Below are 230,588 nucleotides of genomic sequence, written 5' to 3'. Positions count from 1 at the left end.
CGACCCCATGGACTGCAGCCCACCAGGTTCCTCTGTCCATAAGATTTTCCAGGCAAGGATACTGGAGTGGGTTGCCATTTCCTTCTCCAGGGGATCTTCCCAACCCAGGGATCGAACCCAGGTCTCCTGCACTGCAGGCAGATTCTTTACTGACTGAGCTACAAAGGAAGCCCTATAATATATAATTTATTTATAAATATATATTATTATATAAATAATTTTATAAATAAATTAATCAGTCGTGTCTGACTCCTTGCCACTCCATGGACTGTACAGTCCATGGAATTCTCCAAGCCAGAATACTGATGTTGGTAGCCTTTCCCTTCTCCAGGGGATCTTCCCAGTCCAGGGATCAAGCCCAGGTCTCCCACCTTACAGGCGGATTCTTTACCAGCTGAGCCACAAGGAAAGCCCATTTATTTATAAGCTTAACTGTAAGTTTATATACTTTAACTTTAATAACAACTGTGTTTAACAAGCAGTTTGCAAAATTCTGGTCTGTGTTGTTGTTTAATCACTAAGTCGTGTCTGACTCTTTATGACCCCATGGACTGTAGCCCTCCAGGTTCCTCTGTCCATGGTATTTCCCAGGCAAGAATACTGGAGTGGGTTTCCATTTCCTTCTCCAGGGGCTCTTCCCCAACCAGGGATTGAAACTGCATCTTCTGCATTGACTGGTGAGTTCATTACCATTGAGTCTCCAGGGAAGCCCATATCTGACTATACTGTAGAACATCAAGTGGTAAGTGGGATGCAATTAGTAAATGCACTGTATTCCACTGGAATGGTATTCATAGAGCTAGAGAGGAGTAGGACAGGATAATCCTGAAGGCCCCTTCCACCTCACGTTCCAGGATGTTGAGATTCCAGGAGTCTCAGGGGAGCACTGGGGGCAGTAATCAATGAGGAGTAAACCAGAGTCACCCTTGCTGTGCCCAGCTTTCAGGAAATCTAGAGACTATTTATAGAGCCACAGAGTGTCTAAGCTAGAGGGCCCCATTTTTACAAGGATATAACTGAGGCCCAGAGAAAGAGAGAGAGAATTTACTCAGGGTTACAGAGTGAATTGGAGCAAAGAGACCTTGAGGGTACCATCCTGGATTGCCCAGGATTGAGGTGTTTGCAATGGTGTGGGACTTTCAATGCTTAAACCAGAACAATCGTGGGTAAACCAGGACGGTTGTTCACCCTTTGGTGACTATAGTATGTATCCTAAATTAATGCTTCCTCTTAATGTGCTTTTTCTCCTAAACTCCCCAAATCCCTAGTTCCCCCTCATTTCTTTTCCGGGCTCCTTTGCCAGGACTCTGAGATTAGAGGGGCTGTTTAGACTGTGGAGCAAGTTGCGGGGTGTATATGTGGGAGTTGAGTGAGAGGGTGGAGGTGGTTGGAGAATACCAGAAGAGAAAGAGATAGGATTTCTGACTTTTAACACTCTTCTGCTAATTAGATAAGGGGCGGAGGTGGGGGTGTGGAGAGAATGAGCCTCCATGCATATTCTTCTGAGCAGTGACACTGAGCAGACCTCAGGAATTTTTAATCTCTGATCTCCACCCCTTCTCTCTGGAAGCTTGTCTCTTCCCACCCCCTGGTGACTCCCAGTCCAAATGCCACAGCTGCTTGACCCTCCCTTTTAGCTCCTGATCCCCCAGTTTAGCCTCAATGACTTGCAAAGTTCCTCAACAATATGCCCAGGGAAGGAAGAGGAGAATATTTCAGTTTTCCCTTTGAGATCTCGGGTTCCAGGTGTGGGGAAGAAAACAGGCCTTCCTGTGTGGAAAATGGGAGCAGTTGCTGGAACACATGGGCCTGTGAGGGCTGGGACATGTGAGAGAGGATAAATCTGCAAGCCATTACTGGATGTTTCTAGCCTGAAGATGTATTTCTTTCATCACTTGGGAAGCTCCTTAGGACTTAGCATTGTCAATCCCAACCATATAGGAATCTCTTCAAGGATAGTAGCACATTCTCCTGTCAAACTGAGGTGCCCAGATGGCAGAAGCTGCATTACCTCAGTTCAGTTCAGTCGCTCAGTTGTGTCTGACTCTCTGTGACCCCATGGACTGCAGCATACGAGGCTTCCCAGGCACCAACTCCCAGAGCTTACTCAAACTCATTGAGTCAGTAATGCCATCCAACCATCTCATCCTTTGCCGTCCCCTTCTCCTCTCGCCTTCAATCTTTTCTAGAATATGGGTCTTTTCCAATGAGTCAGTTCTTCGCATCAGGTGGCCAAAGTATTGGAGTTTCAACTTCAGCATCAGTCCTTCCAATGAATATTCAGGACTGATTTCCTTTAGGATGGACTGGTTGGAACTCCTTGCAGGCCAAGGGACTCTCAAGAGTCTTCTCCAACACCACAGTTTAAAATAATCAGTTCTTCGGCACTCAGCTTTCTGTGTAGTCCAACTCTCACATCCATATATGACTACTGGAAAACCATAGCTTTGACTAGACAGACATTTGTTGGTAAAGTAACGTCTCTGCTTTTTAATATGCTGTCTAGTTTGGTCATAGCTTTTCTTCCAAGGAGCAAGTATCTTTTAATTTCATGGCTGCAGTCACCATCTGCAGTGATTAGCCTGAAAAGATTTAAAATTGGAGGGGCTCATCCTAGGAGAGATTTCAGTTTATTATATCTTGTATTATCTCACTGTTCAAAATGCCCATCTCTGGACATTGGATAAAACACAGAAATTCCCAGTTAATGTTTCTTGATTGATTGTTGGGGAAGAAAGTATGGAGATGATTGGGGGATTTTATTAGTTTTCTGAGAATATGCATCCATCTGTTTATTCTAAAGATAACTGCCTACTTAGTTCTGGCTAATATTCCACAGTTATGGTCTAAGATGAATTATCATTACTTGTTTTTTATCCTGGGGGAGCTCTTAGTTTGGTCTGAGAGAGAGGGGCTTAAACAATTCATACTAATACAGTGAGATAAAAGTACTCTGGAAAGGTTTGCGGGGAGTAGGGATGATCAGTTAACGCCATAGACAAGGACTTCTGATAGAGACCTGCCATCTGGTGGCAATGAATGGTATAACATGGCTTTGCTGCTCTGATGAGGGATCAGTTCAGTTCAGTTCAGCTGCTCAGTCGTGTCCGATTCTTTGCGATCCCATGAATTGCAGCACGCCAGGCCTCCCTGTCCATCACCAACTCCCGGAGTTCACTCAAACTCACGTTCATCGAATCGGTGATATAGGACCTCAATTTCAACCTTTACTGAGCACCTGCTTAATGGGTAGCCAGCCCAATGGTTGGCAGTGTGAGGCATATACATATGCATATTGTTTCTAAGATGACATTGGTCTTTAAAAAATTTGCAGTGTGCTTGTTGATATAAAGTATAATTGAAAATGTTGTCACTCAAATAGCATTTTTATACATGTATAACACTTGATATACACACATGAACAAATGTACTTTAAATAATATATGTGATTAATACTTGTTACCAAAAAGATAAACAAAATGGAAATATGTAATGTAAAAAATGAGAGTCTCCCCGTCCCACTTCCTGTGAGTAACCATTATCAACAGTTTAGTATGGATTCTTTTCTCTGCATATACAATGTTTATAAATACATACAAATTTAAAAATAGAATTGTGCTATAATTCCTCAATTTGGTTTTTAAGCCTTTTTAATGTTTATTTATTTGGCTGCACCAGATCTTAGTTGCAGCATGTGAGATCTTCATCTTCATTGTGTCAGGCGGGATCTTTGCTTGCGGCATGTGCAATCTAGTTCCCTGACCAGGGATTGAATCCAGGCCCCCTGCCTTGGGAGTGCAGAGTCTTAACCACTGGACCATCAGAGAAGTCCTGGTTTTTAAACTTTTACGTCATGGACCTTTTTCTGTGATACTACATATCAATCTAACTTGTTTTCCCTTAATTTTTATATTAAATCAAAAATTAAGCATGTTATAATGAGTAAATACTCTATAAGGTTTGTGAAGAAAAGCAGTGAAAGTGAAGTCGCTCAGTCGTGTCTGACTCTTTGCGACCCCATGAACTGTAGCCTATCAGGCTCCTGTGTCCATGGGATTCTCCAGGCAAGAATACAGGAGTAGGTGGCCATTTCCTTCTCCAGTGGATCTTCCCGACCCAGGGATCGAATGCGGGTCTCCCGCATTGCCGGCAGATGCTTTACCCTCTGAGCCACCATACCCTCACTGTCCTCTCAAAGAGCTACAACTTTCAATTCTTTTATCTGGTGCTATTAGCATTATCTCCATATTTCTAAAACAAACCTATTTGTGTCCTATTTATTGATTATTTTTCGGTTTTAAGTATTATTTGTTGTCTTCCCACCATGGATGATGAGAATTGGCCTCTGTTAACTTTTTGCACTTATCAAATCCAAATGCATCTTTCTCATCTTTTCTTACCCCATGGACTACTGTAGTCCACCAGGCGCCTCTGTCCATGGAATTCTCCAAGCAAGAATATTGGAGTGGGTTGCCATTTCCTTCTCCAGGAGATCTTCCTGACCCAGGAATTGAACCTGGGTCTCCTACATTGCAAGCAGTTTCTTTACTGACTGAGTCATCAGGGAAGCCCTCATCTTTTCTAGTTTAGTTAAATTGACTTAGGTCAGTATTGAGTTATTTACATTGTGATCATGTATACTATTTAGAGGAGAGTCATGTAACAAATCAGGCTTGCTGTTCTTTCTCTATATGTCTTTTTATTTTCCCTGGAATTAACAATACCATTTTTTGTTGTTGTTTGCTTAGTTTTCTATGTAGTTGTCAGCACTTTAGGCCCAAATTCTGCCCTTAGCTAAAGACCTCTTGTTTAGCTCCTGGACTTGCTCCAATCTGGCTTAGTTACTTCTCTATATATTGCATAGCTATCACCTTAGTGTCTTCTTTCACCATCAGGATGAAGGTTGAGTATATTTCTTCACTTTGTTGCACATCTTGTTTCTTAAATTTTGTGTCTTTCTACTTTTGTTTACTCCCTCATTTTGGTGGATAACATTTTGGTAGCTTCCTGAGAAAGGGTCATAGGAAGCAAATTTTTTGAGAACCCACATACCTGAAAAGTCTACTCTCACTTGATTGATATTTAAAATCTTTAAACTACTATTTTGGTAGAGTTTAGAATTATAGATTGGAAATATTTTCCTATAGAATGTTGAGGTAATTGTTCTAACGTCTTCTAGTTTTCAGTGTTGCTGTTGAGAAATCTTGTCTTGGATGCTAGTCTTTTGTAGCTTACCTGTTCTTCTCCCCTCCCCTACCCCTTTAGAAGCTTTTAGAAACGCTTTGTTTAGCCCCAGCACAGTGAAATTTCCCAATGATGTGGCTTTGGTTTAGAACTTTTTAGTTTCTCGTGTTTAGTACCCCTGGACTCTTTCAGTCTATAAAAATATCTCTGTGGCCTGATAAACTTTCTGCATCTGGGGTGGACTGAGTAAGATCGATTCCTGCAGTTGCTTAGCAGAGACCATCTTCCAGCAGGTGACCTCATGTCCTCCTGCCCAACTCGGGAAGTAGAACCAAGGACAAATCAAGGCAAATAACGAAAGGACCATTCTTAAATACTTGAAAGTATTGAAAAATGGAGTAGATAAAATATTTTGGTATTAACATTATAGTGAACAATGCTTATATCTAAATGTTTACAAACTTCTCTTAACTTTTTCTTTCACCCTCACCCTCCCATTGAAACTGCTTTGGATTACCAGTGATCTCCATATTGTCAAATCCAGATTGATGTAGATGATGTAGATGATTCAGTCTCCAACTTGTAACTTCTTTTTCTTGCAGCTTCCAGGACTTCAGAGATGATTGGTTTTCCTTTTACCTCTGGTTGCTCTGTTTCCATCTGCTTGTTACTCATCATTTCTCTGACCTACTAATGTTGGAAAGTCTTGAGGCTCCTTCCTCAGACATTCTCTATTTTTTATCTGTATTTACTCCCACATGGTGACCATCCCAAAATTATATCTTTTTTTTTTTCTTAAATTATCCCCTTTTGCCTTCAAGAGTTAGCCCTATTCTTAGGGCAGACCTCCTGAGAGGGAGATTGCTGCATGTCCTGCCAGACTCCAGAGTTAAATCTTTATACCTCACCTAAGTTATATGTTTATAGCAGACCTCATCTAAGCTCTAAACTTTTTTTTTTAGCTCCAAACTTACAAAAAAATTTGTTTATTTATTTTTGTCTGTGTCAGGTCTTTGTTGCAGCACTGCCATGTGAGGGCTTCTCTCTAGTTGGGGCTCTCTCTGTGGGCTCCGGAGAGCATGCAGTTTGTGGCATGTGGGCTCTCTAGCTGAGATATGTGGGCTCAGCAGTTGTGGTGCATGGGTTAGTTGCCTCGAGTCACGTGGGATGTTAGTTCCCTGACCAGGGATTGAAGCCCCACATTGGAAAGCAGATTCTTAACCACTGGACCACCAGGGAAGTCCCTTTAAACTTGTATATCCAACTGCCTACTGGACATCCCCCTGGCTATCGAGCAGGCATTTCAAATGTGACATGTCCAAAACAGAGCTTCCTGTTCTCTTCCTCCTCACTCTCAATCTGATCCTCTAACAAGTCTTCCCATCTCGGTAAATGGCAACTCTATCCTTCAGTAGTTAAGGGCAATTCTAGACTCTTTTTCCTCACACCCAACATCTACCCTGATAGCAAATCTCAGCACTAACAGGCTAGATATTTTACATGCTAATCTTTATTGTCTGTTTCCTCTAACAGAATGTAAACATCATGAAAACAGAATTTTGTCTATTTTAGTCATGGTTGTATCCTCAGGGCCTACAATAGTGCTGGGAACATAGTTGACATTCAGTAGATATTTGTTCAATGAATTTTAAAAGATACACATTCTTAGGAATGTTTAAAAGTCAAGTTTAGTAAGGCATAACTTACACACAGTAAACTTTATCCTGTTTAAGTATTGCTATATAAAAAGTTCTGACAAATATACACGGTTATGTAGTAACCATCACAATCAACACACAGAACATTTCCATTACTCCAAATTCTTCTGTGCTCTTTATAATCAACCCCTCCCCCATCATAGTCCCTGGCAACCACTGATCTTATTTCTGTGTGCATTTACATATACACATATGTAATATTTTTTAAAGACTTAATTTTCTTAGGGCAGTTTTAGATTTACAAAAAAATTGAGAGAAAAGTACAGAGATTTCCCATATATCCCCTGTCCCCGTACACATGTAACTTCTGTTATCAGTATTGCTTACCACAATGATACATTTCTACTTACACTGACCCTTTGTAATCACTCAAAGTCCATAGTTTACATTAGGGTTCACTCTTGATGTTGTTCATTCTATGGGTTCAAACAAATATATAAGGACATGCATCCATCATTATGGTAGCAAACAGTATTATTATTGTCCTAAAAATAACCCACAAGAGACTGACCCAGACTTGCCGGTGAGTGTCCAGGAGTCTCCAGTGGAGGCAAGGGTTAGTGGTGGCCTGCTGCAGGATTAGGGGCACTGAGTGTAGCAGTGCATGCCTGGGATCTTTTGAAGGAGGCCACCATTATCTTCATTATCTCCACCATAGTTTGGCCCCAGATAAATAGCAGGGAGGGAACACAGCTCCACCCATCAAAAGATCTTTGGATTAAAGATTTACTGAGCACAGTCCTGCCCATCAGAACAAGACCCAGTTTTCCCCTCAGTCTATCCCATCAGGAAGCTTCCATAAGCCTCTTATCCTTCTCCGTCAGAGGGCAGACAGACTGAAAACCACAATCACAGAAAACTAACCAATCTGATCACATGGACCACAGCCTTGTCTAATTCAATGAGACTATGAGCTATGCCATGTAGGGCCACCCAAGACGGACAGGTCATGGTGGAGAGTTCTGACAAAATGTGGTCCACTGGAGAAGGGAGTGGCAAACCATTTCAGTATTCTTGCCTTGAGAACCCCATGAACAGTATGAAGAGGCAAAAAGATAGGAGACTGAAAGATGAACTCTCCAGGTCAGTAGGTGCCCAATATGCTACTGGAGATCAGTTCAGTTCAATTGCTCAGTTGTGTCTGACTCTTTGTGACCCCATGGACTGCAGCACGCCAGGCCTCCCTGTCCATCACCAACTCCTAGAGTTTACTCAGACTCATGTCCATTGAGTTGGTGATGCCATCCAACAATCTCATCCTCTGTCATCCCCTTCTCCTCCTGCCTTCCATCTTTCCCAACATCAGGGTCTTTTCAAATGAGTCAGCTCTTAGCATCAGGTGGCCAAACTGTTGGAGTTTCAGCTTCAACATCAGTCTTTACAATGAACATTCAGGACTCATTTCCTTTAGGATGGACTAGTTGGATCTCCTTGTAGTCCAAGGGACTCTCAAGAGTCTTCTCTTTGAACATCACAGTTCAAAAGCATCAATTCTTCAGCGCTCAGCTTTCTTTATAGTCCAACTCTCATGTCCATACATGACTACTGGAAAAACTATAGCCTTGACTAGACAGACCTTTGTTGGCAAAGTAATGTCTCTGCTTTTTAATATGCTGTTTAGGTTGATCATAACTTGTCTTCAAAGAAGTAAGCGTCTTTTAATTTCATGGCTGCAGTCACCATCTGCAGTGATTTTGGAGCCCCCCCAAAATAAAGTCTGCCACTGTTTCCACTGTTTCTCCATCTATTTGCCAGGAAGTGATGGGATGGGATGCCGTGATCTTTGTTTTCTGAATGTTGAGCTTTAAGCCAATTTTTTCCACTCTCCTCTTTCACTTTCATCAAGAGGCTCTTTAGTTCTTTGCTTTCTTCCATAAGGGTGGTGTCATCTGCATATCTGAGGTTATTGATATTTCTCCCAGAAATCTTGATTCTGCTTGTGCTTCATCCATCTCCACTGGAGATCAGTGGAGAAATAACTCCAGAAGGAATGAAGAGATGGAGCCAAAGCAAAAACAATACCCAATTGTGGATGTGACTGGGGATAGAAGCAAAGTTTGATGCTGTAAAGAGCAATAGTGCATAGGAACCTGGAATGTTAGGTCCATGAATCAAGGCAAATTGGAAGTGGTCAAACAGGAGATGGCAAGAGTGAACATTGACATTCTAGGGATCAGCGAACTAAAATGGACTGGAATGGGTGAATTTAACTCAGATGACGATTATATCTACTACTGTGGGCAGGAATCCCTTAGAAGAAATGGAGTAGTCATCATAGTCAAATAAAGAGTCTGAAATGCAGTACTTGGATGCAATCTCAAAAATGACAGAATGATCTCTGTTCATTTCCAAGGCAAACCATTCAATATCATGGTAATCCAAGTCTATGCCCTGATCAGTAATGCTGAAGACGCTGATGTTGAACGGTTCTATGAAGACCTACAAGACCTTCTAGAACTTACACCCAGAAAAGGTGTCCTTTTCATTATAGGGGACTGGAATGCAAAAGTAGGAAGTCAAGAGATACCTGGAGTAACAGGCAACTCTGGCCTTGGAGTACAGAACGAAGCAGGGCAAAGGCTAATAGAGTTTTGCCAAGAGAATACACTGGTCATAGCAAACACCCTCTTCCAACAACACAAGAGAAGACTCTACACATGGACATCACCAGATGGTCAACACCGAAATCAGATTGATTATATTCTTTGCAGCCAAAGATGGAGAAGCTCTATACATTCAGCAAAAACAAGACTGGGAGCTGACTGTGGCTCAGATCATGAACTCCTTATTGTCAAATTCAGACTTAAATTGAAGAAAGTAGGGAAAACCACTGGAGAAGGCAATGGCACCCCACTCCAGCACTCTTGCCTGGAAAATCCCATGGATGGAGGAGCCTGGTGGGCTGCAGACCATGGGGTCGCTAAGAGTCGGACACGACTGAGCGACTTCACTTTCACTTTTTCACTTTCATGCATTGGAAATGCATGAAATTCCTTTCATGAGAAGGAAATGGCAACCCACTCCAGTGTTCTTGCCTGGAGAATCCCAGGGGCAGGAGAGCCTGGTGGGCTGATGTCTATGGGGTCACACAGAGTCGGACACAACTGAAGTGACTTAGCAGTAGCAGCAGGGAAAACCACTGGCCCATTCAGGTATGACCTAAATCAAATCCCTTATGATTATACAGTGGAAGTGAGAAATAGATTCAAGGGATTAGATCTGATAGACAGAGTGCTTGATGAACTATGGATGGAGGTTCGTGACATTGTATAGGAGACAGGGATCAAGACCATCACCAAGAAAAAAAAATGCAAAAAGGCAAAATGGCTGTTTGAGGAGGCCTTACAAACAGCTGTGAAAAGAAGAGAAGCAAAAAGCAAAGGAAAGATATACCCATTTGAATGCAGAGTTCCAAAGAATAACAAGGAGAGATAAGAAAGCCTTCCTCAGTGATCAGTGCAAAGAAATAGAGGAAAACAATAGAATGGGAAAGATGAGAGGTCTCTTCAAGAAAATTAGAGATACCAAGGGAACATTTCATGCAAAGATGGGCTCAATAAAGGACGGAAATGGTATGGACCTAACAGAAGCAGAAGATATTAAGAAGATGTGGCAAGAATACACAGATGAACTATAGAAAAAGATCTTTATGACCCAGATAATCACGATGGTATGATCACTCACCTAGAGCCAGACATCCTAGAATGCGAGGTCAAGTGGGCCTTAGGAAGTATCACTACAAACAAAGCTAGTGGAGGTGATGGAATTCCAGTTGAGCTATTTCAAATCCTAAAAGATGATGCTGTGAAAGTGCTGTGGCCACAGGACTGGAAAAGGCCAGTTTTCATTCCAATACCAAAGAAAGGCAATGCCAAAGAATTCTCAAACTACCACACAATTGCACTCATCTCACACTCTAGTAAAGTAATGCTCAAAATTCTCCAAGCCAGGCTTCAACAGTATGTGAAGCGTGAACTTCCAGATGTTCAAGCTGGTTTTAGAAAAGGCAGAGGAATCAGAGATCAAATTGCCAAAATCTGTTGGATTATTGAAAAAGCAAGAGAGTTCCAGAAAGACATTTACTTCTGCTTTATTGACTATGCCAAAACCTTTGACTGTGTGGGTCACCACAAACTGTGGAAAATTCTTCAAGAAATGGGAATACCAGACCACCTGACCTGCCTCTTGAGAAATCTGTATGCTTGTCAGGAAGCAACAGTTAGAACTGGACATGGAACAACAGACTGGTTCCAAATAGGGAAAGGGGTACGTCAAGACTGTATATTGTCACCCTGCTTATTTAACTTCTATGCAGAGTACATCATGAGAAATGCTGGGATGGATGAAGTACAAGCTGGAATCAAGATTGCTGGGAGAAATATCACTAACCTCAGATATGCAGATGATACCACCCTTATGGCAGAAAGTGAAGAACTAAAGAGCCTCTTGATGAAAGTGAAAGAGGAGAGTGAAAAAGTTGGCTTAAAGCTCAACATTCAGAAAACTAAGATCATGGCATATGGTCCCATCACTTCATGGCAAATGGGGAAACAATGGAAAGAGTGGCAGACTTTATTTTGGGGGGCTCCAAAATCACTGCAGATGGTGACTGCAGCCATGAAATTAAAAGACCCTTACTCCTTGGAAGAAAAGTTAGTTTGACCAACCTAGACAGCATATTAAAAAGCCGAGACATTAGTTTGCCAACATAGTCAAAGCTATGGTTTTTCCAGTAGTTATGCATGAATGTGAGAGTTGGACTGTAAAGAAAGCTGAGCGCCGAAGAACTGATGCTTTTGAACTGTGGTGCTGGAGAAGACTCTTGAGAGTCCCTTGGACTGCAAGGAGATCCAACCAGTCCATCCTAAAGGAAATGTTCATTGTAAGAACTGATGCTAATGCTGAAGCTCCACTACTTTGGCCACCTGATTCAAAGAGCTGATTCAATGGAAAAGACCCTGATGCTGGGGAAGATTGAAGGTGGGAGGAGAAGGGGATGACAGAGGATGAAATGATTGGATGGCATCACCAATGCCATGATGGACATGAGTTTGAGTAGGCTCTGGGAGTTGGTGATAGACAGGGAGGCCTGGCATGCTGCAGTCCATGGGGTCGCAAAGAGTCGGACACAAATGAATGACTGAACTGAACTGAACTGAATAGTCACTTAGGTACATTAAAACCCCAAAAGGGATTCAGGGTGAAGATTAGGATGAGGCATTCTGTGCTCTGGGAAAAGTGACGTAACAGGCTTTAGATGGTTAGATATTTTCAGGATACATTTTTTATGAACCTGGATTCTTGGTTCTTCCCATATTTAGAAAAGTACTAAAACTACTAAGATATCTGTTCCTGTTACCTAGCAGCAATCTTCCACCAGACTTGTGTGCTTGCTTAGAGGTGACTTTTGCCTGTCCTGTATATACTAACCGCATCCCTTATTCTTTGAAACAGTCCTCGGAACTCTCTGAGAAACTCTCTCCCAGGTTATAATCCTCAATTTGACTCAAATAAAATTTTCCATTTCTTTCTTAGATTGCCTATTAATTTTTTATTGTTGTTGATAGCACTTACCCTGGTCCCTCATCCTTGATCCCCACCTCAGTGTCAGCATTTCCCACCCTTTGTGACTGGGGAGAGGCTGACGGTGTCAACCTGGGAAGTCAGGGCTTCACTTGATGAGAAAGGTGATGGCAGCAGAGCCCCATGGAAATGTTTCTTTGGTAGGTGGAAATTTGGTTAGCAGCTGGGGAGAGAGTACAAAATTTTGAAGGTCTTGATTTGGGAGTCATCTGTGGGGAGGACATAGCTGAAGCTGTGAGACTGTGTGAGGCATCTCAGAGACGGAAGGAACTGAGACAAAAGAGCAGAAGGCCAAGGACCAGCTCTCAGCGAAGTGACACTAGCAAAGGAAGCAAGAAAATGAATAGGGAGTAAGGTTGGGCTACCAGGGCAGTATGGAATCCCAGGACAATTTAAGTTGAGGGGTGGAATGCCAGCTGAACGATGAATGTCGTAGCTGTGTCACAGGGAGGAGCCATGGTGAGCTGCAGTACTCAGGAAGGCTTGTGGCAGAAATAGGACTTGAAAGATAGATAGACTAAGTGGGTGGAGAAGAAAGTGGGGGAGCCATCACTGGCTGTGAAATCCCACCTTTGCAGGAACTGTCTACCTATACAGAGGCCAGTTCTTACCTTCCATGGGCTGTGAGGGACGCTATTTCACTCGCTGGATATCATTTGGACCATTCAGGTTTTCTTGGATTTCTAGAGATGAAATCATTCTCTCTTAGTTCCTAAACGACCATCATCCTACTTGCCCTGCAAACTCTGCTTTCCCAGAGAAAACAAGAGAGAGGGCATGAAGAGGAATGGGCAATATAGTAGGAGGACTCAGTCTTAACAATTCTGTGTGAAACTTGAAAGGGAAGTCAAAGGAAATAGACGAAGGTTTTTCCTGAGGCTGGGGCCAGGAGGGAATGATGCAGCATCATGAAAATATTTTAAGAAGCAGTGGATAGCCAGAACTAAGAGTCAGAGTGACCAACTCACCCTGCTTCTCCCTCAGCTTGCCCTATGTTACACCAGAAGTCCCACATTTTGGGAAATTTGGGACAGTTGATCATCCCGTCAGGAGACCTCGGCTTTAGCTTTGTATCTGCCATTAACTTCATTCCCCTCTGAGCCTCAGTTTCCTCCTCAAGTGGTAAAGTAAGGTACCTGGGCAAAATGATATCAAAGAGCCCCTCCAATCCTGATGGAGGAATCTGAAAATTTGCCCAAGCTGCCTTGTCATCCAGACTTTCTCTTGGAACCTGCCTTGAGTTTAGGCAGAAACATTCTCACCACAGAGGGTGCACCTGAAGGCTCCAGGTACAGCAAATTCCTATACAGACTCCAGATCCTTCTGTTAGTGACATAAGTTAATGTCAGCATACAAAGTACATCCCCAGCTGGTTCAACTTAAGATTTTTCGACTTTACAATGATTTGAAAGCAATATGCATTCAGTGGAAACTGTACTTTGAATTTTGCTCTTTCCCCAGGCTACTGATCATACTTCTTATGATGCTGGGCAGTGGCAGCGAGCCATAGCCCTGAGTCAGTCACATGATCTCAAGGGTAAACAACTTACAACCATTCTATACCCATACATCTGTTCACTTTCAGTATGATCGTCAATACACTACAAGAAATATTCAACACTTTATAAAATAAGCTTTATGTTGGATAATTTTGCTCAACTCTAGGCTCATGTTAAGTTTACTGAGCGCGTTTGGGTAGGCTAGGCTAAGCTATGATGTTCAGTAGGAAGATCCATATTATAATTGTTAGTTGTCACCTACAAAATAAACTGAAGGTGATTATTCCAGTTGTCAGATTTTCTCAAGGAATGTAAACTATATATAAACCCAAAATAAGAAACTTAGTAAGAAAAAGAAATTTCTTAACGCTCCCAACTGGTACTATATTATTGAAATTGTACCCTATACAATCATGCTGGAATGAAATGTGGTTATCATTTCTATTTAGAATTTAACTTGGCTACTAAAAGAATGTTTCTGTCTTTTGATTTCTATTAATATAAAACAGAAAATGTTTCTCTGTGTTGTAAATCTTCTCAGTACGTACTGTTCTGAAAGTAGCGTTTTATGTTAGCTTTACAAGGTCATCATCTTTTGGCAAGAATTTTGAAACCAATAAATTTGAAAATAGTTACCTTGGACTTTTCCAGAGTCAGTGGCGGCACAACATAAGAGCCTAGACCTTGAAACCAGAATGCCTGGGTTTGTATCACAGGTTTGTATCAAGCACAATTTGGTGTTTCTACGCCTCTATCTTCAGCTGTAAAATGGGAATGATGTTAATAGTACCTACCTCATAGAGCTGTCATGAGGATTAAATGAGTTGATATATCTACAAGTGCTCAGACCTCTTCTTGGCACAAGGTAAGCACTAAGTAAGTGTCCCAGTGCAACGCCAGATCCTTCAATTCAGAGATTTTCATCTGTTTTGTTCACTTATATATCCCCAGAACTATGTGTTCTATATGTGCCTAGAAGTATGCTTGGCTTGCAACAAGCATTCAATAATAATTTGTTGAATGAAAGTATGTGTCTTGGTAATAGGTATTCAACTTGTGGCTATTCATGAGGTTTTTTAAAGTCCATGGGATTTATCTATTTTAAACCTTTGATTTTTACAAAGGAAAACTGAGGCCCAGAGAGAATGAATCTTTTCAATGTCACAGGAGCTTTGTTGGCAATAAAATTAAACACCAAATACTTGTCATAAGAGAAACACACTAGATAGAACCTCTGTTTTCCCTCTTCATCTTTTTTTTACCAGGTGCTCCTGTCTCAGTAGTTATCAGAACGTCTTACATAGAGACACTCAGCTTTTATCTGAAAGGATGCCATGGTACCTGAAGGCACAAGATCTGTTGCAGCAGGCAGAATCAGTTTATCCCACGAGAACAAAGTGCCTTGCACTGAAAGGATAAGGGTAACTATGTCCATGCTGTGTTCTTGGCTCCTGCCTGCTCCTCTTTCCTTCCTCAACAAGCTTGGGACTCACATGTGTAGCTGAAACTCCCACAGCCAAGCCAGAAGCAAGCATGACACTGGTTTTGTACTAATCCTGGTTTCAAATCCCATTTCTGCTACTTACTACCTGTTGTGCTACTTGTGACCTTGTTGTGTAAGTTATTTCACTTCTGTAGTCTGTGCATCTCTAAAATGGGTATGTCAACATACAGTGGAGGTAAATGTTAGCAAGAATACAGGGCCTACTGATTTGTTCAACATGATGGATGCAAACAAGACCCACAGCAAGGCTTGTTGTAGTTGCACGTTGGGTCCTCTGGGAGGAAACTCTCTGATGAAGGGCAGGACACTTAGGAGAGTGCTCTTGGGATCATTGTCTGTGGAAGGAAGGGGAAGGAGAGGGCAGAGGAAGCAGTTGGGCTGTGGTTCAGGCCCAGTGAAGACCTTAGCTGACCTCTCACAGGGAGCTCTACAGCTGGGATGGGTCTGCAGAATTGTCGCCAGTTGAGGTGAGAAAGCTGGACCGTCACCCTTCCCCTGACTGTGTTGTCAGTTATTTGATACAGTCTGGTCCTGGACATTTTCTTCAGCCAAGGGATTCTCCAAAGAGGGCTGAAAGCTGAGGATCATGGCAGCATTCCCAGAAATTGGGGCAATAACTGTATTCCTGAAGGGGTATCTGGTTAGTGCTACCCAGCTTCCATCACTTCCAAACTCCAGAACCAGGCATAAAGAAAAGATCCTGAAAGCTTCTAGATGGGAAACACAGGGCATCCACAAAGGAACAAGAATAAGAATGACATCAGAAGCTTTAAGAGCACATTAGAAGAGGCAATAGAGAAATGCCTTCAGACACTGCATAGAAATGAGTTTCTAAACTAGAATTCAATTCTGAGCCGAACTATCAAATTTGAGGATACAATAAAGACATTTCAGACATGCAGTTTTGACTTTTGACTTCCCATGCACTGTTCCTTAAGACGGAATTGAATAAGGGATTCAGGAAGAAGAGGATCTTCCAAGAAGACTTGAAGGGAAGTCTGAGTAGAAGTGTTGAGCCACAGCCTAGAGACAACAGGAGAGCCTGGAGTGGGAGGCTGGGCCCTGGAGGGAAGCTGTTAGTAGTCAAAACCACATTTTTCTTATGAGGGTCAACAGTTGGTAAATCTGTAAAGAAAAATAAAGAAATGATGATTATAAAAGTCAAGATAGAGTTCACCTCTAGAAAGGAAAGTGAGGGGAGGAAGAGCTTCCAAGGTGGTGATATTTTGTTTTTTGATCTGAGTGATGGTGATATTTGCTTTATTTGCTTTATTAGTGGTGGTATAACAATACACACACACACACACACACACACACACACACACATATATATATATATACATACACACATATATGTGTGTGTTTTATGCCATTTTCTATGTATATATTTTACAATAAATTATTTTAAAATATTAGAAGACTATAAATAATAAGGGTAGCCCTCAACACAGTTCCTGTTGGAGCTGTGTTCATGGCCTCGAGCACATAGTACAAGTCCAGTAAGTGTTAGCTGAATATCATCATTATCATCATTATCCTGCTATCCATTCCTGAACAAGTGCTTTCAGTTTTTGGTTTCTATAAGGGTGTGAGACATATTCCAAAAGAGCATGCAAAAGAGGGGACGATTAACACTTGGCCAGGAAATAGTTTTATGTTTGCACTAACAAAGAAACAGGGCTTCCTGTTCTGAAAATGTATCACTAGCAGAGACAAAATTAAGATATTTTCTATTTCCCCTGCTTCTTCTACAGCTGTCAAATGGACAGGAGGATGGGAAGAGTTACCTCCTGTTTTCCCAACAACAGCCTCTGACCTTTGGTGGGCACATTCTTTGCCTCTGACCAAATGTGAACCCCAACATGCAAACTTATTATGGGGGCAGATGTGTCTTGGACTCACTGTCGCCTCCTCTTACACTCATCTATTAGGAAATCAGGCTGATTGGATAGAGAGAGCTCTCCATCAGGAGTCTGGGGGCCTGGGCTCCAGCTTAAGCAGTGTGCATCTTCGTTATCTGTAAAGCCAGAGTTCTGGGGCTAGGTCACCCCTGAGATTCCTTCCAGCTCTGATAGTCTATGATTGTAATATCCTTCAAAGGTAGTGAAAGAGGAGAGAGGTAGCATAGCTAAGAGGAAGAGCATGTGAGTTTTGAGTCAGGCAGACCTAGGTTTAGATCCCAGCGCCACCACCTACTACTTATGTGAACTTTGTAAATCAGCCTCAACTCCCAGATCTATAAAATTGGAATAGTACCTGCAATGCAGAAATGTGAAGATGAAGTGAAATGGTGTATGTCCATGGTTCCCAAACTGTATGTTGAAGCTCCCTAAGGCAATGCAGTGAACTTACATGGGTACCACCACTGGATATTTAAAAAACTAAGGGAAACACAGTGATACATGTTGGGTACCAGAAGAAAGAGCTTAAAAATTAGGTTGGCTACATTCTGTGATGTCTTATGTTGTACCCTCGCAAAGCTGGGTTTTCAGTGTGATAAAAATTAAGTGCCATGTAAAAATCAGCGTGGAACACTAAGTACGAGTGGTGGTGTCCCATCTGACTAAGAAGTTGAACAGTGTGAAATAGGTGCACACGTCTCACTAATAACTAGGTGTGGTTATTTAAGAAGGAAATATAGACAACAGTTTCCTTTCAATTTTCACGTATCATTTTTTCAAACAACTTCTTAATTATTAGCATATAAATGCCTCTTTGCTTCTTTTGATGGAATTGTTTAGTAAATGGAGCTATTAGGTACTTCTTTTGGCCTAAGGGAATGGTGGAAAGCTTCCTGAGACACTGTGGGCTCTGGGAAAAGAGAAAGTTTGGGGACCTCTGAACATCATTCTCAGTGAATGATATACATTCATAAAAAGCAATATAATGTTCGTATATAATAACATAACTATACATTCTTATGGAGAAGGCAATGGCACCCCACTCCAGTACTTTTGCCTGGAAAAGCCCATGGATGGAGGAGCCTGGTAGGCTGCAGTCTATGAGGTCGCTAAGAGTCGGACATGACTGAGCGACTTCACTTTGACTTTTCACTTTCATGCATTGGAGAAGGACATGGCAACCCACTCCAGTGTTCTTGCCTGGAGAATCCCAGGGACGGGAAGCCTGGTGGGCTGCCGTCTATGGGGTCGCACAGAGTCAGACACGACTGAAGCGACTTAGCAGCAGCTGCATACATTCTTAAAGCAGTTCATAGTATCTCTTGATATTACTTCAAAAACACAGTTTTTACAACCACATTCTTATCTTTAGAAATTCACCCAAATAAATAATTTTTAAGGAATCAAAATTTGTATATATCAAATTTAATGAGAAAAGCAAGACTAATTAAACAGTAATGCCTCTACAGCAGTTTACTTACAGGAGTGTGTCTTTGTTGTGATGGCCAGTTTGCCCCTTTTTCCTTTCCTTCATCTTATTTTGAGCAGATTTTGGTATCAATCATACACTTATTAATTTATTTATGTACCTACTCCCATAAAATAATTTCAGACAATTTATATTATTCCCAAGAATTGATGCTTTTGAACTGTGGTGTTGGAGAAGACTCTTGAGAGTCCCTTGGACTGCAAGGAGATCCAACTAGTCCATCCTAAAGGAGATCAGTCCTGGGTGTTCATTGGAAGGACTGATGTTGAAGCTGAAACTCCAATACTTTGGCCACCTCATGTGAAGAGTTGACTCATTGGAAAAGACCCTGATGCTGGGAAAGATTGAGGGCAGGAGGAGAAGGGGACGACAGAGGATGAGATGGCTGGATGGCATCACCGACTCCATGGACATGAGTTTGAGTGAACTCCAGGAGTTGGTGTTGGACAGGGAGGCCTGGCGTGCTGCAGTTCATGGGGTCACAAAGAGTCGGACACAACTGAGCGACTGAACTGAACTGAACTGATGTATGGAAAAGTATTTGGTACACAGTAGGTGCTCAATAGATAGTAGAAATTATTAAGGAATCTTGCATAAAGGAACACTGAGTTGTCTTTTATAGTTTATGTAGTAGTGATGGGAGCCAAACTTGAATCAAGAGAAATTGAAACATTTTTATAATAATAGCACATAGAAGACATTGATTAAAGGTCAGCTGAATGAGTGAAGATGTCAAAGATAAAAGGTTTTACAAGGCACCTGAGACATGACTATCAAAGAGAATAACCCATTTTTTTCAGAGTCCTTTTGTGTCCTCGTCATGGCCTATACATGAATAATTTGTCCCCGAATCAGAATCCATTCTCTCCAGAGGATTTTGGTCTTTAGTCCCATTTTAAACATGGGTAAATTGCTGGTATAGAATTCCAGTGTGAAGACTTTGCCACAGATTTCAACATGTTTGGAACCTGCTGATTACAGTCTAGTCTGGGCTCAAAGTAGGACTGGCTACAAAGCAGAAGAAATCTTGAGTGTGAATTACGTCATAGGTATGGTAAACTAGTCACTGGTTCAGACTACTTCACTAAAAAATAGCTGTTTTAAAGCCCCCAGGAAAACAACTACAAACCACAACAAATCTGCCCCTTACAGTCCATCAATTTTAAGTCTAAATCAGTTTAGAATAAAAGATTTAATTATGTTCCCAAACAGTCTGCCTAAGAGCTTCCCCGGTGGCTCAGCCTGCAATGCAGGCAACATCCACAGTTCGATCCCTGGGTGGGGAAGATGCCCTGGAGGAGGAAATGGCAACCCACTCCAGTTTTCTTGCCTGGGAAATCCCATGGGCAGAGAAGCCTGGTGGGCTACACTCCGTAGGGGTCGCAGAGTCGGACATGACTGAGCGCACATACGAAGCAATAATATGGAAACAGAACTCCCTTCTCAAATAGTCAACTCTCAATATTTGAAATTAGACTTGTTTTCATGGCATTCTTTATAGATCAGTTCTTAGGTGACAGCTAACTTTTATGTGATAGAAACAAATCTTAGATGTGCCTTCCTTTCCCTTTAACCACTAAATGCAAACAGTTTCTGAAGCACACATAAAACAAACTTTTGTTCTTGGTTCTGTTGAATATGGGATTTTGATAGTGGGAAGACAGGTCTACTGAGAGGTTTATTTATTACTGGATTTAAATCACAAACTAGAACTTTTGCTACTAATATTTATTTGCTTTAACAAAAAAACCAGGATAACTTTTGGCAGTTTTCATTAAAAATGAAAATTGTAGCTATGAGGATAACTGTAAAAATAAGTTGCAAAACAAGTCAGTGTCTTGTCAGTCTGCTCCAAGGTGTTTCAATTTTCCTTTTTCTTTTTGTTTCTTTGTCCCTCTGACAGCTCCCTTTCAGGTTCAGAACACAACTGATAATTCACTCTCTTTGCCGCCTCCTCTCCCACGCTCTCTTACCAATCTGTTGCAGGTGGCCCCCTCCCTTTTTTGTGTGTCCAAAAGGCACTGAATAATAATTTTGGGGGAGAGAAGAACTAAACCTTCTCATAACCATTGAATGCTTATGAAACATGTATGCTTATGAAACATGTTAGGCAAAGGTCTGTTCCCCATCTACCCCTTTTCTTAATTTTAAAATAAGAAGCAATAGGGAAGGAAAAGGGTCCCCAGTGGGGTATGAGTTCCCGACAAGGGTTAATTTACTCCCATGAAAGCTTTGCCAATAGTAATTTCAGCCAATGGGAACTCACCCTGATGAGGTAATGCTTTCAACCCACACTTGATTGGTTGGTCTCTTTCTTACTTGGTGTACTCCCAGAGGCTGAAAAGTGAGGCTGGTTTGTTTTAGGAATAATGTGAGCTTTTTCCTCTGGCCATTCACTCAGTTCCACTAAATCTTTCTGTAGCATGGCTGGTGCAGGGAGCTGCTGAAAACAGGTGGTGCTTACAGAAATGCTTCGAGCCACTGGGGAAAATCTCAGGTTCTCCTTCTCAAGCAATTAGATATCCTGCAACTTGAGCTAGCTCTTTTACCTGGGGCTATAGGGGTGTCTTCTAGTCTGGCCCTTTATCCCCATCTTGTCAGTGACTAGAGTTCTCAACAATGAGAATGTGAGTGAGATGAGGCTGATGCTAGACTGTGAGGAGCTGAGAGAAAAGTCAGCCCATCCTGGGACAAATATATCCCATAATGCTTGTCACACACCAACTGTGGAGCGAAGCAGTGCTTCATTTCTTAATGTTCTTTGGCTTGGGAGCAGTAGTGCTGTCTGTGAGTCAGGCTGATTGCCTCTTTAGCTCCCCCACAATGCTAAAGGGGTGAGATTAGGGAAACTGGGGCTTCTTTCCAGCCATCTCACCTCTGTCTGTTGCTTTTTACTATGTTTAGCTCCAGAAACAGACCACTCTTGGGTTTCCCTTATGGTTCAGATGGTAAAGCATCTACCTGCAATGCAGGAGACCTGGGTTCGATCCCTGGGTGGGGAAGATCTCCTAGAGAAGGGAATGGCAGCTCAAACTCCAGTATCCTGGAGTATTCCATGGACAGTGAGGCCTGGTGGGCCACAGTCCTTGGGGTCATAGAGTTGGATATGACTGAGCGACTAAGGTGCGCATATCAAGTATGGCTAAGCTCTCTGAAATTTTTCAGGGCTAACTGGTTAAGAGGAAGACATTTGTACACATGAATAGGACCCTAAAACCACATGGGGAGAAATTAGTGGGGAGAAACTTTTAAAAGAGAATTGAATCAGAACACATTCTGTGGATTTTCAGAACTGAGGCTAACAGCATTCCAAAGGTAAATGTATTACTTGGAGAGCTCTGTGGAGAGGGTAATCAATCTAATTTGAAACATAATTTTGATATAAGCATCAGTCCTCTGCTCTTTGTATTTGAGCTTCATGGAATAAGATTCTAGAGTCAGAAGGAATGAAATTTTACTCCATTTTGTTATCTAATCCCGGGAGAGTAGCTCTTTTTCTGTGACCCACTTTAACAGTCTTCAAAAAGGAGTAACAACCTGAATTCAAGGGAAGATTTTTTGAGTGAAAGGTTCACCCTAAGTGTTTAAAAGGGTGGAGACGGCACATAAGATTCTGATAATATTCTCTGAAACACCCTGAAACTAACTCCACCTACGTCCTTATCCACAGGATAAAGGTCTTTTCCTTATCTTGCTCACCCCTCCCACCCCCAGCCATTATCCATCTTGTTAGAGACCGGACCCTCTAGATTAGATTTATCCCAGAGAACAAAGACCAGGAAGAAAAGGAAGTATAAAAAGTAGGAGACTTCCAGGTTCAATTTGCAATTATGGTATGTTTACAGAATAAAGCAGCTAACACATATGAAAGTTAACATGGTAATGGGAAGGATTACTGCTCTCAGAAGAATAGGAGCTATGTTCTATTCGTTGCTAGATATTCAGTGCCAAGCCCAATGTCTGACACGTAGGTTTTTTTTCTTTTTAATTTTTTTAATATTGCAAACTTTTAGTTACACAAAGTGAGACAGAATGGTTTACTGCATTTCCCTGTGGCCAGTTTCAAACTGTTACCAAGTCATTAGATAAACATTTAATTAATGTTTTTTGAAGGAAGGGATTGTTGAAATTTCTTAGATTTAATTTACCCCATCCTTCTTTTCTTTAGATTATGGTCAGTTTCAGAATGAACAGTAATATCAGAAAATCATATTTCCTATAGTAGTTCTCATTATGTTAATCACATCTAAGAAAAAAAAGGGCAAAAGTCTTAGGGATACTTTTCCTTCTAGGTTATTTGATTAAGGAATTAAAAAATAAACATCTTGATTTTATAAAGCACAGAGCCTCAAGCTACCTGCTACTCATGCTTATTATTAATAGTTCATCCAGCTTCAGAGTTTTAAAAATGTTTTGGCATGGGAGGTGACTGAAAATTAAACCAGGGCTGACTTGTAGGGCGATCAGCTCTCTGCTTTGACTGTGATATGGATGGAATGGGGCCAAGGTCTCCACGTTTCTTAGTGTTTCTATTTTATTTATCTTCAACCCTTGTCCTGTGGGTTCTTTATCCTTAAGGACACAGATAACAAGCTGCTGAGTCTAACATGTTTGCTTGAACAGCCTTTTGGCAGTCTTCAACTTAATTTTCCAGGAAGACCAGTAAAAAGCCCACCAGTGATCTGAATTGAGGTGATCATCCAAGATACAAGACTGTGAGTGTTTGGGTAAGTTGCTTCCCTTAGGGGTTTCTATGTTTCAGTAAAATGAGGCTTTTTGGTATAGTGATATAGCGCAGAAGGTGCAGCCTTTAGAGTAAAAGAGACCAGTGTTTGAATTTCCTCTTCATGTTTTTCATACTCTTCATCTGTAAAATGGATTATTTCAAGAAAAAAATTTATTTGAAAGCACCTACTACAGTGGCTGGTACATAGCCAAGTACTCAATGTATATACTCTTATGATCAAAATGAAGAAGTTGCAAGCAGAAAAATAGGAAATGGAAATGGATAGGTAATTCACTCAATAAGAAATACAACTGGGCAGGAAGCATATAGTACTTCAACCTCACTAGTACTGTTTTTGCTCATCAAATTGAACAGAATAAGAATATATACAATGTCCATTGTTGGTGAAATTTTAAGCAAATAAGCATTTTCCTATATGTTCATAAAACCTCTTCTGAGGTACTTTTGGTAATACCTATCAAAATCTAAATGCATTACTCTTCATCTCAGCAAGTTTGTTTCTTGGTATCTGTTATATACAAATATACATGTGAGTATACAAATCTTTATTGCACTATTGTTTTTAATAGAGAAAACTGGAACAGCTTAAATTTACTAATATGGACAGATTTCTATGGAATATTATGTGCAAATATTTATATATAAAATGTATTATAGAACATTATAGTATGATCTTACTTATGTAAAGAAAAGAATGTGTGTATTTAATAAATGTGTAAAAAGAGGTCTGGGAGGATATACTTCATAAGGTTTACCTTCAGGGAAGGAAGTAAGATTAGGGAACAAAGAAAAAATTTTACTTTCTATTCTTCTAAATGTTTTGAATTTTCCCAATGACTATATATTATTTTTTATTTGAAAAAATAATCTGAAAAAAGGGCAATGGTGTGAATTAGACCGTCCCTCAGCGCCATGGTGAGTACTTGTTTGGATCCAACTTTAGAGATGGGTAGAGTCAAGCACTTCTTAGATCTGGAAGGGTGGGCAGAACTTGTATTTAAGAAGCAAAACTTTCTCTTTATGGTTTGGGGTTTGGATTGTTGAACCACTGAACCCAAGTGACCCTTTCTGAAGACAGTAGGACTGCATGGGAGTGAGGAGACATGTTTCAGGAAACTTGTATCCTACTCAAGGTGCTCTATTAAAAAAAAAAAAAAAGATAAAAAGAAACAAAGAAAGGTCTTGGGCTTCTTTGGAAGAGCTCAGCCCCTCAGAGTCCAAGACTCCTGGGCTGGCACAGAACCTTCCAAGTTCATCTGTCTTTCTGCTTCTTCACAGGTCAGCATGTCAGGCATGCCAGTTCCCTAATGATGAAATTTCTCTTCAGGTCTTAGGGAGCTTTCTGGGATTACTGGAGCCCACCAATGTCACTGTGGTTGCACATTTAGTTCCTACCACTGTGTACAATACCTGGGTGAGAAAACGGATAGGGATAGGAGGGGTTTCCCTGGTGGCTCAATGGTAAAGAATCCACCTGACAATGTAGGAGACATGGGTTAGATCCCCGATCCAGGAAGAACCCACGTGGAGTAACTAAGTCCATGCACCACAACCACTGAGCCAACTCACTAGAACAGACCCTGATGCTGGGAAAGATTGAGGGCAGGAGAAGGGGGCAACGGAGGATGAGGTGGTTGGATGGCACCACCGACTCAATGGACATGAGTTTGAGCCAACTTCAGGAGACAGTGAAGGACAGGGAAGCCTGGTGTGCTGCAGTTCATGGGGTTGCAAAGAGTTGGACACGACTGAGTGAACAACAACAAACCTTCACCCCGCTTGAGAAGTAGAATATTATAAAAGTTGGGAAGGTCCATGGTGGGGCTGCCAGCACTGTGGTACGAACTGAGCACTGCACAAAGGTCTTTGCCAAGGTGGGGTAGATTCCTCCTGGAGGATGGGACCTTTGCCTTGGGCGTAAAGGCTCTGCTGCTGCTAGGCTGTGGGCCCATAGAGAATGATCCTTTTTCTAGTTCCCAAAGAGACCACTTGCAGGCTTCTGCCCTGTTCTGGGGAATGTTCTGCCTGTGTGCTCCATATCCTCTACTAGAAGCAACAGTTATACTGAATTTTGGAGTAGTTATTCTCTTATTTTTATTTAGCATTTTATCATATGTGTATGTGGGAGTTCCCAGGTGGTGCTAGTGGTAAAGAACCCGCTTGCCAATGGAGCAGACATAAGAGACGAGGGTTCGATCCCTGGGTTGGGAAGATCCCCTGGAGGAGGGCATGGCAACCCACTCTAGGATTCTTGCCTGGAGAATTCCATGGACAGAGGAGCCTGGTGGTCTATGGTCAATTGGGTCTCAAAGAGTGGGACATGACTGAAGTGGAAGCGTGCAGTCTTACCCACTGGACAGCCAGGGAAGTCCAAAAGTATATGTATTTTTAAAAAGGCATTAACTAGTAGCATAAGGGGAGCTGAGAACCCTCTGTTCAGTCTTTGTAATTTTTTGTGTAAATCTAAAATTAAAAATACTATCTTATAGTTCTGTGGCAACCAGTATCTTACAGTTCTGTGGCTCCTGGTGGCTCAGAGGTTAAAGCGTCTGCCTGCAATGCGGGATACCTGGGTTCGATCCCTGGGTTGGGAAGATCCCCTGGAGAAGGAAATGGCAACCCACTCCAGTATTTTTGCCTGGAGAATCCCATGGATGGAGGAGCCTGGTCGGCTACAGTCCATGGGGTTGCAAAGAGTCAGACACAACTGAACGACTTCGCACACACACATCTTACAGTTCTGTGGGTCCAAAAGTGTAACTTGGGTCATGCTGGGCTAAAATCATGACTCTAGGGGAAAATCTAGGAGTCTCTAGAGGAGAGTTAGACTTTGGTGGCTCAGTGGTATAGAATCTGCCTACTAAGCAGGAGATGCAGTTTCGATCCCTGGGTTGGGAAGATCCCCCTAAGGAGGGCATGGCAACCCAATCCAATATTCTTGCCTGGAGAATCCCAAGGACAGAGGAACCTGGTGGACTACAGTCCATGGGGTCACAAAAAGTTGAATGCAACTGAACAACTAAACAAGCAGAAGCAGAGGAGAATTATTTTCCTTGCCTTGCTTTGCTCCTAGAAGCTGCCCAAATTCCTTGGCTCAACGTCCCCTTCTTCCTCAAAGCCAGCTGCTAATGTTGAGTTGAGTCAGTCCCACATCTAATCACTCCAACCTCTCTCTTCTGCCTTCCTCTTCCGTTTAAATGTAAAGACCCAGATAATCCAGGATAATCTCCACATTTCTGAGTCTGTTGATTAGATACCTTTTCTCTCCTTTGCCATGTAACCTAATATATAGGTTCCAGGGAGTAAACTGTGAATACCTTTGAGGCATTGTTATTCTGCCTCCTACAACCATCTTTGTGTGCTCCTTTGTCACATGCTTGTTCTGCCCACCATCTAAAAGACTATTATTCTTTTGTTTCTTTTTTACAAATAGCTCGTTCCATATTTGTCTGAGTTGTTTTCTGAACAAGCGAAGAGAATAAATACTCTTATTGTGATATATTGACAGTGTTTGGACACAAAATGTCATTAAATATACTCTCTGGATGTTAAACTCTGGGCATTTATCAATACCTTCAAGTCTGAACTTGAAAAGCAAGTAAGGTAATTCAGATACTACCAGTTAAGCCCCCTGTTGTTTCCAACTTTTTAAGTTGCAAAATGAATACATGTAAATAAATTTTAAAAAGAGTGGGAACCATAAATGTACAGTGTGAAAAGAATTCTAAAGCAAACACATGTAGCCAGCACCCAGTTTAAGAAATAAGACATAGACAACACCTCTTCCCCAAAGTTGCCCTTGTGATTCTTGTTTATCCCTTACCACCTCCTCTCTTCTTAGAGATAAACCACTACCCACTTTTATGGTAATAAATTGCTTGCCTTTTTTTTTTGTAGTTTTACCACCAAAGTATGTACCTCCAAACAATATACAGTAGTTGAGTTTTGTCTCATTTTAAACTGTATAAAAGAGTCATACTCTGTTTCTTTTGTGGTTTATTTACCTTATATATTATAAAATTCAGCCATGTTGTTATCTGTAGGTTTAAGTCTGATTCATTCATTTTTCATTGCTGTATGTATTTCATTGCATGGTCCATTCTTCTGTGGCTGATATTTTGTGTTGTTTCTATTGGGGCTATCACAATCACTATAGCTGTGAATATTTTTTGCATATATATTCTGATACCTATATGCACATAGTTATCCAGGGTGTGCATTCAGGAGTAGAAATGCTGAGTCAGAGTTTTTTGGTCTTCAACTTTAGTGGATAACGTTAAATTTTTTTCCTGCTATCAGTGAATGACAGATTCTGTTGCTCTACGTCCTTGCCAACACTTGGTATTATCAAACTTACTAATTTTAGCCATTCTGGTGGCTGTATTGTTGTGGCTGTATAGTTGTATTTCATTTCAATTTGCTTTCCCCTCATTATTAATATCATTAACTATTACTCATATTTATTGGCCATTTAGATTTTCTTATATGTGCAGAACCTATAAAAATATTTCTTCTGGTATAATTTTATATTGGATTGTCTGTATTTAAAATTTATTTGATTTCTAGGAGTTCTTTATATAACATGGATAATACTCCTTTTTGGGTTGAATGCTTTGTAATTAACTTTTCCAGTTCTTTGGCTTGTGTTTTCACTCTTTTTATGGGGTCAAATATAATGTAGTTGAATTTATTATGCCTTTCTCTATGGTGAGAGAATTTGTCTTTAAACAATTGTGAAGACATTCTTGTATAATAATCTTTTTTGAATATTGTTTTAAAATGTTTTTATTGTGAAATATTCATATAAAAAATGCCCCAAAGATATATACAGCTTAATAATAATTTATTACAAACACCCATGTAACTACCACTCAAATCAAGAAATAAAACATTGTTTACAACCCAGACAACTCATTCTTGCTCCTCCCTTCCAAAGGAGCCATTATCATGACTTCTATGTTAGTCACTTTCTGGCCTTTTTTTTTGCTGTGCTGGGTCTTTGGTGCTGTGCGTTTGTGGCGAGTGGGGGATATTCTCTAGCTGTGTTATGTGGGCTTCGCATTGTGGTGGTTTCCTCTGTAGTGGAGCCTGGGCACTAGGGTGCTCGGGCGTCATTGTCTGCGCTCTTGGGCTCAGTAGTTGTGGCACATGGGCTTAGTTGCCCTGCAGCATGTGGAATCTTCATGGACCAGGGATTGAACCGTGTCCCCTGCATTGGCAGGCAGGCTCTTAACTAGTGGACCACCAGGGAAGTCCTAGTCTTTTTTAAAAAACCTTTTTCTATCTTAGTATGTACCCTTAAAAATGATGATCCTCTAGCTTTAATTTTAAAAAATGTAGGGAGCTAATTTTTATTTAAAAAATCTTTGAAGTATAAAATACATACAGAAAAGCATTAAAATCATGACAGCTGAATAAACTGTCTCTAAGCAAATATACTTGTATGATCGCCTCCTAAATTAAGACATAGAGTATTTCCTTATGACTCCTCTCCCAATCATTGACTCTCATCCTTGAAATGTTGTTTCACTGAATTTGAAGTTGATGGCAGTTTTCTCTTAATATCTTGAAGATACATTCCAATGTCTTCTGACTTCTGCTGTTACTATTGAAAAATCAGCTGTTGGCCAAAATGTCATTTCTCTGAATATTAATTTATCTTTTCATCTGCTTAATTTTAATATCTCCTCTTTCTCTGATATCAGGAATTTTCACTATAAGATGACTTAGTATGGATTTCATTTAAATTTTTTGGCATTGAAGTTTTTCATCTTTCAGAATTTAGAATATTTATCATCAATTCTGGAGAAGGCAATGGCAACCCACTCCAGTATCCTTGCCTGGAGAATCCCAGGGATGGGAGCCTGGTGGGCTGCTGTCTATGGGGGTCGCACAGAGTCAGACACGACTAATGTGACTTAGCAGCAGCAGCAGAATCATCAATTCTGGAAAATGTTCAGCCATTTATTTCTTTGAATACTGTCTTCCTCCATTCTATTATCTCCTTCTTGAATTTTAATTAGACATTTGTTGAATCTTACCCTATAGGGCCTAGATCTGATAGACAGAATGCCTGATAAACTATGGAATGAGGTTCGTGACATTGTACAGGAGACAGGGATCAAGACCTTCCCCATGGAAAAGAAATGCAAAAAAGCAAAATGGCTGTCTGGGGAGGTCTTACAAATAGCTGTGAAAAGAAGAGAAGCGAAAAGCAAAGAGAAAAGGAAAGATATAAGCATCTGAATGCAGAGTTCCAAAGAATAGCAAGAAGAGATAAGAAAGCCTTCCTCAGCGATTAATGCAAAGAAATAGAGGAAAACAACAGAATGGGAAAGACTAGAGATCTCTTCAAGAAAATCAGAGATACCAAGGGAACATTTCATGCAAAGATGGGCTCGATAAAGGACAGAAATGGTATGGATCTAACAGAAGCAGAAGATATTAAGAAGAGGTGGCAAGAATACACAGAAGAACTGTACAAAAAAGATCTTCATGACCCAGATAATCACGATGGTGTGATCACTCACCTAGAGCCAGACATGCTGGAATGTGAAGTCAAGTGGGCCTTAGAAAGCATCACTATGAACAAAGCTAGTGGCGGTGATGGAATTCCAGTTGAGCTATTTCAAATCCTGAAAGATGATGCTGTGAAAGTGCTGCTGTCAATATGCCAGCAAATTTGGAAAACTCAGCAGTGGCCACAGGACTGGAAAAGGTCAGTTTTCATTCCAATCCCAAAGAAAGGCAATGCCAAAGAATGCTCAAACTACCGCACAATTGCACTCATCTCACATGCTAGTAAAGTAATGCTCAAAATTCTCCAAGCCAGGCTTCAGCTATACGTGAACCATGAACTTCCTGATGTTCAAGCTGGTTTTAGAAAAGGCAGAAGAACCAGAGATCAAACTTCCAATATCCGCTGGATCATGGAAAAAGCAAGAGAGTTCCAGAAAAACATCTATTTCTGCTTTATTGACTATGCCAAAGCCTTTGACTGTGTGGATCACCACAAACTGTGGAAAATTCTGAAAGAGATGGGAATACCAGACCACCTGACCTGCCTCTTGAGAAATCTGTATGCAGGTCAGGAAGCAACAGTTAGAACTGGACATGGAACAACAGACTGGTTCCAAATAGGAAAAGGAGTACGTCAAGGCTGTATATTGTCACCCTGCTTATTTAACTTATATGCAGAGTACATCATGAGAAACCCTGGACTGGAAGAAACACAAGCTGGAATCAAGATTGCCGGGAGAAATATCAATAACCTCAGGTATGCAGATGACACCACCCTTATGACAGAAAGTGAAGAGGAACTCAAAAGCCTCTTGATGAAAGTGAAAGTGGAGAGTGAAAAAGTTGGCTTAAAGCTCAACATTCAGAAAACAAAGATCATGGCATCCGGTCCCATCACTTCATGGGAAATAGATGGGGAAACAGTGGAAACAGTGTCAGACTTTATTTTTCTGGGCTCCAAAATCACTGCAGATGGTGACTGCAGCCATGAAGTTAAAAGACGCTTACTCCTTGGAAGGAAAGTTATGTCCAACCTAGATAGCATATTCAAAAGCAGAGACATTACTTTGCCAACAAAGGTCTGTCTAGACAAGGCTATGGTTTTTCCTGTGGTCATGTATGGATGTGAGAGTTGGACTGTGAAGAAGGCTGAGCGCTGAAGAATTGATGCTTTTGAACTGTGGTGTGGAGAAGACTCTTGAGAGTCCCTTGGACTGCAAGGAGATCCAACCAGTCCATTCTGAAGGAGATCAGCCCTGGGATTTCTTTGGAAGGAATGATGCTAAAGCTGAAACTCCAGTACTTTGGCCACCTCATGCGAAGAGTTGACTCATTGGAAAAGACTCTGATGCTGGGAGGGATTGGGGGCAGGAGAAGGGGACGACAGAGGATGAGATGGCTGGATGGCATCACTGACTCGATGGAGTTGAGTCTGAGTGAACTCCAGGAGTTGGTGATGGAAGGGAAGGCCTGGCATGCTGCGATTCATGGGGTTGCAAAGAGTCAGACACGACTAACCAACTGAACTGAACTGAACCCTATCCTTCACGCATCTTAACTTCTTATATTTTCCATTTCTTTGCTTCTCTGTGTTATATTTTGAAATTCTTCAGACGTATTCTTTGGATCCCGTGATCTTCCAGAAAACAAATTCTTCCTTCAGCTGTCAAATCTGATAGTCAAGTTGTCCTTTGAGTTTCTGCTTCAATTGCCATTTTAAAAAAATTTCTGTAGGTTCATTTGGCTCTTTTCAAATCTGCCTGATCAAGTTTGATAGCTTCTTATTGCCACATTATCTTTATTTCATTTAATTCCTTTAACAATATTAATAAAGGAAAAACTTTCTCTACTCTTAACACTTTTGACACTAAACATATGGGTTTTCTGCACAAAATAATTCTTCAGTTCTCAGCAGACATCAACTGGGTATCCTATTAACACTACCTGGAGTTAACACAAACTTCATAGGTTAAAGGCTCAGTCCCACAAGATTGCTCACCTCCCTTCAGATACCAGTCACAAGTAGTGGTTCCTCAAGTTACCCACACTTTTGTCTGAATTGGCTACAAATGAGCGGTTCCCATGACCCGCTTCTCAAGTTTAATAATTTTCTGCAATGGCTCATGTAAACCAGGGAAACACTTTATTTTCTATTACTGGTTTCTTATCAGGGATATTTTAAAGGATGCACATGAACAGCCAAATGAGGTACATAGGGTGAGATCCAGAAAGCTCTTGAACTTAAGAGATTTTGTTCCTGGGGAGTTGGCAGTATACCATTATCCCAGCTCATTAATGCATCCACCAACCCAGAACTTCACCAAATCTTGTTCAAGAGTTTTTATAGAGCTTAATTTCCAGCTCCCCTCCCTCACAGGAGGTCAGCTGTAGGGTTGAAAGTTCCAACACTCTAATTATTTGGTCTTTCTGGCATCAGCCCCATCCTGAGGCTATAGGGGCCCCACCATAAGTCATGTAATTAGCATAAACTCAGAGATGATGAAAAGGGAGTTGTTACAAATAACACGGAGGCTTCCCTGGTGGCTTAGACAGTAAAGAATCTGCCTACAATGCAGGAGACCCAGGTTTGATCTCTGGGTCGAGAAGACCCCTTGGAGAAGAGAACGGTTACCCACTCCAGTATTCTGGCCTGGAGAATTTCATGGATTTCGCAGCCTCTTTGACCTCGTCTAGGCTGAGTAACACATCCCCATTCTCCTTAAGGGGGGATCCGATCCCCATCGTCTTGCCCTTATATCACATTGGAAACCTCCCCTAAACTAACACCTCCACAAAACTGAAGAGCTATGTCCTCAACGGGAGGTGATTTTCTGGGTCACACAGGTAGTTTGAAATTCTCACCCCCACCTCCCACAACAGTATGCTTGCAAACTTGTTCAGGAATATCCAGAGGAGAGTTCTTTTTTCCTATTCCATGCACAGTTAAAGTGGAGACAGTCTGGTATCCTTTCCCTTTCCCTCTGTGAAAGTGAAAGTCGCTCAGTTGTGTCCGACTCTTTGCGACCCCACAGACTATACAGTATGGAATTCTCCAGGCCAGAATACTGAAGTGGGTAGCCTTTCCCTTCTCCAGGAGATCTTTCCAACCCAGGGATCAAACCCAGGTCTCCCACACTAGGTCAGGTTTTCTCCCTCAATCTCCCATCGAGGACATAGTTCTTCAATTTTGTGGAGGTGTTAGTTTAGGGGAGGTTGCACTCCAGTACCCTTGCCTGAAAAATCCCATGGATGGAGGAGCCTGGTAGGCTGCAGTCCATAGGGTCGCTAAGAGTCAGACACGACTGAGCGACTTCACTTTCACTTTTCACTTTCATGTATTGGAGAAGGAAATGGCAACCCACTCCAGTGTTCTTGCCTGGAGAATCCCAGGGACGGGGGTGCCTCGTGGGCTGCCGTCAATGGGGTTGCACAGAGTCGGACACGACTGAAGCGACTTAGCAGCAGCAGCAGCACTATAACACTTCTCCCCTGCTTACACAATTTAGTTTCTCTCTCACTAGGAAAGGCTAAAATAAGGGTATAAGGCAAATCGTTATTCCCTTGTCTTTAATGGAAAAGACCAGTCAGGTGTAAACTATAAAAATGTGGTTGCAGTTTGATTGCAATGTGCAAATATTTGGGCTATCAGTTTGCCACAGAAGGTGTGGTCCTCATGAAAGGAGTTTGAGGAGCCAGGCTGGTCAGATGGTATGAAGGCTCAAAAATGTAAGGCCTCTAAGGAAGAGGTAGGGTATGCAGTATGGGAAGACCTTCCTACTTGAGTTTCTGGCTAAAGGGGCAACAGAAGGCCCCCGGTATTGTAAAGGCCCCAGTCTTTTTTCTTTCCTTTATGTGGATGTAGGGAGAGGGAAGAGGAGAAAGGAATATTCTTTATTTTTTCCTTTTTAAACAATGAAAGTTCCAATTGTGGAAAGAAAATCTAGTTGACTATAGGAATTTAATCAAGAAACCAAAACAATGTAGTCTTATAGATGATGATCTCAGTGACTTATACAACTGTCATATACTGAACTCTGAGATATCAGGCCAAAAATGTGGACTTGGCAAAGATGAGAGTTACTGTCAATTGTTCCAGCTCCCCAAACTGGATGGCATCAGTGGCTGTGTGAGTGATACAGAAGTTCAAATCAACATCATGCTAACTTCGGTTCTATTCTGAAAACATTCTATTTCAGATATATGTAAAAGGAAGCTTTTTCAGGGCAGAGATCATGGTTATATCCCGCAACACAGTGCCTGGTCTTTAACAGTTGCTCAGGAAATATGTGGTGAATAAATAAATGCACAAAGGTTACTCTGGGTTGCTAAGATCAGAACAGTATTTGCCATTATTTTGGATTTGGCGTGGGATTCGTACACCCTGGAACAGTTTCTTCTTTTTTCAGCTAGTAACATTTTTTTTTTGTTTATGAAGAACAAGCATACTTGCACACTGGCACAGTGGTCCTGGGGAAGGGGGCACAGACAGACTTCCACTGCATTCTTTAGACGACCCAGCAATACCACTCTCTAATGGTGAGTGCTTCTTTATCAGAAGATTTCAATTTTCTTGGGGGAGAGGGGAGAGGTTTAGCCTTTTCTTTTTTTCCCAGCAGAGATGAATACTTCAAGAACAAAAGAATGAATTGGCCAAGTTTGATTGAATTTGATGGCATTTTACTGCTCTGGGGGAGTCAGGGTAGTTACAACCTCATCTCCCTGTGCAGTAGCTGTTCCCACACACAAAACTGCAAGTATCTTCTCATTCTTATCTACATGTATGTCTAATTCTCTTAGTGGGCACTGTAAATATGCTTTTAATTAGGGAGGAGGTGTGCTTGTATTTATTGTAATTCTCAAGGTACAAAAGATGTAAAAACAGTATCAAGAGTTTGGGAGTTTTGGGTGGTGCTTGGTTTTCATTTAAAAATAAACAGACAAGTATTTAGCGACTTCTGCTAAGGAAAATTTCCACAGAGGGCCTCATCCCTGACAATAAAAACCCAGATATGGTGGCAAAACATTTCCAGACACTTCTTTAGGTCTCTGAAAACAGTATAGGAGAGAGGAGTCAAAAACCTGTAGTATACACTTTTATGTATGCCAATTTATTTCAGTATTCTTCTTCCTGTTCTACCAATGGGGCTCTAAGGTACGTTTAGGTTAAGCACCTTGACCAGAGTCACATGACTAGTAAGGACAGGGCTAGAACTCAAATGTAGGTTTTCTTATTACAAGGTCAATGGTGTTATTCCAAGGCCAACATTCGTAAGTATTCAATGTTTGTTGTGTCCATTTATAAATAATATCACTGGTAGGGGAGAAGATGATTGGACATGTCTCCCTGGGTCTTGCTGGCTAGTGTGGCTCAGTTTCTTAAGACCATTGTACTAAAAAAGATGATAGCAGCCTTGACTGAACAAATGTTAATTGATATGATAGTACTCAAATAGCCTTGGTCAAAGATGAGATCAGTAAGGGTGAGGAGGGCACCTGAATAATGAACGTTTCCTTATTGATAGCACAAGAGATGGACTCAACATCTTGCTACATCTAAAAGAGCCAAATTTAATCAGACTAATCCAGGTAGGGTTGGAACGGTAGGCAGGAAAGAAGACCATTTGCATTCGCTTTGAGTAATAAGGGTATCTGTTGTAAAGTGACTACAGAGAGCTACTCCCTGACTTCAAGTCTCATCTCAGTGACACTGGTGACATGGGGGAGGCACACATGCTGAAGTCTTCCTGCGTATCTAGGACATGGTCTGGGGTTGCAGGAAATATATTTCTTTTATAGGGATGATATAGGGATCAGAAGCATAAAGCCTCTGATCAGACCAGCTGGGTAAAATGTTTGTTTCCTTGGGCTATAAAAGTCATCTTGCAAAGAAATAACTAAAAAAACAAACAAAACCCCCAAAACTCAACTCAAGTAATAATTTTCCTGGCAGGCCTAACCTTCAGGAGAAATCTTGGAAATATACCAGTCACTTCTTATCTTGGCCAAACAGCTATCTGAAATGCTGTTTCTAACACTAGTTATATATTAAATTGTGACCTCTACCCCTACCAGTAAAGCATTTGTAGGAGAAATGAAGAAAAAGTGATATAATCTTAAAGTAGTCTCTTAGTGACTGCCAAATGTAGACATTCTATTTGTTATAAGATATTAAATCTTAAGTTATGTTATCAGTCAGATGATTCTTTGTTGTGGAGAAGGCTGTCCTGTGTGTGGTTAGGATGTTCAGCAGCATCCTTGACCCCCATCCACTGGATGCCAAAAGTACTTCCCAGGTTTTTTTCCCCCCAATAATTTATTTATTTAATTTATTTTTTCCCCAATAATTTATTTATTTATTTATTTTGTGCTGGGTCTTCGTTGCTACTCCCATGCTTTCTCTGGCTGCAGTGAGCGGGGCTACTCTTTATTGGGGTGCATGGGCTTCTCTCTCTGGTGGTTTTTCTTGTTGGGGAGCATGAGCTCTAGAGCATGGGCTCAGTAGTTGTGGTGCAAGGACTTAGTTGCTTCACAACATGTGGAATCTTCCCAGGCTAGGGACTGAATCTGTGTCCCCTACATTGGCAGGATTCTTATCCACTCTACCACCAAGTAAGTCTGAGTACCTCCTGAGTTTTGACAACCAAAAACATCTTCAGACATGGCCATAAAAATTATCCCCAGTTGAGAACTACTGCTTTAACCAAAGCACTGGAGCTTGTGGTAAAGAATCTGCCTGCCATTGCAGGAGACTCAGGAGACATGGGTTTGATCCCTGAGTTGGGATCCTTTGGGAGTAGGAAGTGGCAACCCATTCCAGTATTCTTGCCAGGAAAATCCCATGGACAGAGGAGCCTGGTGGGTTACAGTCCATGGGGTTGCAAGGAGTCAGGCATGACTGAGCATGCTTGCACCAAGGTATTGCAGAGAAAAAAAACCTCTTTCCTCCCCTCCAAAAAAACTCTAAAGTGAATTCTGAAATGGACTATCCCTAGAAATGAGAGGATTCAGACAAAATTACGAGATGAATCTAAAAACTCACAAGTTGTGAAAGGTCAGGTGAGACTTACTGAGTGTTGTTTTGGAGACTGTTGCTGGTATGCTATGACTCTTAGCATAGATGCCTGCCTGCCTCTTACCTCAAGCTAAGTGAGAGGGATCTTCAGTGGAACTACTCAAAGTACTTGAGCTGTGTCTCTAGCAGTTAAAGGAAGCATGGTAGACTTGTGGTTGTCTCCTGCCTGAAAAATAGAGGACAAGAGACAGGCTGGGCTGACAGCTGGGCTGGTAGCTGTTCTGGCAGCAAAGAGGAACGCTGAAACTGCACTGGAATTAGCCTATTTTTCCAAGTTTGTTTGGGCGAGAAGTACGTGAGAGCTTCATGTGGACCAGGTGTGTGGACCTTACAAAGTTGGACTAGCCTAAACAGTGCCATCAGAAAAAAGCTCCCCCTCCTCCAGACACCTTACTTCTATTTGAATGGAAAATACTCCCACTAATTTGGTTTGGACCAAACACTTTACTGCCACCTACTGGAAAATTGTCAAAATAAATATACAAATCCACAAGGATGATGTGAATGGCATTCCCTCCGGTAAGAAGTGTATAACCTTGCACAATGTGGGGTGGTCCCAGAGCCACTTACAAATGGGCCAGTGTAAGAGCTACCTTAGATCCTACCTGACAGGGTCCTAACTGAGAAAAACAGTTTCAAGAGACAAGAAGTTGGAGGTGGGCTTCCATGGTGGCTTAGATGGTAAAGAATCTGCCTGCAATGTGGAGACCCAGGTTCGCTTCCTGGGTCAGGAAGATCCCTTGGAGAAGAGAATGGCTACCCACTCCAGTATTCTTGCCTGGAGAATTCCATGGACAGAGGAGTCTGGCAGACTACAGTGCATGGGGTCCAAAGAGTGGGACACGACTGAGTGACTAACATTCACTTTTACCAGATTCTTAGGGATGGAAAGAGAGAGTAAAGAACTGCCAGAATAAAACGCTTTTGTTCAGATCAAGGTTACTGTGATAACCACCAAAGAATGGAGATGGTAGTGGTTTCTGAAAACCATCAAGCATCCATTAGAAAAAAAGGCAGCTTTAATCACCTGCCAGGCCCAGAGTGTGAAACCACCACATGGAAGTAAAAGTTACAGATTTTCCTGCTACCCAATCTTTCCTCTCTCTTCTTCCCTTTCTTGGTTTGTAAGCTGGGAGAGAACAAGAAAGACCAGGCATAATGCCTCTGCAGGGCAAGCAGTGAGCCAGCTATCCTAAGACCGAAAAGATTCACTCTTTTGTGACTCAATGACCACAAGACTTTCTATTCCTAATAGGAACCACAGAACTCATGGAAACTGAGTCAGGTATATGACAGATCGACTCCACTGCACAGGTTTAAAGGGATGATGAAATTTAAAAAGAAAGCTCTTTTGTTCTGTTTTTTAAAGTTATACCCCTAAACTCTGTATGTTGAACATATTGATTACTTAAAGTAGGATCTGGAAAAGATATCTTCCAAGGACATGCTCTTGAGTTTTATGGGGAAAATGGTCTTTGAATCAGTTCATTTGTTGACAGCCCATACTTTGGGAGTAGGGCACATGAGCATGCAAGGGACTCTCTGTCATCTGGGAGCTTGCAGTCTTGGGTTTCATACTCAGAGTAATGTAACTATTTATGTCAGTTATGTCAACAAGAGCCTGTGTTGCATAGGCAGAGCAGGTTCAGGAGGGTTTTTACTCTAATGATTTTCTCTCCTATGAATTTTTTACTCACTTATGATTAAGCTTTAGAAGCAATCATGTTGCCCCCGTTCTTCAAGCATGGAATCACAGGTAAAGCTTCCATTTAAGATATTTAAAGAGAGGTGCAAGACTGAATGCATATAGGCTGCATCTTGATTGGGCTGCTTTGAAACCAGAATCTGCCTGGCCCTCAATTTGGCAGATTCAGACACTTATATTTCAATTTACTCAGGCTAAATTAGGCTCTGGGAATTTAATTTGGATAAGACAACTTCATAATTCACCCCAATGAATGGAAGTTGATTTATGAACCATGATGTGAATATACTGAGAAAAACTGTATTGCTAGTGTCACTAGTACCAGTCATGTGCTTTGGACAATTGCTTCTTACTGGGTTTGTTGATTTAGTTGAGATTTCCTAAGTGATGGGAAGATTACCTGATGAGTGTGGAATCAGAGCATGGGTATTTGTGTGTTCTTAAAGGCTAGCTTTAACTTGTTTATTAGGATATAAACTCAATGACAGGGCTCTTATTTTCTGATGTATTCTAAGAGACTAGAATATAATAAGCATTCAGTATTTGTTGAGTGAGAGACTGAATCTGACCTAAGTTTTTTTAAACTGTTCTGTTAATGGATGGGTTATTGGTCCTGGTCATTAAAATCATAGCCTCTCTCCTAGACAGAGAGCCCACTGCTGCTGCTGCTGCTAAGTCACTTCAGTCGTGTCAGACTCTGTGCGACCCCATAGATGGCAGCCCACCAGGCTCCCCCGTCCCTGGGATTCTCCAGGCAAGAACACTGGAGTGGGTTGCCATTTTCTTCTCCAATGCATGAAAGTGAAAAGTGAAAGTGAAGTCGCTCAGTCGTGTCCAACTCCTAGCGACCGCATGGACTGCAGCCCACCAGGCTCCTCTGTCCATGGGATTTTCCAGGCAAGAGTGATGGAGTGGGGTGCCATTGCCTTCTCCCAGAGAGCCCACAATACATTCTTATTCAGATTCTGCAGGTTCTAGACTCTTTATGGACCCCACCCCTCTCTTATGACAGCATCAGTTGGGCATGTGACACTTAGGTGACAGATGGTTTATTTTACTCTAATGAAATTTGGGAGCCACCCTGTTCTTTATAACACATTTACAGATCATCTCACAGAGTGACTTTTCTTTTTTGTTGTTCCTTTTTTTTTCTTGGCCAATCTTGTTCCAAGTTCTAAGAGGTTTCTTCTTTTACATTTTCTGGGTTTCTGACTTCCAGCTCAGGCAGGTAGGGTAAAACTGAATTGTAGTGGTTTATATTTTCACAGGGGCCTCTCAGATGGCTCAGTGGTAAAGAATCTACCTGCCAATGCAGGAGATGCAGATTTGATCCCTGGATCAGGAAGATCCCTTGGAGAAAGAAATGGCAACCCACTCCAGTATTCTTGCCTGGGAAATCCCATGGACAGAGGAGCCTGGTGGGCTACAGTGCATGGGGTCGCAGAGTCCGACACGACTTAGCGACTAAACATTTTTACTGACACCCAGAGTTCTTTGTGCGGGCGTGGATCTACCTACCGGCTATCAAGGAATCTAAAGGCAGAAAACTGCGTTTTACTCAAAGCCCTTAACAGACTAAAGCAAAAAAAAAAAAAGAGAGAGAGAGAGACCGGCTGAATATTCATACCTTTGTGAAGGCGGTATGAAGGAAGGAACTGCACGGTCGATCTGGGTGGCTATGCAAGCAAGTCCAGATTCCCTAGGCTCAGAGAGCTCCTCATTCTTTCTGCCTTTCAGCTTTGCCTCTCAAATTCTGGATCAGTATAGGAAACTCTATGTAAGCATATGGTCTCTCGACTTTCATATTCCCCGATGCTTTCGGCACCAAAGGCATCTATATTATCTCTGGAGTCTAGGTCGTGTCCTTAGGTGAAGAGAAAGGGTGCGGGCGGACAAAGTCCCCAGTTTAATCTCCATCGCTGAGAAAGAGAACGTGAGTCACCACTTCAATTTGCCCGGAGGTTTTCTGTTCAAGTCTCCGCGCTCCTCACCTAGATAAGGGTACCCGGGTTTTTCTGGTTTCCTGCAAAGTGGCATGTTCCCTCTGCAGAGACCAGGAGTGACCTCGGGCTGCGGAATTTGCCCTTCATGACTCCTACGTCCCCTCCCCACTTTCCTCTTCTTTCCAACCTCTCCAGACTGAGGACCCCTAGACATCTCCCTCGGGTCCGCGCCCTGCTTCTCAACTCTTAACTCAGGGCCCAAATTTGGAGTGAGGGAACCCCTTCACCCCCTACCCGGGCTCTTAAGTGCACAGACTTCAGAACTGCACCCAGCGTCTGTGGGGGGGGGGTCCCCAGCTTTCACTGCGCACTCGCCCCGCCCCCGCCCGCGGGCCCGCCCCGCCCCCTCCCACGCACGTCACGTCCGGCCCGGCCCCAGCCCGCCCTGCGCCCTGCGCCCTCCGCCCTCCGCTCTCCTCCGCTTGCTGTTAGGGAGGCTCTGCGCCTCAGTCGCTGCCTCCGTGGCCGCTCCCGCCCCGTCTTCCGCGTCTCCGCCGCCGCCACGGCCGGGGGCATCCGGGGGTCGCCTACCGGGCTGGCCCCGAGCCACAGTCGTCGCCTCAGCCTCCCGCCAGTGGCCGCCACAGGAAGAGGCTCGCCGGTCGCGGAGTCACTTGGGGCCTCAGTTCTCGCCCTCTTGCAGTCGCCGCAGGTCCTGGAGAAGCGGCCGCGGCCGGGGAACGGGGCGTCGCGGTTCCAAGGGTAGGTGAACGGGCGGGTACCCCTATCTGCGCATGCGCCGGTCCCGTAGCCGCGGCCCTCACCCCTCTGCCGCCCCCCGGCGCCGTGTCCCACTCGCGCTGGGTTCTAGGGCTTTGCCCCTCTTGGTGCGTGGGAGACCGGGCAGAGCCCTAAAGGTGCGTCATTCGTAGAGAGGGCCCCCTTTCTCCTCTAGCAAAATACGGTGAAGCTGTGCCCCTGGCTTCCAGGGGGTGTGGCAGTCTTCGATATTTTCAGCCGCTGCGGTGCGCGTGAGCGGGTGTGAGTTCTCACCTCCTAGCTCCCGCTAAGTGGAAGCCACAGCTACCTACGCTTGTTTGCTAGCCTCCCCTGCACACCGGACCTGCGCCGCCTCCCTACCCTTTTCCTTCGTGCTGGGCAGTGAAGTTGATGCAGAAAAAAAAAAGTGTGGTTTAATCCGGGCTCTATTGCGCCCCTTTTTAAGATCACGTGAGATGAGTGGTTGCTTACTTCCTTAAATCGTTCGAGAATATAGCCAAAATTGGGCTGTTGGTGCACTGGGGACTTGTCTAGAATGCACTCTGCATAGACCAGGCTAGGGAGGGTATAGCACTGTCTCAGGGCGCCTGGTTTCCTAGATAAGGTAATGGGAAATTCAGTCAGTTGACACACTTGCCCAGTGGGAAGTTGATATACTTCAATTAAATGTCAATTAAAAACCAAACTGACATTTCATTCGGCTCCCCATTATGCCGTCTGATCATTGAAAAAAGTACCTACGATTGGGCACTTACCTTATTTTCAAGTTGATGATAATCTAAAAATGGCAACTGGGACCTCAGTAATGCAGATTACGAAGGCTAAATAACTGAGGTGCACTTACCTTAAAAGGCGGGCATTAAAGGGTGGTGTTGAATTACTGACTTTCTGGGTTAATGTGGGGCTGTGTCTTCAACTTTCGTTTTTGTAACCTTGCATGCAATACTTGATGGCCTGGGTGTCTCTCAGGTACTGTGCTTTTAGTAAGTGCCCGTACTTGTTGAATGGAATTAATGAACTGCTTCTCATTTGTATATCTGTCGGTAGCTTCTTACTTTCTTAATCTCTGCTGCTTCTAAAATTTGGGCCGTATTTTCAACGATTTAATTGTGTTACCGGTTAGGGATCTGGGACACTTCTTAAATTCTGGGAAAGATGTAGAAAGGTTTATCAGTGTCGTAAAATTCTTCCTTAGGTGAAGTAAATGTTACGTTGTATATGTGTTTTAAACTACATATATACTGTTTTATTTTTTGGTATTAATATGAGTATAGAATTCTCGCATTTTCTATGTCTTTAAAATTTTATTTATTTAAAAAATTAGTAGGCTATTTTTAGAGAAGTTTTAGGTTCACAAAAAAATTGATCATAAAGTACAATTTTGCTATATATATCTTTTCTCCTGAACACAGTTTTCCCTACTCTTTATTGTTTTTATTAGAATGCCGTTTGTTTTAGGACAGAGATAATGACTGAAATGAGTGTATTGTGCCATGTCAGTTTCCCCCACCAATAAAAGAGCTATTTTTATTATCATCTATGAATAACCTCAGTCTGAGCATGGCTTCCCTTGTTTAGTTGCTAAGTCATGTCTGACTCTTTCGACCCTATGGACTGTAGCCCACCAGGCTCTTCTGTCCTTGGGATTTCTTAGGCAGGAATACTGGAGTGGGTTGCCAAAGCCCCTCCCTCTTTGTTGTACCCTGACTTTAATATTGGAGAACATAATAATATAAATTGTAGCTATATTTTGAAAAAAATTGTAATAAATGTGTATAATGTAAAATTTACCATTTCAACCATTTTTAAGTGTACAATTCAGTGGCATTAAGTACATTCTCAGTGTTGTACAACCATTGCCTTCATGGGTGCTCAGTTGTGTCCAATTGTTCGTGACCCCATGGACTGTAGCCCTACAGGCTCCTTTGTTCATGGGATTTCCCTGGCAGGAATCCTGGAGTGGGTTTCCTCCTCCAGGGGATCTTTTAAACCCAGGGATTGAACCTGTGTCTTCTGTACTAAAGGCTGATTCTTTACATTGTAGGCTGAGCCACTGGGGAAGCCCTTGTGCAACCATTGTTAGTTTCCATTTCTAGTGCTTTTTCATCATTCCAAACAAACTGTAGGCAGTAATTCCCCATTCCCGCTTCCTTCTAGCCCCTGTTAACTGCTCTTCTTCTTTTTGTCTCTATCATTTGCCTATTCTAGGTACCTTACATAGGTGGAGTCAAATAGCATTTGTCCTTTTTTTGTGTTTGGCATATTTCATTTAGTACGTTTTTCAAGGTTCATTCATATTGTAGTGTGTATCAGAATTTCCTTCCTGTTTAAGATTGGATAATATATTCCATCGTGTGTATGTATACAACATTTCGTTTATCCATTCATCTCTTGATGAGTATTTGGATTGTTTCTACTTTTTGGCTTTTGTGAGTAATGCTGCTATGAACATTGGTGTACAAGTATCTGTTTAAGTTCTTGCATTTGATTCTTTTAGGTATATACCTAGGAGTGAAGTTGCTGATAATTCTGTGTTTAACTTTTTGAGGAACATCTAAACTGTTTTCCAGAACTGCTGCACCATTTTACATTCCCATTTAGCAATGCACAAGGGTTCCAGCTTCTCTCCATCTCTTCAGCAGTTGTTACTTCCCTTTCTTTGTTTGTTGGTTTATTTGGTAATAGCCATCCTAATGGGGGTGAACAGGTATCTCATTGTGGTTTTGATTTGCGTGTCCCTAAGACTGATGCTGAACATTTTTTCATCTGTGTATCTTTGGAGAAATATGTTTAAGCCCTTTGCTCAATTTTTAAAATTGAGTTTGTTTCTTTGTTTGAATTACTTTCAAAAAGTCATTTTGTAAATGATTTAAATCTTTTATCTGAAAACTTTAATGGTTCTTAAAAATGAAGTACTGAAATTAAAAAAAATAGAAATTGGGGAATTCCCTGGTGGTCCAGTGATTAGGACTCTGTGCTTCCACTGCAGGAGGCATTGGTTCGATTCCTGGGTGGGAAACTAACATCCTACATGCCACAAGGCATGGCCAAAAAAAAAAAAAAAAGGAGGGGGGAGAATTTCTGTTTACAGATGGATAAACAGGGAAGAGATTTTTCATCTGAAAAAGGTTTCCAATTATTTAGTAAGTCACACTGCATTAAAAAGATCTCAATTAGGTATATATCAAGATGGAGAACTCACTTGTATAACCTCAGCATTACAAAAGTGATGCATTAAATGAAGATCCTGTCCTCTCCAGTGAGTAGGGTTAATGCTCTTAAACTTTCCTTTCTTTATATTCTGTTAACACAGCTAGGAGCAGAGGAGGGGATTACTGGGTGGAGAAAAAGAAATGTACACATGTACACATGAACTTGACCTGAAACAATGTTCTCCAAGTGATGCAGTAGGCTCCTATGTGGGGTGGTTCACTTTGGGACGTAATAGAAGAGCTGACTTTGATTGGAAATGGGAATAATGAAGGATTTTTAAAATAGAATGTAATAAAGGTGGGTTTAATGCACCAACTCCCAATCACATAGTACACTGTAACTGTACTGTAAGTCACTTCAGTTGTGTCCGACTCTGTGTGACCCCATAAACGGCAACCCACCAGGCTCCCCTGTCCCTGGGATTCTCCAGGCTAGAACACTGGAGTGGGTTGCCATTTCCTTCTCCAGTGCGTGAAAGTGAAGTCGCTCAGTCATGTCCGACTCTTAGCGACCCCATGGACTGCGGCCTACCAGGCTCCTCTGTCCATGGGATTTTCCAGGCAAGAGTACTGGAGTGGGGTGCCATTGCCTTCTCCACATAGTACACTAGATAGGTACGAATTGTAATGGTATGAAGGATAATTCATTATCAGATTTATTTATTCACTCACTGGATATTTTTCTTTTTCTAAATATAAGCTACACGAAGGAGCAAAACCAGAGCAGTTACTTGATCATAGTTGTATAACCGTACATTTATTAAACATTGAATTATGCACTTGAAAAGAGTGAATTTTATGATATGTAAATTATACCTTAATAAAGCTGTTTTTTTAAAAAAGCAACCCACCAGTGGACTCTAAGGAACTTACATATTCTCTTGGGGGAAAGAGACTTTAAACAGACACAGAAGGGGATATATAATAAAACTTATGATGATTGTTTTAGAGCCGAGGAATAACGTGCCCTAAGAAAATTAACAGGGGATATCATTAGGTTAGATGGGTTGGAGAACCCCCTCCAAGAATGAGACTTGAGTAAGAGTGGAAGATGAGAAAGAGGAAGTAAGGGACAGTGTTTGGGGTAAATGAGCCAGCATGTATAAAAGTCTTAGGTTGAGGGATATGCAGTGGGTTGACAAGATAATTTAATGAAATTTATTAGATTTCTACTAGAGAAGTAAATACCCTAAATCTTTTTGGTTGGGTTTTTACCTAACTTCAGTATATTTTTTCTTTTGTACATGATGTGTAATAATTCTATTCTCTGTGGTTTTAAGCATTTTTCAGAGAAATGTATGTCTGGTTTCTATTATTGCCCTTTTCTGAAATGGAAAAATAGAAAAACTTGAATTGTTTACTTAAAATATGTATTTTTGTTTTTGTGTAGCAGGCTGCTGTTCCTTGTAATTGAAAAGGAAAAGTGAAAATAAAGCTCATATCACTTGCTGATTGACATAGTAGGTGCTTCATATTTGGGGGAAAGACTAGGGGGAGGTCTTTTGGATACCAGTCAATCCGCCTGCCAATGCAGGAGACTCGGAGATGTGGTTCGATCTCTTGAGTCGGAAGATTCCCTGGAGGAGGAAATGGCAACCCGCTTCAGTTTTCTTGCCTGGAAAATTCCATGGACAGAGGAGCCTGGTGGGCTATAGTCCATGGGGTCACAAAGAGTTGAACTCAACGAGCACCACACACACACAGTGGATGAAAAATTTGGAAAAGTGAAGGAGGGCAAATTAAGGATCAGATAAGAAAATATTTTTATGTTAAAAGCAGACTATATTGTGGTTCATTGTAGAACCACTTTTGAAACTAATAATTTCAAAAGATATATATACAAGTGTTGGCATAATGGTTTTTGAATAGCAAGTACAGAATATTTGCTTTATGAATTACCTTTATGAAGTATCATTTCATACATTTCAGTAAAACTTCAGACAGTATTTTCAGTGTTGGCTGCAGTCATTGTTGTCTAACAGAGCGTTAACTAAAAGGCAGCAGACTAGAGCTTTACTGACTATTTTAGTGACCTACTCACTAGTCAAGTGACTTTAAACCAGTTTCTTAAGCTCTGAAATTTTTTTTTTGTTATTCTTTTGAGAAAGAAAACGATAATCTACTATGCTTATTTCACAGGGAATGGTTGTGAAGATTCAGTTGGATAGTGAACTGGAAAGTATACCAGAAATGATAGCATCATTTCAGATATTAGAATTCTGCTGTTGTATAATATTCACAACCTGGGAAACAAAGTTGAAATCTTTTTTTTTTTCCTCTCAAAGTTCATAATTAAGTGGAAAAGACGTATACAAAAAATAAGTATAATCAGTGCTTTTTTGTTTGTATGTCACTCTTGCCCCATACCCCCCCAGCAATTTTTACACAGGTCTGTGCAAAAAGAGAGAAATGTTCTGCTCTCAAGGGATCCATTTGGTTAGAACAAGTTGTGGAATTACTTCCAATGGTTTAAAAAAAAAAAAGAAGTATATTGTAGTTTGTTATTAAAGAGCAGCAAGAAATGATATGCTAGTCTTAAGATCATACTCATTAGTAGGCCCAAGGTGAGCATGTTTTCAGTGGAGGAACATGAAAGGTGAAAAGCTACTAGAACAGAGGAGTCTTGAAGAGTCAACATTTGTCACAGTTGAGATCATATGCATGATGTGATTGACTAGAATGTGTTCTCTTTAATGCATATATGCTTTCTCAGATATTTTGTGTCATCTTCTAAATTGTAGAGCAATTTTTTTTTTTTTTGAAAGGCTCAGTCATGTTGGTACTTAGTCAGAAGAACTAATTTAGCATTTATTCAGTTTGACTTAGTAGAAAATCATGCTAAAGTAGTAACCAGTGACCTCGGAGTGCACGTAAAGGAATATTTTGGGAGCCAGCTTGCTCTAGCACACACTTAAACCGTTTCATGAGGAAACGTCATTTAAAGTGTCACATTTTCTCATACGTTAGGATTAAACATCACTCCAGCACTCTAACCTGTTTTTCATGCACTGTTATGTGAACTTTATAAAACTCAAGATCTGACTCCTGATAAATATCTTAAAAGGTCATCCTTTGAGGAAGTTTCTTCATCTATCTTGGAGACTAACTTCAGGTACCTTATGGGTTCCTTGGCTTTTAAAATCAGATTTGTGGCTTATTTCCAAGTAGATGTGAGAATAAATCTTTTTGCCTGTATAATACTGCTCATTTTCGTGTTCTAGTTTCTTAAGACTTAAATTACTTCTCTTAGATTTGGAGTTAGATCCAGCAGCACATTCTAGCATCATTTACAAATTTTGAAGTTTAGCTCAGTGCCTTGAGGCTCAGTACCTGTAAAAGGGGAATAGTGCCTTTTATATTAAAAAAAATAGCATTTTTTAGGTATGAGAAATAACTTATGAAGTGCTTATAGATATAAATCAGAGTTTCTTTTCATTCTTTTAAAAAATTATAACTGATTTACAGTATTAGTTTCAGATATACAATAGTGATTGTTTTGTAGTTTTATATATTATACTCTAAAGTTATTATAAAGTGCTTTTCTTTCTTGCTTTGATTATCTTTGTTGCTGGAAGGAAATACGGCAGCCACTTTTGATGTTTTATTTAGTTTTTAATCACTTAAGGAGATGTTCAGTTCTTATTTATCTTCTTTGTGTAGCCAGTGTTATTCTTATTTATGCTTCTTATTTATGTCTTTATTCAACATATATTTTAAACTTTAGATTATGTGTTAGGGATTGTATGAGGCTATACAAAGATGAAATGACAGGGTCGCTACCTACAAGGTCCTCTCTTGAAAAAAAGAGACAGACGTATTTTTAGATTCTATGGAATCATTGCTAAAAAGGTAAGAAACACAATAGGAGTAAAAGAGAAGGAGAACTGTCTGCCTCAGGAAGTCACGGAGGGTTTGACAGAGGAAGTAAAGTTGAGACTTGATGGTGAATTGGAAGTTTGATGTACAAGATGAAATTTGTCATGGTGTTGAGTTAGGGCTCCAAGACAGAAAACAGAACGCACTCACAGCTTGGGAGGTGTGGTTTGTGAATTTCAAGTATTTAAATATTGTTGGAGAGTAGAGTGAGGTGGTGGAGAAGGCAATGGCACCCCACTCCAGTACTCTTGCCTGGAAAATCCCATGGACAGAGGAGCCTGGTGGGCTGCAGTCCATGGGGTCGCTAAGAGTCAGACACGACTGAGCGACTTCACTTTCCCTTCTCACTTTCATGCATTGGAGAAGGAAATGGCAACCCACTCCAGTGTTCTTGCCTGGAGAATCCCAGGGACGGGGAGCCTTGTGGGCTGCCGTTTATGGGGTCGCGTAGAGTCGGACACGACTGAAGCGACTTAGCAGCAGCAGTAGCAGTGAGGTGGAGGAATGTCAGGAAAGGAGATTTTAGGTGAAGTACTTGTAGGCCGTGCAATAGAGTTTGCAGTCTGTGGTGTATGTCAGAGGTTCATAAAACTTTGTATGTATTACAGTCCCTCAAAGAGCTGATTAAACATACAGAGGCCCTGGCCAGGTTCTCATGGATGCTAGGTTGGGGTTGTGGCTGTATACTGAATATCTGTATATTGAACAAACCCTTCCCCATCCCCAGATGAAGTTAGGAAAGCAATGCTGTAGGTCGCTGGTCTCAAAAGTGAGGTGCTGGCACTTTGAATGGGCAGGATGATCTGTTAAAATGTGTGTGGAGGTGGAGGAATACAGTTTACATTTCTGTTTATTTTTAATGTTAATTTTTTTTTCCTTTTGCTGAGTCGTGCTGCAAGCAGAATTTTAGTTCCCTGATCAGGAATCAAGCTAGTGCCTCTTGGGTGGAAGTGCAGAGCCCTGACTACTAAACTGCCAGAGAATTACCTTTAAAAATGTTATTAGAGTGTTATGTTTATTATGTTCATAATATCTTAGGATATTCAGTATTTTACCTTAGATATACATATGTATGAGAGGTATGGTTGTAATCTTTTTCCTGATTGAAAAATTTGGAGCCGAGGGCTCTAGGCATTGGAAAACAATTGAGGAATTTTGTGCAGGGAATTTAGTAGATTTGAGTATTGAGGATATCAGTAAGGAGAATAGATGAGGGGACTTAGTCACAGGGGATTTTATCTCCCTTTGTCTTTATTACTTTTCTTCTGATTTAAAAGTTTGAAATCATGTAGATTATAAAATAGTTGACTGTGGCCATGAAACCTTTTTGAGAGTTACTCAGAATGAATCAGGCTATTTACTAATAGATTTTCTCTAGGGGCAACCAGTTTTTAAAAGAGTGGTAAATGAGCTGTCTTAAGGTGAAATGTTTTGTTTAGTGGGTTGCAGTTAGTAAAATATATGTGTTGCATCTAGCTCCATGATTTAGCGAGTGTGGTTATACAAAATATACTCGATTTCATTGCTCATTGTAGTTCTGAAATCACAGAGGAGGGTTGGTTGGTTATTAGATGTCTTGTCCCTGAAGTTAATCTCTCTAAAAGATCTTATATAACTTTGAAGTTGTTTTTTATGTAAGAGACTACATGTTTTAGCAGGCATTTCAGGATGTTTCAGAAGTAATCGTCTACTAAACATTTGTTGTGGGAATGTGGTTTTCCTTCCCTTCCGTTTTTAATGTTCCTCCTGGAGGTATGTGTTACTATTAACACATTTTTGAAAACCACACTGTATGATAATACTCTTCTGCTTACCTGAACCCTCTTGAGCAGGGACCTGCAGTGTACTGAGCTTATTAGAAGATTTTACATAGATTATTAGAATTTACAGAAGATGATGAGACCAAATATTAAACACATTGCCAACAGGTTTTCCCTGCCCTTCTGTCTCTCCACAGCCTCTTTTGCTGGCCTTTTAACAGTATGTAAAGAAGAGAAAGAAATTGATTTTCTTTCTAATGCATGCATGGATTTTCTCAGTAAAATGTAACATGTGTAGGTATTTTTTATATAAGGAAACCTAGGCTTAGCAACATGGAAGCTGTTCAGCATCACATCTACAGAGCTAGTATTTGAATATGCACCTTTCTAGTGCTGTGTATACACGTTGCATATGCACTTTCTAGTTCTAGTTGGAAAACTCCTCTTTTCCAACATGCACTATTGCCTCTTCAAATTAGAAGGTGCGTACTGCTGTGTTCTGGATAACAGAATGTTTCTTGTATACAAAGTAAAGTATGTAAGTGTGGTACCAAGCTCAAACTCATGTCTTTCACTCTGATCTAAAAGTGCTTCCATGTTTAGTTCTGAGTATATGAGTAAGGATGGAATAGGACTGGGTGGGATGTGTGTGGGTGTGTGCACAAATGAAGGGTCCATTGAGGAAAAATGTATTATGAGAATGGTGTAATCCCTGAAAATGTGTGCTGTCAAAGATTATCCTGTGCAATGCGTTTGTTTATCTTTAGCAGAAAGATTCATACCCAGGTTAGCCATCATAATTTGAAACCTTGTGTAAGATTTTGCCTCTTGTTCTCAGACAGATTTTTTTAAAAATTATTCATCTATGTGGCTGCATCAGGTCTTGGTTGCGGTGTGTGGGATCTAATTCCCTGACCAGGGACTGAATCCAGGCTCCCTGCATTGGGAGCTTGGAGTCTTAGCCACTGGACCACCAGGGAAATCCCTCTCAGACAGATTTTTTTTAGGCAGAAGAATGCTTTTTGTTTTAGTCACCTTCCTGAATAGATTCACTGCTTATTCTAGTCTCTTCTCACAGTTAAAGATGTTATAGGAAATTAAAAGAATTTTTTTTTTTTCTTCTAGATTAACTGCTGAAGTACTGATCGAGTTCTGCGTTTCTTCAATGAGGAACTATAGGCTGATCTTCTGCCATAATCTCAAACAGCCATAAATGACAAAAGAATGCTTGCTCAGTGAGGGTAGCTGGTGCAGAAACCATTTTTTAAACTTAGGTGTTTAAGTACTCAAAGGTAAGTTTTCACAATAGTAATTATCCCATGCTTATATATCCACAGAGATTTTAGAATTAATTTCCTATTGCTGCTATTGACTAGTTAACAGGTTTTGTAGTTATTAGCTGACATCAGATGTGTTAAAGAATGGATTTTGCTTGTCTGAAACTGTTTACATTTATGGCATTTTGCTGTCCCTAAGTTAATTTTTACTATTTATATAAGTTTCATTTGTTCTCCAGTGGGTTTACCTTTTGTACATATGGACATATACATATACATTTATTTGTGTAAACTTTTAGAATATTGAGCTTTTTTTTCTTTTGCTCTTATCTTTCTCTTGTAGTGTGAAAGGAATTGTGTCTCTGGGGTGATGAAAAAAGCTCAGTTGGTGTCTTTTTGTTCATTATCAATTTTTGAAAAAGGTTTTTCTTTCCTTTATCCATATAAATTAATAAATTTTTATTTCATTTTTATTTTTTATTCCTTTGGCCATGCTACATGGGTTGTGGGATCTTAGTTTCCGGACCAAGGATTGAAACCACGCCCTCAGCAATGAAAGCACAGAGTAGTAACCACTGGACCACCAGGGAATTCCCATAAATGATTATTTTAGAAAATGAATATTTATTGAGATTATTTGTTCTTTGATGATTCAGAAATTGGAAACATTGTTTTTGCCCACTGATTCTTTATTGATCACAAGTCCTACAGAGTTAAGATGAATAATTTATTTCTTCTGGACTAGACAGACTGGAAGTTTTTCTTTTGAATAATTATGAAGCAGCAGGATTGATAAAAGAACATTCTCATTAAAGGTAGATGCCTAGAAGAAGAAGTGAAGTCACTCAGTCGTGTCTCACTCTTTGCGAACCCATGGACTGTAGCCTATCAGGCTCTTCCGTCCATGGGATTTTCCAGGCAAGAGTGCTGGAGTGGATTGATATTTCCTTCTCCAGGGGACCTTCCCAACCCAGGAATCGAACCCAGGTCTCCCGCATTGCAGGCAGACGCTTTACCGTCTGAGCCACCAGGATGCCTAGAGCTGAAGAATTTCCTTTGTTTATAAAAACATGGCTGCTCTGTCATGTAGAAATAAGAACTAGTTAATCTTGTTCTTATTAGCCTATCATTTTAAAAAAAGATTCTCTCCTGTTAGGTTGCTTATGAATTGAGTGGTTAGATGAGCTTCATATACCAGAGTCCAGAAATGATTAGGTTTGACCTTTTACTTGTGTCATTATTAAGCTTGGTCAGTAAGGTCTTATTGGTGCAAAATTTGCCCCTTAATTTGTCATTGAGACATTAATATCCGTTGCGAAGTTCAGTGATCAGTTTTGCCATTGTTTGATAAATAGGCAGTCATGGCATGGCATTAGTATTGGCTTCCCTGATGGCTCGGCTGGTAAAGAATCTACCTGCAGTGCATAAGATCCCAGTTTGATTTCTAGATTGGGAAGATCTGCTGGAGAAGGGGTAGGCTACCCTCGCCAGTATTCTTGGGCTACCCTGGTGACTCACCTGGTAAAGAAGTCTGCCTGCAATGTGAGAGACCTGGGTTCATTCCCTAGGTTGGGAGGATCGCCTGGAGAAGGGAAAGGCTACCCACCCCAGTATTCTGGCCTGGAGAATTCCATGGACTGTATAGTCCATGGAATCGCAACGAGTCAGACACGAGTGAGCAATGTTCACTAAAGGGAGCATTCAGAACTGACTTCACATAGTAGAGAAAATGTTTAGATGATTGTATTGAGCTTTAATTGTAGAACACACTTTGGGCCTGGTAACTGGAACATATTTAATAGATAAGAACACATTCATGTGTAAAGCCTTCTTCTTTAATGTATGTAGTCATATTGCCACCAGTTAATCATTATAGTCTTTTTTTTTTTTTTCCTTTCATTTGGCAGAAAAGACAGCTTTGATTTCTGGCTGCAAAAAAGATATGAGGAAGAGCTCCTCCCCTTCCTTGAGTAACTGCAACTCCGTTCTTGCTAACAAAATATTTGGAATTCCACTTGATGAGCTGCAGCAGGGAGGACATCCAGACAATGAGGTTCCGTTCATAGTCCGCCATGTAGTGGACTATATTGAGGAACATGGTATATATTTCTTTACTTTGAGGGCTAGCCTCTGTTTTAATAGACACAGCTTATCCCTTTTGGACCTTGGATTATTTTTTTCCTCAGTACTCCATGTCTACAATATTGTGAGGAAAACTGATGGAAATTATTTTTTTTTAGTGTATCTTTCATTTAAAGTTATATGTTCAGATATGCCTGATTTAGAGCATATTTTAGTGGGAGGGATGATAAGAATATTTTTTAACAAATGTAAGAGGGTGGGATAAAGTACAATATCCCTCTAGACAGAGACAGTGTGTGTTTTTAGATGTGTGATTTGAAGGTGTTCAGCCCAATCGGGAGACAAGAATGGCTTTCTGAAAGTATGAATATTTTAAGTTCATTGGAGAATGAATATATATAGTAGTTGAAACTTACTTAATTTTTGCCTTGAACTAATTAATGTAGGAGGTCTGGAGCAACAAGGACTTTTTCAAGTCAATGGAAATGCTGAGACAGTGGAGTGGCTTCGGCAGAGATACGACAGTGGAGAAGAGGTGGATTTGGTTAAGGAAGCAGATGTTCCCTCAGCTATTAGTCTTCTTAGGTTTTTCCTTCAAGAACTTCCTGAACCTGTTATCCCTGGAAGTTTGCATATTCACTTGATGCAACTTTCTCAAGGTAACATAATCTGAATCTTGCCAATCAATCCCTTAACATTTAATTTCAAAATCTTTATCTTTTAGAAATCTTTACATGTAAGCAGTAATTATAGTAATTCTGAGAATAATTTCTTAAGTTCCCATTTGAATACATATGCTCTTTGGGGCTGTATTGTCTAGTTAAAGGAATGGCAACCTCTTAGATTCCTGTAGTGATGTTTACTTTTTATAATTGGTCTTAGTGAGCCTAAGATATAAGATGAGAAGGAGGAAAAGCAGGAGATAAGAACAGAGAAAAGAAGGAACAACAACAAAAAAAGATGTGTGGCAGAAGGTCCCATAATAGCCAGTGATGTTGGTTAGTGGTGATGTTACTATGTTTATCCTTGGTTTGATTGAATATTCTAGCAAAAGCCAGAAGATAGCTTTGATTCTAAGTTTGGACTATACCTAAAACTTGTTCTTGGACGCCTGAAGGAAAGTGAAAGTCTCTCGGTTGTGTCCGATTCTTTGCTACCCCATGATAAAATATCAAATTGGACATCAGATTGCAAACCAAGTCAAGAAATTCATTGGTCTCTGTTGGGTTAATTTTTTGGTGGTGACTGAAAGTAGGGCTTAGCTGGGATGGATAAGAAAAATAAAAGTGAAGTATGCAGAAAGGTAAAAGAACCAAGAAGCGATGAGGTGCTTCTGTTTCTTGAGCCAAATGGTATTCATGTGTGTATAATAGTGTGACATGTTTCATTACATAGGAAAATTTATGAAGTTGACATGTAATACAGTTGACTCTTGAGCAACATGGGTTTGAACTTACATTTTTTGTCAAAAAATTTGTACTACGAAAAAAAAAAATTTGTACTACGGTACTACATGATCTACGGTTGGTTGAATCGACACATGAAGAACTGTGGACTTGGTGGACCTGCTATAACGTTACACACGACTTTTCAATCATGTGGAGGGTTGGCACCCCAACCCCTGTGTTGTTCAGGGATCAACTGTATTATCCATTTCTTTGGATTTTTTTTTAAATTTATTTATTTTAGTTGGTGGCTAATTACTTTACAGTATTGTAGTGGTTTTTGCCATACATTGATATGAATCGACCATGGGTTTACATGTGTTCCCCATCCTGAACCCCCCTCCCTCCTGCATCCCCATCCCATCCCTCTGGGTCATCCCAGTGCATCAGTCCTGAGCACCCTGTCTCATGCATCAAACCTGGACTGGCGATCTATTTCACATATGATAATGTACATGTTTCAATGCTATTCTCTCAGATCATTCCACCCTCGCTTTCTCCCACAGAGTCCAAAAGACTGTTCTATACATCTGTGTCTCTTTTGCTGTCTCACATATGGGATTATCATTAACCATCTTTCTAAATTCCATATATATGCGTTAGTATACTGCATTGGTGTTTTCTTTCTGGCTTACTTCACTCTGTATATTTTTTTGGCTTTTCTTTGTATTGTGGAATCTCTTTAAAAATTTTTTCGAAATGGAACTTCTAGAGAAATTCAGTGATAGTAAGAAATTATAACTGCTTCCTTAATTCCTACTTGCTGTGAGAGCTGGATATTTTGTTTTATATCCTTAAGTTGTATATGGTTAGAAGAGGAGGATTTCTTTTTGAGAGTATTTTTCCATTTTATTTTTTTCTTAAATTTATTATTTTTTTTAAATTTAAAAGCAAGCCTAAGTTAATAGATGCCTCTTATTTATGTGTTAAAAGTCAATACAACGATAATTTATGATCCTGTTATGTATGTTTTTCTCTATACAGCTAGATGATTGAGCTCATTTTATACTTGATTTATTCAGGAATGGTTAGCCTGATTCAGTTTTGTTTCTTTATTGTGCCACCTGGATCAAAGAACAGGTTTCAGAATAAAGTATCAATATCGTCACCTTTTTTCAAAGTGTAATTTTCTTTTTTTGTCTCAAGAAATATTATTTTTGTTTTGAATTTCTGAATCTATTTCAAATTTCTTTTCTTGGAAGTAGGTATTTTTTCAAATGTTTATATTGAGTCATCTAATAAGCATTTTTGCACCCATTAAATATATATAATGAAAATGATGTGTTAGAGTTTTTGGAGCTTTTTTTATGTCTTTAGAGCCATTCATTTTGTTTTTATAATAGGATTCCATTTTCCCTGTGTTATAGAATTGTAGACAGGTCTTTTAAAGTTCTACGAATCTGATAATCTTTCAGTTTTGACTGAAAATTTATAAATGAATAAGTGGAATGAGATTTAGTGATAATAAAGTTACTGCCTCTCACTGATGCTACCAGTCAGAAGCTGTTCTGTCAGTGAGATTGTCATTTTCATTGTTACTCATTTAAAAGTACGACAGTATCATGTACTGTGTTACTGATGGAGTTACAATATATATCTTACTAATTATTCTGTGTCAGTATTCACTTGTGAAGGAATTTAAGATGTGCAGAAATGCTTTTGGCCTGTTTTCAGAAAACCACCATTCGCCTCCACTGCCCATGTATATAACCATTAGCACACACACCCATATACACACACACATGCATGCACACACACCCATATACGACACCCATTTCTTTAATAGGTATGCAGGTAGGTGTGGCGGTACTTGAGGTGATATTTGTAATTCTGTTGTAATAAAATCTATTCGTTCATCCTTTAATCATTCATTTGGGAAGGTGTCTGGGTCTCTGGACAGAATTCTCTCCATTTATCGTAGGTAACTCTTATGTTAATATTTTAATATTTCACAACCTTGGTACTCCTAATATTTTGGGCTAGGTAATTCTTTAGTATAGGGGCTATCCTTGAATTTTAAGATATTCAGTAGAATCCCTGGACTCTGTCTACTAGATCCACTGGTACCCCTTTCCCCCAGGTTATGACAATCATTCCACTCATTGTCAATGTTATCAGCCATTGGTTTAGCTCATGATAGTTTGTCCAATTGTTTATACATCGTATTTTGGTAGAAAACACAATTCACAATTCTGTGAATTTGTTGTTACATTAAAAAAAAAACTGTTAACAATGGTTAAAAGATTTCCTAGTCAGGGGAATCTTCTTTGATATGTACATATATTTTTCCTGGTTATGATTTAACTAGGTAGTAGGCTTAAAATGGGGGAAGGCGGTGGCACCCCACTCCAGTACTCTTGCCTGGAAATCCCATGGACGGAGGACCCTGGTGGGCCGCAGTCCATGGGGTCGCTAAGAGTCTGACATGACTGAGCGACTTCACTTTCATTTTTCACTTTCATACATTGGAGAAGGAAATGGCAACCCACTCCAATGTTCTTGCCTGGAGAATCCCAGGGACGGGGGAGCCTGGTGGGCTGCCGTCTGTGGGGTCGCACAAAGTCGGACACGACTGAAGCGACTTAGCAGCAGCAGCAGCAGGCTTAAAATGGCACCCCACTCCGGTACTGTGGCCTGGAAAATCCCATGGATGGAGGAGCCTGGTAGGCTGCAGTCCATGGGGTCACTAAAAGTCAGATATGACTGAGCAACTTCATTTTCACTTTTCCTTTCATGCATTGGAGAAGGAAATGGCAACCCACTCCAGTGTTCTTGCCTGGAGAATCTCAGGGACAGGGGAGCCTGGTGGACTGCCATCTGTGGGGTCACACAGAGTCGGACACGACTGAAGCGACTTGGCAGCAGTAGAAGCAGAAGTTTAGAAGAAAACAGAAATTCAAAAAAACATTCATTCAGGGACTGTTCCAACCAATTATAAAGACAGAGTACCTGGGCAGTCGATAATGTTATGTAATGTAGAAGAATCGTTACTGGTTGCATTTTAAATTTTAAGTAAAACTCATATGACCGTAGCCGTTTCTGTTAACTTCTTAGAGTTGTGTTATTTTGTAGAGATGACCAATATCATGGTCATAACCTTTTACCAATAATTTTTCCCCCCAATAATTATTTTTAAATTAATTTTAAGGACCTCAAGAAAAATACAGAATGAAAGATAATTGGGTTAATTTTCCCTATTAGAGCAATTAATTACTTCATTTTGAGGTACCTCTGAGAAATTACTTCTCCTCTTTGGGACCCTCACCAGTCAGTGGGTTGATACAGACCTAATTTCTGTTAATGAAAACTTATTGACGTAAACACAGGACCTGTCTTCTGGTAGCTGAAAATTCACTTGGTAAACCGAGAAGAGGAATTTGGGTTTTTTTTTTTTTTTTTTGCTGCATCATGCAGCATGTAGGATCTTAGTTCCCTGACCAGAGATCGAACCTCCTGCATTGGAAGCCTAGAGTCTTAACCACTGGATTGCCAGGGAAGTCCTGGAATGCATCCTAATTTATTGATAGTTCTGTTGATATTGCTGAATTTAATTGTCCTTTTCAGAATGTTAAAAGAAGAAAGTGTTTTTTTACTCTGTTTCTTCGTTGTTTTTTTTTTTTTCAGATACTGTTAGCTGGTTAAATTGCTTCTCATTTTTGCTTACTAGTGGTTGGTGTTGAATGGTATTGACGAGTACGTTTTGACTTCTTAGAGTTGGCACTAATTTGGAAACACATGTACAGTCATGCAAAAGACAGTATGTTGAGAATTAAAATAAGCTCTAGGATTGGAGCCAGTGAATAATAGATGAAGAAAACATTCTCTAACAGTTGAGGGGTTGCATTCCTTCTCCAGTTCTTCCACTTAATAAGTGAAATGCAGAGCCCTAAGGCATTTGGCCTCTAGTAGAGGAAGTGAAGAGGTTTTGAATTGTTATAGTAAACTGGTGATGAAGGTGGAGTAATGTGAATCTGGCAAAATATCTGAGCTTTGCTTTTGCTTCATTAAGAAAAAACCCTGTCATTATGTTTTATAGATTATAATAATGAAGATGAATTTGGAAGAAAGTTGAGGTTCCTCTTGCAACAGCTTCCACCTGTTAATTACAGTTTGTTAAAGTTCCTGTGTAGATTTTTAGCCAATGTAGCATCACATCATGAAGAAATTTGGTCAGCAAACTCTTTGGCTGCTGTCTTTGGTCCAGATGTCTTCCAGTAAGTTTTTCACAAATTTTTGTTTTATTAAATAACATTGTATTTGTGAAATAGAATCATCATACTGTCTCCCAAGGGTCATAGGTTGCTTGATGAACCATCATTTTTTATAGTAGATCTGATTAATCCTCCCAGTATTTCTGTGAACAAGGTACAAATTAGGTTGGCTTTACAGATGTTAAAACTGAGGCACAGAATGGTGGCATAAATCACTCAGGTCTATAAGGTGACTCAGTTTCTTCAGACTTTATCTGTGATGGATTTAAGGACTCTCAATTCAGTTTGGACTTTTCTTTTAGTATTTACACAGATGTGGAAGATCTGAAAGAACAAGAAATAGTAAGCAGGATAATGGCTGGACTTCTGGAAAATTACTATGAGTTTTTTGAGAATGAAGAGGAAGATTTTTCATCTAATGATTTGAGTTCAATTACTGAACAGGTGAGACTATTTTAAATATTCTACTTGGAGGGAGGTTTTTTTCATTTGGTAAAGAATATGCTCTTAAAGGCTTGGCCCAAACTTATGTGGACTTTTTAAGTACTAAAAGTTTAGGACGTAATTTTCTTGGTTATTATACATTATCATAGGTGGTATTTCCATGTAGTATATGAATGTGATTTTTTTTCTGAACAACTTCTTGTCGTCAGTTTGGATAATATGGAAGAGGAATCGAAACCAGAGATACGCTAGAGCTTTTGTGGGTTTTCTTGTGTTTTTCTTTTGTTAAATTAAGCATTGTTTATTTTGTAAGAGTAGTGTGTTTTTGTTTTTGCAAAGAAATTGCTAGCATAGAGGAATGTAGGCAAAGGTTGAGAATTAGAAGGTAGAGGGAAAGGTGGTATATAAAATTGACACAAACTTTTAAAAATGTTTTTTTGATTGAAGTAGCAAGTCAGTGCAGCAGTGTAACCATCATCATATTAATTCCCATTAGGGAAGCATCAGGAGAGTAATAGTTTAGGTTGCAGATGTTTTAAATTTTGTGGCTCTTGAATATTAAAACCCATTTCTCAACAGTGTATTTTGTTGTTACTGTTATGCCTTAATGGTTGAGACTATAAAAGGGTCCTCATTCATTTCTTCTTTATGAAGTGAGAATATTGATTCTGAGTAATTGTTTTTGACTGTAAAGCCACATTAATCCAGACTTCTCAGGTTTAGAATTCATGCTTTAGGTCTGTCTGGAAGTTTTTCTTGTGTACTTAAGTGAAATGATTTGTCAAGCAAACTTTTATATTAAAACCTATAATGTTATTTATATTTTGAGTGTGGGGTGGGGCTGCTACCTTTTTAAAAATAACTAATAATTCACCTGGTTAAAAATAAATAAGGTAAAATATATAGTAAAATGTCCTATTCGTACCTGTGCCCATCCTCTCCCTCTCATTGGTTTTTGAATGTGTTTTTCCAGAATTTCTTTATGCAAATGTAAGTAAATATTTCTTAGAATTTTTAATATTTTTAATTTAATATTTTAATTTTTATGGAAAGTAGCATACTTTACATAGTATTCTACACATTGTTCTTTTTAATCATTTGACAATGTATCTTGGAGATCTTTTATTGGAATGTAAAGAACGTAGTCTTTTTTTTTTTAATATCTGTGTGAGTAAGTTCTCTATTGTATGAATATAGCATATAATTTATCTGATTCATAGTATCTGTATCCACTTGAAATGGTGATAGCACATCCCAGTTTTCTCAGAGGCATCGTAGTTTATATCTGCTTTCTAATGTAATTATTAGAAAGAAATAATAAAAAATTATAATATAATATAATCAAATAATAAAAATTATTGTTATTTTAGTAGCTTCCCTTTTCACTTTCAAATGTATCCAAGTTTAGATGATAAATTATATGGTTATGCTGTTTATTGATGGACAGTGGATTATTTCCCTTCATTTGTTCTTAAACTATAAAGCAGCATCTCTTGAATGTTTATCATACATATTTTCATTCATTCTTATAGGTGTTGGCTTTGATTATGTGAGGTAGGAGTTTTATTTCCTAGGTAGCCCAGCTTTTATTTAAAAGGGTTTCTATACCGTTGTGAACTTTTATAGATAAGTCTTTTTAATAATTGGGAATTATACTTTGCTTAGGTTTGTTTTGTGTTTTTAAATGAAGTTTAGTTAATTTACAGCATTGTGTTAGTTTCAAATGTACAACATAGTGATTCAGTTATACATGTTACACATTCAGTTATGTAGCTAACTTTTTTCAGGTTCTTTTCTCCTTTTTCAGGTTCTTTTCTCTTATAAATCATTATGAAGTATTGAGTATAGTTTCCTGTGCTATATAGTAGTGGTACACAGTTGTCCCAAACTCCTAATGTATCCCCCCCCCCCCACCACCTTTGGTAACCATAAGTTTGTTTTCTATGTCTGTGGATCTATTCTATAAATATTTATTTTTTTTAAGATTCCACGTATAAGTGATATCACATGATATTTGTCTTTCTCTTTCTGGCTTACTTCACTTAGTATGATAATCTTTAAGTCCATCCATATTGCTGCACATGGTATTATTTTGTTCTTTTTTATGGCTGAGTAATGTTCCATTGTGTGTGTGTGTGTGTGTATGTATCAGTTACATGTGTATATATGTATCAATCACATCTTCTTTATCCATTCATCTGTCAGTGAACATTTAGATTGCTTCCATATTTTGGCTGTTGTAAATGGTGCTGCTGGGAACACTGGGGTGCGTGTATTTTTTCAAATTAGAGTTTTTGTCTTTTTCAGATACATGCCCAAGAGTGGGACTGCTGGATCATATGGGACTCTATTGTTAATTTTGTAAGGAACCTCCATACTGTTTTCCATAGTGGCTGCACCAGTTTACATCCCCACCAAGAGTGTAGGAGGGTTGCTTTTTCTCTACACCCTCTCGAGCATTTATTTTTTGTAGACTTTTTGATACTGATCATTCTGACTGGAGTGAGGTTAATACCTCATTGTGATTTTGATTTGCATTTCTCTAATAATTAGCGATGTTGAACAGTTTTTCATGTGCCTTTTGGCCATCACATGTCCTCTTTGGAGAAATGTCTGTTTAGATCTTCTGCCCATTGTTTTTTTTTTTTTTTTTAATTGTACTGTATGAGCTGTTTGTAAATTTTGGAAATTAATCCCTTGTGAGTTGCATTGGTTGTATTCCACCCCCCGCCCCCATTCTGTAGGTTTACTTTTTGTTTTGTTTATAGTAAGTTTAATTAGGTCTCATTTATTTTTGTTTTTACTCTCAGAAATGAAGCCAAAAAGCTATTATTACAATATGTGTTAGAGAGTGTTCTGCCTCTGCTTTCCTCTAAGAGTTTTATGGTATCCAGTCTTATATTTAGGTCTTTAATCCATTTTGAGTTTATTTTTGTGTGTGGTGTTAGAGAATGTTCTAATTTCATTCTTTTACACGTTGCTGTCTGGTTTTCTCAACACAACTTATTGGAGAATTTGCCTTTTCTCCATTGTTTAGTCTTGTCTCATTTGTCATTGATTAGTTAGCTGTAGGTCGGTTCCTTAAATTTTTTATATTTTCTTCATGTAACCATTTTTACCATTGTCTGACTTTCCTTCCCTCTTTTTCTTCTGCCTTTCCTTTCTTCCTCTCCTCTCTGTTTTCCAGTATCAGAAACTATTAAGAAAACAGTAATAGATGTCAAATTATAATTTACCATGTATAAACTGAGGATGAATACATATGTATACACACACACATACATATATGTTATATATGTATTTGTGAGATAAATCAAGTCCGTAGAATTTGTAGCCTGAAACAGTGCTCCATGGAACTTCTGGCATATTTTTTTGAAGGTTTCCAACTATACAGTATGTGACATAAGAAACTTGATTAAAATAAAGAACTGACACAGCTGTTCAGAATTATTTTTGCTGAAAAGAAAATGACAAGAAGAGGACAAGTGAATATATGTGCCTTAAATGTTTAATGCTTTTTGATATCCATATGAACTCTCACCTTTGGGGGATTCTGTGTGCCACCTTTCTTTTCATTTTAGTTCAGTAGTTAATTTTTTAAAATAAAGTTAATGGCTGCTGAAAATGAAACAACATACACACATTTGTGTTACTCATTTTCTACTTTTCTGAGATGATTTGACTTATAAGAAACTGATGATGCCAATTTGATCTAAAGTTTGTATCTTGACTCTTCTAAAGTCTGCAGGGTATATTTTGATTATGTTTTACATTGTGGTATAATTCTCTGATATTTCTATTATCCTGCAGCTTTCTTACGTAAACTGAAATATATTCATAGCTCACATATATTGCATTTATATTTCTGTATTTTTTTAAGCACTATAAAAACTGACTCAAAATATATTGTGCTTTACATTAAATAGTTGTGGTCAATTAACACCTGTAAATAATATTGAATTCTGCAGATTTGACTGTGAATAGAAAAGAGGATATTAGCATATTGAACAGAATATGCTCAAAAAACAGGGTAGTGTAATGAGTCCTGAGAGACAGCAAGGTATATCACTTATCTTGGCTCATGTTGCTAATCACCAGAATCTATTGTCTACTTTTCTTACAGTTTGAATTATAACTGGATTTCAATAGTACAGATTTCTGGAATTTCTTTTTTAAGGTAGATTTCATATCTTTCATATTTGACTTGTGAAGCTGAATTGATCAGATACTGAGTGAAAGTAAAATCTCCTCAAACTCAGCACCGTTTGGTTGCATTTTAAAGTTGTTATAACTTAAATGCTGCTAATTTGTTATCCACATACATAAAGAGGTGGGCAGACCCGGCCTGTCCTGGCAGTGCATTGGTTTTCCCCCTGATTTTGATATTTGAGGAAAGCAAAACTTATTTAGCACTCTCTACTTGCAGAGTTTTATCCCATTAATGCAAGTATTTGGCCATTAGGTCCTTTTCAAGGTAGTAGATTTTTTTTTTTTAATAGTATGAGAGGTCTCCTTTGATTGGAGATGTTGAATAGGAAGTGTTTGAGTAATGACTCAGAGTCAGAGAACAGATTCTGTGTATGGGATCCTTAAATGATTGCAAATCCAGTAGAGTGGTTTGAAGATGTAGGTGATAATTATGTTTCTTTATACGTTTGAGAAGGCAGGTAGCAGCGTTCTCCACAAGCTGGAGTCTGGAGAGCAGGCATTTCACGAGGTCCTAGAGAAGGGAATTACAGCAGTCAAAGAAGGAAGAGATGTAAGTATGGCTGAGGGTTTTCCATAAGTGAAGTTGAGTCAGGTGCCTATATAGGGTAGGTTCAGAATAACTTATGAACAGAATATTGATAAGCAGAAGGTCAAGTTGATAAGAAGAGGATCAAGAAGAACTTTTGAAGCTAAGTTGTGGAGTGATGGAGCATTTTTATCTAATTTTTACTCTTACCCAAACCAATTTAATGAATTTTTACTGCAAGAAATTACACTAGAAGGCCTGGGGTGAGGGGTGGGGGAGTGAGAAGAAAGACCCATAGGCAATTGATTGTGTTCATGTCCTATCTTAGTTGATGGTTACTGGTGAAAATGTTAGGAAATATCTGTTAGTTTACATAAAGCTTATTGAATCAAATATATATTCATTATAATTGAGTGTAAAGTTTTAATGGAAAGAGCTATTGACCGTAGACAAACTGATTTTAAAATCGGTGATGTAACATTAAAATTGCAGTCCTTCTGAACCAAAAATGTGTGTACTGAATAGTTATCTATTCTCAGTTTAAATAGTCACGTTACTTTTTTTTTTTTTTTTTGCAGTCATCTAATCTTGTACTCAAACCTAAGAACAGTATTTTCTTGCCAGTTTTTTTCCTTGGATTATCAAGTAGATATTAATTAAATACATTCTTGATTTTAAGTAATTTATTAAATACATAGATAGAGAAAGAGAGTAACTTTCCATTTCATCCAGTTTAAAAACTGACCTGTCATTTGAAATTTTCACCTTTATGTATAAATCTAACTTCTCAGTTAATCATTTCTGTGTGTGTGTTAGTCGCTCAGTCGTGTCCGACTCTTTGCGATCCTGTGGACTGTAGCCCACCAGGCTCCTTTGTCCAAGGGATTCTCCAGGCAAGAATACTGGAGTGGGTTGCCATGCCCTCCTCCAGTAACCACTTAGGCCAATGATTTTCAGTACTTGTTAATTAGGAGTTGGTAGAGTATCAAAGTATAATTACCTTCTGATTCAAATTTTCATTTCTGAGAATCTTGTAGCAATTGTTGTATTTGCCTGTCAGGAAAAACACTAGTGTTACATGTAGCAGTAATTATTCTAGGTATTGTCAGCCCATTTGGCTAGAATGGATAGAACTATTTATGTTTACTGTTTAATGTTTTTAATGACTAGTACTAATTTATAAAAAATGGTGTGATTTTATGGCTAGTTTCTTCTATGGGATAGCTTAATAAATGTTTTTCATTTGAAAATATTTTGTTCGTTTTCCTTCTTAGATATTTGTGTCTTTTTAATTAGAATGGTTATTTACTTATGTAGCCAGTTTGATAATAGAAAATGTTTTACAGCCCCTGACAGAAAGAGAATTATAACCTTGAGTTGTGCTTCATGGTAAAAATAGTGAGTTCTTCCTTGTTGTAAGGTCCAGTTTCTGCATGAAGAGCTGAGTCTGAACCATTTAGAAGTTAGCCATCATTTTCTAAAACATAGTTAAGACCTTAAGGCAAAATTTCTGTGCCCTTTTTTTTCCTACACTTATTCTGTGTTAAAATCACTTGTTCAGTGCACTTGGAAATTGGAGAGGTCAGTTGAAATCTTCGTTGTAGCTCTTAGATTTACAAATCTGATTGGTTAGGAAATGAAGCTTTTTAAATGTTATAGTGTGCATGCTTTTTCATAGTTTGCAGTCTTATTCGTATTCCTAGTGATATACTAATATAATCATTACCTTCTGCTTTAAAAATACTATGTTTGGTTTGAAATTTTACTCTAATGTGGAGAAGTTGGCAGATACTTTGTAAGGGAAATTAATCTTAAGGAAATGAAGCTGAAAATGAGTTGTGTTTAAATTTTTCTTAGAATAGTATGTTTTAGATATCAGTTAACAGTTTCATTAAATTTTAATTCTCGGTTTCCTCTTATTTATATAGGTTAATGAACTTTCTGAGGAAGAAGAAGAAGATGAAAAGCTGGAACATATAGAAGAACTTCCAGAAGAGGGTGCAGGAAAATCAGATGACATGCCAGAGGTGGTACAATTAAGGATGACTGAAAACATCCTGGAACCAAATAGTGTTACAGCATCAACAAGGTAGTATTTCATTTGAAAAAGGACTAATTTTTGAGCGCTTCATTCTGGTTGTAAATTTACTCAAGCACTAAATTACACAGATTATAATGATATATGAAAGATTAATTTGTATATGAAAAAGAACAATAAGAATGTTTTAAAGAAATAAACTGGTTAAGGCGTTTTCAGCTATTAATACCTTCTAAAAAATAATCTCTTATGTATATTTTCTCTTAAAGTTAATTTGTTTTTGTATTATTAGTGTATTAGTTGGGTTGTGTAAAATTTCAGAACCTTTGAAAGTAGAATTGCTAGAGAAACATATAGTGGTTGAGTTGACTATATTTCCAGCTCCTAGGCACTAGATTGAACTAGGCTTTGAGAAGAGGACTCTGTGATTCTTTAAGATGGTGCTTTCCAATCCTTTCATGTGTAAAGTGCTATTAAAGATGGTAGGCTGGAGGCACTATCGTAGCACATGGGTAGGACCATTGGACACAATGTTTAGGAAGCATTAGAGAATTCAAGAACGCCCCATTCATAGCTCTAGGTTTGGTAAATTCTGTCCTAGTTCTCTGTAAAGCTCCATGGTTTTCTAATTAGGGGGACGGTTACTTGTTTAGGCCACTAGATGTTTTTCATTAAATTTGTGTTCAATAAAATAGTGATTTAAAAAGTAGAGAAAATAATTTGATTAAACAAATATTTAATTATTAATTTAAATATTTAATTACTAATTAATTCATTTAAATAGTAATTTAAGAGACAACAAAATATTTAAAAATAACTAGTAATTTAATGAAAGAACTATTCATTGTCATCTAGAAAAATTATAAAGTAGTTTAAAGTGTATACTTCTAAACTTTTGTTTAGTTGCTAGGTCATATTTGACTCTTTTGATCCCATAGACTGTAGCCCGTCAGGCTTCTGTGTCCATGATATTTCCCAGGCAGGAATACTGGAGCAGTTTGCCATTTTCTTCTCTAGAGGATCTTCCCAACCCAGGGATAGAGCCCATGTCTTCTTTATTACAGGCAGATTCTTTATCACTGAGCCACCAGGGAAGCCCATACTTCTAAATACAACTATTAAATGTCTCTTTGGGACTCTATATTTTTATATTAGTTATAGTTTCTTCAGACAGGAAGATAATTTTGGTATATTAACATGTTTATTCACCTTTTTGGTTGTGGTTTAGTTGCTAAGTCGTGTCCAACTCTTAAGACCCCATGGACTGTATGTAGCCTGCCAAGCTCCTCTGTCCTTGGAATTTGGAATTTCTCAGGCAAGAATACTGGAGTAGGTTGCCATTTTCTCCTCCAGTTCACCTTTTTGCCCCTGGTATAATTTTTTGTTTGTACTTTTCTGTTTACATGATATTCTTAATTCTATGTTAGATATATATGAAAATACTTATAAGCTATATGCTAAAGTATTTAGCTATGTCTTAATTATGTATTTACTTTAATTCTTTTTTCTGATCTTTGAGTTATTCCAGCTTACTCTACAGCTTTTGTTCTTAGGTCCTTTTATCCTTCTTTTGGCTTTTTCCAAATAAATTTGGAAAATTCATTAGGCTCAAAGAGAAAATTTTCCTGTGACTTGATAAGTATTTCCAGACTGCTTAAAATACTTGTCTCAGTTTTCATTACTGTTAGCAGTATTTTCTTGAGCACCTGAAAACAATAGATTTAAACTGGTGTTCTTTATTTTCTTTGAGTTATGCTTGCCGATAATGTAACCTCTAGCTACATGTGGCTATTTAAATTTAAACTTAATTAAATAAAATTTAAAAAATTTCCACAGTTGTGCTAGTCACATTTCAAGTGCTCAATAGCCGTATGTGATGAGTGGCTAGCATAGTGGACAGTGCAGATATAGAGCAGTTCTATCACTGTAAAAATTTCTTTTGGATAGTGCTCATTTAGAGAGGTGAATTCGTTAGGCATATTATTTGTTTACCAGCAAGGTTAAATATTGTTTGAAATGCATGCTGCTAATAAGTTTCTTTTTTTGGATCATCTGTCTAGCTTTATAGAGGATCCTCCTTCCTTCCAGCACAGCCATTTTTAGATGGAGTCATTGGAGATTTGAGGGTAGTCAGGATTCCTTAATTGCAAATCATAGAAACAGATCTTGGCTAATGGAAAGAAAAAAGATAATTTATTAGAAGAATGCTGGATAGGTACCAGATTTGAAAGGAAAAGCAGAGAGAAGAACATGAGAGCTCTAGAGAATTTAGTATAAAAGGGTCATGGAAGAATCTCTTCAGCATGTGGCTGTTGCTGTGAGATTTCAAACTACTTCCTTGCATCTGTCATTCTGCTCAAGATCAGATTCCTGTTGGGTAACAGGGGAGAGGATCTGGCATAAATTGGATTGTGTGTCCATTCCCCAACCAGGGTAGAGGTGAGTCATTGTAAATTATGCATGTATCAAGAGCATTGGATGGAGGGAAGAACTAGTTTGCCACTGAAAAATGGGGCTAATACCAAAAGAAAGGGGTCAGGGTATCAGGCAATACAAATAGATGTATCTGTCACAGTGGTCTTCTAGATTTAGTGCTGACCCCTATAAATTTCAGTTAGTATTTATACATTAAATTTTAGGTTTGGCTGATTGAGAGCATAAAGGCAAAGAACACATTCATCTTAAAAAAATTTTTTTTTTAAATTTTGTATTGGGGTATAGCCGATTAACAATATTGTGATAGTTACAGGTGAACAGCAAAGGGACACAGCCATACATATACAAAAATACATTCACCTTTGATGAAAGAAAGGTAGGCAAGAAATATCCTAGAATGCATAGGACCTAGAAAATAGGGAGCTCTTAATAAATTCATTTTAGGGAATTAATGGATACTGTGTTGCATGAAGCTAGTGATTGAACTTTTGCTAACTAAATGTCTTGTCTTTTTTTTTTCTTCTGTATTTTATGTATTTTGACTTTGCTGGGTCTTTGTTGCTGCACATGGGCTTTCTCTAGTTGTGTGCAGGGGCTACTCTTTATTGTGATGTGTAGTCTTCTCATTGCAATGGCTTCTCTTATGCAGAGCACGGACTCTAGGCTTGTGGGCTCAGTAGTTGAGGTCTGTGGGCTCAGTAGTAGTGGTTTGAGGGCTCTAGAGCACTGGCTCAGTAGTTGTGGCCCATGGGCTTAGTTGCTCCATGGCATGTGGGATCTTCCTGGATCAAGCATCAAAGCTGGGTCCCCTGCATTGACAGATGGATTCTTAACCAGTAGACCACTGGTGAAGCCCATTAAAGTTTTGTCTCTTTGAGTTTTCCTCTGAGGTAGCTTACAAATATTTTATGGAAGTATTAGATAGCCTACTTTGTATTTCTGTGGGAAGATATGTTAGAAACCTCAGGGAAATAAACATTAAGTGACAATTGAGCAATTCTTAAACATTTTGGTCTCAGATGTTATACTCTTACAAATCATTAAGGACTCCAAAGACTTTTGTTAATGTTGATTTTATACCTTTGGGTATTTACCATATTATAAATTAAAATAGCATAAACTGCTGGGTGTATTCTTTGTTGAGTTGTACTTTGAAAGATGCTTAGGATTTGTAGCTGAAGTACAGCTGTTTATGATCCAACAGGTTTTGTTGTTGTTGTTGATAGATTTCTCCTCCTTTGTTAGTTTTAAGTCATTGATTCTCAGACTTTTTGGTTTAGTTTGTGGACCACAAAGAATTGTTACTATGGGTTATAGCTATTGGCATTTACTCTTTTGGGAACCCAAACTGACAAATTTCTTAAAGTAGTAATGAACTCATTACATGTTAATGTAAAACTTTTTAATCAAAAGTAGCTTTTTCAGAATCTTCCAAGAATCTTTAGTGAGAAATTTTTTAGTGGCATTGTTTACATTTTTACAAATCTTTTTCATGTCTAAGTTGATAGATGGTAGCTAGATTCTCACATTTTCTTTGGCATGTAATTTGTTGCCATCTGTTATTTTGGTTTAAGTATGTGAAGAAAATCTAGCATTATATAAGTAGGTAGCTGGAAAAAGGTAGAGAATTTTTATAGTCTTTTCAGATAATTGTGGATATTCTTTGACAGTACACCAAAACTCAATAAGTTGTAGTTTATTAAAGGTTATTTGTAATGTGGAACCCGAAAGCATATCTGAATTTTTCATACTCTGATCCATTGGTCTCTCCTGTACTTTGAGAGAATCTTTTAGCCATGCTTGATTTTGTAATATGGTATATTGGTATTTTGAAAAATACTGCCTTACTGAGTTATTCAGAGTTTCCAAATAGTGATATTATATCAAAATATATATTCTTTAATATCACCACTGATTATATCAAAAGTATCTTTAAGTATTAGTATGCTATTAAGCTTCTGGTGGAGGATACAGATTTTCCAGAATTCTAATTTTTGTTGGAAAACCCAAATTTTATTAGTTCTGTCTTGCTTATTTTTGAGAAAATTTCTACCAGATATTCAAATTGGAATAACTATAATCTGTCAGTCTATCTTTCAAGTAAAAATGAGTGTTTCATGCTAAAAGTTAAGCTCTCAACTCAAACAAGACAAGCATCATTCCAAGCTGTGCAGCAGAATTTGCTTTGTGTGTACTTCCTATTTGTCACACCACATATTGAAGTATGTTCAAGGGCTGAGATAAAATTAATAATATGTATTACTTCTTCATCAAGGACTTGTTCCTTTTAAAAAAAGATTGCAACTGAGTAGTGATGAGGAATGCACTGGGCATGGTTTGTTTGGTACCACTTGCCTGAACCTTATGCTAAGACCCAAAGCAGTGTTCTTCTACCATTGATTTTGCATCATCATGCAAATATCAGCACAGTGAAATGTTATGAAAAAACAGTTTTGATCTTTGGTTCACAGACCACTCTTACAGAACCAGTTTAAATATTTTCTACTACTTGGTTTAAATATTTGTGTATGGGTTGTACTGAGTGACTTATTTATGCATCTGTTATTTCTATACATTGTTTGCCATTAGCCATATTTTGTTAAGATTGAGCCAAGTGCAGAGTGGAAAAAATGGTGGGATTTAGGGTATGGGTAACCTAGGTTACACAAAAAAGCAGAAGTTTTGGTTACTTCTGAGGCTCAGTCTTACTCAAGAAGTACAAGGAAATCCCAAGCTTGTTTCTAAAGTGTGTTGTATCTGTTTAGATGAAAAATGATTGCTTTATATTCACACGTTTATATACGACTTGGCTTTATTTAGATATTCAAATGTTAGGGGACTCTTTACCTTTTAATAGAAAATAGAGAGTTCTGTAAGAGTTCTTTATTTTCACTGTGCTTTTCACAGTCTGTTTCCTAGACTGTATTGAAAAGGTTTATTTTGGCTTGAGGTTAGTTAACTTTTAATTTATATTGCTTCTAGAACTACAGATCAAAACCCCAGCTAATTGGCATTATTGTAAAGTTCATTTAAAATTGTACTTTTAATGCCTTGCTAAAACTTGGAATTTATAAAGAATAAAAAGTTTGATGCTCTTTTTCATGTGCTGTTGCTGCTAGGGCTTCATTTTTGTGAGCTCAATAGTTTATGATGGTTTGATTTTAGGTGTAATGCAGGAAAGAAGATGTAGTGGTTAAGGAAGAATTCCAAGTTGAGGAGTTTGAGACTGGTTTGCACTTCATTCTGTGGATACCTTATATGTTGAAATCCCATGGACAGAGAAGCCTGGCAGGTTGCAGTACATGGGGTCGCAAAAGTCAAACACAGCTTAGCAACTAGCACTTTCCTATTGTTGAAGAAATGTCCCTTCAGCTGATTATAGGTGCACAAGAAATGTAGTAGTTACTTTTTCCTTTAAGCCCAGTAACTAAGCAGTTTGCAGAATATTTCAATTGGTAATCATTTCACCACATTATCGCTAGCTAGGTTCCACTTAAAAGGGAAAAGGGAAGAAAATGTACTTGGTGGGAGTGTCAGAAATGTTGGGTGGAAAAAAGTAAAATTTATGCTTTGGGTCAATAAGATAAATTGTTAAAGTAAAACAATTTTTGAAGTTTCAGAGCATAATAAGAACCAGACAGGTTCTCTTCCTCCTTCCTATTGCCCTGAAAATGATACATGGTATTTTAAAGACTTGTGGTTGTTATAACTTACTAACTTTCTAATAGTGAGGAATCTTTTCAATTTACTGTTGTCATAGGTATAGGGTATTCCCAGATTGATGGGGAAAGTGAAGAAATGGATTTTGCTTTTGATTGGAAAGGAATATGTGGCTTTTGTTTTGTTTTATATATTTACTTTCCAAAACTATAGTTTTTGAAATAGTCATTTAGTGGGGCTCTGGCATAAATTATCTGGAAATCATCCTTATTTTAGATTGTAAAAATTAACCACTAATGCCTTTCTGATTTGGATAATGAGTAGTAATAGTTCTCTATTGTTCATCTGTTTTAGCAATGTCATATTTGTCATAATTTATAGCTCTTGATATAGTAGTGATTAATGAAAACAAACAGACTTTTTTCCTTTATAGTAGGTTATGCTTAAATATTTTTATAGAATAAGCCAGATTCAGAATTTTGTCCCCCTTTCCCTACCTCCCACCGAGTTGCATAGTACTTGGGAAAAAATTTGTGGACTGTTGATTGGGTCCTTGTCAATAGTGACCTCATGTTGCAGCCTGCTTCCGTTTAGACTGCAGCTCTGATGGCTCAGCAATTTTTGTAAGCCCATCACCATCGTTTATGGTATTTGAAGTTGCTTTACTTGATGTTTTTGTTAGGAGTTCCACCGTGTTCAGAATGGCTTGCAAGGCTCTGTTACCCAGGTAAAGTGATCTTTTATCAGATTTAATTGAAACAGAGCTTCAATACTTTTATTGAAGTATTATTTGTAATATTAAATATTTACAGTTGGGAAATTAAAATAGTAGTAGTTCCCTATGATAATTGTATTTGATTACAAAAAATTAGTAATTGGAATAAATGGCTGCAAGATTGATTTTATATTCTCAAGAAGGTCCTGTGATTCTAGGCAGATTTTAAAATAGAGTTCACAGCAGAAGGGAGAAAAAAGGTCAGAGAATCACTATAGTCTTCAGCGTTACACTTAGTTGTAGCCTGAAATAACGTGTGACCCTTGTGATTTATTGTTTGTCCTTTTTGTCTGATATTCCTTGTCTGGTGGTTTAATGAAAAGAGATTTTTAAGTGGTCTTTATGGCATCTGTCTATAGTACCTGAGTAATTTGACCTTGAATTTGTCAGCATTTATTCTTTGTGTATCTTTACTAATCAGAATTCACCTACTTAACATTATTTTGCTTCGGCTGCAGATGCATAGCCATATTGATAAATCTTTTTTTTTTTTTTTAGCCATAGGTTTGTGTTAGCTTTGGTTTGTACATAAGTACTTTATTCCCCACAGAACGTGGCAAAAATCTGAAAATAAAGAATAATTAAATTCTTTGAAATATGAAAACTAAGTCAGTCCTTTGCTCTTGAGGAATTTTGAAAACAGTTTTACAGTCAACTTTGTAGCCTCAATCTGACTCATTCAGTACAAAATCTATGTATTTGATTTGTTTACTATAGCTTTTTGGGGGTAGGGAGAAGGTTCCTATTGAAAATAGCTATTTGTTTGATTGTTCTAGCTTGTTCTTCAGGGCCAAAGAATCTTTACTTTCATTCTAATAATCTGGCTTGCTGATGAATATTTTTACATATATTTTAATTCCAATAGCGTTTAAAAAGGAAAGGAAACTGAAAGATCAAATCCTCTGGCTGCCCTCCAAATTTAAGACCATTAGAACTTTTTTTCTGTTTGACTTCTTTGGATAGGTGGAAAATATGATTAAAGTTTAATCTTTTGGGAGGCTAGATAGCTCTTGGCCAGTGTTTCTTACATTTATTAGTATGGATAAGAATCATCACTGATGCTTCTTAAAAATGTAAACTCTGAGGTCCTACCTCAGGTTTGGAGAGGAACTGAGGAATCTCCTTTCCTTTTTTTTTGGAATCTCCTTTCTTAAAGCTTTTTTTTTTTTTTTTTAACTGAGAAAGAAATCAAAGTTACAGAAATGGGTGTAAAACAAATGTATATCAAAACAGGTTAGTAAGAGCAAGTATTCAAATATTCTAGAGTTGGAAATAAACACTGAAAGCACCCCAATAGCTCTCACAATCCTGATCTCCTTACTTTTATGGCAATCACTTTTTTCTATATTTTGGAGCTTCATGAAAATTATATCTTGCTATATATGTTTTCTTGATCCAGCTTCTTTCACTGAACATTTTATGAGAGATTTCTCTATGTGGTCACATGTCACTGTGGTTTATTCATTTCATTTGTAAAGTATTCCATTTTATGATTACACCATAGTGATTCAGTTTACTGTTGCTGGGCAATTAGATTATTTTTATTTTTGACAATTGTGAGTAACATGCTATGTACATTGTTGTACACATCTTCTGGTACTCACATGCATGCACATTTACTGTCTTTATACTTGAGTAACTATTGATGAATTGTTTTTCATGGTGCTTCTCCAGTTCACATTCCCATTAACAGTGTGTGAGCATTCCCATTGCTTCACATTGAGTATTTCATTGTCATTTTAATAAGATTAATCCCCTTTTCATATTTGTGAGGTGCCTGGTCAAGCCTGTTTCCTATTTTTTATTGGGTTTTCTTTCTTATTGAAAAAGGAGCCCTTTTTAGGAGCCCTTAAAAAATAAGTGTTGTATTTTTCTCATTGTGTTATACCTTTTCCTTCTCATATTGTGCCTTCTGATGAATAATTCCCAATTATCTGCTAAACTGCTGCTGCTGCTAAGTCGCTTCAGTCGTGTCCGACTCTGTGCGACCCCATAGACGACAGCCCACCAGCGTCCCTGGGATTCTCCAGGCAAGAACACTGGAGTGGGTTGCCATTTCCTTCTCCAATGCAGGAAAGTGAAAAGTGAAAGTGAAGCCGCTCAGTCGTGTCCGACTTTTAGCGATCCCATGGACTGCAGCCTACCAGGCTCCTCCATCCATGAGATTTTCCATGCAAGAGTACTGGAGTGGGGTACCATTGCCCAATTATAATTGTAGATAAAAAATTCTGGCAGAATTCTGTTCTTTATTTTATGGCTGAGTAAGATTCCATTATATATATATGTGTGTATGTATGTATACATGTACCACACCTTCTTTATCCATTCTTTTCCCTTTGTGGTTAATGCTTTTTGTTCCCTGTTTAAGAAGTCTTTTCCTAACTATATACTCCTGTCTTGTAAAAGTTGCATCTTTAATCTTCCTTGTTTAGGTCTGAAATCTACCTGGGATTGATTTGTCTGCAGTGTGTGACAGATGCCAAGTTACCTTTTCATTCTAGATACTGTTTTTTTCCCTGCTTTCTATAGTGGCACCTTTGTTCTAAATCAGGCATGGGTCTGTTTATATTCCGTATGTCTGTTCTTGTGCCAGTGCTATACTGTCTTATTTACTTTGGTTTTATGGTTATTTGAAGTCTAGAATAGGGTCCAAATCTCCAATAAAATAACATTGTCACTTCAGGAGAGTCTGATATAAGAGGCCCATGGATTACATCCCTGTTTAAGGGGTAGTTAGAAAGCTTCCATATTCTAGTTTAATCTTTTATTAGTGTATGTGTATAATTATAAATAATTATAATTATAAAAGCATTTATTAAATATAAGCATTTTGATACATGGTTGCACACATACTTTATGTACTTTCTCATGTTATGTTTCCAAATTTTATGAACATTAGTAGTTTAAAAATGATACATTGACTCTGTGTAGCCTAGTCCATTTTATATATTTATTTGCTGATATTTCTTAAAAATAATTATGCAAATATAGTAAAATTTTAAAAAGTTTTTTATTGACATATAGTTGATTTATAATATGGTGTTTCAAGTGTACAGCAAAATGATTCAGTTATATGTATATATATTTTTGTCCAGATTTTTTCCTGGTTATTACAAGACATTGAATATAGTTCTCTGTGCTATACAGTAAATCCTTGTCTGTTCTATATGTAGGGTTGTGTATCTGTTAATCCCATACTCCTAATTTATCTGTCCGTTCTCCCCTTTCCCCTTTCATAACCATAAGTTTGTTTTCTGTCTGTGAGTCTGTTTTTATTTTATATATATATTCTTTTGTATTATTTTTTATATTCCACATATAAGCGATATCATAATAGTATTTGTCTTTGTCTATATGACTTATTTCACTTAGCCTAATGCCCTCCTAATCTATCCATGTGCTGCAAATGGCAAAATTCTTTTCTTTTTTTATGGCTAACTAGGATTCCATGTGTGTATGTATGTATACATGTACCACATCTTCTTTATCCATTCATCTGTTCATGAACCTTTAGGTTTCTTCCATAACAGATAATGCTGTTATGAATATTGGGGTTCTTGTATCTTTTGAAATCAGGGGTTTTTTGTTTTTTGTTTTGGATATGTACCCAGGAGTGGAATTGCTGGGTCATATGGTAGTTCTGACTTTTAGTTTTTTTGGAATCCTCCATACTGTTTTCCATAGTGGCTGCACAAATTTACATTCCCACCAGCAGCGAGCTGTTGTTGTTTAATCACGTAGTTGTGTCCAACTCTTCTGCATTCTCATAGACTGTATCCTGCCAGGCTCCTCTGTCTGTGGGATTTCCCAAGCAGGAATACACGAGTGGGTTGCCATTTCCTTCTTCAGGGGATCTTCCCAACACAGGGATCGAACCCACATCTCCTGCATTGACAGGCAGATCTTTACCACTGAGCCTCCAGGGAAGCCCTAATAGTATACTTGGGTTCCCTTTTCTCCTCATCCTCACCAATATTTGTTCATTTGTATTCTTTTTTTGTAAATTAATGTATTTTTTATTGAAGGATAATTAATTTGTATTCTTTTTGATGATAGCCATACTGACAGGTATGAGGTTTCTCTTTGTGGTTTTGATTTGCATTTTGATCAGTGACATTTTACTGAGTGATTGTTTATCTTTTATTTGATTCTTTGTGAAGTGTCTATTGTGCACATATCCACTAGTATTCCATTGATAACCTAACCTAATAAAAAAGAGGAAGAAAATCTTTCTGGGAGGATGAATAGATAGCTAACAATGGCAAATTTGGAAAAATACAGGAATGTAAGCCCTATGAAAAATTAAAACATGGCACAAGGCTTTAGTAACAGATTGATGGAGTAAGCAGTTGAGAATTAGAACTTTTGGAGAATTTGTTGTAAGATAAAGAAGGAGCTCACCAGAAATCACAAATTAAATGGCAACAAGAATGATGTTAGATTTATAAATTTTCTTCACATCAACATATATCAACATGTCAGTTGATATATGTTGGTATTAAAAGTATTAAAAGGTATTAAAAGTAAAATGAGTGTTTCTAAATAGGTCAAAAATTTACTAAACTTAGAGACTGCTCATCTTACTGAGAAAAATATACCAGATTTAACTTTATGAAACAGCAACTCATAATCAATGAAAAATCAACACATCATTGTAGTGGAATGTCAGAAAAGTATCTGATATCCTAGTTGACATTTAAACACTCTTTGGGGAAAGCTTGATTTGCCATATTTGGTTTTTTTTTTTTTTTTCCCCCTGTAAGTCACTAACTTTCAGCTCATCTGAAACTGCTAGGAAGAAACTGATGGCTACACTGTTCTTTGTGCACATATATGTGATTCCCACCCCACCCCAGCCTTTCCTGATTTCAGAAATGAAAATGATGAAATGATTTCATTTAAATATAAAAAAAAATTAGGTACTTTACTTGAGGGTATCAGCATGAAAGCATTTTGCTAAAAATAATTCATTCATGAATAATAGATTCAAGGGATTAGATCTGATAGACAGAGTGCCTAAAGAATAATGGATGAAGGTTCGTGACACTGTACAGGAGGCAGAGACCAAAACCATCCCCAAGAAAAAGAAATGCAAAAAGGCAAAAGGTTGTCTGAGGAGGCCTTACAATTAGCTGAGAAAACAAAAGTGAAAGGGAAAGGAGAAAAGGGAAGATATACCCATCTGAATGCAGAGTTCCAAAGAATAGCAAGGAGAGAGAAGAAAGTCTTCCTATAAGTGATCAACGCAAAGAAATAGAGGAAAACAATAGAATGGGAAAGACTAGAGATCTCTTCAAGAAAATTAGAGATACCAAGGGAACATTTCATGCAAAGATGGGCACAATAAAGGACAGAAACGGTATGGACCTAAAAGAAGTGGAAGAGATTAAGAAGAGGTGGCAAGAATATACACAACTATACAAAAAAGATCTTCATGACCCAAATAATGTTGATGGTGTGATCACTCACCTAGAGCCAGACATCCTGGAATGTGAAGTCAAGTGGGTCTTAGGAAGCATCACTATGAACAAAGCTAGTGAAGGTGAAGGAATTCCAGTTGAGCTATTTCAGATCCTAAAAGATGATGCTGTGAAAGTGCTACACTCAATATGCCAGCAAATTTGGAACTCTCATCAGTGGCCGTAGGACTGGAAAAGGTCAGTTTTCATTCCAATCCCAAAGAAAAGCAATGCCAAAGAATGTTCAAACTATGACACAGTTGCACTCATCTCACATGCTAGTAAAGTAATGCTCAAAATTCTCCAAGCCAGGCTTCAACAATACATGAACCGAGAGCTTCGAGATGTTCCAGCTGGATTTAAATAAGGCAGAGGAACCAGAGATCAAATTGCCAACATCCAGTGGATCGTTGAAAAAGTAACAGAGTTCCAGAAAAGCATTTACTTCTGCTTTATTGACTACGTGAAAGCCTTTGACTGTGTGGATCACAGCAAACTGGAAAATTGTGAAAGAGATGGGAATACCAGTCCACCTTACCTGCCTTCCGAGAAATCTGTATGCAGGTCAAGAAGCAACAGAGAACTGGACATGGACCAACGGACTGGTTCAAAATTGGAAAAGGAGTACGTCAAGGCTGTACAATGTCACTGTTCATATTTAACTTATATGCAAAGTACATCATGTGAAATGCCAGGCTGGATGAAGCATAATCTGGAATCAAGATTGCCAGGAGAAATAAGAATAACCTCAGATATGCAGGTAACACCGCCCTTATGGCAGAAAGTGAAGAGGAACTAAAGAGCCTCCTGATGAAAGTGAAAGAGAGTGAAAAAGCTGGCTTAAAACTCAACATTAAAAAAACGAAGATCATGGCATCTAGTCCCATCACTTCATGGCAAATAAGATGGGAAAACAGTGGAAACAGTGAGAGACTTTAATTTTTTGGGCTCCAAAATCACTGCAGATGGTGACTGCAGCCATGAAATTAAAAGACACTTGCTCCTTGGAAGAAGAGCTATGACAAATCTAGGCAGCATATTAAAAAGCAGAGACATTATTTTGCCAACAAAGGTCTATCTAGTTAAAGCTGTGGTTTTTCTAGTAATCATGTACTAGAAATGTGATGATGTGAGAGTTGGACCATAAAGAAGGCTGAGCACTGAAGAATTGATGCCTTTGAACTCTGATGTTGGAGAAGACTCTTGAGAGTCCCTTGGACTTCAGGGATATCCAACCAATCAGTGCTAAAGGGGAGCAATCCTGAATATTCATTGGAAGGACTGATGCTGAAGCTCCCGTACTTTGGCCACCTGATGCGAAGTCTCATTAGAAAAGACCCTGATGCTGGGCAAGATTGAAGGCAGGAGGAGAAGGGGACGACAGAGGATGAGATGGTTGGATGGTATCACTCACTCGATGGACATGAGTTTGAACAGGGTCTGGGAGATGGCAAAGAACAGGAAAGCCTGGTGTGCTGCAGTCCATGGGGTCACAATGAGTCGGACATGGCTGATCAACTGAACTGAACTGAATTCGTTCATGAAAAATAGCATAATATTGGCAGTTAAAAAAAACTTTTTTTAAACTAGAGAGGTTATGTGTGCCAAACCAGGTTGGTTAGTGTTGTCTGATAAAGCAGTTGTGCAATTTGCTATTGATGTGTTTAAGGGAGACCTGAAGATTATTGGGTGAATGGTAAATGGTGTTCATTTCGTTTCCTACAGACAATCCTGATAATATTAACCTCTGATAGACCTTCTTTCTTCCTCATGTTGGTTAGAGTTTGTGTTGGCACATTTTACAGAGTATTTTCATAGAACTGATTTAAATTTACTTTTAAAAATGATTCTTTTCATTAAGGAATCACATGCATACAGAAAAGTTCACAAATCATAAGGTCATTGAATTACCAGAATGAACTCAACTTGTATAATCATAGCATGGGTTCTTGCTTCTGTCCCTTCTCAAGTGCTACCAATCTCTCTTCTCCCACAGTAGCCACTATCTAACTTTGATTATTGTACATTAGTTTTTTTCCTCTTACTGACTTTTTTCCTTAGAAAATTGACTTTACCGAGACATATTTTTCATACAGTAAAATGTATTCATTTTATAAGTGCTGGTAGTTGCTCAGTCATGTCCGACTCTTTGCGATCCTGTGAACTGTAGCCCACCAGACTCTTCTGTCCGTGGAATTCTCCAGGTAAGAATACTGGATTGGGTAGCTGTTCCCTTCACCAGAGGATCTTGGATCTTCTCGACCCACGGATCAAGCCCAGATCTTTTGCTTTGTAGGCAGATTCTTTACCATATGTGCCATGGATGTATCTATTAACAACCATAGCATTCAAGATAGAGACTGTTTCTGTTTCTTCCCTTACTTCTTTATAATTGTACTCCCCCTGCTCCCTGCAGTTTCTGGCCCCAGGCAATTACTGATCTGCATTCTATCACTACATAGATGAATTTTGCCTGTTTTAGAATTTCATATAAATAGAATCTCACAGAGTAGGTACTCTTGTGTCTGGCTCTTTTTGCTTTGTATAATGTTTTTTGAGATTCATGTTAATGCATGTGTCAGTTATTCAAGACTGAATTCAAGACTAGAATTAAAAAAAATTCTAAGTATATTCCATTGTAGGGATATTCCACACTTTGTTTATGCATTTACCTATAGGTTGTTTATGCAATCAACCTATAATAGGATTGATGACTATTTTTGGCTCTTTTGAATAAAGCTGCTATGCTTTATTCATATATGTAGATATGAATAAATATATATATATGTATATGTATATTTACATATACATATATATATATATTTATTTATATGTAGAAGTCTTTGTGTGGACTTAAACTTTCATTTCTTTTGAGTAAATACCCAAAAGTACAATTGCTGTGTCACATAGTAGGTTGTTTTGTTTTTTTTTTAGTTAATTAATTAATTTTAATTGGAGGCTAATTACTTTACAATATTGTCGTGGTTTTTTGCCGAACATTGACATGAATCAGCCAGCCACAGGCACACATGTGTTCCCATCCAGAACACCCCTCCCACCTCCCTCCCCATCCCATCCCCCAGGGTCATCCCAGTGCACCAGCCCTGAGCACCCTGTCTCATGCATTGAATCTGGACCAGTGATCCACCTCACAATATGATAATATACACATTTCAATGCTACCCTCTCAAATGATCCCACCCTGGCCTTCTCCCACAGAGTCCAAAAGACTGTTCTTTACATCTGTGTCTCTTTTGCTGTCTTGCATATAGGGTCATTGTTACCATCTTTTTAAATTCCATATATATGCATTTGTATACTGTATTAGTGTTTTTCTTTCTGACTTACTTTGCTGTATATAATAGGCTCCAGTTTCATCCATCCCATTAGAACTGATTCAAATGCATTCTTCTTACTGGCTGAGTAATCCATTGTGTATATGTACCACAGCTATTGTATCCATTTGTCTGCCGATGGACATCTGGGTTGCTTCCGTGTCCTGGCTATTGTAAGCAGTGCTGCAATGAACATTGGGGTACATGTGTCTCTTTCAGTTCTGGTTTCCTTGGTGTGTATGCCTAGCAGTGGGATTGCTGGGTCATATGGCAGTTCTATTTCCAGTTTTTTAAGGAATCTTCACACTGATCTCCATAGTGGCTGTACTAGTTTGCATTCCCACCAACAGTGTAAGAGGGTTCCTTTTTCTCCACACCTCTCCAGCATTTATTGTTTGTAGACTTTTTGATAGCAGCCATTCTGACTGGCATGAGATGGAACCTCGTTGTGGTTTTGATTTGCATTTCTCTGATAAAGAGTGATGTTGAGCGTCTTTTCATGTGTTTGTTGGCCATCTGTATGTCTTCTTTGGAGAAATGTCTGTTTAGTTCTTTGCCCCATTTTTTGATTGGGTCATTTATTTTTCTGGAATTGAGCTGCAGGAGCTGCTTGTATATTTTTGAGATTAATTCTTTGTCAGTTGCTTTGTTTGCTATTATTTCTCCCATTCTGAAGGCTGTCTTTTCACCTTGCTTATAGTTTCCTTTGTTGTGCAGAAGCTTTTAATTTTAATTAGGTCCCATTTGTTTATTTTTGCTTTTATTTCCATTACTCTGGGAGGTGGGTCATAGAAGATCCTGCTGTGATCTATGTCAGAGAGTGTTTTGCTTATGTTTTCCTCTAGGAGTTTTATAGTTTCTGGTCTTAGGTTTAGATCTTTAATCCATTTTGAGTTTATTTTTGTGTATGGTGTTATAAAGTGTTCTAGTTTCATTCTTTCACAAGTGGTTGACCAGTTTTCCCAGCACCACTTGTTAAAGAGATTCTCTTTTCTCCATTGTATATTCTTGCCTCTTTTGTCAAAGATAAGGTGTCCATAGGTGTTTGGGTTTATCTCTGGGCTTTGTATTTTGTTCCATTGATCTATATTTCTGTCTTTGTGCCAGTACCATACTGTCTTGATGACTGTAGCTTTGTAGTATAGTCTGAAGTCAGGCAGGTTGATTCCTCCAGTTCCATTCTTCTTTCTCAAGATTGCTTTGGCTATTCGAGGTTTTTTTGTATTTCCATACAAATTGTGAAATTATTTGTTCTAGTTCTGTGAAAAATACCGTTGGTAGCTTGACAGGGATTGCATTGAATCTATAGATTGCTTTGGGTAGTATACTCATTTTCACTATATTGATTCTTCTGATCCATGAACATGGTATATTTCTCCATCTATTTGTGTCCTTTTTGATTTCTTTCATCAGTGTTTTATAGTTTTCTATATATAGGTCTTTTGTTTAGGTAGGTTTATTCCTAAGTATTTTATTCTTTTCATTGCAATGGTGAATGGAATTGTTTCCTTAGTTTCTGTTTCTGTTTTCTCATTGTTAGTGCATAGGAATGCAAGGGATTTCTGTGTGTTAATTTTATGTCCTGCAACTTTACTATGTTCATTGACTAGCTCTAGTAATTTTCTGGTGGAGTCTTAGGATTTTCTATGTAGAGGATCATGTCATCTGTAAACAGTGAGTTTTATACTTCTTCTTCTTTTCCAATCTGGATTCCTTTTATTTCTTTTTCTTCTATGATTTCTGTGGCTAAAACTTCCAGAACTATGTTGAATAGTAGCCGTGAGAGTGGGCACCCTTGTCTTGTTCTTGACTTTAGGGGAAATGCTTTCAGTTTTTCGCCTTTGAGGATAGTGTTTTCTGTGGGTTTATCATATATGGCTTTTATTATGTTGAGATATATTCCTTCTATTCCTGCTTTCTGGAGGTTTTTTATCATAAATGGATGTTGAATTTTGTCAAAGGCTTTCTCTGCATCTATTGAGGTAATGATACAGTTTTTATCTTTCAATTTGTTAATGTGGTGCATCACGTTGATCAGTTTGCGGATATTAAAGAATTCTTGCATCCCTGGCGTAAAGCCCACTTGGTCATGGTGTATGATCTTTTTAATATGTTGTTGGATTCTGTTTGCTAGAATTTTGTTAAGGATTTTTTGCATCTATGTTCATCAGTGATATTGGCTTGTAGTTTTATTTTTTTGTGGCATCTTTGTCTGGTGTTGGTATTAGGGTGAAGGTGGCCTCATAGAATGAGTTTGGAAGTTTACCTTCCTCTGCAATTTTCTGGAAGAGTTTGAGTAGGATAGATGCTAGCTCTTCTTTAAATTTTTGGTAGAATTCAGCTGTGAAGCTGTCTGGTCCTGGGCTTTTGTTTGCTGGAAGATTCCTGATTACAGTTTCAATTTCTGTGCTTGTGATGGGTCTGTTAAGATTTTCTATTTATTCCTGGTTCAGTTTTGGAAAGTTATACTTTTCTAAGAATTTGTCCATTTCGTCCAGGTTGTCCATTTTATTGGCATATAGTTGCTGATAGTAGTCTCTTATGATCCTTTGTATTTCTGTGTTGTCTGTTGTGATTTCTCCATTTTCATTTCTAATATTGTTGATTTGATTCTTCTCCCTTTTTTTCTTGATGAGTCTGGCTAATGTTTTGTTTATTTTATTTATCAACCAGCTTTTAGCTTTGTTGATTTTTGCTATGGTCTCCTTTGTTTCTTTTTCATTTATTCCTGCCCTAATTTTTATGATTTCTTTCCTTCTACTAACTGTGGGGTTCTTCATTTCTTCCCTTTCTAGTTGCTTTAGGTGTAGAGTTAGGTTATTTATTTGACTTTTGTCTTGTTTCTTGAGGTATGCCTGTATTGCTATGAACCTTCCCCTTAGCACTGCTTTTACTGAGTCCATAGGTTTTGGGTTATTGTGTACATAGTAGGTTTTATAAGAAGGCTGCCCAACTGGCTTCCAGGGTGGTTGAAACATTTTACATTCCCATTAGCATTATGTGAATGTTCTATTTGCTTCACATCCTTACCTACACTTTAATTTTCAGTATTTTAGTAGTATATATATATCTCATTGTGGGTTTTAAGTTGTATGTTTGATAGCTGTGGTAAAAATGAGTCTATTATCTATGTTTTTATAGGTATCAGTAGATACTGTGGTGTAAAATTTGCTAAGGAAAAATGTTACCAGCACAGTGAATGATGTGGCCTGAATTTTTGTTTCTAATTTGCCTTTTCATTTTGTAGCTTGAGAATATCCTCTCAGTAGTAGTGTGTACTATTACTTTTGGCACGGAGCACAGGCCAGCATTGAGGCCTCCATACTGTCCTAGGTGAATACTTTTGTTTGGCCCAGAAGTCAGTTTTTTTTTTCCTTCAGGCTTAGAATAGGTCAGTGTTTTTCCAGGTAAGCACCAGGTGAAGTAATTGCATGCCCCCCCCCCCCCCAACACAAATGAACCAACACACACAGACAATAAGTATTTTAAGGGTCTTCTGTGAGAGTTTCTTTGGAAAATTAGAAAAGTAAAACTTAGTGCACACTCTCCTGGGTGTATCAAGGTAGTGTAAATGTGGAGTTTTTACCACATTTTGTAGTCATTTAGTATTGAAAATTTTACAGCTAATTTTTTTCTTTGATTACAGTGCCCATACATCACCCATCAGCATCTTACCAGCCTCTGCAGAGTAAGTAGTATACTTATAGAAGACAGCTTAAAAAGCTTTTAAAAATATTAATAAGCTGTAGAAATTAAAAGCATGTATTTATTGTAAATACTTACTTTAGAGGAGAGATTGTACATAAGGTAGTGAAACTGGTTAGTATTTTATGTACTTTAGTCAGAACAAATGAAGAAGGAATGTATTGCACTGATACACAAAGATGAACTTTTTTTCAGATGATTTTTTTTTAATCTGAACAATGCCAATATAGCTTTTTTTTCTAGTAAAGGTTCCGTGCCCCACCCACTCCCCCCCCAAATGGCTGCTTTATTAATACTGGCTGTGGTGCATGGCATGTGGAATCTTAGTTCTCCAACCAGGGATTGAACCTGTGCCCCCTGCAGTGGAAATGCAGAGTCCTAACCACGGGACCACTGGGGAATTCCCTGAGAAGTCTTTTTAAATGGCTTTGTTATGTTGTAGGGAGGAATGAATTACTGGGACAAGTGATCATTCCTGCGTCAGTAGTAGTATTGACATGATTGATTTGTGTAATGTCTGTTTGGGCAAATTTCATTTTAAAATTTAAGCAATTATCATGTATTCCTTTTCTGTATTTCTTTTTCCACTCTAGCCTATTCATTTGAATACCATTGTATATTTTTTTAAACTGGTTGTACATTTTAAAGTTTGTGTTTATGTGACCAAATAACCTAGTTAGGGTGACTGCTTCTCACTAAAATGTGTTCTGTTTTATAGCATTTTAGAAAGAACAATTAGAGCAGCTGTGGAACAGCACCTTTTTGATCTGCAGAGCAGCATAGATCATGATCTTAAGAACTTACAGCAGCAAAGTCTCGTGTGTAATAATGAAGCAGGAAGTGTTAATTGTGATGGGGAAGGATCTAATAACCAGTAAGAAACTTTTAAAACATTTGACTACTTTTTATTGAATTATAAAATTGTTTCACCTTTTAAAAAACAGTTTTTTCTTTAATGATAGTGTCTGATCTTACTTGACCATTTCTGAAAGTCAGTGTGAAAAGTGACTTTGTATATACTTGCTTATAAATTGTATATACTTCTTCACATTACAAATCTCATAAGTCTTCTGTTAAGATAGTAGACATTGAGTCCAACAAAGTCTGTGAACACCAGATGAAGTAGTGGGCTTATATAATTACCTTTAGGATCTATGTTATGTGAAAAATAACTTTAAAAAGAGTAGACCTATATTCTGTTTTCCAGATGGTCACACCATGGCATGTAGTTTTCCAGATAGATAGGTACTGGGACAGCAGATTGACATCACTCCTAGTGCACATGGTCATTGAATGAATTGGTGAATGGAATCATCCTTTGCTATTTAACTTGTTTTCCTGTCTCCAGGCTTTGCCTTCCCTACCCTCTGTTGTTTTAGGTTAGCTGTTAATAATTGGATTTGTGAAAGTTAAAAGTACCCCATGTACTGTGTGGTGTGTGATGTTACTCCACTCTTCATCTGACTTTTTATCTTTAAGTGACGAAAGCTTCATATCCTTTCCTGTTACCTCAGCCCTAGAGGTGCTTTCTTCTGAGTCTACAGATGATTTTTATAGTTTGCATTGGTCAGTTTTTGTTTTGGGGACAAATCTATAGAGCAGCATAGATCATGATCTTAAGAAAGACGTACCCAAATTTGGAGAATTCATAGGAAGGCCAAAAAAAAAAAAAAAAAATAGATGACTAGGTAGAATTTTGTTTTTGTGTTAAGAATTAGATTTTTGAAGGCCAAATATGTCAAATACACCAGACTAGCTATCACATGTGGAATGAAACTGAGAAATTAATAGCTATAAATACCAATGCTGGGACTATGTTTATGGAATACCGGATTGTACAACTGCAGGTGTGCCATATAATCTGCATGGATGGCATCACCGCCAGCCTGTGCAGTGATGTGATGGCCCTGATTTGTGTGCTTTGAAGGCATTATTTGAACTATACAGGTGGATCTGTAGGAAGTATTTGAGTTGAATATGAAGGAAAGAAGCAGTATCCAAATGGTAGAAAGAGAAAAATGTTTCAAAGGATATAATATAAGCAGATTTCTTGGAGTTTGCCCTTTTGGCTTAGCTAGAGATCCTGAAAACCTATGTCTATGCTTAGATATTATTATAGAAATAACTCATATTCTCATGGTAGAATTCTCATATTGTCTGGTTGGGGTATCATCTTTATAAACAACCTGCAGTGTTTTACATATTCTAAATTATGTAAGATGAAAAAATCTGCAGTAGGAAGCTATTCCTGTTGTACTTGAAAAGGTGTTAAACACTGTTGCCCAGTGCTAGACTTGGGTTTTAATCTGCAAACAGGTCGTTACTATGATTTAGCATGTGCATTTGTAAGGGAGATCACTGTTTTGACACATAAATTATTTTTAAAGCCATTCATTTGCTGTGAAAATATTCAAAGTGGATAATAAATTAAGGTCCTTACAACATCCCATGGAAGGACAGAAATAAACTTTGAATCCTTTATAATCTAACTTGACATGCTAAATAAACTGGATCTTTATGAAAAAGATATGTTTTCTACTATGAGAAAAAGTTTCAGATTGTTACTTTTATTTATTTATTTTAAAGGCATTACATATTCAACATGTGGCTTGATCTGACTTTTTAATCTTCATTACTAGGGTTGATATTGCTGATGGTATTATTAATGCCAGTGAACATAACAGAGACTGTTCAGAACCTGTGGCTAGCACTAATTTAGACAATGAAGTTATGCAGCAAGATTTTGTATTTGAGGATGAAGAAAATAACCAGGTAAGAAATGTAGAGACTTAAAAATCTCTGTGTTAAGTGTACTAGATCAACAGTCCCCCACCTTCTTGGCACTAGGGACTAGTTTCATGGAAGACAGTTTTTCCATGGATTTGGTGGGGGGTGCTGGTTCCGGTGGTAATGAGAGCAGTGGCAGATGAAGTATTGCTCGCTTGCCTGCCTGCCTCTCACCTCTGCTGTGGGCTGATCCTCACAGGCCAGGATCCTAACAGACCGCAGCCCAGGTGGTGGAAACCCATGTATGTACTAGATTACAATTCTGATTGCTTTATGTGTTCCTTTGGTACCAGAAGCCTTAGTTCACTTTCTTTGCTGATACATGTGTTTGTCTTGATTCCAAGTCCCAAGAACATACATTGTTTCAGTGGAGATAAGGAACCATCATTGAATAGAGAAGTAGATGCAGAATACCTTATTTTTAAATACTTTTCTGGAAGGAAACAAATTACAGTGTCAGCTGAGGTGATTGTTGGTTTTATGGTTGAATTTTGTTCTTTTTAAAAGCCATGTATGTCCCAGATATTTTCTGAAGAACATGGACTCTTTTCATAATTATGGAAAGCCCATGAACATCATTTAAGAAGTAAATTATTTTCACTGTCAACATTTTTTAGTAATAACATTTAAAAAATAATTTCAGTTAGTGTACAAAGCATTTTTCTAAGACATGTTTCAAAGTTTTGTTAACACTTTTTAAAATAAGATACTTAATGGATGAGGAAATTTTCTTCAGCATGTTTTCATTCTAAATCATATGCTAACATACATATTGTAACGAATCAAAGATTTGTGTTTAGGCTTTCCCTCTTAATAGCAGTATAACTTTGACTAGTTACCTAACTTTTCTGAATTTTTGGTTTTTGTTTTTCTTTATATAAGTGGGAGGTAATACCCACTCTAGAGGTTTGTTATAAAGATACAAAGAAGTAAAAGTACAAACCTATTTTATGAACTGGAAAACATTTCACAGAATTTAAGCTGCTCCTGGACTTAGTTTTATTGGACTCGTATGTAACTAATATTCTTACTTTCTTTCACTGGCATATTAATCTTTTTTCATCTGTTCATGGTTATTGATTCTGTTCTTGTCTCTTTGCTCCACTGATACACTTTCTTCACTTAGCTTTCAGGATATCTCACTCCTCTGTTGTTTTTTTCCCTCCTTGACTGGCTGTTGTATCCCTTTGCTGATTGCTTTTTGTGTTCTGAAATTTAATATGGCCCAGGGCCCAGTTTTCTCAAGTCACTAATTTTCATTACTCCAGTGGTAATCTCATTTAGTCTAATGGTTTTAAATACCATCTCTCAGCTAAAGGCTCCCAAGTTTATACTCTAGTCCAGATCTCTCTCTTAACTTTAGATTCCTATACCTAGAAGCTCTGCTCGGCGTTGAATATCTTTGTTGTTGTTCAGTCGCTAAGTCGTGTCCAACTCTTTGCAACCCTGTGGACTGCAGCATGCCAGGCTTCCCTGTCCTTCACTGTCTCCCTGAGTTTGCTCAAACTCACGTCCATTGAGTTAGTGATGCCATTCAATCATCTCATCCTCTGTTGCCCTCTTCTCTTCTTGCTCTCAATCTTTTCCCAGCATCAGGGTCTTTTCAAATGAGTTGGCTCTTCATATCAGGTGGCCGAAGTATTAGAGCTTCACCTTCAGCATCAGTCCTTCCAATGAATATTCAGGGTTGATTTCCTTTAGGATTGACTGGTTTGATCTCCTTGAAGTCCACAGAACTCTCAAGGTCCTTTCCAACACCACAATTCAAAAGTATCAATTCTTCAGCGCTCAGCCTTCTTTATTGTCCGCCTCTCACATCTATATATGACTACTGGAAAAATCATTGCTTTGACTATATGGATCTTTATTGGCAAAGTGGTATCTCTGCTTTTTAATACGCTGTCTAGGTTTGTCATACCTTTCCTTCAAAGGAGCAAGTGTCTTTTAATTTTGTGGCTGCAGTCACCATCTACAGTGATTTTGAAGCTGAAGAAAATGAAATGTCACCATTTCTACTTTTCCTCCATCTATTTGCCATGAAGCAATGGGACCGAATGCCGTGATCTTCTCTTTTTCAATGTTGAGTTTTAAGCCAGCTTTTTCACTCTCCTCTCACTTTCATCAAGAGACCACATTCTGCCATTAGAGTGGTATCTCTATATCTGAGGTTGTTGATATTTCTCCTGGCAATCTTGAATATCTTAACATCTTAATTAAACATCTTAATATCTTAAAACATCTTTTTTTTTTTTTTAAAGACTCATTTATTTGTTTATTTTGGCTGTACTGGGTCTTTGTTGCTGTGCAGGCTTTTCTCTAGTTACCAAGTGGGGACTGCTCTCCAGTTGTGGTGTGTAGGCTTCTCCTTGCGGTGGCTTCTCTTGCTGCAGAGCATGGATTCTAGGGCGCACAGGCTCCAGTAGTTTCCATGTGTGGGCTCAGTAGTTGTGGCTCTCAGGCTCTAGAGCTTGGGCTCATGGGCTCAGTTGCCCTGAAGCATGTGGCCTCTTCCTGGAGCAGGGATTTTATCTGGACCACCAGGGACCACTAGACCACCAGGGAAGCCCTGATAAACATCTTATAAACATTTTATAAGCATCTTAACATGCTTAAACAAGCTGCATGGCAAGGTTTAAAAAAAAAATTCTATACCTTTATTATAAGCTAAATGCTTGCATAAATTTTATTATAAACTAAATGCTTGCATAAATTTGCATAAATTTGGCTGTTTCTCTTTCCTTCATCAACTGTGAATGATCCTTGCCAGTGTTTGGGATTTTGGCCATGCTAATAGGTATCTAGTGTTATCTCGTTGATACAGTTTACAATTCCCTCATGACATAGGGTTCAGCATCTTTTCTGAAAATATGCTTATTTTGCCATCTGAATATCTTGGCTGAGTTCAGGTCTCTTGTTCATTTTTTGATTGAGTTGTTTACTGAGTTTTAAAAGTTCTTTATTATTTTGAGTAAGTCTCTTATCAGATATAAAATATCAGGTCTTAGGAAATCTTAAGGATTTTTATATTGATATGATGAGATTGATCTCTTAAGTTTTTAGTTATAACAAGTTCTATAGTAATTTGTACTGTTTGAGGGTGGAAAGTGTCAGTAAATCAGTAGCCTGATTTGAGTTCATATCAAAATATCTGATGTTATCAGTAAATTTCTCATATCGTGCCGTGCCAAGATGCTTCAGTCATGTCCGACTCTTTGCGACCCTGTGGACTGTAGCCTACCAGGCCCCTCTGTCCATGGGATTTTCCAGGCAGGAATACTGGAGTGGGTCTCTGTGCAGAGGATGTTCCTGACCCAGGGATTGAACTCACATCTGTGGCTCCCACAGTATAGGCGAATTCTTTACTGGTGAGCCACTGGGGAAGCCCAGATTTCTCATAAAAGCAGTTCATTTCCGGATTAGCAGACCTTCATGGCTGGCACCTTGCCAAATTTGCAATTATTTATATCTTCTGAACCCTATTTATATCTTCTGAACCCTGAGAAATTGCTGGAATTTAAGTACCTCCTTTCAGAAGTGAAGGCCAGAAGTATTTGGGAAGCTCTAGCAGACAACCAAGAGGAAGAAATAGCTATCAGTTTGACTTGAATTGTTATGAGACTCCACTTTCTTTTTTTAAACAGAAATACTCAATACCTCTGACAGGCAACAACCATTCAATAATGTGTTGTTTTTTAAATCAGTCTCTCTTTTTAAAACAGTCTCTCTTTTAAAATTAAAAAAATTGAGGTATAGTTGACATATTACGTTAGTTTCAAGTGCATAACATTGAGTACCTGTATATATTGTGAAATGATCACAAGTCTAGTTATTAGTATCTGTTACCACACAGTTAAATTTTTTTTCTTGTGATGAGTCTTTTAAGATCTACTCTCAGTAGCTTTCAGATATGCAATATAGTATTATTAACTGTAGTTATGATGATGTATGTTATAGTTCTATATCTTATTTATTTTTTATCTAGAAAGTTTGTACCTTTTGATTACCTTCACCCATTTTCCCCACTACCAACCCTCACCTCTGGCAACCACCAGATATGTTTTCTATATAGATGTTTGACTTTATCTTAAAATTCCACATAAAAGTGAGATCATATGGTATTTGTCTTTGTCTAACTTATTTCACTTAGTCATAATGCCTTCAAGGTCCTTCCATGTTATTGCAAGTGGGGATGCTGGGTTTTTTTTTTTAATGGCAGAATAATATTGCATTGTGTGTGTGTTACATGTATACACACCCACACAGAAAATTATTCAGCTGTTTATCTATTGAGGGACACTTAGGTTGTTTCTGTATCTTGACTATTGTAAATAATCCTGCAGTAAACGTGGAGGTGCACCTGTCTTTTTGAGGCAGCATTTTTCTTTGCTTCACATAAACATCCGGAAATGGAATTGCTGGTAAGCATGGTAGTTCTATTTTTGATTCTTTGAGAAGCCTCCATACCATTTTCCTTAGTGGCTGTACCAATTTACATTTCCATCTCCAAAACACGAGGGTTCCTTTTTATCCACATCCTCACTGGCACTTACTTTGTGTTGTCTTTTTGGTGATAGCCATTCTAATGGGTGTGAGGTAGTATCTCACTGTGGGTTTGATTTGCATTTTCCTGATAGTGATGTTGAGCACCTTTTCATGTACTTGTTGGCCATCTGTACTTCGTTTTTGGGAAAATGTCTATTTAGATGTTCTGCCCATTTTTTAATTGTATTATTTATTTTTTGCTATTGAGTTTTATGAGTTCTGTTTATATTTTGGAGATTAACTCCTTATCCAGATACATGATTTTGCAAGTAGTTTCTCCCATTCTGTAGGTTATTTTTTCATTTTGTTGATGATTCATCTGCTGTGGAGACCTCATCAGTTTTGCCCACATTAATTCAGTGAAAGAAATTGGGCTAGATTGAAGAATATTTAATGTATTTTTATAAAACCTTTAAAAATTGTGGATCATTGTGCTATATATATGAAACTTATATAATATTGTATATAAACTATACCTCGATTAAAACATTTTTTTTAAGTCTTCATAACCTAACTGATGGGGCTTCCCAGGTGGCGCAGTGGTAAAGAATCTGCCTGTCAATGCAGGAGACATAAGAGACACAGGTTTGCTCTCTGAGTCGGGAAGATCCCCTAGAGTAGGAAATGGCAACCCACTCCAGTACTCTTGCCAGGGAAATTCTATGGGCAGAAGAGCCTGGCGGGTTACAGTCCATGGGGTTGCAAAAAATTGGACATGACTGAGCACATACCTTTCACATTTAATCTAACTGACAGAAAAATATAATGAGTTGGCACTCATTTAAATGGAAAGTTGTTGTTAATTAAAAAGTTTTTTTCTGCTTAACACACAGCAGATTTTTGCTCCAATGTGTTTTTATATCTGTTGAACTATAAAATCAAGTTGGAGACTACAGTTTTAAGTTTTTCTGGGTAATCCAAATTTTTAGATTCTAAAGTTCTGTAGCTTTATTTCTGCCATCTGGTGGTTGAAAATGCTTTAGTAAGTTTTCTTATAAGCAGATGAAATGTGTAGAATAAAGCAGGGATAGTTAGCTTATCTAAAAGAAGTAGCTGCCGTACTTGAGCAAAACTAGGTCAGCGGAGATGGAAGGATGAGCGACTAAGCCATGTGGAAGTATCGTTGTGGATGGCTAAGGAATGGGTGGAGACCAAGGAAATTACTGGTCTTTAATTAGCTCCTGTCAGGAAGTCCTGACAGCCCCTAATACCTTGGCAATATGATTGTGCTGTAGCTGCTGCTCCCACTGTTGCTGCCATTGCCACCACCTTTTTTCACCAAAGGGCTCTAGCTTTCCTGAATTGAGACCAGCGTGCCTTAGATGTCCTTTATGAGGACTCTGATGTTTGTGGAGAAGGGAGGGAAGACAGCACAGGCTGCTTTGTCATCTGATATTTTAGAAAAAAGAGCTTTTTTCTTCTTGTGTATAAAGGATTAAATATTTTATCTGGAATGAATTCTGAGAAAGTAAAATTTTTCTAAGTGATGAAGTATATTTTAGTTTCTAAGGAAAGTATTGCATATTTCCTGTATGTTAAATGAAGACTGGCTGTATTCTAACATGACTAATAACTTTTATTTTTCTTTGTCCTGAGATATTGTGTAGAGCACAGTTCTGCACTCGACTCTGAATTTCATCTGTCTTTTCCACTGCTGGGCTGTCAGCTTTTGCTGTTGTCACTACATTTTTTTATATTATCCCTAATTGAGATCTTGTTTAATACTTTTCACTATTTAAGAATTGTGTTGCCTAAATCTGGGTGGAGGATATGTGGATATTAGTTATATCAGTGATCATATTTTATTTCAGTTATTTCATAGTAAAAAGAATTATAGGTTAAGTTAGGGTTGGTCATGTAATAGTATGCTTTATAATAGAGCTTTACAGTTTTTCTTATAAGCTCTTTCTTTTGATTCTCTGACAACAACCATAAGATAGGCACATAAGTGATTGTTACTGTCTTATTTTCCATCAGAAGGAAAGAACTGGGACTTGAATTTGGTGGAGTAAAGCAAAAAGGCTCGTTTTAAATATTGAATCTGTATAATGGTTTTTCACGGTTCCCGAAACCCTCATATTTAAGAATGTAAAGCTATATTCCAGAGCATGGAGGTTGTTGAAGTCTGATTTTTAGATCAGTGGTTCTATACACTTTGGGTCCCAAGGACCTCTTTATACTCTAGAACTCTGAATTATTGAGGGTCCCAAAAAACTTTTGTGTACCTAGGTATGTCTATTAGTATTTAGTATATTAGAAATTAAAACTGAGCAATTAAAATATTTATTAATTCACTTAACATAATAAACTCACTCAAGGTGACATAAATAAGATTGCTTTTTTTTCTTAATAAAAAGCAGCTATTTTTAAAAGAAGTTATTTTGAGGCATGGCATTGTTATACATACTTAGCGATCTTGCTACTGTCTGACTTAGAAGTCAGCTGGATTCCCATATGTGCTTCTGCATTCTCTCTGTTGCTATAGATTCTTTTGTTTCAAGTGCATGAGGCTAGTTAGCTTCACAGAGATACATTCAAAAAGAGAGTATTTTAATAACTTTTTACAGACTGTCTTTCACATTAAACAAAACTGCACAAGTAGTAGTTTCTTAATCTAGGAAGATCAAATCTTGATTTCTGAGGTGATCATCAAAAACACTAAAAGGTTTACATAGTTTGAAGTATGCACAGGACATTTGTATTAGACTTGATAGGTATTTATTTTAGGGAGGAGTAGGCATGGAATGGTATCTCAGAGCCCATTGGAAAATTAGGGAGCATTCTCATGTGCTTTTGAGTTTCAGCGTTGTTATTTCAAATATATGTCATAAAGGGATCTGGTGAACTGTGTGACTCCTCTGCTACCTGTTAGGAAGTTAACCAACTTGTATGTTCATTGCTGACGAGAAAGAGTAGTAGTTGACCATCATTTTTAGAGGAGAAAATTCTAAGGAAGGAAAAAGAATGTGATAGTAGTAGCAGTAGCTCTTGCCCAGTAGGGTAGTAAGAAAAACAGGGTCCTCATTTTATACACATGCACCCCCATACACACAACTCAAATTTTGAGGAAGGTCAATTACTCTCTAAAAAAGGACATTAACACCTGCAGACTATTTTAAGTAGTAGTTAAAAGAGGGGCATTTGACTAATTTATAATCTAATATCCTAATTTGGATTGGAAACTTCTCAACTTTAAGGGGATGGGAACTCCTTAATAAGTGGTGTTCTTTTTGTCAGTGTGTAGGTATATTGTTAGAGCCATGCAGTGACCATGGTGATGGTGAAGATGACTGTCTTGAGAGGTAAGCATTTTTTCTTGTTGTTGCTAATTAACTATTCATTTTGAAAATTGGAGTTCTTTACAGATTCTGGGGTGAATTTTTTAGATGAAGCTTTCTGTTACAACATATATTTTAGGTGAGCAAACAAAACCAAACATCTTATTTTGATGATAAGTATAAAGCATATTAGAGCTTCCCAGATGGCTCAGTGGCAAAGAATCCACCTGCCAAAGCAGGATACTCAGTTTGGACCCCTGGGTTGGGAAGATCCCCGGAGAAGGAAATGGCAACCCACTCCAGTATTCTTGCCTGGGAAATCCCGTGGACAGAGGAGCCTGGTGGGTTACAGTCCATGGCGTCACAGAGAGTCAGATATGACTGAGCTACTGAGCAGCAGCAGCAGCATAAGGCATACTAAATGTCCATAAATATTCAGAGTAGATACAGGTTAAGACAGGTGTTATAAATTGGAAAACATTCAGAAATTAGAACACTGCCTTCTTGGAAACACTTCAAACTTTTCACTTGATTTGTAGAACAGTTCGGGAGTTTATTGATACTCTGAATACATGCTTCAGTGAGTTAATTCAGAAGTCTTGGAACTGTCTACAGCTAACTGAAAGATTGTAACATATTTGCCTGGACAAACATATAGGGATTTTTTACTCCTATTCCAGTTCCTCTGTGTGTCCTAGTACAGTCCGACGCAGTTAGTGCTTGTTTATGTCCTTGGCTTGCAGTAATGGAAGGGGGCATTCCCTAGGCAATAAGTCTTTTACGAAAATGGCAACCCACTCCAGTACTCTTGCCTGGAGAATCCCATGGACGGAGGAGCCTGGTGGGCTACAGTCCACAGGGTTGCAAAGAGTCGGACACAACTGAGCGAATCCTTAGTCACCATAGATACTTGATAGAGTCCCTTTGAACAGAAGCTTTCTAGAATGTTTTAAAGTTTTGGATATCATTACTCTTTTTATGATTTGTTAAGACATTGCTAAAAAATGTGGATAATTTTCTTAAGAATGACGGTTTGATCTTCTGAAAACATCAGTAATGAAGTTGCAGATTAGACTGTTAATACCGAGAAATCCCATACAACGTTACTGATTTGGTGGTAGCCTGTTGGCAAGGGTAAACTTGCATTAATGTTGTTATCTCTCTTAATTGTGAGTAGAAAACCTGTTCTCTTAGGGCAAGTAAATTCTTTGGAGCCGTATCTCTGAAGCATCCCCCTACACTGAAGGTCCACAGATTGCCTGCTTACAGCAGCTCCTTGTGCTTCCTTTCAGGAGGCAGGAATGATTCTCTTCCAGCCCAGGGAATATTGGAGCTATGGGCTGAAGATAAAAGATTAACAGCATTAACAGGCATCCCCAAAATGATGACATCTGGATTTGATAGAACAATAAGGATCCAACTAGTGAGGACTCAAGCTTTATCGAGAAAGCTCTTTCCTCTTCAACTTACGTGTAGATTAGCAAGCTGCTTTTTAGACCAAAAGATTTTCTTGGTTAGGTAGATTACATTTTGCTTGTTTAACCCTCATGTTTCTAAAATTTAGATGATTACGTCTTTTAATCTCTTAGGCTAGAATTTAACTCATTCCCTCATTTGTTCCCACTCTAAGCAAAAGAGAGCCTTTGCTTGCCAGGGAATTTAGTTTGTTTTTCATGTTTAGCAGACAAGGTAATTATATATATATGAGGAGCTGACTTGCCACATTTAGATCAAGACCTGTCTTCTGAGTGCACACTTTTACGGCAGGGGAGGAGCAGCACCTATGAGTATCACTGTAGATTGCATTATCACGGTGTCTTTGGGGAGGAGAACATTCCTACAGTCAGCATATTGATAACTTACTGTGATACTAGATATTCTGTTGAGGTCAAGTAGGTAGAGATGATTTGTGACAGCTTGCTTTAACACTTGTTCTACATAGGGATTAGTTTTTATAAAGGGAAATAAATGAATTGAAATTTTATAAAATTTCCTTTTTATGTTGTTACCATTATGTTTTGAAGAAGGAGAGGTTTAGAAGTAGTAACTTTGTTTTGATTGTAATAGAATACCATCAGATTTAAAATTTAGGACATAGCTATACTTTAAAAAAAAATCTTTAAATGGAAAAAGATGTCCCAGAATATGGAAAAATGAAGTAAATTGGTTAAAACTATTACTTATTTTATAGAATCTTTTCCATTATATATTCATTTCTTTTGTTTTTTATTTATTGTGAATTATATTTTTCCTTTTAAAGTGTTTTTCATTTTGGGGAGTAGATGTGTAAGGGAGTGGTGAATGTACTTAATTTTTCTGAACATGAACTGATTCTCTGGATATTTTCAGTAGTGTGTGTTTTTCAGATATAGGGCTCCAAAGAATGGGCATATGTGCAGGTGTCATTTTCTTTTCTCACACTGTAAATGCTAACTGTATGAGGAAGAGAGGAATCTAGATAAGAAATATGCAGTGATAGTAACCAATTTATTCTTAAAAGACTAATAACTTTACTTGATTTTTAGGAAAGAATATTTGTCATTTGACAGTGATAAATTGTCACACTTGATTCTGGTAAGAATTACTTTTCTTTATGGTTCTTTGAAGTTTGACTAGGTTTAACCTACCAGTTATGGTATCTGGCCTTTGACTCTTGTGTTTAATAGGTTTAAAGGAGATTTAAATGCAAATACTCTTACCAGTTGTTTTACAATCAAGCAGCAACTTGATTTGCCACTTTTGGTTTGTTTTTGCTTTTGTTTTCTAATTTGCCACTTTTGATTGCAAGAACAGTTTCCTCAGTTTGGGATCCAAACTTTGTCTTGAATGGTGGGACTGGGACAGTTGCCTATGTAGGCACGGTAAACTCATGAGGACCACGCAAGAACATAAGCTGGTTGTTTTTAAATAGGGCATGGAAAGCTTCTTGTTTGTGAAATGTATTCTTTATTTTAAAATACAGGATTCTAGTAGCAAGATATGTGATTTGAATGCCAACACTGAATCAGAAGTGCCAGGAAGTCAAAGTGTTGGTGTTCAAGGGGAAGCAGCATGTGTCCAAATTCCACATTTAGATCTGAAGAATGTTTCTGATGGTGATAAATGGGAAGGTAATTTTACCCACACACATTATTTTCCTGATAATGTTATTTGTAACTGAAATTACCCAAGGCAGTAATGAGATTACTGCCCTTTTCTGAGCAACCTTATTCGTTTTTATTTGATTCATGTAAGAGTGAGTGACTATTTTTACTCAAATGCGCTAATGAAATTATGGGGCAGTTATCTCATTTGAATTAATTCTTATCCATTAGCTCTGAGGATGGATGTTAAAATATAAAGAAAATAAAATCAAGGGTAGGCTGTTGTTAATTGTTAAACCAAATCAGGTGCTATCTCCCAGTTTTTGAAAGTCCAGTATGCTAGGGTTTAGGGATCTCACCACTTTAAATAGAGAGCCTAGAATACAGCTACCTTTTCTTTATAATCATCAGAAATACATTTAAAAAGAAATTATCTTCAGAGGTATTTGTAAGCAAATATTGTACTATGTCCCTGTATCTCTGTTAGGTTTTGAAGGTATGGGAGCAGGGTCCTAACAAGTTTTACAAAGGAGAGTAATTTTAATTTTAACTTAAAAGGCAAAACCACATGAGTTAAAACTCACAGATGTGTATTTAAGACCTTCATTTCATTGTATGTAAGTTTTTTTTTTTAATCAAAAGGAGCAAAAACTATAAATAAATACCAAACTTCAGTGAATGATCAGCATGCAGAAGGGTTTATGGAGGAGTATATGAATATCTACTGTTTACTTTGAAATCCATGAAGAAAACAAGATGGTTAATGGAATGGAAATGTTATGAAGCAAGTATAGTGAAATGTTAGTAGTAGAATCTAGGGGATTGGTATATGGATGTCCTTTGTAAAATTCTCTAAAAACTTTGCTGTGTATTTGTAAACTTTGAAGTAAAATGTTGCAGTTGAGAAGTAGAAATAAGAAGCATATTTGGATCCAGGGGGGCTTCTGGATCATATCCTGTCCTATGTAAAGAGATAAGGAGATCACTCAGAAATCTTAAAGTTACATATTTGTTCACTTGAATGAAGATCCCTTCGTAATCTCACCTTTGGCAAGTTAGCCAATGACATATGAGGAATTGCAATGCCAATATCATGTGCTCCTTTTGCCACCTCAAGTCTGCACACCTGATCACAGTTGGAGCATTTTTATTTATTTTTAAGGTATAGCCAATATTTTAAAAGCCCCAGCCAAGTCATTCTGCCAATCTTTACTGCTGTCTTTCAATCCCTACTCCTCCTCCCTTTTTGGTCTAGATGTTTGGCATGCCCAGCGGTGTATTATGTGTCATAACTTAGACTAAATCAGGAAGTTATCTTCCATTTACTTTGTTCTGGGTTATTCAGGATGTTTGGGATTTATGAAGATGCTCCCCCAGGGTTAGGGATATATTAGCATTCTGGTGGCAATGAAGATCAAATGTCCCTTTAAGTTACTCATCCTGGCGTAGTTACTGAGAAGGAGTGGTGGTCATCAGAGCATCCTTTGAGCTGAAAGTTAGGAAAGGAGTCTCTGAAAGATGAAGCTGGGCTTCTGACAGAGTATTTAATGCTGTTGCTTTTTGGAGGATGCAGATAAATAGCCCTTTATAGTCCTTGGCCTGAGGGTCCTGATCTTAAGTTTTAAGCATAGAAGACCATTTGTTTTCCATTGTCTGAGGAGATAGGACATTCTCTGTCCAGCTTCAGCTTTCTGAGGGCTTCCCTAAAGAGAGCCTGATGCTAGGCTCTCTTTTGTTGCCTTGTTGGAATCCACTGACTCTTTACAAATTGTTGTGGTAGGGAAGGGAAGGTCACTATGTACTCCTGATCCCTGATTTTCAGTGTCTGAGCTGCCCTGGCTCAACAGCTGTGACAAGTCCACATAGACCTCCTCCTGGCTTTTCCAGGAATACGGGTCAGTGACTTGCAGAGAGCCAACAGCAGTCGACACCTGAGTGAACTTCTCAGCCATGAACTCTGCATGTGCTTGGGAGAGTGGCTGTTAGCAGACCATTGTTGCTCCTTCCACTTGTGCCCACAATACAGAGACTGATTTTCCATAACTGGGAGTTTAGGATATTCTAAAATAATAGTCTTCCTCAAGAAACCAAATTACTTTAGATCTGCATACCTTGGAAAAAGAGATGTACCCCATTTGAAATGACTCTTAACAGAGAAGTAGGGTGACTTCAAATGGAGGACCATCTCATTCTTCCTAAGTATATGGGTCTTGGGTTTTTGTATTGTTCCAAGGGTAGTCAGCAAAATGCAGTTAGTGAATGGGTAGCACATGTCTGCCACCAGTATGCATTTGTAGCCATCCAAAGGTCTTGGTTTTTAATGTAAGTGGACATCTTCAGATTCTTACCTGCTGGCTCTTGTATGAGATAACAGTAGAATCTTTTTGCAGAGCAAACTAAGGGAAATATTTTTCTGTCAAATTGTTTATACTGAAAAGCTTCCACGGTACCTGATTAAGTTTCCATTTCTTCAGTTTTATGTTTGAGTTTTAATAGAACAGCACTACTTTAATTTTTTTGCCTTGCTTGCTGAAATGGAAATGTATGTTTGTGTTTGTTTTTAAAGTTTGGTTAGTAGTAATTTCTTTGAATAAAGTTTTTGAGCAGAATGCCTAACAGGTTTTAGGGAAATGTTTTTGGTATCTTTGGCTTTGTGTTAGTTATGTGTATGGTTTGTTCTGACTGTGCTGTGTGTTCACTTTAGTATTTTTTGCCATTTTTTCCATTTTATTAGCGTCATGCCCTATCACTTTTCCCCTCATTGATTTCAAAACAATGCATCTGCAGAGAGATGGGGAGGGTAAGTATGGTTCACCATAGTTTAGCTTTTTTGCCTTTTTATGGTTCACTTTGTTTGCCTTTTTATTAGCCCTTCTCCTGCTGTCCCCAAATATTAGGAAAACTGTTCTGGGTTAAAAATGATACCCAGAAAATACTGTTTTTTGTTAGTTCCCTCTTTTTCTTAAAACAGGAGATTTCTCATAAAATGTTTATTACCAGTTACTTATTTTCTGGGAAGCAGGTACAAGGGTTGCTTTGAAAATCACTTTATTGCTGGGTTTATTACGGGATTGCACGCTATGTACCCAATTTTTAGTTATCAGATAGATCTGGGCTTTAAAAAACGAAGTTGATTATGTTCTTATTATCCTGAAAAAATGTAATGCTTTAAATTGCTAATGCATAAAGTTAAACTAAATTAGTAGCAGTTCATAGGTATTGTGCAAAAAAAAAAAAGTCATTCTTGCTTTTTGACACTGTCAAGCCAATTTTTGCATCCTAAAATATTTAACTCATTTTTGCTATTAAAAGCCATAGCATCAAAATTTACACTATAGTCATATATTAAGTTAATGTGTAGATGGAAAAGTCCCTATCCCCTCCCCAAATCAAGGGGGATACTTGAAGATAATTATGTATTTGGAGTATATTTGTGGGTTGTGTGTTTATCTGTATGTGTTCTGTATGTAATAAGCCTTATTTGTGCAGAGACATCAGATACCTCAATATGGCTTCATATGAGAACTTATAGGATAACTCCAATAAAATAAATGTACTTAAGAAGGAGTACTGCTGTTAAATTTTGTGTTGTTAATACTTTTGGGTTTAATTATTAAAATATGTATTATACACAGAAATCCTGTAGCAGAAAATAACCACCTCTGTTTAATGTTAGAGTCCTGGTATTGTCAGGTGAATTAGCTGCTTGTTTATAAATCTAACAATTCTTTTGTTGGAGTCCAAGAGCCATTTGCGAGTATTCTGAATAGCATGGGGAATAGCTTCCACTTCTTAACATAGTCACTTGACAGTGAGGGACAATTTATTCATCTGGCAGCATTTGGCTCAGTTAAATTCCCAATTAAGGACTGTTAAATGTTTACTGTTTCTAAATGAAGACTTTTCCCTACTGGAAAAATAGCATTTAGTATAATTTTGAAGAGCTTGACAGTGTCCCTTCTTGCTTTGTGACTGGGTTCAGAAATTTAAAGTGTAACTCCTTATGTGAAATTAGGACTGAAGTAAAAAGTGAAGCTCAGACAACTTTAAACAATAGTAGGCTGTATGAAGATCCTAGGAGCCCATAAATATTATATTATATGAACCACTACAGAATGATATGGTTTAAAGAACATATAGCTGATACTGTGTGACTTTTTTTCATACAGAACCAAGAGACCCATGGTACTATTCTTTATGTTTGTTTTCCAGAGCCATTTCCTGCTTTTAAGTCTTGGCAGGAAGACTCTGAGTCTGGAGAAGCTCAGCTGTCTCCACAAGCTGGAAGAATGAATCATCACCCCCTGGAAGAAGACTGTCCTCCAGTGTTATCACATCGGAGTTTAGATTTTGGGCAAAGCCAGCGTTTCCTACATGATCCAGAAATGTTGGATTCCTCATCTAAAGCACTTTCTTTTGCTAGGTAAGTGATGTTTATGTTTTTATGGGCAGTGAATCCTATCACATACCCAGGTCCTTTGAGAGATTTTAATCCTCTAGGCCTATAGTTGAAAGCTTTCTTCCCAATTTCATGAAGCATGCTTTTGTGGTTTATTATTTTGAGTGCCCCCAAATTGAGTTCTTTGAGCGTCTATTAAGGTTTGCTCTCTAATAGACATCTTTCCGTGATGTATTTATTTATTCATTCATGACTGAAATTGATCCTGAAAGTTAAAACGTTTCCTTTGCAGTTTGGACACCAAAAGAGCTCTAAGCTGCTTGGTGTCTTTGTGTTTTATCTGCATTTGCCCAAGCGCCTTTTGAATAATTCCAGATTGTTTTCATTGCTACTGTGTTAGCTTTTTGTGGTCTCTAGCGTAGTTCAAGTTTCTTTCTACCATTTGTCCTTCAGTGTTAGGGGTTTAATTGCACTTAAAAAATTTACTTCTTGATAATAGTGTGATGTTTTATCAGGGTAATAGGAGAGATGGTGTTGATAACTTGAAAATTTAACTACAGTGTTCACCTCTTGTTTTAATTCAGGATTCGAAGATCATCCTTTAGTTCAAAAGATGAAAAAAGAGAGGACAGAACACCATATCAATTAGTCAAGAAACTTCAGAAAAAAATCAGACAATTTGAGGAACAATTTGAAAGGGAAAGAAATGGCAAGGTGAGTTTGTAACACTGCCCATTGTAAAGTAGATCTGTTGGAACTTAGAGGACATTCTCCCATCTCTTACCTGGGAGAGAGAACTAATCTAAGACGTCCAGAAAAATAGCGCTTATATAGATCTGAGATTATATAGTTCCTTGTCACCCCACTCCAGTACTCTTGCCTGGAAAATCCCATGGATGGAGGAGCCTGGTGGGCTGCAGTCCATGGGGTCTCGAGGAGTTGGACATGACTGAGCGACGTCACTTTCACTTTTCACTTTCCTGCATTGGAGAAGGAAATGGCAACCCACTCCAGTATTCTTGCCTGGAGAATCCCAGGGACAGCGGAGCCTGGTGGGCTGCCGTCTATGGGGTTGCACAGAGACTAAAGCGACTTAGCAGCAGCAGCAGCAGCAGCAGCAGCAGCCGCCGCCTTCTGATTCCGGACTAGTATTCTTGCCATTGTACCACTGAATTTTTGTATTTCTGTTGGAAAAGAGCTTGTTGAATTTTAAGGCAAATACTTTACATTGACAAATTATATTAATGCTATTTCTGCTCCCTCAAAAACCACAGGTAGCCAGGGGAGGTGGGCATGAAGGGGTGAGATATTTAATCGTTAGAACATGTGAAGTAGGTAAAGTCTTATACTTGAAGTCAGAAGACGTTTAGTTAGATCTGCTTTCTGCCAGTTGCTAGACCCTCCTCTGAGAGAGCTTTACTTAATATCTTGCCCTGTCTACTTAAAGTAAGATAAATGAAGATTGAGTGAACTCTCTGCTGTGAACACTGTCAAATACTATTTGAGCAGAAATTAAAATAACCTTTGGGACTTCCTGGCGGTCCAGTGGTTAAGACTCCACACTTCCATGTAAGGAGGTGAGGGTTCCATTCCTGGTGAGGGGACTAAGATCCTGTATGCCACACTGCATGCTGCAAAAAAAACTCAAAAAAACACCCCAACAATAACAACAACAAAAAACCCCACATTGCATACCCACAAAGATTTTAATGATTGTTTCTTATATTTTTTTTAGGATCTCATTTATTAATTTTACTGAGGTATTAACATATTTCTTAAAAACATTATCTTTATGAAGAAACAGTGTCAGTCTATGAGTAGATTTATAGTCGTAGAGTTGTTGTAGGTTGGATTATCTGGGAAGCATGCTGCGACAGAGATATCAGTGCATGCCATTTCCAAGGGAGTGTTTAGGGAGAATTGCAGCTGTAAGGAGTAAGGCAGCATGGTTGAGAGGGGAATGTAGACCTGGGATATAGTTGCATTCATGGCCTCAGCCTGATTCCACAGTGTTTCCAACTAGGATGGCTGAATTAATATGATTCAGGATTGACTGAATTAAGATGAAGAAGTCAGGCCTTTTTAATCCTATATAACCAGTCATGGATATGAGCTGCTCTGGAGGAGGGGTTTGTAACCTTGGGCCAGGCAGCTCATGTGGGCAAAGGCAATTCCTAGAGAGGGACTTAGCACAGACAGGGGTTGATGAGTGCATAATCTGTGATTCTGTTTTTCTAATTTTTCAGCCCTCCTACAGTGATATAGCAGCCAATCCAAAGGTATTAAAATGGATGACAGAGCTCACCAAACTGCGAAAGCAAATTAAAGGTATAAAATGGGCATTTTTCAATATAATTGCATTTAAAAATATTCTTTATAATAATATCTGAGCATTATAGTTATAATTTTTGATAACTTTAAATCTTGAACACTGGCAAAATAAAAGTTCTCTTATTTTTTTATTAGTTATAATCAAAATTTAAATACTATATTGTATTCTTCCAAATGTCTTTCCTCTTCTTTGATTAATAATAGTCTTTTGATGGGTGCTCTAGATGGTATTGTATTGTGAAGTTTGTATGAGTATTTCAAATATTAAGCAGTTTTGAGTTTGGGTAGGTATTAAGAATTTTTGATGGGTATTTCATCTAAGATTGAGAATATCTAATCATCAATCATTTATACTACAAAGACTAAATTATAAGTTGTGTTGAATCAAAAACTGGGTCTTGTGTTACTGGGTGTCAGCCCAGTATAGCAGTTGCTAAGATACATTTACTTTGTGGGTATTTAGTGAATAAGCTTTTTAATGATTGTTAATACTTAAAGAATTATCTGTACCAAGTGTGGATGTATAAGATGGAGTATCACATTTGGTTTACTCATTTGAATTTATAAAACAAAAATTTTAATGTCTGTAAGTACCAAGTACTTGAAGACATCTGAGGTTGTAGTGGTGAACAAGACTGAGTCCCTGTTGTCATTTGAGTTTATTTACATTCTTATGGTTAATTAAGTTCTCCTACCTATTTAGAATTTTCCTTTACAATTCTGTAAAAAATTTTCTCATTTAACACCAGTTTCCAACCATAAATGAAAATCACTACTTTTAATGTATTACTAATGAGTGTTATTAAATTATTAGCCTCCTAATTTCCCAGTTTTCTTTCACTCTTACTGTCCTACAGTAAGTGCATTCTCTGCATCCAGAATTATTTTTTATTAAAAAACTATGTACTGTCTTATTTATAGCTCTTCAGTGAGCTTCCTTTTCCACTTAGAACAAAGTTCAAACCCTTTGCTGGCTTTCAAGGCTTTTTATACTCTGCCCTTTCCCCCCATTTTATCACTTTTCCTTATTTTCTGTTTTTTAAAATATGTCATGGTTTAAGAACATTGGCTTGGCTGTTGCCTCAACTGAGCAGAAATGTTCTTCCCCTAAATCTTCTATACTAGGTTAGTCCCTTTTTATTCCATGTTCAGCTAGGATGTCACCATCTCAGAAAGGCCTTCTTTATCAGTTCCATCCAAAGGAGTTGCTCTTTCAAAAAGCATGTCTCTTTAACATTGTGACATCATTCTGTTTTATCTTCTTTATAGCACTTAGCACTCACTGAAATTATTTTATGAATCTAATTACTTAGTTTTTATTTTTTACTTCCTGAGTATATGACAACAGAGACCATGTCTGTTTGTTTACTGCTGTTACACTCATCAGAGCATCTTACTCTAGTAGGCATTGTATGAATATTGGTTGAAAGAAAAATCATACAGTTCTCCTGGTATATATATAATTTAAATATTTCATGTGATCTTGAAATACCTGAGCCTGTGTGTTGTCGATGTATACTTTCCTCTTGTATGTCTTGCATCTCTTTTGATTTAGTTGAATTTTAGCTAAAATCAGTGGTACTGATTTATCCTCTTGATTTTAAAATGTAGATGCAAAACACAAAACTTCTGATGGAGAATTTGTACCTCAGACACGTCCACGTAGTAACACTCTTCCAAAAAGCTTTGGCTCTTCTCTAGACCATGAAGATGAAGAGAATGAAGATGACTCCAAGGTCATTCACAAGGAGAAGAAGCCATCTAAGGAAGCAACACTTGAACTTATTCTGAAAAGACTCAAAGAAAAACGTGTCGAGAGGTGTCTTCCAGAAGATATCAAAGTAATCTTGAGCTGTGGTTTTTGCCCAGGCTAGCCTTTAGAATCACTGAAATAAAATAATTGAGATAGAGGCATAATGATGTCTAGGTAATCTGCTGCCCTGAGTCAACAAGTTTGCAGTTAAGAAAAATGTTTTTATCAGCACAACATAAGTGCCTGAGTTACAATAATAAAACTAAAAAAACTTGAATGTGATCTGTTCACTTATATTGGAATCAGTTAGCAAGATGAGTGTGTTTGATATACCTGAGTTTGAATCTTGGTCTTGTATCTTAGTAGTTGCATGTATTAAACTCTTAGCTTATTATGCCAGTTTCTGACTGTGCATTCTTCCAGTGAATCCCTTCAGTAGCCATGTGACTGTGATTATGTCCATTAAAATGACACAGTATACAAAACGCATTGCCTAGGGCAGTCCTGGTCAAGGCACTTGGCACCCAAGATCATTTATCAGATGAAGTTTGCTGAAAGAGTGCAGAGGTAGATTGCTTGAGGTGAACTTTTAGTGATGAATCTTGATGTGCACCCCTCTTGACAACAGAGTACACCTCATGGTCTCAATATTAGAGTCTTTCTCCCTTCAAACAGAGCTGGCTTAGAAATTCTAGTAGCTGCCCTCCCCAGTTTTTCTTGGTTTTGCTTTTATGTTATACCAACCTCCTCTCCTCCCCACTCCCTTTCCTATAAATGATTTTGATTGGAGAAGGAAATGGCAACCCACTCCAGTGTTTTTGCCTGGAGAATCCCAGGGACAAGGGAGCCTGGTGGGCTGCTGTCTGTGGGGTTGCACAGAGTTGGACACAACTGAAGCGACTTAGCAGTAGCAGCAGGAGCTTTATTCAGATTCATTCTCCTAGGTTTAAGATTTAAACTTGAGGTTGTAATCAGTGTTTTACAAAGTTTACGCTACTGAATGTACTTAATATAAAATTCTTGTTATAGAAAGTACGTATCCTCTGAATTTTTTCTTTTTACCTCTTATTTTCATTCTGGTGGTAAACAGGGTCGATTTAACCACTCCTGGTAGTAACTGGAAGGCTTTCCTGGTGGCTCAGTGATAAAAAAATCTGCCTGCAATGCAGGAGATGTGGGTTCGATTCCCGGGTCGGGAAGATCTGTGGAGGAGGACTTGGCAACCCACTCCAGTATTCTTGCCTGGAAAATCCCATGGACAGAGGAGCCTGGTGGGCTACAGTCCATGGGTCACAAGAGAGTCAGACATGGCTTAGCGGCTAAACAACAACAGAGAGTAACTGGAGAGTTTGTTTGATTTAAAGTATAGTCTGTGGAACATTGGTTCATTGGTATGTTAAAGGTCATGCTGTCAAACAGAGGGAGAAGGGGTTATGGACAGATAAATTTGGGGCTCCTGCCTACTACCATTGGAGTACTAAAAAATGTCAGAAGAGTATCTTATTTTCAGTATTAAAAAAATGCCTGGTGAAGGGGAGCAGAAATCATAGTGTAGAAGTCTAGGGTCACAAATCGATATTGTTGAGCTCTTTTCAGGAGCTTTCCACTATACTAGTACCAAATTTTCTTAATAGTTTAGGAGAAATACCAAGTTATAAGATCTATACTTGTGTATGCATGCATTTTGAATATGTGCTCACACACAACAAAATTATAATGCTAATAAAAGATTATGTGCAAAATTAAGATAATAGGCATTTATTTTGTTTATTGTATGCTGAGAAGGCACTGTGTAAATGCCTTTACAATGTATTAACTTGTTTAGTCCTCATTGGAATTCTGTGAGGTAGGTGAAAGTGAGAGAGGTGAAAGTGAAAGTCGCTCAGTCGTGTCCGACTCTTGGAGACCCCATGGGCTATACAGTCCATGGAATTCTCCAGGCCAGAATACTGGAGTGGATAGCCTTTCCCTTTTCCAGGGTATATTCCCAACCCAGGGATTGAACCCAGGTCTCCCACATTGCAGGCAGTTTCTTTATCAGCTAAGCCACATGGGAAGCCCTATGAGATAGGTGATGTTATCCCCATTTACAGATTAGGATATTGAACGAAAAGAAGGTAACTAACCCAAGGTCACTAAGCTCTTGTGTTCATAACTTATTCAGATAAAATATAAATCAAACCACCAGAGGGAATTGGTACCTAGTTACTAGAAGACCAGATTCTCTAGGAGACTGAAAAACGTTGCCTACAAATCCATAAGGAAAAGATGTGTTCTTATTAACCTAAGGGCTGATCCTTTCAACCAAATTACTTACATTGCTGAAGGGAATGATGTGGCTAATGGGAGGGTTTTTATTTTTTTAATTCTAGAAAATGACAAAAGATCATTTGGTAGAAGAGAAAACTTCTCTCCAGAAAAGTCTTCTTTATTATGAAAGTCAACATGGAAGGCCGGTAATGTTTCTCTTGATGAAAAGATTTGATTTCCTGTCTTAAAAGAACATGAATCACTTTTGTGGCCCACATCTTCGAGCTGTTTCATAGAGCATTGTTTCCTACATTTGGATGATTACCTGCCTATTTAAAATAACTTTTTAAAAATTGGAGGGAAAGTCATATTGCCTAATATTTTAGAAATTTTAGATTTCAGATAACTAGGTGATTTCCGTTTTTCTTGCTTCAGGTGACCAGGGAAGAAAGGCATATTGTTAAACCTCTCTATGATAGATACAGACTTGTAAAACAGATGCTGACAAGAGCTAGCATCACTCCTGTCCTTGTAAGTAAAACATGCGAGTATTTATCTAGTTCATTTTACCAAGACCCACTCTTTCCAAAAAAGTCCATACAGTAGTATATTGGAGAAATACACAGCCAAGATAACAAGGATTGTGTATGTAAGGTGAGGTTACTGTTTTTAAAATAACAGGAAATTAATAAGTGCCTACTACTATCTCCCAGGCACTCTTACAAGCATTTTAATCTATGATTATGTTATTAAGTCCTGACAAGTTAAGTTACAACAGATAGAGGATGGTAACCTCATTTCACAGGTGATGAAATTGAGACTCAGGAGTGATGTGCCCAAGGTCATCTACTTATGGAATTAAAAACTCAATATTTCAGACCCTTGCCTAATTTCTTTCCATTTAAATTCAAGTCTTTGAAAATACATCACTCTTGTGATGGCCATCAGTTCCCTTAACTGCAGAATAATATAAACCTATTTGTTCATCTTTTTAAATGAAAAAGTCTATTAAAATAATACGTATTCATATATGTGTGCATTTTTTTTAAAAGAAAATTCTTAATAACTTAGTGCATATTGAGTGCTATCTCCAAGTTAACCATTAGATGGTAGGGCTCTAGCTGTGTCTCAGGCTCAAATAGAAGACAGCATGTAGCCCATTCTGCATCAGTGAATTCATTCTTCGGAGCTTATAGTTTATGTAAACTTGCTGGCCATTTTTATGTTGATGGCCTCTTGAATAGCGGTTCCCTTTAGGCTTTTATATTTAACCCTTACAGAAACATTCTTTTTTAAACTGGCCATTTTTTTAGTTGGCTGTCACTCAACAGAACTTTATTTAGATATAAGCAGTTTTCTTTGAACAGTGAATCATGTATAGTGTATACTCTTTTTCACACATAGCTAGTTTATTTAATACTGGTTTTATCTTTTGATTACAAAGTGTTTCTGTGTGTCTCTGATGTTTTCATAATTCCCTAATAGTATAAGTAGTCTTTGAATTTATTTATGAAAATCACCTTAGAATTCCACAGGTTTGTCTTTAAAAACTGAGTCTATAGGAAGCATTTCTAGATCTTAATGGACTCCTAAATTTGACTATCATAAAGAGAAATTTGGAGTCTAAAAGTTAAGCCAAGAGAATAGGAGAGAATCGTTTTCCAACAAATGGTGCTGGCAGTTCCTCAAAAGTTTAAACATTTAGTTACTGTATAACATAGCAGTTCTCTTCCTTGGATATACCCAGGAGAATTGAAAACATTTGTCCACATAAAAATTGGTAGGCATGTCTTAAAAGTAGCATTATTCATAATAGCTAAAGTGTAAAAAACTGTCTAGATGTGCAGCCAACTGATAGATAAACATGATGAGGTATGTCTGTATGGTGGAATATTATTTGCTATGCAAAGGGATGAAGTACTGGTACACACTATAACATGGATAAATCTTGAAAAACACTTAGGTTAAGTGAAAAAAGCTGGACACAAAGGCCACTTAGTATATGATTCCGTTTGTATGAAATATCTAGAATAGACCAGCCCACTGAGACAGAAAATAGATTGTTGTTTGCCATGGGCTAGGGAGAGAGGGCTAATGAATACAGTTTCCTTTTAAGGTGATGAAATGTTCTAGAAACAGATAGTGGTGATGGTTGCACAACTTTGTGAATATACCAAACACCACTAAATGTATACTGTAAAAGAGTGAATTTTATGGTATATGAATTACATCTTAATGAACTGTTATTTTTTTAAAAAGAAATATAAAGGGGTCCTCAGACCAAGAAAATTGACCACTTTGTTAAAAAGAAAAAATGTTCCCAATTAAATTATCAGTGACACTTCTTTAGTTAGAATTTTAAAAGCATTTATTGAATGAGCTCTTTAGAATTACCTAGACATAAATTATCATTTATCACTCTTATGCATGCATAACAAGTAAAAAGCAAAAATATAGTTAGAAATTCCTACAAACTTTTAAAGCATATGGTTAGGATTTTGAAAATAAAGTTTAAGATCTGTTAAAATAAAGTTTAAGATCTGTTATACTTTATCTGTAATAGCAAAGTGGATCTTCCTTGAATAATAAAAATGTGACCCATTTGTATGTTTATTGTCACAGGGATCTCCATCCACCAAGCGAAGAGGTCAGATGTTACAGCCGATCATAGAGGGAGAAACTGCACATTTTTTTGAGGAAATCAAGGTAGTCCTTAAGAGAAATAATTCTGTGATCTTTTTCCTAAAGGAAAAGTTGAAACCATGGCATATTTGATTCTCTGTTTGCATATATATATTTAGGAAGAAGAAGAAGATGGTGTTTGTCTGTCCTCTGAGTTAAATGATATCTTGAAAACTGCTGTACAGACACAGTCATCATTGGAAAACTCAGAATCTGATGTTGAAGAAAATCAGGAAAAACTGGCTCTAGATCTCCGATTGTCAAGTACTCGAGCAGCTTCTATGTATGTATCCTGGTTTGTGATTTTAGTCTATTTATGTAAGAAATACTCAAAAATTTAGATGCAAAGAAATTTCAGTGTTAAATAATTGAATACTTGGAGAGAATGAATGCAGTGCTCAAGAAATAAAATGATTTTAGAAAGTGTGCTTTACAAAATGTGTTGTCATTCACATTTTCTGAATTGAAAATTAGTGTGTGATAAAAATTAAAAGAAACTAAAGTCCTGCATTTGCTGTATGACAAAGTGCTGGAACCAGCTGAGAGTTATCTGTTCATTTATGCTCTGTCAGCTTCTTTACCTGATGCGGCCTTGGATTCTAATTCTTAGCCCTGGCATTACTTTAGGATCGTGTGGGAAGTTGTTTTGTGTTTGTTTTAAGTACTTATGCTGAGCCCTACAAGCAGCTATTCTGATTTAATTGTTCTAAGGTGAATCTTAGACATTGGTTATTCCAGAAGCCCACCAGCTGAGTTGATTTTGCAACCAGGGTTAGAAACACTGTTAAGAACATGGTGAATTTAAAGTACCCTTTCAGATGTTTTCTTCCTGTTTGAATTTTAGGCCGGAATTGCTGGAACAACTTTGGAAAGCCAGAGCTGAAAAAAAGAAACTACGTAAAACATTACGGGACTTTGAAGAAGCATTTTATCAACAAAATGGAAGGTTTGTTTGAGCATCACAAAATTTAATCCTCTTTCTTCTTAAGTCACATGTCCTGCCCATATGTTGAAATAAATAGATAAGAATAGAAATAAATTGTGCATATAAGGATGCTAGCATTGAAAATAAAAGTAAAAAACCTTCCTTTATTCCTTGCGGCCCTGCTGTTAATGGCAGAAAAAGCTAGAGCTGGAATAAACAACATCTGACAAAATAAATCAGTATTGTCCTAGAGAGGTGTGGTTGAGTGGCAGTTATTTTAGGTTTCTTAATTCAGTATCCACCCTTTTGGATGGAGAAGGCAATGGCACCCCACTCCAGTACTCTTGCCTGGAAAATCCCATGGACGGAGGAGCCTGGTGGGCTGCAGTCCATGGGGTCCCTAAGAGTTGGACACGACTGAGCGACTTCCCTTTCACTTTTCACTTTCATGCATTGGAGAAGGAAATGGCAACCCACTCCAGTACTCTTGCCTGGAGAATCCCAGGGACGGGGGAGCCTGGTGGCCTTTCATCTATGGGGTCGCATAGAGTCAGACACGACTGAAGCGACTTAGCAGCTTACCCTTTTGGAAGTGTTTGTGAATGAGATCTCCTTTTAGAAAGGGTCCCAAATGTGTGTGTTGTTCTCAGTTAGTTTGGATTCTTCTATGGAGACCATGGCTGCTTAGGTTGTGTGTTGTCTCTTTCTAGGACACATACTTCCAAGGTGTGTATTACTGTGGCAGTCTTGTGGCTCCTGTAATACAGTATGGCCAGTGCCTTTATCTAACTGGGTAATGCACAGTTGACCCAGTGGGACTTTTTTAAAAGTAAGGGAAATACATTCTAATTCAGATTATGGCCAGAAGTGACAATTAATTTATCTCAGGGCTCAGAAGAGACAATTTATCTCAGGGCTCAGAAGAGTTTTTCCATGTTACCAGATGATCTTACCAAGCCATTAACTCTATAGTAGTTCTCCCGCATCAGTTTTATGTCTGTTTCAGTTACACCATGATTAACTGTGGTCCAGAAATATTAAATGGAATGTTCTAGAAATGAACAATTCGTAAAGTGTAAATCATGTACTGTTTTGAGTAGTGTGATGAAATCTTGTGCTGGCCCACCCAAGACGTGAATCATCCTTTTGATCAGCATATCCTGCCCCTTAGTCACTCAGTATCCATTTCGTTTATCAGATTAGCCATCACAGTATCTCAGTTCTTGTATTCAATTAATCCTTATTTAACTTAATGTGTCCTAAAGCACAAGAGTAGATGTGTTAGCAATTCGGATATGCCAAAGAGAAGCCATAGAGTACTTCAAGTGAAAAGAGGGAAAGAAAAGTGAAAAGAGGGGTGAAGATACGGAAAGAAAAAGAAAATTCTTAACTCAATCAGTCAAGGAGAAAAAAAAAATCATATGCTGAGGTTGCTAAGAACTATAGTAAGAACATCTATCCATGAAATTGTGAAGAAGGAAAAATAAATTTGTACTAATTTTGCTATCATACCTCAGACTGTAAAAGTTATGGCCCAATGCATGATAAATGTTTAGTTATTAATAATATGAAAAAGGCATTAAATTTGTACAATAAGATGTTTGAGAGAGACCACATTCGCATAACTTTTATTAGAGTGTATTGTTATAGTTATTCTGTTTTATTATTAGTTATTGTTAATCTCTTACTGTGTCTTAATTTATAAATTAAAATATATTATAGGTATGAATGTAAAGTATATATAGGATTTGGTTTCAGGCATCCACGGGGGCCTTGGAATGTATCCCCATGAATAAGAGGAAACTACCATATTAGAGAGTCTTCTTTGTAGGGTGGCATATATGGTTAAAAAAAAATCTCAAGTGCATTTTCCAAGTGCTTTCTAATTCTTTGTCTTATTGGGAAAAAAACCTTTGCTTATAATTAGTATAATTCAATGTTTTACCTGATTATTAAACTGAATTGCATTGGATCCCTAATATAAAGTGAGAAAGACGACTTTTTTGCTACCAGTAAGATGTTTTACATCTTAATTCACTGAAGCCAGAAACGACTCACTGTAATTCTCTAGAACTTATAATACACTTACAGACCTGACAGAGTCTAGCAGTGCATGTCTTATTAAAATATTTGATTATGTTATAACCTCCAATTATCATTGATACTGATAATATCCATTAATGTATCAACACATTATATCCAAACACATTAATGGATATTATCAGTATCAATGATCAGAATTCGAAGTGTTTTAGGACTATTCTGTTGGGTTGAAGGGAAATAGTCCAATAATCTTTTCTTCTTGCAGAGCAGTTTTTTATTTGAGCTTATATTGGGTAATATTCTGCCTCACATTATGACAGCTTGTGGGATTTTATTTTCCAGATGATCTCTAAGTTTTATTTTCTCCCCTAGGAATGCCCAGAAAGAGGATCGTGTTCCAGTGCTTGAGGAGTACAGGGAGTACAAGAAAATTAAAGCCAAGCTTAGGCTTCTTGAAGTTCTTATCAGCAAACAAGATTCTTCAAAATCCATATAAAATATGGTCCTTGAAAACATCATAAAATCAGTTGTATTCCCTGAAGCTATCATCGTGTGTACTTGGCTGGTTCTTAAGTTCATTCTGTCAGGCACTCAAGAGAGTTTCATTTTATACTTGCTGGTGGTGCCACTAGAGAAATGATGGGAGGGTAAGTAGACCTTATCTAGGGAGTGCGATGTTCCATATTAACCACAGACTGTCCTCTCTACCTTTAGCAAACATCCACTTTTCTTCATTGTTTTGTACTGCAGATACATCGTGTTATTAAAAGACTAATATTTTATCTTTTCAACTTTAAGAACTTTGAAGATAGAAGCTTTTTGTTATTACCAACTTTATTATTTTGTTTCTCATTACTCAAGAAAATTGAGAGGAAAATCTTCACATTGAATTCTTCTTCGGTTGCCTTTTTCTTACAGAATGACTGAAAATTTGAAAGAAAAGCCTATAAATGTGCACATATGCAACTGTGTTCTATGTTTTCTTAAAAAACCAAAATCAACTGAAATTTCAAGTCCTACAATGGAACATATTTCTGTTAAATGCCCAAAGTGACGCTTTCTCATCCATAGTATGTTAGCAAAATTTTGCAGTTCAGTGGTCACACAGCTCCTGGATGAAGATAACAATGGCTAGACCAAAAAGTGACCTTGTTTATTAGTGTAGTGAAAATACACACCACACATCACACACAGAACTGAATTATATCACATGCTGCCTTTGGGACTTAAGTTACTCTTTGTTTCCTCAGTTGCAGTTTATCAGTTGGTGATGATGTGATTTGTCTGGATTAGATCCTTCATTTTTTTCCCCCTACCCACCTCCAGATAATGTGAGAAAATAGCCTTGTCAGCATGTAGGAACTGATGGTGCTCAGATTTGTGTGTTCAATCAAATGGGCTTAAATTGGCAAAAGAATCATTATGCCTGAAGTGACTCTCTTCTTAACAAGGGCTATACCACTGCATTTTTTCTTGTACCTTTGTGGGGAGGGTTGCATCTTTTTTTTTTTTAATTAGCAAAATCCATAAAGAAAACATCCTCTAAAGGGATTTGCTCAGTCACATGCTGTTTAAAGCACCTGGCTATGTGATTATTGTGGTATGCCCCTTGTCATACACTCTAAGCATATCTTTTTTTCTTTGGGTTTGCATGGCTTTTCTTCAGGTTCTTTCCTGATATAATTCTCTAATTAATTTCACAGAACAGTGACTTTATTTGTGCTAACAATGTAATAGTCATTAACAGCATATTCTGATCAGGCTTGATCTAAGTGTTAATTTTTTTCCTGGTGCTTTTTTGGATTGATGTGTGTCTCACTTTGTGCCCATGTTTTGCATGCAATGACTCATGCATGGTTTTCTTAACTAGCTAATATTCATAATTTGTTTCATACAAACACAGACTTTTGCAACATCCTTTAATAAGGTGAGGGAAGCATGAACCTCAGACTCCTGGCACTATTACATAGCACATGAAGTAGCTTGATAATAAGTAGCATTTCTAGTACTTCACATTTCACCTGTGTGTGCAATGCCTTTTTTGGGGGGAGGGAATGTTCCTTGGTAGTGAACACGTTGGGGAATAAAGCACTAAATCCAGCCCTTTTCATGTGGTTTCCTTTTGATACAGCTTGGTTATTCATAATGTACACCTAGAATCGTGAAATTGAAAATACCAAAAGATGTTATCACTTTGATTTTGAATTCATCATGCAGTGTGCATTTAGTTAATGTCTTTTAGTCTCCACACAGGAGTATATCCAAACATCTTATTTAATGTGCACTGTGTATTGTTTTATATGAATGTTTTATTTTATATACCACATGCAAAAATGTCCATATGCACTATTTAAATGTTTTAAATAATATATTCCTTCTTTATAATGCTAAATCTATATTAGTACCATATTTTTATAAGTCATTGGCCTGACTGGTTTCATTTTAGAATTAACAGCTGCTTCATGATGTTGGTTATTCACTGTTAGTGTTTGGCTGTGAGTAGAATAGATAAAAAGTAGCATAGCAGCACGCATGCTATGTGACAGTACTGTGTGTCATAGTTCAGCAGTAAGTGGTAGAATTAGGCGGTTTGTGATAATTTTACTTTGGTACAAGTAAAAACTGTATATCTATATACAAATAATATATAGATATATATGACTGTAAGTATCATTGCATTGCTGTGTCTGGCACCTCATTGTATAGACTTTTGTAATAAAAGAACTTTAATGTTCTAAGTCTCTGTAAATGTTTTTTGTTTTTTTCACTAGATGTTAAAAAAGAAAAAAATAGAAACCTCAGGTATTCCCTTGCCTTAATGTTCTTAGGCTCTGTTTGAATGACCCCAACCAGAAACCATGTGGAGAGACTGCAGGGTTACTAAACCACGTGACTGACTATAGCTCTAGGGAGTGGTAAGACAAAGAAGAGCCATGTTGTTGATTCTCTTTGGAAATCTAGGGAGAAGATGCAGAGAGAATAGTCTTCATTTCTTGTTGCAGTCAGTTATCTTATTAAGAAAATTTGAAATACAGTGTTTAAGAGAAGAGCTTGGTTTGAGGAAGGTGAGTATATTTAATTCCTTGGAGTTTCACAGTCCAGGGACTATTGAGCACAACGTGGGAGTCTATGGTCAAACAATGTTGCTTAGGTTAAGAGAACATGTGGCTCTTCTAGGAGGGCTTAGGTAACCTCTATTAGAAAAGTTTCCTTGCAGTTTCCCAATGCCAGCCATTCACAATTTCCCAACCATCCAAACAGTGCTTTTGCAGCACCGTTATTTATACTTTCCAAACATAACTTGCATTTTTATAACCCTAAAGCTCCTGCTTTGCTCTTTTCTTTTTCAAGGATATTTTGCTTTATAAAGTAATTGAGGAAGCACTTTTGAGAAATTTCAAATGTGTTACTTTAGACTGTCTAGATGAATTTGTCATTTGAAGATATTAGTGAAATTTCTGTAGGTGGTTGGGATGTTTGTTCTGCACTTTGCCTTTTTCCAGGAGACTTCCAGCTAGGAAGAATGGAGGTGAGATTATTTTACCTGGGGTCTTATATATTGGTTTTCTAGGATTCTAAACGTTTATTGGCCCATGAAGTTAGAACATGGTGTGTGATGAGAATACCAGCAGTTCTTATACTCTGTGTAACACTGTGAAAAGTGTCTTTACTTACTAAACCATTTACTTAGAGACCTGCCCCAAGAACTAAAAGCAATATTATTTTATACTTTGCATTTTCATCCCTAGAATTTAATAATAAATCTCATTATAAAAGTCTTTACCTGTACCTGTGTGTATGTATTGTGGAGGCATATTGTAATGTGCATAGATTGTATATTGTGTCCCATTCCTAGAAATAATTTGATGATTATCATTGACCCTGATGATAGTTTGATGGTGGCTGGTTTTGTGCTTTTAAAATGTACCCGAAATGGGGACAAATTTAGGAACTAACTCAGTTCAGGAATAAATTGTTAGAAATGCGCCATGATTGTACCACAGATTCTCACCTCCACTTTTTTTCAGTATTGTAGAGCTGAAACCTTCCTCATCACTCGGTTTAGTTTTAAACTGACATAGTGTAATTCTTTCTCCAGCTCCACAGCATATAAAAAGAGGCTAGAGGATAATTTAGAAGGAGATAGAGAATGAGTCAGTAACATTTTTGTACCTAAGGAGACAGTAGGTTATTAGTGCCTATTGTGAAATACTTTGGGAGGATAATATTTTAAGGTCCCAAAACATGCCTAGTATGGTCAGTTACAGATCTAATATTCTAAAGCTGTGTGGAGCACAGTATTTGCTATGCATGTCAAGTATAAATGGCATTTCCTGTTATTTAGATATGTTAAGGACAAAAGCAATTGGTCTTCCTCTCACCTTCCATTTAAATAAATGGAGTCTTATGCTTTCTATGTTACTTTAAAATTGGGTAAAACTGGGGGAAAATGTGGCATCTTAATAGAATAAGATTCTGGGTTCAGGAAAATTATGGGATGTCCCCAGTCCTCATATCGTGATATTCCATAGTACCCTGGTTAGAACAAATGCTTACTCTCGGAATTCTTGTTGAGTGACAGTCTGGTAGTCATCTTGAATTTCTGTAGAATAATACTTTTTCTCAAGCCTCTCTTTCCATTTTTTCATCTGCTCTGCACTTTGAATCTCCTGTAAAGTTAGAGGAAAAGCATGTGCTGCAACCTTTATATTTTTCTCTATTTCAGGCCTATGGCACATAAGCATCACAGGGTTGAGAATCTTAAACTTTACTCTCCAGGGCTGTGATTTCTGAGCTGCTCTGGCTTTTTGCTCTGCCTGGTTTTGAGGTTTATGCATAAGCAGAGTCACCAAGAGAACTTGGTGTTAAAACTGGTTAGCAGGGTTAGGGTTTTTAAAATTATGAATATTGGCTTATTCCCATTCCACTTCCTGGTGAAATATACATCCTTCAAATCCTTCAAAAAACCCATCTCAACCATCAGTTTTCTATGAAGCTTTCCTTGACATTCATAGATAAATAATACATTTCCTCATAGAGCAGCAACTAGGTGGGGGCATTTGCACAGGCTCCTAGGTTCTAGTCACTCCACCTCTTCCCTGTAGGTGATAACTGCTTAGAATTGTTTGTGGATTAATTGGGCGTTCCACAGTGGTTCTTGCAGTTCTTTCATGCTCAGAAATGAATTCTGTGATGTAACCCCTCTTTTTGAACTACGTAACATGTTTCTGTTTTTCGGACTGGACCCTAACTGATGACTGGTTGGTAACTGAGAAGGTCTAAAGAAACAGACCCTTGTAGATTGTGTACCTCCACCAAGGGACACAGTTGACTTGAGTTTTAGATCACCACCTGGCTATTTGGGATTCCTCAGGCTATTTGGGATTCCTCAGGCTACTGAATGAGCAGGCAAAGAAGTCACTGAGGTGACTCATCCCAGTTACCAAGGAGAAATTGGTGTTGCTACAAAATGAGCTGAGAGGGCTGTGTTTGGAAGCCAGGGAATTCTTTGAGCAGTGCCTCTTAATACTTCCATGTCTAAAAATAAACTCGTTTAGTTTATACATTGAGTTCTTAAGGAATTGTGATCCAAGTTGAAAAGATCTTAATGTCATCCAGAGGTGGCCACAGTTACTCTTGGTACTTTGCTTCTCCCCTTCTGGGGAAAAAATAAGAGTGCTTTCATTTGTATATAGGATAGTTCCATCTTATTAGATGGAAACTAGAAATATTGTCATTTTATGGAAGTTCAAGTGTGTACTAAATTGCCAAAGGGGTGAATTGGGCTGACCATTCATCTAATATCTCTCAACTGAAAATTTGCCCTCTTATACTCTTACATATGCTCTTTTATATGCTTTGATGCTGGGTCTCATGCTTTGCAAACCTCATTCCCCAGACTCTCTTGCTACCAGATTTATTAGGTTCTGCCTTATTGGATGATGGCAGGGAGAAGGTTCTTGTTTTCTATCAGCATTGCTTCTGCACGTGATAGTATAGTTATCTCCAGCAGTGTTTGGCTCCAGGCTGCAATGGTCCAGCTTCTTTTGGCTTCCCCAGAATTAGATTCATCACACTCCCTAAGAAGTATCAGGAGCAGTAGAGGTGGGGTGGAGGTGACCCCAGAGGCCTGAACAACAGCTCCAGGCCCCTTCTTAAGTGTCTTAGGTTCTGATAAACCCACCTTTTGTAACCTTAGCCCTGGGAGTGGTAGTATCCTTCTACAGTTACTATTTGTGAGTTGCTTCAGTGTTTTTTACTGTTTCTGTCTTCCAGTACCTGTGTAACCAATTCTCTGTAATTTTCTCTGTTTGAAATACATAGTATCATTTCCATTTTCCTGACTAGGTCCTCACTCATACATGCAGTATGTCATTTGGTAAGGTGTTTTTTGTTTTTAAGGAATGTTTTCAATTTTTCCTTATCTTGGTTTTTAAATGTTTAAAAATTAATCCCTGGGCATTTTTATTTTGTTGCTCTTATAGATTCTTCTATTATTTAATGAACTGATTGATGTTTGCATATATGACATGACGACTGTATTTATGTAAATTATTTTTTCCTACTACTTAATGTTTTTGTCATAATTTTTCAGTTCATTGTATACCTGAAAAAGAGAATCATATCTCAAATAGAGGTAGTTTTTACTTTTTCCTTTTCAACTCTTGTACTCCTCGTGTAATTCTCCTGCTTAATTCTTCTGACTGATCCTTCTAATACATCTTTGTCTTGTCCTTGACATGTCCAGTGTTTCCCTGTTAGGTAAGGTGCTAGCTTTGGGGTGAGGTAAATTTGTTTTTATCATGTCAAGTAAGAGTCCGTTGATTCCTGTTTTGTTTTCCCGCTCAAAATTGATGTTGAATCTTATCAAATACCCAGCATCTATGGAAAATAATAATGTGATTTTCCTGTTTTGATTTATAAATAGAATGAATTATGTTACTTAGTTGATTATATAGTTTTAAATCATCTTTACATTCTTAGAATAAATCCTATCTGAGTCATATGGTATTCTGTTGGATCCTGTTTGCTAATACTTATCTAGGATTTTTGCTTTATGATATATGTGATATTTTCTTTTTCTGTTTTGTTTTTTGAAGAATACAACCTTTACCAGTTCTTAGAATCACTATATAGTTGCTTTATAAAAATAGTTTAGAAGTTTTCAGTTTTCTCTTCACTCTGGAACAAATCAAATAACTTGAAATTATTTATTCCTTAAAAATTTGGTAAAATTCCCTTGTGAAACCATCTGGGCCTGAATTACTTTATTTATTTATTTATTATTAAATTTTATTTTATTTTTAAACTTTACAGTATTGTATTAGTTTTGCCAAATATCGAAATGAATCCGCCACAGGTATATGTGTGTTACTTTAGAAGTAGTTCTTTGATGACTTTATTTCTTCTATAGAATGGATTTAAAAGTCTCTTTTGGGCTCAGTTTTGATAAATTTTCAATTTATTGAGGTTTTCTCTATGGCCCAAAGTATCTATTTTCATGAGTGGATTTTTGAAAAACCAGGTATATCTTCTGAGAGTACACAGGTTAATACATAACTGTACAATCACTTTATTCATCACATACATATCTTTAAGTCCTTTCATTTTTTTTTTCTTGATCTATTCTCTACTTTTAGTGCATTCTTAAGTGTTTTCCATTTTCTTAAGTCTAGTAGTCTTTATGGAAGTTGATGCCATATTATTTGGTGCATAGATAATCATGACTATTAAAGTTGATCTTAGCCTTATAAAGTGCCCTTTGTCTCATTTAGAACTTTTGGTTTAGAATTCTACCTTGACTTATATTATGTTGTATCTGCTGATAATTTTGCTTGCCTTTTTACCTTGGCTCATGCTTTTATACTTAACTATTCTAAGTCACTTTGTTTTAGGTATATATTTTAGGCTATAACATAGAATTAGGTGTTGCTCTGTGATTCAATCTGAAAACATTTTCTTTTAAAGTAAATTAAGCTTATTTGTCTTTACTGATACATCAGATATATCTGGTCACAGTTATATTGTTTTAAGGTATATTTAAAATCTTACCATGTGATATATCTTCAGTTTTGGTACTGCTTCCTTTTAGGAATGTATGTATTTTTGTTTTTGTGGTCATGTATCTTTTCATACATCCTAGGTCATCCCTCTCTTGTTTTGGTTCCCTCCACAAGAACCAAAGAAGTTCAACAAAAATTGGGTTGTAATTTCTTCCTCTTCATTTCTTTCCTCTCTACTTCCCAGATATATTTAATCATATTACCATATTTTGTTGTATCTAAGAGATGGAGTCTATCATAAAACCCATTACACCATTCTATGTGCTGTTTAGGAAAAATATTGCCACCAGCTAAAATATGGCACGTTATCAATTATAAGGTACATCTTAATTTCAAAGATATTAAAATATGGAAAAATGTTTTAAAATTAATAAAACAATATCGTATTTACTACTATACTCTTAAATATGTAAAGCTTCTTCTTTTTGGTTATTAACTCTAAATGAGAATTCTTCAGCATTTTAGCTATTACATATGAAATAAGTAGTCAGCTTTTTCTGTGTTGTATCTTCTCCCTTCTTTTTCTAAAATATCTCAATCATCTCTTGTTTGGCTGAAGATGATCCTCACATAGAATCCTCAGGAATACAGTGGTTTTCCCCAAGTTTTTACATTTCAAAACTGTTTGAGCCTTTCTACTTGAAGCACAGCTTTGCTGGATATAAAAAAATCCTGGCTTACATTTTCTTTCCTTGCATATATTGTAGGTGTTTTGTTGATATATGGTGCTGAATGATGTGCTAATCTAATTTTCTTAGATTTCTAAGTAAATCTAAGTTTACTTGGATAAGTCTCATGTTCATTTTAGGTATTTTTTCCCAGGTACACAGTAGATGTCTTTTAAAAGTTTATGTTGTCTTTTATTTCCGAAATGGCTTGCTGAATGATAGTTTTGTTTTTTAAGATAGTTTTGTTTTTTAAAAGAATCTCAAACTTACAGAAAAATTGTAAGAACAACACAAATACTTTTTATCCTTTGAAGTATTTAACGTTGCCAACACAAATGCCTTATTACTTCTGAATACTTGAGTGTGTATTTTCCTCATATAAGGACATTCTTCTTTAGGCACACAGTATAAGCATCAGAGTCAGAAAATTAATAGTGATGGATTATTACCATCTAAATCCTCAGTTCCCCATTCAAATTCCCCAGTTGTGCCAGTGATGGCCTTTATAGTAAAAGGATCCAGTCCAGGATTATGCACTGTGTTTACCTGTTTTTTAATCTCAGTCTGGTGTAGATCCTCAGCTTTACCTTGACTTTCATGACCTTGACACTTCTGAAGAAGATAGGCCAGTATTTTCTAGAAATGTCCCTCAGTTTCTTTTATGTAGTGTTTTGTCATGTTATGCATCTCTGAAAATTTTGTAGAAGAGATTGTGTTTTCTCTCAGTGTTTTATCAGGTGGCATGTGATTTTAGTTTAGTTCTGGTACTGTTAATGGTACTGATTCCAGACTTCTCTACCCTAACATTATTCCTTTTCTTTTGGTACTAAGTATTTTGTGGAGAGGTATGGAAATGTACTGTTCTTCCTCAGACTTTTATTCATGTAAATATTTAGATCAGTGTGGACTCATGGACTCCTCTTTTATTCATTACAGTGCTTAAATAGTCCCAGACTTGGCCAATGGGAGCCCCATCCACATTGACTTTTTGTGTCCTTTTATGAAATCTCCATCATTCTATGTGGAGTATATAGTACAAAGCACCTGTACTTTCCAGTCCTGGAATTAACTGTATTTCCAAGGAGCACTGGTTCCTTTTAGAGGAGCATGGTATTTGGAAACCCAAGGTCTGGACACTTGTGTCATCGCTACTAGGATGTCACTCTAGCTTTCTCAATGTACAGAACTAGAAGATACATTCACATATAGACACTCCTGCGATTCTAATCCAACACAACGTTCATTTTAACCTTCAACCTTTCCATTTGTGCAATTCCGTTGTCTGATAATGAGAACCCTCACTCTAGCAGTGTACATACTTATCTCTCAATCTTGCTGTTCTCTTTCTCAGTATATTGGAGAGTGGGAAGCATCCAGAAGTAGAGCAGTGTTCTATTTTTTCACTTGGGTGGTAGTGGTATGTGAAGATTTGCTTGATAATTATTTAGTAAACATATATATGTTGTCATTTGTTGAATAGATACGTTACAACTTTGAAACACAGCAAAAATCATTGAAGTGATTCATCACATTAATGATTATAAGAGAATGATTACATAATTATCTCAATAGAATATACTCATTAAACTCTGTGTGCTAATCCCACAGTGAAGGGTACAGCTATAGGATGAGGGTGTCTGGCAAAGAGCACCGATAAGGGAGAAGGAATATCTGGAATCCAAACAATTTGTCCTAAATAAAAAAGGATCTAGATCCTGGGAAAAATCTGGAGGTAGCAACTACTGCTCTGAAGAAAGCAAATCATTCAGTTCTTAATAAGAACTTTTTCTAATAAAGCTATCACTTCTTTATGAAAAAATTAAAATCTTACTTTTTCATCAAAACCTTCTCTTCTGGCTTTTTCGGCCAAATCTTTGTTTTCCATACTGAGAATATGAAATAAAAAACAGAGGCATATGTTAGTAAAAAGGAAAATGACAGTATAAAATACTACCAGATCTATATTAAGGATGAATTACATTTCTGTTCTTTCTGATAACACTAATTATTTAGACAGTGTTGTCATTAATAAGTTCTCTAAAGTATCATATCTCTGGCTGTAAAAACATGTTTATATTATGTCCCACTTCCAGAGATCTGTATTTGGGAAGCATTTTGACACCAAAATGATGCAATAAATGTAAGTATATTCTTAAATATTTTGTGTAAAAATTTGTTTACTTCAGTAGCTAAAAACGTGTTAATGTGCATGTACTAAAATAATTTCTTACCTTTTTAAGAGGAACATTACTTTCCTATTAAAGGTGTTAAATCCTGTTGCTATCTGTTAAAGCTTTCTCTGAGTGGCATGGCATGCCTTATATTCATTTTAAATTAGAGTTTCATGACACTCAGAAATTATGAGGTGCTACTGATGTCTTAACAACTTATTTAGAATCAGCACATCAAATGGTGGTTGATAATCAAAACCTTACTCTCACTGTAAGTTTCTAATATAGAGCTTTAAAGTGGTAAGTTAAAAATTGAAGAAAAGTCATCTTACCGTTTCTTGTCTTCATCTGTTTCAGGTTTTTTTAGTTTGAGTTTTTCAAGAGCATTGTTGTAACTCTGGGCATAATTTAAAATAGTTTAAAAGTTCATAAGAAATATATTCTGTAGTTTTAATTTTTGTCTAAGGTAAAGGAAAGAGGGAATGCTTGCCTTTAGGGGCTTGCTGCCCTAAGAAATGTAGAGGCAAAGACTATGGTTATCCTTCTTTCACCTTATCACTACTTACAGTTTCTGCCTCTGGTGAAAAAGTTGGCATCACACTTGAATTTTGGGGAAAATCTTTTAAAAATACTATTGTTTATTGCATTGATGATATTAATACTTTAGTGCACATAACCAACATCATAATCAAGAGATAAAAGATAAAAACCCCACAGTTAAGCTCACTGAAATGAAGTGAAGTGAAGTGAAAGTCTCTCAATCATGTTTGACTCTTTGCCACCCCATGGACTATAGTCCATGGAATTCTCTAGGCCAGAATACTGGAGTGGATAGCCTTTCCCTTCTCCAGGGGATCTTCCCAACCCAGGGATTGAATCCAGGTCTCCTGCATTGCAGGTGGATTCTTTACCAGCTGAGCCACATGGGAATCTCATTGGGGAACATATTAATAGATTACTTTCACAGATAAGTTCTTGGACAGAGTTCTTAAGCGCCCCTGAACCCCACAGCTAATAGGACATTTTGAATGTGAAATGCTATGGTTAGAGCTGAGGATGTGCAGAGATAGAATGGTATACACATGACTCTGCTACAATTCATAATACATGTTGAGAGGAAAAGGAAGATTCCTCTCTGACAGGGAGAATAGAATGTCAGTGAGAGAGCAGAGGGAATATTCCTGCAATGTCAGGGAATGACATGAGCAGAGGCCCAGAGGACACAATGAGAGCAAGCATGTGCTCAAAATATTAGCTGGCGCATGCAGTGCTGTAAATGGAAGCATAGAAAGTAAAAATTGTATACTTAAATGATAATGAATAAAGATACATTGACACTTTGAGACTAGAGAAGTCCCTTGAATGTTTGAATAAAGAATTTGAACTTAATTTTGACAAGCCCAGGGAAACTTTGAAGAATTTTGAGCAGAGAAGTGATATGATCCAAACTGGGCTGGCAAGGAAAGAGGCTAGAACAGATAAGAAGATATTTCCATACAGAAAATAGCGCTTTGCATTTAGTGATCAATAGCTTTTTGATATACTTGAACTCTGAAATACTTTCTGGTCACATTTTTAAAGCCAGAGAACATTTCTCCTGGTAGTGAAACAGTACAAATACGAGTAACACTGCTGCTGCTGCGTCGCTTTAGTCGTGTCCGACTCTGTGCGACCCCATAGACGGCAGCCCACCAGGCTTCCTGTCCCTGGGATTCTCCAGGCAAGAACACTGGAGTGGGTTGCCATTGCCTTCTCCAATGCATGAAAGTGAAAAGTGAAAGTGAAGTTGCTCAGTCGTGTCCAACTCCAGCGACGCCATGGACTGCAGCCTACCAGGCTCCTCCGTCCATGGGATTTTCTAGGCAAAAGTACTGGAGTGGGGTGCCATTGCCTTCCAAAGCAAAAACCCAAAACCCCTCCCTGCACTACCACTTGGGGTATCAACCAAACAAGATTGGCCTCAGAATTCTGGTGAGGAGAATTTGATATACATACCTTTTTAATCATTTTACCAAGTTGAAAATCTGGCCTTCTGCCTATTGAATAGTCAGCTTTCACTTCAGAATAGGTATCATTAATTATTGCCAAGAACATGTTCTGAGGAGAAAAAGTCAAATGAAGTATTTCAGTAAAAATTTAGTTTAAAAGTTAATGGCTTTGACAGGTGCTGGGATTTGTAAAATTAGATTTAAATTTTAAAAGTAACATGCTCAGTAAGAGAGAGATGGCTCTCAGACTATATATAAAAAAATGTAGTGGAATGGGAAATATTTAGTGTGTGGATATGGGCAAGTATGTTTATGATAAATGGGAAAAACAGAATGTAAAATAGTGCATATAAACTGGTTAATATATAGAAATTTATTAATGTTAGATACTTAGAATAGTATGTGTTCATAGGGTTTTTTTTTTTTTCCTTTAAAATTCTGTAGAGTGTTTAAATGTACAATTTTACTAGGGCTCTTAAAACTACCAGTGTGCAGATTAACACAGAATTGTGGAGAGAGTATTCTTAATCTCAAGCCCACCTCTCCACATTTCTCTGTGGCCCAGATCTGTTGCTCTGAGGACTCCTGCCCACCATCAGGGTATAACTGCTGTGCATGACCAAAAAAAAGTTGTCATGGAGGACAGTAGCAGTGCTTTGAGTAGAAAAGCAAGTTCCTTGATTAAGAAGGCCAAATAGGTTTGTCCCCAGCACATGTGAGAGACTCATAAATTCTGGGGACTCATAAAAATGACAGAGGTGTGAGCTTTCAGCCATAAGGGCCAAAAGCTGTTGTGATGGGCAGAATATGAATGACCTGATTCATACTTACTGGTGTGAAATATCCCAGGCTGGAGAGACCTGGGACATTCAAGTTATATGTGTAAAAGATTTAGGAACTCTTGGCATACAGTAAACACTCAGATGGTAACTATTATGGTCACATTCTCCATTGGACAACTTAAAATCACTTAGACTTGCTGGATTACTAGAAATCTACACAGTTCTTAATAAATGTAAGTGTTCTGACAACTAAGGAGTGATACTGTAATTTCTTCTAAATTAGTAATTATGTTTTTTATTCTGAAAAATATAAGCAAAAAAAGGGAGTATATTCGATCTTTCTTACCAGCAGGACAAAGAACACGAAAAAGATGAAAGTGATGAAGTAAATGGGTCCCAAGATACGATTGGCTTGCTGAATGCCAGCAAAATTAAAATCTCCAAGAACTATACGAAATTGCGTGAATCTTTTATGGGGATAAAGAAAAGCATTAGAAAATATTATATCTCTTCATACATACATGACAACTAATGGTTACTAATGTGTCTAGGAAAAATACCTAACTGCATAAATAGTATGTGCTTTCTGGCTTTAGTTTTGTTAGCATACAATTGGGTGTAGAAAATTCCCCTGAAGGCAAGACTTAATAGCTGAACATATAGTTTAGGAAATGATGGGGCTTCAATTTATTTAACCAATGTGAACCCAGTGTTCACCTCCAAGATTTGAACCTTGAGATTCCTCCTTACCAGCTTGTCTTGACAGTTACCTCCTTAGCCATTCCTGTGCCCTTATAAAACTTAGGATACTTTGACCTTCCCCAAAAGTGACTTTCATCTTGGAAATAGACCCGAGAACCCTACAACTTCTTTTATCAATGATACGCTTAATTTCTGCTGCTCCTCTACTGAAGTGTAAGGATGCCAACAATTTATCACTTGTCGAGTCTCAAGCAAGTGCTGGTAATGATCCTCAAACATGAGCCTGAGTTTTGTTTTATTTTCTCCAATAAATATAAAAACTTGGCTTTGATGTGAAATAGCATTGAAAATGTTATAAAGCTTCATTTTATAGATGGAAAAATTAAGAAATTAAGGCCTCAAATGAACAGTAGTAGGAGAGGTAGAATTAGGATTTCATAACCTGAAGTCTTATTTTCTCATCGTTAATTTGCAGTGGTATTGCCAGACATACCAGAGATACGTTAAAAATTATAAAAATGTAATATATATGTTAATATATATGTATTTTAAGGGGAAACCTGGAAAGGAGTTTTTACTAGTATGTAGACACTTTACTATCGTTTTTCCAGTAGTCATGTACAGATGCAAGAGTTGGACCATACAGAAGGCCAAAGGATTGATGCTTTCCAATTGTGGTAATGGAGAAGACTCTAGACAGTCCCTTGGACTGCAAGGAGATCAAACCAGTCAATCCTAAAGGAAATCAACCCTGAATATTCATTGGAAGGACTGAAGCTGAGGCTCCAATACTTTGGCCACCTAATGTGAAGAGCCAACTCATTAGAAAAGACGCTGATGCTGGGAAAGATTGAAGGCAGGAGGAGAAGGGATGACAGAGGGTGAGATATTTGGATGGCATCACTGACTCAGTGAACATGAGTTTGAGCAAACTTCAAGAGACAGTGAAAGACAGGGAAGCTTGGAGTGCTATAGTCCATGAGGTTCCAAAGAGTTGGACAAAACTTAGTGATTGAACAACAGACACTTTGCATGATTTTTTTCAGTCAAAGGACTGAAAAAGAATGTTTCTTGTTTTTTAAGCCAATCACATGAAGGGAACCATAGCACCGTGTACAATAAAGGAAGAAAATGTATTCAAAGAAATCAGCTATTTGGAGTCCTAGGACTCGAGTTTTCTGGAATTTCATCCTTGGTACCTGAGACCTGACTAAATCATATGTAAAGTATTTATCTAGTTTCTAATACTGAATTCAAATGCTTTTTACATATGACAGAGAAATGCTGAATTAGGAGACCAAAGTTTCTTAGCAAATCAAACTTTTTTCTCTCTGGCATAGGAGAATATGAGGTTTTATTTAAGTGTTTTTAATTTGATTTTTTAATGCTTAAGTTGTATTTAAGAAATGATAAGTATTTGATACTTTTTCAAATATGCCACTTTTTACACTATCCTGTTCTCTAAAGATATTTTCTGACTTGTGTTTTATTTCTCTAAATATATTACTATTACTATATTTGAAGTCTATGAGTTTGTTTCTGTTGTCTGTTGTATCTGTTAGTTCTTATGATTTTTTCCTCCTTTTATATGAGGTTATCTTTGACCATGAGCAGAAAATTATACTTGAAGGACTTGGGATGAAGATACTGTTTTCCAGAGAGATTTGTATATGTGTCTGCAGGTGTATATGGACATTCTAGCTTGGGGCTATCTTAAACCAAGTTCAAGATAATGAGCTTCCCTGGATAGGTGAAGCTCATTTAATCCCTAGGTGATTAAACCCCGACTTCAAGTCACTGAGAGATTTATTTTTAACTTGAGGCTGTAGCACTTCAGATCCCTGCTTTATGTGTGGCAAGGTTATCACACACTGCTCTTCTCCCCCTACCCTACTTTCCAACACACACACAAAGGCTCTGGGTTTCTCTTCTGTCTCCTCCTTGAGAAGTAACTAGGGACACAATTTCTTAACTTTCTCCTGGATCAGCAAAAATGCCTTCACAATGGAGATTTTGGGGAAGATGGAGTAAGGAGCACTAGGAATCTGTCTCACCACCTTGACAACAGTCTCACTGGCACAATCTGATGTAACATTTGAAATGAACTCTGTAGAGTCTGTTGGCTTGCAACATCTAGGAAAGGACTGGACAATTTGAGTAAATTTAAACTTTTAGTTTGACAGCAGCTACCCACCTCCTGGGCTTCCCAGGTGACTCAGTGGTAGAGAATCCATCTCCCAATGCAGGAGACTCTGGTTTGATCCCTGAGTTGGGAAGATAACCCTCGGGGAAGAATTGGCAACCCACTCCATCATTCTTGCCAGAAAAATTCCATGGACAGAGGAGCCTGGTGTATAGCCACGGATTATAGTCCATGGGGTCGTAAAGAGTTGGACGTGACTGAGTGAGCATGTGTGCGCGTGCACGTGCACTTCCAATCCCTCAGCCCGTGGCAGGTGGCCCTGCGTGTATTCCTGGAGCAGCTTGTGCATGGCTTGTGGGAGCCAGGGTGGGCAAGAAGGATTGGATTGTCCAAACATCAGGGGTCTGTGTTCTGATTGCTGCTGATGACGAGGCAGGTATCTCACTACATTGGTTGCAAGTCCCTCCCTCTCTGGCCGAAGCAATGTCCTTGGGATTTAGATGCTCAATGCCCTTTCCTTCTTCATTTTTTTCTTTCTTCCCTTTGGGAACCAGACATTAAAGACTAGGACACTGAAAAAATAAACACAAAACCCCCTGCATATGTGGAGGAAATTAGAAAATCACTATGCATGCCCAAGGAATGGCACAGGTTCAGAAGAGACCTGAGAAGACCTTTTAAGTTTACACCTCAGGCTGATCCTCAGCATGGAGACAGTCAACAATGAAAAACCACAGCAGAAAACATAGCAGGCCCTGGGGAAGGGAAATGAACTGATTTCCAAAATTATCACATTGTTAGACTTAAATGTTTCAGTTCAGTTCAGTCAGTCGTGTCTGACTCTTTGTGACCCCATGAGCAGCACGCCAGGCCTCCCTGCCCATCACCAACTACCGGAGTTCACTCAAACTCAGGTCCATTGAGTTGGTGATGCCATCCAGCCATCTCATCCTCTGTTGGCCCCTTCTCCTGCTGCCAATCCCTCCCAGCATCAGGGTCTTTTCCAATGAGTCAACTCTTCGCATGAGGTGGCCAAAGTATTGGAGTTTCAGCTTTAGCATCAATCCTTGCAATGAACACCCAGGACTGATCTCCTTTAGGATGGACTGGCTGGATCTCCTTGCCGTCCAAGGACTCTCAAAAGTCTTTTCCTATACCACAGTTCAAAAGCCAGAAGGAAAAACATAAATACAGTATACTAACGCATATATATGGAATTTAGAAAGATGGTAACAATAACCCTGTGTACGAGACAGCAAAAGAGACACTGATGTATAGAACAATCTTATGGACTCTGTGGGAGAGGGAGAGGGAGGGAAGATTTGGGAGAATGACATTGAAACATGTAAAATATCATGTAAGAAACGAGTTGCCAGTCCAGGTTCGATGCACGATACTGGATGCTTGGGGCTAGTGCACTGGGACGACCCAGAGGGATGGTATGGGGAGGGAGGAGGGAGGAGGGTTCAGGATGGGGAACACATGTATACCTGTGGCGGATTCATTTTGATATTTGGCAAAACTAATACAATTAATGTAAAATTTAAAAATAAAAAGCATCAATTCTTCAGCGCTCAGCTTTCTTCACAGTCCCAACTCTCACATCCATACACGACCACTAGAAAAACTGTAGCCTTGACTAGACAGACCTTTGTTGGCAAAGTAATATCTCTGCTTTTTAATATGCTATCTAGGTTGGTCATAACTTTCCTTCCAAGGAGTAAGCCTCTTTTAATTTCATGGCTGCAGTCACCCATCTGCAGTGATTCTGGCACCCAAAAAAATAAAGTGACAGTTTCCCCATCTATTTCCCACGAAGTGATGGGACCAGATGCCATGATCTTTGTTTTCTGAATGTTGAGCTTTAAGCCAACTTTTTCACTCTCCTCTTTGACTTTCATCAAGAGGCTTTTTAGTTCCTCTTCACTTTCTGCCATGAGGGTGGTGTCATCTGCATATCTGAAGTTATTGATATTTCTCCTGGCAGTCTTGATTCCAGCTTGTGCTTCTTCCAGCCCAGCGTTTCTCATGATGTACTCTGTATAAGATAAATAAGCAGGGTGACAATATACAGCCTTGACGTACTTTTCCTATTTGGAACCAATCTGTTGTTCCATGTTGCTTCCTGACCTGCATATAGGTTTCTCAAGAGGCAGGTCAAGTGGCCCATCTCTTTCAGAATTGTCCACAGTTTATTGTGATCCACACAGTCAAAAGCTTTGGCATAGTCAATAAGGCAGAAATAGATGTTTTTCTGGAACTCTCTTGCTTTTTCCATGATCCAGCGGATGTTGGCAATTTGATCTCTGGTTCCTCTGCCTTTTCTAAAACCAGCTTGAACATCTGGAAGTTCACGGTTGACATATTGCTGAAGCCTGGCTTGGAGAATTTTGAGAATTGTGCAGTAGTTTGAGCATTCTTTGGCATTGCCTTTCTTTGGGATTGGAATGAAAACTGACCTTTTCCAGTCCTGTGGCCATTGCTGAAATTTCCAAATTTGCTGGCATATTGAGTGCAGCACTTTGACAGTGTCGTCTTTCAGGATTTGAAATAGCTCATCTGGAATTCCATCCCCTCCACTAGCTTTGTTTGTAGTGATGCTTTCTAAGGCCCACTTGACTTCACATTCCAGGATGTCTGGCTCTAGGTGAGTGATCACACCATCGTGATTATCTGGTTTACAACAAAAAATGACAAGGCATACAAAGAAAGGAGAGTATGGCCTATTCAAAGGGAAAAAGTGAATCAACAAAAACTATCCCTGAGTGAGACCACATGGTAGACTTCTAGACCTAACCATTTTAAAGATTCTCAAAGAACTAAAACAAGTTGGAGAAAGTCAAGAAAACTAAGTATGAACAAAATGGAAATATCAGGAAAAAGAAAACCTCAAACCAAAAAGAAATTCTAGAGCTGCAAAGTACAATAACTGAAATGAAAATTCATTAGAGGGATTCAAAGGTAGATTTGCAGGCAGAAAAAAAAATTAGTGAATTTGAAGGTAGGGCCATTGAAATAACTGAGTCTGAGGAACAGAAAGAGAAGAGTTTACAGAAACAGTGAACAGAGCCTTAAGGGACTTACGAGACGTCATCAAGTGGACCAACATAGGCATAAGCATATGAAAATGCTCAGTATTGCTAATTAGTAGAGAAATGCAAATCCAAGACACAATGAGATACTATACCTCACACCCATTAGGATGGCTACCATCAAAACAAAATAATTTTTGATAAGGCTGTGGAGAAAGTGAAACCTCTATGCACCGTTAGAAGAAATGTAAAATTCAGTGTCCACTGTGGACAACAGTATAGCAGTTCCTCAGAAAATTCAAAATTACCATATGATCCAAAATTCTACTTCTGGGTATATACCCAAAAGAATTCAAAGTAGGATCTCAAATCGATTTGTACACCATGTTCTCACCGTAACATTATTCAGAAGAATGAAAACATGGAAGCAGCTCAAGTGTCATTGACAGATTAATGGAAAGCAAAATGTGATGTGTGTGTAACACACAGTGGAATATTATTCAGCCTCAAAAAGGAAGGAAATCCTGACACATTCTACAACATTGTTGACGATATTATGCTAAGTGGAATAAATTAGAAATGGACAAATAGTGTATGATTCTATGAGAATTACCTCAAGTAATCAAAATGAGAGACAAAAAGTACACTAATGGTTGCAGGGGCTGGAATAGGGGGAGAAATGGAGAATTCCTGTTTAATGAATATGAGAGTTTCAGTTTTGCAAGATAGATTTCTGGAGGTGAATGATGGTGATGATTGAACAATACGAATGTACTTCACTCTTAGAAATGGTTTTAAAAGTAGTTAAGATGGTAAATTTTATAACAGCTTAAAATCTTTATCAGCTTTAAAAAAGCCTTCAGGGAAGAATAGCTTTGGATGCTGGAGCTACTTCTCTGGGTTCTTGCTTTCTGATTTTGGACACTCATAAATTGTGAAGAGATTGATTTGAATAGCCTTGCACATCATTACCAAAAGCAGAAGTTCCCTCAATCCATTCTGAACCTTTCTGTCTGCTTAATTTGTGTCTTATACTTTCTTTCCTCCCATTATCCAAGGTAAGACACATTTCCAACCTGTAGATTATTACATTCATATTTAATGTCCAGTATTAATTAGTTTTATTACTACACTTAAGATCCTAGGAAGGGACCAAGAAGTTGTTGAAACTGCAAACATTGACTCAGGGTAAACTAGTTAGACTTCTCATTTGTAGTTGGAAGGGACCTCTGGGAGAGATTTAGTTCAGCCCATTCATTTACAGACAAAGAAATTAAGATCTAGAAAAATTAAATAGCTAGTGGCAGACGTAGAAAGTAGAATTCTATCCTCTTGTTTAGTAAAGGATATTTCAGAAAAAATGTTATTAAATTTCAAACAGTGGTACTTCAATTATTTACATGTGGATAATGAGATTTTCCCGACTAAATTCAGTTGCTCAGTCATGTCTGACTCTTTGTGATCCCATGGAATGCACTAAAATTTACTCCCAATTGAGTAAAAGGACCATGGACAATTTGAGGAATTCTGAACTGAAGAAAGTAGTACAGTTTTTCTCAGAGCCCTATGTTACCATGGACTACAAATTTCCAAGAGTGATGGGAAATTTCTTAAACTTTCTTAAATATTAAACTATTTCCCCCAGAAAATCTTAGTCTAGATTGTACAGAACACATTTTTGAGACCTGATATTTTAGACCAGCAGAGCCCAAAGTATTTGGCACCAGGGACTGGTTTCGTGCAAGACAATTCTTCCATGGACTGCAGAAGCAGGGGTGGCTTCAGGAGGATTTAAGCACCTGGCATTTATTGTGCATTTTTTTTCTATTATTACATTAGCTCCATCAGATCAGAGGTTGGGGACCCCTGTGTTAGACAATCTCTCTCTCTCTCTCTCTCTCTCTCACACACACACACACATATAATTATTTTTATACAGACAACTTGTTTTACCTACTCAAAAATGGAAGTCAATTTATTAAAATTACTCACTTCTAAAGAAGAGCCTGAATACTTTTCTAGGCATTCTACCTAGTCAGTTCTATAAGTTAGTTATCTGCTAATTGCTTTATGTGTATAAAGCTATTTTTAAAATTCAGCTTTGCCAGATCAGCAAAGGACAATCAAGTCAATATCAATGAAAGGATTCTAAAGATGCCCTCTAAAGGAAACACTTCTTTTGCCCAGAGAATAGATACTATGGAGAAATGGAGCCAATATTTTTTAACTTAGATAAAATTTTCACTTCTAGAATAGTAAAAAATTATTTTTCTAACTTGACCTAGTAACAAGTGAAGAGTGGATAACACCTTCAATTTGGATCTTTCAATGTCTAACTGCACTTTGAGTATAACAGATATTTAGCCATCAGTGAAAATATCAAACCATTTTAAAATTTATTAAAGCTTATGTCACTACTTATAGGCATATTCATGATTTTTTGTTATAAACTGGAAAATATATTTATACTAAGAGCTTACATGGCATTTTGAAAAGTGGAAAAGTCGTCAACCTGTGATCCAAAAACAAGAAATCCTAACTGAGCGTAAGCAAAGAATATTATAAAAAACATGATAGCAAATCCTATTATGTCTTTGATACATCGTGACAAGGTTGATGACAGCTGAGACATTGTCTTATTAAAGCTTATGAATTTGAATATCTGAAAAAGAACAAAATTAATTGAGATAGAATACTAAAGATTATACTTAGAGTAAGTTAATTTCAGAAGAAATCTGCTTCAAATTAAGAGAGATGCTTAATGATGGTCAAGGATGTTTGAGGATTTGCCAGCAATCATCACAAAGCCAAACTACTTTTAAAAATTACTGTATAGTTAAGAGTATCTTTTTTTTTTTTTTTTCCATAACTTTGTAGTTTGAGTTCTTATTATCTAATGTAATAAAGTGAAGTCGCTCAGTCATGACCAACTCTTTGCAACCCCATGGACTGTAGCTGCCAGGCTCCTCCATCCATGGGATTTTCCAGGAAAGAATACTGGAGTGGGTTGACATTTCCTTCTCCAGGGGATCTTCCCAAGCCAGGGATCGAACCTGGGTCTCCCACACTGCAGGCAGACTCTTTACCATCTGAGCCACCAGGGAAGGCTTTTATCTAATGTAATAAAACATATCTAATCTGTTATATCTGATAAAATATAAATACCTTTATCCATGCAAAGAAGATGGTTATGGCAATTATGTTGTTGTAATAAATGTGCCAGTATGCAAGAAAATAGAAATCTGAATATTTTTCAGTATTTCTTAACAGTCGTCCAATCATGCGATAAATTTGCATATTAGAGTATAAGCTGAAGAAAACAGTCGAAAAACATAACTAAATGGGAAAATAAGAAGAGTTAGATATCATTTCTACCTCTAAATGTGTAGCCTATAAACAAACACATGAAAAACTTCATCAGAAGTTCAACCAAAAGGAAAGGATAAGACATAACTTTATTTATTTATTTATTTATTTATTTTTTAACCCCATGGACTGTAGCCCTCCAGGCTCCTCCATCCATGGGATTTTCCAGGCAAGAGTACTGGAGTGGGTTGCCATTTCCTTCTCCAAAGACATAACTTTAATGTAGCATAATTATCATAAAAGTAACAAAATATTGGCTATATATATTGGAAAATCTATATGCCTTTTTGTTTCTTTGAGGCATAAAACACCAATATATAAAATGATTATATAATTCTGACTAGGCTATAAGAGTTTTTGCTCCATTTAACTACATGATACCTAAGAGTTTAATATTTTTCACTCTTAAGAAAAATTTTTTTACAGTTCCAAAAAAATAACCCCCTTTAGGACTCTTTAACAATGTTTTAAAAATTAAGTTTTTATTGAAGGATAATTGCTTTACAGACTTTTGTTGTTTTCTGTCAAACCTCAAAAAGAATCAGCCATAGGTATACGTATCAGTTCAGTTCAGTCCCTCAGTCGTGTCCAACTCTTTGTGACCCCATGGACTGCAGCATGCCAGGCCTCCCTGCCCATTACCAACTCCCGGAGTTTACTCAAACTAATGTACATCGAGTCAGTGATGCCATCCAACAATCTCATCCTCTGTTGTCCCCTTCTCCCGCCTTCAGTCTTTCCCAGCATCAGGATCTTTTCAAATGAGTCAGTTCTTTGCTTCAGGTGGTCAAAGTATTGGAGCTTCAGCTTCAGCATCAGTCCTTCCAATGAATATTCAGGACTGATTTCCTTTAGGATGGACTTGTTGGATCTCCTTGCAATCCAAGGGACTCTCAAGAGTCTTCTCCAACACCACAGTTCAAAAGCATCAATTCTTCGGTGCTCAGCTTTCTTTACAGTCCAACTCTGACATCCATACATGACTACTGGAAAAACTATAGCTCTGACTAGATTGACTTTTGTTGGCAAAGTAATGTCTGCTTTTTAATATGCTGTCTAGGTTGGTCATAACTTTTCTTCCAAGGAGCAAGCATTTTTAAATTTCATGGCTGCAGTCACCATCTGCAGTGATTTTGGAGCACCCCAAGAATAAAGTTGCTCACTGTTTCCATTGCTTCCCCATTTATTTGCCATGAAGTGATGGGACCAGATGCCATGATCTTAGTTTTTTGAATGTTGAGTTTTAAGCCAACTTTTTCACTTTGATCAAGAGGCTCTTTAGTTCTTCACTTTCTGCAATAAGTGTGATGTCATCTGCATATCTGAGGTTATTGATATTTTTCCTGGCCATCTTGATTCCAGCTTGTGCTTCATCCAGCCCAGCATTTCTCATGATGTACTCTGCATATAAGTTAAATAAACACGGTGACAATATACAGCCTTGATGTACTCCTTTCCCAACTTGGAACCAGTCTGTTGTTCCATGTCCAGTTCTGACTGTTGCTTCTTGACCTGCATATAGATTTCTCAGGAGGCAGGTCAGGTGGTCTGATATTCCCATCTCTTGAAGAATTTCCCACAGTTTGTTGTGATCCACACAGTCAAAGGCTTTGGCGTAGTCAATAAAGCAGAAGTAAATGTTTTTCAGGAACTACTTTGCTTTTTCCATGATCCAACAGATGTTGGCAATTTGATCTCTGTTTCCTCTGCCTTTTTAAAATCCAGGTTGACCATCTGGAAGTTCACGGTTCATGTACTATTGAGGCCTGGCTTGGAGGATTTTGAGCATTATTTTGCTTGTGTGTGAGATGGGTGCAATTGTGCACAGTTTGAGCAATCTTTGGCATCGCCTTTCTTTGGGATTGGAATGAAAACTGACCTTTTCCAGTCCTGTGGCCACTGCTGAGTTTTCCAAATTTGCTGGCATATTGAGTGCAGCACTTTTATAGCATCATCTTTTAGGATTTGAAATAGCTCAACTGGAAATCCATCACCTCCACTAGCTTTGTTCGTAGTGATGCTTCCTAAAGATCACTTGACTTCGCATTCCAGGATGTCTGGCTCTAGGTGAGTGACCACACCATTGTGATTATCTGGGTCGTGAACATCTTTTTTGTGTAGTTCTGTGTATTCTTGCCATCTCTTGTTAATATCTTCTGCTTCTGTTAGGTCTGTACCATTTCTGTCCTTTATTGTGCCCATCTTTGCATGAAATGTTCCCTTGGTATCTCTAATTTTCTTGAAGAGATCTCTAATCTTTCCCATTCAATTGTTTTCCTCTATTTCTTTTCATTGATCACTGAGGAAAGCTTTCTTATTTCTCCTTTCTATTCTTTGGAACTTTGCATTCAAATGAATATAGATTTCCTTTTCTCCTTTGCCTTTCACTTCTCTTCTTTTCACAGCTATATAAATAAGACCTCCTCAGACAGCCATTTTGCCTTTTTGCATTTCGTTTTCTTGGGGATAGTCTTGATCCCTGTCTCCTGTATATCACGAGCCTCCATCCATAGTTCTTCAGGCACTCTGTCAGATCTAATCCCTTGAATCTATTTCTCACTTCTGCTGTATAATCATAAGGATTTGATTTAGGTCATACCTGAATGGTCTAGTTGTTTTCCCTACTTTCTTCAATTTCAGTCTGAATTTGGCAATAAAGAGTTCATGATCTGAGCCACAGTCAGCTCCCAGTCTTGTTTTTGCTGACTGTATAGAGCTTCTCCATCTTTGGCTGCAAAGAATATAATCAATCTGATTTTGGTGTTGACCATCTGGTGATGTCCCTGTGTAGGGTCCTCTCTTGTGTTGTTGGAAGAGGGTGTTTGCTATGACCAGTGTGTTCTCTTGGCAAAGTTCTATTAGCCTTTGCCCTACTTCATTCTGTACTCCCAAGGCCAAATTTGCCTTTTACTCCAGGTATCTCTTGACTTCCTACTTTTGCATTCCAGTCCCCTATAATGAAAAGGACATCTTTTTTGGGTGTTAGTTCTAGAAGGTCTTGTAGGTCTTCATAGAACCGTTCAGCTTCAGCTTCTTCAGCACTTCTGGGCAGGGCATAGACTTGGATTACTGTGATATTGAATGGTTTGCCTTGGAAACAAACAGAGATCATTCTGTCGTTTTTGAGATTGCATCCAAGTACTGCATTTCAGACTCTTTTGTTGACTATGATGGCTACTCCATTTCTTCTAAGGGATTCTTGCCCATAATAGTAGATATAATGGTCATCTGAGTTGAATTTACCCATTCCAGTCCATTTTACTTCACTGATTCCTAAAATGTCGATGTTCACTCTTACCATGTCCTGTTTGACCACTTCCAATTTGCCTTGATTCATGGACCTAACATTCCAGGTTCCTATGCAATATTGCTCTTTACAGCATTGAACTTTACTTCCATCACTAGTCACATCCACAGCTGCGTGTTGTTTCTGCTTTGGCTCCGTCTCATTCTTTGTGGAGTTATTTCTCCACTGATCTCCAGTAGCATATTGAGCACCTGCTGACCTGGGGGGTTCATCTTTCAGTGTCCTATCTATTCTATCTATTCTCTATGTCTTTTTCTCCACTTCTGCCCTGTAAATAAATTCTTCAGTACCATTTTCTAGATTCTGTATATGTGCATTAGAATACAATATTTATCTTTCCCTTTCTGACTACTTCACTCTGTATAATAGGTTCTTGGTTCATTCACCTCATTAGAACTGACTCAAATGCATTCCTTTTTATGGCTAAGTAAGATTCTATTGTGTATTTGTACCAAAACTTCTCCATCCATTCATCTGTCGATGGACATCTAGGTTGCTTCCATGTTCTAACTATTGTAAATAGTGCTGCAATTAACAATGGGACACATGTTTCTTTTTCAGTTTTGGTTTCCTCGGGGTATATGCCTAGGAGTGGGATTGCTGGGTCATATGGTGGTTTTATTCCTAGCTTTTTAAGGAATCTCCATACCGTCTTCCATAGTGGCTGTATCAGTTTACATTCCCACCAACAGTGCAAGAGTGTTCCCTTTTCTCCACACCCTCTCCAGCATCTATTGTTTGTAGACTTTTTGATGATGGCCATTCTGACCGGTGTGAGGTGATATCTCATTGTAGTTTTGATTTGCATTTCTCTAATAATGAGCGATGTTGAGCATCTTTTCATGTATTTGTTAGTCATCTGTATGTCTTCTTTGGAGAAATGTCTATTTACGTCTTTCTCCCACTTTTTGATTGGGTGGGTTGTTCTTCTGGCATTGTGTTGTATGAGCTGCTTGTGTATTTTGGAAATTAATCCTTTTTCAGTTGTTTCATTTGCTATTATTTTCTCCCATTTTGAGGGTTGTCTTTTCACCTTGCTTATAGTTTCCTTTGCTGGGTAAAAGCCTTTACGTTTAATCAGGTCCCACTTGTTTACTTTTGTTTTTATTTCCATTACTCTAGGAGGTGGATCATAGAGGAGCTTGCTTTGATTTATGTCATTGACTGTTCTGCCTATGTTTTCCTCTAAGAGTTTTATAGTTTCTAGTCTTACACTTAGGTCTTTAATCCATTTTGAGTTTATCTTTGTATATGGTGTGAGGAAGTGTTCTAATTTCATTCTTTTACATGTAGCTGTCCAGTTTTCCCAGCACCGTTTATTGAAGAGGCTGTCTTTGCCCCATTGTATATTCTTGCCTCCTTTCTCAAAACTAAGGTACCCATAGGAGCATGGGTTTATTTATGGGCTTTCTATCTTGTTCCATTGGTCTATATTTCTGTTTTTATGCCAGTACTATACTGTCTTGATGACTGTAGTTTTGTAGTATAATCTGAGGTCAGGAATGTTGATTCCTCTAGCTCCATTCTTCTTTTTCAAGACTGCTTTGGCTATTTGGGGTCTTTTGTGTTTCCATATAAAATTTTTTGTTCTAGTTCTGTGAAAAATGTTGGTAAATTGATAGGGATCACATTGAATCTGTAGTTTGGATTTGGTAGTATAGTCATTTTCACAGCATTGATTTTTCCTACCCAGGAACATGGAATATCTCTCCATCTGTTTATGTCATCTTTGATTTCTTTCATTAGTGTCTTATAATTTTCTGTGTATAGTTCTTTTGTCTCCTTAGGTAAGTTTATTTGTAGATATTTAATTCTTTTTGTTGCAATGGTGAATGGGATTGATTCCTTAATTTCTCTTTATGATTTTTCATTGTTGGTATATAGAAATGCAAGTGATTTCTGTGTATTGATTTTATATCCTGCAACTTTGCTAAATTCACTAACTAGTTCTAGTAATTTTCTGATCCTATCTTTAGGGTTTTCTATGTGCAGTATCATGTCATCTGCAAACAGTGAGAGCTTTACTTCTTCTTTTCTGATCTGGATCCCTTTTATTTCTTTTTCTTCTCTGATTGCTGTAGCTAGGACTTCCAGAACTATGTTGAATAGCAGTGGTGAAAGTGGACACCCTGTGTTGTTCCTGATCTTAGGGGGAATGATTTCAGTTTTTCATCATTGAGAATAATGTTTGCTGTAGGCTTATCATATATATGGCCTTTAGTATGTTGAGGTAGGTTCCTTCTATGCCCATTATTTGAAGAGTTTTAATCATAAATGGGTGATGAATTTTGTCAAAGGTTTATTCTGCATCTTTTGAGATTATCATATGTTTTTTAATCTTTCGGTTTATTAATATGGTATATCACATTGATTGATTTGCATATATTGAAGAATCCTTGCATCCCTGGAATAAACTTAACTTGATCATGGTGTATCAGCTGTTTGATGTGTTGCTTAATTCTGTTTGCTAAAATTTTCTTGAGGATATCTGCATTTATATTCATCAGTGATATTTGCCTGTAGTTTCCTTTTTTTGTGTTGTCTTTGTCTGGTTTTGGTATCAGGGTGATGGTGGCCTCGTAGAATGAGTTTGGAAGTGTTCCTTCCTCTGCAATTTTTTGAAGGAGTTTTAGAAGGCTAGGCATTAGCTCTTCTTTAAATATTTGATAGAATTCTCCTCTGAAGCCATCTGGTCCTAGGCTTTTGTTTTCTGGGAAATTTTTGATTATAGCTTCAATTTCAGTGCTTGTAATTGGGTTGTTCATAACCTCTATTTCTTCCTGGTTCAGTCTTGGAAGATTGAACTTTTCTAAGAATCTGCCCATTTCTTCCAGATTATCCATTTTATTGCCATATAGTTGTTCACAATAGTCTCTTATAATCTTTTGTATTTCTGCATTGTCTGTTGTAATTTCTCCTTTTTCATTTCTAATTTTGTTGATTTGATTCTTTTCTCTTTTGTTCTTGATGAATCTGGCTAAAGGTTTGTCAATTTTGTTTCTCTTCTCAAAGAACCAGCTTTTAGTTTTATTAAACTTTACTATTGTTTCTTTCACTTCTTTTTCATTTACTTCTGCTCAGATCTTTATGATTTATTTCCTTCTACTGATTTTGTTGTTGTTGTTGTTTTTCCAGTTGTTTTAAGTGTAAAGTTAGGTTGTCTTTTCAATGTTTTTCTTATTTTTTGAGGTAGGATTGTATTGCTATAAACTTCCCTCTTAGAACTGCTTTTGCTACATCCCGTAGGTTTTGAGTTGTCATGTTTTCATTGTCATTTGTTTCTAGAATTTTTTTAACTTCCCTTTTGACTTCTTCAGTAACCTGTTGGTTATTTAGAAACATGTTTTAATCTCCATGGGTTTGTGTTTCTTACAGTTTTTTTCTTGTAATTGATATCTAATCTCATAGCACTGTGGTCAGAGAAGATGCTTGATACGATTTCAATTTTCTTAAATTTACTGAGGTTTGATTTGTGACTCAAGATGTGATCTATCCTGGAGAGTGTTCCATGTGCACTTGAGAAGAAAGTGTATTCTTCTGCGTTTGGATGGAATGTCCTGAAGATGTCAATGAGATCCATCTCCTCTAATGTATCATTTAAGACTTGTCTTTCCTTATTAATTTTCTGTTTTGATGATATGTCCATTGGTGTGAGTGGGGTGTTCAGAGTCTCCTACTATTATTGTGTTACTGTCAGTTTCTCCTTTTATGTCTGTTAGTGATTGTCTTATGTATTGAGGTGCTCCTATGTTGGGTGCATAGATATTTACAGTTATGTCTTCCTCTTGGATTGATCCCTTGATCATTATGTAGTGTCCTTCCTTATCTCTTGTAATCTTTATTTTAAGGTCTATTTTGTCTGATACGAGGATTGCTACTCCAGCTTTCTTTTGCTTCCCATTTGCATGGACTATATTTTTCCATCCTCTCACTTTCAGTCTATATGTGTCTTTAGGTCTGAAGTGGATTTCTTGTAGACAGCATGTATATGGGTCTTGTTTTTGTATCCATTCAGCCAGTATCTGTATTTTGGTTAGAGCATTTAGTCCATTTACATTTAAAGAAATTATTGATATATATGTTCCTACTGCCATTGTCTTAATTGTTTGGGGTTGATTTTGTAGATCTTTTTCCTTCTCTTGTATTTCTTGAGTATATAAGTCCCTTTAATATTTGTTTTAAAGCTGGTTTGGTGGTACTGAATTCTCTTAACTTTTGCTTGTTTGAAAAGCTTTTTATTTCTCCAACAATTTTTGAATGAGATCCTTGCCAGGTATAGTAATCTTGGTTGTAGATTTTTCTCTTTCAGTACTTTAAATATATCCTGCCTTTCCCTTCGGGCCTGCAGAGTTTCTGCTGAAAGTGTATAGGGTTTCTGTTAAGCGAATGGGGTTTCCCTTGTATGTTACTTGTTGCTTTTCTCTTGCTGCTTTTAATATTCTTTGTGTGTTTAGTCTTTGTTAGTTTGATTAGTATGTGTCTTGGCCTGTTTCTCCTTGTGTTTATCCTGTATGGGACTCTTTGTGCCTCTTGGACTTGATTATTTCCTTTTCCATGTTGGGGAAATTTTCAACTATATAATTTCTTCAAAAATTTTCTCATACCCTTTCTTTTTCTCTTCTTCTTCTGGGACCCCTATAATTTGAATGTTGGTGCATTTGGTATTGTCCCAGAAGTCTCTGAGACTATTCTCAGTTCTTTTCATTCTTTTTACTTTATTCTGCTCTTCAGAAGTTATTTCCACCATTTTATCTTCAGCTCACTGATTCATTATTCTGCTTCAGATACTCTGCTATTGATTCCTTCTAGAGTATTTTTAATTTCAGTAATTGCGTTGTCTCTGTATGTTTATTCTTTAATTCTTCTACATCTTTGTTAATTGATTCTTGCATTTTCTTCATTTTGTTTTCAAGGTTTTTGATCATCTTTATTATCATTATTATTCTGAATTCTTTTTCAAGTAGTTTGCCTATTTCATCTTCATGTATTTGGACTTCTGTGTTTCTAGTTTGTCCCTTCTTTTGTGTAGTATTTCTCTGCCTTTTCACTATTATTATTAATTTTTTTTTAAACTTACTGTATTTGAGGTCTCCTTTTCCCAGGCTTCAAGGTTGAATTCTTTCTTCCTCTTGGTTTGTGCCCTCCCAAGGGTGGTCCAGTGGTTTGTGTAAGCTTCATATAGGGTGAGATTTGTGCTGGGTTTTTTTGTTTGTTTTTTCTCTGATGGGCAAGGCTGAGTGAGTTGGTAATCTTGTCTGCTGGTGATTAAGTTTGTATTTTTGTTTTGTTTGTTGTTTAGATGAGGCGTCCTGCACGGGGTGCTATGGTTGGAGGATGCTGGGTCTTGTATTCAAGTGGTTTCCTTTGTGTGACTTCTCACTATTTGATACTTCCTAGGGTTAGTTCTCTGGTAGTCTAGGATCTTGGAGTCAGTGCTCCCACTCCAAAGGCTCAGGGCTTGATTTCTCCAAACTAGTTCTGAAATAATGGAACATGGAAGAATGCTGTCATCATTTGGGATTCAGTGGTTTACGGCAGGTCTGGGCGGTTGGAAACCACCAAGTGGGACTGGAGGAAGGCAGATTTGGTTGCAGCTCTTTCCAGATGCATTCCAGGTAAACAGGTGTGTGTTGGGGCTGAATAGTGAAGGGCCATGCTGGGACATCGCGATCCAATTCTTTCTTCCTGGCTTTATCCCAGAGTTTACAAATACCCCATGCAGCACACGCCACCTGACTCTGGAGGATTCTGGAGCAGGGGGTGTGCAACTGCACTTACATGATCCAGCTCTGGGCTGGCGGCTGTGTCTAACAGTTCTTTTAGGAGAGGATTTTAGGACTAGATTATCTTTTGTCTATTATTTATCTATTATTATTATAAAGCTATATGACTGTTATAACTATTATGAAAAATTTCCTTTGACTTCTTTTCCCTAAAATACTCAGTTAAACATTTAATGCTTATGCCCTATGTTAAGCATTATTGGGGGGGGTACCAGAAAAACTTTCAATTTGGTTTTGGGAAACAGATTTTATATATATGTATACACACACACACACACCAGGTAGAAGGCCTGGCAAGTTTGTGAAGTTCTGCCATTGGGAACAGGTGACCTGGACCTGTCTTGTCACTGTCAGGCTGAAATATATACATATATATTTATATATAATATATATACACAAATACACAGACACACACACTCAATTGGCTATAACTAAGGGCCAATAAGAGTGAAAGATCAGATTGTATAAGCCCGAATATTTGCTCATTGTTCCTAAAACCAAAATCTTACAGTTTGTCTCACTCTGCCCTCTACGTTTATTTTAGTATTTTCTAGTTATAAGAACTGGCAGTCTTTGGAGCTTCTTTCAAGGACTATTCCCCCAATCCTGGTGGCACCTCTGCACCTACAAGCTACCCCTTCTGGCTTCTCAAACCTTATCCCCACCTTCAGTATTCTGCCTAGGCTTGTCTTTTACCTGTTTAAAAATTCAGGATAGCAGATTTAGGCAATGTAGAAGAATACATTTTGAAGGACCTTTCCCCCAAATAATCTTTATTTTCAACACATTCCTGTAAGGAATACATATTTTTGGGTGGGAATAGGGAGACTTAACTGTGCCAATTAAATCATAATACCTATGAAATCACCTATTCCTCTAGGTTTATGCTAGTCCTCACAAGGACCAAATCAGAGAAAAAAAAGACTTCTACCTTTTGGAGGCACACCATTAATATCTACTTTGACAGTTCATTTTATGGTTGATACTTACAGCTTTTAGAATAAATCCCAGATGAATAGAAAATTCTACTTTTTTTTTTTTTTACAGCTCCCTCATTTGTGAGTTCAGATGTGATTTCTATCAACCATATCTGTGAAAATATACTTACCACCAAAAGTAATAATTCTAGCCAGTTCCAGATACTTTTGAAATAGGCAAATTTAAATTCTTTCAGTTTTTTGATTTCTTGTATTGTGAAGACAATAATAAAAATACAAAATATGATTTCACAGGAAGCAATAAAATAATCATAGAAGCTAACGTATCTGAGGAGCTTCACAGAGTAAAACTGCCATGAAGTAAGTATTCCTCCAGTTGCAGGGAATTCTGCCACCAATCTGTAAAATGAGGTTTGTGAAAGTAACTGCATTTCAAGAATTTATATTTCAGTACCTAACTCGATTGAAATTTCCAGTCAGTGATGTTGTATACTTTAATAGTTATTTTGTACAAAATATGTTTTCTCAGGGTAACAGGTTCAAAAAATTCTTGTGGATTTACTTCTTTTTTAATGCTCCACTTTTTTTTTTGGTGTTCTGAAAATTTACAGTGGTCAAAGACCAGTGTAAATGAGAAAGAAAGAAAGATGTGACGTTACATTCATTTACTCTATGTTTTGATTGCTCATTCATAACTGGGCTGCTAATTTATCCCCACAGAATGAGGGGTGATGTTCAAGAACATGCTGTACTGTTAGTTACTGTTATTATTCAGGGCTCCCCAAATATTTAAGAGGAGGGAAATACACTCTCCCCCTTTAGCTTATCAGAGATACTTCTTGCTTCTAAATCTCAAGATAACATACTATACTAAAGCCAATGTTTTCTGTTTAACTTTAGGCACTGGATTTTGGATGCAAAGATCTATATGCAAGTAGAAGTATAAAAATTACTTCAGTACCAAATATAAAAAGATTTTTAGGTAATTCCCTGTATTCCTAGTTTTTTCCATAACTGCAGGTAATTAAGAATTGGCAGTAATTCAAGGAACCCGGGATCTCTATCACAAATTCATAATGTAATTATTCCTACCTGAAGGTGTTAGCAAATCTTATTGGTACAGGAATAAGGTGCTGCCCCCCTCAACCCCAAAAATACCTCACCAAAATCAAGAACAAAACATCCAGTTAACAAATAGAAAACAGGAATTTTTTTCACCTTGCATATAGTCAGTGTACAAATTTGAGCAAGTGAGTGAAGTGAAAGAAACTTAGTATTTTGACCTGAAGTGTAGACTAGTAAACAAAAAGCAAAAAATGATGAGCAAAAAAAAAAAAAAAAAAATGATGAGCATTTAGTTTGCCAGATATGTGTACAAAAGGAAAATAAGTGGATAAGGTCATAGTGTAAGCAATATGCTCCCATACAACTATTGATTATACTACCAGTTAAAAGTTTCAAAATCTGCTGAAATTTCTAAAAAAATTTTAAAAGATAAATAAAAAGCATGAAACCTAGAGACAGAAAATATGGACTTAATGTAGTATTACAAGGAGTTCTTCGTATGACTGTAAGCCAATTACCCCATTGTTTCTATTCTTATTTAGGACATTGGAGTGATTTGTATTCTTTACTTTATCCCTACCAGGACTATCGGGAAAGGTGAATACTGTTGGTAAGAAGGTGATTCCCTGAAAGAAAATACTATAACATGCTGCTGACAGTAATTCATTTGCTTTCATTTTATACATTTTAAAGGCTGTGACCATCTTTCACCATCACTGTTGCACAAGGGCCAAGTTCCCCAGTCAGAGTAAAGGCTGATTCCATATTCCATTCAGAAGAGAAATGTAAAACTCAAGAGAAAAAAGTGGCTTACTGACTTCATTATCTTATTCCTTATTATCATTATCCTATTCCTCCTTTCTAACAGAACCTTAATTGTATCAGGCATTCACCCATTCCCAGATGGCTTAGAAGCCAATTCAGTCCCCAGGCAGATTCAATCACAGTAATGGTATTTGCTTTGCCAGTCCTCAGGCCTAAGCCAAATAGTATGGTCCGGGTTAGACGGATTATCTAAGATAATCAGACCTACAGAAATAATTTTTTTCTCTTCGGCTGTTTCCTCCTCCTCCTCGTGAGAGGGGATGTCTCTCATTCTTTTCTTGGGTCCAACGGGTTAGCCCTGGCATGTTATTCTCATGCAATAGCAGGAGTGCAAGAGAGCAAGTTTTAACGTACAAACCCCTTTCAAATTTCTGCTTGTATCATGCGTGTGTGCATGCTAAATCACTTCAGTTGTATCAAACTCTTTGTGACCGTATGGACTGTAGCCTGCCAGGTTCCTCTGTCCATGGGGTTCTCCAGGCAAGGATACTGGACTGGGTTGCTATGCCTTCCTCCAGCAGATCTTCCCGACCCAGGGATCAAGCCCATGTCTCTTATATCTCCTGCATTGGCAGGCGGGTTCTTTACCACTAGTGCCACCTGGGAAGCCCTTGCTTTTGTCATATATGCTGACATTCCATTGACCAAAGAAAGTCACATGGTTGAGTCTAGTATCTAGTTCTGGGGTATTTCACCCTGCCCTGGGTGACAGGGTACTACAAGTTTACATGGCAAAGATGTGAAGAATTGGGGCCATTTGCAAATCACTGTCGGCTATAATCATGTCTAGGATGTTGGCTGCTGTTATATATTGTTTGAATCTTAAATTGTTCATTCTTGAGACAAAAATTAATAACTTAATAAAGAAGCTCATTGTGAAAGGAAATCAACAGATTTGAATGATCTGATTTAAAGGAAGAAATCGTTAGGGCTAAATCTTAGATTTGTTCAGCTGCAGAATGACAAGAAATAAGGCTATATATTCTTAAGTAATATAAAACTAACCTACTGTATGTAATTCTTCATGTTCTGCAATATATCCTGAAAGAGTAAAACAATGAATATGATATTGCTTTTTCTTCATCATTATTGGAGGAACTACATTATATTTATATTGGAACTTATGATTTTAATCTCAGTACAAACATGCACAAACTGGAAACTCTAATGAGGGCTCTGGATGCCTTTTAAATTCAATATACTAAGAGGTCTTGAATCACTCACCTGATAATGCAGAATAGATTTACATTAGCATTGTATACTGAAAAATCAATAAAAATAACTCTAGTCCCTCTTGTGATCCAGCTGTTCATTCGGAGGTTAATGAACTTGTTTAGGGTTTCAGATTTTGATTTTGATAAAGTGAAAATATACCCCCCATTTTGGTAAACACCAACAAATCCCCAGTGCCAAGGGGAGTTCGTACGAGGAGAAGAGTACTTCCATCTGTTAGACATAAAAAGAATAATGGAGAGATGAGAAAGCTTGTCCGAGAATAAGATTTTAAGTTAACTTTTGGTTCAAAAGTAGTTTAAAAAAAGTAGTACTAAGTTCATAAGCATTACAGTAATTTTGAAGCAAGGTGGTGAGTTAAGGATTAAGCTAAAAGAATTAAGGTTGCATATGTTTTCATTTTTTAGTGCTTATTGTGGACAATACAAGTGCTGTGAGAAAAAAACATTTTAATCCGTTGCCTCAGGGAACTTGAAATCTATAATACGATGATGAATTTTTTTTGTTAACATGTCCTTGTCTTCAGTCTTTGAGGAGGACAAGAATATCCAGGGTTTTAATTCAGAAATGTCTGTCTCAGTGTGGGGAAAAAGATGCTTTACAGTTTGTCTTCTAACAATCATATACCATTTACAAATGTCCAATAAATAAAAACTTTATTACAATGTCTGTGTTGCTATATAGGTATCTTATTTTAATGAAAGTACACAAAGTACAATCTATATAAGTAAATTTTGTTTCCATTCTTTCTACTTTTAACTTAGTTGTGTGTGTGTGCTATGTGTGTTCAGTTGTGTCCAACTCTGTGACCCTTTGGACTATAGCCCGTCAGGCTCCTCTGTCCATGAGATTCTCTAGGCAAGAATACTGGATTGGGTTGCCATTTCCTCCTCCAGGGTTATCTTCCTGTCTCAGGGATTGAACCTGTGTCTCCTGTGTTTCCTACATTGCAGGCAGATTCTTTACCCCCTGAGCAGTTCAGGAAGCCCAGCGAACTTAGTGATGGGATATCAAAAAATTAAGCTTTGATTCTTCATTTCAGTTCCTATTTAGTCTCCCCAAAAAGATTTGAACAATTATCCAAAGATCCTCTGCTTAAACTTGTTTTCCTATTAGTAATACCATGTTTGCTTTCACCAGAGAAGATAAAAATGATTACACTAAGAAAAAATACTATTTAATGAAAATTCCATAGTTGTATGTTTGCACGTTTTCCACATGATTGTTAAAATGAAACAAGAATGTTTGTTATGCTAACCCTCTCCTACTTCCAATTTTTAATACTGGTTTTAATTAATGAATGTTACATTTTAGAAAGAAATTGATTCGTATTTTGGTTGTTAGGAAATGACACATATTAAAAGTCTAAATCCATGTTAATTTTGGAATGTAAATTATTTGTAGTTGTTATAATTTGGAATGTTAGAATACCTAACAGATTAGTCTTGAGACCAAATTAAAATGTGTAATTAAATAATTGACTTATCTCATTTTTTATTGAAAGGGAAATAGTGTGTAGTACTATTATAGCAGTATAATATTTAAGAGAATGTGTCACCATACTTAAGAACTTACATACAAAACAAGAGAATTATACAAGCACATTGTGGCCCTCAAGAACACCCAAAACTCATACAAAGAGAAAATAAGTTAACAAATCCACAAAGCAATGATCAGTCCTAGGGATACTGGGGAAGCTACTCAAGAAGGGAAATGTAGTTACTGTATTTATATTTATATAAATATAAAATAAATATTGACTAATGATTAACAAAAATTATGGTATAACCATAGGCTAAGAGGAATAGGAAGTTGGTTGGAGGAGGGAGTGGTATAAGAAGGATATATGACACACATTTTCTGTGACACAGACGATAGATATACAAAACTCTATGCATACTACATATAGTATGCATATAGTTTTATATATGTATAAAATAGTATACATATAGTATGTATATACAAAACTATATGCATACTACATACTACAGTAGCATATGCATACTATTTAGAAATATGAAGTATATATAAGAAGAAACAACTAAAAGCAGTTGCTTGTGGAATGGAAATTATAAGCAGGAAAGTGTGGACCTTTGTAAATGTTTACATCACTTTGATAAATATCAAATTCTAAAAAAGATACTTTGCCTTTATGATTTCATATGACCTTAAATGCAATGATACCAGCACCTTCCATGTTAAGGGTAGGTAGTGTCAGTGGCATTGGCAGTGGCATTTTCAATATAAAGTGTAGACGTGAGTCTACTAGTACTAACCACAGCCACTTTGGAGAACAATGGCCAAAATATCTTTGGCAGGGATCATCCGATGCAGTGTCTGTAAACCTAACTGCCCCTTTTCAAGATGCTGTGCTGTGCTGAGTCGCTCAGTTCTGTCCGATTCTTTGCAATGTCATGGACTGTAGCCTGTCAGGCTCCTCTATCCATGGGAAAAGTACTGGAGTGGGTTGCCATGCCCTCCTCCAGGGGATCTTCCCAACCCAGGGATTGAACCGGGTATCCTGCATTGCAGGTGGATTCTTTACCAGCTGAGCCATTAGGGGAGCCCAAGAAAACTGGAGTGCGTAGCCTATCCCTTCTCCAGTAGATCTGCCTGACCCAGGAATTGAACCAGGGTCTGCTGCACTGCAGGGGGATTCTTTACCAGCTGAGCTACCAGGGAAGCCCTACTGGCAACAATACAAGATATCACTGAAGTAAGCCAGAGAGTGAGAAAGCAGCAGAGTACTTCAGAGACACTCCCTAGGAATCCCAAAAAGCATTTGGGATGTGTATGAGAGCATCTTGCCAGAGCCAGAGAAGCTGATTGAGTATTATAAAAGCAAAAATGGGCACTTTGCCTTGTGTTCAATATGAGTTCCAGAAAAACATCTATTTCTGCTTTATTGACTATGCCAAAGCCTTTGACTGTGTGGATCACAATAAACTGTGGACAATTCTGAAAGAGATGGGAATAACAGACTACCTGACCTGCCTCTTGAGAAACCTGTATGCAGGTCAGGAAGCAACAGTTAGAACTGGACATGGAACAACAGACTGGTTCCAAACAGGAAAAGGAGTACGTCAAAGCTGTATATTGTCACCCTGCTTATTTAACTTATATGCAGAGTACATCATGAGAAACGCTGGGCTAGAGGAAGCACAAGCTGGAATCAAGACTGTCAGGAGAAATATCAATAATCTCAGATATGCAGATGACATCACCCTTATGGCAGAAAGTGAAGAAGAACTAAAGAGCCTCTTGATGAAAGTGAAAGAGGAGAGTGAAAAAGTTGGCTTAAAGCTCAACATTCAGAAAATGAAGATCATGGCATCCGGTCCCATCACTTCATGGGAAATAGATGGGGAAACAGTGAAAACAGTGTCACTTTATTTTTCTGGGCTCCAAAATCACTGCAGATGGTGATTGCAGCCATGAAATTAAAAGAGGCTTACTCCTTAGAAGGAAAGTTATGACCAACCTAGATAGCATATTAAAAAGCAGAGACGTTACTTTGCCAACAAAAGGTCCATCTAGTCAAGGCTATGGTTTTTCCAGTGGTCATGTATGGATGTGAGAGTTGGACTGTGAAGAAAGCTGAGCGCCAAAGAATTGATGCTTTTGAACTGTGGTGTTGGAGAAGACTCTTGAGAGTCCCTTGGACTGCAAGGAGATCCAACCAGTCCATCCTAAAGGAGATCAGTCCTGAGTGTTCATTGGAAGGACTGATGTTGAAGCTGAAACTCCAGTACTTTGGCCACCTGATGTGAAGAGCTGACTCACTGGAAAAGACCCTGATGCTGGGAAAGATTCAGGGCAGGAGGAGAAGGGGACGACAGAGGATGAGATGGTTGGATGGCATCACCGACTCGATGGACATGGTTTGGGTGGACTCCGGAGTTGGTGATGAACAGGGAGGCCTGGAATGCTGCGGTTCATGGGGTTGCAAAGAGTCGGACACGACTGAGTGACTGAACTGAAGTGAACACTTCATCTACCACAGCTACGGGGGAAAAACCCACTTTGTATCCTATGGTAAACAAAAAATTAACAGGTTTACTCTTCCTTTTCTCAACACTGCATCTCTGAGTCTTCCTTTGATACTATTATTGAAAGAGTTTCCTTACCTGCCATCTCTCTTGGTATCATTTAGAAAATAAATATATTTTCACAGTTGTTTGAAGATACAATGCTAAGTGCTACGAAAGTTATGTGTAATTTTACACTACTTACTCAGTATGCTGTTTAAGGCCAAAATCAGCCGTATCTTCATTTTTAGAAGTGTATTTGTCATAACATTCATCCATCAAAGACCGAAAGAATGAATGGACCTTGCATGTGCCATTGCGGACTTTTAGTTGACGGACTCTGGGGAGTCCTAAAAGTATGTTCTCATAGTAGATGCGACTGCTGTTCTTTAAATCATACAGATTCTCATTATTGTACCATGAGTCCCAGTACAGACCATCCAAAAGGGGTCCTTCCATAAACTTCATATAGAAAAATACATGTTATGGGAAAAATATTTTCATATCAACTGTGAACAGAATCTACATTCATAATGTTATCCATAAGAATATAAAAATCAGTGATTTTGAGGGCAAGTATGAAAATTATTAGCCAAGCCACCATTAATAATGGTAATGGTAGATGATGTTGATTATAATGAAGATGGTTAACATTTACTGAGTACTTTCTATGTACTGTTCTAAGCACTTAACAAGTATTAACTCATTTCTATAACCTTTCTTCTCTGAGGGGTATACTGAAAACCCTTTGCCACAACATGGGCAAAGAATTTATTGGCAATTCAAGGAATTATTAACAATAATTTTCACCATATACAATTTTAAAGTTGTAAGAACTATATCACACTGAGAACACAGGTTCTCAATAAACACTGGTTGATTATAATAGTTTGAAGAAGTGACATTTATTTTTATTCATTCCGTCAATAAATATCAAAGTCCCTATGATGTGTGCCAAAGGCTTTTTTATGCAATACCTAAAACTATTTCATCCAATCACACCTTACCTTCCAAAAGTCAGTTATGCTGCGAATAGACTTAAAGTTGGTTCTTTCTTCACCAGCTACAGATGTGTCCAAAAATAGAGATGACATAACTTTGTTTAAGTAATACATATGTGGGTTTACCATCCCAAAAGTCACTAAGGAAAAGAATTTTTTATTTTAAAATTTATGTTAAAAGAACTCAAGTTTTTATCAGGATAAAAATGTACTTGTAATTTGTTCCTAATTTTGTTTTGAAAATTCAATTTTATTTTGCTAACTATAAAAGCAATAATAAAAAAACTAAAATATAAAAATACAAAACAGGAAGAACTTTCCTTTAACCCACTACTTAAGAGTTAGGTTTGGCATATATTCTTCAGATTTTTCTAAATGCATACACAGTATAGAGAAGACAACTTTAGTTTTACAAAACTGAGACTACATTTTATATACTATCATGCAAATTGGCTTTTTTTCCAACACTGGGAGTATGCAACACAATATAGTGAGTAGTTAAGGATATGAACTTTAAAATCAAACAGAATGGTTTGAGTCCCACCATAGGGATATTTCTAACATTTTGAGAAGTGAGATAGTTCATGTGGAACACTTAAAACTATGTTTTGGCACACGATAAGATTGAAAAGAACATTAACTAGTATTCTTTCTCACTCTTTCTAGGGTAGGTGGGTAGGTTTTAGATCAGTGAAAGTGTTAGTCACTCAGTTGTGTCCAACTCTTTGCCATCCCATGGACTATTAGATCAGGATATAGACTAAATATGTCTTTCTTTTTTGCTAGAAGACCTTTATTTTTAGTAATAATACATCTTCCAACATTATTCCATGGCAAACATGAACCCGTGCCATTCTTTAATGTTGCACATTATGTCATTATATACACCAAAATATTTAAAAAATCCTCTGTTGGAGATTTGTTTCCCATTCTTCCTAATTATAAAAAGGTGTTTTCTTTTTAAATCCCTGAATAATGTGATTGAGTGATTTTAAATATTTTCCACTCCCCAAATGTTCTGTAATAAGCATTTAAAAACTAATCTAAGATAACTTATGAGATGGTTAAAGCTGTTTTTTAATCAATATCTGACTCAAGCTCACTCCCACATACCAATTAATTAGTTAACTGATAAATACCGGCTTGGCCAAAAAGTTTGTATGGGTTTTTCCATATCATCTTACAGAAAAACCTGAATGAACTTTTTTGCCAGCCCAATAACTGCCATACCAACATAAGTCCAGCTTACATCTACTGTATACTGGGTCCTATAAAGACAAAATGCTCTTTAATACTGATCATGCTATTAACTCACAGATAGGAGGAATGTAGGTTGAGATGTTTTCCTGGTCCTCCCTAAAGATTTGCACTGATTTCTATCTCCTGTAACTCAGAACTAGCATATTTTACTCTTAACTGTGTAACATGCTAGGGAAAAGATCAAAGTAGACATCAAGACTAACTTCTTAGGCCTTATTTGTTGTCTGACCCATTTGTAGTCTGACTAGGGTGAAGCTGATGTATCTGTATGGCTCTAAAAGAAATCAAGAATTGGCAACTCAAGGGAATAATTATATTCAAGATAGAACTGCCAATAGGAGTAATTGACTCAACCAAAGTTGAGTACGAAAGCTTTTTATTACATCTGTGACTTAAACTTGTGCCCCTTAAGAAATATGGACATAGTGTTGATCTAAATGAATTTAAAGTGTTTAAAATGTGTCAGAAATCCCTTGCATTCCTATACACTAATAATGAGAAAATAGAGAAATTAAGGAAACAATTCCATTCACCATTGCAACGAAAAGAATAAAATACTTAGGAATATATCTACCTAAAGAAACTAAAGGCCTATATATAGAAAACTATAAAACACTGGTGAAAGAAATCAAAGAGGACACTAATAGATGGAGAAATATACCATGTTCATGGATCGAAAGAATCAGTATAGTGAAAATGAGTATACTACCCAAAGCAATTTATAGATTCAATGCAATCCCTATCAAGCTACCAACAGTATTCTTCACAGAGCTAGAACAAATAATTTCACAATTTGTATGGAAATACAAAAAACCTCGAATAGGCAAAGCTATCTTGAGAAAGAAGAATGGAACTGGAGGAATCAACCTGCCTGACTTCAGGCTCTACTACAAAGCCACAGTCATCAAGACAGTATGGTACTGGCACAAAGACAGAAATATAGATCAATGGAACAAAATAGAAAGCCCAGAGATAAATCCATGCACATATGGACACCTTATCTTTGACAAAGGAGGCAAGAATATACAATGGACAAAAGACAATCTCTTTAACAAGTGGTGCTGGGAAAACTGGTCAACCACTTGTAAAAGAATGAAACTAGAGCACTTTCTAACACCATACACAAAAATAAACTCAAAATGGATTAAAGATCTAAACATAAGAACAGAAACTATAAAACTCCTAGAGGAGAACATAGGCAAAACACTCTCTGACATACATCACAGCAGGATCCTCTATGACCCACCTCCCAGAATATTGGAAATAAAAGCAAAAATAAACAAATGGGGCCTAATTAAACTTAAAAGCTTCTGCACAACAAAGGAAACTATAAGCAAGGTGAAAAGACAGCCTTCAGAATGGGAGAAAATAATAGCAAATGAAGCAACAGACAAACAACTAATCTCAAAAATATACAAACAACTCCTACAGCTCAATTCCAGAAAAATAAATGACCCAATCAAAAAATGGGCCAAAGAACTAAATAGACATTTCTCCAAAGAAGACATACAGATGGTTAACAAACACATGAAAAGATGCTCAACATCACTCATTATCAGAGAAATGCAAATCAGAACCACTATTAGGTACCATTTCACGCCAGTCAGAATGGCTGTGATCCAAAAGTCTACAAGCAATAAATGCTGGAGAGGGTGTGGAGAAAAGGGAACCCTCTTACACTGTTGGTGGGAATGTAAACTAGCACAGCCACTATGGAGAACAGTGTGGAGATTCCTTAAAAAACTGGAAATAGAACTGCCTTATGATCCAGCAATCCCACTGCTGGGCATACACACTGAGGAAACCAGAAGGGAAAGAGACACATGTACCCCAATGTTCATCGCAGCACTGTTTATAATAGTCAGGACACGGAGGCAACCTAGATGTCCATCAGCAGATGAATGGATAAGAAAGCTGTGGTACATATACACAATGGAGTATTACTCAGCCATTAAAAAGAATACATTTGAATCAGTTCTAATGAGGTGGATGAAACTGGAGCCTATTATACAGAGTGAAGTAAGCCAGAAAGAAAAACACCAATACAGTATACTAACCCATATATATGGAATTTAGAAAGATGGTAACAATAACCCTATATACGAGACAGCAAAAGAGACACTGATGTATAGAACAGTCTTTTGCACTTTGTGACAGAGGGAGAGGGTGGGATGATTTGGGAGAATGGCACTGAAATACGTATAATATCATATATGAAACGAGTCGCCAGTCCAGGTTCGATGCAGGATACAGGATGCTTGGGGCTGGTGCACTGGGACGACCCAGAGGGATGATATGAGGAGGGAGGAGGGTTCAGGATGGGGAACACATATATACCTGTGGCAGATTCATTTTGATATATGGCAAAACCAATACAATATTGTAAAGTTAAAATTAAATTAAAAAAAATATAAATGGGGAAAAAAAATAAAATGTGTCACTATGTTTTGAGAGGTTTCAGTAGTCTGAAAGTTTTTTTTTTTTTTAAATAAAACCCATGTTTTATTTTTCATCTGCAGATAACTTTAGTTCAGTGTCTTCATCTACATCTGTGTACTTACATATACATAAGTTTATTAAAAAAATAGAGTACAGTAACAACTCCTGAAGTGTGGTTCTAATTTCTACGTCCTCTCTGTAACGCAGTTTATGTTTCGGAGTTCCTGTGAGACATAAAACAAAAATTTTCCTTAACTTATAATGTATGTAAATCATAGGGATGGAAAAGCACAGGCAATTTTAGCTGTTTACACTGTGAAGGAAAGCTCCAATAGCTTCTGGTTATGTTTTTACTCTCACTTTATGAAGAAGGAATAATTAGTAAATTTTCCCATGGTGATAGTGGGCAATCATTTTATGACTGTTCATAATGAATTTTATAACCCCGATGTTTCCTCACCAGTCTTATTTTAAACTGAAAAAGCAAAATACAAACCAAACAAAATCCCCTCATCTGTCCCTAATCGTTTTTCGCCATCCGTCAACACTGCTTTGGGATGGCTGGCTCCTGTTAGAGGAGGAAAAAGGACTCTGCCTGGGATTCTGCTAAGGTCACTACTCCTTCGATCAACAAAGGCCTTCTAAGGCTGGCTCAGCGAAGGCCAATGTACAGCAAGTGGCTGCACCCAGATCCAGCTTCGTGCAAGGGCAAGGGGTGAGATGTCTCCTAGAGGCTTCACTTTTCCTGTCACACACAATGAGCCTCTCCGATTCTCAAGAAGAAGCTATGAAGGGTAACCGATCTGGAGATTATATCTCTCATCAGAAATCATGCGGGGTTACAAACTTTCTTGCAGGGTATTTCGAATTGCCAGTTCCGCCCTGCCCCACCCTAGGGGCGCCCCTCACCGCCCAGATGCCACCGGGAAGCCTCAGCCATTGCCGACTTGGACCACGACGCCCGTTTCTCCTTCCTAGGCCTTCAGAGCCTGCGCGATACTCTTGTGCACGTGCGCCCTTAGCTTGTGTGCCTGAGAGTCCTCTGACAACGCGCGCATGCGGGGCTTGAAGATGCGAATGCACGTGCGCACTGAGGGCTGCGTGGAAGGGCTTGGCGTGAGGTATGATGCCGGCCTACGCATGGTGGCGTTTGTCTCCTGTCTGTTGTCGATTTCTAAGGCAAACCTGGCGTTAGGCCTGGGCATAATCATAAAAGTCGTAGTAACTAATTATAATGGGCTACTTTTTCTTGACTATTTAATATCTGCTGGCTTGTTTAGTCTTCATACTGCCCCTTCCTGAAAGGTAGGTGTTTTGTCCTCGTATAGAGTTGAAGAGACTGAGGAGAATAAATTACTACCAAAGTCGCATTGGGGCAAGGTTTGCTCAACGCCAACGCCCGAATTGTAACGGAGACCCCTGTCCGCCTCTGCAGCTTTCAGAAACCGATACTTCCTAATTGAGAGCTGTTGCTAAAAATAGCTTCCACCCCGCTTTCCACCCAATATGGTTGAAGAGAACGTTGAAATATATATATTGGGGGGAAAAAAAATCTGTTTAGCAGTGATGATGTAAAAGAGTAGGCCGAAACAGTAGTTCTTGGGAGCCCAGACTCATATCTGACACAGAAGCTTTGCAAAATGACATTTGTAAACTAGCTATAGATAGAAAACAAATTTGACTGTAAATTAAGGCATCCACAAGCCCGCCAGAATGTGAGACTGGAGGGGATTCTCACGTTGGTGAAAACGAAAATAAAAAGGAATAAACTGAAAAGCCCCAGGTTAGCCAGCTGAGAAACCCGTCAAGCTGTTTTGAAAGTAAGAAGTAAAGCCACTTTTTGTTATTCCTCTGGAAGAGATATAGAATAATGTTGATAAATGCTGTTTCATGTCAGGTAAAAAGGAAAACCAGGCCACACAGCAGCAGGGGTCAAAAACTATCATTGATAAAAGGAATAGGAGAGGTCTAGCAGAGGGCCAGCAGCCAGTGGAGTAGAGACCCGAGAAAAAGAGGGCTACTGGCCTAACTTAAAGATATACAGGATTTGCTCTTTCCTGTACTGGGACTCTCAGAGGCTGGAAAAATTATGTTTTCTAAAGTAATAGGTTATCTGAACTAGAAATGGAGGAGGAAACCCCCCTCCCATGTAAGTATTCAAATTTACATGAACTATAAGAATTAGGCAGAGGACTGCAGACTATTTTTAATCCATTGAGCTCAGTAATCTTGAAAAATTAGAAACCTATTTGGTTAAAACAAAACCACAATTTCAGGAGAGATAATATGCTTTAAGTTATTGTGATTGCCTTTGAGGTGCAAACATAAAAAGTCTAGTTTTGTATCAGGAGGAATAAACTGAGCTGTGAGCTTCACCAAGATAAACTGTTCTAGGATATAGTGTTGTTGCCCTTCTGGAGCTTGTTATTCACAGGTTTTGCTGAGTGTCATAAACCAGAAGTTTTATCTTAAAGATCTAGACTTTTGTGAGGAGGAGACAGTCTGTTTTAAATATTTGAAATTTTATTCTGTTTTGACATAAAACTAAGGAACACTCAGATAATCTATACCATGTTAGTATTCCCATCAGAAAAAACAGATAAAACAGTATTTAGAAAGCAGTATCAGTAAATCTTATTAAGCATTAGATGTGTTTAAAATGTTGATATTAATTTATAACCTGTAGGTGTGTGTATGACTTAAATGTTAAAATCTCACATTTGTTAAAGATCTTCTACAATTACAAATCCAGATTTTCTGTAGGCTTCACAAACCAGAGAGGTAAATAAATGTGCAGGAATCAAAGGATAAATGTATTATAAATACATATTAGTTGTATTACCTAATTAAAGCCATAATCTGTTAATACAGCTATGGATTTATTTCAAAAATTTAATTGAATATATTATTGATAGTGTAGTTGTTGTGTTTTCCAATGTTGGTAGAGTGGTTAAAGTTCTTCACTTTCATAGAGTCCAGATTGAGCTGCCAGCCGCTGAAACTCTCCTTCAGGGTTAAAAGCTTGTTTCACATTCAGACCTTTCCCGTTAAGTGCTAAATATTTGCTGAAAGTTGGTCGGACACGTAACTGTTTAGGAGCTGGAAGAGTTTGGTTTGGACGGGCTGAAATAGATCAAATAAAAGTTAATTTAGAAAACTTGTTCTAAACACATGGGTCGCACTAGGTAGTCATTATGAGACAGGAAAAGAAAAAATAGAAAACTGACTATGTATGAGAAGAATCCCTCAGATTTTATACTATGCTGGAATTTGTTTTTCTTACTAAATCTCAGTTAAGTTCTTTGTAACACTTGGCATAGCGCTTTATAAGAGCGTGACATACCTGTAACATCTAATCTTGTGTTACATGTGGTCACTCCAGCTTCATTAACTGCAGACACAGTATACCATCCAGCATCTTTCTTGTTTACATCTTTTATCAATAAAGTAACTCTTCCAGAGTTATCATGATATAAACTGGAAAGAGATAATTACAAGTTGAAAGTAAACGAATTAGTTTTTCTGTGAGAATTTACTTATGATGTCTCTGACCTACAGAGTCAGACTAGCAAGAAGAAAAAAAAGCATTTGGAAATTCTGAGTCTGTAGCCAGTCATTGCATAACTACTGCTTTTCTTGAATTAAACATCCACCTCATCTTGTTTGTATCATCTATTTCCTTGGGTAATCTTCTTTTATTGTTAGTAAAAAGGTAAATCCTAGCCTACTTTAACTGCTAAATTTCTGATTAGTGCAATCTAGCTTAGTGAGGCTTATCATATTTCTATATATTTTTAAAGATTGAAGTATAGTTGATTTACAATATTGTGTTAGTTTCATTTATATATATATATTTAAAATTAGACAAATTGACGTCACAAATGCATGCCATTTATAATGCATTTCAAAGGATAACTGGATTCACCCAAGCACACTGTAGTTAGTGTAACTAACTCTCAAAATACTTATCCTACCTTATTCGATCAGTGTTGAATTGTACCATTTCATTATTTCTTTTCCAGAAAAGCTTTGGTGGAGGTACAGCCGAGATCTGGCATTCTAGCTTCACTGATTCTCCCTCAAACACTTTTTTACTCTGTGGTTTGTAGATGAACATTGGTGCTCTTCTGTGTTCTTTTGCTACATATTAATAAAAAAATTCATGTATTTGAAATATTATAAAAATATTAATGAAAAAGTATTATGAAGTTTGTATGCTGATATAAAAGTTTTAGAAAGTACTAACAACAGAAATGGAAGGTTTATGTTTCAGCTTTAGTTAAAATAATATGCAATTCTGTTGTATATTGTGATACTGTTTATAATTCTAAAACAGTAATGTAATGATGACTTTATAATCATGTTTCATTTGAAGAATTTAAGTTACATTGTCATATCATCTTACCTATTGGGAGACTGAGTGGTGGAAAGAGAACCAACAACTTGGGTCCAAATTCTGTTTGCCCCACCAGCCATGCACATTGGGGAAAATTTTGTTTAGTTTTTCTGAGACTAAATTGTATTTATTATAAAGTGATACCCAAGTAATAGTGACTGCTGTGCCCACACCAAACAAAATTATGTGAGGATCAGTTGCAGTTATGAATGAAGAAGCACTTTGTAAACTATAAAATAATATACAAATGCCAGTAATTATTATGTCTTTGCTTTTCTTCAAATACCTGAGGGAAAAGAGTAATTGGTACTATAATACTATAGCTTTTCTGAAGGAGAAATGAGGAGATTGGATGAATGCCAGCTGAAGTCTTTTTCAGCTCTAACATTATAGTATTTTTGGAGCGATTGGCATAGAAAGGTTTTGCCCAAAGCATAATCCCTTGAATTCTGTGTGTGGTATGTATGTGTTTAAAATTCCTAGATCACTAGTTTTTCCCTTAGTCTGAGGTCCCTTATTATATCATAGAATAATCTTACAGCTTTTTCATTCATCTGGATAGAATACAAATTCAGGATTGCCCATCCTTTAACTTGGTCAAGCTTTTATACAATAAACAGTGAATTATAGCAAAATATCTCTGATGCAGTATATCTTAAGTCATTTCAAATGTGACATATTTAAAGCAGTTAACTTGTAATATTTTAAAACAGGGCATTAGTTTTATGAAAACTACTAAAAACAAATTTGAGACATGGGTTTTATTCTACTTTTTTTCTAAAGCAAGTCAGCCTATTTTTGTCATAATTAAAGACTAGTTTCTGGTAAAAAGTGCATAGCCTAAGGCTAAAAGTTAACATTTACTCTTCAATTTTAAACTATGTGTGATTATAACAACCTGTGAAAATGTGAATCAGATCGATTATTTTAGACCATAGACCAGAAATATGATTAGATTAAAAATTTTCATTTTAATGTTTGATCTACAAATACTGTACGTCTAAAAATGTAACTAGAGTATACTGCCTTCTTTGGTCTTTCTGAAATGTTACCTTATTTCTCTTCCAGAAAAGCTTTAGTGGTAGATCTGTCATTCTAGTTTCTTTGAGTTTTCCTCAACCTCTGCCCACTGTGGCTTTTACATAAAAATTGATGTTCTACTAGATTCTGTAGTATAGACATGAACCTTAAATGTAAAGTCTTTTTCAACAGTTTCTTTTTTGATTTGACATGTTTTTAAGGAGCTCTCTGGTATCTCTCTGAAAGCTTACCCAGGACGTCCAGCTGCACAGTAAAGGTGGCTTCTCCTGCTCTGTTCTTGGCAACACATGCATAAGCCCCTGCATCTGAAGCTCTGACCACTTCAAAGATGAGTGAATGAAAACCCTTCTCAGACACTATCATTTTGTGAAAATCATCTGATTGAACTGGTCGTCCATTTAGATACCATGACACATCAGGAGCTGGTAGTCCACTCACCTAGAAAGGAAAATACAAGATGATAGAATTTTAAATTACAGATCACTGGATCCCCTTTGTCCATTTATGAATTTTAACAATTCAGTATCTGAGTGGGTTTGTGATTAAAAATGCAAAGTACGATCTTAAAAGATATTTTCTTTCAATAATTTTTAACAAAGTAGTAAAAATGATAATCCTTGAAATTAATATAGTATTTTCAGACTATCTCAAACCACATCTAGCTCTTTCATATACAACCTCAGGCCCCTTAAGATCTCTTAATTACTATATTAAGGACATTAATTTATGTTATATTGATTTCCACAAGGAATATGGAAGTCATATGGATTTTCTGGATAATGGCAAGTGCAAATGAAGTCCTAAAAACACATATATATGAATCTTGCTAATCTAATTAATAACCTTTCCAAAATAGAGTGTTCTTGAGCTATAGTTCTGGTGTATGAATGACATTTTTTAAGTGTTTTCATATAAGCCTTAACAGTCAAATCTGTACACTGAATTTCACTCATAAGGAATCTGGAAAAATATTTTATGAAGAAAAAGTTCTCCAAAATGATGATAATAAAAATGTACGCCTTTCTAATAAGTTATTTTAGCCTGAAGAATTAATTCTTCCAGGCCAAGAGAGGGCAGGGTAGCTTGAATTTCTTGAAGAGGCATTTTACTTAGGAAATCCTATTGTTATGAAAGCTTCACTTATACAGGGTATTAGGTGTTCGGCACTATTGTAAGTACCTTATACCTATTTACTCAGTTTATCTTCAAATAGCTTTATGACATTGGTATAATTTTTATTCCCATTTTACAGGGAAAACAAAAGGGTAGTGATATTAAATGATTTGTCTCAGGTTACACAGCTGGAAAATGGCAGGGCCAGGATTCGAACCCAGGTAAACTTATGTATAGTGTTCTTATCCACTATACATATTACTGCGGCTTCCTTGGTGGCTCAGACAGTAAAAAATCTGCTTGCAATGCTAGAGACTTAGGTTCGATCCCTGGGTCAGGAAGATCCCCTGGAGAAGGGAATGGCTACGCACTCTAGTATTCTCGCCTGAAGAATTCCATGGACAGAGGAACCTGCTGGGTTACAGTCCATGGGGTGGCAAAGAGTCGGACACGATTGAGTGACTAACTCACACACGTACATACATACATACTACTTCTCAGGCTGTGTAGAAAGCTATGAAGAGGAGGAGACATTTTTCAAAATACTATCCCATTGTTTAATTTTTCTCCAATATTTTTGAACTTTTTTCTTACTTTGAAGTCCATTCTGCAGAATCTTCCTTCTTCAATTGACATGTTCTCTGGCACTTGAATGAAGCGAGGTGGGTAAAATTTCTCCTGGATTGCATCCTGATCATTCACGTCTCCTCTTGAAGATGATCTGCTTCTACAAAAACATTTTAATAATCATTGTGCAGAAGAATTGTCATTGCTCTTCCTTTCATGCAAATATGATTTAGCCATCACATTTGAAACCCCAGAGGCTATGCTGTTTGATCTGATAGTGTAGTAACAATGGAGAGAGGCTGCAGAGCTGTATTTATCTGTGGCATATTTGAGGACTGTTAGAAATGGTAGCAATTTAGAAACATCTGGGACAAATGATACATCTTTGTTTCTTTTTTTCAGTGCCATGAATTGATGAAGAAACTAATCTATTAAAATGCATGGACAATTATAGTCACATGCAAAGACTGTATAATTAGGATTGGGTTTTCATTATGAGAAAGTTTAGTATGGAAACATGGTCCTGGCTTATTTGACCAAGACATTTAAAAAACTTCCTCTGAGACAGTTGTGATAATTAACAGATAAAAATTTTTATTGTCATCTTGGACGTTAGAAAATTCATATTGTTCTTCTCTGTTGGTTCCAAAGCAGTATAAACATTTTCTGTTTTATAGCCATACTTTTTTATATGTGTGTTAGTTGCTCAGTCGTGTCTGACTCTGTGACCCCATGGACTGTAGCTCGCCTGTCTCCTCTGTCCATGGGATTCTCCAGGCAAGAGTATTGTAATGGATTGCCATTCCCTTCTCCAGGGGATCTTCCCAACCCAGGGATCAAACTTGGGTCTCTCGCACTGTGGGCAGTTTCTTTACCACCCAAGCATAGTTAATTTACAGTGTTGTGTTAGCTTTAAGTGTATAGCAAAGTGATTCAGCTATATACAGATATATCTTTTTCAGATTCTTTTCCATTGTAGGTTATTACAAGACATTGAATATAGTTCCCTGTGCTGTACAACAGGTCCTTTTTGTTCATCTATTTTGTACCCAGAAGTGTGTATATGTTATCCTAAATTCCTAATTTATCCGCCCGCCAACCCGCTAATTCCTCTGGTGACACTGTTTTTTATAAAAGGTTTGTAAGAAACTTGAGGATTTTGTAAATATTACATTTAAAAAAATATGAACATGTTTTAGGTAGCAAAATACATACTTCTTTAAAATTAAAAACATTTTTTTACCTTACTTGTGATGTAGGAACTTGCAGTCGTGCATGTTCTATATTGTGCTGCTTGAAATTAAAACAAAGTGATAATGTTAACATGCCACTGTTAGCTTGAAATTAAGCAGAATTTAGTAGTTGAACATTTCTGTTGTGATTGTGTTTGTATTGTCATATATAGTTCTATATATTTAGCTGTTAAGCATTTAAAATATTGTATACTAACTTTCTAGTATTCTAGCAAGAAATCTATACAGTTAAGACTATTCACTAGATATGGTTTATGAAAATTAACTAAACTGAATTGATGGTGGTTCATTTTTCAAATGACTGTTTTTTATGTCAAAGGATGATGAATCCTGGTGTATTTGAAATGGGAGCACATAGTACAGATTGTCCTTTGGTAAAACAGTAATAGTCATGAGGTCACTTGTGTTGGCAGTAGATAACAGGGTATTATGCTTACTACTCATAAGTGGCACCAATAGCAATAAACACGTATTAGACTGGAAAATACTTTTCTTTTTGGCTCAGGGCACAAAATCCTGATGGACACTCTGGAAGCTATGTGTAGAGCTATGAATAGCCTTTGGAAAACAATATTACTTCCCACTTAATAATGATGTATTTAATTTAAGCAACCATCTTTTAGGATTTATATCTGAGCACTAGCAAATTATTCATATTTGAGGATGAAATCAGGAATTGATGAATATTATAATTAATTGGTAAGATATTGTGTGCCTGTTTCTCATATTTCATTGTGCTTGGTATAGTGAGAGATACGAAGAAGTAGAAAATATAGTCCTTACCTGGACAAACGAAAAACATCTGTATAGCAACATAGCAAATAAATACAGATAATTTATTTTGGGATGAACTTTAATTTTGTTTGTGTTTTGTCACTCTAAAACAAAATTCTTATAACTCTGCAATGATTGTTGGTGAGGCTTTGAGTTTGTCTAAGCAAAATGTCAAAAGAACAATCAGTATGGCAGAAACCGACACAATATTGTAAAGCAATTCTCCTCCAATTAAAAATAAATAAAATATAAAAAAGAGCAGTCAACTAATTTTTTAGTAAAAAAACAAATCCACTTAAAATCATAATATCCAAATTAAGTTTTTTACTTTTTCCTATAGTGGTTTGAATATATATAGATTTGTATTCATAGGTATGATATTTTTGGTTATATGTATTGCATTGGCCAAAAAGTTCATTCAGGTTTTTTCATACCATTTTAGGGAAAACCCAAATGAACTTTTTGGACAACCCAATAGTTTGATGACATTTTGTATTATTTAAGTAGACTATTTGAAGTGTAAGATTTTTCTTTTCTGATTTCATAATATATTTTGCTGCTATCTCTTTTCTTGGTACTATCATCTTCATTTTAAAGTTTTTGAAGAACTAATGAGAAAAACAATACATCTTTGCCCTTGAAATCATACATTGAATTTGTAAGATAAACCGTCATCAATATGATGTTACTTTGAGTTATTTATTCTTATAGAGATATATTTATGTCTTATTCTTGCTTTAATCTCCTATTTCAACTCCAGAGCCCAACACACAGTAGATGGTTCATATAAATTAGTTGAATAAATGAGCATGTGAACGGTTTAGTAGCTAGGAGAGATTTAAGTTCTGTTTTCAGGTTCTAGTTACTTGCTGTGCTAGATAGACCCCACTCTATCCTTTTTAGTAGATCTAGTCACATTTGGTGAAAAAGTGAAAGTGTTAGTTACCCAGTACTGTCTGACTCTTTGTGACCCCACGGACTGTAACCCACCAGGCTCCTCTGTCCATGGAATTCTCCAGGCAAGAATACTAGAATGGGTAGCCATTCCCTTCTCCAGGGGATCGTCCTGATCTAGGGATTGAACCTGGATCTCCTTTGTGAATAGTGAGAGATCTGGGTTTGATCCCTGAGTTGGGAAGATCCCCTGGAGAAGGGAATGGCTACCCACTCCAGTGTTCTTGCCTGGAGAATTCCATGAACAAAGGAGCCTGGTGGGCTATAGTCGGTAGGGTTTCAAAGAGTGGGACACAACTGAGTGATTAACACACAGTCACATTTAATAGAAACAATCTTATTTTCCTCTTATGCTTTAGAAGGATGCTTTTTATGAGGTTGGAATTTTTGAATGCCTGGTTTCATCCCTTTTGCTCCCAGTTTCTGTGGACTTTTTAGGAAGGACTAAGAGATAACTACAGCAGGAAGACAGGAAGCAATAGCTGTTCATTCTGCCTCTCCAGCAGTACACTTCTCTTTGAGGTTAACTTGTTAAAATAAAATTGGTCAGGAACATGCCTGTGGAATATTCACTTTATGTTCTCCATAAAGTTAATCCCTTCTTGGAAAGGATGCTTTTGTTAATCCTGGAGCCGTTATTCATAAGGTTTTTGTTGTCTGTTTTGTTTTTAATAAGCATTTCAAAATACATGGAACATGTCAAAGGAATTAGATGTTTCATTAGTACACGAGTTTATTTTAAAACTTTGAAATGATAAACAGCTTATGAGAAAAGGTTGCAATTACTTTCTTCCGAGTTTTAACTTCCGTCCTGTTAAAGATTTACAACTCATAAATTTTCTGTCCATGTAGACGTTGTAGGGAGAGTCCTAGGTCTAACTGACCCCTAAATGTCTAGATGAAAAGTGACACCATTAGCCTTCTGGTATTTTGACTTTGTAATATTTCATATGCAGATATTAGAACCACCAGAAAATAGGGTAAAGTTAAAAATTTTTGTGTATGTATTCAACCAGTCATGGCCTGTCCTTTTTTATATCTAATGCAGCATGGAAGTAATTGACTTTTGCTTCAAATGCTAGTTATAAATATTTAGAAAAGCATGCATCTAAAAATCACATGAAAGAAAAGTGCTCCAGTTAGATAAAGATTAGTTTAATTTACCTGTGCTGAATCTTGTGCCTCACTGTCATTTTGACCTTGAAACACAGCAGCTGCATTCTGTGGTCCTAGCAATCTGCGAGCCATCTTCTCCTCATATGTTAGCCGCTTTAAAGAAAGAATCATAAAGGAGATAGTAATGAGATTTAATAAAAGTTGTTTATATGACTTTACCTTAAAACCACCAAGAATTATAACAAAGAAACATAATTATGCCTATTGAATGATAGATACTGTATTTTTAAGAAAGCATTTTCTTTCATTCAAAGCGTTTCAACTTCCTTCATCTGTAAATATTCATCTCTGTTTTCTTTTTTCTCCTAGGAAAGACAAACTTTGTTGTTGTTCAGTTGCTAAGTCATGTCTGATACTTTGCCATCTCATGAACTACAGCGCACCAGGCTTCTCTGTCCTTCACTATCTTCCTGAGTTTACTCAAACTCGTGTTTTTTTTTTTTTTTTTTCTTTCAAGAAGCCCAAACAATTTTTTTGGCCAACCCAACAGTGGATTAAAGGCACATAGCAGTACTGTTTCAGATATCAGTGACTAATAATACAATGTGCAAAATAAGAATTGTAGCTGTTTTCCATTAATAGTATATACCAAAGTACATGAAGAAGTCAGGTTGACAGTTATTTCCCATTAGTTATTTGGTCATCAGACATTTTTATGGAAGGGCAATGCTTAAAACAGAATTTGAATTAAGTCATTCAGATTGTTTTTTTTTTTTTTTTTCATTTGCTTCATTCTTTTACTGCTGAACTCCTAGAAGGGATTTCATGCAGAGAAATACAGAATAGGATCCAAATATTCCCTCTTTTTAGATAATCCTATCCCTTGCTAATTATATGGACATAGCTCTGTGAGACAGAAACAACTGTCTTACTGAGATTAGATTTTATAGTTCTCTTGTCTTTTTATACAAAATAGGCATCTTGCTTACTTGGTTTCCATTGTGAAGAAGGCTGTCCTTGCATTTTAGCTTTCTCTCCAAATCTTGAATAAGAGCTTCTTTTGATCCTTGTATTTCGTGGTCAGGAGTTCTTGGTGTGAGCTTAGCATTTGCATTTTGGGATGACTTAACATTTATGGATTGGCCTACTGAGGGTTGTTGATAGCTTTAAAAAGAATAAAAGATTTTTATTTATTTATTTATTTACTTCACAATGTTGTATTGGTTTTGCCATACATCAACATGCATCCGCCACGGGTGTACATGTGTTCCCCATCCTGAACCCCCCTCCCACCTCCCTCCCCATACCATCCCTCTGGGTCATCCCAGTGCACCAGCCCCAAGCTTCCTGTATCCTGCATCAAACCTGGACTGGCGGTTCATTTCTTATATGATATTATACATGTTTTAATGCCATTCTCCCAAATCATCACCCACCTCCCTCTCCCACAGAGTCCAAAAGACTGTTCTATACATCTGTGTCTCTTGCTGTCTCGCATACAGGGTTGTCGTTACCATCTTTCTAAATTCCATATATATGCGTTAGTATACTGTATTGGTGTTTTTCTTTCTGGCTTACTTCACTCTGTATAATAGGCTCCAGTTTCATCCACCTCGTTAGAACTGATTCAAATGTATTCTTTTTAATGGCTGAGTAATATTCCATTGTGTTATTTTTAAAAAATAAGATCTTTAAGAAGTGGTAAAATAGAATTGGCATCTTTTTGTCAGTCACCTTTAGGTAGGTTGAATTTACCACTTAGTATTGTGGGTGTTATTAAAATACCAATTGCCTTAATAACAGTCAGGAAGAATTTTATAGGAATGGTTACCAGCTGTTTTTTCTTTTCTCTTTGTCTTTGCAAATGAAAATTAAGTAGCAGGAGGAGCAATTTAGATTAGACATAAGAAGAATGTTTTTCCCTGAAGATTTTCCCTAAAGAAGTGAGAGTGAGTCCGGTAAGTGGCAGCGTGAGGGCTCTTCCAATATTCCAGTTGAATTTCCTAAGTTTGATTTATGAGTGGTTAGTAAGCATTAGTGTACTGGAGCTGACTCATATGGGCTTAAGAGAATGATTTTTAGTGTCTCTTCCCAACTCACTGTGATCTCATGTTGAAAGTCTGAAATTGATTGGTGAAAGTATATACACTAGGGAAATTGGTTAGTGCCACAATTACCACCTTCCTCCAGAGCTGATTGTTAAACATTTACCAGCATGACTACTGGTGTTCAATGAATATTCTCTTGCTTTGCATTGAATTTACAGTTTATATAATCTCTGGCTTTAATTTCTACTTCCTATTAATTTCATATTCTAGATAATCCAAGTATGGCACTATATAACAACTTCTAAAGTGATAGTTTCTTTAATGTTGCTAACGTGATTTTTAGAGAAAGAGATGATTAGAGGAGGAAGGAGAAAGAAATGTAAACTGAGAAAAAAGGAGGTCTGGAAAAAAACAAGTTTGAATGGCATTGGTTTAAATCCTTATTTCAAACTCCAATCCTAAATTTTATTCTAAGATGTCCTTGCACCTCTCAGAGTTTCCCTGCTGATTCTGATAGAGGACAGGGGTGGTGTTTAAGGAGTCCTGTATTTTTAGATCTGTTAGATAGCTCATGCTTTTATTCATATTTTACCTAGTTTATTTACTTAGGGTGCTGCAGGTGCTAGCTTATACCCGTTTAGTATAATAGATATTGTATTGTGTGGGAAAACAGGCCACTGCCCTCTGAATATTTTGCCATTATCATAATAAACATTCTGCAGATATCCAGATGAGGAAGCCTTGGTCTGTTCTCTGATATGTTCGTGTTCAAAAATTCTCAAGGATCATTAAAAGAACTTGTAAGCTAAGGGGAAATATATTTCCTCTGAGTGGAGCCAGAGATTTAATTTTTGCAGACTTTGGGGACTTGGTTAGTAATCTCTAGATTGTAAATATACTGAGGGAAAAAAGATGTTTTATTACTCACTGTTGTATTATTTGTATCTACTAACCCGAGGCTTTCAAAATAGTGAAGCGATACTATTAGTTCAATGAATGAATATTTTTCATTGTATTCAAGATACTCTATTGAAAGTTGAATATATACGTTTTCCTTTGTTGTATTCCAGATATTCAGCATTGCCTATATCAGTCCTCAACTAAAGTCTGATTTGGTCCGTGAAGTAAATAGCCAAACAAAATGTTTAAGTAAATAGTAAGGTGGTTTTGTTTTAAGATTGAATTCCCAGGTCAAAGTGTTAAAGTTCCCTTGGTTTTATAGATCTACTGTTTCTTCAAATGTATGAAGTTAGAATAGTCTGCCTGTTTTGTTTTTGTTTTGAGCTAGCCTATCATTTTTTAAAAAGTTACATGTGTTTGGTAAAGTGAGTTAGCATTAAATAATAATTTTGTCACACTGTCATAGTGTAATATGTCTGAGAAATCCTAAAGGACTGTTAAAACCAAGGCTGAGAATTACTTACATGTATTTATGTAACTTCAGTCACTTTGTTCACTGAATACCTGCATTATTACCATTTTATATGGTTTAAGGGTTAGGACTTGCTATCTATTCATAATTAGAAACTAACGTTATACTTGCACAGTGCTTTGTAGGGTTTTCTCCCCCTAACATTAATCACCCAAATCCTTAGCTTTCGTTATAGATCAACATACTGAATCACCTAATAGGTAAGGTAGTCATGCTGAATGTCACACAGCAAGCTTTTTGAAAGGAGTACTTAAAGGGTTCCTCTAAATTTCCAGTCTGTTGGTTCGAGCAAATGTATGAAACGTTTGCTTAAGGGTTCCTTACTGATGAAAAGCTAACTAAAGCTTTCAAGCTTCTCTAGGTCAGAATCCAAGGAATTATTTTAGAAGACAGGGCAAACTTAAGCCCATCATAACAATGAGGGAGTTGTGCACAAATGTTCAAAGGGCAAAGCTTTCCACCTTGTACAGCTGGACACTGAATGGGTATCAAGTGGCTGTGGGAAGATTAAAAGAGTTATCTATGATTGCTGAAAATGGAACAGCTAAAGCTGGATCTTTGATCTCTAGTTTGGGGTCCTTCTATGCTTTATTTCTCATCCTCTCCATTTCATCCTTTTTTCCTCTCTTTAGTTCTATGCACAGAACTAAGTACATGGTCATGGCTCGCTAATATTTTATGGCCTTCTTTTCTGGACAGGAATTTGGAATAGGATTAAACACTTTACTAAGAAGAATATAGTCAGAAAAGGTTATTTTAGATTTAAATATGCTTATACAGCAAATTTAGAAATAATTGAAAGCTAGATGGAAAAGATTATCTGGGTAAAATGTAACTAAGAAAAATCTACAATGTGTGATAATGGGTATAATGGGAATTTGGGATGGAAGAGGAGAAGAGGGCTCTTAATTCCTGAAGGCATCTTTTAAAATTTTTAGGCCAAACCTGTGAGAATGCCTTTTTGTAGGTTAAAATTTTTGTCAGCCATTTCAGATGATTCTACCTAGTATCTGTAGGATTCTAACAAATGTGTTTGACTTTCTTGGTTTTCATTTTTAAAAATATTGAAAAATTTTCTTTGCAAGTTGATTTGCTGTGGTTAGACCACTAACAATTGGAATCTTTTGAAAAATTAGCCTCTAGAGAAAACTGAGAGAAATTAGTGAATTTCAGCATATCTGTTGATAAGCCTGTAACCAACAAAACATATTCTATCAGTTTTTCAGATGCCTTTGATTTAATTCTCTTGATGTTCTAGCCAGCCGAGGAATAGGAAAACTGATAGCCCAAAGTTTGCATAAGCACAAAGTATTTAGTTCATGTTTTAAAAAAAGCACAACCACTATGTCCTTCTTCATATCAGTTTCTCCTCGGACAGTTTTAGGGCTGTGGAAATAGTACATGCTTGCATAAGTCTGCAGGTATTCTTCCCTGTATTTAGATTGGTCCTACCAGTTGGAACAAAGTGTGGTTTTAATGATCTTCGAAACTTTAAGGTCACGAATCTATTCAAGCCTTTTTTTCTGATCATCGGGAAAATTTACATACTTTAGTGTCTGAATCCCATATTTTCTTTTTAGCCAAGTGGATATTCAGGATCAGAGGGGAAGACGGATAGTAAGAAAAGACTAAAACTGAGAAGAAACTTAATAGCTTCTGCTTATGTGAGAGGAAATCCTATCTGAAGAAGAGCAGACAGGTGTTCACCTCAGCTAAGCTTAGAATCAGAGGGATCAAATTTACAGCATGAGGAACTTAAAGCTGGGGAAATAGTTCACTGTTCTTGGGTATGTTAGAAATCTCTTTTGGAAGATGGAAAATAATAGGTAAGTCATTACCTATTATGTATAATATGTGTAATTCAAGTATAATATGAAGTAAGAGGTGATTTGGGTTTAACTCAACCTGAACACTGGTCAGATGATTTATTGCCAGTACCCTGGTTCAAGGTGTTCCAGGAGAAATATGGAATGAGACCATGAAGTCACATTGACTTTTTAGATAGTGAAGAATGACGTACATAACCCATCCCCCTTCTCCCCCAGATACTAGCTCCCAGGATTCACAGTTTTATCTAACTATGTCTCTCTCTCTCTCTCTCTTTATATATATATATATATATTTTTTTTTTTTCTTTTAAGCTCACTTACTTGGAGTCCACCGTGGAAGGGTTTTTACTGCTGCTGTAATCAGGCTGTGATGGTAATATGGAGCTGAGGAAGCTGGCTGGAGACTGGTTATAAGTAGCTGTAACCCTTTGGGCTGGGTTGGAGCCAGCAAGCTGCTGAGGAGAAGCAGGGAAAGCAGAGGAGGACATAGTGATGTGAGAGCTCACTGTTGAGGAGGCAGAATATCTTTGCTCTGTGCACTGGCGGGGTTGGATGGTAATGGAGGACTGTTTGGTCTGGCTAGAGTAGCTGGAGATTTCCGGTCCGGGAGGCTGAAGTCTGGAGCCACATGGATTTTGGGATTGGATGAAGTGTTTTGGACGTTCGTAGTTAAACATGTTTAGCTGGTTTATGGAAGTTGAAGGCAACTTATTGTAATGACTTGCTCCTGAAGGGGTGGGGTCCTGAATCTGGGTCTGCAAGCCTGGAATTACAGAAGGTTGCAGTGAATCAGAAGCGACCTTGGTCTGTGCCTCCTTGTTGAGATCCTGGGGATACAGCGCTCCTGGCTTTGATGGAGTGGCCTTCTCTTGAAGAATATTGTTCCTTCAAAAGAAGAAAGTGATTCAGTTACAGTATTTGCATAAAAATGGTACTGTGTAAGATCTTTAGGAGTTTATGTGCTTTATTTTTTTTTCTTAAACTTATGTACTTCCATTCCTTTATGTGTTGTCTTTGCACAAATGACTTCCACTTGAGAATAAGAAAAAATAATTCATTAGTGTTTGTTTGCCTCTGGGTGATTCTTCAAGCACACCTGGGGGCTTCAAGATGTAGGAAAAGTTTTGATTTTGAGTTCGCCAAGTGTTTGTTTATGAAAAGAAAATTTGTGATGTTGTTCAGTGTGTTCATTTTATTTCGTGTTTAGCTTTTGACAAAAGCCTGCAGTTTCATTAGCCACAGAGAGTTACTGATTTAAAATTATTAGCAGTTAAATATATTAGCTTCTATTCAGTTTGAATTCTTCCCATTGCTCATCAATACCAATGAACAACTCTTCTGATGCATCGTTAATTCATGCCTTGGTGATCTGTGATGAATGACATGGTGAATCAAGGTGAGCAGTGTGCTTCTTTTCTAAAGAACATTACTGTCCGTATTTGCTCCTTCATCCTTTTACAATTTCACAAAGTACAGCAAACGCCCGTACTTCACTGTTGTCAACCATGAGTGGATTTCGTTTTACCTTATAATTCACTGCCTCTTTTTCTCCCTTTGCTTCCCAATTGACCATAGTACCAAACTAGAAGATAATTAAGGAGTGACTGCATTCAAGTATCTCTCTGTATGTATATAAATTACTGTATTCCAGAACCCTTTGTAGTTTTTGTTATTTTTTGATTTTATTGGTTATTGGTTTTGCTGTTCTCTTAATTATTTGGTTTCACTTTAAATTATTTTTGTGTTTAGTATGTATTTTAGACTAAATTTTGAAATTGCTTTCATTCCTGTATTATTTTTTTTTTTGAAATGGCAAACAGTATGTACAGAAGGAAGTAAGGCAGGTTTGAAGCTAGCCTATACTTTTCCAAGAAAAGATGATTGCCATTTCTCATACTCAACACTGCATTGGCATTCCTGACTTTTGACAGTAGGTCCCCATTTTTCCTCTGATGGATCATTTGCCACTAAAATCAGCCTCAAAGAAATATTTTCACCTGATTTTTTCCATTAGTATGGTAAATCTGGGAAGGACTATATATATACTTTACACAAAAAGACTAGCCCCATAAATTGTTTTAACATTGATTCTGTCTTTATTCAAAATGTCAACTAATTTAATTCAGAATATGTTTAGTTTGCTTCATATAGTATAAACCAACATTGAGGTAATGATAAATCAAACTTGTAGCTAGTAAAATTAACCAAATTGTCATCATTGAATCCTAGTCTTATGATTATTTAATGTCCTCTCTTGAATAAAGTATCATTTTTAATGAAAAATTTCTAAACCCATCAACTTGATTCTCAGGTTGTATGTATAGTTTAGAGTTACACAGTTTTAGGAAAGAACAAAAATGCAACTAAACAGCCAAGAGAAAGATTCTATTGAAAAAGGCACTTCAAAAGTCATACATTTCTTAATTTTGAGTTTATGAACACAAGCACATTCAACTAGGGTGCACTTTAGTAATTAACTATATTAAGCCTTGAAATTACTGGAGAAAAACATCCAAAAGGAGGCTTTAATTAGATATTCTTAAAAAAAGAGATTATTTCAAGGCAAGTAGTTTTATACTCTGGGTTTACTCCATTGCAGAATTGAATCCAGTGTTTGATTTTAAATTCCTTTTTGGGCTGACAGATCATTCAGATTAATTTCAAATAGCAAGGAATAAACTGTTAAACAAATAGCCAGTAGATATTTTCCAGAAAGTTCCCTGTTTTTCTTTATGTGTATTTTTAGAATGTCAACTGTGTTGTACATTTTGATATCAGCTTACATAGTTAACAATTACTGTTATTTTTTAAAAAATTCAATTAAAAATATGTTCTTTCAAATGTTTCATTTTCATGTCTGAAGAAAATTTTGTACATATGTTCATGCAGATAACTCTGGAAGGTTTTTCTTCGTGTTTGTAGTTACTGTTCAACAATCAGTTCTATAATCCTTCTGTTTTATTGACAGTATCATTGTATTCCAAATAATGTTAAATAAATTTCAGAGATTTTATGAATAAAGTTCTATTAACTCTCCTGTTTAGAAAAATCTTAACTCTCCCCCCTATCTCTAACATACCACAAACTTAAACAGAAAACTGAGGGTATTTTGAAATATAGGACATTGCACAGTTACAGTTAGGCCAGGTGTCCTTTTTCAAAGAAAACTGATGATTGAAAAATAATGACACACAACTATCTTTCCTTCTACCTTTTTTAATGCCTTATAGTTTCAGTGGAATGAACAGGTCTCATTCTTTTCAAATCTTTGTGTAATGCCATTATGATCTTGTGGCTTTTGAACGTTTTATCTGAAGATCACCTTTTACATACTGTTCTGATTTGGACAAAAAACAAAAACAAAACCCAAAACTGAAGCAGGAATAAAGAAGGGACTTACCCGAGTTCCAGAGAGTGCCAGCTGGGTTAAACCTACTACTAAAGGGAAGGAAGAGGCATCCCCTTCCCTCGCAGACTAATCTAGTGGCTCTGTGCTTAGTATTATAGCACCACTGACTTTTATCAGCTGCCAAGCAGTGACATCTGATGTGCTTGCCTGTCCATCTACCTATGCTGGCATGTCAAAGTAAGAGTCCATGATCTAAACAATATCTCAGATGTCTTAGTGATATTTAAGGAGTGGGATTACATGAGCTTCTCTTGCAAGCCTCTTTATTTTAGATGTGAACTTTGACTAGGAGCTTTAGCAAGCACATGTAGGGGGGACAGCAAAGAACTGAGAAATGGGAAAAGGTGTAGAGAAAACTCATTTTCTCTTTTTGTGATGGGGGCTTTGATCTTCCTTTTTGAAAAAAGGACTGAAAGGGAAATAGTATTCTAAGACTGACATTCTGACTACTAAGACTTCTCCAGAAATAAGACCACTGACGGGTGGGCTTCAAATTGATTTCTGTTAGATAGCTATTCACATGAAGACCTCTTTTTTTCCTCTCTTGCCAAATGGAAGGAGGGGTAGAGTGGGATTCAAGCAGTTTGCTTCAAGAGAAGGAGTGTGTCTAGGCAAAGGCAAGAGAGCAGAATGATGGTGTTATGTCACTGGGAAGGTGGGGAAGTGGAAAAACATGATTTGGTCTGTATAGCAAGTTCTCTGAATCTGTATGGCATACAGATCCTTGACCTTATACTTTTAATGACCTTATACCTTTATACTTTTATTCTAAAAGAGTTGAAACACTTAAGAAACTACCCATCAAGCAGTGTTTACAATTAGGGCTCTGTCCTGTAGCTCTCTCTATCTCCCTTACTCCTTATAGTTACACAATTTCCTTTCTCTTTTCACCAAGGAGACCATCTTAGCCTTTTATGTTTCCATGTGTGTGTGTGTGTGTGTGTGTGTGTGTGCAGAGAAGTATATAATTAGGAAGAAAGCTTCAGATCAACAAGAGGTGGTAGAGAGGGGTAGGTGACATGAGGATCAGGCTAATCAATTGGAATTATCCATATTTAGTGGCTTTAGCTTGGTGTGGTTCTGTTGTTTAAAACATAATTATTTATTCCCCTCTCTCATAGTCTTAGAACAGGCCCTGATTCTGGGAAAGATTGAGGGCAGGAGAAGGGGACAAGAGAGGATGAAATGGTTGGTTGGTGTCATTGATTCAATGGACATGAGTTTGAGCAAGCTCTGGGAGATGGTGATGGACAGGGAAGCCTGGCGTGCTGCAGTCCATGTGGCCACAAAGTGTCGGACACGACTGAGTGACTGAACAACAACCCTCATGGATACTCCAGCCTTGCTGTAATTGCTGTGTACATCAGGGTCCAACAAATAGATAATTGAGCACAAATGAGCCACTTAAAATTCTTCACAGCTGACCATGTAGGTGTAACTTCTTTGGTGTTCAGAGAAAGTTTGATGACTGCCACCTTAGTAGAAAAAGCATGCTTGACTTGATGAATAGGCATTTGTTTACTTATTGTAAGGAGTCTTATTGTAAGTCATTTTATAAGGAGTCACCCAAAATATTTCTCCACTTCTGCTCACTGATATTTCAGTTTACATTAATATGGGCAAAGCCTTCAATCCAAATTAGACTTAAAATGTAAGTGCAAGTGACAATAACAAGAATAATAGACACATATAGCCTTTAGTTTGAGCAAGACCCTATTCTAGGCACTTTAAATGTGATATATGTGACTGATACTTGATTCTTTCCAAGAACAGAGTTTGATTGAGATAAGCCCTACCAGCCGAGTGTGGTAGATGCCCAGGACAAACTTAAATCCCCAATTTTCCCAAGGGCAGATGCCAAATGTTCCATAGTTGAGGAAGAATTTTAGTTTTTATTTATTCTTTATCATTTACACTTTTCCTCTTCTTTTCCCTTGACCTTTGTAAGAGAAACTCTCATTACAGTGTGGTAGCTCCATGGTGCATTGAGACTAAGGTTCTTGCTACAATTAGGGGATCAAGAGATGGTTTTGGAAAGGTAGATAAGGTGTTTTATAACACCATTCTCAAAAGTTAAGGGTCTATATTCAGTAATTTACCATGAATCTGTTTTTCTGCCTTTTGATATTTGGTGTGCTTTTTTAAATGGTGTTTTATGTTTTCTCACAAATATGGCTGTTTGAATGATTTGATGCTTATTTGAGAAAAATCATCCTAAAACTGAAAGAATTAAGATGTCTGGTGGGTGAACCATATTCCAGCTTACCCACTAAAGACAACTTTCCCATTTCTGTCTCTAAATTATCAGTAAGTGCCTCTAGTAAATCATTCTAATACCTCACAATATGTATGTAACTTCCTACTGTTGCAGGTGTTTCCTACTGAAATATTTCCTGCTACATGTCCAGGAAATTCCTTCTTGTCTCATCACCAGTGGGTAGCTGTTTAACTGTCACTCATTAATCTCTTGTTTTTTAAAATGCGAAGTATATATGTGATTGTAAAAATGGTACTTTAAACTTCTGACCTTTTTCAGAGGTCAGATGTGTGTGATGAGGCTAATTTCTATCCTTCTCAGCTGTATCAACTGAGAAGGAAAATGTCATATTGAAGATGAAAGGACAAAAGAATGAAGAATGTTTTATTGATTTTCAGGTTATGCATTAATCACTGTGATTTTTGAAGTTCTGCATAGACATATAGCAAAAGGGAATCGCCTTGGAGCAGTGGACTCAGTCTTATTCTTCTCAAGAAATAATGATGGATACTCCACTGGATTTGGAGTCAGACAGTACGAATGATAGTATTAATTTGGTTAATGCTCTGCAGCTTTCTAGACATATTAACCTTTTTATTATCGATTTTGGAGACCTGAGTGTAAGTACTCACTCTACTGCATATCTCTGAACTTTAATAATTAAGTGAAAAACAATGATAGTATCTATTTTACTAAATCAGTGTTGCAGAGACTCAAATGAAACAAGAAATCCTACAGTGGACTATTTTGTGGTATAATGTATCTCTTCAACTAGGTTTTTTTCTGAAGAAGGAACTCTTTATTACTTATTTATCTTGTCTAGGAGAGTATAGCTCTTGGTAGACATTCAGTAAAAACCTGCTAACATTCATGGAACTTTTACCTGATAATTTCCCCACAAATGATTTTATTAATGAAAAAGATAGTAGTCTTAAATGAAAGATACTAATAGTAAATTCAAGGCCTTTTTAAGTCCTAAAGGCTCACTGATAAACACAGGTACTTATGGAGAAAAACTGTGGATGTGAGTATTGTCCATTTTACCAAGGCACAGAAACTGACAAACACATACAGTGTGCTTAACAAATGTTTGTTGAATAAATTGCGGTCTTATTTATTTTTCCACACACCTATTCTTCCTTGATACCGTGAGGAATCTATTTATAGGGGTAGCTACTGCCCAGACGACTAGTGATCCCATTAAGCTAAAGGGATTCCAGGAGACCAACTGAGAATTCACAGTTGTAGGCTGTTGCTGGAGATAACACTGACCTTGATATAAAGACAATGCAGTGAAGTAATAGTTCCTATTTATTGAATTCTTACTATGTGTTTCACACATTGTTTCAGGTCTGTTAGTTTCCAATGACTTTTAAGTATCAATTTTTAGGTTTTTAAAAAATAAGTATTTTGGTTTGGTGTTTGTGTTTGGGGGCTGGGGATGGTGATGGATTGTGTTGTTTTATTTTTAACTTTTTATTGTTTATTATTTTATTTTTTATTTATTTATTTTTTTACTTTACACTATTGTATTGGTTTTGCCATACATCAACATGCATCCGCTGTTTTAAACGTACAGGCTGCTTGGAAAGTTCACGTACTGATATATCTTTCTATTTATACTTTTGTCCTTTATATGCAAGGACAATTGTGTCTGTATTCTAAGACTGCTGCTGCTGCTGCTGCTAAGTTGCTTCAGTCGACTCTGTGTGACCCCATAGATGGCAGCCCACCAGGCTTCCCCGTCCCTGGGATTCTCCAGGCAAGAACACTGGAGTGGGTTGCCATTTCCTTCTCCAGTGCATGAAAGTGAAAAGTGAAAGTGAAGTCACTCAGTCGTGTCCGACTCGTAGTGACTCGACTTGAGCCTAACCAGGCTCCTCCGTCCATGGGATTTTCTAGGCAAGAGTACTGGAGTGGCTTGCCATTGCCTTCTCCAATTCTAAGACTAACCATGTAGAAATCTGTATCACAAAATGTTTTACCTGTTTGTATTGAGATAGGACATTGAATTCTAATTTGGGAAAAGACTCCATTCTTCAGAAACTTTTGCCATTTCAGTGTTGTTGTTGTTTTTTCCCCAACAAGTCTCTGTAGCAAACCCTTAAATATGTATCTAAGACTTATTATTTCTTAGTATTTCTAAAACTTACATGACTTACTGTTTCAGCCTTGGTGAAATGCATGGTGGGGAAATGGCAGAGGTAAAGTGATTCATCCATGCAAGCTTGCCGAGGGCAGGAGCTTTGTCATGTTCACTATTCTTTATATAGAGCCAAAAACGTTTGTTGGATGTGTGAATGTTAGGTCTGTCTGCCCTTACCATTGTGGTTGTAGCTCAGAAGAATTTTCATTGATGGTGCAGAACTCCTCCTTTGGAACCTGGATCTCATGTTCATTGTGACTGGCTGTTTCAGGAATAGTTTGCATAAGGTTTATTGGAGTATTGTCTGGATTTTTATCCTTTGTGTGGCTGTCACTGCTCCAGGGAGAGGAGACCAGTTTTGGAGGAAATTTTCTTGTGGGTGACTTTTGAGAACCCTCTGATTTCTCCACTTTTCCTTCTGAAAAATAGAATTAGTCACCAAAGTTCAGATAGAAACAGAGAGAGTCTTCCTCTTGGCTCAGGGCTGAATTTGAGCAGGGTGATCCTGGGGAGTAATTACCTGGAGAAACAAAGAGTCTTGCTGTGGAGACTGCAGTCCCAGCCTCATTTTCTGCAATGCACTTGAAGTCTCCAGAATCTTCAGGAAATGCTTCTGTGATAATTAAGGTGCACACTTCCTCTGGAAAGGGGAGAGATTCAACTTGAGCCGAGTATTTAGGTGCCCCAAATTAACAAACAGTGTGGGAGGATATCAGGGAGAGTAGGTATTGGGAATAAGTAGTGTATTCCTGAGATTAAAAAAATAATCCCTCTGATTAGATTTTTATCTTTGAGTGGGCTCATGAAGATAAATCCTAACAATGCAACCTGAAGTAACCCCAGCGTGGTCCCTAACACCTACTTCTTAGACACATCTGTTTTCTCTACTAGACTATCAGCTTCTTAAAAGCAGGGATTACACTTTACCTCTTGAATTCTAGATTTCTGTAACTTTAGTGCTTAGCATAAAGGTCCTATAAGGATGATTTTCTGAACTGACCTAAATGTTGTTATTGCCGTGGTAACTAGGCTTGATGGTAGGATAGTGATGGCCACTGTGTGGTGGCCATCGCATGTACTTCTTGGACAGCCAACAATTTAGATGTTTGATGTCAGGACACCTTCTTTCTGCCTCTGTGTGTTGCTCACGAGACACATGGAATAAGAGGACATCAAATGGAATTAGAGGAAGAATTCATGCCCTGTGAGGTCAGGGATTCCTCAGTGCCACGAATGGAACCTGGCCATTGCCTGTATCTAGTAAATGTTGAATGAATGAATAAATGAGCAAATATACTGATAAATCCCAGTATTCTTGCTTCTTCCATTGTAGAAGAGTTGGCATAAGGTAGCCTCAAAACTGTTTCTGAAGGCAAAAGTAGTTTAGGAGACAAAGTCTTCTGATGCTTATTTGGTTTAATTATTTATTATCAAGATGTTGAAAAATTGTGCTTACCAGGAATAGATGATAAACAAGTTTCTGAAAGAAAAAACAAGAGAATAGAAAATTTAAATGATGGCAGTTTAGTTGAGAGAAGGTGCCATGTGTATGCAAGAAATAACTTGAAACAAGTACAACATTGACTGAAATCTTGCATCACAGACCGTAAATTGTGTAGAAACTCAGAAAAGGTATGGAATGAATACTTGGCAGGATGCTAGAGCTGGAAAAACCGTATTTCAGTCCTGTTCTACAACTAGCTTGCTCTGTGACTTTGTGAAAATTACTTCTCTGGGCCTTAATTATTCATCTTTAGTGTGAGATAGGAACAGCTGTATCTCTTCTCTGAATGTAAACTGTTGCTGAAACATTAATCCTGAGGTGGCCTTTTTCTCCCAAGAAAATCCTTTTCTTTTACTCTCTCTAATTAAAGTTGAATATTACAGAAATACTGTAGTATTACTGCAGAAAAATACACAAAAGATTAATAATAGTTTTCTCTGGGTGGTAAGAATGTAACTTTACGTTTCTTCTAGATTTTATATATTTTTATATTTATTGTAATAAATTTTATTACTTTCACAAAATGCAATAAATGTGACTTTTAAAAGAAATACCATGTGGCATAATAGAGGTGTTTCTTCCTAAATGTGATGTGCAAATGTTCAGTTGTTTTGAATTAATATTTAAGAGAGTATATTTTCTTCACTTAGTGTAAGAAATATCTTTGGCTTGAAACTTGACTATAGCACTTACTAGCCTTGTGACCTTTGGCAAGGTGTTTAGCATTTCTAATTTCAGTTTTCTTGCTTATAAAATGGAGATGATAACACATACCTCAAAATACTGATGTGAGGATTAAATTAGAAATTGTTTATAAACTCAGTGTTTAGCATGTTGGACATGACTGGAGTGACTTAGCATGTATGCACAGGAAACTTAAACTGTAAAGTTTTAGAAAGCTATGCATCAGTTTTCATTTGTGTTACTCTTTAAAAAGTATGTTTATTCTCACATTTATTTTCTTGTTTGTATGCCAAGAACTCATTGGGAAAATAATTAAGATTAATCTGTGAAAACAGACTAGTCTTTTTTACAGCTATTAAAACTATTATTTCATCAGAACAAAGCAGCTGTCTTTTCTTTTTTGGTTGTTTATGTTGAGGAATTATTTGTATTTAAGTAATTGTTTAGCAGTAGCAATCTCTGAACCTGTAACAAATCAGTTATTAAACGTTAAAACATGAATTAGATTTCAAGGTAAATTGGAATAAAAAGTAAATTATAAAGCTTATCACTGTACTTTTTCTCAGAATTCGGAAGTCATCTGAGTCGGCTATCTGCTCTTTCTCTCTGTACCAATGAACTTGAACTGCGGCTGTGGCCTGGACTCGGCATTCAAACACGACAAACTGACCTCTGGTTGTAGAGATATCTTGAAGATGCTGAAGAACAAACACAGAATTCACAGAATGGAAGAAATTGTTTCACCATATACTGTGATTTGGGGTGTCAGTTGCAGTAAGTGTGCATGATTTTCATCATGATTATTGACAACTGATTATACCTTAATCAAAATAAGGAGCTTGCTGGGTATCTTTTGTGCTTTATAGTCAGCTGTAAGTCTTTATCTCAATTTCATGGAGTTGTGTTTAATGAGAAAGCTTTTATTCTTTTCCCCCAAGAACCGCTTTTCAAAATAGAAAACCGATTAGTTGAGAGGTCTTCACTTTTTTGTGTTATTTTTTTATTTAGTACCTATGAAGGTACAGATTTAATCTTTATTACTGGTTGAGCAGCATGGGAAGTACTGTAATTTGTTAATGATTCTGAATCATGACTTAGAGGAATTGGGCCAAAATCACAACTTTTCCACTAGAGGGTTGAAGCTCATCATAGGAACTTGGAAGACTTTAACCTTTGTGGAACTCCTGTTCTTTTTCTGTGAAATAGGGGTAGCAAAATGCTCAGCATACTTGAGGTTTTGAGGCTCATTTCAGAGACATAATCTGAAAACTTTCTTTAAAGAATGAAGAGTTATATTGATATATAAAAAGTATTTATTAACAACAGCTAGTACAGTCTCACAATTCATACATGAACAAGTGGCATTTGTGGTAAGTTTACTCCTTAAGTCCTAATCTCCCTCCTCTCCTGTTCTCAGCTCCAGGGTCCTCTGGAATCTGGAATCACATTTCAGGTTATAACTTGGCCCTCAGACCAAAGAGAGAGGACCTGAGGTCCTTCTGCCTGGTGAGACCTAGGTAAGACATAATGATCACCAGCCCAGCCCTTGAGCCTGATGTCCAGGGCTGCATATTATAAGAAGGAATGCAGCAGGAGAGAAGACTTGTGCCTAATAGCATCTGCTGAAAGTGGGCTTCCAGAATTGATAGCACTGCTCCTTATTCATAATGACATTGTTTCCTATGTCTCCCATCCTGTATCTGGGTAAGTTCCAGCTGTACTTCTCATACCTTAGGCCAGCAGTGGCAATAGTTCCAGTTCTGTTAGGTTTGAAAACTGGGAGACGGCCTGCAGAAGATAGCAACCTTAGCTTGGTTTGACTTAGCTGATTGAATCCTGCTGTTTCCAGTGAATGATAGAGGAGGCATCTAAATCCTGATCTCTGACTGTGACCCAAGCCAGAAATAGATATGGTTTTGCTTGTTGACTTCTTCAGAAGGGCATCTTGTGGCCAGTTAAGAGAATGTGATGAATTGAACCTTGAGGTCAGGCAGAGCATTGTCTGCTTGGAGAGAACCATCTAAGAACTGCCTTCCAGAGCTGGAGGATTGACATAGAGCAAAAGTCTAAAGAGCATAGGATGAACCATGAATTGCCCTGTGACACTGAACAATAATTTCATGTTTTCTGGGACTCAGTTTTCTCATATATAAAGAATTGTAATCCCTGAGGTCCTTTCTAGTTTTCTCTTTTCTTCTTCTTATACCTTTGACAAACCCTACAATTTGTCTATAAAATCTAAACTCCATTATGCACTGTGCATAGATTACCTTGGTAAACACAGGGGCTACAGCACAAGTGGATCCCAACAGGCTGCTGCAGGGACTCTGCATCTGGTTAAGAAACAGAAGAGACACTGTCATCCATGTTGTCAAGGCTCTGAAACCTTAGTTGAATGGTGGCCATGGGCTAGCTGTTACCACCCACACTATAAATTTACTTTATGAAAGGGGTGATATTCCTAAATTAAATGTCAGTTTGGATATCTGCTCCAATGCCACCCATTTTTCCTCTCTCCTCCAGCATTCCATTAGTTGAGATGGTAAAATACAACACTAGGTGATTACATTTGAGAAATGAGTATTGGTGATTATTTAGAGACTGTACATTAAAGGTTTAAATAACTTCTAAATTTTACTCACTAGATTTTTTCCTTCCTCCTTACAGTTGTTCTTGTATCTTTTAGGTTTTTGAAAAACAACCCCCTCTCCTTTTTTAATTACAAGGGAATTCATTCCTTGGATAGTTGGAATATTCTATTATGGGACTGAGCTCCTAGAAACCAACTGTCCCTTATGGTCTGGCACACAGACAAATGGCCAACCCACAGAACTACCATGGAGTTATTTCTGAGACCCATAGATTTCTTTCTTGTTCCTTCTGAGGTCATGCAGCTGGAAGCTTTCCCTGTGTATACTTTTCAAGAAATTGCATTGATTCCTTCCTCTCTGGGACTGTGTCTCCATTACTGAAAGCCCTCAGAAAGCTTTTAAAGTTGAACCTACCCTCTGGGGCTCAATACACAGTGGTTGAACTAAGGTAGAATAACTTGATCTGGTGTTAGAGGCTTCATTAACGGGGGGACTGATGGTCAGAGACACTCTAGTGGTTTTCTTCTTTATTCTGTAGGGGAAACAAAACCGAACACAATCCAGTTAAAGAAAGATTAGAGCTGGCTTTGATACAAATGCCTCACTGAATACATGAGTATATACTAAATTTATGACATTTTTACCTTGAATTCTTATTTTTCTTTTGGTTTGCATAATAATTCAAGTGTTTTCTCTTTGAGCAAGTATTAGTAGATTATGGCTCCTAGTCGTTTTGGTTTAGATTTCCTTTGTCTTTTCCTCCAGCCCATAATCAGTGGGCTCTTACTGAACACTTACATTGCAGAAGAAAAAACTTCCAAAGCAAATAATCAGATTGCACTTTGGAAAGTTGATAAATAGATTGGTATATTTTTTTAAAAGTAGAATTCCCCCTATAGTCATACATGACAAATGCACATTCACATTTTGTACTTACTCTGACATTTCTGTCACATATGCCAAGCATAATCCCAGAGAAAAAACGTTTTCTCACTTCTCTGGGTACTTACCTATAAGAAAGGGAAAAAAGAAATTCTATCTAAATCTGCTGGGAATTTAATGAAATGTAGTTCAAGTATATTATATTCATACTAGGACCAGCAAATTAATTACAAATAGCAGATCTATCCAAAACATCTGAATTCTTGACTAAGGATGGAACTATTTTAATATCTGCAGTGTAAAAATTCCAGATGTTTGCCTTTATGAAGTTATAATGCCTGTACCCGGAAGAACTGCTGACTTATTTCCCAAAAATGTCATTTCAGAGGGCATATATTTGTATCTCTGAATTTGCATTTTGGTTTGAAGTCCTCAGCATATTTGTTATGATAAAAAATCCATTGAACCTAATTATACTTAAAAGCTTTCGCACAGCAAAGAAAATGGTTGATGAAACAAAAAGACAACCTACTAAATGGGACAAAATGTTTGCAAATGATATGACTGATGAGGGGTTAATATTCAAAATATATAAGAAGCTCATACAGCTCATCAATAAAACAACTCGATTAAAAAATTAGCAGAAGACCTGAATAGATATTTTTCCAAAGAGGAAACACAGGCACATGAAAAGATGCTCAATGTTGCTAATCATCAGGCAATGCAAATCAAAACCACAATGAGGTATCATTTCATACCTGTCAGGATGGCTATCATCAAAAGAACCCAAATAACAAATGTTGGCAAGGAGGTGGAGAAAAGGGAATCTTTATACCTTGTTGGTAGGGTATACTATGGAAAATAGTATGGAGATTCCTCAAAAAACTAAAAACAGAACTACCATATGACTTAGGAATATCCACTGCTGGGTAGGTATTTGGAAAAAACAAAAACAACAGTTGCCAAGATATGTAAGCAATCAAAGTGTCCATCAATGGATGAATGGATAATGATATATATACATGGAATGAAAGTGAACGTGAAAGTGAAGTTGCTCAGTCGTGTCCGACTCTTTGCGACCCCACGGACTGACTGTAGCCTACCAGGCTCCTCCGTCCATGGGATTTTCCAGGCAAGAATACTGGAGTGGGTTGCCATTTCCTGGAACACTCAGCCAAAAAAGGAATGAAATTTTGCCATTTGCAACAACACGGATGGACTTGGAGGGTATTGTGCTAAGCGAATAAAGTTCAGACAGAGAAAGACAAATACTGTATGGTGTCACTTATATGTGGAATTTATTACAGAAAACTAGAAGGCGATGGCACCCCACTCCAGTACTCTTGCCTGGAGAATCCCAAGGACGGAGGAGCCTGGTAGGCTGCAGTCCATGGGGTCGCTAAGAGTCAGACACGACTGAGCGACTTCACTTTCACTTTTCACTTTCATGCATTGGAGAAGGAAATGGCAACCCACTCCAGTGTTCTTGCCTGGAGAATCCCAGGGATGGAGGAGCCTGGTAGGCTGCAGTCCATGGGGTTGCTAAGAGTCAGACACAACTGAGCAACTTTACTTTCACTTTCATGCATTGGAGAAGGAAATGGCAACCCACTCCAGTGTTCTTGCCTGGAGAATCCCAGGGACGGGGGAGCCTGGTGGGCTGCCGTCTATGGGGTCGCACAGAGTCGGACACGACTGATGCGACTTAGCAGCAGCAGCAGCAGTGAATATAACAAAAAGGAGGCAGACTCACAAATATAGAGACCAAACTAGTGATTGCCAGTGAGGAGAGGGAAGGGGGAAGGGGCAATATAATAATAGGGAATTAAGAGATACAAGCTATTATGTATAAAATAAACTATAAGGCTATATAGTACAATACAAAGACTGTAGTCAATGTTTACAATAACTATTAATGGAGTATAAGCTTTAAAAATTGTGAGTCACTATATTGTACACCTGTAGTAGTTTAGTCGCTAAGTTGTATCCAGCTCTTGTGACCCCATAGACTGTAGCCTTCTAGGCTCCTCTGGCCATGGGATTCTCCAGGCAAGAATACTGGAGTGGGTTGCCATGTAACTTATATAATATTCTACATCACTTGTAACTCAATTGAAAACAAAACCCTTTGAAACACATTGCTGTGTTTACTATAAGGAAGGGATGTAAATGATCATATTATCTCTGTGAAGACGTAGTAGAGAAATACATCTCAGTTCTTAGAATCAGGAATAATTGGGCTTCTCCTGTGCAACTGGTTTAGTTTTTCCTCATAGATACTGTGGATCTTAATATTGGTTATATTTCCCTCTGCATTAGCTACCTGAAAGTCTAATGCTCACTTCATGAAAGCCAGTAATTCAATAGCAACTAGAGTCAGAATCCTCTAAATCTGTAAGCTGATGCTTTTGTTTTTTTCATTTTATCTATGCTGACAGAATGTGGTCCACTGGAGAAGGGAATGGCAAACCACTTCAGTATTCTTGCCTTGAGAACCCCATGAACAGTATGAAAAGGCAAAATGATAGGATACTGAAAGAGGGACTCCCCAGGTCAGTAGGTGCCCAATATGCTACTGGAGATCAGTGGAGAAATAACTCCAGAGATGCTAAAGCTGAAACTCCTGTACTTTGGCCACCTCATGCGAAGAGTTGACTCATTGGAAAAGACTCTGATGCTGGGAGGGATTGGGGGCAGGAGGAGAAGGGGACGACAGAGGATGAGATGGCTGGATGGCATCACTGACTTTATGGACATGAGTTTGAGTGAACTCCGGGAGTTGTTGATGGACAGGGAGGCCTGGCGTGCTGTGATTCATGGGGTCACAAAGAGTCGCACACGACTGAGCGACTGAACTGAATTGAACTGAATGCTGATTATTTACCCACACCAGCATAGATCGCATGACCCCAACAAGAATCTTTATTTCTTGATAGAAGAGGTACATTGGAAGATGTAGAGTAGCTTGAATAACAAAATATTGTAATTTCCAAAAAGCCATTGGTTTATGGAAATGGGGTGAAATTGTAATTATTCCAAAAATCCAGGCTATATAGTCACTTTACAATTCTTTAAGGGACATAAAATAGACTTAAAAAATCTTTTGCAGAAGTATTTGATACCATCATTAGGACTAGATTTATCTAATCTCCTTTTAAAAATCATTATTTATTTATTTATTTTTGGCCATGCTGAGTCTTTGTTGCTGCACTGGCTTTTCTCTAGTTGCAGAGAGCAGGGGCTACTCTCTGATTGAGGTGTGTGGGCTTATCATTGTGGTGGCTTCTCTTGTTGGGCTCTAGAGTGCGTGGGCTTCAAAAGTTGTGGCTTAGTCATTGTGGCTCCCAGGCTCTAGAACACAGGCTCAATAGTTGAGGCACACAGGCTTAGTTTCTCTCTGACATGCAGGATCTTCCAAGACCAGGGATTGAACCCATGTCTCCTGCATTGGCAGTCAGATTCTTTACCACTGAGCCACCAGTGAAGCCCGTAATCTCCTTCTGATCTCACGATATAATACTGTAATAGTTGGTGTCTTTTTTTAGTCTTAAAACCCCCTTTATCATCTTAAGGTTTTATAATCATTTTAGAGTTAATTTACTTAAAACTTTTGATGATATAAAAGATTTGCTCTTTCATGTTTTATTTCCTATGGTGGATAATGGCTTCAGAGTATGCATTTTATTATTATTTAAAATTTACATATATATTATGTCTATTCCTTTCTATTTATATATAATAAATTCCTTTCTATTTATTTATATTATAAATTTGTAAACTTAAAATAAATCTGCAAACTGGAACTACTTTTTAACTGAGTTAGTTGTTTTTTAATTTTCAAGGAACAGATAGAATTTTTCTTTGGTTGTTCAGAAGATAGCTATGATTCTATGAGTGTATAAGGGCTGAAGGGATTGCAAACACACACAGATTACCTTTATGTCCAAAACTGGGCACAAAAAGAGTCTCTAAATAGGGTACAATCAAGTAGTGTTAACTGTATTTATTTGATTTGGATCATTTTTCTAATGAATGAAAGCTTCACAAACGCTCAAACTTTTGAATTAGCCAAGACCCCAGGAGCAATACAAAAGAGTTTAGAGTTAGCTGGCACAATAAAAGTATATGAAAAGCTCAATACTGCAAAAGATACACGGTAATATAGGTGCTGTCTTAGTAATTTATTTAACTTACATGCAGAGTACATCATATAAAATCTCAGGCTGGATGAATCACAAGCTGGAATCAAGCTTGCCAGGAGAAATGTCATCAACCTCAGATATGTAGATGATACTATGCTAAAGGCAGAAGAGGAAGTAAAGAGCCTCTTGATGAGGGTAAAAGAGGGGAGTGAAAAAGCTGGCTTGAAACTCAGAATTCAAAAAACTAAGATCATGACATCCAGTCCCATCACTTCATGGCAAATAGGAGAAAAGTGGAAGCTGTGACAGATTTTATTTTCTCAGGCTCTAGAATCACTGTGGACTATGACTGCAGCCATGAAATTAAAAGATGCTTGCTCCTTGGAAGGAAAGCTATGACAAACCTAGACAGTGTATTAAAAAGCACAGACATCATTTTGCTGACAAAGGTCCATATAATCAAAGCTATGGTTTTTCTATCCATAGTCATGTATGAATGTGGGAGGTAGACCATAAAGAAGGCTGAGAGCTGAAAAATTGATGCTTTTGAATTGTGGTGCTGGGGAAGACTTTTGTCTTGGACTCAAGATAATCAAACCAGTCAATCCTAAGGGAAATTAACCTTGAATATTCACTGGAAGAACTGTTGCTGAAGCTCCAGTACTTTGGCCGCCTGATTGAAAGAGCCATCTCATTGGAAAAGACCCTGATGCTGGGAAAGATTGAAGGCAAAAGAAGGGGGTGGCAGAGGTTGAGATGGTTAGATAGCATCACTAACTCACTGGGCATGAATTTGTGTAAACTCTGGGAGATAGTGGAGGAGGGAGGAGCCTGCTGTGCTACAGTCCATGGTATTGCAAAGAGTTGGGCATGACTTAGCAACTGAACAACAGCAACAACATCTTAGTAATACCACAAGACATCAAAAACACTAATATCAGAAGACATTTAATAATGCCATTGACATCACAAGACAGCATGTAATCACCCCACAGGCTGCTAGTAATAAGTGCTATGATTTCAAAGGAGACAGGAGCTTGACTGGTATAATCAAGAACCCCTTATTGTAAAATTCAGACTTAAATTGAAGAAAGTAGTTTCCCTACTGGACCATTCCCCACTGGACCATTCAGGTATGACTTAAATCAAATCCCTTATGATTTTACAGTGGAAGTGAGAAATAAATTCAAGGGATTAGATCTGATAGACAGAGTGCCTGTGAACTATGGACAGAGGTATGTGACATTGTACAGGAGACAGGGATCAAGACCGTCCCCAAGAAAAAGAAATGCAAAAAAGCAAAATGGTTGTCTGAATAGGCCTTAGAAATAGCTGTGAAAAGAAGAGAAGCTAAAGGCAAAGGAGAAAAGGAAAGATATACCTATTTGAATGCAGAGTTCCAAAGAATAGCAGGAGATAAAAAGCCTTCCTCAGTGATCAATGCAAAGAAATAGAGGAAAGCAATAGAATGGGAAAGACTAGAGATCTCTTCAAGAAAATTAAAGATACCAAGGGAAAAATTCATGCAAAGATGGGCTCAATAAAGGACAGAAATGGTATGGATATAACAGAAGCAGAAGATATAAAGAAGAGGTTGCAAGAATACACAGAAGAACTATACAAAGAAGATCTTCATGATCCAGATAATCACAGTTGTGTGTGATCACTCACCTAGAGCCAGACATCCTGGAATGTGAAGTCAAGTGGGCCTTAGGAAGCATCACTACAAGCAAAGCTAGTGGAGGTGATGGAATTCCAGTTGAGCTCTTTCAAATCTTAAAAGATGATGCTGTGAAAGTGCTGCACTCAATATGCCAGCAAAATGGCAAACTCAGCAGTGGCCACAGGACTGGAAAAGGTCAGTTTTCATTCCAATCCCAAAGAAAGGCAATGCCAAAGAATGCTCAAACTACCGCACAATTGCATTCATCTCACACGCTAGTAAAGTAATGCTCAAAATTCTCCAAGCCAGGCTTCAACAGTACATGAACCATGAACTTCCAGATATTCAAGCTGGATTTAGAAAAGCCAGAGGAACAAGAGATCAAATTTCCAACATCTGTTGGATCATTGAAAAAGCAAGAGCAATCCAGTAAAACATCTACTTCTGCTTTACTGACTATGCCAAAGCCTTTGACTGTGTGCATCACAACAAACTGTGGAGATTCTTCAAGAGATGGGAATACCAGACCACCTGACCTGCCTCTTGAGAAACCTGTATGCAGGTTAGGAAGCAACAGTTAGAAATGGACATGGAACAAAAAACTGGTTCCAAATCAGGAAAGGAGTATGTCAAGGCTGTATACTGTCACCCTGCTTTTTTAACTTATATGCAGAGTACATCATGAGAAACGCTGGGTGGGAAGAAGCACAAGGTGGAATCATGATGGCCGGGAGAAATATCAATAACCTCAGATATGCAGATGACACCACCCTTATGGCAGAAAGTGAAGAGGAACTAAAGAGCCTCTTGATGAAAGTGAAAGAGAGATCAGAGATCAGTCGATCAGTTGTGTCTGACTCTTTGCAACCCCATGAATCACAGCATGCCAGGCCTCCCTGTCCATCACCAACTCCCGGAGTTCACTGAGACTCACATCCGTCGAGTCAGTGATGCCATCCAGCCATCTCATCCTCTGTCGTCCCCTTCTCCTCCTGCCCCCAATCCCTCCCAGCATCAGAGTCTTTTCCAATGAGTCAACTCTTTGCATGAGGTGGCCAAATTACTGGACTTGCAGCTTTAGCATCATTCCTTCCAAAGAAATCCCAGGGCTGATCTCCTTCAGAATGGACTGGTTGGATCTCCTTGCAGTCCAAGGGACTCTCAAGAGTCTTCTCCAACACCACAGTTCAAAAGCATCAATTCTTACGCTTTCAGCTTTCTTTATAGTCCAACTCTCACATCCATACATGACCACTGGAAAAACCATAGCCTTGACTAGACAGACCTTTGTTGGCAAAGTAATGTCTCTGCTTTTGAATATGCTGTCTAGGTTGGTCATAACTTTCCTTCCAAGGAGTAAGCCTCTTTTAATTTCATGGCTGCAGTCACCATCTGTAGTGATTTTGGAGCCCAGAAAAATAAAGCCTGACACTGTTTCCACTGTTTCCCCATCTATCTCCCATGAAGTGATGGGACCCGATGCCATGATCTTCGTTTTCTGAATGTTGAGCTTTAAGCCAACTTTTTCAGTCTCCACTTTCACTTTCATCAAGAGGCTTTTTAGTTCCTCTTCACTTTCTGCCATAAGGGTGGTGTCATCTGCATAGAAGAGTGAAAAAGTTGGCTTAAAGCTCAACATTCAGAAAAATAAGATCATGGCATCTGGTCCCATCACTTCATGGGAAATAGATGGGGAAATAGTGGAAACAGTGAGAAACTTTATTTGTTTGTGCTCCAAAATCACTGCAGATGGTGACTGCAGCCATGAAATTAAAAAAATGCTTGCTCCTTGGAAGAAAAGTTATGACCAACCTAGACAACATATTAAAAAGAAGAGACATTACTTTGCCAACTAAGGTCTGTCTAGTCAAAGCTATGGTTTTCCCAGTAGTCATGCATGGATTTGAGTTGGACTATAGAGAAAGGTGAGCACCGAAGAATTGATACTTTTGGACTATGGTGCTGGAGAAAACTCTTTGGAGTCCCTTGGACAGCACAGAGATCCAACCAGTCCATCCTAAAGGAAATAAGTTGTGAATATTCATTGGAAGGACTGATGCTGAAGCTGAAACTCCAATACTTTGGCCACCTGATGCGAAGAACTGACTCATTTGAAAAGACTCTGATGCTGGGAAAGATTGAAGGTGGGAGGAGAAGGGGATGACAGAGGATGAGATGGTTGGATGGCATCACTGACTCAATGGACATGAGTTAGAGTAAACTCCAAGAGTTGGTGATGGACAGGGAGACCTGGTGTGCTGCAGTCCATGGGGTCACAAAGAGTCGGACACGACTGAGCGACTGAACTGAACTGTTGTGCAAATACTGTCCTTTTCTCTTTATCTCCTGTGTGGGGAAATAACCATTCAGTGATATGGAATGCTCTAGGATCAGATTGCCTGGGTTTACCATTTATTAGGTATATTAGGTTTACCTCTATTACCTCTATAAGCCTCAATTTCCCAATCTGTAAATCAGGCACAAAAATAGTGTTTATTTCTAGGGCTGTTTTGAGGAAAAATGAGATAGCCTACAAAGGCATTTTACTCATATTTGTGCCACGTATCAATCACTCAATAAATGTTAGATGCTATCTTTATTGTGATCAGTCAGTTCAGTTCAGTCACTCAGTCGTGTCCTACTCTTTGCGACCCCATGAACCGCTGCACGCCAGGCCTCCCTGTCCATCACCAACTCCCGGAGTCCACCCAAACCCATGTCCATCGAGTAGATGATGCCATCCAACCATCTCATCCTCTGAGGTCCCCTTCTCCTCCTGCTCTCTATCTTTCCCACCATCAGGGTTTTTTCCAGTGAGTCAGCTCTTAGCATCAGGTGGCCAAAGTATTGGAGTTTCAGCTTCAAAATCAGTCCTTTCAATGAACACCCAGGACTGATCTCCTTTAGGATGGACTGGTTGGATCTCCTTCCAGTCTAAGAGACTCTCAAGAGTCTTTTCCAACACCACAGTTCAAAAGCATCAATTCTTATGCTTTCAGCTTTCTTTATAGTCCAACTCTCACATTCATACATGACCACGAGAAAAACCATAACCTTGACTAGATGGACCTTTGTTTGCAAAGTAATGTCTCTGCTTTTTAATATGCTGTCTAGGTTGGTCATAACTTTCCTTCCAAGGAGTAAGTGTCTTTTAATTTCATGGCTGCAGTCACCATTTGCAGTGGTTTTGGAGCCCAGAAAAATAAAGTCAGCCACGGTTTCCACTGTTTCCCCATCTATCTGCCATGAAGTGATGGGACCGGATGCCATGATTTTATTTTTCTGAATGTTGAGCTTTAAGCCAACTTTTTCAGTCTCCTCTTTCACTTTCATCAAGAGGCTCTTTAGTTCTTCTTCACTTTCTGCCATAACGGTGGTGTCATCTGCATAGCTGAGGTTATTAATATTTCTCCTGGCAATCTTGATTCCAGCTTGTGCTTCCTCCGGTCCAGCATTTCTCATGATGTACTCTGCATATAAATTAAAAAAGCAGGGTGACAGTATACAGCCTTGACATACTCCTTTTCCTATTTGGAACCAGTCTGTTGTTCCATGTCCATTTCTAACTGTTGCTTCCTGACCTGCATACAGGTTTCTCAAGAGGCAGGTCGGGTGGTCTGGTATTCCCATCTCTTGAAGAATTTACACAGTTTATTGTGATCCACACAGTCAAAGGCTTTGGCATAGTCAATAAAGCAGAAATAGATGTTTTTCTGGAACTCTCTTGCTTTTTCGATGATCCAGCAGATGTTGGCAATTTGGTCTCTGCTTCCTCTGCTTTTTCTAAAACCAGCTTGAACATCTGGAAGTTCACGGTTCACGTATTGCTGGAAAGATATGAGCATCTGGATGCAGAGTTCCAAAGAATAGCAAGAAGAGATAAGAAAGCCTTCCTCAGTGACCAGTGCAAAGAAATAGAGGAAAACAACAGAATGGGAAAGACTAGAGATCTCTTCAAGAAAATTAGAGATACCAAGGGAACATTTCATGCAAAAATGGGCTCGATAAAGGACGGAAATGGTATGGACCTCACAGAAGCAGAAGATATTAAGAAGAGGTGGCAAGAATACACAGAAGAACTGTACAAAAAAGATCTTCATGACCCAGATAATCACGATGGTGTGATCATTCACCTAGAGCCAGATATCCTGGAATGTGAAGTCAAGTAGGCCTTAGAAAACATCACTACAAACAAAGCTAGTGGAGGTGATGGAATTCCAGTTGAGCTCTTTCAAATCCTGAAAGATGATGCTGTGAAAGTGCTGCACTCAATATGCCAGCAAATTTGGAAAACTCAGCAGTGGCCTGTCTCCTGTACACTGTCACAAACCTCCATCCATAGTTCATCAGGCACTCTGTCTGTCAGATCTAATCCTATTTCTCTAAATCTATTTCTCACTTCCACTGCATAGTCATAAAGAATTTGATTTAGGTCATACCTGAATGGTCTAGTGGTTTTCTCCACTTTCTTCAATTTCAGTCTGAATTTGGCAATAAGGAGTTTATGGTCTGAGCCACAGTCAGCTCCTGGTCTTGTTTTTGCTGACTGTGTAGAGCTTCTCCATCTTTGGCTGCAAAGAATATAATCAGTCTGATTTTGGTGTCGACCATCTGGTGATGTCCATGTGTTGGACATCATCATTATTGTGATGGTGATTGCTATAGGTAGATCCAGGGAGATCCACCTGGATCTATAGGTAGATCCACCTTTCCTCAGAGGGTTTGAATCTAGTTGTCTTTGCTTTTTCTTCTCTTGCGAACTTACAATCCTTATATTAATAGTGCACTTCTGGTTTTTTTTGGCCATGCCATATGACTTTAAGGATCTCAGTTCCAAACCAGAGATTAAACTGGGGCCACAGCAGTGAAAACCTAGACTCCTAGCCACAAGAGAACTCCTATAATACACTTTTGTTTCCAATTCTTTACTGTTGTGTACTTTCACCGTATATCAGGTTCCTTAAGATCAAGTGTCTTTCCGTGTGTCTCCCATCCCCAAAGTATTTAGTCCAGTGTTGAAGACACAATAGGCACAGAGCCGATTGATTTTATAGATTATTTCATGAGCAGATGCTGTTAACAGTTGTCCTAGGAGGTGTGTGTTAGTTTGTGTTATTTCCCTCAATACCACTCCACAAATAAAAGCAGTTGATATAGAAAGATTCCTCCTCTTCCAGAAAAGGGAAACCTCTGGACTGTTGGTGGGAATATAAATTGGTATAGCCACTATGGAGAGCAGTATGGAGATTCCCTAGAAAACTAAAAAATAGAGCTACCATATCCAACAATCCCACTCCTGGGCATATATCCGGAAAAAACCATAATTTGAAAGGATACATGCACCCCTGTGTTCATAGCAGCACCATTCACAATAGCTAGGACATGGAAGCAACCTAAATGTCCATTGATGAAGGAATAGATAAAAAATATGTGGTACATATGCACAATAGAATACTACTCAGTCATAAAATAGAATGAACTAATGCCATTTGTGAGACATAGATGGGCCCTAGAGATTTTCATATTGAGTGAAGTAAGTCAGAGAAAAACAAATATCATATCATATCACTTATATGGGGAGTCTAAAAAAGTGGTACAAATGAACCTATTTACATAACAGAATTGAATCACAGACTTTGATAAACCTTATGGTTACCAAGGGGAAAAGGGGAGGAAGGAATACATTGGGAGGCTGGGATCGACATATACATACTATTATATATAAAATAGATAACTAATAAGAACTTATTGTGTAGCATATGGAATTATATTAAATACTCTGCAATGACCTATATGGAAATAGAATCTAAAAAGAGTGGATATGTGTTTGCATATAACTGACTCACTTTGATGTACAGCAGAAACTAGTACAACATTATAAATCAACTATATTCCAATTAAAAAAAATGGAATATAGCCATCTTAGGTGAAGTTAACCAATCACAGAATTGCAGACTAAGACATGGGAAATCTTGTCTAACATCTTCAGAGAACAAAACTGTAAGGGTCCTAGAGGTTATGTATTTGCTGAAGGTCATGCAATCTGTTGGTGGAAGAGTCAGGATTAGAATCCAAATTTCATGTTTTCTAATGCAATCCATATAGGCCTGTAGCAAATGAACTCTATATTACTGTATAAATGTAAAACTGCAGATATTAGTCTGAGTAGTTGAGAAGGCAGTGATTTTTTAATTTTTTTTTATCAGAATAGAGCATTTTTGTGGTTCAGAATTCAATGGGTAATGGAAATCATCTTTTTAATTTGTGTGTTAGCTTCTCAAAGATCTGTTTTGTTTACTCTTGTATCCCTAGTACCTACAATAGTGCCGGGCACATAGGAGATACTCAGTAAATATTTGTTGAATGAATACATTTGTTAGCAATCTTGGCTGAGACATCAGTTGAGAATGTTTGTGACTTCTGGAGATTCTAACCTTTAAGTATCAGACCCTGAAAAGAAACCCTAGAAACAGCAGGGAAACTCTGGCTGTGGCAGGAAGATAAAAATGAAATGCTTCCCCTCATGGGAAGAGAAGAATTAAGAGAAAGTGTAAGAAACATTTGGAACTTCTTGGAAGAAACATACCTTATAAATAAAAGGTCATTTGGTTCAAGAGGCTAGAATTTCGTTTAAGCCTCTTGGCATATTTTGAAGGAGAAGCTAGAAAACATCAGCAAAATAGTTTTGGTGGTGAATGAAATTCAAGTTTTTGCCCACCTTCAAATTGTCCTATGCTCCCTGGCTAATGAGAAAAAGAGAGGAAATCCAATTCTTATAAAGGAACCTGCCCCCCCACCCCCCGCCGCCCCTGCAACATCTCAGATGCTTCTTGTTCTAAGCATGAACAATGAAACTTCATGCACAAGGCACTAGACAGCCTGTGCTGTCATTTCATCAGGGGCATGAAGAGGCCAGGCAGGATTTCCCATCTTCTGTCCGTGATCTTCCAGCTGACAAAAGGAGACAGTGATAACTAATGAGCCGTGAGATGTCCTGAATCTTACTTTGGGATATGCTACTGGTTAGCGTGAATTAAACCATCTGTGTCTGAAGATGATATAGAAATGGATAAAAATATAGAGACACCAGATAGTGTGGGAGAGAGAGCACTAATTCAGGATTGAGGAAGTCTGGATTTTGGTTCTAGATCTATCATTAATTAGTTATATGCCTTGGACAAGACTCTTAGGTGTATGCATGTGCACGTGCACTCAGTTGTGTCCACCTCTTTGTGATCCCATGGATTGTAGCTCACGAGGCTGATCTGTCCATGAAATTTTCCAGGCAAGGATACTGGAGTGGGTTGCCATTTCCTACGCCAAGACCCTTTGGGGTCTTGGTTATCACGTATCTAATAAGAAGTGAGAAGGTTTCTTCTAGGTCTGTTTGCATTTTCAAAATATTTTAGAAATTTGATCATAGCAAGATCCTCTATGACCCACCTCCCAGAGTAATGGAAATAAAAGCAAAAATAAACAAATGGGACCTAATTAAACTTAAAAGCTATTGCACAATGAAGGAAACTATAAGCAAGGTAAAACAAGGTACCCTTCAGAATGGGAGAAAATAATAGCAAACAAAGCAACTGACAAAGAATTAATCTCCAATATATATAAGCAGGTCATGCAGCTCAATTCCAGAAAAACAAACGACCCAATCAAAAAATGGGCCAAAGAACTAAACAGACATTTCTCCAAAGAAGACATACAGATGGCTAACAAACACATGAAAAGATGCTCAACATCACTCATTATCAGAGAAATGCAAATCAAAACCACAATGAGGTACCATCTCATGCCGGTCAGAATGGCTGCTATCAAAAAGTCTGCAAACAATAAATGCTGGAGAGAGTGTGGAGAAAAGCGAACTCTCTTACACTGTTGGTGGGAATGCAAACTAGCACAGCCACTATGGAGAACAGTGTGGAGATTCCTTAAAAAACTGGAAATAGAACTGCCATACGACCCAGCAATCCCATTGCTGGGCATACACACCAAGGAAACCAGAACTGAAAGAGACACGTGTGCCCCAATGTTCATCGCACTGTTTACAATAGCCAGGACATGGAAGCAACCTAGATGTCCATCAGCAGACAAATGGATAAGAAAGCTGTGGCACATACACACAATGGAATATTACTCAGCCATTAAAAAGAATACATTTGAATCAGTTCTAATGAAGTGGATGAAACTGGAGCCTATTACACAGAGTGAAGTAAGCCAGAAAGAAAAACACCAGTACAGTATATTAATGCATATATATGGAATTTAGAAAGATGATAATGATGAGAGACACAGATGTAAAGAACAGTCTTTTGGACTGTGTGGGAGAAGGCGAGGGTGGAATGATTTGAGAGAATAGCATTGAAACATGTATATTACCATGTGTGAAATAGATCACCAGTCCAGGTTGGATGCATGAGACAGGAGCTCTGGGCTGGTGCACGGGGATGACCCAGAGGGATGGGATGGGGAGGGAGGTGGGAAGGGGGTTCAGGATGGGGAACACATGTACACCCATGGCTGATTCATATCAATGTATGGCAAAACCCACTACAATATTATAAAGTACTTAGCCTCCAACTAAAATAAATTAATTTATTTTAAAAAATTTGATCTTTTAAAATCTCTGATTTTCATATTTATTGGAATAGATTTTCATATTTATGGAATAGATTCCATCAGAGGATGAGGGAAAGGAAAATGAATATTTGCACTAAAGGCAAAACCAGTCAGCACTTAGGACTGGGGCTTAGACTGCCATTCCAGAATGCAGAAGTTTGAAAGATGAGCTGTGCTTTAGGTAACAGCTTAAAATGTGATTTATTTATGCAAATAAACCTTTCAGAACTCGTTTGGGTAAGTTATAAAACCAAACCAAGCATGAGAACCACCCCTCTTCCTTCCAGAAAAAGAATATTTCTAAAAGAAAGCTCACTCTTCTCTTGCTAAAGCCACTGTAGTCATTACATTTGATACTCATGTATTTTCCTCTAGGAGATAGAAAAGGAGGTTTTCAGGAAGAAAAACCCTTTTGCTCAACTGCTGTGAAATAATACTATACTCTAGAGTTATCAAAATGATATGGTGAATTCAGAATATGTGTGGGCCCTATGTGTGACCTGTCCTGAAGTGTTCCTTCTTGATTTTAGGTAGCGCTGAGGATGTCCTTGAGAGAAAAAATAGCTAGGGATTTCACTTTGGTGATGAGTTATGCTAGCAGGCTTCACGTCTCACGTAAATGGTAACCTTTGCTGAGTGTAACCCTAGCTCTTTGTAAAGAGAACAGAATTAGACTCCACCAAATGAAGAGTCCAAGACCTTGGCAGTCTTACCCTGGAAAGATGACAAGATACATAGAGATCAGGAACAATGATGAGGTTCTCATAACACTGCCTGAATAGGATGTCTGCAGAGTTAAACTAGCTTCATGGATGTAATGTAAGTTCAGTGGTCTGAGAAGTAGAACATCAGGTTTGTTTAAAAGTACACAGTGAAAGAATCTGATAGTAGCTACAGTGAGGCAAAAATTGGGGAAACAGAAGGGAAGTCAGGCAGATTAGCAACATAAAATGTTTCAAAGTGTCACCTTAGTGGGAATACTTAGTGAAAATTCACACAATAAGCTAAATTTGGTGCATTCTTTTTAAGTGTTAAGTTATTTGATGGATCAGTTTGAATTTCCAGTTTTTTGTTTGCCTATTTTATTATTTAGTATATATTTTAAATAATAAGTTACCTTTATTTACAGAATGATAAGTAATATGAATTGTCCACAAGGGAGCAGCTATTGTGGAAGACATGTATTTTTCATGCATGATGAGGGAGGCAAAATAGTTGAGGAAGGAGATACATGAGTTAAGTCAGAAAAGGTGTTGTGAATTGTGTGTGTTTAATGATTTCTGTCATTTTTGAACAAGTCTAGAGCTTCTATACTCTGTGGCCCACTGTTGTTAGTCTCTGCAAAAATGAATCTGACATATCAACATATTTAAGCTGTTTGAAGAGAGGATAGTATTTGACATAAACTGACTGTTTTGGTGATGGTTTTGAAAAGTTCCTGAGGATATTTTGGTACATAGGAAATTCTTTTTAAAAAACTTTTTATTTTATATGGATGTATAGCTGATTAACAATGCTATGATAGTTTCAGGTGAACAGTGAAGGGATTCAGCCATATATATACATGTATCCAATCTCCCCTAAATCCTGCTCCCATCTAGGCTCCTGTATAACATTGAGCAGAGTTCTTTGTGCTATACAGTAGGTACTTGTTAGTTATCCATTTAAAATGTAGTAGTGTGTACATGACCATCCCAAACCCCCTAACTATCCGTTCTCCCCATCCTTCCCCCTGGCAACCATAAGCTTGTTCTCGAAGTCTGTGAGTCTGTTTATCTTTTGTAAGCAAGTTCATTTGTATTATTTCTTTTTAGATTCCACATATAAGGGATGTCATATTAGTAATGATATTTCTCCTTCTCTGTCTGATTTACTTCCCTCAGTGTGACACTCTCTTGGTCCATCCATGTTGCTGCAAATGACATTATTTCATTATTTTTTACGGCTGAGTAATATTCCATTGTATATATGTACCACATCTTTTTTATTCATTCCTCTGTTGATGGACATTTAGGTTGCTTCCATGTCTTAGCTACTGTAAACAGTGATGCAGTGAACACTGGATTGCATATTTCTTTTTGGATCATGTTTTCCTCTGGATGTATACCCAGGAATGGGATTGCAGGGTCATATGGTAGCTCTATTTTTAGTTTTTTAAGGAGCCTCCATACTGTTTTCCATAGAGGCTGTACCAATTTACATTCCCATCAACAGTGTAGGACAATTCTCTTTTCTCCACATCCTCTCCAGCATTTATTATTTGTGGATTTTTTTATGATGGCTGTTCTGGCTGCTCTGAGGAGGTACACAGAAAATTCTAAAAATGCACCTTATCATTTCTTCCCCAGCTGATCTAGACCATTCCTCAGTAACAGTGGGTTTTATTTTTCCAGATCTCTTGATCATTTATTATACTGTCTTTGTGTTTGGCTGTTTGTCTTTTGTTCTTTCTTGCTTTCTTTGTATGTATGTATGTATATATGTGTTTTTAAATTGTGTTTATCAACTTTGGCTGTGCTGGGTCTTCATTGCTGAGTGTGGGCTTTCTCTAGTTGCACGTGGAGGCTGCTCTTGGTTGTGGTGAGCAGGCTTCTCGCTGCAGTGGCTCCTCTTGTTGCAGAGCAGTCTCCAGGTGCTCAGGCTTCAGTAGTTTCAGCTCACAGGCTCAGCAGTTGCAGCTCCCAGGCGCTAGAGCATTGGCTCAGCAGCTCTGGCACACAGGTTTAGTTGCTCCACAGCATGTGGGATCTTCCCAGACCAGGGATCAAATCCATGTCCCTTGCATTGGATTCTTTTCCACTGTGCCACCAGGGAAGAGTCCTTTGTATTTATTTTTATGTATTTGTTTACTTGTTTATTTTGGCTGTACCACATGGTTTGCAGGAGCTTAGTTCCCCAACCAGGGCAACAGGGTCATGGCAATGAAAGTACTGAGTCCTAACCACTAGATCACTAGGAAATTATCCCTCTCTTGCTTTTTAGAAAAATAAATCTCTTCTGTTTTCAACACACTAATGTTAAAGGTAGGATTATTTTCTAGATGACTGGAAATTTTACTTAATCACACTCAGTGTTTTACCTTTTCCTAATGTTTTGTCAAATTTCTCTATTTTATGCAGTGCCAAAGAGATTATCAATTACGTTTTTTTCATGTTAAAGTAAAATACTCACTGTCCTGGTTCTCATGATTTCTCCAGTAGCTAAATGGTATTTTGATATAAACCTGTTTTAAAGGATAACTGTTACATGCTAGCTATACTTACCAGGTGGCACAGTGGTAAAGAATCTACCTGCCAGTGCAGGAGATGTAAGAGATGTGGATTTGATTTCTAGGTTGGAAAGATCCCAACTAGCATACATAACTAGCATACAGATTTCTATTTGGGTATCTGCACCATACTTGTTTTCCTATTGTCAAGGTCCACATTGTTCATGACCTTTCTCAGACTGCTTCTCCATCAAAGAATAGGATGCCTGATCATGTGTTAGGAATGTTACTACTTCTTCCCCCTGATGCTGAGAAGCTAAATGGGCTTGGAAACAACTGGGACTTATCTTGAAACTCTTGCTCACTGAGGTGCTTTTTTGGGGCATATGATCTCTCTACTGTGACTTGATGTTTTAGGTCAGGAATTCAAGAAGCATCAACTGGGCAGTTCATCTCTGATCCATGTGTTTTCAACTAGGGCAGCTGGGCCTTGAGAGTACATTTATCCAAGATGGTTCCTTCACTCACAAGTCTGGCATCTTGGTGATAGTTGGCCTCTCTCTCTCTTTCCACGTGATACCTTTTCCTCTTGGGCTGGGCCTTTCTGTACGACTTGGGCTTTTCATAGCATAGTGACCTCAGGGTAGTTGGATTTCTCACATGGAGGCTTAGGGCTCTAAGAGCAAGTATTCCAAGAATATCTCTCTTTTTAAAGAAAAAATTGGTTTTGTTTTTATTTCTTGGACCCTTATTTATGATGGTATAGGAACCAGTTTTAAAAGACCCAGTTTATAAAGTTCTTCTATACAAAAAATTCAGACCTTAAGGCTCAAATACTAAGATAAACAGATATTTGGTTTGAATTATATGGCAAACCACTTTTTACTTTGTTAGAGAATTTTCAAATTTAGCTAAAGATTGGACTTGACATTTTTTCTCTTATTTGAGGATAAAATACTGAAACAAGTTTTCAGTGGTGACAGAAACCTAGACTCCAGGAGAATAATTTGCAACACTTCTGGTCTTATTCTTCAGCACCTACAGTGACTGCTGGACAGAGATTGTTGCCGAGAGTTAAGAGTCCTACTGTTTTGTAAATAGCAACTTTCAATCCAGCTTTGGCAGATTGACAAAATTTGTATTTTGCAAACTCTCCTCACCCCCAGAACCCTTTTTTTAAAAAATTTATTTTAATTGGAGGCTAATTACTTTACAATATTGTGGTGGTTTTTGCCATACATCAACATGAATCAGCCACGGGTGTACATGTGTCCTCCCATCCTGAACGCCCCCTCCCACCTCCCTCCCCACCCCATACCTCTGGTTGGGGTTGTCCCAGAGCACTGGCTTTGAGTGCCCTGCTTCATGCATCAAATTTGCACTGGTCATCTATTTCACATATGGTAATGTACTTGTTTCAGTGCTATTCTCTCAAATCATCCCACCCTCACCTTCTCCCACACAGTCCAAAAGTCTGTTCTTTATATCTGTGTCTCTTTACATCTGTGTCTCTTTAAACCTAATGTTTTTTACATCTGTGTCTTGCATATAGGGTCGTTGTTACTGTCTTTCTAAATTCCATATATTTGTGTTAATATACTATAATGGTGTTTCTCTTTCTGACTTACTTCACTCTGTGTAACAGGGTCCACTTTCATCCACTTCATTAGAACTGACTCGAATGCGTTATTTTTTTTATAGCTGAGTAATATTTCATTGTGTATATGTGCCACAACTTTCTTATCCATTCGTCTGCCAATGGACGTCTAGGTTGCTTCCATGTCCTAGCTATTGTAAACAGTGCTGTGATGAACATTGGGGTACATGTGTCTCTTTCATTTCTGGTTTCCTCGGTGTGTATGCCCAACAGTGGGATTGCTGGGTCGTATGGCAGTTCTATTTCCAGTTTTTTAAGGAATCTCCACACTGTTCTCCATAGTGGCTGTGCTAGTTTGCATTCCCACCAACAGTGTAAGAGAGTTCCCTTTTCTCCACACCCTCTCCAGCATTTATTGTTTGCAGACTTTTTGATAGCAGCCATTCTGACCGGCATGAGATGGTACCTCATTGTGGTTTTGATTTGCATTTCTCTGATAATGAGTGATGTTGAGCATCTTTTCATGTGTTTGTTAGCCATCTGTATGTCTTCTTTGGAGAAATGTCTAGTTCTTTGGCCCACTTTTTGATTGGGTCATTTATTTTTCTGGAATTGAGCTATATGAGCTGCTTATATATATTGGAGATTAATTCTTTGTCAGTTGCTTTGTTTGCTATTATTTTCTCCCATTCTGAAGGGTACCTTGTTCCACCTTGCTTATAGTTTCCTTCATTGTGCAACAGCTTTTAAGTTTAATTAGGTCCCATTTGTTTATTTTTGCTTTTATTTCCATTACTCTGGGAGGTGGGTCATAGAGGATCTTGCTGTGATTTATGTCAGAGAGTAGAACCCTTTCTTGTACACACTTTATAATTTTTTTTCTTTAGATTTCCAAAGTTATCACACCATCAAGGCACATCAACACTGACTTGTTTTATACCAATCCTTTGATAGACTGGTTCAGACAAAGACACAAACTTCTCTGTGAAATTTGGACATTCCAGTCCTCCATTTGTCTTTAAACAGGAAGAGCCATTACTTTAACACAAATGACACCCTCTCCAGTGGTGGCACTCTGAAGCAGACAGGCCAGTTGTCGAGTCATCTTAGAGGTGGGGGAGATTAGATTCCTTCTAATGTCTTTCACATCCTGCTAAATTCATAAGAGACTGATATTTAATCCTAAAATTTTTATTTCCTTTGATATTTAGCCTAAAATAGAAAGAGGATGTTTGTCCTTTTTGATACCATTGGCTTAAGTGCATAAGTTTTTATGTTATAAGATCATGCTCGGTTTTTAAAAAAGGCTCTTCCATTTCTGTTTGTCCTCATCACACACATGCAGAGTTATTGCCAAGAGGAATGTTGTGTGCACAAGGACAGTTAAGACCACATACTGTCCTTAGCTGAGAGTCAGATTACCCACCACATGGACAGCAGCATGTGCTAGAGCTGTGTGTAACTAAAAGAGTCCCAGAGAGGAGAATCTGTAGCATTAAGCAGGCTTTGCAAATTAGAGAGAAAAAAAAAAAAAAAAAACCTGACGAAACCAGATCAGGTACAGTAGTCCTCTCTGAGCTTGATTTTAACAACTTAAAATGAGATTGATCACTAGCACTGTACTAATCACATTATATACATTATTACATTCACTCCTACAAAAATTCCAAGATGTAGACATATTTTTATATTGGGAAACATAAGCTTAAAGAGGTTATACACATTGCCCAAACCCACATAGCTGATAAACAGTGAAGTCAAGAATAAAATCAACACAGTCCTTTTCTAGAGCAGTGAGCTTTTAACCTCTACTATATGAAATATACTTTCTTGACCTGTGTACTTCTTGAGAAATAGGAGGAAAGGGGACCTAGGTTCCAATGAAAAGCCTAGCCTTTGTCAAAATTCAGGTTTGTTTTACTTGTATGAATCTATTTCATGATTTTCTCTTCTGTGTTTCTCTCTTCTAATACCCCCACTGTCTTGCTTATTGTATCTATATAGCTTTGGGTTTAGGAGGGACCTTATAAGCATATGAACAGAGATGTCCATTAATAATCTTCTCATATACAGGACACTGGGTCAGAAACTTAACTCAGACAGTGGTCTTGTTTATTAGAATAAACAAGATATATAAGAAATCTTAGATACATATGCTTAGATATATAAGAAATTAGATGTGGTGTTGAGATTAATCAAACTGGGTGGTGTATAAAAAGCTAATTCCAAAGTGTGAGAGAGATGTGTGGTTAACTGTATTGATTTCATTTGGGAGATATGAAATAGCTTTGGGTCAAAACTCCAAAGACCCATATCAGAGAGCTTGGGAGAGGCAGAGCTGAAAGTGTGTTCAATAAATAAAAATATTGAGACCCAAAGGACAAATTCTCACTAGGTCCAGTCCCTGCCCCAGAATATGGTATAATGATAGCCCAGGCCAGTTCTCTCAAGAAAATTATCAAAAATGTTTGCAAACAATGCAACTGAAAAGGCTTAATTTCCAAAATATACAAACAGATACAACTCAGCAACAAAAAAACAACCCAATCAAAAATTGGGCAGAAGCACTGAAGAGACATTTCTCCAAAAAAGAAATGTAGATGGCCAATAGGAACATGAAAAGATGCTCAACATTGCTAATTATTAGAGAAATGCAAATTAAAACTACAGTGAGGTACCACCTCAGGCCGATCAGAATGGCTATCATTAAATGTGGGTGTGGAGAAAAGGGAACTCTCCTACACTATTGATGGGAATGTAAGTTGATGCAGCCACTGTGGAAAACAGTATGGAGGCTCCTCAGAAAACTAAAAATAAAATTACCTTATGAATCCCACTCCTGTGCATATATCTAGACAAAACGCTAATCTAAAAAGACAGTTGCATCCCATGTTCATAGCAGCGTTTTTCACAATAGCCAAGACATGAAAACAACCTATTATAAATGTTCATTGACGGATGCATGGATAAAGAAGATGTTGTGCAATTAATATGAAATCTTTTGAAGTAGAAAAGGCTGTTGTACATATATACAGTGAAATACTATTCAGCCATAAAAAGAACAAGATAGTGCCATTTGCAGCAACATCAATGCGACTAGAGATTATCATACTTAGTGAAGTAAGGAAGAGGAATACCATATGATATCACTTATGTGTGGAATTTAAAATATGACACAAATAAACCTATCTATGAACCAGAGACAGAATGAGGAACATAGGGAATAGACTGGTGGTTGCCAAAGGGGAGAGGAGTGAGAGAAGATTGGGCTTGGAGTTTGGGATTAGCTGATGCAAACTGGTATATATAGAATAACAACAAGGTCTTATTGTATAGCACAGGAAACTATATTCAATGTCTGGTAATCAACCATAATGGAAAGAATATGAAAAAGAATATATATATATATGTATATTTGAGTCACTTTGCTGTACAACAGTAATTAACACAACATTGTGATTCAATTATGCTTCAGTAAAAAATAAAAACAAAGAAAGTTATCAAAGAATGCACAAGGGGAAGGGGCAAAGGTGATTAGCATAGGTTAATCAGGACATAGTTCTTCCCTAACTTCCTTATTTTAGCACAGTTTAATTAGCTTGTTGTCACCTTGGCAATGTTGAACCCTGTGAGAGACCAAGAAGCTGAATAGAGAGTAGGAGAAAGAAGTGTTGACAGTGACAAGCTCATGGAGGCAAGGGCAGTTAGACATGTCAGGAGATGAAGGTGTCAAGATAGTAGACACATGTGTAGAGCAGAAGTTTTAGAGGAGGTTATAAAGAAGCTGGGGTTTAGAGAGGACCGAGACAGGAAGTCAGGCTTTGCAGCTTCATACTTAATCTCAGGGCTGTCCTTGGTCCCTACAGTCACTTCTGGGACTGTAAAAGTGTTGTTCTCTGGAATCATAGACTATTGACCATGACCTGGGAGTACATCAGGTAAATCTAGCTGCTCAGTTTTAGTTTAAAGGGGACTTACAGTGGCTGTCTAATTGATCTCAAAACAATTTTGATATTCATGTCAGGCTTTAGCATACCTTTCTTTCTTTCTTTTTTTTTTTAATTTATTTGGTTGCACCAGTCTTAGTTGTGGAATGTGGGATCTAGTTCCCTGACCAGGGAACAAACCCAAGCCCCCCACATTGGGAGTACATTCCCAGCCCCTGAACTACCAGGAAGTCCCTGACATTCCTTTCTTTTGCAATTTCCTCTCCTGCTAAAAATCCTATTAACAGAAGATCCTATGTGTGTATGTTCTTGTGTGTTTGTGTGGGTGTGTTGTTTGTGTTGGGTCTGGTTTGTCAGACAATAGAGTGAAGGAAGATGATTCTAGTTACCTTTTTAGCTGCAGAACTGACACCAAATTAGTCAATCCAGTGTAGTCCTTTGTTTCTGAGGGCTGAACAGCATAATTGGATAACATAATTTGGATAACCCTTTGCTTTCTAAGTGCATACGTGTTCTGTAGGGAAACAAATGATGATAACAGTTCCTTAAGCATCAGAGAAAAGCACTTTATAATTTTACAGTGGTTCTCAAAATTTAATGTGCAGATGCATCACTTGAAAATCTTGCTAAAATACATATTCAAATTGAATAGGTTTGGGTGGGGACCTGAAATGGTGGTTTTCTCACAAGTTCCCAGATAAAACTGATTCTGTTGATCCATAGAGCACATTTCGACAAATAGCAGGGCAAGGCGTCTTAACATTGGTTAAAGTGTGAGGCATTCATAAAAAGTATGCTGCTGCTAAGTCGCTTCAGTCGTGTCTGACTCTGTGAAACCCCATAGACGGCAGCCCACCAGGCTCCCCCGTTCCTGGGGTTCTCCAGGCAAGAACACTGGAGTGGGTTGCCATTTCTTTCTCCAATGCATGAAAGTGAAAAGTGAAAGGGAAGTCGCTCAGTCGTGTCCAACTCTTAGCGACCCCATGGAGTGCTCTTCCATCCATGGGATTTTCCAGGCAAGAGTACTGGAGTGGGGTGCCATTGCCTTCTCCGATAAGTATAAGTCAGTCATTTTGACCGGAGACAGAAAGTTGGAAGGATTGGTTAGTATCAAATCCCTTAGAGCCTTGAATGTCAGGGTAAGGTTTTAGATCATATAATGAGCTAAGAATCATTGCAGGTCTGTACTGGGTATAGAGTGACCTGATAGGACTTCAGGGAGATTTATCTGTCATCATGTATAGAACAGATGGGGTAAAAGTTTCTTATTGGGTATCAAGTAGCAGAGACTCAACTCCTGGCCCTTTAATGCTAGATGAAGAAGACTGCAAAAAGGAAAATGGAGGAGGTTGGCAAAAAGGAAGCCACTTGCTTAAAAACTGGCCCTGGGAAGTTGTTTGGATCATAGATCTCTTTGTCCAAATTGCAAGAGATTCCCTGCCAGTCCCTTCTTTATTTAAGAATGCAGCCATGTTATATGTACTTGGTAAATTTTTTGCTTGATCCAATTCAGCGAAAAATATATTGAGTGCCAGGTACAGTGCTTTGCTATCTCAGGTGTTTGTATATCTCTCATAATGTCTAATGCAGAGTCCTGCCCTTCATCAAATTCATTGTACTATTAATGGATGAATTAATTTATTCTGCTTAATTTTCCTATTTTAAGGTACAGTAATATACCTTGATAAGACTGTTTAAAAAGTAAAGATGTAATACACACAAAAATATGATAGTGGTAACAATTGAGGAACAGTGAGGGGAAGAGATAGAGGAGGAGCACATAGATATTGTAAGTTATTGGTTTTATTCCAGTTCTTGGGTTGAGTAAAGGGTTTATAACATTAAGCAAATAAACCAGTAAAAAGATAAAGTAGAAGAGTACCATGTATGTTAATTCATAGTTTCAAAATATGAGTTATTATATGTTATGCACCTGATGTCTGTTAAAAAACCACACACACACACACATATACTGAAAAGAAATAGAGAATCCATCCTATAGGGTCTTCCAAAGGAAATTAAAATCGCCACATCAGCCTACATCTGTGGTGGGATTTTCTCTGGAGTAAAATTTGAGTGATGATCCTATGTCCAGCCTAAGGCTTGGTGAAATCAGGTTAGGCAGCAGCCCCAACAAAATATTCTGACATTCTACTACCTAAATTTCTATTACATTTTATAATCTACAGAGTGCTCTCCCACATCAGAACATGCTTTCTTGCCGTTTACTCAGTGTTACCTCCTTGGATTTTTGAACCTGAGATCATAGGTCCCTTTATGAATGTCTTTGGTGATTAATGTGCTCAGAGTATTGTTATACTTAATATTCTCCTGAAATTAGATTGTGTGATACTGAATCGTTCCTAATCATTGAAATGACAACAAGGCATAAATATAACCTGGAGGGTCAAATCCATTTTCAAAATATAAGGGCTATATGAACACAACTCCCTCTTTGTTATCTGTCCTAGAAAGTGAATGAAATTCTGGCCAATTCTACCAAGCTGTAGGAATAACCAATTTTCAGAGAAGCAGGATATACTAAAATGTATTGTTGTTTTAGTCTCTAAGTCATGTCCAACTCTTTGTGACTCATGGTCTGTATCTACCAGGCTCCTCTGTCTATGGGATTTCTCAGGCAAGAATCCTGGAGTGGATTGCCATTTCCTTCTGCAGGGAATCTTCCTGACCCAGGGATCCAACACGCATCTACATTGGCAGGCAGATTCTTTACCACTGAGCTACCTGGGAAGCCCAGGTGCTAAAACTACCTTGTTCAGTTCAGTTCAGTTCAGTCGCTCAGTCGTGTCTGACTCTTTGCGACCCCATGAACCTCAGCACACCACGCCTCCCTATCTATCACCAACTGCTGGAGTCTACCCAAACCCATTTCCATTGAGTTGGTGATGCCATCCAACCATCTCATCCTCTGTTGTCCCCTTCTCCTCCTGCCCTCAGTCTTTCCCAGTATCAGGGTCTTTTCAAATGAGTCAGATCTTATCATCAGGTAGCCAAGGTATTGGGGTTTCAGCTTCAATATCAGTCCTTCCAATGAACACCCAAGACTGATCTCCTTTAGGATGGACTGGTTGGATCTCCTTCCAGTCAAAGGGACTCTCAAGAATCTTCTCAAACACCACAGTTCAAGAGCATCAATTCTTCTGTGCTCAGCTTTCTTTATAGTCCAACTCTCACATCCATACATGACTACTGGAAAAACCATAGCCTTGACTAGACGGACCTTTGTTGGCAAAATAATGTCTCTGCTTTTTAATATACTGTCTAGGTTGGTCATAACTTTCCTTCCAAGGAGTAAGTGTCTTTTAACTTCATGGCTGCAGTCACCATCTGCAGTGATTTTGGAGCCCCCCAAAATAAAGTCAGCCACTGTTTACACTGTTTCCCCATCTATCTGCCATGAAGTAATGGGACCGGATGCCATGATCTTAGTTTTCTGAATGTTGAGCTTTAAGCCAACTTTTTCACTCTCCTCTTTCACTTTCATCAAGAGGCTTTTAGTTCTTCTTCACTTTCTGCCATAAGGGTGGTGTCATCTGCATATCTGAGGTTATTGATATTTCTCCCGGCAATCTTGATTCCAGCTTGTGCTTCTTCCAGCCCAGCGTTTCTCACGATGTACTCTGCATATAGTTAAATAAGCAGGGTGACAATATACAGCCTTGATGTACTCCTTTTCCTATTTGGAACCAGTCTGTTGTTCCATGTCCAGTTCTAACTGTTGCTTCCTGACCTGCATAGAGGTTTCTCAAGAGGCAGGTCAGGTGGTCTGATATTCCCATCTCTTTCAGAATTTTCCACAGTTTATTGTGATCCACACAGTCAAAGGCTTTGGTGTAGTCAATAAAGCAGATTTTTTTCTGGAACTCTCTTGCTTTTTCAATGATCCATTGGATGTTGGTAATTTGATCTCTGGTTCCTCTGCTTTTTCTAAAACCAGCTTGAACATCTTGAAGTTCATGATTCACATATTGCTGAAGCCTGGCTTGGAGAATTTTGAGCATTGCTTTACTAGCGTGTGAGATGAGTGCAATAGTGCACTAGTTTGAGCACTCTCTGGCATTGCCTTTCTTTGGGATTGGAATGAAAACTGACCTTTTCCAGTCCTGTGACCACTGCTGAGTTTTCCAAAACTACACTGAGTATAACTTAATTCTTTTGATTCCTAAAGTATTTTTAGGAACTTGGGATATTCTATGCAACTGAATCTTTCAGAGAATTGAAACAAACCTGTGAGTGCCAAAAGATTTAAAATGATAAAAGTAGTAGATGCTTAGGGCAAAAACTCTAAAAATTCAGAGTATAGAAAGTATAAAATGAAAAAATAAAAGTTGATCCTTTCCTCCTTAAACCTACTAGAGGAAGAAGAACAAACAAAACCCAAAGTTATTAGAAGGAAAGAATAAAAAAAGATAAGAGCAGAAATAAATGAAATAGAGATTGAAAAAACAATAGAAAAGATCAATGAAACTAAAAGCTGATTCTTTGAAAAAATAAACAAAATTGATAAACCTTAGTGAGACTTATGGAGACGGCAATGGCAACCCACTCCAGTACTCTTGCCTGGAAAATCCCATGGATGGAGGAGCCTGGTAGGCTGCAGTCCATGGGGTCACGAAGAGTCGGACACGACTGAAATAACTTAGCAGTGAGACTTATTATGGAAAAAAGATGAGAAGCCAAATCAATAAAAGCAGAAATGAAAAAGGAGAAGTTATAACTGTCACCACAGAAATACAAAGAATCATAAATGACTTCTGTGATCAACTGTATGCCAAAAAAATGGACATCCTAGAAGAAATGGACAAATTCTTAGAAAGTTTAAGTCTCCCAAGATTGAATCAGAAAGAAATAGAAAATATGAACAGACCAATCACTAGTACTGAAGTTGAACCAGTAACTTAAAACCTCACAGCAAATAGAAGTCCAGTCCAGATGGTCTCACAGGTGAATTCTAACAAACATTTAGACAAGAGTTAATACCTATCCTTCTGAAAATATTCCAAAAAAATTCACAAGAAGGAACACTTCCAAACTCATTCTATGAGGCCACCGTCACTCTGATACCAAAACCAGACAAAGCTATCATAAAAGAGAAAATTATAGGTCAGTATCACTGATGAACATAGATGCCAAAAATCCTCAACAAAATACTAGCAAACTAATTCCACCAATACAGTAAAAGGATTATACACCATGATCAAGTGGGATTTATCCCAGGGATGTGAGGGATTTTCAGTATCCAGAAATTAATCAATGTGATATACCACATTAACAAACTGAAGAATAAAAACCATGTGATCATCTCAGTAGATTAAGAAAAAGCTTTGGATAAAATTCAATATTCATTTATGATTAAAAAGAAAAACTCCAGATAGTTGGCATAGAAGATACCTGACTCAACATAATAAAACCCATATGTGATAATCTCACAGCTAACATCATACTCAGTGATGAAAAGCTGAAAGAATTCCCTCAAGAGAAGAATGCCCATTCTTGACACTTCTATTCAACATAGTTTTGGAAGTCTTAGCCACAGCAATCAGGGAAGAAAAGGAAATAAAAGGAATCCAGATTGGAAAGGAAGAAGTAAAACTGTCAGTCTTTGCAGATGACATGATACTATACATAGAAAATCCTAAAGCACCACCAGAAAACAAACTATCATCAGTTAATTTGGTAAAGTTGCTGAATACAGAATCAATATACAGAAATCGATTGCATCTCTGTACTCTAACAACAAAATAGCAGAAAGAGAAATTAAGGAAACAACCCCATTTACCATTGAATCAAAAAGGATAAAATATCTAGGACTAAACCTACCTAAGGAGGCAAAAGACCTGTATTCTGAAAACTACAAGATGCTGATGAAAGTAACTGAAGACCACACAAACAGATGGAAAGATATACCGTGTTTTTGGATTGGAAGAATCAGTACTGTTAAAATGACCATTCTACCCATGGCAGTCCATAGATTCAGCACAATCCCTATCAAATTACCAATGGTGTTTTTCACAGAACTGGAAGAAAAATTTTTTAAATTTGTATGAAAACACAAAAGACCCCTGATAGCTGAAACAATCTTGAGAAAGAATGGAGCTGGAGGAATCAGGTACCCTATGGTTTTTCCAGTAGTCATGTACAGGATATAAGAGTTAGACCATAAAGAAGGCTGAGCACCAAAGAACTGATGCTTGAAAATACAATAATTAAAACAATATGGTACTGGCACAAAAGCAGACATATAGATCAATGGAACAGGATGGAAAAAGACCCATGCACTTTTGGTCAATAAATCTGTGGCAAAGGAGGCAAGAATATATAATGAAGAAAAGGTGGTCTCATCACCCTGATACCAAAACCAGACAAAGACAACACACACATACACAAACTACAGGCCAATATCACTGATGAACATAGATGCAAAAATCCTCAACAAAATTTTAGCAAACAGAATTAAGCAACACATCAAAAAGCTCATTCACCATGATCAAGTTGGGTTTATTCCGGGGAAGCAAGGATTCTTCAATTTACGCAAATCAATCAATGTGATATACCATATTAACAAATTGAAAGATAAAACCATTTGATAATTTCAATAGATGCAGAAAAAGCCTTTGACAAAACTCATCACCCATTTATGATTAAAACTCTTCAAAAAATGGGAATAGAAGGAACCTACCTCAACATAGTAAAGGCCATATATGATAAGCCTACAGCAAACATTATTCTCAATGGTGAAAAACTGAAAGCATTCACCCTAAGATCAGGAACAACACAAGGGTGTCCACTTTCATCACTGTTATTCAACATAGTTCTGGAAGTCCTCGCTACAGCAAATTAGAGAAGAAAAAGAAATAAAAGGAATCCAAATTGGAAAAGAAGAAGTAAAGCTGTCAATGTTTGCAGATGACATACTGTACACAGAAAACCCTAAAGATACTATCAAAAAATTACTAGAGCTAATCAGTGATTTTAGCAAAGTTGTGGGATACAAAATCAATACACAGAAATCACTTGAATTTCTATATACCAACAATGAAAAATCAGAAAGTGAAATTAAGAAATCAATCCCATTCACCATTGCAACAAAAAGAACTAAATATCTAGGAATAAACTTACCTAAGGAGACAAAAGAACTGTACACAGAAAATTACAAGACACTAATGAAAGAAATCAAAGATGACATAAACAGATGGAGAGAGATTCCATGTTCCTGGGTAAGAAGAATCAATATTGTGAAAATTACATCCAGTAAATGCCCTATCATTTCATGGCAGAGGAGATGGGGAATGGAAACAGTGACAGACTTTATATTTTTTGGCTCCAAAATCACTACAGGTGGTGACCTCAGCCATGAAGTTAAAAGATGCTTACTCCTTGGAAGAAATGCTATGACCAACGTGCTACTGTTAAGTCACTTCAGTCGTGTCCAACTCTGTGCGACCCCATAGATGGCAGCCCACCAGGTTCCCATCCTTGGGATTCTCCAGGCAAGAACACTGGAGTGGGTTGCCATTGCCTTCTCCAGTGCATAAAAGTGAAACGTGAAAGTGAAGTCACTCAGTCGTGTCCGACTCTTAGTGACCCCATGGAACGCAGGCTACCAGGCTCCTCTGTCCATGGGATTTTCCAGGCAAGAGTACTGGAGTAGGGTGCCATTGCCTTCTCCTATGACCAACCTAGATAGCATATTAAAAAGCAGAGACATTGCTTTGCCAACAAAGGTCCATCTAGTCAAAGCTATGGTTTTTCCAGTAGTCATGTATGGATGTGAGAGTTGGACCATTAAGAAAGTTGAGCGCCAAAGAATTGATGCTTTTGAACTGTGGTGTTGGAGAAGACTCTTGAGAGTCCCATGGACTGCAAGATCAAGCCAGTCCATCCTAAAGGAGATCAGTCCAGAATATTCATTACAAGGACTGATGCTGAAGCTGAAGCTCCAGTATTTTGGCCACTTTATGTGAAGTGCTGATTCAGGGAAAAAAACCCTGATGCTGGGAAAGATTGAAGGCAGGAGGAGAAGGGGATGACAGAGGATGAGATGGCTGGACGGCATCACTGACTCACTGAACATGAGTTTGAGCAAACTCTGGGAGATGGAGAAGGACAGGGAAGCCTGTTTTTCTGTAGTCCATGGAGTTGCAAAGAGTTGGATGTGACAGAACAGCAACAACAACTAACACCAAATACAAAAATAAACTCATAACGGGTAAAAGACCTAAATGTAAGACTGGGTACTGTAAAACTTCTAGAGAAAAACTCGGACAGGACATTCTTTGACATAAATCACAGCAATATATATTTTTTGGATAAATCTCCTAGAGTAATGGAAACAAAACCAAAAATAACCAAATGGGACCTAATTGAACTTACAAGCTGTAGCACAGCAAAGGAAACCATAACAGTATAAAAAGACAACCTACACAGAGAGAACAAATATGAGAGAACATATTTGCAAATAATGCAACTAACAAGGGATTATTTCCCCAAATATACAAACAGCTCATGCAACTCAATATAAAAAACCAAACAGCACAATTAAAAAATGGGCAGAAGATCCAAATAGACATTTCTCCAAAGAAGACATACAGATGGCCAAAAGGCACATGAAAAGATGTTTAACATTGCTAATTGTTAGAGAAATGCAAATCAAAACCACAGTGAGGTATCATCTCATACCAATCAGAAAGGCCATCATCAAAAAGTCTACAAATAAATGCTGGAAAGGGTGTGGAGAAAAGCAAACCCTCCTACACTCTTGGTGGGAATGTTAGTTTGTGCATCCACTATGGAAAACAGTATGGAGGTTCCTCAAAAAATAAAAAAGTAGAACTTCCATATGATCCAGTAATCCCACTCTTGGGTATATATCCAGAAAAGATGAAAACTCTAATTAGAAAGGTACATGCACTCCAGTGTTCATTGCATCTCTACTTACAACAGCCAAGACATGGAAGCAACCAAAGTGTCAACAGAGGAATGGAAAAAGATGTGTGTATAAATATAACTGACTGTTACTCAGTCATTAAAGAACAAAATAATGCCATGTGAAGCAACATGAATAGATATACAGATTATCATACTAAGTGAAGTAAGTCCACTAAATGAAGTAAGACAGAGAAAGACAAATATCATGTGATATCAATTATATGTGAAATCTAAAATAGTAATCCAAATGAACTTATTTATAAAAGAGAAATAGACTCACAGACATGGAAAACAAACTTATGGTTGCCAAAGGGGAAAGTGGGGGGAGGGATAAATTTGGAATTTGTGATTAATAAATACACACTATTATACATAAATAAACAACAAGGACCTACTATATAGAACAGGAAACTATATTCAATATCTTATACTGACCTACAATGGAAAAGAATCTGAAAAAGAAACTGAATCACTTTGTTATACACCTGAAATATTGTAAATCACATATATTTCAATAAAAAATAAAAATTAAAAAAGCTTACCCCTTCTAGTCTCTCATTTTTATTTTTAACAGTTTTTAATATCCTTTATGTTCTGTGCTGTGCTTAGTCATGTCTGACTCTTTGTGACCCCATGGACTGTAGCCTGATAGACTCCTCTGTCCATGGGGATTCTCCAGGCAAGAACACTGGAGTGGGTTCTCATGCCCTCCTCCAGGGGATCTTCCCAACCCAGGGATCAAACCCAGGTCTCCCGCATTGCAGGTGGATTCTTTACTGTCTGAGCCACTGGGGAGCCCTTATATATGTAACTATACATTCATACAGCTCTCTTTATTTATATATATATATAATTTCATTTTATTTTTTCATAAATGCAATCATACTATTTATAGTATTCTACACTTTGCCTATCCACTTAATATGTCTGGGTCATCATTTGATAATAACACACAAAAATCTAATTCATTCTTCTGAATTCCTACATAGAATTTTTATATGGTTTATAATAGTTAATCATTTTCCTGTTGAAGAATATCTGGATTGTTAAAAACAATACTTATATGAGCAGTTTTATAAATACACCTTTGAATGCTTTTGTAAGTTTACTTATAGCAGTGGAATTACAGGGGAAAAATATGCATTTTGAAGTTTAATCAGTTCAGTTCCATTCAGTCGCTCAGTCGTGTCTGACTCTTTGTGACCCCATGAATTGCAGCACGCCAGGCCTCCCTGTCCATCACCAACTCCTGGAGTTCACTCACACTCACATCCGTCCAGTCAGTGATGCCATCCAGCCATCTCATCCTCTGTCGTCCCCTTCTCCTCCTGCCCCCAATCCCTCCCAGCATCAGAGTCTTTTCCAATGAGTCAACTCTTCACATGAGGTGGCCAAAGTACTGGAGTTTCAGCTTTAACATCATTCCTTCCAAAGAAATCCCAGGGCTGATCTCCTTCAGAATGGACTGATTGGATCTCCTTGCAGTCCAAGGGACTCTCAAGAGTCTTCTCCAACACCACGGTTCAAAAGCATCAATTCTTTGGCACTCAGCTTTCTTCACAGTCCAGCTCTCACATCCATACATGACCACAGGAAAAACCATAGCCTTGACTAGACAGACCTTTGTTGGCAAAGCAATGTCTCTGCTTTTTAATATGCTATCTAGGTTGGACATGGAGAAGGCAATGGCAACCCACTCCAGTACTCTTGCCTGGAGAATCCCAGGGACGGGGGAGCCTGGTGGGCTGCCATCTCTGGGGTCGCACAGAGTCAGACACGACTGAAACGACTTAGCAGCAGCAGCTAGGTTGGACATAACTTTCCTTCCAAGGAGTAAGTGTCTTTTAATTTCATGGCTGCAGTCACCATCTGCAGTGATTTTGGAGCCCCCCAAAATAAAGTCTGACACTGTTTCCACTGTTTCCCCATCCATTTCCCATGAAGTGATGGGACCGGATGCCATGATCTTAGTTTTCTGAATGTTGAGCTTTAAGCCAACTTTTTCACTCTCCTCTTTCACTTTCATCAAGAGGCTTTTAGTTCCTCTTCACTTTCTGCCATAAGGGTGGTGTCATCTGCATATCTGAGGTTATTGATATTTCTCCCGGCAATCTTGATTCCAGCTTGGGCTTCTTCCAGCCCAGCGTTTCTCACGATGTACTCTGCATATAGTTAAATAAGCAGGGTGACAATATACAGCCTTGATGTACTCCTTTTCCTATTTGGAACCAGTCTGTTGTTCCATGTCCAGTTCTAACTATTGCTTCCTGACCTGCATACAGATTTCTCAAGAGGCAGGTCAGGTGATCTGGTATTCCCATCTCTTTCAGAATTGTCCACAGTTTATTGTGATCCACACAGTCAAAGGCTTTGGCATAGTCAATAAAGCAGAAGTAGATGTTTTTCTGGAACTCTCTTGCTTTTTCCATGATCCAGCAGATGTTGGCAATTTGATCTCTGGTTCTTCTGCCTTTTCTAAAACCAACTTGAACATCAGGAAGTTCATGGTTCACATATTGCTGAAGCCTGGCTTGGAGAATTTTGAGCATTACTTTACTAGCGTGTGAGATGAGTGCAATTGTGTGGTAGTTTGAGCATTCTTTGGCATTGCCTTTCTTTGGGATTGGAATGAAAACTGACCTTTTCCAGTCCTGTGGCCACTGCTGAGTTTGCCATATTTGCTGGCATATTGAGTGCAGCACTTTCACAGCATCGTCTTTCAGGATTTGAAATTTCTCAACTGGAATTCCATCACCTCCACTAGCTTTGTTTGTAGTGATGCTTTCTAAGGCCCACTTGACTTCACATTCCAGGATGTCTGGCTCTAGGTGAGTGATCACACCATGGTGATTATCTGGGTCGTGAAGATCTTTTTTGTACAGTTCTTCTGTGTATTCTTGCCACCTTTTCTTGATATCTTCTGCTTCTGTTAGGTCCATACCATTTCTGTCCTTTATCGAGCCCATCTTTGCATGAAATGTTCCCTTGGTATCTCTAATTCTCTTGAAGAGATCTCTAGTCTTTCCCATTCTGTTGTTTTCCTCTATTTCTTTGAAGTTTAATAGTTAGGGCCAAATTCCCCTGTGCTAAAATGATACATTCTCAGTAGTGTTTTGAGAATCATTCCTTACAATCCTTATAATTTGACATATTATCATTTTGTAAACCTGCATTTCTTTAATCTTGAATGAGGTTGTATATCTTTTGTGTGTTTATTAGTCACTTTTGCTTTCTACTCTTATAAAATGCCTGTTGAGAAATATGACCTTCCAAATTGCACATGGACTTCCCTGGTGGCTCAAATGGTAAAGAATCTGCCTGTAGTGTGGGAGACCTGGGTTTGATCCCTGGGTTGGGAAGATCCCCTGGAGGAGGGCATGGCAACCTACTCCAGGATTCTTCCCTGGAGAATCCCCAAGGATAGAGGAGCCTGGTGGGCTGCAGTCCATGGGGCAGCAAAAAGTCGGGCACAACTGAGCGACATAAGACATACAAATTGCACATAAAACATTAATGATGTGTTTTTACAACTATACTTTTACAGTTAGACTTCATTCAAAGAGAATATTTAATAATCTTTTAGAATCTTGAGATTATTTTTCATTATTTTTTTAATGCAGTATGTTGTCATACTAAATGTCTAATGTCAAGATGATGACATTTAGTCTTTCTGTTTGATTTAATGAACAGTTGTATCTTACCCAGACTTCAATCTTATTTGAGCCTTGTGCAAGTTTGGAAAATTCCTGGAGTGGAAAGCTCAAAAAAAAAAAAAAAGAAAAAGAAAAGAAAAAGTAAGGGGGTGGGTATGTGTGATAGGTGACTTCATTCCCTGCTCTGTCAAAATGATACATACCTTCCTCCCACTTTGGTGAGAAATAACCTTGGGAATAAATTTATACCCATGGGTACAATTCTGAGTTTAGGGCTTATGCCTTGTGTGGTGTATGCTGTTTCTGCCACACTGTGGCTTCTGAAGAAATGTCCAAGAAGAACAACAATAATGCTGGTATTTGGTTTGTCACTTGTGGCTCAGGGCATCAGTAGGGCATAGAGCAGAATTCTTGCTGAGGAATATGATCCTTCCTTGATTCTAAATTTATCTTTGTGGAGCAGCTTTTAAATATGAGGACAGCTGGTGTTGGATAAATCTGTCCTCACAAGCTGTATGAGATTGAAATAAAGTTAAATATTTGGGGTTAAATCCAAATGGAAAAATGTGGAAAGTACTGATTAATCTTTGATGCTTCACTTTCTGCATCTTGGTAAACAAGCACTAACTATTCATTGTAAACTCCTAGCAACAGTCCAATTTGAAATTTAAGATAGGGAGAATGTGTGCACTAGTTTAAGTTCTAACATTTCATAAAAGGTCAAACACAATTCTTTCTTTTCATGCCATCCTCTACCCTGCTAGTAAAAATGATAGGCTATCCATATCTGTTTTTGTTAGCTACCTTTCTTTCGTGTCTTTCTCCTCTGAGTAAAATATTGCTACCAATGATATAGTGAGGCCCACATTTCCACTTGGGTTAGGATAATAATCCTCTGTGGCTTTTAAAAATCTGTGAGTGATGGGACCCCAAACTCCTAATAGATTCTCCCCAGGTGATTAAATGTCTTGCTAATTGCTAAGGGATAAATAAGGGTGGTGAGCTCAGAGGGCAGTCCGTTGCTAGCTTTTCTTTAGCTGACTGGATTACTAAGGTAGAAAAGCACTAAAAATAAGTCAGGGCACAGATTCTCCTGCCAGGGTTTGAGTATTGAGATAACTTGTCTTCTCGGCTGGTGTTGACATCATCTATTCTAATGTGCACTGGAAATAGGAGCCAGAATGAGAAACATATTTGGCCCTGGACTAGTGTCAGTAAAAGTCTGTAGCCCTGTACTTATTGCTGCTTCTTTTCAGACTTAATTAATTAGTTTCTCCAACTCCTGTGGGAGAGAGCTAAATACCTCAGGGTGAGAACTCGAAACAAACACAGGGCCAGTCTCAGGGGAAATCACTCAATCTCTTCCAGTTTCAAACATAACTTTGCTAGGTCTCTTCCATGTCAGTTGGGATTCAGTGTTTCGCCCAAGGTATCAGAGTCCACCAGGGTTGAAAAGTGGGAAGACCTCTCACATATTCAATTCTAGGACTTGAAGGTTTCACAATCACCAAGTTACCTGACATGGAATAGATTCTTGATGCTGAATTTCTCTTTCTGTTGTTGCTTCAGATGTTTTGAGGAGAGAGCTTTTGCTGGTCAGAATTATTCTGTGGATTTTGTTTGAACTCGGAGGGGAAATTCATGTAAATCACTACCTTCTTTATATTTATCCCTATTTTTTTTTCATTTTATAGAAAGTTGTCTTTTTGGAGTAATACTGGAATAATAACTGTCTCACACTCATTAAGTACTTGATACTCAAGAAACACTTTCACACATTTGTCTTGTGACCTTCAGAACAAGTCTTTAAGGACGGCAGATGTTGTTATCCCATTATTAACTGCTAGACTTAGAAAAGCCAACAGATTGAGACATTGGCAATGATTGGTATTAAGAGTCCAGGGAGCTCTGGAATTTCTTGGTCTACTCAGCAATGTGCAGACTGACCCAGGGCCCTTTCTCCAAGCCTGGAGATTTGCTCTATTTTTATAAAATAATGTATTTAAATGTTTCTATAAAAATGCGTTTTAATTTTAGAAAACTTGAAAAATATGGCAGAAAAGTGAGAGAAAAAAATCAGCCACACACCCAAGTACACAAAAACAAATTCCTTTGGTTTCCTTAGGTTTTTTGACTAAATCTGTGGGCTGGAAGGAGAGATGAAACAGATATTCAGTAATGCTGATGTCTATCTACCCATTTCCCTGCATTTGGCATAATATATATTATAGACATTTTAGTTAATCTGCTTCCAAGGATCCTTTGCAGGCAGGTGTTTGTACTGAACATTTTGAACTGAGCTTTAAAAAGTGGCATCCCAGGTAGAGACCAGCTATTCACTGTTGTCCTTTCATTACTTTTTTTTTTTTTTTTCCCTCCACAAACCCTCTTCCTTTCCTCTGGCTATGTCAGTACAACCTCTCTTCATCTTTCCCCCTGCTAGTTGTCATTTCCAGTCTTAAAGTCACCAGCAGCATTTTTGCAGACATTTCTTCAAATTCTGCCTGGCTTCTTCAGAGTAGAGTGAAGGGCCAGGTAACACTGATGCAATGAAAGGGCTGTTCTTTCTCTGGTATGCCATGCCCTTGACCTGGCACTGAAAAGGTACATCTGACCAAGAGGACTGCTGGAAAGTGCAGGGACTTTAGCAGCTCCAGATGTTTGGAGCCAGGAAATGTTGAGTTCCAGTATATCTTTGAACCCTCTCCTGTGTTTTTCTTAGTGCTTTAATAATAGATTTTAGGCAGGTGTTCTTTGACAAGTGTATGAGTGAGTGAGTGAGTGAATATATTTGGTCCTGTGAGTTGAGATGGGAAGTCACTGTACTGACTTCCTATAAATTAAAAGCATGGGGATTATATTCCCCATGTCCTGAACCCAAGGAATTAGAATACTTGATTTTCCTCATCTGTAGGATCACTATGATATGAGAAAACCCAGCCAACCAGCAGCCTTGGTTTCAAAGGTACTCACAGCCTCCACGTTGTCTGTCTGCTTTTCTTCTCCTGTTGTCCTCACAGGAAGAGCCCCTCGCGGCTGGGTTTGTTTGAGGTAGATAGATCCCTGCTCTCTGGCAAGGAGGGGCATAAACTGGGATGACAGCTGTCAGAAGAGAGGCTAGGGTATCAACTGGAAGGACTGTGGAAGGGTCTCCCTATTCCACTGTATTTCTATTAATCACACTTGGGGAGTACCCATCCTTGCAACAGAAGACTGAAGAATATGTGACCCTGAAGTTAACCACTGATAGTTATACATCAAATCTAAGTGGAAACCAGGGTATAAAAGACAGGGTAGAAGCCAAAGTCTCATGGTGAGTGAAACATTTTTAGCTGGAATGTAAAGAATTTTGGTATTGGCATTTCAAGGAAATTCAAGCTGCCCTTCCTCTCAATCCAGAAGACAGGAGATAGCTCACAGTTGCTTGGGTCAGGATTACAATTTTACTGATTTCAGAAATGTAATATTAATCTCAGTATTGACTTTGGTGGAGGATCTATGCAGGGGTTGTAGATCTTTTTGAGGTGGTATGTGAAACAGCACATATTTTCTTTGAAGCTTAAGACTTCTGTTTTACATGCCGTTTGTAGATATGCTTTTGATTGTGCTGGATTGATCAATATACCTAAAATACAATATAAAGAGTTTAGATCCAATAAATGAAGAAACTTCTTATTATCATGAATAAGCTGAAAATCTCTGTGATAAGTATAGACTTTCACTCTGTCATAAATTATGGTTAAACAGCAAGCTTTCTTGAGGAGCTGCTGTGTGCCCAGTACTGAGCAGCTAAATAATGCTATGGAAGAGCTAACAAAAGGAAGAAACATAGATGTCATGCTACATTTAC

At 37.8% G+C, this 230,588-nt stretch overlaps 4 protein-coding genes and 1 non-coding gene across 15 annotated transcripts; 1 reads left to right on the top strand and 4 right to left on the bottom strand.

The window, feature by feature from the left end:
- Window positions 1–5,983: 5,983 nt before the first annotated feature.
- LOC138988701 (small Cajal body-specific RNA 11) lies at window positions 5,984–6,118 on the bottom strand. Its single transcript, XR_011464967.1, has one exon. It is a non-coding gene; the product is annotated as a small Cajal body-specific RNA 11 (non-coding RNA).
- Window positions 6,119–41,300: 35,182 nt separating this feature from the next.
- Window positions 41,301–118,674, top strand: FAM13B (family with sequence similarity 13 member B). 5 transcript variants are annotated; one of them, XM_070374385.1, is made up of 25 exons: window positions 41,301–41,626; window positions 51,618–51,784; window positions 53,677–53,868; window positions 54,298–54,510; window positions 59,333–59,510; window positions 59,810–59,951; window positions 64,615–64,710; window positions 66,615–66,775; window positions 86,036–86,077; window positions 86,813–86,968; window positions 88,734–88,866; window positions 96,661–96,725; window positions 99,227–99,275; window positions 99,664–99,811; window positions 102,519–102,584; window positions 103,997–104,207; window positions 104,768–104,897; window positions 106,430–106,511; window positions 108,126–108,355; window positions 110,640–110,723; window positions 110,953–111,048; window positions 113,140–113,223; window positions 113,319–113,482; window positions 114,044–114,145; window positions 116,540–118,674. In XM_070374385.1, the coding sequence occupies exons 3-25, from the start codon at window positions 53,712–53,714 to the stop codon at window positions 116,661–116,663; spliced, it is 2,913 nt and encodes a 970-aa protein (XP_070230486.1). In that variant the 5' UTR covers window positions 41,301–41,626; window positions 51,618–51,784; window positions 53,677–53,711; the 3' UTR covers window positions 116,664–118,674. The 5 variants fall into 5 exon arrangements, with proteins under 5 accessions (XP_070230486.1, XP_070230488.1, XP_070230487.1 ...); XM_070374387.1 differs by lacking the exon at window positions 64,615–64,710; XM_070374386.1 differs by lacking the exon at window positions 102,519–102,584.
- Window positions 118,675–120,038: 1,364 nt separating this feature from the next.
- Window positions 120,039–161,901, bottom strand: PKD2L2 (polycystin 2 like 2, transient receptor potential cation channel). Of its 3 annotated transcripts, XM_070374391.1 has the most exons (15): window positions 161,871–161,901; window positions 161,084–161,185; window positions 157,269–157,402; window positions 156,467–156,723; window positions 152,225–152,446; window positions 149,277–149,509; window positions 149,002–149,005; window positions 138,882–138,978; window positions 138,197–138,378; window positions 130,186–130,306; window positions 129,065–129,166; window positions 127,402–127,466; window positions 126,730–126,784; window positions 120,725–120,837; window positions 120,039–120,288 (listed from the first exon to the last, which is right to left on the bottom strand). In XM_070374391.1, the coding sequence occupies exons 1-15, from the start codon at window positions 161,899–161,901 to the stop codon at window positions 120,192–120,194; spliced, it is 1,815 nt and encodes a 604-aa protein (XP_070230492.1). In that variant the 3' UTR covers window positions 120,039–120,191. The 3 variants fall into 3 exon arrangements, with proteins under 3 accessions (XP_070230492.1, XP_070230491.1, XP_070230493.1); XM_070374390.1 differs by lacking the exon at window positions 149,002–149,005 and having other exon boundaries at window positions 138,882–139,052; window positions 149,281–149,509; XM_070374392.1 differs by lacking the exons at window positions 130,186–130,306; window positions 138,197–138,378; window positions 149,002–149,005 and having other exon boundaries at window positions 138,882–139,052; window positions 149,281–149,509.
- Window positions 161,902–163,462: 1,561 nt separating this feature from the next.
- Window positions 163,463–181,041, bottom strand: MYOT (myotilin). Of its 3 annotated transcripts, none has more exons than XM_005891694.3 (10): window positions 180,885–181,041; window positions 177,806–178,369; window positions 173,165–173,339; window positions 172,224–172,328; window positions 169,322–169,371; window positions 168,106–168,238; window positions 166,629–166,836; window positions 164,936–165,101; window positions 164,305–164,438; window positions 163,463–164,084 (listed from the first exon to the last, which is right to left on the bottom strand). In XM_005891694.3, exons 2-10 carry the CDS (start codon window positions 178,159–178,161, stop codon window positions 163,912–163,914), a joined length of 1,500 nt encoding a protein of 499 aa, XP_005891756.1. In that variant the 5' UTR covers window positions 178,162–178,369; window positions 180,885–181,041; the 3' UTR covers window positions 163,463–163,911. The 3 variants fall into 3 exon arrangements, with proteins under 3 accessions (XP_005891756.1, XP_070230494.1, XP_014332478.1); XM_070374393.1 differs by having other exon boundaries at window positions 169,322–169,368; XM_014476992.2 differs by having other exon boundaries at window positions 177,806–178,247; window positions 180,885–181,014.
- A 3,536-nt stretch (window positions 181,042–184,577) lies between these two features.
- LOC138988649 (palladin-like) lies at window positions 184,578–230,114 on the bottom strand. Of its 3 annotated transcripts, none has more exons than XM_070374879.1 (8): window positions 229,712–230,114; window positions 191,013–191,085; window positions 190,490–190,607; window positions 189,755–189,817; window positions 188,041–188,182; window positions 186,753–186,776; window positions 185,817–185,936; window positions 184,580–185,714 (listed from the first exon to the last, which is right to left on the bottom strand). In XM_070374879.1, the coding sequence occupies exons 2-8, from the start codon at window positions 191,018–191,020 to the stop codon at window positions 185,470–185,472; spliced, it is 720 nt and encodes a 239-aa protein (XP_070230980.1). In that variant the 5' UTR covers window positions 191,021–191,085; window positions 229,712–230,114; the 3' UTR covers window positions 184,580–185,469. The 3 variants fall into 3 exon arrangements, with proteins under 3 accessions (XP_070230982.1, XP_070230980.1, XP_070230981.1); XM_070374880.1 differs by lacking the exon at window positions 229,712–230,114 and adding an exon at window positions 226,787–227,206; XM_070374881.1 differs by lacking the exon at window positions 191,013–191,085 and having other exon boundaries at window positions 184,578–185,714; window positions 229,712–230,112.
- Between the last annotated feature and the right edge of the window lie 474 nt (window positions 230,115–230,588).

The sequence above is a fragment of the Bos mutus genome, chromosome 7 (assembly GCF_027580195.1).
Source record: "Bos mutus isolate GX-2022 chromosome 7, NWIPB_WYAK_1.1, whole genome shotgun sequence".
Classification (NCBI taxonomy): Eukaryota; Metazoa; Chordata; class Mammalia; order Artiodactyla; family Bovidae; genus Bos; species Bos mutus.
This window is presented reverse-complemented; position numbering and strand designations above follow the sequence as displayed.

Excerpts from the sequence above, each read along its gene's own strand:
- FAM13B (XM_070374385.1), top strand. The coding sequence starts at position 53,712 with ATGAGGAAGAGCTCCTCCCCTTCCTTGAGTAACTGCAACTCCGTTCTT. Across the intron at positions 88,867-96,660 it reads AGGATGAAGAAAATAACCAG|TGTGTAGGTATATTGTTAGA; the intron begins GTAAGAAATGTA and ends TCTTTTTGTCAG. Across the intron at positions 108,356-110,639 it reads GTCTTCCAGAAGATATCAAA|AAAATGACAAAAGATCATTT; the intron begins GTAATCTTGAGC and ends TTTTAATTCTAG.
- PKD2L2 (XM_070374390.1), bottom strand. The coding sequence starts at position 161,901 with ATGGCTGAGGCTTCCCGGTGGCATCTGGGCG. Across the intron at positions 130,307-138,196 it reads TCCACTTTTCAAAATGCCAT|ATTCACGCAATTTCGTATAG; the intron begins GTAAGCTCTTAG and ends TCCCCATAAAAG. Across the intron at positions 120,838-126,729 it reads GAGAAGGTTTTGATGAAAAA|GAGATTCAAAGTGCAGAGCA; the intron begins GTAAGATTTTAA and ends CTAACTTTACAG.
- MYOT (XM_005891694.3), bottom strand. The coding sequence starts at position 178,161 with ATGTTTAACTACGAACGTCCAAAACACTTCATCCAATCCCAAAATCCA. Across the intron at positions 172,329-173,164 it reads TTCTTCACAATGGAAACCAA|CGGCTAACATATGAGGAGAA; the intron begins GTAAGCAAGATG and ends CTTTCTTTAAAG. Across the intron at positions 166,837-168,105 it reads TCTGCAGAATGGACTTCAAA|GTGAGTGGACTACCAGCTCC; the intron begins GTAAGAAAAAAG and ends TTTCCTTTCTAG.
- LOC138988649 (XM_070374879.1), bottom strand. Across the intron at positions 186,777-188,040 it reads CTTCCGAATTCTGAGAAAAA|AAACTTGTTTATCATCTATT; the intron begins GTACAGTGATAA and ends TTTTTCTTTCAG. Across the intron at positions 185,937-186,752 it reads TTGTTTATCATCTATTCCTG|AGGAAGTGTGCACCTTAATT; the intron begins GTAAGCACAATT and ends TCCCCTTTCCAG.